General features: G+C 34.9%; 3 protein-coding genes across 6 annotated transcripts; 1 reads left to right on the top strand and 2 right to left on the bottom strand.

Moving 5' to 3' along the window:
- Positions 1–103207: 103207 nt before the first annotated feature.
- On the top strand, positions 103208–181073 carry LOC150102738 (ubiquitin ligase substrate adapter ZNRD2-like). Of its 4 annotated transcripts, XR_016548935.1 has the most exons (6): positions 119963–120137; positions 124917–125075; positions 152452–152539; positions 159446–159881; positions 170178–170396; positions 180129–181073. XR_016548935.1 is itself a non-coding variant. In XM_090399175.1 (4 exons), the coding sequence occupies exons 2-4, from the start codon at positions 124920–124922 to the stop codon at positions 159829–159831; spliced, it is 630 nt and encodes a 209-aa protein (XP_090255301.1). In that variant the 5' UTR covers positions 103208–103308; positions 124917–124919; the 3' UTR covers positions 159832–160006. The 4 variants fall into 4 exon arrangements, 3 of the variants coding, with proteins under 3 accessions (XP_090255301.1, XP_090255300.1, XP_090255299.1); XM_090399175.1 differs by lacking the exons at positions 119963–120137; positions 170178–170396; positions 180129–181073 and adding an exon at positions 103208–103308 and having other exon boundaries at positions 159446–160006; XM_090399174.1 differs by lacking the exons at positions 119963–120137; positions 170178–170396; positions 180129–181073 and adding an exon at positions 103309–103335 and having other exon boundaries at positions 159446–160006.
- A 1076-nt stretch (positions 181074–182149) lies between these two features.
- LOC150102737 (heterogeneous nuclear ribonucleoprotein L-like) lies at positions 182150–243701 on the bottom strand. The gene is made up of 14 exons (XM_090399641.1): positions 243591–243701; positions 234022–234068; positions 232080–232149; positions 227457–227542; positions 224544–224640; positions 222391–222454; positions 204697–204762; positions 202395–202530; positions 195046–195241; positions 190269–190390; positions 188593–188797; positions 187142–187199; positions 185267–185362; positions 182150–182651 (listed from the first exon to the last, which is right to left on the bottom strand). Exons 1-14 carry the CDS (start codon positions 243642–243644, stop codon positions 182593–182595), a joined length of 1356 nt encoding a protein of 451 aa, XP_090255767.1. The 5' UTR covers positions 243645–243701; the 3' UTR covers positions 182150–182592.
- Positions 243702–258031: 14330 nt separating this feature from the next.
- Positions 258032–258574, bottom strand: LOC150102736 (SCAN domain-containing protein 3-like). Its single transcript, XM_090398729.1, has one exon. It carries the CDS (start codon positions 258572–258574, stop codon positions 258032–258034), a length of 543 nt encoding a protein of 180 aa, XP_090254855.1.
- Positions 258575–288358: the final 29784 nt, after the last annotated feature.

Raw genomic sequence — 288358 nt, 5'->3', positions numbered from 1 at the left:
TTGTGTCGGCGATGTGTTCTAATAAAGTAATGGTGCTTTTTGTTTTCTGAAAGCCATATTGGTTTACGTGCACTCAATAATAATAATAATAATAATAATAATAATTTTTATTAGATTAGATATTTATTCTCCTTTAAAGAAATTTATATGCGCATAAAAGTATATAAACAAAATTAACACTGTAATACAAACCTTTTTTTTTTCAGTAGGTATAATTAATATATGTAAAATAATAACAATAATAATTTTTAATAACAATATCTATGATAATATTATTGGTCTCCCAGAATAGTTATACTTTTTAAAATACCTTGATAAAAAGTTTCATTGCTGAGGACTTCTCTGTTATAGTAAGTAGAGTTAATACATTTTTTAGACAACAATACTGCATTTTACTACTTGTGGTACAAAGTTAAATAATATCCTTATAATTTGCATAATGTCCAATTGGTATAATCATCCATGTATTATTAATGATAATCACAGTGATAATTTACGATATATAATTCACAGTTACATAAATTAATTAATAATATACGTTGCAGTTCACTTTTTGTTTTTCTTCAAAATTTGAGAAAGTGTGATTTACACTGTTTACATTTACAATTAAGATATTATATTTCCTATTATTTCGTACAATCATATACTACAAAGTAAATTCATTATCTACAAACATTTTCAATAATATTAATACATTTTATATTCATATATTACATAGGAATATTGTTACATTATGCCTAATAATATCGATATGTTATATAATAAGATTATTACACTATATATAGTAATATTTTACATAATAATATTATTACATTACATTTCGTAATTTTAATATTAGGATTAATTTAATTATGTTTTATTCAAGAAATACTTCGCTTTTTCGTTCATTTAGAATGAGGTTTATAAAGACTAAGAACATTATTTGAGTACTTTTTGTGTGTGTGTGTGTGTGTGTGTGTGTGTGTGTGTGTGTGTGTGTGTGTGTGTGTGTGTGTGTGTGTGTGTGTGTGTGTGTGTGTGTGTGTGTGTGTGTGTGTGTGTGTGTGTGTGTGTGTGTGTGTGTGTGTGTGTGTGTGTGTGTGTGTGTGTGTGTGTGTGTGTGTGTCTTACATAATGTGAAGGAATGGAAATGATATATTAATGAATATGAGTTTCCTCCACCTAATCGGAATAAGTATGTGTGACTATATTTTGCTAGTGGTGCAGGGTACATAATTCTAGGGTTCTTTATTATTAGCAAGAAATGAATCTTCGGTGAAGCTTTTCTAAATCTGATAAGTGACTGTTTGCTGTTTTTGCGTAGAGAGTTATAGCCGTACCTTAGTAATGTTTCGCAAATTTCCATGATATACGAGTTGGGTTTTTTTTTACTTTGGTCGGTATCATATCTTTTGCTTCGAAGAGTTTTGCAGCAATAGTGTGTAGTTAGTTATGAAAGTATTCTATGCGTTTAGTCCATTTAAGGTTGCCAATGCATAAACCGAGGTATTTAGCGTGTGTTACGGGTGTGATTTCGGAGCAGTGGCAGCTTCCATGGTTAATGCAATGGTATGTGTGACTATATTTTGCTAGTGGTGCAGGGTACATAATTCTAGGATTCTTTATTATTAGCATTTGCGTTTTGGTGTTGTTTACTCTAATTGAATTGTGATAGAAGTATTCAATTATTTTCTTTAGGCCATGTTGTTCTTTGGAGAGTACAGTGTTTATATCTGTATTGTCTGTTAGTAGTGCTGTGTCGTCTCCGTATTGATATATTTGACTTTGTAAGTTTTGAATGTCATTTGTATATGTTGAACAGTGTGGTTGATAATATGGTTCCTTGAGGGACTCCGTGTTGTATTTGTATTCCTCGGCTGTGATATATGTACCTATTTTTGTTATACTGCCAATGAGATAATTCCTAAACCAGGTATGCAATGTCCCTCTTATTCCGATTGAGTGTAGTTTGGATAGCATATTTCATGGTCAAGTGTGTCAAAAGCTTTGGTAAGATCAAGGAGTATCAGGATAGCAAATTTGTTTTTGTCAAGAGCTTTATATAGTTCGTTTGTAATGTCCTCTAACAACATGGTTGTGCTCTTAGTTTTCTGGAAACCATACTGCTTTTGTGAGATGATGCTATATTTCTGTAAGTAGTTTGTAGTCTTGTGTGTATTACTTTTTCAAGAAGTTTAGAGATTACAGACAAGTTAGCTATTGTTCTATAGTTGTGAACATCATTTCTTTTTCCATGTTTGTAGGCAGGTGTAAGCGGTGTAAGCGATATAGCGGTTTTTAGTTGTATGGGAATAGCACCAGTATCGAATGTCACGTTCTCAAGTTTCAGTACAGTAAATGATTTAGTTGTTCAAAATGTGTTAGGAGGTCTGTAAATCTGATTTTGTCAATTCTTGGTCTCGTATTTTGCTTTAATTGTGAGAGAGCATCTTTTAGTCCCATTTTGGATACAGGAGGAAAGTACATTGTTTGCTGTTGAATTTGGGTTAATATTTTTGTGTTTGGCCTAATGGGAAAAGTCCCAAGTACCTTTTCTGAGTTGTATGATGTTGTTAGTGAAGGCGTAGTTGAATGATTCTGCTAGTTCCTTCTGGTTCTTCTCCTGACCGAAGTTTTTGGTAATAAGATCTTGTGGGGATGTTTCCTTTTTCGAGTTAATAATTCATTAAGTGCATATCACGTTTCTTTCATATTGGCACTGTATTCCGCGAATTTCTGATAGTAATAGTGTCTTTTTGCGCTCTTAATTTTAGTTGTTAGTTGGTGTCTTGTGTTTTTGTACAATTTGTAGGTGAATGTCATTCGGTTACTTCTTTGCTCTCAACAACAACAACAACAATAATAATAATAATAATAATAATAATAATAATAATAATAATAATAATAATAATAATAATAATAATAATAATAATAATAATTTAACTATCACTGAATATTTATTCCTCATTTTCAGTTTTGCCTTTCTGATGTTGCAAGTTGGGACCAATAGTTAACGTTATTATAAACTATGAAATTATATTGCCAGACATTTAGATTTTAATGAATTGGTCACATTCTCCAAGAATGACATAGGCTGTGATATATGTACCTATTTTTGTTATTTGCGTTCTTCCTATGAGATAATTCCTAAACCAGGTATGCAATGTCCCTCTTATTCCGATTGAGTGTAGTTTGGATAGCATATTTCATGGTCAAGTGTGTCAAAAGCTTTGGTAAGATCAAGGAGTATCAGGATAGCAATTTCCAACATAAGATAATGATATCTTATGTTGGAAATCCCCTTTTGTGATTGTGATTGTCTGTGGAAGTACTAATGGTGGTGGTGGTGGGCGGTAAATGGCGACAACATTGAGCTCACTGTTACCTCTTCACCAGATGAAGAAACTCAGGTGTATGAGGAAGAAGTGTTAGAGCTGTTGCACAAATTGAACAAGAATTCAGCGGTAGGGATATCAGCACGTGCACTAAAAGAGTGTTCAGCTGAACTGGACATTTCTTTGACGAGGCTGTTTAATATGAGTCTCAGAACAGGGAAGATTCCGCAGGAATGGAAGGAATGTATGGTAATTCCATTGCACAAGGGTGGTGCAAATACCGATGTATCCAACTATAGACCAATTAGTATCTCAGAAGTATTGGTGGTGAAGATTTTGGAAAAATTGATCAGGGCTTGCATTCAGAAATGGGTTGACAGTGAATCTCTACTTTGCAATGAACAACATGGGTTAACTAAGGGAAGGTCATGTTTTAGCAACTTGCTCACATTCTATAGCAATGTTATCATTGAACTAGACAAGGGGAATGGATACACCATGATACTTTTGGATTTTGCTAAGTCTTTCGACAGAATACGGCATGACAGACTGCTGAATCAATTGGAGAAAATGGGTTTGGGTTATAAAATATTTGCATGGATAAAAGAATGGCTGGCTGACAGATATCAAAAAGTAGTATAGGGGATATGAGTCTAAAAGATTTAAGGGAACCAGTGCTGTACCACAAGGATCAGTGCTTCATCCACTGTTATTCAATCTGTACATCAATGATATCGGGAAGGATTTGACAAGTGACATACAGCTATTTGCTGATGCTGCAAAGATAGGTAGGGTAATCAGGAATGCTGCTGATATGCAGTACCTACAGAATGAGTTGAATAGGCTGGAATTGTGGGCATGGGAAAACGGGTGTCAGTTCAATGTCAGTAAATGTAAAGTTATTCACTTCGGCCTGATTAGATATCCATTGTCGTAATATATTGGTGGGATTAGGCTAGAAGAAACTAATATGGCTAGGGATCTTTGAGTGTTAATAGATAGGAAGTTCGAGTTCAGGGGTCATGTGGCAAAGATTGCAAATGTAACTCCAAAGATAATTGGAAAATGCTTAAACGAACGTTCACATGTAAAGATAAGGATGTTATTTTGTCTCAATACAAGACCTTGATAAGACTTCACTTGGACTATTGTGCGCAGGTCTGGTCTCCTGGTTTCCATTGTGATTCTGATATATTGGAGAGAGTACAAAGGAGTGTTAAAAACGATATCAGGATTGTGGAATACTGATATGAAAACATATTGAGAATTTTTTGTTGTCTCCTGTTTGTTGTCTGCAATAGACTGCAGACAACAAACAGGAGAGAGAGAGATGGTATGATTGAGATTTACAGACTTCTAAAAGGGTTATACAGGATTTCAATTGATGAAATTTTTCAATTTATGGAGGGTGGGGAAAGGACGAGAGGGCATCCTTGGAAGCTGAGAATGAATGCCACTAAGAAAGGGGTGAGGACTAGATTTTTCTCTCAGAGGGTGGTGCGTGATTGAAATGGATTGCCATTGTATGTCGTGAGTGCAAGCAGTGTGAATGAATTCAAGAAGTATGATAGCTGGTGTGTGTAGTATGCGGTCTTCTTCGATGAGTCTCTGACTCCCTGGAGGTCTCTCTCTTAATAATAATAATAATAATCAGAAGATATCTATCTACATTATCATATTGGTTTCAGAGCAGTGATATTTTATCTGCTCTAATTAAAGAGAAATGTCGATATCTATTTTGAGTTTCTCTTTCAAGGATAATGAATTTATAGGTATATTCAGAGATTCATTGGGTTGCGCCTCATTACAGTAACATCTTTTATAGGATCATACTAATAAAAAAGGTAAGTTTCTTAGATCTAATTTCAGCGATTTGTTCTATTCCCTGTTATTCACAGGAAACTGTCTCAAGATTGAATTCCAAACTTGAAGGAAATGAGATTGAAATGGTTCTAATTAAAAAAAAAAATAAATAAATAAAATTCAATGTTTTCTCCTACAAAATAAACTATCAATAAAATTCTGATTTCTCTTATTGTGATATCAAAGGAATTCTATTCAGCACATTACAATTGCATTGGCTGTGATGTCACCTGTATAAATGTCTCCTGCTTCAAATGATGAAAAAATATAAGAAAATTCATTTTGATCAAGTGATGGGATGTCCATGATAGTTAAATCATTAACATTATTTGTTTCAGGCAATCTGTCGAGGAGCCTTGAAACCATTGGTATCATCTGGACATGTATACATATGTGCATATACTTACTTGTTATATGCATGATACTATATAAAAATCATCCTGCATACATTGTATGATTTATATACAACTAAAATATATTTATTCAATTTTTTGGTTAGATTAAGTGTACATTCTGAATGTATTTATTTATTTTTTATAAATCTATATATGATAGAGAGAGAGAGAGAGAGAGAGAGAGAGAGAGAGAGAGAATTATCATTCAGGCTATTGACGGCGATACAGTTTACATACTGCAGTCTCTTCGAAGAGTTCAGTATTCATTACTAAGTGAATAATAGCAATATCGATAACAAGTATGAAAATGGTACTTATCAGGATTAGTTGATTAAAGCTTGAGGCGGGCTAATCCGATTCACTTCGAAGCTAGGGTTAGCTATTATGAAGAGAGTGGGATTGACATATACTATTTACGTTTTTTGCTATTGTTACAGATGTAATAGTGACGTTGGTTGCTGTAATTCTGTGATTTTTGAAGTGTATATAGATGTTAACTGCTGCACATAACCGGCCACTGAATTAGAAGCCTTTATGCAGATGTGCATACACGTCACTTATGCAGTATATGCACAATACTCGATCACGTGTTCTATTTAAGAATGCTGCTGGTCAGTAATCGTCAAAGTGTTGATCACAAGATATGAGAAAAACAAAGGATCTTTTGGAGGTGGGTGCCCGTCTGGTTGGATCCACGATTTGGAAAACAGCAGAGCTGACGCGTTTTAAAAAAGGTGAGATATACCGAGTGTTTAATCAGTGGAAAAATAACTTAATTATGTGACAGTCTGTCAGGAATGAAATCGCAATCGCACGAGAAGGCTTGTAGATAAACAGAACTTCCTGTGTGCAACAATTGAACGATGCATTTAACGAAGGGTGTTTCTGACCAATATCTCACTGAACTGTGCAGGGAAATTGAAGAGGATCAGTATTGGCAGTCGCATGCCAATATGTAAACTACTGATTTCTGCAAAGAACAGGAAAGTTCGTCTACAGTAGTGTCAGGAACACCGTGACTGGACACTGAACCGGAGTCCTAGACAAGAAATAACCAACATCTATAACATTGCTACAGATGTTGGTAATTCAGTCTTTTAGTGTCCATTCACAGTTCCAATGTCCAGTGTCCACCGTGAATGGACACTGGAAGACTGGAAAAAAAGTCATGTGGTCCAACGAGTCACGGTACACCTTGTTCTGTACCTATTACAGATGTTGATGTTCCAGTTGTCCAGTGTCCACCATGACTGGACACTGAACGACTGGAAAAAAAGTCATGCAGTCTGACAAGTCACGGCACATCTTGTTCTGTACCGATGGTAGGCAGAATGTTTCGCAGGAACCCCCATGAAGCAATGAACCCAGCTTGCCTTGTAAACACAATTGAAGGTTTTGGAGATGGTGTTATGGTGCTGGGCATGTTCTTCACGGAACGGATCTCCTGAGATTGCTGGAAGGTCGGTTGTCCTTCAAGAAATATCTGAACATTGTTGTCGATCAAGTCCATCCTACAATGTTGACTTTTTATCCAGAAGTTGACGGTTGTTTCATGGACAACAATGCTACTGTCCATCGCTCAAGAATCGTTCAGCAATGGTTCAGCGAGCATGATAGCCATTTTCACCATCTTCCTTGGCTGTCGCAAAACTCGGGTCGGAACCCAGTTGAAAATGTATGGGAAAACAGGTCCTGGAGCAAAAGTCCTCTTCCGTCAAATCTGAGCAAGTTAAAGGACTGTCTGTGAATGCTTGGTATGTTGTAGACGTAATTGCAATCCAACACCTTGTGGAATCTGTCAGATTGCATATGTACTGTAATTCGGGCTAAAGGAAGTTTAACACAATATTAAATCACAGTTTCTAATTTAGTGGCTGGTATGTTTATATTAACTGTGTTGATATAGCTTCCGCAGCTCGTGCTTTAGTGTTCTGTCTTATTAGTAATAAGTATTATTAGTAATTGTCTGTGTGTTTAAATTTTGTAGTAGATTGTTGGATATAAAATGTGATCTCACTCTCGAACTGTATCAGTTGTTGAAAGGCTAGTGGTGTAAAGCGTGGTGGATCGTGTTAAGCGATATATGTCTCTGTTGTTACGATAAGTGTTGTTGAAGTCATTCCGTAGTAACATTACAGGTAACGTTACTTTCCTTAGTAACATTAACATTCATTAGTAACATTTCAGATTTTTAATGCTCATGATTTTCTGTATCGCCATAAGAGGTTCGGTTAATGGCCGGTGTACATGTGGTCTCCAAAGCAATGTTGAAGCAATTTTCCTCTATAATGCTTATAATTTGGTTAGACTGCTGTTTAATGTTTTTGCGTAGACTATTATGCCGTACTTGCGTAGTGATTCGTAAATACCGTGATATGAGTTTTTCTTTTTTTTTTTTTTAACGTTAGATGTAATAATGACTTTTTACTTAGAATAGTTTTGTTGCAGTGATGCGGAGTTAATGCATGTAGTCTATATGTTTTGTCCATTTAAGGTGGTAGTCTATGTAAAGGCCAATGTATTTCGCATTTTCGCATGTGTTAAGGGTGTGATTTCAGGATACGAATACGAAAGAAAAATATTGTTTGCATTCATACATACATACATACACACATACATTATATATATATATATATATAATGTATGTAATTATATATATATATATAATTACTTGGTTATCCTTATATACAATATCCTCAAGTTAAAAAATGTATCACACACACACACACACACACACACACACACACACACACACACACACACACACACACACACACACACACACACACACACACACACACACACACACACACACACACACACACACACACACACACACACATATATATATATATAATATTCATCAAAGTTTGATTTGCTTTCTTAAGTAACAGGCTGGTTATATTCCACTAATTCGAGCCCTACCCAAGGGCCTATGAGTTGTGAAAATACTTTCTGAAAATGAAAGTTGTGCGGCTTTTTCCAGCTGTCCAATTTTTAATCCATCTCGAGTGCTTCTAGATGTTTTTTCAATGTTTTAGAGATGGCGCCTAAAGCAGCTGTTATTATGGGAACAACTTTCGTTTTCTTTTGCTAGATTCATTTTCTTTGTCATCAATCCGACTATCTCCTGGTACTGATATTTCGATAAACTTAACACCCTTGTTATCACTTTTTTTCTACCACTGTTATATCGGGTGTATTACATTCCAAGCTTTTGTCAGTCTGGATTTTGAAATCCCAGAGTTTTTTAGCTTTTTCATTCTCAACCACTTTCTGGTGAACTCTATGCTTCCAATAGTCTTTAGATACTTTAAACCCAAACTTTTTTACATAAATGCCAGTGAATTACCTTAGCTACGGTATCATGCCTTTTACGGTACTCAATTTGTGCGATTTTTCTGCATCCACTTATAATGTGGTCTACCGTTTCTTCATTTTGTTTGCACAATCTACATTTACTGTCTTCTTGAATTTTTTGTATTTTTGCCTTCATAACATTGGTTTTAATGGCCCGTTCTTGTGCTGCAAAAATTACCTATTCTGTTTCTTTAGTGCTCCATTTCTCAACCATTACTAGGTCAAGTTGCTGTCAGCGCTGTCCTCTATGTTATGAAGGTATTTTCCATGCAATGCTCAGGGTAGCCCCTGAGTTTCAAAACGTTTCAAGAAAAGTGACATAAAAAGGCTTATCATTATATATATATATATATATATATATATATATATATATATATATATATATATATATATATATATATATATATATAATATATATATATATATTTATATATATATATATATATATATATATATATATATATATATATATATATATATATATATATATATATATATATATATATATATATATATATATGTATATATATATATATATATCATGCATGGAATAGCTGGAAGTGAGGGATGGGATGTTATTAAAACGACAAAGAAAATAGGAAAACGAAGAAACAAACTGTACAGAATGAAAATATTGCACTTAAAACGAAGATTCTCTTCCTTTACTCACCTATGATGGGAATAAACCCTTAACAATATGCATGCATGTTGTTAAAAGTAAGTAACCATATGCGTACTCGCAATAAATCCTTATTAAAGATTATTTATTTATATTATTCAATAGAAGAACTAAATGCCTGTTATCTAATTGCTAAAGGCGCTCAATAGCTATTAAGTTAAGAAGATCTCATAAGAATATTTATGAGATTAAGTTAAGAAGATCTCATAAGAATATTTATGAGAGTAAGTTAAGAAGATCTCATAAGAACAGTCAGTCCATTTTAAGCTTCAGCTGTTGAAAAGTGTAGAAAAAAAATATGGCCAAGTAAAAATTTAATTATTGAGGTGCAGTATTTCTTATTAGAATACAGTTGAAAGATAATTTCTTTTGCTGTATTCTGATTTTCTAATTATTTTCTCATTCACATTTTGTTTATTTATTTATTTATTTATTTACTATTTTACTCGAACTTATATGTTTGTGGATAACTGGACCCGGATTATCGAGACTGTATGCTTCAAACTATCTCTACTTCATCGACATTCCGCCAGGCGGTGTTGAAAACATTTTAAGATACTCAATAAGTAACTGTTTCCTGCACGTATGCAGGAATCGATCGGACATCGCCGCAGCTCTGCTGTTGTATGGGTTGACAGTAAAAGGTTTTGACCTGGTTTTGCTTCTTTTATCGCTCTTGTCTACCAAGCTAAGGTTATTTTTTCAGTGATTGCTGCAGCAGTAACATCAATGGGAGAAAGTAATGGTAGTGGGATCAGTGCAGGAGGAATAGATCTGTCGGCATCAGCTACCAGTGGAGACAGTGACATTCGATTTGCAGGGGAGCAGAGTAGGGCGAAGATCTACGAAAATAAGCAGAACAAAAAAATCGTACGCCTTATGACAGTCATGGCGTACGTGTTTTCCGTGTCTCTTGCAGCCATAGTGCTCTCCCTGTATTATGTTTTCCTTTGGGATCCTAACATGCAAACAAACAGCACACAAGCACACGCAAATCGAACAGCATCAGCCGTCCTCCCGACACCTCTCGGTCACATCTCATCTCAGCTTACTACAGCCACACTCTCGGAGACTGTAAGCAAGCCCTCGGTAGCTACGCGATCAACATCTCCTAGATGGAGGAAAGCAGCCTACATTGTTGACCATGTACGCCACAGAGATAAGAGAACGAACGCGAGTAATTCTTCCGATGTGGAGAGGATGTGAGGAGGAAACATAATTAACGGTAAGTTTCTTTGTGTTCTTTCTTGAGTACTGTTCTGCATAGGAATGAATAGGAAATAACATTTTTTTCCCCCCCAGACATTAAACACAATGTCTGCAGTCTATAAATAGGATAGGCTAACCATCATAAACATTTCTGAGATCCATTAGCTCTTCAATTTATTTAAACTTTTGAGTATCTACATCAGTATTCGAATTTAATGAACTAATATAATATATATATTATTATTATTAAACTTAAATAGTGAATTTTGAATGAGAGGGAACTATTGTTGAAATAGGAACATTCTAGAAATAATAATTAAAATCAAAATAAACGACTTCATCAAACAATATTACAAAATTAAACCTCATTTCTCGTGGTTTAGTTTTATTTACGAAACTAAACCACCAGAAATGATAGATGTTTCTTTTATCCTAACTCTTCCAAAAAAGTGTCGAGTTTAACAACATATCTGCTGAAATTGTTTTCTAGCTATTTATTAATCGAGCTATTTATATTTCAGTTTATTGAAATTTCATAATCTTCTTTAAATAAGCGAGCTACTAGTCAAGTTAATAATCACTGAAATGATTTGCTTTAATTGAGAGTTTGATATTGTAAAATTTTATTCATTACATTTATTTAGTTCTGCTGCTGAGAGACAATCTGCTGGTCGCATCTTTTCGCACAGTAATTATTTCCAGTTCTAATTACTCCACTATGATCATCAAATGCTTTTATTATGTTTTGTTATCTTGAGTATTTTCGTATTTTCTTCATCGTAATTTCGGAATATTTTTACAACTGTGTTATGAGTCACTGACACGTATTCATTTATATTTCATAGTTTCATATATTTCCACTTCGCTTACATATATGAAAATGTTTGCTACTACGAATGTATTCTGAGATTCTCGATTCTTTTATTATAATATTGTTTTAGCTGAAATATTAATGAAGCTCAACAATGATACTGAATAATCCCAACTGTAAATTAATTACATCACACAGTTATCCTACTATTCAAACGTAATACGTGTTCATTAGGTTAGGCTAGATTACGGATCTTTGCATAGAAAGTTCACCATACCGCTGTATAATTCTGTAGTCCCGAGAGGATTTCTTTTTATTCGTGGATTTGATTCGTTTAAACATCTTCTATCAGCGACCAATATTTTTCTTTCGTTATCACAAAACTATTTAATTTAAAATCTTGCCTTAAAAATATAGCATAAAACTTTTTCTTTCGTGTCTGCTTGTACCGAACTCATCGCTTCCATTTTTATAAGAGTGAATATATATTTTTCATAACTGCAATTCGCACGTGCATTCGTTAACTCTACTTTTGGACAACTGCCGTTCGTTGAGATTTTGGACGCGGAACAGCTGACGGGCGTGCGCAGGCAGCTTATTTTAACGATGTTTTCGGACATATACTATGCTTTATCCCTTTAATGTAAACATTAACTAGTTAAAGTGAGAAAAAAAAAATTTTTTTTTCGTACTTTAACGACTTGATTCAGTTAATGTTGACATTAACTAGCGAATGTCACTATTAACAACTTTTGAACATATACACGGGAATATAATTGTTAATTTCCAAAATATATTTTTATATTTCATTAGTTTAGTATTTTATCTACGTAATTTAACCATCATAACCCTTGTAATACAGGAAATTATTCAACATTTTTATTTTTAAGGAGTTTTTCATCGTGGAACCAAATGTGCGTTACCAATAATTTCGACATTCTTTGACTATTCAATTTGACTACTCAAGAACATACAATTCTTGAGGGTTTTTTTTTTTTTTTTGAGAGATAAAAAACTCATAAGAATAGAATAACAGATTTAGAACTTAAAGAACTTCAGAGCACTTTAAGCAAATAATACTGTTTTCTTCCATAAAATGCTTACCTTTTCCCCCATGATAATTGGCATAGAACCAAGTCTTGATGGAATTTGTGTGTGTGTGTGTGTGTGCGCGCGCGCTCTGAATTGTGCAGTTGTGTACCTATATTTTAGCATCAGTCAAATCTTTCCGCAGCTGAAATCAAAATTATTATTCTGGAGATTAGGTTCGATTTGTATTGTCCATTATACATCCGCTGTTGCAGGTTGTCTCTTTTTCTTCTACATATCGTTCAACCTTTTCTGCTAAGAGAAAATGAACCTGGCTAATAATTTATTCAAATAGTTCCGTAATACAATCGGAAGAATGATGCATTCCCTTTGGAAGAAATGAATTCATATCATGCCTATAGTGGTAATGTGGAACATTTATACGAACTTCAGCCCGGTCGTCATACGAAGGCAGCAGAAATTTCCCTCTCCCCGGAGATGCTGCCCTTCTCGCCCCTCGAGCAGACGGGGAGCGAGCGAGCGAGAGAGAGAGAGAGAGAGAGAGAGAGAGAGAGAGAGAGAGGCTGTACGGAGAATATTCATTATGGTTTCTCTTTGTATGTAGCTTTCTTCATCCCAGATATTCTCGGGGAAAAGAAGCTCATTTCTAGAATCTCCAGAAAGTCCAGGAAATTGTGGTATATTAGAGAACAGCATTTTTATATGTTTTTATTTTTTATTTTTCGGTGATAAGATACCCTTTTAGAATTGGAATAATTATTTATTTATGCCTAAATGACAATTTATATATTGTAATACTTGAAATGTATTCACTATCAGTGATAGTTATTTATTATATATTAAACATAATTTTTTCCATGATCTTCATCAGCATTTTACAGGCTAATTGAAATGTGATATTCTTTTAATTATAATTAAGGGCATTTTTAAATTAAAACCTGTTCAAAAATAAACTTTAACCTTTGCTCTCAACAATTTAATCTTTTTTTTTAGCAATACACAAAATAATAAAATAAAATTCATTAGAAATAACAGTTTTATTCTTTTATCGTAAAATATTTTTTTAAATATTTAAAGAGTCAATCAAAAATTTTTAAATATTTTAAAGAAACATAAACAGTCGATATTTCTATCAGCAAGACGGGTTTCCAACTAGGTTATAAATAAACCAGCTGCAGAAAAGACTCTTTTTGATTTCACAGAAGTTGGTGGAATAGCTTTCAGTGTATTAATTTAATTCATGATGTCTGAAGTTGTTTATCATATTATCTCAAATAATATCAGTTTTTGATTCCAATGCTTCGGTAAATTCTGAGCCAGACCAGCACAGTAATGTGAAACCACACTTTTTTTACATTTTGCACTTTCTTTACTGGTGTGTTTAATCAAATATTTCCAGAGAAATTATTTTGGATCAGATAATGGCGGGCTTAAAAAAAACATAATGATAATAAGGCTTCCTCACAATATGGATGATGGGTGACAACTGAGAACTGAATCTGTGGACAGCGTTGCTAAAGAATATCAAAACTTTATTTTGCTTACTATGTGAATAGAAATTATTATTCTTTATTCAAAAATATCGTAGGTATTTTTAATAACAGAAATTATAATAATAATTTCATGCATTATATTAATATTAGTATGCCTACTTATTTTGGAGGTAGAAAAAAATCCGTAATTTCCTAGGATTTATCTATTTCCCGCGAATTTCAAATACAGTAAAACTAACGGAATCCCTGTTTCCCCGTGGACGAATCCTAGTATTAAAACGTCCCATCTTGTGAAAGGATTTATGAAAGCCACTCCACTTTTTAGTAACAAAATATTGGGCGACTGCGTAAAAGGAAGATATTCTGAATAACGCATAAAGGGAAAAATACTTCACTGTTTGAACAGCTTTTTCCAGGCTGCGTAGTATACACGCTGCGCACAAGAATGCCATTCATGACTTGTTATCAATCGGTGTTCTTTAAATTTAAAAATGTTTTATATATTCTTAATTATTTCCTAACGAGATTCATCATGGATGACAGCCCTTTGATGAAGAAAGTGATGATCAGTAGTTCTCTAGTGAGCACGGTGGTTTCCTCCTATGAGATATCTTTCGGGGCAAGGGGAAATAATAATTATTATCACCATTATTATAAATAAAGCAGTGAGCGATTTTTAAAAATCGTAAATCTTGTCCATTCGACCAGTATGCCGTTACCAGATAATGTGCATTTTACACATTATTTAGGATATATAAGCGCTTGTACAGAGGTACATTGACACAGGCACAGAGTGTTGATGTACTACCAAAAGCAACATAGTAGCAGCTATCTTAGTAATTTCCAAATAGGTAATCTCTTGCATGCGAGATAAATTATTGGAAGAGCTGTCCAGACTGTATCTGGATTAAATGTGACCAATCAATGAAAGCAAGCTGTTTTGGAGGTGACAAAAGTCTATCACGGATAACCATTTTCTTTTTCTTTTTTTTCTTTTATGTGACTGCTACCCATGAAAATTTGTAAACGTATAGTACATTGGTATCATTCGTGGGCAAAGGTGTTTTTTATTTTATTTTTTTTAAATTATTGTTTATTTATTTTCTTCTATCATCTGGAATCCTTCCTCTATAGACTAAACATTGACATTTTGGAACAGCTTTAGAATATCTAATACGTGAGGCGGTGGTCTTTTCCACATGCAATGACAATCACAAATATTCATGCTGACTGCCCGTTCGAACCGCAGCTTTTAGGTTGTTTGGAAAGCACCCGTGCTAACCACTTGGCTAACCAGGCCCGCAATTTTTTTAATTAATCAGTTGATATCCATTTTCTTATGTGCAATAACAAAATTATAAAATATTCCTATATCATTATAAAATGAATTTATTTTTTCATACGCATTCAATTATCAGTGGTCAGTAGTTCAGAACTAAGCTGGTTTCGTTTGGTACATTGACACAGACAGATTGATATTAACGACCGAAGCAACTAAGGCTATGAAGCCAGCAAATTATATCTGACAATTGCTCCTTCTCTGGCCGGTTTTGAATGGTTTTGCGGAATGAAAACACCAATATATGCCTGGGAAAAACTCCTCTGCATATGAATCAGCTGACCGACCTTTAACTAGAAAGAAGATAGAAAAACTCACGTCCTGGATTCATAGCTGGTTCTGTAAAGGAGTTGGTGGTAGGAGGTTATCTCATAATGGGGTATGTAGCTCTCAAGCTAATCACATCCACTTTCACGACTCAGGCATCTTGAATTTCAAGTTTCATCCTATCAGCCGATGCTTCAGGATCTTTTAGATCAATCCTACATATGGATCCCAGCTTCTTAGACAACCCGCAAGCAGTTCTCTTGCTCAGACCACTTTCTGATGGCCTATCTTACTCTACAATGTTTCGACTACAGTTTTTCAAGCCAGTTTATCTGTCTGTGGTATGAAGAACTCAAGTATCTGGGGGTGGGGGAAAGTGATGAAACTCACCTTCATTGAAAAGTACTTTCTACAGGATATATTAAAAGACTGTATTTCAAAGAGTTACCAGTATTTTTCAGCGCTACTGAAAAATACTGGTAACTTTTACAGAAAATATAAACATGAAATAAAATATTATACAAATTGAACATTGCTCAAAATGTATACTTTAAATTCTTATATTATTTCTTAAAAATTGCGTCAGGTAAGCGGCTGCTAAGAAGTTGCACAGTGCAGTACTTAAAATACCACAAGCACGCACGCATGCCCCCCCCCCCCCCGCACACACACCCTAGTAATGCTAAGACCAATCATATCCCACACTAACTGACATACCTGAGGATACAATGGTTTTTCGTGAATACTGGGATTCTTACCCAGAATTGTTTGCTTAATTATTCATGTTAGTGGGTTAGTAACATTCTTCGTCCCAGTAAGCATTAAACCAGTGGTTCTCAAAGGGTGCGCCCTGTGGTATTCCTGAGAAATATGTGTCCAGATATAAAAATAAATATAGTTACTCTATTATACCTTTTCATTACGGACATACCGCTCTTTTTGTCAACACATCATTATTATGTTAATTAACATCGGTTTTTCTTGCAAAGAGAACAAGAATGTGGTTTATTCTTCTTGTGTATATTACTTATTTTAAAAGTGTTGGAAGTGGATGTTATGTGCATATTACTTATTTTCAGATAAATACACCCAAATAAAATGGATAGATTTCTCAAAAAGAAGCGTGATATTGAAGAATCAGATTCTGGAAGTGAGCAAAAGTTAAGTGCAAGTAAGAAAGCAAAATCGCGGCCTACTCGCAAATATAATGAAAGTTATTTAAGCTTTGGTTTCACTTGAACCGGAAGTGAAGATCATCCTTTGCCGCTATGTTTAGTATGTGGATGTAAAATGGCAAATGAATCATTGCTTCCTAGTAAATTGAGTAAACATTTTAAAACTATACTCTCTAATTTACAAGATAAATCTGTAAGTTTTTTCAAGAGATTGTCTGAACAGAAAACAAAAGCGGCAAATTCTTTTAAAAGTATAATGACTGTTTCTGATAAAGCTCAAATCGCTTCTTATCAAGTCTCAGAACTGTGATAGCAAAAAATATGAAAGATCATACTTTAGGAGAGTCACTTATTTTGCCTGCATGCAAAAAAAATGGTCATGACAATGCTAGGAAATGAAGCAGCAATGAAAATAAGCAAGATTCCTCTGTCCAACGATACAGTTCACAAGCGTATTATAGAAATGTCTTCTGATATCGAGAAAAATGTATGCAGTAATAAACTTCAGTATTCAAATTTTGATTGCAAGTTGATGAGTCAACAGACATTACCAACAAGACGCAACTCTTAGCATTCGTCCGTTTTATTAATGAAGATCAAATAGTAAATCAGTTTCTTTTTTGCAAAGAATTAAGTGTGTCTACAAAAGGTGAGGACGTTTTTAACATTTTGAATAGCTATCTTGATAAATGGCAGTTAACATGGAAGTCGTGTGTAGGCATTTGTACAGATGGAGCCCCTTCCATGGTAGGCTGTGTTAAGGGCCTTACATCTTTTGTAAAAAAACAAAATGAGAATATTATCGTAACTCATACTTTCTTCACAGGGAGGCCTTGATGGCAAAAACATTGGGAGAAAAATTAAGGGAAGTTTTAGATCAAGTTGTTCAGATGGTAAACTTTATTAAAACAAGACCTGTCAAATCGCGTTTATTCGAAAAGCTTTGTATCGATATGGATTCACAACACAGACGGCTGCTTTTACACACTGAGCTGAGGTGGCTGTCTAGGAGGAAAGTACTTACCCGTGTACACGAGCTACGACAAGAACTTCTTGCGTTTTTTGAAGAGATGAAACAATTACATTTTTGTAACCTCCTTCGGTGCGAATTTTGGATTGCCAGGTTACAGTATTTGGCCGATATATTTCAGCAGCTCAATATTTTGAATACTAGCATGCAAGGGAAAGAAGAAAATATTCTCACATCCACTGACAAAATGAAAGCGTTTCAGAGAAAACTACAGATTTGGAAAAGAAAAGCTGTCGAAGGTAATTTGGAAATGTTTCCATTGGTAAGTAACACTTGCATAAATGAAACACTTCCAATAATAGTTGAACATTTAACAAGTTTAGAAGAAAAATTGAGTTCTTATTTTCCATCACTTAACATTGAACAATACGATTGGATTAGAAACCCATTTATGGAAACTTCAAGTGATTTTAGTTTAACATTAACAGAAGAAGAACTGGCAGCTATATCCACTGATCGTGGATTGATGATTAAACATAAGGAATTGTCTCTTGAAGCCTTTTGGATTTCTATAAAAGAAGAATATGTGTCAATATCTAAATAAGCGTTGAACATTTTACTACAATTTTCAACATCATATTTATGTGAATTAGGATTTTCTACCCTCATCAAAATTAAGTGTAAAAAGAGAAGAACTCTTCAATGTATTGACGAGGAAATGAGAGTTTGCCTTTCAAATATATACCCAAACATTGAAGCAGTCACTAGGACACATCAGGCTCATGTTTCTCATAAACACAAGAATGAATAAACTTAAGGTATGTTTCATTTTATTTTTTTTATCGCATTATTTTTTTTCTGTAATATTTGATTACTATAACATATTTCTTAATTGTTATAACATATTTCTCAGAAATCTGTATATAGTGCACCTACAATTATTTGTAGGATTTTAAATGCGCCCCGACTTCAAAATGTTTGAGAACCACTGCAACTGTTATTCTAGAGAAAATTAACTAGGAGTAACCAAGCGGGGTCAAGAATAGACACAGGGTACTTACTTCATTCCAAGACAAGTTCAAGCCTGTGCAGTACTAGGCAAAATTAGGAAGTAGATAAATTTCATCGCTTAATATAGCACTATTTCTTACTGCAGGACTGATGTAGCCAAAAAACATATTTTAAAGTTAAAAAGAAAGGAGAAAATTTTTTGTTTGTTTGTTTTCAACTTCTATCATTTCTATCACTGATGACTTCATATTTAAGACTATCAGAATGGAGAATTTCAAATTCTTTCTATTTCAAGTTTACACCTTTAAAATCAGTTATTGTTCAGACTGGCTGATAGAAAATATTATGGTTATCACCATTCTGTGAACTATTTCTAGAGGAAATGCATAAACTGGCATTTGCCGTGCTGAGATTTTGTGAGAAGTTGAGTGATATTTTTTCCCCTTCTGTAATTTTTCGAAAAACTCTCCAGTGTTTAACTGTATCTGTCTCACCATTTCAGATTATCTGAAATAATTATGAGAGAGAAAGAGAGAGAGAGAGAGAGAGAGAGAGAGAGATTGCTTGAAAAAGCAAGGAAAAAACTTCCCAGGTTGATCGTTTTATCCGTCAGACGATGTAGAAAATTTTAATTTATGATTAGTTCGTATATAACTGGAAAAAATAGTTTTCAGTTGATATTCCGCATATTGTGCATTCACGAATGCCAGAATTTGAAATAATTTTGAAAAGCATACTGTGCCTATAACGACAGATGGATGCCGAAATTAATTTGGACGCGAAAGCTTAGTTGTAAATTTACTCTGCCTTAATCATGCAATTGTTAATGTGCCAAACCGCATTATTTTTTAAAAAAATATTCAAAAACTTAGATATATTTAAACTATATATTAAAAAATTTAAATATATTTAAAAATATATATTACAATTTAAAATGCATATTAAATATATTAAAAAAAGTTTCTCATGAGCAAAATTGTACAGTCCCAGGAATTCCTATAACTTGGAAAAAATGTCTTGAGTCCATTTGAACAGAAAAATGGCCAACATTCAGAAATCCTGATCCTAACCAAGTTTTCTGAAAACCAATGGGCCCCTGATTTCCTTCCTTATCCGTCAGTGGTTCCTGACACTAATACTATATATTATTATCTGAAACAATTCAAGTATTCTGTATATTTTCTAGTTGAGGAATTAAAACCAGACTTTCCAGAAGAAAAACCTTAAGTTTTTTCTAGTCAATTACTAGAATTGAATATATGTCTTTCTTTTGGCAGGCCAATGTTGTGGAGGGGGAGGGGGCATTTCCACAGTGCTACACAGGCACTTTCGCATCGCTGTACGATGTCGATATTTTCTTCTCCTCATAACTTACTTTCTAAGAATGTCAGTGGAGAATAATCTTCGTTAATTTTAGTCTTAATTTTCTTGTAAATTATGCTGTTATTTTTGATATTGCATCCATATATTTGACGATTCCATCATTGAAACTAATTCACTGATATCTTAATTCACAAATTATTTTCTGATATCTTAATTGTTAATGTATTATCTTATTATTAGCTATTAACTATATCGAAGCTATATAAGATGAAAGTACACTCGTGAAATTAAGAATCAAGTATTATAACCTATTTTTCATGAAAATCGTTGCTTTCTTTTTTGTCCACATTAAAGCTCGTAATGGCCAATAAATTATCAGTCTCGAAAATTTTTTTTCATAATCCTCCCCTTCAAAATTGCATCATATTCAAATGACTGCATGTTTTCTTGTTTTTTCTATGAATAGTACAGCAACTTCGTGTAACCTTGTTTCCGCCTCTTCTCCAATTGTCCTAAAAGGTTATGCTTGAAAACTAATTCCGGTTATTTGTTACTTTCATGCCTTCATTTAACACTGATTTATCCTGCAGTTTAGAAATTAGCCAGTAGTAAGCCTATTCCTAAAAAACGAACGGATGCAAATTAGTAACATCACATTATTGACCTACTGCTTTCACATTAATCCATTCTAAACAATCTGCCTGGACAAGGCCGTATTCATGGGTGTGCGAACTGTGCGGTGGCACAGGGCCCCGCAAAGCGCAAAAATATTGAAAAAAGAAAATCAATTAATTTTTTTTAATTATTATATAAATTAATATTGTAATTATTATATAGAAAAATATATGTATATAATTTTACAGCCAGCTATTGTTGTTATAGTAAGCGAAATAAGATCGTAGCGCTAGAGCGGTAGTATTTGAAACTACTCTAAGATATATAACAATATAGTACAACATAGGGTTAAATAGGGAAAAGTGCATTTTAAAACAGGTGTTTTTAATAATTTTAAGGAGTTTTTTTTTAATTTTATTTTATAATTTTATGAACAAGTAAGTATATACACGTACTGTCATGGCAATTTTTTTATGTGACATTACTTGCAAAACATCTTGAAAAATATATTTTGTAAACTGGCGTTAGGTTCTCCGACATCAGAATTTTTCTTCAATAGCAGTTTTCAGTCTATATTAGATTTATTTATTTTCTAATGTTATCTATTTTAGATATTTTTTTTTATCAGGTAAGTAATTTTGTTTTAATTTATTAACTTATTTTATAATTAACAAAATAAACGATAATTAATAAGCAAAATATCGATAAACGATAAAACAATATAATTGACATAATAAAAGAGGACCTGAAAACCAAATCACAACAAGCGACACCAAACTGGACAGAATTGTTCAGATTCTCCCGGGACAGACAGAAGTGAAAAGAGTTCATTCGTCCTCATCATCATCCACATAGATGATGGAAGAGAGAAGAAGAAGAAGAAGAAGAAAAAGAATTGAATCTATCGTATTTAATTCTAGAGTATGACTAGTCGTGAGAGAGATTATTATGGAAGAAAATACCCAAGTGGGCATGAAAAACGAAAGCGTAAACAAGAAAAAGAAGCGGCTGAGTAACGTCAAAGAAATTCACTGTTTAAATTTATGAAGTTGAACTCATATATTCATTCAGATATATCAGTTGATAACGGGAGTTTTGAAATAACTACAAACAGTTCTTCGGCTTCAATATTAATTAATAATGAGAGTTCTGAAATACTCAAAGGAAGCGGAGAACATGACGCGTTTGGTCAAACAATGAGTATTGAAGATCCTAAAACTGAGACACCAGAGGAAGGTGAACTATTTACTATTGATGATCCAGCAACATGGCCCAAAATTTTGAACAACGCATCACTAACACAAATTGTACAACGTGGTCCACCGTCTCCTCCGACTAAAAATAATTTTCCAAAAGATGACAACAAGATGTGTTTTTCCACAGCTCACTATGTTAGGACTATTGCAAACGGAGAGAAGCAAAACAGAAGATGGCTCGTATATTCAAACTCTTCCAACTCTATTTTTTGTTTTTGTTGCAAATTATTTTCTTCTGATGATAATTTTTTATCTAATGATGGCTTTTCTGACTGGCGACATGTAAGTGAAAGATTAAAGTCGCACGAACGAAATCCAGTGCACGTGAAATGCATGTATTCATGGACACAAATGGAATGTAATTTAAAAAAATCACAACACAATTGATCAGACAAATCAAAATGTCATAAAATTTGAAGCAGAACGGTTAAGAAATGTTTTAAGACGAATAGTAGCAGCAATTCTTTATTTATTCGAATATAATTTAGCTTTTAGAGGTAATTTTGATACTTTGTACACAGCTCATAATGATAATATTTTTGGAATCATAGAATTAATTGCAGAATTTGATCCACTTTTAAAAGATCATTTAATGCGATGTTCGGGAAAAAAAAATTATAGGTAAGAAACAAAATTCGTATCTATCACCCATTGTGCAAAATGAATTAATTGCTGATATGGGAACCAAAATTCAACAAAATATTGTATTGTAAATATGATAAGACCGGCAAAGTACTATTCAATAATTCTCGATTGTACTCCTGATGTTAGTCATCAGGAGCAAATTTCAGTAATTTTTAGATTTTTACATATATTTGAAGCAGATATTGAAATTCGTGAACACTTTTTGACGTTTTTAACAACTAATGACACTACTGGTAAAGGTATATATGAAAATATAAAATCACTTTTGAATAAATTAAATCTTAAATTGTCAGATTGTAGAGGGAAAAGGTATGATAACGAAGCGAATACGAAAGAAGTATATAAGGGAGTCCGTGCTTACATTTTAAATGAAAACGAAAAGGCATTTTATACTCCTTACGCCTGTCATAATTTAAATTTGATTTTAGGGGATGTCGCAAAATCATCAATTATAGCAATAAATTTTTTTAATGTTATACAAAAAATATATACATTATTTTCTTCCTCAACTTCACGTTGGAACATATTAAACAAATTTGTTAAACAATTAACTCCAAAACCGTTATGTGATACAAGATGGGAATGTAGAATAGAATCAGTTAGAGCTGTACGTTTTCAAATTCCAGAATTTTTAAATGCACTAAAAGAATTATTTAAAACTGCATCAGATAATACTATCAAAGTAGAAGTGGTTTCAATATATGAACAAATAGATTCATTTGAGTTTATACTAAGCCTTGTAATTTGCTATGAGCTTTTGTCAAAAGTTAATTTAGTAAGTAAAGTATTACAAAATGCAAAAATTCCCATAGACGTAGCAACTAAGCATATTAAAGAGTTAGTGCAGTACTTTGAAGAGCAGAGAATATCAGGATTTGATAGCTGTTTTGAGATTTCTAAAGAACTGTCAAATCTATTAGAAATAGAAAATAAATTTAAAGAAAGTCGAGTACGTCGAAGGAAAGTATTTTTTGATTATGAAACGCCTGATGAATCAATCACACATAGGTGATAACAAAGATAATTTTAGGATAAACTTATTTTTTGTAATTTTAGATACTGCTCTACAATCTCTCAAAAAAAGATTTGAATTGTATGAAATTCACCAAAAATCACGTGGTATGATATGAAATTAATAAGCAAAAATGACAGAAAATGAATTAAAGTTTTGCTACAAACAGCTGTATCAAAAATTAAATACAGATATTGATGAATCTGAATTTTACAATGAATTAATTATTTTTAGAAATATTATTCCAGAAGATGCACCCATTAATATTTTAAAATTCATAATTGCAAATAATTTGTCGGATATTTATCCAAATATTACTACAAAATTTAAAATATTATCGACCAGTGCAGTTATGGTCGCAACAGCAGAAAGGTCATTTTCGCAATTAAAATTAATAAAAACCTATTTGAGATTTTCTATGTCTCAAGAACGTTTGTCGTCCCTGGGAATAATATCTATAGAGCATGAAATTGCAAAAAATTTGAATTTTGATAGCGTTATAAATGATTTTATTGATAAGCACATTAGGTTAAATAAAATTGAATATATTAAAATTTCTTTTAAATCTTATAAGTTGTTATACATATATTTCATTCTTTATAGTAAAAATGGATATTTTTTTCATATTTTTTATATTATTATTTATATTATTAAATAAATCATTGTTCTGGTGTATGATAATGTGTACTTACATAATAAAAGAATATATCATCTACATACAAACACATTTATTTTTTAACTAATTTTTTCCCATTACTTAAATTGATGCTAAAGAGCATACTTTTTTATTTATGTGCATAAATATTTTTCATATTTGATTTAATTAATTAATCAACAAGATATTCTTCCATTCAAAATTTCCATATACAAGTTAGTAACATAAATGTTACTAACTTTCAGGGGCCCCGCTTTTCAATTTTTCGCACAGGGCCCCGCAAAATGTAGAAACAGCCCTGTGCTTGGACACCTGTCAATTAATAAATTATCACAGTTTGGGTTACACGCTTGTAGATTCGGATCTTGTCACGATTGCCCACATTGGAAAATGAAATGGCTAAGTTTGTTAAAACTGCTTGCTTTTAATATATCTAAGGCATTTGTTTGATACGCTCTCATCTTATGGTTTATTTTTGGTAATTGGGATTTCTAGTTTGCTCTCGGCTTTGCCCTTTATGTCTTTATTCTTAAAAGCTCAGTTCTTTCGATTATTCATTTATTTCTCTGTATCACAGATAATCTCCAGCTGATTGCAAATCTAATCCACAGCGTTGTCAATGACAGCGTAGGGCGCTTTTCTTTTTTTCTTATTCGATGAACTTTGTATGATGAATAAACAAAACGAATATCTACTTTTATTAAATACTGATCTCAAAATCATTCCTCATTGATTGTATCATATGATCAAATCACTTTTATGAAATTCAATGTCAGTAAAACGCAATTCTGTTATATTTCTTGCTTGTCTTTCCACTCTTTCCATTCTATGCAAATCTCTAGATTTCTCTATGCGGGGTTATTAGCTGTTATTCCAAATGGAGATTTCCCTATTTGAGATAACTTGTTTGTTTCAAATAGCGACATTCTGGGATAGGACAAATTCTTCTCCTAAACATGAATAAGCAAAACTAATGTTTGCAGATCCTAAACAAAGTTTTAGCCTTGGTCGACTTTCTCATAACATTTCAATTTAACTCTTAACTCAATCATTGTAGTATGACAACAGTTACATAATAAAGTGTAGCGGATGTTATACTACACTGATGATTCATGAGAGTAGAATTCTTTTATGAAGAAAGACAAAAGAAATACTGTTTGATCAAAGCTGGTTTTCGTTTTACAACAGTCAACTTTTATAAGTTAAGTTGAAGTGAGAGGAAATTAGCTTGTCTTAGAATATTTTTTTTTTAGATTTTACTGATTTAGTTGGGTGCGAATGGCATGGATTGTTATCTGACCAAATTGTAAAAAAAAATTGTTTTTAAATAAAAATAAATAAATAAAATAAAAATAAAAATAAGAAGCTAATTCAAGTACACAAAAAAAATCACAAACTATAAATATTACATTTGTCGCTGGTCTCGTATTTCGAATTCATCGTCCTAATGACCTCTTTTATGATGTTAAATGTGTACCAGTTATTATCTTGTCCTGTCCTGTCAGGTGTCTTCTCCCTCTAGGAGATTGACTACCATGTGTGTCTCCACCATGTCATATTCTGCGCCTCTCTGCTGCATTCTTCATACGAGAGATAGGTCCAGTCTTCTATATTTTTTATCGACTCCAGTCTTTGTCTCCCTCTCTTTCCCTCAACAGTTCCTTCGAGAAGTGTCCTTTGTAAGGCAGTTGTCTCAGAATATGTCCAAAATAGCTGACTTTTCTTTTTTTAACTTCTTTCATCAGACTCCTGTTTACGCCTACCATCTCTAGTATATCTTCATTTGTCTTTTTGTCTTTCCACGATATTTTCATAATTCTTCGCAGCATCCACATTTCAAATGTCTCCAGTTTTTTCACACTCAGATTGGAGAGTGTCCATGTTTCTACTCCATATAATAATGTAGACCATATGTAGCATTTGGAGATTCTTAGTCTTGTTTTCAGATTTAATTCTTTAGATGTTAGTAGATTTTTCATACTGTTGAAAGTGGACCTTGCAATTTCAATCCTTTTTCTAATTTCATCTTCTGTCCTCCTGCCATTCTCTGTGATCAAGTGTGCGGGGTATATGTATGTTTGCATCTGTTCTAATTTATTTCCTTTTATATTGATGCATATTTTTGGTATTTCCTTTTCTCTTGAAATTATCATGATTTTTGTCTTTTTAAAGTTGAAACTGAGGCCGTACTGTTCGCTGTATTTGAGGGTTTCATCTATAAGCGTTTTGAGGTCATATTTGTTTTCAGCTAGAAGAACTGTGTCATCTGCATACCTTAGGTTATTAATATTTCTACGCCCTAGAGTGATTCCTTTGAGGTTACTAATTTTATTAAATATTTCTTCTGTGTACAGGTTAAAGAGAATCGGAGAAAAGACACAGCATTATCTCACACCTTTCTGAACTGGGAATTCTTCTGAGGTCTCTCTATTTATTATCAAAGATGCAGTCTGTTCCCAGTAAAGATTAGTTAATAGCCTAATGTCTTTTCCATCCATGCCTATTTTTGAAAGGATTTCAATTAATTGTTCATGTTGGACATTGTCGAATGCCTTTTTATAATCTATGAAGCAGAGGTACACATTTTTTTGTTTTTCTAGATATCTTTCTATGATGGTTCTGACGTTGAAAAAACCTCTTGCACCTACCTTTTCCTTGAAGCCACTTTGTGTATCATTTATTTCTATGTTTATTTTCCCTTTTATTTCTTTCAAGAATAACGTATAGGAGGACTTTTGATACTTGACTGATGAGGCTGATTGTCCTGAACTCTTCATATCTTGTAGCTTTTTTTTTTTTTTTGGAAATTGGAATGAAAATTGAGTGATTAATATCTTTGGGTAGAAATCCAGTCTCGTCTATTTTATTGCATAATTTTGTTAGAAATTTCACTCCTCCTTCATCGAGAGCCCTCAACCATTCTGCCAATATGTTATATATTCCTGCAGCTTTATGTGGTTTTAGTTTTCTGACGGCACTTTCAGCTTCACAGAGTAAAATGGATGGTCCTTCTAAATCTAAATTATATTCCTGTCTGTTCAGGAATATAATTTCTTTGTTGTTCGTATAATTTCCTTGTGTATTCAATCCATCTTTCCACGATTTCTTATATGGTCTCTTGAGTCTCCAATGACACTTGCATGATTTGCTGTATTTGTCCTGCTTGTCATTTCTCTGATCTTTGCATACATTCTTTGTTCCATCGACGTTAGTATTTTTTCATTCATCCAAGGTTTATTCCTTTTCCTTTTTAATTGTGGGAGTGTTACCAGTTATTATAGGCAAACGCAATTAAGATTGCATAGCAGAAACTTTATTTCGGACACTGATCAATTATTTGTCAGATTTCTGATTCACCAGTTTTACATCTTAGTCTTAGCGCTCTTCCCTAACTGCATCAATCCACTTATATCTTGGACTCCTCTCTCTCTCTCTCTCTTTCTCTAACACTTGTTTTACTAACTAATCAATTATCTTTCATTCTCTTTTAGTGACCATGCCATTCAGTTTTACTGTTCTTTGTTATTTCAGTGTTTTGACTGATTTCTCTCTTTATTTCACACAAGCTTATTCACCTATCTTAGGAGCATATACAAGCCCTATTATATTAATTTTTTATATATCTAATTTGCCACCATCACTAAAATTGTGTCTAAATAACTAAAATATGTAACTTGTGCTGTTAAGAATATGTACAGTTAATGTTTCTTTCTTTTTTCTTTTTCTTTTTTTTTTCAAAAGTTTCCTTGATTTCATATTAATTTTGCCACATCAAATATTTAATTATATTTGTATAAAGGTCCTTTGAAGACTTGTAGAAGCTGGACTTAATTAATGTAATCCATGTAGGTTATAAATAACAGCGAAGAAGTCATACAATCTTGCTGTTATAATTTAACATGAAGCGATCAAGCGTCAGTTTAACTGCCGATATGCATCTTTGGATATGCTGTGATTGGAAATTTATATAGGGCAATAGAAATTTCCATTTGCACTATACATATGTAGTACTTGTAACATGTATTACTTGGTAGAGCATCATGATTTTTTTCAAAATCAGCAGGGGTGAACAGTGTTCTTTATTATATTCCCTTAATGTCTCGAATGTTTGTGGTAGAAAAAAGTCTTGGCAATTCCTTTTCAACAAATTCTCCAACAGAAACTACTAGTTTCTGTTGGAGAAGTTTCTGACGGAGCTCTCCATTACTGTATGTCCTTCCAAATTCTTTCTTCGTGAACGCTGTCCCACTTCGGATTTCTTTTTTCTAGATATTCTGTTTTCTGATTTCTCCATCTTTTCTGTGGTCTTTCTCTTGGTCTCTTCTCCTGGTATTTCATTTCATACATTCTTCTTAGAGCCTGTGTAACTCAGTGGATGTGGCGTTTGCACACCATTGTGCTTCACCGCACGAAGGAAGACTTGATTTCGAGTCTAGTCGGCGACTAGAGGAAATTTTTCTAACCCTTTTTTCGACCGGTTCCCGAGTTAGTCGATCTCTGACACGGGCAAGCGGTTTTTCTCCCGGAAACTCGGTGTTTTCGTCCCCGTAAACTCAAGAAAATCGACCGTAGAACCCACACTATTTCAGACATATTGTGTTAGGATTAGGGACAACGAGATGGCGGCACTTGTTGAGCCATTTTGTTTTCTGCTTGCCGCTTAATTAGTGATAGCCTTGGAGGTCAGCTATCTCTGATTGGCTTCCAGTGGAGATTGAACTGCCCAATAACTCTCCAAAAGTAGATAGAGCTAAAACGGCCTCGCCTACTCTCTACATGGGAATAAAAAGGCGGTAGCTTATTATTATTATTATTTTTTGACATTCTTCTTATATTCTTTTTAAATTCATTCTTGTGATATGTCCAACTTCAAGCGAGAGCTTTCAACCTTTTTCTAGGTGCACAAATTAATTACTTCAAATCTTATATTTAGCTTTTATGTCACTTTTATGATCTTCTTTCCAAATTTTCTCCCCAAACTTTTCCATGATTTTTAGTTTGCCTAACTTAAATCTTTTTGCATTTTATACTGTGTTCTCTATGACCACATGCTGACTTACTAGCTATCAGTGGCGGCTCGTGGCTTGAAATCGTGGAGATGCTGAAACTTTCGAAATATACATGCACTGTAAGTACAGTGTATACGTGTTTGGATAAAATATCAAAATTATCGTAAAAAGTTTTAAAAAAATTAAACATGAAAAATATTGTTTATTATGATAAAATTATACAGTTTGGTATAATTCAAAATTACTTTAAAATAAAATATATTCTTCTTGTTTTGTTTCAAGAAAAAATGTTGTTTATTATCGATAAAATTATACAGTTTAGTATAATTCAAAATTACTTAAAAATTACTATAACAAATGTTATGTCTTTAATTGTAATGTCCAGATATTTAAAGAGGCGGAGTAAACACGATAAGCACTACGAACACTATACTGCACATAAACAAAAGTGGAACTGCGCGACGGACAGTGCCACATTACGCTTATAACTCGCATCTCACTATGACATGCATATGCTTGCGCGCGTAGCAATATGACACTGTGGAAAACACAGTGCGGCTAGCGTCCTTCGCACTGCCAAGTGCTACAAGATGGATTATTATTATTATTTTTTTTTACAAAATAAGAGAATTGCATAGGATTGTTGATGATAAAATTAAATATTATAAGCAAATATAAATTAATTAATTAATATATTTATATATCGAGAAAAACTGGGGGTGCTGTAGTTCTGCAGTGCCTATGTACGAGCCACCCCTGCTAGCTATTGACTTAATGTATGATTTCTTGTTTTCATAGATTGATAATTGACTTTTGTATTCCATTGAGTTTTTAATTTTGCACATAACTTCCTATATTCGTAATTCACTACGAATTTAGAATCAATCAGTGCATTCTTTACATTTTCTGCTGTTTCTCTAAGGATAGGTTCTTGTTCTCAAACAACGCGATATATTTTATCTCTGCCTGCATTGGTGTGGGTGAATTAATTTGGTAATAATTTGCAATATGTAATTTAATAGCTTTATGTAAGTGAACCTAATTCTATGATCTATACAGTAGTTTTATGTCACTGCTAATAGTTCGAATTTATATGACCGTTGTACAAAGAGAGATTTCAGTAATGAGGTTTATCCTTAGTGGAATGGTTTAGAGTAGTGTTTCTCAACGTGGGGCAATTTGAATATTTTGGGGGACAATTAGAAAATGTACATGCACATATTTATACATATTTATAATATACTTTTTCAGAACTTGGCTGACTATTATGCTAGAGGGGGGGCATCAAAATCTTTGAGACTTTGAGGTAGGGTATGATCCAAAAAACGTTGAGAAACACTGGTTTAGAGTGATGACGATTTCATTTCCATGTGGTATTGGAATACAACTTACAAAATGGAATCTTGTAAGTTATATTCCTTTTGTTAAATTTTTCTTTTTCATGCATTTTTACTGAAAAATATTGAATTAATTGATATTAATATATAATATACTAAGTAGAATTTATAAGATTAATATTTTTAATTTAATATTATTTTCTCCCAATTCGAAACTACATTTTTCTTCTTTTATTAGCCTTTTACCCAGAGACAGGATTTTCGCGAAAAAAGAAGAAAGAAGATAGATCGGTAAAAGATTTCAAGAAATTATTTTGTGTGTCAGAAGGGCAGAACATTATGTTATTCTTAAAATATACTTATTAGGCAAAGTTCGTGTTTTTTTTTTGTTTTTTTTCATCTTTCATTTCTACAGTATGTTTTGTTTTCTTTATTATTATTTGTAAAATAGAACTTAGGTTATAATATTTTGACAGATGCACAGTTCAATAGAGAATTTTACTGACAGTTTCATTTCCATTACCATTCAATACAAAGCATTCGATAATTAGAAACGTTGATAACTCATACAACTGTAAAATAAATAAATAAATAAATAAACTTCTGCTCAGCCACTTCACGCTGTTACTGTTGTAAAACATGTTTATCATATGGTGAACCAAACTAGTTTTGGTTTTAATTTTAAAACTAAATATTTTGATGTTTTGAATTTTGATTCATATTGAAATTCAAAAAAACGTATAGCTAAATTTCATTTTTGTTATTTAACTGAAAATTCTTCACAATATTATTTTACTCTGATCTTGAAGAGAGGACAATTTCCTCTATCTTCCACTCGACTAGCATAGTTAATGGCAAATGGAGAGGGTCTTCCTCAAAGTTCTACTCTAGGGAAGATGCCAGTTCAGCTGCCAAAATTTACATTTTCTATTTAAGGATTAATTAATTTATTATTATTAATTTTTTAAGGATTTATTTCCGATGTGTTCCAATTTGTATATATTCCTACAATCTCCAGTAAAAAGTTTCAGTGTTTAGAGGCTATGTTCAAAGACTATTTCCATGGAATCTTTAAAGACAAAATAATAATAATAATAATAATAATAATAATAATAATAATAATAATAATAAAATAAAATAAAAATAAAAATAAATTCATTTACTAGTTTTGCGATCCTATTGCATGCGTCTCTCATCTATTTAATCTTCGTGTTCTCTTGCATTCCGTGTTAAATGCTAATATGCCCTTTCAGTTCAATTTGTACGTCTTGCTTCTGACATCGGCTGCTAACGATGGCGAGATCTATTAGGTGATGCCACTAATAATGGGGCCTGTTAGTAGCGATATGATGTCCGGAGTAAGCTGGATGAATACTAAACTGAAAAGTCAGTGTTCAACTCCGGAAGCAAAGAACGAAGAGCGTCTGTGTGCGCACGCGCGACTTCCTACAGAAAGTTTTTAAATTCGGTTCGTTATTGTTGTTGTTTGTCTTATAAATATATAAATAGAAATAGTGATATAGAAATAATGCACACACACACACACACACACACACACACACACACACACACACACATACAGTAGCAAAAGAGAGAGACCCAAAATTACCTTTTCCCTTGAGCACATAACATCCCCCCCCCCCTCTCTGAATTCTCCACTGATCCATTCTTTAATTTCCAGGAAAGTTATCGGTATCGTCTTGTGGGATGAGTTGTTTATATTACCTCGTCGGAAAATTAACTTCTCTTTATGATCATTGTAGTTTTTAAAGTGGTAACAATTTTGCTTATACAACAGTTGGAAAATGTTAAGTATAAAGCACGTGATTTTGCGTGTTGGTGACCAATTCATACATCCTTTATTTCTTTCTCCCCTTCAGCATGAATTGACTCTTCTTGGCACGTTGCCAGACTACGGTCTCGGATCTGCTGTCAGACAGCACTTGATTATCAACATCGATGACATACTAATAATTAACGACAGATATGGAATCGCTGTTTACCAATGTGCGTGAGTGCATTTAAAACATACATTGCACTTCTGTATAAAATAGGGTGCAAAAAATCAAAAGGTACAAAGGATTCGTTAACAAACATATTGGGTTTTTGTTTTGAGAAACAGAATTTTTTATTTATTTGTTTTTTTTTAATAAAGCTTTTGTTCACAAATAAAAATGTGCATAAATTCACATGGAAAGAAGAGGCAAGGAATAAGATGAGTCTCATTGACTATGTTATTGTTGATAGTGATGTTTTCCCCACTGGTGCATGATACCAGAGTGTACAGAGGATTTGAAATTGGAAGTGATCACCATTTAGTCTTCAGCAAGAAAAAATTGAATTTCATATTGAAAAGAAGAACATGTAAGAAAGTTTTAAAGCAAATAAAAATTGAGCAGCTCTCAGATGTGAACTGTAGACTAAAATACACAAACATTATTCAAGAAAAAATGAAAGAGTTTGAGAACAGAAACTAAACCATTGAGATTCAATGGTTTGGTTTCTTTTGGTTTGGTTGGCAAGCCCTGAAGAAAACATTGATTGATTCAGACAGAGAGGCATATAGTGAGGTTGTCTGCAAGGACAGAAAAATCAGAACTCCAAGGTGGGCACAGGAAGCTAAAGAGGCAGTGAAGGAAGAAAGCATATCAAATATTCCTGGTGAATAAGTCAGCTTGTGCTCGTAGAATATACAGAGACAAATGTAAGAAAGCCAAAAACTGTGTAAAACTAACTAAGCAAAAGTCATGGGAGGACTTTGGCAGGGGCATTGAAAATAAATATCAAGAAGATGGCAAAATATATTGGAGGTTGTTGAAGAAGCTTAGGAATGGAGGAAAGAGTGCTGTAAAAGGAATTAGAAATGATAAAGGTGACATGAAAACAGGAGAAAAAGATATCCTTGAAGTATGGAGTAATTACTTTGAAAAACTGCTTAATGAAACAAGCAGTGGTGATAGCTCAGTGGTAAAAAGCACTGACCAGGCAAGCAGTCAGGAATATACATATTCATACTTGAAGTAGAAAAAGCCTGAAATGTGGAAAGGCAGAAGGAGTAGATGATATTCGACCATAAATGCTCAAGTATGGAAGTATAAAAGTCGTACATTAGCTAATGTTATATCTGGTGTCAGACAATGATGTACATTATCCCCTCTCTTATTCATTATCTATATGGATCACATTATGAAGGAAAGTGGTATTAAACCTGATATCTCAGCTCTATGCTTTATGCGAATGATGTTATACTTCTAAATAAATCCGCTGCAAGTCTGCAAGATTCCTTGACTAAATTGAATCACTGTTGTAATAGATATGGTATGAAGGTTAGCATTAAAAAGATAAAGACAATGAAAATAGGCAGAAACATTGAAAATATCCACTGCATTGTGAATGGAGAACTTATAGAACAAGTAAAACATTTTAGCTACTTAGGCACGATTTTTAGTGAAGATGGTAAAATTAAATATAGAAATAGACAACAGAATCAAAAAAGTTGGTATGGTAGGAAGTCAACTGAATAAATTTATATGGAATAAGAGAGAAATTAGTCAAAACACTAAATTAGCTGTATACAAGACAATGTTCAAACCAATTTTAACTTATAGACCTGAGAGCTGGGTTAGAAGTAAAACACTTGACCAAAGACTAGAGACCGCAGATATGAGAGTCCTGAGAAATATTAGGGACTTGAACAGATGGCATCAATGGCAATATCATATTAAAAACGAGGATATTAGGAAAGAACTTGACATTGTCAGCATTCAGGAATGTGTTAGCAGAGCTAATCTCAAGTGGTATGGTCACTTAAGCAAAATGGGAGAGGAAAGATTAGCAAAACAAGTGTTTTCTGCCAGGTTGGTTGGCAGGAAAAAGTCCCAGAGGAAGACCAAGATGTAGGTGGATCGATACAGTAAAAAGTGCCTTAGAAGACAGAAATATAAGACCTGATAATATTGGAGTCTTGACATTTAACAGACTGATTTGGAGGAAAATTGTAGATAGGAAGTTAGTAATGATGTAAATTTTTCATGTAGTACTATTGTATCCTGTACAGCTCTTGAGGGTATATATCAGGAATTTGATGATGATGATGACGATGATGAAATAAAGTTTTTGTTAAACATTTAACAAACCTGAATGCGGGAAGACTTGTTCTTCTTGAAAACTTGCTTAGGAAGAATTAACAAAGTTCATATAATACCAACTGAATGTGCAGCATCGAAATTGTTCTTTGTTCAGTTAGCTTTCATGAGGTTCCAGGTAACAAAAGAGATATCAATTTCAATTATGTGTCCTTTTAAATTTTACATAGTTATGTTTATTAGGATTAGATTGTCTAAGTTAACTTTGAACACGTTAATCATAATTAGTGCTAGACGACACAGGCACAAAAAAGTAGTTCATCGCTAAAATACGTGACATCTAAACAACTAATAAAAACAAAAACAAAACAACAACAAAAAACTACAATTTTGTGCGGTAAGAACTTAAAAAGTGTATTGTCTTATTTACAGTATTTGGAACTGAGCATTTTTACTAAAACAATATGCAGTTTAAAAATTGCACGAACATAGCCGAATTGGTCAGTTTCGTTCTCTTGTATACTGAAGTGATAACTCAAGATATATTTGGTAGATTTGGTATAAAAACTTGTATGCTGTTAATTTGTTGGCTTAACAGAATTTTTAACAGAGTTTTTGGGTTTGACAGTTGAGGCAGCTTATGTACAGGACAATTATGAGTCTCGTCGAATTTAGGAGACCTTAGAATCAGTGAAATACAGAATAATCCTGATATAGATGATGTCTGATAATTGTAATCATAATCATCTGCATCCAATAGTGGTCTTCACAAGTATCAGATCAATGTGGATGCCAAAGTCAAATAAAAATATCTTCCTTACTTACAGTCATAATTTTTGGAGTGTTATTTAGCTCCTTTAGCATTGTACTATGATTTATGGCTACGCTTTCAATCAATGTCATAAATATGATGGAGCTCATTATTTACTACAAAATTAGGCTTGCAATAATTTATACAAAAACTGTGTTTATTCAAATATATTTAATTATTATATACAGAAATTGTTACAGGCTTGACGATTACAGAAATGTAATTTTTGGAAATGCTGAATATATGATATCGATCGTTCTTGATATTCACTATAAATAAAAATTTTTACATCAGGTAAAAAATTGTACTTAATAAAATTTTTCACATATCGTATTATTTTATTGATAAACAACTTTGCTAACTTTGATTGTGAAATTCCAGTGCAATTTTCAACGTTTTTAATTGTCATCTTACTACTTTGATTTTAGAATAATGATAGTTATTTCTTTTAACTTCATAATGCCTCTCATTTAGCGGACATTTTTGCTTTTGATGGCTATATGCTACTGTTTCGAATATTAAGAACATTATAGCTAAATGAAAAACCATCAAACATTGAACCACTAGTTTCCTGTTGTTATATTTTATGTATATTACCAGAAATACAGAGGTGGTGCTAGTGTAGAACCTGTTATCGTGCGTCTGGCGTCAACATTATTGGGTGAAAGTTGTCTGCTTATGTTGTATAATTGTGCTAACTTTACGATTTATATATATTTGATTGTTAATTTGCTATGCCGCGGAAGGTAGAATTTGTGCGCGTAATATCATGAAGTTCACACTCTACACATTTAGTTTTCTAGGTAAGTGATAAATTATTATTCAATAAATATATTTTGATTTTTGTATTTAACAATAATGAATATCCAAAGACAAATCAAAATTGCACTTTTTTTCTCTCCAAATATGCTTTTCGTTCTTATTATTCTATTAACACTGGAAAATATTTTTAAAAATACGTCTGAAACAAACTGAGCTACTATTGTAATCGGAGATAGGGTAGAGAAAATCAAATTCACTTCCATTTAATTATGTCTGGCAGTTAACAACGCATTTGATTATTGAAACTGTAAATGTGCCTGACATTCTTTGAATTCTGATGATGTTTAGATATCTAGAATGATATATTAGATATCAGTCTCAATATATAGGGAATAAAGTGTGAGTCGTATTTTGTTATGTCAACTCGTGAATGAATTCAAAAGCCGTGCCGTTCGATTTTTTTCTCGACGCTTATTTCATTTCAATTACAATATTATCGATGGATTGCTCAGAGTTTCTCCAAATCCAACAGCTTATCCACTACTGCCTTTTATTCCTCAAAGAGAGTAGACCAGACCATTTAGCTAACTAACGTTCGAAGACTGATAGCCAGTCTTCACCCTTGCCCATCACAAATAGCTGGACCAACAAGGATATCGGTAATTTTTAAAAGGCATCCACGGAGGTGATTACAGCAGACAACAGCCACCATCTTATGGTCCCTAACTCCAATATTATATATCATCGTCTAAAACAGTGCGAGTTCTGCAGTCGAATTTTTTTGAATTGCGGGAATAAAATCCGAAATTTTCTGAAGAAAAAAATCCTACTTAGAGAGTTACATCCCGATGGAGCAAAACTGCCATTATATGACGAAAAATAGGTGCCGAAAAAATGATGCCAGCATCCTAATTTTTAGCAGAATTATGGACAGATATACTGTACATCATGCATATTATTTAATAATAATAATAATAAACTGCAGCCTTCTTACCTGGAATAATCATGAAAACGGAAATAAATTATTTGAAAATGCTTCGAAGCACAATGGAAAGCACAAAGAAAGACTAACTGGCCATCGCTAGGTTACTTCTCGTATGCTCGATGGTAAGATATTATCCATATTAGGACGTAAGTAACCCTCCATTTTCTTCTAAACATATACAGACACCAGCAGCTGGTGATCACCATCCACACGTACAGTTCAACTTCACCCACTTTCTTTTTCAAGGCCTTCCCTATAATGTTTTTATCCACCATCCAGCTGTTCAAGATTTTTTTTCCCCAATAACAAAACTGTATGTTTCAAGTTTACCTATTTTTGTGAAATAAGTATGGTAATATCTCACTTTAGATACTTCAGTCCTTTTTAAAGTAATTCACCGAATTATTATGACAAAAGTTGCTGAATCGAAATGATGAATTCTCTTTACTGATCATAATAGACTATAATCGACAGAAATCGAAGGAAACCAAACTTGAAAATATAAAGAAACAATTGCTATTTGCTTCCAAGAGACCACGGAATTCATTCATGTAGTGATATGTTCAGTTGCAGGAAAGTTTCAATAGTTTGCTTCACGGCAGAAACAAACTAAGTTCATTGAGGATCAGTGAACTCACCAAAAAGGAGCTCCTATATAACCAATATGATCCGAAGAAACATTTATGCGAAAGAAATTAAAGCCATTAATCAAAGGAAATAATTTTTGAAAAAGGCTTAAAATGAATGCATTAACACAAAGAAATGAAACAAAATATATATAATGAAGTAATATAAATTAAACAAAATAATATCATGAACTAAAATAAAATTAAAATTAACTTAAAAATCTGAAAATAAGTAATATGATTATGAAACTGAAAACATAAACTACGAAAGATAAGCATAGAAATAATAAAAGAAGCACTCCTTGTGGTTAATAGCTTCATAAAGATGGGCGAAAATCGTTTTTACAGCATTCCAAGTATCCAACCATTATTATTAAATGTCTGATTTAATATTAAAATAAAATAACTCGGTTAAATGACATGTTTATAATTATTAACTGACTTCAACACCGAGAAAAAATACAAGAAATTTAATAAGGTTTCACTACTAGTTTCATCGGAAATGCCGACTTTTTCAGGTGAATATAGTACCATGGAGAAAACAACATCTTATTTTTTATACATATATATATATATATATATATATATATATATATATATATATATATATATATATATATATATATATATATATATTTGGGCACTATATATAAAAATTATATATGTATATGTTAAAGATACCAAGCAATTTTATAAGCTAGGTTTTAATCCTTTTTCCCAAGTAAGCAAACAGACAAGTAAGTCAAGTTTGCGCCTGAACATAGTTCAAGTCTGAGGCAACTCGTAGTAAAGATGGTGTAAGCTCCGATTACTTTCCATATATATATATATATATATATATATATGATGAAAATATATTCTACGCAGATGGAAATTAAAACTTAGGACACTTGAGGCATTATAAAAATCATTTGGAGAGAGGTGATTCTTGAATTCACATTATATCCGAATCATCTGTATATGCAAGGATGTTATAATTGTCACATTTGAACTACCATCGTTTTAAAGATTCCGTTACTCGGCAACTGTTTTAAATGTTGTCTTCTTGAATCTTGAAGTAACCATGAAACCTTGAAGTAACCGTGAAACAAATTTGTATTGCAATAAATAGTGTGCAACCGAGTGGCAGAAGACAATAAAATCAGGGTATTATTTACTCTTTTTTTTTGCCGGTTAATCTAGCTTAATCGAAATCTAGCTTTTACTAAGCCTAACCTATGCTTGGTAAAATTCAATTTTTTAGAGATGCAGGTTATTTATTTTATTCTTTTTTTTTAATATTATAATAATCAATAGTAATATACAATAATCAATATCGAATTACTAAATGGCATATGCAGTTTTTTGTAATTTTTACTAAAAAAAAGTAATTTTTAGTAACACAAAAATGGTAAAGGAAAAAAAAAACAGAATTCATGTTATATTTCAAATCAGTTTATACAGATATATAATGCAAAAACAAACTAATTACAGTGGATATCAATTTGTTTCAAATCTCTCGATACTTTTCCTTAAAATATGAATGATAACGCGTTTTTGTCTCACTTCAGTAAATTGTCTCGTGACCAGTTATAAATTGTAATTTTTTTGCTACGTTGCATATAGAGGTTACAATATTGTAGTATTAATGCTATAATAGTGTCACTTTCAAGTGAATAAATTCACCTTTACTAATATTTAATTAATGGAATGAGTTCAACACATATAAAGTAATATAAACTAAACTCTGAGAATTTCAGTGCCAAACATAATACTTTGTACAAAAGCTGTCCCGGTTAAATATTTCACTTCTCCGTTGGAGAGAATGTCTCATTTTATGTTCAGCGGTGTAGTGGAATGTTCGATACTTTACATTTTGGAATAAAGTTTTCTTAAAATCTCAAATTCAGCATTTTTTTTTTTTAATGCTATCTCTTATTACGCTGTTTATGGCATACTTATTGAAAATGCATTATCTATGTGGACTGCTGTTTTTCAAGATAAATTCAGGGACTGCAGTGATAACAGGTTTGTTTTTGCACACTCAAAATAACGATCAGGTTAACTTATGATATCATTCAAGCGTTTAGCTGTCTACTGATGATAGTTCCGACAAGAGATCCATCGAACAACCTGCAGCTGGTCGTCTGGGAGTCACTTTTAATTACTATAAATGGTATGCATTATATGCTTTCTGACGGGGAAGGTACTTTTCAGTATTGATTGCAGCTCTTACACAGGCAACTTGCACTAAAATCATCTGTTTCCAGCATACATAAATCAAACTCATAAATATAAAAGATTTTATATTCATGAGTGAAGATTTTATTTATCTGTTAGTTTTCACTTCTGTGTTAGGCAGAATAGCTTGTTACAGCAGCTTTCCCTAACAGAATTGTTATTAAGATATGGTGACATATCCTTTTTTTTTTTTAATCTATTATCTGCCAGTTTGGTGTGTTCTCTGGCCGAGCTACAATCCAGGTTTCTGGAAGGACAAACCATAGTCTTCCAGTTGAAAAGCCCTTTTACACGTTATTGTGTGCGTTCCACTAAAAGGCACGCGTTCATCTAAGGGGTTGTTGGAGTTGTCGATGCACTTTGTTTATAAATTGACATTAAAATAAAAACCCGAAAATATATTGCGCGATATTATTAAAAAGCAAATGCCTTTTATTTATTTATTTTTTCCTGCAGGCTTTTAAAACTAAAGTCGAACTGTAAAAAAAACTTAGTACATTACTAATCGAATAATTTTATTTAGAGATTACAATTATTTTATCAGTCACTGTCAATAAACTATCCACACTTTAGTTTTTAAGTGGATTTAAATTAAAAGTATTTTACGAACACGGGATAATGAACGTTAATAGTTTAAGAGGAAAGTTACATAATGTTTAAAAGGAGCATGACAAATAAGACTAAGGCATTAGCACACAAATCGACAAAAAACATGGAATTTTTCTTCACTTAATGTTAAGAAAGATAATAATATAGTTTTTTTATTAGTTATCATCATCGACAAACATCGATAAATATAATAATAATAAAAAAAGTAAATGTGAGAAATCGAAAATAATGGATAAAAATACATGAAGAATTTCGGAAAGTCAAAAAGTTTTCATTGCTTTACACACACACACACACACACAGTTCTATATTGAATAACATTTTTAAAATAATTTTTGAATGATATAACAAGTTTTAAAAGTTTAATTTAACCGTATTTATTAATATGACACATAGGGTGGCTGTTTTGAACAAGACTGTTCTTAGCACCTTAATATGTCATCATAATTATGGAGAATGGCTGCACAAGACAGTTCGACAGACTGGGGATTGACGATACCTGTATTGCGCTATTAGCAATGGCACAACGTTCGCAAGTTCTGTGACCAGAGATATGCACTGCTAATAGTTGCCACTGGTATGCCTCATACTGCTAACCAAAACAAACAACAAAAATACTGCTTTTGTTTTCTATTTTTTTTTTTTTTTTAACCGAGAAATGACACGCAACTGTTAGTTTTCTTTTCGTATCGTATTTATATTATTCGATTAAATTTATTCCTTGTTAACCAATTTGTAACTTATTTGCCTATATTATGGACAAATAAAAACAACGAAAAAAATCTAGGAAAGTGAGTGAGAGAGAGAGAGAGAGAGAGAAATTTTAGATTTAGAAAGTGGAGAGCAGAAAAGACAAAAAAAAAAAAAAATGAAACTGCTACTATAAATGCAAGATGATTTCCCCCTTCTCTGTATACATGAAAATAAATAATTACTCATAATTCCGGACTATTTTTAATGTAAAATGAAAGTAAGTCCTGACAAACAATTTCGAAGACATTGTGATAAAATACTGAAAATCAGGACTATCTGCTCTTCAAATCCCTGCGTCTTTTGTTTTGGTGTGCGCAACAGTAAAGAGGATTCTTCGTTTTTGTTCTGTAATGGTACATGTCACCTTAGCTGGATGCACTTAAAACACCAAGATACGTAACAAGAAAATTTCACCATCATAGTGAAGTAAGACCGTAAATCTTCACTTCCAGAAACTGTTTATAAGCAGGCAAGTCCTCAAACGTCCTCCCCGAGCTCAAAGATAAACATTTTTTTAGCACTCTTAGCTTACTTTCCATTAATACTCGTGCATCGTAGTATTAAGAACTCGAAAAATGTATCGGTATGCCGGGGTCTCTAACAAATCATTTTCACACAGAAATAATACTTATGTTCCTCAGTTTCCATTTGCGAATCGTTTTCAATAAATAGATTTGACATCCTTAATTTAATTTAATTTAATTCAATTTTTTGTTATTGTTGTTCTTTTTAATTTTCTGAATTTGTTTAAATAATGGTTTGAACAAGTCAGCATGTTAGTACAAAAATCCGCAACAAAACAAAGCGAGGATTTATATTTTTATGGGGAGGCGATGGAAACATTTTGAACGGGAATACGACAGAAATGAAATAGAAAGAAACTGAGATAAGGAAAAAATGGATGGAAAAGGTTTTCCGGCTCTGAGAACAAATCTAATCAAATTTAAGAAAATTTGATAGCATAGTTAGCTAATTCATTCTCTCTCTCTCTCTCTCTCTCTCTCTCTCTCTAGTCACAGTATTCTACTCTGGAATATCTGGTATGAATTTAAAAGGATAAAATTAAGGTAATTTTTTCAATAGAAACCATTAGGGTTTGCAGAACACATAAGACATCTAAATTGGACAAAGGCATTGAATGAAGTAAATGTTAATGATAAATAGGCAATGTATAGAGAAATTATGATTACGACTGTCAACAGCTTTACACTACTTAAAATATTATTCTAGAAACAATCCAAAGTGGATGATAATCATATTAGGAAAAAGAAAGTGGCTCAGACAACATAGACTTCAATGAGATTCGTTTAGTTATGATAATTATAGAGGAGTTTGTAACTGTTACTAAAAATAAAAGAATTGTGAAAAACGTTTTGGCAAGGAGGGAGATCGAAGAAAATAAGAGGAATGTGCATATTTAACATTAAAAAAAAACACGAAAGACATAGGGTTGCATTTATACCTTTAGAGCAGAGCATAGATTGACCATAGTCATGACTGCAGGTGTATTTTTTATTATCTTCCATTCGGATGGTAGCTGATCCTCCTGTCTGTCCATAGTAGGCCAAGTTGCAGGAACAAGAACTCTATATACACCTGGAACTGAGAGGCGGAGGGAGTTTGATTTTAGTGATGCAGAGAAGAGTAGCTAGTATGAGGGTGGTCTGAAAAGTTCTCGGCCTAACAATGAAAAAACGAATTTATAATTTCAAAATTATTTTTCTTTTCCAACATAATCTCCCTTAAGACTAATACATTTATTCTGGCGATGCTCCAGCGCCATTATCCCGTACCTGAAATGGTTCTCAGTAAGAGCTGCAAAATACTCCTCTACAGCTGCAATCACCTCTTGATTCGAAGAAAAAACGCTCACAGCGAGAGAGTCTTAGTTTTGGGAAGAGATAGAAGTCAGAGGGAGTCAAATTTGGGGAATAGGGTGGATGTTCCAATCATTCATAGTGCAGATCCCTTAATTTTCCCATTGCCAAAACACCTTTGTGGGCGGGTGCATTGTCCTGATGAAAGATGATATTTTCTTCTGCAAACCGGCTCTTTTCTCATGAATTTTTTTCTAGTCTGGTTAAAAGATAGGAATAATATTACTCGGTTATTGTTTTACCCTTTTCAAGATAATTAATAAATAAAATGCCTTTAGCAACCCAAAACACCGATGCCATGACGTTTCCGGCTGATGGAACCGACTTTGTCTTCTTTGGCGCTGAACAACCAGCTTCTGTCCACTATTTTGACTGCTGTTTGGATTCTGGTGTGTAATGGTGAATCCACGTCTCACCCATAGTAATAAATTGACGCACAAAAATCAGTTTTATTTTTGTTAAAACGGTCCAAGTACTGTTTAGAAATTTTCATGTCAGTGCGTTTTTGATCTGCTGTGAGCAAGCGTGGCACCCATCTTGCGCTAAGCTTTTTCATTTGCAATTCTTCATGCAAAATATATCACACACGTTCTTTTGAAATGCCTATAATCTCAGAAATTTCACGCACTTTGACTCGCCGGTCATCCAATACCATATCGTGCACTTGATCAACGATTTCTGATGTTGTTACATTTTTGGACGACCATCACGTGGATCATCTTTAAGACTGGTAGGGCCACATTTAAACTCGGGAGCCCATTTCTTAATTGTCGAAAACGAAGGAGAAGAGTGCCCATACACTTTTATGAACTTCGAATGAATTTCGCTTGGCGTTAAGCCTTCTTTTACAAAGAATTTTTTAACCGCACGATACTCAATTTTATCAATTTCAAGGGATACAGCCAACACGTTTGCTTCAGACAGCTATATAAAACAAACTACATGATAGATTGACTTGCAATTTTACATGCATGTTTATAAGAGATGTACCAACTTAGAAAAAAAAATGCCGATAGTGTTGCCATCTATGGTCGAGGCCGAGAACTTTTCAGACCACTCTCGTAAGTGGGGCTTGAAAGTGGTGCAAAGAATGTATTTCGTTATGATTCTGGATATTTTTTCTGATGTGTCTCGGACATAGGGGATGGTGGTAGCATTACTAAAATCTTTCACAAGAGAAGGTCATGAATTGGGGAAAGGATTGATTATTATTATTATTATTATTATTATTATTATTATTATTATTATTATTATTATTATTATTATTATTAAGAGGGCGCTGTGTAGACATACGAACGAGCGCACGGTGATATCGCTGCCACCGTTTTTTATAGTTTTTAAAGTGGTTCCTACCGTTTTTAAAGTGGTTCCTACTGCTCTTTTTAATTTGAATGTGTTCCCAAGTAATTCTACCAGTCACGCCGAAGACAGTGATATAAAATTCACCGAAATCAGCTAAGAAGAAATCAAATTTTGAAGTGTTGAAAAGTGAACAGAGAGGACCGCGGTTCAACAATGAGCGAAGAACAAAGGACGTCACCATCTTTACAATCACTCCACAATTGCTCAAGGGAAGAAAGGTGAGTCATGAAGTGTATCAAATGCCTGGAGGATTTATCGTCCGACGGAAATCAAATAACCTGTACGAAATGCAGTAGGATTCTACACTTAAAATATGCCGGCTGTTCAGAAACAACCTGGCAACGTAAAACCAATGCAACACGCGAGGAATGGAAGTGTGATTTCCTTTATCCGCAAGAGGAACAAAGAAACGCACCTAAAGCAGCCAGCCACCTATGACGCAGCTGATTATACCAGAGGCAAAATCAGTTGAAATTATAGGACTCACCTGCATTTTTTTATGCAGGTGAGTCCTATAATTTCAATTCTTTAAATATACTAATAGAAAACGGTCTAGAGACTATAAAAGCCAGCTTAGTAGATCTTGTGCAAGAACTCTTTGACAAACAGAACGAAAAATAACAAAAAAATCTAGCGAATATGAAGATTTGGTCAAACATAATAATTTAGCAGTGGTAGAAGTGTTGCAAACGGTAAAAAACATCAAAATCAGCATTAACGCACTAAATGACAGACAACAACACAATTTGATGAAAGAAACATCAGAACTCCCTAAAGAACTTCATTCTCTAAATCTACAATACGAACGTTTAAATCAGCAACAACATAAAAAAGATCTTATCATAAACGGTCTTCCTGAAACTGCACCTGCAGAAAACCTCAGAGACGTAGTTTTAAAATTAGGCCATGCAATTGACATCCCCCCCTACAGCTTAATGACATTCTGACCGTAAATTGGATTCCTTGGAAGATCAAAAAACAAGGCTTGCCACGACCTGCACAAGTCATAGTTCGTCTTTCAAGCAAGTCCATAAGAGACAATTTCATAAAAGCGAGCAGACAGAAAAAAAACAGTTGCCAAGGACTTGAACGCATTGCAAGACAACACACCAATCTTTCTATCCAAATATTTAGCACCATTCAACCAGAATCTGTTGTACCAAGCAAAAACAGAAAACAATGACCAATTTTTGTGGATCATAGATGCCAAGATATTCTTGAGGAAGTCACAAACTTCAAAACCGATACATATTAAAAGCTCAGAAGACATAGAAAGGCTGCCACAATGAAAAAAAAAGTCTCCTAATTAGTTCAAAAAGAGCACCACAATAAAAGTGAATGTGAACCACCAAGACAGATGCAATAACACCAGAACATACCGGCAATTTCACTTTGATCAGCCCTTTCAGATCATTCATTTAACCTCCCAAACATCAGCCTACTTCCAACACAGCAATCAAATCAATAAAAAAAAAATACATATATCTAACTCGTGTCATCCTCTGATAAGCTCATTAAAAAGCTTCGAGGATGCAAGCTCAGACATTACATCTCAACTGAGATCAACAGAAAGGGAAAAAAAGAATTGTTTGTTACATTGAAGTGCTCTAGTTACAGCGGTTAAAAACATTAAAAAGCAAAAATTGTAAAAAATATATAACTTACTGTTATACTATTAATGCTGTTAAAAAATGTAACCTTATCCAATTGCAAACTATAAATTACCGTCCATGGTAACTATTATTAACGCATTTTAGAATACAAAAAACTGAAAAATTTATATGAAATTCACTGTAAAAAAAAATATATATATATATATATATATATATATGTAAATATGTGTATATATGTAAATGCTCTGAAAGATGATAAATAAAATGCTAATGTTAAAAAAATATTATTATTATTATTTTAATTGAAATACAATGTAGAAACTGAATCACATATGCAGCACTTAGAGCTGAATTTGTAAAAATTATAAGCTGAAATGTCACTAAAGACGATTATTGAAAAAAAAAATTATTATTAATGTTATTATTTATTATTATTAATATATTTAATATTATTATATTTCATATTATTAATATATTATTATTAATTACAGATTTAAGTTTTTATTCCTTTCTCTACAGTTCGGAATTATTAAACATCTCCCAGCTTAGAAATATTTTATGAATTTTTAGTTGTTGATTTACAACTTAGTAAATTTCCCACATTTAAAAGAGAAAAACATGGAGATTAGTTAATGGTCGTTAATGTCTGATTAGCATGAGACGCTAATGGCAGCAATAAAACTAGGATTACACTCTTTATTTAAAAAATGCAAGACAACTTGTGACTATTCCAAATGAATCATTGTTACAAAAATCGCATTATCCATCAATGAGAATCTAATTAAAATAAAACAAGGATTCGGAAAGCCTATAAATGATTTTTTGAGAGCAGTTAAAGTAAGCAGTGATAAAGACATTAGTAGTTCAATGAATTTCTCAATGAAATTAAATCAGTGACCACCTCTAAAATAGGAAAATATAAATTCGTGCATTTTGAGAGACAATAAATTTAATTCTGTAATAATTCTTTTCATTTCAGAAGAGCTGATTTGCATGTTTGGAATAGTTATACTGTAAATTATTTATTATTATTATTTGACACCTCCAGGGAGTCCAAAGACTCATCGAGGGAGACTGTGTCAACAGCATCGAAAGATTGAACTCCTTCCAACTACTAACCGCGCTCAAACTTACTTAACTTTTTGTGTGAGCCATTAGTAGCAGAGGCTCTACCAATCGACCAACCTTTGCTTAATCAAAGCAAAGCGTCTCTTTCAGATAACACTTTTTTACAATTCTGGATGAAAATAAGTAATTGTAAAAAACGTTTTCTTAATATTCAACATCCTTCATGGTAACAAAATCATTTGCTTAATTATCAAAAGAATCCTTTCATCAGTACGATTAAACACAACTGTTCAAACAGAGAAGCTTGATTCCACATAAATTGCAGAAGCGTAATAGTGAGTTGTGCAGTTCTATATAAAAATGTACACATTGAAAAACTGTAGAAACAGAACAGTTTGTTTACAAAGGAAAGATAGCAGTTGGCTTTCACTTCTTTCTAAATGTAGAACGCTATAGTAAGTTGCTTTGGACAACGCATTTTTCTTGCACATAAAGATGACATGAAGAAAGAGTAGGAGCGCTTCACTCCTAATATATATATAGACACATGAATGGTTGTGTCTACTTGCGGATGAATTTTTTTTTCCTTTCGGGTGGGAGAGGAACAGGTGTTAAAATTACCCCACATTATAGCTATATGACATGAAAAATAGCATTTATCATATAATAATGAATTTTTGATAATGACGAAAAAATGATGCCAAATGCAAAAGATTTTTTCTTCTGCTACCAGCGAGACAAAAAAGATGGTTATATAGTACAACTTTAATCATTACTTGAATCTGTTATCACCCCAGCTTTTACAGAACCTCGTTTATCTTTTATTCATCTAATTTCGCACATAGCAGCTGTTAGTGGAATTAGGACGAAGCTAAGGGGAAAACATCCCAGATGAGTGTCACCTGATCCCTTCGTGGTAACTTTGGACACAACGTATTTCCACATACGACTTGAAGAAAAGTAACATAAATGTTACGAATTGTATAAATGTTGGTTTTGTCGACAAGAAGGTAAAATAAAATTAAAAAAAAAACTTCTTTAAACAGAACAGTTTGATTATAAATCAAAAAATTAATATTATTTATTATTTGGATTACAGAGTTTTATCATGGTGGCATTTTACCATCATTCTCTTTCGGAGCATACAGAAATGAGAATGCACTTTAAATAGGATATTTCGTTTACATTAAAAATCGCGGAAACGTGTAAATGACAAAGTTACATATTTTTATACATAATATTTACCTGCAAGTGTTACGGGAGAAAAGAATGAAGCTCATAAACTTTAGTATTAACAAACGTCCTGAGACATTTCCCCCAATCAAAAAAAAAAAAAAAAAAGGTAGAATAGTGATGAGTATCTTAAACAGCTACGCCCCTAATAAGCATATGCATACCTCTGTCTACTAGGGGAAGAAAGTTTGCTTTTAGGAGTGAGGAACAGTTCTTAATATTGTCTGAAGCTATGCGTGTAGAGAGCTAATATTGTTAAGTCGGTATTATGAAGCCCTTTGGTTGGAAAGACCAATTTCAAGCATACTATTTACAAAAAAAAAAAAAAAAAAAAGCAAAGCGTCCTGGATATTGGAGCTACCCCGTATCTCCAACCAGAGGCTAAAGTTAAATGACTAATGTAAAATGTTTACGCTGAAAGAATCATTTAAGAGACAAATTCGGTTGTATATTCTGCATTGCAAGGATGCATTAGCACAATTTTAAAATACTTTAGGCAGAAACTATACATTCAATGTTTGAAAGAAAAAAAAAAGGGGTGGGGATGCCTTTTCTATAGCTTTACCAAAATTTCCTAAAGTAAACGCTAACGAATCGATTCCATGCAACAAATACATTTCCTCTTACTCCTCAAAATCTCTCATACGAATCTCTCAATAACTCCTCAAAATCTTAATAATAGATACGACACTGTTGGAACGTACATCCTAGCTAACGTACATTGTTGTAACATACTCTTATTAATAAAATCTATTAATTGCCAATTGATCACTAATACAAATATAGAGAAATTTATATTTATACTGCGCCACCCTATATTTAGATTAGTCCATATAAAATAGTAGAATCAATTTTCAATTAAATTGGCAGTCTCTTTACTCATTCAGGCCGAATTCAATATTTTTTATTTGAGGCTCCCGCTAGATTCGAATTATTTATGAACGGTGCAATAAAAAAAGAATCAGGCAAACACAGTATTGAAATTAATAAAACAAAACATTTAATATAAGGTTATATGACAAATACATGAATTCCACTTCTAAATTGAGACATTCCAATTAAGTTAGTACATCGGGTCAAATCATTCATATTAATTCAGTCTTCAAAATCTTCACATACAAGTTTCACAGTTTTCTCAATTACAAGATTCCTTACTCAGATTAACACAACAGAATTTCTAGTTTAATTAGTTTGCTCATATTTCTCAGTTATACTCCACACTTAACTCTCAGCTGGCACTTATCATATCATTAAACACGGCAGATATTATTTCAAGGCAAATTATTTTTAACTTCTAACTTCGGCGATATGCCACAGTAAATGTTAGAATGAGCAAAATGGATCTATCACTCAAGTCTTCATACACAGAAACAAATAAAATATGATTGTCCTTACCGGAATTAATCTTCAGCACGTTAGATTTAATGTGAGCACATCTTCAAATTATATTTATTACACCTATGGAACACATTTAAAAAGAATTCTTCAAGGTCATAACTAGATTATTATTTGTCGCGCTTCACAATTCTCGATGGCAACTATAGGGCAGATTGATATCCTTGTTTACTACTTCACAACAAATTAAGCTCCGTACAATTCTTCCTAAAAGCAATATAGAAATAAGTAGTAATTCTAAGCTAACTGGATCTATTCTGAATCCTTCATTAACCTTCCAGTCCTTTAATTATCCAAATACGGCACCAAATCCCTATTAATGCCACTGCTGACTTTACTTTCAGCTATCTATAAGTTTTCACTTCGTCTTAGCACACTTTTTAAAAACTACTCTCTTGAATTCCTGCCCTTCAGTCCTTTTTATTTACTTTCACCCCTTTGCTTAAATCCTTCCTTTTTCCGCTTCAAAAACTCTCCCTCCTTACTCTACTAGTAACATTACTGGCTTAATGGGTGAAGCAAAAGCTTTTCGTATTCCCGGCTATCTTAATAGAGACTGTGAGTAGAAAGAGTTTATGAGCTATATTGCTCGCCCTGAGTGGGCTAGGAGATTAATCCTCAGTGAGGGGGTTGAGGATGGCTTTAGGTCTTTTGTGCTTAGAATAGTCCATTGCATCATAGTCAGCGGCCAGTTGGATCAGTCTGTTAGGATGCACAGTTGCTTTTGAAAAGAATTTGGTTGCTATAGTCTGCATGAAGGTGTAGATATAGAGGACCTCCGTGTCACGGTGCAGTTGGACAGTTCAGATGAACCATGGAGCGCCCAGGATCATTCTAAGACACTTGTTCTGAATGCGTTGTAATTTAATGATATTTGAGTTTGAAGTATGACTCCAGGCCGGTGAGGCATAGGTGAGTATTGGACGAACCATCAGTTTGTATATGAGAAGTTTGATTCTGGTGCTCAGTTTACTGTTTCTGTTTATTAGCGGATAGAGCTGGGCTATGGTTTTTGATGTGTTTGCACAGAGAGTCTTGATATGGGAGTTGAAAGTCAGTTTACTGTCCATTACTACACCGAGATACTTGATCTCTGTTTTCCACTGAATTTTTGTGTTAAAGAGGAGAATATCTTCTTTGGGAAGCACTGATCTTCTAGAGAATAAGACGGCTACGCTCTTCTGAGGATTCACCTGGAGTCGCCATTTGGCAAAACATTGTTCTATTTGCAGTAGGTTTACTTGCAGTTTCTTGATGGCTAAGTGAGGCTTGAATGATCTGGCCAATATCGCTGTGTCATCAGCGTAAAGAGCTTTAATTGAAGATAATGGGTTGTGTGGTATATCATGCAGGTATAAGGAGAATAGGATTGGTGCTAGTAAGGACCCTTGTGGAACTCCAGCCAAGATGTGTTTCTGTGAAGACACTACTCCACTTAATCTCACTTGCATGCGCCTTTTGCAGAGGTACGTCTTGATGAGTTGAATGATTCCGATTGGAACACCGGATGATATGAGCTTGTATAGCAAGCCATAATGCCAAACCTTGTCAAATGCACTGGCTAAGTCTAGGAAAACAGCCCCAGTGAATTGACGCCAGTTAAAACCTATAATGATATGTTCTACCAATCTGTGTATTTGTTGTGTGGTGGTACTATGCAACTGTCTGAATCCAAACTGCTCCTCAGGCAGAATGTTTAACCGGAGTACAGAATCTTGAAGCCTAGTAAGAATTACCTTCTCAGCAATTTTTCCGAGATTAGAGATGAGACTGATTGGCCTGTAATTCTGTGGCAAAGTGGGATCCTTTCCAGGTTTATGAATTGGAACAATGTACGCCAATTTCCAGTAGGAAGGGAAACACTTGTAGTGAAGTATGGAGTTGATTATGTTTGCCAAATGAACAATAGCTTTGCGAGGTAGAAGTTTTATAACTTTGTTGGAGATACCGTCGGGTCCAGGAGCCTTTTTATTTTTGAATTTCTGAATAATAGCATATATTTCAGCAGGTGAGGTGGGTGTAATTTGAGTAGAATGTGTGGGAGCAGACTTGAGCGAATATCTGACATTACGGTGTATCTTGTAGATATGACTAATGTCAAGGTGATCGTATCCGGGTTTGCATTGATTTTCAAGGTGATTAGCTATTGCCTCAGCTTTATCAGCATCAGTGTGGATGAGACCTGAATCTGTTTGCAAAGGGGGAAGAGGTTTATTTTTGTTCTTGATCTTTCGGATAAGATTCCATACAGAGTGGCTGTCAATGGAGATGGAGGTCAGTTTTTCTTCCCAGAGTTGAGTTCTATGAGCTGCGAGTGCATCTCTCACTGCAGAGTTTAACCTATTTAAGATCCGTTTATCTTGTGGCGCCCTAGTGTTATGGTATCTTTTTCTAGCCCTATTTTTTTCCCTAATCATGTTCATAGTATCTTCAGGCATGGGTTGGATTTGTGGGTGGTTGCAGGGGTAGTAACTGCTGCACAGGCTGCTGTAATCTATTCTGTTAGATTTTTGACAGCTATGTCAATTTCCTCTTTTGATTTAATGATGGGAATAGGACCAATATATTTTGGAAGCACCTTGGAGAGCCTTTCCCAAGGAATAAATGAGTGAGGGAGTGGGGATAATTTTTCATGACTTCCTAATTTTAACCGTATTGGATTATGATATGATGATAAATCATTGATTGTAATTAAATTGTATTGGAGTCTGATGTGCTGCAGTATGGCTATGTCCAATACATCAGCCCTGCCATAGGTGTTGTGATAGGTGGGATCAGCAGGGCCTATTACGTGAAGGTTGTTGAAATCAGCATAGTCCTGTAGTATCTGTCCATTTTTGTTAGTGGAGTGGCTATTCCAGGTAGAATGCTTGGCATTTAAATCACCTGCCACAATGGTAGGCTCTCCAGAATCAAATATGGCGTTCAAATAAGAAGGTAGTAATGATTTTTGAGGTGGATGGTATGCTGCAAAAATTTTTAATTTGCCTACTGAGCTCGTGAGAATCTCGATGCCAGTGACCTCGAAATTGGAGGTAGAAGGAATGTTTATGGAGTGATGAGAGATAAAATTCTTGATGAAAATTGCCGTGCCTCCACCTCTGTGGGTTGATCTGTCAGTTCTATACGACTGATATCCATAAATTTTGGGATTGTCTGTCGGTCTTAGATGCGTTTCATTTATTAATAGAACATCTGGCCGATGTCTGTGGGCAAAATTTTGGAGTTCTCCTTACTCTTATATTACCACTCATATATATTTTTCTTCTCTCCTCGTTATCGAAGCTCACAGTCTCCCCATGCGCGTTCCATTTTATTTCTCTCTCCATGGCAACGATTTACAATTAATAATAATAAAATATATGTTACAGTATATATATAAGGTACATTAAATTATATACATATAATTTCTCATAATATTATTGAAGGAATAAAGTAAATAAGATAATTGATATTTATCACTGGGTCCTTCCAATATTAAAATATACATTAAAATTATTTAATCAAATAATAGCTGATGAAATTCAGGAATAATACATGAAAGATAATTCTTAAGCAAGGGATTAACAAATAATTTTTAAACAAGTCATGCTTAATACATGATAGGTTATGTTAAATGTGAATGAAGAACAAAATATACATAAAAATTTTATTCACAGTTTAACAACACCTAAAACACCGACAGAAAATGCTAAACGTCTAAAATCGCTAAACGTTGTTTTAGGCTCCAAAGAATGGCAAAATTTAAAAAATCAAATACAATTACTTACTAATAGCAATACCTACATGACTACAAACTTAGATTAATATCATTATTACAGTAGAAATTACTGATATTATTACTGACACAAATCGCATGATAAAATAAATTAATAAATTAATTATTAATTATTTATTGTTTTGTTGTTGTTGTTGTTGCACGTCCTAAGGAGACATCATGTATGGCACGTCATGGACTCCTAAAGCTCACCATGGAGGAAATAAACTATCAACACAACATCTATCATAACTGTCCTTGAAATCATTAACAGACAAAGCACTTACAACTGACTCAGGCAACCTATTCAATTCATCCACCACACTCTAAGCGAAAAATCTAGACTTCACGCTCTTACCACCTTCCAGCGTTGACCTTTGTTTGGCTCCTTCTAGCCAAGTGCTGAAACATTTCGCCTGCATTAATTTTGTAAAAGTCTTTAAGTAATTCAAATGTTTCTGTGATTTAAGCCAGTATGGGTAAAGGATAATGGTTATCAGTGTAATGGCGAGAAATGTGAAGTTATGCATTTTGGGATAAATAGACCACAATCCGTGTATCACACTGATGGCACTGTATTTCAGGAAATAGATGAAGCTAGAGATTTAGGGGAGGTGGTAGACATCTACCACCTTCCCTAAATCTCTAGATTTAGAGATTTAAGTTTAGAGGACATATTGCCAAGGTAGCCCATAAGACTACTTGGCTATTGAAGAACACATTAACAACTAGAGATAAGGAAGTTGTTATTCCTCTTTATAAGGCCTTGATAAACCCACATCTGGATCATTGCGCTCAAGTCTGGTCCACTGGATTTCTTGGGGATGAGGAGGCAGAGGAGAGGATTCAGAGAGGCAAGTGACCAAGATGGTGAGTGGCCTGTGGACTGTTCTCTATGAGGATAAATTGAAGGTATGTGGATTGCAAAAGTTGGTCGATAGGAGAAAAAGAAGGGATATGGCAGAAACATTTAAGTTGCTTAAAGGGTTTTATAAGGATAGATGCAGGAGAAATGTATCAGCACTTGGCTAGAGGAGTGCAGACTAGGTTTTTTACTTGGAGAGTTGTGCATGATTGGAATGGGTTGCCAGAGTCAGTTGTGAGTGCCTTGTCTGTTAATGGGTTCAAAGAGAGGTATGATAGATGGTATGGATAGATTGGGGCCTAGCGCAATGAGTCTTTAGACTCCATAGAGGTGTGCGAATAATAATATTTTTTTTATTGATCTGAAAAATGTTTACATGTATACAATAATCATCTCGAGTGACATTCCAGCATGTTATTTTACAAAGAACAGAAATAAAATGCTGCAGATTATTGTTCATTTTCCACACTAGATTTCTACAAATCAATTTAATAATAATATTTAGTAAAATAAATAGCCAAAAGGCTTCAGTTTAGCGATGCAAAATTCTATAAGTAAAGTGGATATTAGATCAAGCATTATTTCAAAGCCAAATGTAGAAACTTTGAAAAATACACCTCTCCGACATTTCAAGATCCTTAGTACTCAACGAGAATTTTTGCTCTCTTAAGGTTTCTGCCTGCTCTCTAAGGAGAACCAACCAGTAGGAAACAACTGTCAGGCCAGTAAAACCTTATCAAAATAGACTAATAGAAAGCGGATATAAAGGCGCTTGGGCAGGCGGCGCCTATGTTTCCTAAGTGGTCCACGCCAAGGCAACTCGTGAATGCCGGTGAGTGTAATCCCATAAGCTCTCTGGTCAACTTATTTTTACGAAACTTTCATAGTTTCTACATTCGGCCTTGAAATAATGCTGGATCTAATATTCATTTTACTTATATAATTTAAAAATAATTTTTATTCTTATAATTATGATTACATATGCGTTTACAACACATATTGTTCTGGTTTTTAACAATGAAGTTCATACTCATTTTTTTGTATAATTTATTAATACTAGTTACTGTAGTTGGTAATGTATAGTTGTGGATGAATAAGATTACATTTTTGCAATATTTATACAATAACAATAAATTATATATGGTGACAATTTTATTTAATGTATTAAGTGCTGCAGTTATAATAAACGGATTTTTTTCTTTGTGTTGACCTCGGTTGAGGTGTAATGTCTCAGCTTCCACCTCGCAGCTTTTTATTAAGCTTATCTGACGATGACATCGGTTAGTTATCGTTTTTGGTTTGATTGCCATGTTGGAAGTAGGCTGATGTTTAATAGGTCTAATATTCGCTACAGCCGAAGGAGGACAAATTCATTCATATGCACACACACGATAATTTGGAATGTCATAGCGCGTCACTGAACTGAAAAGCCTGAAATATATTGTGTTTCATTAAGTTTGTAAGGTGTGTAGGGTGCGTATTTCTCGTTCATAGTATGTCCTTTAGGCTATTGTAGTTTGTAAAGTTCCAGTATTCAAAAGGTAGTTTATTTAGCATATCTGGGATGTAGAAGATTTGAGTCGCCTTTCTGTAATGATTATTATGTTTAAATGTAATATAATTAGCTGTCTGAGGTCTTGTTATACATTATGTGTTTCTGGCTGTCCTGTAGTTGGCATCAAAATAATATTTTAGTATAGCTGCATAGTAACTTTTGCTGTTAATATTTTGTATTCTGAGAGTGCAGTGTATATAAAGCTGGTAATGTCTCATTGTTCCCAAAAGATCAGCTTTATCATTTTCTACTATAATAATGATATTAATCTAAGTTTGTAGCGTATCTCAGTATATTTTGGCATAGTGCTTTGCATATTAGTTTTTTTAGGCGTGTGGGAACTATGTCTTTTAACCTGTACAGTTTGCCAATTATTGCTTGGAGGTTGTTTTGTAAATGGTTTATGTAGTTATTCCAGTTCATATCTGCATCGAAGTAAATTCCAAGGTATCGTATTGTTTCAACTTGAGTGATGGTAGTAGTTTTACTGTTCCGTGTGTTTTTTTACGTTGGAGAGTGGATGTTGGATGGTTATGTATACAATATCAACTGGTTGTTGTTGACTCAGTAGATTTCTGAATATAATTAATTTTGTCTTATCAGAGTTTAGGTGTATGGAGTTTTTAGTGAGCCAGTCAATGAACAGATTTATGTAATGCTGCTTATTTGTTTGAGCTATGCTTGCATTATTATGGATGGATATTATAGCTGCATCGTCTGCATATTGAAAGATCTTGCCTTTGAGAGGGAGCTGTTTATTATCGCACATATAGGCGTTGAATAAAGTTGGGGAGAGAGAACAGCTCTCTCTCTCTCTCTCTCTCTCTCTCTCTCTCTCTCTCTCTCTCTCTCTCTCTCTCTCTCTCTCTCTCTCTCTCTCTCTCTCTCTCTCTCTACTGCGGTTTGATCCAATGCGTGCTATGTGTTTTCTATTTTGAAGGTAGTTTCTAAACCACGTGTGCAGAAGCCCATCTATTCCAACATCTTAGCTTTTCTAATAAAGTGTTTGATGTGTGAGTGTGTCAAATGCTTTAGTCAAATCGATAAAGGCTACCATGACAATTTTGTTTTTATCTAAGGCGGTATTAATTACATCTGTAAAATCTTCCAAGAGAGAGATGTTGTTCCCTTATTTTTCTGAAAACCGTATTGTGTTTTGGGTATAATATGAAAGTTCTCTGTATATGTAGCGAGTTTCCTTAGCACGATCTGCTTCAAAATTTGATTGATAATTTGTAATGTTGCTATGAGTCTGTAATTATTGATTAAATTTATTTTTCCATGTTTGTATATAGGTGTAATTATGGCAGTCTTTAACATGCTTGGTATTTATCCGGTTTTAAAATATTTTATTTATTAATTTTAGTAGGATCGGACATAGGCTAGTTGCGTGTTGCTTGATATCCTTAGGCCTGATGCTCGATTCTTGGGCCTTTGTTTGGTGTATTACAGAGAGAAGTTTTGCTTCTTTTATGGTTGGGAACCATAATGTCTGGTTTGCTCGTGGTCCGATTGGAAGATTGCATTTTGTGATTGGAGGGATATTCCTCTGTAGTTCTTGGATAGAGTCTACAAAGTATTGGTTAGTCATTTGCTAGTTGTTGGATAGATTTAGTGTCTTTCATCAAGCCATGTATTATGGTTTCAGAGGCGGTGATATTGGGAGCACAATCTAACATTTCGTTGATCAGATGCCAGGTTTGTTTCATGTTATTTTGAGCAGAAGCTAATTTGTCTCTGTGGTAGTTTATTTTTGCACCTCTTATTTGAGTTGTAAGACGATTCCTTGTTATCTTATAACAAGGCATTTTAACAAGGTTTTAAAAGCTGCGTTATTTGGATATCGCTTTAATTGTTTCCATATGATATCCTTTCTGTACATATCTAGGATTATGTTTTACTTTATCCAAGGATGATGGTTTATTTTTGAACGAATTCTGACTTTCTTTGCAGCTTTCTTCTATATTCTCTCCAGTGTGAGTTTAGTGTTTTATAAGTTATCTTTTGAATCTGGTGATGCCATATGTTCCCAGTCGATTTTTCTTAGTTCGTGGTTGACTATTTCTTTCTACAGGGTGGTCATAAATTAACTTTCCCTCTTTGGAGGTATCTGTAGCTAAAACTAATATACGGAATGTGATCACAATTTATATTGAGACTTTCGAAGGCATGGGAAGATAAATTCCGTGAAAAAAAAAAGATTTAGTACCAAAGGTCGCCGATAGGGGAAATTGTGGCGCTGACGGAGCCAAAAGCAGTCAAATATTTGCAGTAAACGCAGGTAAAAAGGATTATGCAAATTTTACTGTGCCTACGTGATAGCAGAGCCACGAATTCCACTTAAAAAGGGATTGGGAACGTTCAGGCAGTTATTCGAATGACTGACGAATTGTGCTCAGTATGCGTCCTACCTTGCCTTAGCGTGCTTTACTTGTTAAGTTTTTTTACCTTAAACAGTGCAATGTCGTAGCGGCCCTTCGGGAATTTAGAAGGCTTCATAACCTGCATGCAAGGCCTATGTCAGCTGTAGCACTAAGAGCTATGATTAAGAAGTTTGAAGAAACTGGATCACTAGGAGTTAACCTGGCAGAGAACAGAAAGCAGTTTGTTGTACACAAAAACGGTCAGAACATTGAAAATCGTGTATGTGGTCCAGGGCACCCTGATTATGATGAATATAACATAATTTCACGTGAGTTCAATCATCACATTAAACTCACATGAAATAAAGAGTTCAATCATTACATTAATTTCTGTGTCTCTCGCAAGTTGTTGTTTTAGTTTAATTATTCTTATTCTTATTATCATTGTAACACGTATCCAGCTGGAATGAGTGACGTGGCTGTCGCTTATACCGTCGAAATGTTATTATTCCATTTTATCTGCCTTTAATTTAATTATCCGCTTGTTTTCGGCTCCACCAGCGCCAAAATTTTTCCTATCGGCGATTTTGATACTAAATCTTTTTTTCGCGGATATCATCTCCCCATGCCTTCAAAAGCCTCAATATAAAATTTGATCTCATTTCGTTTATTGGTTTTAGCCACAGATGCCTTCAAAGAGGTAAAGTTATTTTATGGCCACCCTGTATTATTTTGTGTTACTCTTCATATGTGAAGCATTTGAGCATTGCCTGAATATTGTCTTAGTGTGCAGGTTAACAGCCTTGAAGTAATGGTGTGCTACTTTTCACTTTATGACTGTTACAGTGTAACTATTTCGTGGTGCCTGAATATTTGTATGATCTATGCAAGAAGCAGTGATAGTATCTAATTCCGTTTATTTCCCTCTTTGGAGATGATGCCTTCAAAGAGGGAAAGTTATTTTATGGCCACCTTTTATTATTTTGTGTTGCTTTTCATATGTGAAGCATTTAAGCATTGCCTGGATATTGTCTTAGTGTGCAGGCCTTGAAGTAATGGTCTGCTACTTTTCACTCTATGACTGCTAAAGTGTAACAATTTGGTGATGCCCAAATATTTATATGATCTAAGCAAGAAGCAGTGATAGTATTTCCGACTATTGCTTCTCTAATGCATGATGTAATGGTTGGTATTAAGTTATACATAGATACGTATCTAAGTATGTACAGTGTTGTTATGGTTTTCGTTTGCAATATTTAAGTTTATATTAACGATTATCATTATATATTCAGATGAGTATACTTCTTGGGGAAAACGCCAACAATTGAGTTCGTGCAAGAATTTTTTCACGTTTAACTTTGATTACCTGTAAATATTAAGGTTTGTGTCAATTGGCGATATTAACTATTTCGAAGCAAATTATTTCAGCATGCTCAAACTTATAAACAGTTTCCTTTGCTATTAATTTATGTTCGATAAATATTTATATTCAACCCCCTCTTTTGTTTGTCGACAGAATGTATGTCGCTGAAATCCTGGAATTTGGAAGGCAGTTGCTTCATTATTGGTAACGGATATTTCTGTTAAGCCCAATATATCAATTACACTGGTGTAATTTTTCAGATAAGCTTGTAGCAGTGGCAACCCGTACATAAGCACTGCGACACTGCAGCACCCCCAAGAAAAAAACGAAAAATTTAAATTTTGTTTGTGTTTATAAATAATAACAATGGTTACAACATTATATAAATGCAATGCAACGTTAAAGATTACAGCTTATGTTTCGACAGTGATTTAATAGTTAATAATTGGAATTGTTCGATTAAAGCTTTAGATTACAAAACAGATACACCGCGATCTAACGCAGTGTCGGAATTTTCACGTTCGACCAATCGCAGCCAGACTCGCCGATATTCGTTTTCGCTTGTGATTGCACATTAAAAGTCATTCCGACACTACTCGGTTAGGCAGTGTATCGTATGCTTGCGCGCGTTATTTCTGAGAGATACGAAACTTTTATTATTGGTGTTTGTTCGTGGTGAGGATGAAATATTTTTAATAAAGCAATTTTTTAATATGTAAATTTATTTATTAATAAATTAGTTACTGATTAGGAAAAAAATAATTATTTTATTTCATTTTTTGTATTTTGTATATGCAGCACTCCCACTTAAAATTTTCACCAGCCTGGCTTGTAGCATTAACCAATGTTTTCTAATGCTTCTCTCGGAGAGGCTTCCGGTAGAGAGGTTAATACCTCTCTACCAGCCGTGGTGGATGAAATAGTAAGACCAAATTGAACTTCTTATCCATGTTATTCAATAGGTGTTACTAAATCCTATCCAGATTTTTCTGGACGTCTATAGACGTCATAGCCAGTTTTAATATGCAGGATGGAGAGACCTCTCGTTTGTATGGAGTGTTGTTTCCAATCATCGAGCGAATGAAAAGTACAATTGCTGATGTATTCTGGTGTTATTACATCTGTCTGATGGTTCATATTGTTTTGTTGTTGTCGTTGTTTTGAGGTCTTCTTTTTGATCTAATTAGGAGTCCTTTGATTTCACTGTGGCAGCCTATCTCTGTCTTCCAAGCTTTTGATTTGTATCAACTTTGAAGTTTATGACTTTCTCAAGAATATTTTAGCATGTCTGATCCACAAAAATTAGTAATTTTTTTTCTGTCTTTGCTTTTCTTGCTTGGTACAACAGATTCTAGTAGAATAGTGTATACTCAGATAAGAAGATTGGTGTAATGTCTTGCGATGCTTTCAATTCCTTGGCAACTGGTTTTTTTCGTACTGGCTTTTATGAGATTATCTCTTGTGGACTTGCTTGTAAGACGAACTATCACTGGAACGGGTCGTGGCAAGCCTTGTTCTTTGCTCTTCCTGGGAATCCGATTTACAGTCTGAATGTCGTTAGGCTGTAGAGGGAGATGTCCATTGCATGACCTAACTTTAAAACTACGTCTCTAAGATTTTCTGTAGGTGCAGTTTCAGCAAGACCTTTATGACAGGATCGTCTTTATATTGTTGCTGATTTAAAATTGTTGTTTTATTGAGTTCGGATGTCTCTTTCACCAGATTATGTTCCTGGCATCCCCTTACCTATAGTAGCAAGCAATTTTATATTTTGTCTGACTGGTCTTGATCTTACACCACATTGAGTCAAAAGAACGGCCATCTGCACGACTGAATCCTAATCTTGTTAGCCGAAATTCTTCTGTGATCATCAGCAGTACCATTTCCCCCCTGTCTTGTCTACTCTATCCTTCCTGAAAGTACTAAACTCCATCACATTCTATACCAGTATCTATTCCCCCTGCTGTTAGCCAAGTGTCACTAATGCCTATAATGTTTGGTGACGTTGCACTAACCAATTGCAGAATCTCTTCCTTCTTATTATTGATTGATGCTTGTAGCATTAATATTTACAAACTCCGGCATCCACTTAGGCCCGATCCACTTTCACATCCTGAATTGACCACTACGACACACCTTTCCATCCTCCCTAATTGCTTTAGTTTTCGTTTATTTTGCACTTAAACACTCTCAGCGAACAAAACTCTCTTCAGATACACAAATTGAAATCCATTTAAGTGCAGTCCATCAGCATTGTACAAATCTTTCGGTCGATCGGACTCGGGCTATAAGTCCGCTCTTCTTCTCAATTCACCTCGCCTGAAGTTTGTGAGTCACAGCAGACTCAAAAACTTCACCCTGTCGCTCTTCTTTTTCGCTTGCTTCTTCCAACCACTCTTTCACATCTCCCTCATACGATACTTTTCGCCTCTCAGGTCATTGGTTCCATCCAAAACAATAAATTCTTTCACCGTCCTTTTCTGCATTTTGACAGCATTACTTAATGTGGCTTTAACCTCAAGGGCTCACTTTAGTGAGTATGGGCATGGCAAACCCGAGGTACCAGATGCTGGACCATGCCTTACTTCATGTAATATACATCTGTTATTTATTCTGTAGACTGGTCCCTCCTCTTCTTTCTTTGCTTCTTTCTCCTCTCTTTGCCCCTGATGCTATTAGAGTATTCGAGGGCTAGGGGTGAGTCTTTCCTATCTTGCTAAGTCATTTCGTCTTATGCAGCCACCGAAGGAGGCAAGCTAGCCTCAATAGGTGCTGGTCCCAAGCCTGGATAAATGGCGAGGGTTGATGTCAGGAAGGGCATCCGGTCGTAAAACTTCAATGCCAGCTCAAACTATGATATGAGTCAAAGAGCAAATGATATAAGGGCTAGGGCATACGGGGGCGCTTAAAGGGTATTTCGGTCCGATCGACCGAAATACCCCTTAAGCGACGCGCAGCCACATCGCCCTACAGCTGCGAGAAGTGAACGAGGGCTACCGCATCAAGGGCGGGTGCGGATAAAGAAGCGAGCCCAGCAGGTGGAGAGGATGTTGCGAGTGGGATCACTGAATGTTGGAAGCATGATTGGAAGGGGAAGAGAGGTGGCAGACATGAAGAGGAAGAGGAAGTTGGACATTTTATGTGTGCAGGAGACAAGGTGGAAGGGGGGAAAGGCAAAGGAACTGGGAGATGGATATAAATTGCTCTACTCTGGAGCGAATAACGAGGGAAGAAATGGTGTAGGAATTGTGGTGTGTGGCAGAATGAAGGGCGAAGTACTGGAAGTGGGTAGAAGGAATGACAGGATCATGCGAATGAAATTGGGTCGTGGAGAAGAGCGGGTGGTCTTATTATGTGTATATGCCCCACAAGTTAGTTGTACAGCAGAGGAGAAAGATGAGTTCTGGAACGTGTTAGATGAAGAAATGAGGGAACTGGAAAAAAATGAGATGGTGATGTCGGAGGAGTCTTGAACGGACACATAGGGAGACAGAATAGAGACTGTGAAAGGGTGCATGGTGGCCACGGAGTGGGAATGATGAACCAGGAAGGAGAGAGGGTTGAGGACTTTGCAGTAGCGTTTGATCTGGCAATTGTGAACTCGTTTTTCTACAAGAGTGAAGAACATTTGATAACATTTAGGAGTGGTAACAACAGTTCACAAATTGACTACATTTTGACTAGAAGAAAACATCTTAAGATTGTGACAAATTGTAAAGTAATTCCAACAGATCAAGTAGCACAGCAACACCGACTGCTGTGCGCAGACTTTAAAATAAGATCGAAGATAAAACCTCTGGATGCCATGGGATGAAGACAATTAAGTGGTTTCGCTTAAAAGAGGAGAGCGTGAGGAATCGTTTTAGGAAGAGGGTGTTAGAGAGGATTCCGGATGGACTGGAAAGTGTACAAGATTGGTGGAAACATAATTCAAAAGTAATCCTGAGCTGTGCAATCGAGATGCTTGGTGAGACATCTGGAAAGATTAGAGAGCAGAAGGAGGGTTGGGGGTGGAATAATAATGTACAAGTGACAGTGACAGCTAAGAGGAAGGCAAAGCAGAAGTAGGATGAGTCAAGATTTGAAGAGGACAGAGAGGTGTACAGAGAGAGAAAGCAAGAAGCCATGAGAGTTGTGGCACAGGCGAAGGCCATGGCATATCAAGATCTGTATGATCAATTAGAAACAAAGGAAGGACAGAGAAAAATTTACCAACTAGCGAAATGTAGAAATAAAGCAGCAAAGGACATCTTATATGTGAGGCAGATCAAAGACGCTGAAGGAAGTGTATTATGGAGGGATGTGGACATAAGAAACAGATGGAAAATATACTTTGAGGGACTTTTGAATGAGGAAAATGCAAGGACTCACAGAGAAGATGGGCAGCCTTCGGAGGAGATGGTGTAGAACATCAGTAGAGTGGAAGTGACGGAGGCCATGAAGAGGATGAGGAATGGAAAATCGGTGGGCCCCGACAGAATTCCAGTGGAGGCATGGAAGGCACTGGGGAGAGAGGGAATTGACCTGCTGTGGGACCTGTTCATGAAAGTTTGCCAACAGGAAAAAAATATATACCCGAGGAACGGAGGGAGAGTACTCTTGTCCCCATCTACAAGGGTAAAGGGGATGCAGAAGACCGTAAAAATTACAAAGCAATAAAGTTGATGTCCCACACAATGAAAATCCTAGAAAGGGTTCTTGATGGTAGATTGAGGAAGGAGATGGAGATTGCAAAGGAACAATTTGGCTTCATGCCTGGTAGATCAACAACAGATGCTATCTTTGGGTTACAGCAGATGATGGAAAAGTATCGAGAGAAACAAAGGGAGCTACATCTGGCATTTATTGATCTGGAGAAAGCATACAATAGAGTGGCAAGGCAGGAAGTCTGGAGGTGTCTGAGGGAGAAGAAGGTTACGGAGAAATATGTCAGGTTGGTGCGAGAAATGTACAGAAATGTGAAGACAAGTGTTAGGACCTGTCTGGGACAGACAGAAAGTTTTCAAGTAACAGTTGGCGTGCATCAAGGGCCAGCATTAAGTCTGTTTCTGTGTAATATTGTGATAACAGAGAAGGTGAGAGAAGATGCGCCTTGGACAATGTTGTATGCAGATGACATCTTGCTGTGTGCAGATTCAAGAGAAGAAGCGGGAACTAAACTGGAAAAATGGAAAAAAGTACTGGAAGAGAGCGGTATGAGACTGAGCAGAAGTAAGACAGAGTATGTATGTTGCACAGTGGGCGGCAGACAGGAAAAAGATCTGGAGCTGGAAGGAAATGTCATCAGGAAGGTGAGAGACTTTAGATACTTAGGTTCATCAGTGGAAGAAAATGGAGGAGCTGAGAAGGAAGTGGGATGCAGGATACAAGCGGGTTGGAGGAACTGGAGGGAGATGGCTGGAGTGTTATGCGATAAGAGGGTGCCGATCAATCTGAAAAGCAAAATCTATAGGACAGTAGTGAGGCCAGCTATGACATATGCTATAGAAACTGTGGCTCTGAGGAAAAATAACATCAGCAGGATAGAAGTAGCAGAGATGAGAATGCTTAGGTGGATGTGCGGTGAGACCAGAAAGGATCGTCTGAGAAATGACAATGTCAGGGGAACATTGAAAGTTACGAACTTAGGAGCGAAAATACAGGAGGCAAAGTTGAGATGGTTTGGTCATGTGATGAGGAGGGAGGACGAATATGTGGGAAGAAGGGTCATGCAGATGGATGTGCAAGGAAGGAGGGAGGAAGCGTGGGCAACCAAAGAAGAGATGGAGGGAGCTGGTAGAAGAGGACTCGAGGGTGAAGAACTTGGATGCGGTGACAGCCCAAGACAGGAAGGTGTGGAGGAGACTCATTATCAACAGTGACCCCACTTAAGTGGGAGAAGCTGCAGAAGAAGAAGAAGATTTAATGTGGCTTTAATGCTAGGCATTGTTAATGCCGCGTATTGAGTATGAGATCATAAGGAGCTCTTTAATGCAGCATATGAAGTTAGGTTCTTCATACTCTATGGCAGCGTTTCCCAAACTTTTCCTACGTTGGAACACTTCACAAATCCTGAAATTTTCACGGAACATCTTGATTATTTTGTAATGTATTAATTAATAATTAAATGATAATTTAGCTGATATTTGTTATTAATTAATAATCTGTCGTTAATTATTATTAATAATTGATCGTTAATTATTAATTAATAACTCGCCTACTCCCTATAAGGGAATAAAAGGTGTTAGCTGATTTTTTTAACTCAACGTTAATTACTAATTAATAATTAATTAACATCAATTAAGCATAAACATCATTAAATTAATTTGTGCTGATTTTCATTGACATATCCCATTCTGATCACCAAAAATTTATAATGTTATCATAAGTACTTACGAGTGAATACAGACTTTTTCTCCTGTGCTGGTAGTTTTCCCCTCCTTTTGTACATCCTGGAGATCGCTTTGTAGGTGGTGGTGGTGGATGACTCACTGTCTGTTGCGTCACAAACACCTTCAATAAGAGATTTCTTAACAACAAAATTTAACAAAGTCCCTTGTTTCTTATTCATATTAAAATTTAAATCTGCTGGCCTATTACTTTTAAAAAATTACCACACTACGGTTTTTCGAAACTTTCACCTTACAATACGAACTTGAGAAGAAAGTATTCAGTATTACTAGATTTGAGAACCGGATACAGACTACCCTGATCTTCAATTTTAGTGGAAAAATTTTCTATATGCATCCTTGCTGATTTGTCACTAACATTAACAACACAGATGTTATTTCTTTCAGTTTTGAGAACAGAGGATACGCCTCCCATTGTTATAATAGGCTTGCAGGCAATTTTTATGATCAGTCATAAACAGTGGCATTCTCTTTCCCGATTGTTGAAAGATTTCGATGTGTGAAAATTAACGATAATTTATGAACATTTCCATGTTTAAAAATATGCCGCTTGGTCACTGACATTTGTTATACAGATGTCATTTCGTTCAGTTTTGAGAACAGAGGATACACTGCCCATTGTTATAATTTGCTTGCAGGAAATTTTTATGACCGGTCATAAACAGTGGTATTCCCTTTCCCAAATGTTAAAAGGTTTCGATGTGTGAAAATTAACGATAATTCATGAATACTTCTATGTTTAAAAATACACGGCTTGGTCACTAACATTTGCTACACAGATGTTATTAGGCGTTCTGGGATTTTCGACGTATTCACGAATATTATTCTCCTCAGAATATTTCCACTATAAAATATTTATTCATGAAAATTGCTTAGAAAACTAAAATGACAAATTCCAGGAGAACTTCTCGCAGAACACTTATTCACCTTCCGCAGATCCCTTCCGCGGAACACAGTTTGGGAAACCCTGCTCTATGGAAGCTTATTTAACAGGTCTAGTACATAGAATTGGCAGGTTGCTTTTCCATATGCATTATTATAAATAGTTGTAATATATGCTATATGCTGAGTATTATTTTATATGGAATTGTTACTGTTCGGTATTTTCTGGAAATATTGTGTCTTAGTATGAAAGTGTAATATCTAAGAATTGTTAGTCAGAAATTGATTTTTGGTATAAGCTGATAGATAAAAAAGAGAGGTACTATTTTGGCAATCAAGAGCTATTGTTGCTATTAGTCCGTTTTATTTATTTTATTTTTCGTTAATTATTGCAGAACCATAGCATGCTATACTATATCTCAGTACAGACTCACCTAAGGATTTATAAATGATTTTCCTCGTATTTGAAGATAATGTGTCTTGTAAGTAGTGTATTTTAAAGAGTAATATCTGCAGTTTTTTTGTGAATATAATTAATATGTTGAGCTTCCGTAGCTCAGTCAGTATAGACGAAGCCGTTTGGGCGGAAAACACCTGGGTTCGATTCACGTCCATGATGTGAGAAACCTTTATCTGGTCTCTTTCGACTAAAGGTGAGTTAACCGATCTCTATGAAAGTGGAGGGTTTTTCTCCCGGTAACACACACACACACACACACACACATACGGCTACAGTCATAAATACTTATGACAAGGAAGTCAATGGGGAAACGTTGCTTTCCTTACGTCATGTCTCCACAGTAATCAGTTGCAACCCTCTCAAAGAGAGGAGGCCACAAGATTAGGATTAGGAATTAATATGTGTGTGTGCCACCGCATATTGTAGTCAAAATGCAGGCCTAGGTATTTGAGGTTTTTAACTTCTTGGATTGTTGGGCAAGGACAGGTTTTTGTTTTCTTTGGGCAATGTGAAGTGTACCATTTCGATGATACGCGTGAGAGAGAGATCAGTAGCCATCCAAGGTTTTTTTAATATTATGGGTTGAGATTTTTTGCTATTTATTACGAATAGAATTGCGCATGAGCCAATCAGTGATTATGTTGAAGTCTGTTTGTAAATGTTGTAAGCCTATTGATGGGTCTTTGTACATTGATATGAGTAGTATGTCATCTGCGTACTGGTAGATATGACTGTATAGCTGTAGGTTGGATAGAAAAATATTGCATTTAAAAAATACTGAGAAAGCATGGCGATAGGATTGTCCTTGCTGAATGCTACAATTAATTCTCATTAAACTTAATTAGAATTATGTGAATAATTAAAATACTTTTTAACTAAGAAATTCTGTGATTCTGATTATCTGTCCCTTCAGTTTTGAAGTTAAAACACTATTTACTTCTGAAATATGTAAGAACAACAACTGTTTACTAAAATAAAGAGCCAAAAGGCTTCAGTTCGGCTATGCAAAATTATATAAATGAAGTTAATATTAAATCCAGCATTATTTCAAGCCGAATGTAGTAACTATGAAAGTTTCGTATGAAATTTGACCAGAGAGCTTACAAGAGTACGCTCGCCGGCATTTACGAGTTGCCCTACCGTGGACCATATAGAAGACGCTTGGGCAAAGTATGGACTATAGTGCAAGCGATCATGCTTTCTATATGCTCCGCACTAGGGCAAATCGTAAATGCCGGCGAGTGTATCCCCGTAAGCTCTCTGATTTAAATATCGTAGGAAACTTTCATAGTTTCTACATTCCGCTTTTGAAATAATGCTGGATTTAATATCCACTTGATTTATATAACAACAACTGTGATTTATATATATTGTGTAAATTCAAGTATCTTATCGTTAACTATTAGAGTATATAAGAGTTGAGATTCAAAGGAAAAAAACATCAAGGGCTTCGCAGAACATTACTATTCCTAAGGGTGAAGGAAAATACTTTTCATACTCCCGCTGTCTGATGTCTAGACACAATGAAGGGGAAAAATTTTATGAGCTAATAGCTTGCCTTGTGAGGGCTTGGAGGTTACGTATCTTCAAGTGAAGATACGTAACCTTGAAGTGCGTAGCCTTTTTCAAGAAGAACTTTGCTGCTAAAGAGCATAAGAAAGAGTATATATATGGGATATTCGTGTACCGATGTATCTGAACGTTTCTGAAACCATGGAACATTTAGGAGCATTCGCAAACATTTGTTTTGCACTCGTTGCAATTTAAGAATATTAGTATTGGTGGTATGGCTCCAAGCTGGAGAAACATATGTAATTATAGGACGAATCACCATCTGGTAGAGAAGCAGTTTGTTTCTTGTGTTTAATTGCTGATTTTCTTAATCATGGAATAGATTTGGGCAATGGTTTTAGATGCCTTTGCACACATGATCTGAATATGGTTGAAAAAAAAAAAAATCAGCCAACGCCTTTTTATTCCCGTATAGGGAGTGGTGAGGCCGTTTTAGTCCTATTTAACTTTTGGAGACTGAGTGGGAAGTTCAATCTCCACTGGTACCCAATCAGAGATAGCTGGCACAAGGCTGTCACTAATGAAGGCTATCAGGCCACACTTATTGTGATTGTTCTCCCGTGACTCAGACGATTACTCATATTGTGAACGACTGCTCAAGGCGCCAATTTCACGATGGTTGCCTACAGGACATCCACAACGTGACGGATGAGGCCTTGGATTGGCTTTTCAGATTGGACATTGATCTGTAGCTGTTCTGTATTCCTTTTACCATAAGAATAAATAAATCAATAAATAAACTAATGAAGCGGTACGCAGTGAAGAGAATGGCTCAACAAGTGCCGCCATCTCTTGGTCCCTAACCCTAACACAATATATTTAACGTCTGAAATAGTGTGGTTCTACGGTTGATTTTCTTGAGTTTACGGGACGAAAAACCCGAGTTTCCGGGAGAAAAAACCGCTTCCCCGTGCAGAGATCGAGTAACTCGGGAACTCGTTGAAAAAAGGCTTAGAAAAATTTCCTCTAGTCGCCGACTACATTCGAAAGCAAGTCTTCCTTTGTGCGGTCAAGTGCTGTGGCGTGCAAACGCCACATCCACTGAGCTACACAAGCTTTCTCTAAATATCGTTGGTAAAGCTTAATTTTTTTTATCCAGCAGTACTCCAAGATATTTGGCTTCTGCTTGAGATGGAATTTTGATATTAAACAGAAAGGTATCCCTTTGGGAGATGCTAGTCTTCTTGTGAAGAGCACAGCTACATTCTTCAGAGGGTTGACTTGTAATCTCCTGTTGGCAAACCATTGTTCTAGTTTTAGAAGTTTTTATTGAAGTTTTTTTAGTTACAAGTTGTAGATGAAGTGATCTAGCTAATACAGCCGTATCATCTGCATAAAGGGCCATGATGGATGACGGGGTTATGTGGAATATCTGCCATATAGATTGAAAACAGAATCGGAGCCAGTAAGGATCTTTGTGGAACCCCCAGCTAAGATACGATGTTGGGTTGAAACAGTTCCGTTTATCTTGACTTGAATTCCTCTGTCTATGAGATATGATTTTATTAACAGTACTATTTTCAACGGAAAGTTAGCGATAATGAGTTTATATAACAGTCCATAGTGCCAAATTTTGTCAAACGTTTTGCGATATCTAGGAATACAGCTCCACTGCGTTGTTTCCAATTAAATCCTGTGGTGATATACTCGATCAATCTATGTATTTGTTGGGTGGTGATATGATATTGGTGAAATCCAAATTGTTCTTGTGGAATGATATTTAGTTTGTCTACTGAGTATTGGAGTCTGGAGAGGATGATTTTTTCCGCAATTTTTCCTAGATTTGAAAGCAGGTTAATGGGACGATAATTTTGAGGAAGATGTGGATATTTGTCCGGTTTATGTACTGGGACTAAATTTTCCCAAAAATCTGCAATTTTTGGGAAAATTTTCAAAGAGGAGGAAAATATTCTTCAATATTTTGAAGAATATTCCAAGAATATTCTTGGAATATTCTTCAAAATTCCAAGAATATTCTTGGAATTTTCTTGGAATTTTGAATTCGCAATTTTCCAAGAGGAAGACAATATTGTAATCTGAGGATTGCGTTAATTATGTTAGTAAGATTCACAATTGCTCTACGGGGCAATAATTTGATCATTTTGTTTGTAATGCCATCAGGAGCAGGATGATGGCACTTATTTCCGGTGGTGAAGTAAGCGGAATCGAGCTGGAACTGTTGTCAGAGAGTTTTAATGTGCATTTGACATGGCAATGAATTCTGTATATATGATTGATGTTTAAGTTTTCATATGCTAAACTACATTGCTTTTCTAAATTCCTTGCTATGGCTTCTGCTTTTTCTGCATCCATATTTGCAAGTCCAAGGTCTGAGTGGATAGAGGAAAAAGATTCACTCTTGTTTCTGAAATCCTCAAAAGTTTCCATATGGAATGATCAGCACGTGTGATAGATGTTAGCTTATCTTCCCATAGTTGGTTTCTTTGATTTTTGAGAGCTACTATTCAGTTTGTTGAGGATTTTTTTGTCTTGCGGAGCATGTGTTATGATATCTTTTCCTAGCTTTGTTTTTCTCTCTCTTATTAAGTTCATGATGTCTTCTGGGAGATGATTGGGCTTAAGCCCAATCATCTCCCAGAAGACATCTTGAACTTAAATCCTTAGACTTTATAGGGAACAGGACCAATATATTCCGGAAGTACTTTAGATAATTTTTCTCAAGCTATGAAAGAGTGGGGGGGGAGGGTAGGAGACAGTTCTTGATTTCCTAGCTGAAGTGGAATGGGGTTATGATCTGACGAGAGTTCGTTTCAAGTACTGAGGCCGTACTGATATTTAATATTCTGTAGAGTGGCAATATCTAAGATGTTACCAGTGTCCGTAGGACTGTAATTTGTTGGCTCAGTGGGACCTGTCACAACAGCATCGTTAAATCATGTGTAACTGAAAAGGATACGACCATTTTCATCTCCTCCGTGGTGATCCCGTAGTGATGTCCTCTGACACACCTCGGAGCACCACCTTTAGGTTTTTCTCAGAGCTGAGATAGAATGTGAGGAATTGCAAACCCTGGTCATTCCATTGTTTTGGTTAATTTACGGTAATCTTCCACTGTGGCGGGCTGGATCTTTATGCCATCATCTACATTTTTAGCCCCTGCGTATCTTATTTGTAGATCTGTCACAGTGGACCTTAGAGTCGCACATCTGTTTTTCACGAAGGACAACCGGTGGTACCTTCTTTTTGGGTGAGGTAGAGGAGTCAGTAATGGGACCATCTTCTTCCATCCCGTCGTCCCTGTGCGTTTCTGTTGTTGCTGTTTTACGCTTCTTGCGTACATGAATCTCTCTACAATCTGTGGATGCGGAAACCACAAAATCTAACTTTTCCTCCCCTGGGATTGTGTCTTCATCCTCCGTGTCATCTCCTGTCATGGAATATAAATTTAGGAAACCAGGCCACTCAAGTTCGAACATTTTCAATAACTTTTTCAATAGTTTAAATGCCAGCTTCTTATCAAGTGTCTCTATGAAATCGTCAGGATCAATTTCACTCATAGCTATTGTCTTATCTGAGATTTACGAGGATATAAGAATTTGGAATACAAGAGCGTACGAACAATCCTGTAAACCCGAGAGCCTATTTGCGAAATCCCGTAGACCTACCTACAGAATCCGAGAATCAAAAAACGCGTAGTGTAGAGGTGAGAATTCCCTGTTCTCACTTGGTCTCAACTCAAATTTCCTACCTCCCTAGAAACCAAATATACACCACTGGTCCTCTTTGTGGGTGGGGCCTACACAGCAATTTGACCTCATGCACTTTTCGTGCAGAGGGGAAGAAAGTAGGTTTCGAGTTGTTGGTTGCAACCAGTGCAATGTGAGATCACGAAACACCTCTGAAAATAAAAACCTAATCGAACGCGATTATTTCGCTATCTCTTAATCGCAGCAAATCAATCGATCTGTCCTGTCCTCATGCCGTGTCTACCTGCCCTCCTGCCTTTGTCATCAAGGACTTGTGTAATCGTGTTATGTTATATATACGACATACGCTATCTATAATTATAATACAGTACATTACATTGTATGAAACGTCTTTGTACTTGGACACAAAAGAACAAACTTCTAACAACATTTTTTTTTTGTTTTTCCTTGTTGCTGCTACAATTTTGTTAATCTAGTCCGTTGATTACACCATGTTGTTGTAGTCTCGCGTATTGTGACAAACTGATTTTGTGCTCTGAAGATGCTGGTTATAACACCAGCGAAATATCAGCAATAAGTCAATAAATTATTATTTCTTATAATTTTGTGTAGCTCAGTGGATGTGGCGTTTGCATTCCATGGCGCTTGGCCGCACGAAGGAAGATTTGGTTTCGAGTCTAGTCGGCGACTAGAGGAAATTTTTCTTAGTCTTTTTTCGACCGGTTCCCGAGTTAGTCGATCTCTGGCACAGGCAAGCGGGTTTTTCGTCCCGTAAACTCAAGAAAATCGACCGTAGAACCCACATTATTTCAGACATTAAATATATTGTGTTAGGGTTAGGGACCACGAGATGGCGGCACATTTGAGCGGTCTCTCTTCCGCTTAATTAGTGATAGCCTTGGGACATCTATCTCTGATTGGTACCAGTGGAGATTGAACTGCCTACTCAGTCTCCAAAAGTTAGATAGGGCTAAATGGCCTCGCTTACTCCCCGTATACGGGAATAAAAAGGCGTTAGCTGATTTTTTTAATTTTTTTTTTATAATTTTGTGTTCTGATATATACCTTCAAAAATAAAACAACACGTACGACGAACACATAAGCCTTTCTACGCGAATAACATTTGCAACTTTATTAAGAAAATTCCATTAATAAAAATTTCTAATATTATTTGTAATTTTTATTAATTAATTTTTGTTTAAAATTATTATTGCTATTGTTGTTGTCGGTCACCCCTAAACTCCCTGAAAAAATAATACACACAAGATTGCAAAACTACTTACAGAAATATCATATAGCAATGTCTCACAAAAGTAGTACACTTTCCAGAAAACGAATCGCATGTGTTTTTCGTTTTCTGGAAAACGAGAAACCCATGTTATTAGAGGATATCACAAATACATTAAATAAAGCACTTGATGAAAACAAATGTGATATACTCATATTTTTTGACCTAACCAAATCTTTTGGCACACTTGATCACTAAACACTACTGATCAAACTATTCCCAGCCAGAATAAGAGGAACATCATATACCTGGTTTAGGAATTATCTCACAAAATTATCACACAAGTAACAAAAATAGGGACACATCATAAGAAGGGAACACAGATACAGCATGGAGTTCCTCAATTTTAATCGGACTAAATCACATTTGGTCCCGCGACCATATTTTATTCCCTATTGGTTTAAAACAGATAAATTATGGTAGAAAATTATGAACTTTCATGCTATCGGTGTGTTCCCGGTTAAACAAGAAACAAAACAAGACTTATATTTGCACAAGTAACAAAATAAAAATCATAGGAAGACTTTGGTAAGAATCACACACCTCCATAGTGTCCGAAGACATCGACTAAATATCATGAAGGTGTCAAAATATTCTGGAAGCAACAGAAACTCTGAAGTGGAGAAAAGAATGTTGTTTTAAAATGAATCAGAGATTATAGTGGTCATAAAAAAAAACAGAAGATTGATAAAGCTATTCTGGAGTAATTACTTGGAAAGATTATTAAATGAAATAAACAGTGATAGAACTGTGGTTGGAAAATTCCAAGAGCAATGCAATGAATGCATAACAATCATAAAGGCAGAGAATGCCATCAAAAATCTGAAATGTATAAAAGGTGGAATTGATGACACTCGATGAAAAATGCTAAAATACGGTGGTATAAAAGTTTTACTTTACAGTCGCTACACTGCGCAATTCAGAAGGTCAACTTCCAGATAAGTAAGTTAAGCTCTGATAGATCTGATCTGTGAAAAGGGCAATATGAGAATTACAGTAGAATTTTCCTATTGAGTTTTCAGGTAAAATTTACACAGGTATATTTAAGAAGAGGCTAAGCAAAATTGTGGAGGAGAAACTTGGAGAAGAAACTATTTTTTGTTATTCCTGTTCTAAACTCTTGTTTAGAACAGGAATAACAAAAATAAATAGGGATTATCAAGATCAGACTTTGACATTATGAAACATAGGTGAAAAATTATGGTAATATAATAAGGATCTGCAAGCAAGTTTTGCATATCTGGAAAAAGCATTCACGGTGCTAATGGAAAAGCTGTTCAGAATGTTACAATATGCAATGAATGGAACATTTAATAAAGCAATATGTAAGTGGAAAAGCCAGCAGTCATAACTGAAGAAAGAACAGAAAGATAGTTTGATTCAAATCGAGTGTAAATAAAGGTACGCTCTATCTCTCCTTCATACCCATCACAACATGTATGGATTATATTATGAAAGAGAGAATCATTAAAATGATATCAGAATTGGAGATATCAAACTTAACTCTTGGCATTATACAGATGATATCATAACTCTTAAACAAATTCAATGCAAGCCTCCTGAATTCTTTAAAAATATTGAATAATAGCTACAACAAATATGGCATGAGAAATATCAATAGAAAGATCAACAGTATGGAAGTATGCAGAAAAATTGAAGCTGCATTCTCAATGGATAACCTATATAGAAGATGTAAGGTATTTCAGCTATTTAAGTATAAATTTTAGTGGCGATAACAAATTATATATATATATATATATATATGTATATATAGAACTACACAATAGAATAAACAAGTCCATATGCTGGAAAGCTAGGTTTAATAAATTTATATGGAACAAGGAAGAAATAAGTGACAACATTTAGTCAGCTATATACTAGACACTGATGAAATCTGTTTAATTTACGGATCAGATTGCTGGATTAAGAATAAACACTTGATGCTTGATGAAAGACCACATATATGACAGTTCTGATAAAAATTACAGGAGAAAACGTATGGCAGAGCACATATCAAAAATTAAAATACTATGAAGGAACTTAACATTATTATTATTATTACTTTATTCACATAATTGATACACAGTCAAAACAATATATTATATAAACAACAATTTGACTGGTGATACAGAATAATTCAGATTCTATCCAAGAATCTAAGAATAGTCTCTCAGCTAGCGTCGTAAAACATGGACTGTTACAAGTAATGCTGTTTTTTGTAGATCATATGGGGGTCACCTCGTTGGAGTTTAATTCCTGTAAATAGTTGGATAACTTCTTTGATATTGCAGTAAGTGCACTGATAACTATCGGGATGACTTTGGTGTGTTTAAGCCACAGCCGGCCAACTTCGATTGCCAGATCTCGATATTTAGTAATTTTCCCAGTTCTTTTTTGTTAAATGTTGTTATCACTGGGTACTGCGATATCGATAATCCAAACCTGTCGATGTTCGATAATTGTGATATCAGGTCTGTTGCGTTCAAATGCCGATTAGTTTGTATTCTAAAGTCCCAGAGAATTTTAGCTGTTTCGTTTTCCAATACTATCTCTATTTTATGCTCCCACCAGTTAACAGAAATAGAAAAGCCATATTTTTTGCATACATGTCAATGAATTATTTTGGCCACTTGATCATAGCGGTATTTATAGTCAGTTTGAACTATCTTGCTACAGGAACTGATTAGATGTTCTACAGTCTCATCTTTCTGATCGCATAATCTGTATTTGCCGTTATTATTGATGTTCGAAATTTTTGCTTTTATTGCGTTAGTTTGTAATGCCTGTTCTTGAGCTGCTGGAAGAAATCGTTTTGTTCCTTTTTTAATATATTCATATTATAGCCATTGCCACGTCTTGTTCACGTTAGATTTGTCCTCACAATCTCGGAGAAATTGGTCATGCAAGGGTTTATTTTTCCAGCGCACATATTATTATTATTATTATTATTATTATTATTATTATTATTATTATTATTATTATTATTATTATTATTATTATTATTATTATTATTAGAGGGCTCTTTAGCAGCAAGCGGTCACAAGCACGCTATTTCGATGCGCCCATATTTTAAGTTGAAAAGTAGATTTTTTCTTGTGAATTAAAATTTAAAGTACATCAATGAATTCCGTTCTTCAAGACGAACATACTGATGTAAAAACTGTAAGTATGTGTTAAGTACTAAGTAAATTATAAGTATTCAAAGATCGAAGTATACGTTGGTCAACTACGCGAGAAGAGAACAAAGGAAGTCTCCATATTAGAAATTACAGAAAGATCGTCAAACAAGAAATATGAAGTGCTATAAATGCCAAGAAGACTTAACGGGGGAAGAAAACCACATAAAATGTAGGAACTGCGAGAGAAACATGCATTTTCTATGTTCAGGATTGTCCGAGGCCACTTGGCAGCGAAAATCAAACAAGAATCGTGACGAGTGGAAGTGTCTCCATTGCAGAGACAACAAACGAATGTCGCCTTCGACTGCAGGCGGAAAGCAGCCAATGCAGAAAACAACCGCAGGCTGTAAACAGCTATCAACAGCAGAGGGAATTAAAAACAAAGAAAACAACAACGGAAACCCAGGTGAGCCAACTTTAAATGCATTACTTGAAAATAGATTACAAAACCTAAAAGACTGTTTAATCGATTTTGTTGGAGAACTATTTCAAAAACATACCATACAGATTACCGAAAAATTCAACCAATATGAGGAATTAAATTTAATAATAACTCGGTAGAAGATGTATTACAGACAGAGAAATTAAAAACTGTGTTAACGAGCTAACGGAAAGACAGCATAATCTATTAAAGGAGACAACGGAACTACAACAAGAACTAAATTCTTTAAAGCAACAGTACGAACTCTTAAACCAACAGCAGCACAGAAATGATCTAATCATAGATGGTCGCCTAGAAATTGGAACGGGACATCTAAGAGACACCGTAATACAACTAAGCCAAAACATTGGCGCTCCCGTTGAATCAAAAGATATCCACTTCAGTACATCGGTTACCACTAAAAAGGAAAAGAGAAAATAATCCCGTCCTCCACCCGTCGTGGTGCGACTCACCAACAGCCCAACAAAAACTACACTTATAAAAGCTAGCAGGATTAAAAAACCAATCGTCAAGGATCTGAAAGGAGACCACGACAATACCCCAATATACTTGTCCGAATACTTAACTCCATATTATCAGAAATTATCTACGAAGCAAGGAAAGTAAATACAGGAAAAATTACTAGTTTATATGGATAAGAGACAGCAAATTATTCCTTAGAAAGACACAAAACCAATCGAAATAAAATTCGTAGAAGACCTCAACAGGCTGCCACATTGAAAGGAATATTGACGACTCGTAAAGAAGGAACAGCACACCAACCGACATGAATGCAGACCATCAAGCAGACGTAATTACCCCAAAACATGATAATTGCCACATTCTGAAATCAATAACAGAATGGAAACAAGTGACAATCTCTAAAAAAAAGACTATCTATCAACATCAGGAGCATTCAAAAATACTGACTCATCCTGCAAGCTTATCTGAAGGAAGATATAGACGACATAGACATTTTAATACTGACTTAAGTATCTACGACAAACGAAGAGGCATCCACCTACCAAATGCCACACTTCCAACAACACAAACACTGCAGACAAACAAAACGAGGCAGTGGTATAATAATATTTACCAAACATAAACTAGAAGTAACAGAAATAAACTATAAATTAGAATACGCAGAAAACATATGCATCGAAATTAAAAACATCATACAAGAGAACTTGATATTAAACTTGATACAGACCACCCAACTTAAGCACCACAAAATTTCTAGATGACGTAAACAGGTGGCTTTCAGCCACGGAAGTATGCGCTTCAGAATACTCGATAATAATAGGAGAAATGAATATAAACATTAGGAATATAAATAACAACACAGAACAAACCTAGACCTCTTATCAGCATATAACATAACCCCATCCATACAGTCGTATACACGAGAAGAGATAGTCGGAAATACAACAATCTCATCCTGCATTGATCATATAAATATAAGGACCCCCTCCAAACAGCCACACAGCAGCCGTCATAACATGCAAACTGGCAGATCATTATTCACAGCATTACAGTTACACACTGAACCAGAATCCATAAAACTCACTGAGACTACAAAACAGTATTATAGCATTCTAAACGAAACAATAGTAAACCATGAAATAAGAAAAACAGACTGGATGCAGAAAGCATCTTTAGACTCTGCTGAAGCTGTATATAATAATCTTAAACTTGCATTTAAAAAAATATATAACAAAGCATTAACAATAATAAAAATACGCCCTCAAACGAAACAAAATCCATGGATAACAGACATACAAAGAAAAGATGCCCTATGGAAACAACTTAAGAAGTCGCCAAACAATATCGCTTTAAAAGCTGAATACAAAAGAAAACGGAATCTCCTAACAACGCAGATTAGAACGGCAAAAAGAAACTATTACAGCAACAAATTAACAACAGCTCAGAATGACATAAAGGAAACCTGGCACCTGATTAATGAAATGCTGGACAATATACACAGAACCACTGCCACAGAAACAATAAAACACAGCTTTGCCCGCGACCCCAAATCCCTCAAACAGTTGGCAAACAACTTTAATCAGCACTTTGTGAACTCTATCCAAAAACTACAAGAAACAACCTTTCCTCACACAAACGAATATTCTCCACTAGGTCCACGAGCAACCCAGTCGATGTGGTTCCCCACAGTAACAAAAGAAGAACTATCACTTGCAATTCAACAAATCAACCCTAATCAACCTACTTCCAGTTATACAAAAACTGTTAAATAAAATCTTCGAAACGGGACACATATCTGAAACACTAAAGACTGTGTTAATCACAGCCATACACAAACATGGAAAAAGAAACATTATAAGTAATTACAGACCCATCGCCACGTTGTCTGTAATCAACCAAATCATGGAGCGCGTCGTGCATCACAAACCCCCTACATAACCTTCTGAAAATTTTCAAATCATACCCAAAACACAATATAGCTTTCAAAAAAATAAAGGAACAGCAACACTCCTGGAAGATTTCACAGACATTGGATAAAAACAGAATAACATTAGTGGTATTCATTGACCTAACAAAAGCATTTGACATACTAACATACAAAACCTTGTTAACGAAACTAACGCATATCGGAATTGGAGGTCGTCTATTCCAGTGGTTTAAAACATACATGAAAAACAGAAAGCACACCACATGTATAGGATCAGCGTACAGCAAAGAGGTACAAGTAACCTGTGGAGTACCGCAAGGAGCTGTCATATCTCCCATTCTATTTAACATATACACACACAACATAACCCACCTTTCACTAAAAAGTAAAATCTTCCAGTACACAGACGACACGGCCATAGTATCCATTCACAACAACGCAAATATCGCTTACACAAATATGCAACACGACATCAATCATATCACTAACTGGTTAACCGAAAACGGCATATATATAAACCCTGGAAAAACAAAGCTAACGATATTCAAAAGCCCCCAAACCCTGCCCATAGAAACTAAATATCTCACTTTCCGACATTCATCCTCCTATATACAAAGCGCAGAACCTAAACCCACAACCATCACACAGGTGAAAACAACATCTCAGACTTCACTTCGATGCTGATAAAAGTTGGAATAGCCATGGCAACTACCTACATACCAAGCTTAGGATAATAGCAAGAAAACTATACAGATTAAAAAACATTGCCCCAACCCACATTAAAATACTAATCTAGAAAGCATTATATGAAAACATTTTAAGATATGCAATCACATCATACGCATTCTGCGCAGACTAGAGACTTAACAGGTTACAATGGTTGCAAGATAAAATGTTAAAACTGATATTCTGGGAACAACCCACACTTATGCAGGAAGCACGGACACAACACAAAATATTTAAGGTGAAACACTTATGCCACTACACAGTCATGTTAAAACATTACCACAGCCCATCCTATAGAGTAACCAGAACAACATATCACATAACAAGACCACAGTCAACAAACTACATAACATAAGTACAACAATCAATACAGCAAATCCACCCAAAACTTCTACCTACCTGACATGATAAACAAACTGCCGTTCGACGACACTATCCTAGGAACATACAGAGAACTGAAACAGGAGCTATATAAATATTATAGCGGGAATGAAAATTAGAGCAATTCCTGTTTTTCTCTCTCTCTCTCTCTCTCTCCCCACAACCTATGACAAACCCCCTCTGAAAAACCATCACTACAAGAATACAAACAAATAAACACACCATGTCTAAATCCAACTCTACTTGCAAAAAAAAGTTAAACTGTTATAGCAGTTGAGGTCTTCCAAGCACGTACCAACAAACAGTAAAATCAACACCTGGCTTGCAACCAGTATAGAAACATAACCTGAAACCACTGCCGTCAATCATCTATTATCTTCCTCAGATAAGCTCTGCTAAGCTTCGAGGAAGAAATCAGAAATGCCTCCCAAAGAAAGAATATAATACATCACACAGAAAAAAAAACAAAAAAAACAACAACAACTAAACCTGTTGTAATTATGTAACATTATGAGTTGTAAATCAGAATATACAATCATAATTTCAATAAAAAAAAATTAAATAAAAAATTTATTATTATTATTATTATTATTATTATTATTATTATTATTATTATTATTATTATTATTATTATTATTATTATTATTATTATCTGATAATGCCTTTTATCCTCCTTTATGGATAGACGAGGCCGTTTTAGCCCCATCTAACTTTGGGAGACTGATGGGACAGTTCAATTTACACTGGTAGCAAATCAGGCATAACTGGCCGAAGACCATTAGAAAAAACGGCATCTGAGGAGGACTGACAAGTGCTGCTATCTCGTGGCCCGTGCTACTAAAACTATATTTTTATTGTCTGAGAATGTGGGTTCTACGTTCGATTTTCTTGAGAACAAGAAATGAAAAATCCGAGTTTCCAGGAGAAAAAAAAAAAAAAAACGTGCCCAAGATCGACTAACTCAGAGCTTGTCAAACAAAAGCTTAGAAAAAGTTTCTTTAGCCAGCAACTAGAATTGAACTTCAGGCCGGCTAACGTTATGGCTAACTTCACTTCCACTAGGCTATAATGAGAAATTATAAATTATAAATTTATAATTTACCATCATCATCATTACTTTCCTGATATGTACCCTCAAGGGCTGTTCAGGCTACTATGAGAGTACTACATGACTGTTTAGATTATTACTAATCTCCTATCCACATTTCTTTTTCCAAATTAATCTATTACTTGTTTAGATTATATTTGGTCATTCAAACATATAATTGAAGTGAAATATATATTGATCTTTAATTGACCATGATTTATAAACATCTAATACAAAAAAAGTATCATCAAACCGGTTAAGACTGTCCGTTACGTTTTAAGATTGCCAAAAGACATTAATGCTTTTTTTCAAATACGCTGGAGTGTACAACATCTCATGTGCTTGTGGTCTCAAGTATATAGGACAGACGTCGAGAAGCCTCGAAATCCGAAAGAAAGAACATATAGGAGATGTTAATAACAACAGAACAGACAATTCAGGTCTAGGCCATCATTTCGCGATGATAAACCACACCATTGAATGGGATAGGAGCTCCATGTCTTATCTAGAAGAAGACTTCCATTGTAGAGACTTCAAGGAAGCCGTAGTAGTCGTCTGTTCTGGAGAAAATCTTAACAGAAACAAGAAAATTATAATAGGTAACATATGGAAAACCTTAATAAGATCTCTCAGTTTGCCAGAATTTCATTTCGTTCATTAACTGCAGAACATGTTCACGCAACAGTGACTAATACAACATGCTCCATGCGTGTAATGTTATGCGTTCTGTTTTAATTTTTAATTTATACAATAGTGTTACTCCATTTTCTCTGTACTAGCCACTTTGAGTTTTTTTTTCTCTTACCATTATAAACCCTGAAGAAGCTGGACAGCCCCGTCGACGAAACGTGTTGATATTAGATGTTTATAAATCATGGTCAATTAAAGATCAATATATATTTCATTTTAATTATAATCTATTACTTGTCAGCACTCTGATATTAAGAACTACTTATAATTAAAATTAAAATTAAAACTTGTTCTAATTAAAATTAGAACTACTTCGTGAGGAAATGAAGAGATATCGGTTGGATATACTAGGATTGGTAGAGATCAGATGGACATCATCTGGAGAGATCAATGGATGCAAAGTAATATGGTCAGGACATGCACGAAGCAGGATTTGGCTTCATTCTTAGCAAAAGAGCTCGAGAGGCACTGTTAGGCTACAAACCAGTTAATGAACGAATCATAGTAGCAAGATTTCAGGCAAAGCCATTCAGCATATCAATAGTCCAGATATATGCACCCGCATCTGACAGCACAGATGAGGATATTGACTTATTCTACAAAGATCTGCCAGAGACAATAGAAACAATACCAAAGCAAGATGTGCTAATTATTGAAGGAGATTGGAATGCTAAAGTTGGAATAGATAATGATGGTTGGGAAAGAGTCATGAGAAAATAGGTTTCGGAGAAAGAAATGAACAAGGTGAAAAATTAGTGGACCACGAGATGATGATCTGTAACACAAGATTCCAACAAAAGGAGTGTAGAAAATGGACGTGGCGATCAAATGATGGGAAAACCAAAAACATGATTGATATGATTATGATTAAAAGAAAATGGATAACATCAGTACAGCAATGTCGAACTTTTCAAGGAGCGGATATAGACTCGGACCATAGTTTAGTGATTGCAAACATCAAGATGAAATTAAAAAAGAAATATAAATCCCAACATTAGAATAGAAGAGATACAGCACGAATATGTGAAGCAGAAATAGGAAGAAGGTACAGTACAGTGTTAGAAGAGAAACTTAAAAGTGTGGAGAAAGAAAAAAACTTGAATTTAAGAGTGAAATGAGTAATGAAGGCGATAGAAGATGCAGTTGAAGAAACAGTACCAGAAGCAGAGAAGATCAAGAAGAAATGGATTACACAAGATACACTGAAGTTAGTACAGGAGAAAAGAATTTTGAAGATAAGAAGGGATACATCACAACAAATAGAAGAGCAATATAGAAGAAAGTGTAATGAGGTGAAAAAAGCAGTCAGAATGGATAAGAAGAATGGTTAGAAGCCCAATGCAACAATATAGAACAGTACTATGGAGAGCATAAAACAAGGGAGGTATACAAAATGATCAGAACCATTAATAGAAAATGGAAACCAAAACAGACCACAATTATTAAAGATGAAAAAGGCAAAGTATTGATGAATAAAGAAAAAATTGTACAGCGGTGGACAAGATACTGTAGTGAGTTATGTGAAGAAAAACTAGATTCAGATAGCGTTGGGAAACTGACTGAAGAATTGAAGCAGATATCACCACCAGGTAATGAGCATGATATGGACATTTTAAGAGGAGAGGTAGAAAAAGCAATAGGATCGCTAAAACACAACAAGTCCTGGTAACGATAACATTACTGGAGAAATGCTTAAATATGGTGGTGAAAGTATTGTTTCAGAAATGCACCAACTATGTAATATGGTATGGAAAGAAGGGAAAATGCCAGAGGAGTGGGTGAAATCAATATTAGTAAGATTATACAAGAAAGGAAATAAGCTAGAATGTAAACATTATAGAGAAATTGCCTTGATAAGTCACCTTGGTAAAGTGATGATGATCATATTGACAGAAAGATTGAGAACACAATTGGAAGCATACCTTGCAGACGAGCAAGTAGGATTTAGGAAGGATAGAACTACAATTCAACAGATTTTGACAATGAGGTTAATAGCAGAGAAAGCTAGGAGAAAAAACAAAAACATATATACTTGCTTTGTTGATTTTCAGAAAGTATTTGACAGTATTTACCAGAAAGTGTCATTAGCAGTTCTGGAATCCTATGGAATTGATAAAAAAACTAATAGCTATATTAAAAGATGTTTATCAGAATGCAGTTGCAGCAGTTAGAGTAGGTGATGATTTGGGGAAATGGTTTAAAACAAGCAAAGGTACTAGAATAGGTGATGATTTAAGAGGAGACCCAGTATCACCTATAGGGAGACCCAATATCACCAAGCATTTTCATCGCACATTTAGAAAGAGTAATGGACAAATTGAAGGAAGATGCCAAAGGAATATCTGTACACGGAATGAGAATTAACAATCTGAGATTTTCAGATGACATTGTTGTTATTGAAGAAGACGAAAGAGAACTACAAAAAACACTGAAACTGTTAAATGAGTAAAGGAAGAGATTTGGACTTGTTATGAACTTAGAAAAAAAAAACAATGGTATTTGGTGAGAAGAACATGAAACAAAAGATACAAGTGGATGGAACTCATATAGAAAATGTAGAACAAATCACATATTTGGGAAGTAAACTGACATATGACTTGGACTGTAAAAAAGAAATAAAGATCAGGATTGCAAAGGAAAGAACAAATCTGAAGGCCATGGATAACATCTGGAAAAGTAAAGTGATCAGTCTGCAAACAAAACTAAGGGTACTGTAAACATACATCTTCAGCGGTGTACTGTACGGATCTGAAACGTGGGTAATAAATAAGGAATCAAGAAAAAGATTTTGGCGTTTGAAAGAACTTGTTACAAGAAGATTCTAAGAATAGGATGGGTACAGAAAATCACCAATGAATAGCTCTATCAAAAGATACAACCAAAACAGAATCTAATGCAGAAGATTATAAAACGGAAGATGCAATTATTTGGACACATCTGTAGAATGAGTGAGGACCGGAAGATGAAGACATTTATGTTTGGTATTTTGGATGGTTTAAACAGAAGAGGTGGACCATACAGAGAATGGATAGCCGATATAAAAGACTGATGTGGAATGGGTGTACAAAAACTGCGACACTGTGCGCTGGACAAAGAAAGGTGGAAGAAGATAGTGAAACAGGCATCAGACATCAACGGTCAGTGGGCCCCATGGTTCGTGATGATGATGATGATGATGATGACTCTGATATTTTCATATCTAATTCTTGCTGCTATGGCACTCCTGACTGAATCAATCTTGACCTTAGTCTTACTTCTACCTGCCACCTTGGCATCAAACACCTGTTTTGCTGATTTTTTTCTCTCACATTCTATTTAAGTGATCATATCACAATACATTGTCTCTGCTCACACATTCCTGAATGCAAACAATGCCAAGTTACTTCCTAATGTCTTTATTTTGAGAATATGATTTTGCTATTAATATCATCTATCCTTCCTCTAATTTTTCTCAGAACTCTCATATCTGAGCTCTCTAGTTGATCTCTAGTCTTTGATCATGTGCTTTATTTCTAATCCAACTCTCAGATCGAAAATTTAAAACTGGTTTGAACACTCCTATACTGCAAGTTTGGTGTTTTGGCTATTTTTTCTCTAATCCCATACAGCTTTATTCAGTTGGCTCTCCACCATACTAACTTTGCTTATTCTGTTGTATATTAATGATTTAAAATTTGCCTTCGCTAAAATCTGTGCAGACTTTATGTAGCTCATTGGAAGTGGCGCTTGCGTACTCTGCACTTGGTCGCTCGAAATTAGACTTAGGTTCAAGTCCAGTCGTCAACTAGCCGACTGCAAGAACTTTTCTAAGCATATTTCCGACCGATTTCCGAGTTAGTCGATCTCTGGCACGGGGAAGAGGGTTTTTCCTCCCGGAAAATCGGGTTTTTCGTTCCTTAAAATCAAGAAAATCGACCGTAGTACCCACATTATTTCAGACAGTAACCTATCCTGTTAGGTTTAGGTACCAAGAGATGGCAGCATTTGTTTGCCAGCATTTTCATCGGTGGCTGCCTATAATTAGTGATAGACATGATCCAGCAATCTCTGATTGGCTACCAATGGAGATTGAATTGCCCACTCAGCCTCCAAACGCTAGATACGGTATAAAGACCTCGCCTACTCCATATAAGGGAATAAAAGGCGTTAGCGGATTTATTTATTTTATTTTTTATAAAATATGTGCCTAAATAGGTGAAATATTTTCCTTGGTCTATAGGCTCTCGATTCAGAATGCAGGTGAAGTTTCTGATTTTCATGCCAAATTTGTTTGTTACAGCTGTTATCCAATTTAATTAAGGAATATTGGCGACTTGCACTGGATGTGTTTAGAAGTATAGCATCATCATCATCAGCAGCATAGAGCATAGCACCAAGGTTGATATCTCCAATTCTAATATCAGGTGTAATGCCACTTTCTTTTTAATAATGTGACCCATATAGATGATGAATAAGAGTGGAGATAATGTACATCCCTGTTTTATTCTGATTTCACATCAAACCATCTTCCTATATTCCCTTCAATTCTAAATGTTGATTTACAACTTAAATATAGACTGTGTATTGCCCTGTATAATATTCCATTTACTTCATATAACTAATGTTTTGAAAAGCTTTTCCCTGAGCACCTTGTTATATGTCTTTTCCATATCTACAAAATTTAAGTATAGATCCTTGTGATATTCCCACGATTGTTTTACTATTTGTCAGTGAAAGTCTGATCCTGGCAATCTCTATTTGGTATGAATCCTGCTTGTTCTTCTTTCAGTTTCTCTTCCAAAAATATTCTCATCGTATGCTTGCATAAATCTTACCTGGAACACTTAATAGAGAAATTCCTCTGTAATTCTCACATTCAGGTTTATTTCCTTTTTTTAATAGATGGGAACTATAAGAGCTGTAATCCAGTCATCTAGAATTGACCTTCTGATCAGGTCCTGTGAATTATGTGATCTAGCTACTACAAACTTTTACACTTCTATACCTGTGCATTTCTGGTCGAATATCATCTACTCCAGCTGCCTATCCACGTTTCAAATCTTTGACGGCTTTTTCTATCTCAAGTATTGATATGTACTCTTTTTCGCATTCCTCTTGAAAATTTTCTAGTATGATTCTGTCACTTGGTTAGTTTAATAGTCTTTCGAAGTAATTATTTCATATATTTATGATATCTTTATCTTTCATGCCCCATTTATGATCTTTGATTCCTTTTGAAGTATTCCTCCCTCCATTTCTGAGGTTTTTCAATAACCTTCAGAACATTTTGTAGCCTTCCTGATATTTATTTTCTATATTTTTATCAAAGTCGGCACATAACTTTATTTATCTATTTTTACACATAGCTTATCTCTCTTACATATTTCTCTGTACTCTTTTAGGGCATCTTCTAACTTATTTGCTAGGAAATTTTGGTATGTTTTCTTCTTTTCTAGAACTGCTTCTTTAACTTTTTGTGTCCACTAAGGGGTTCTTATTTTTCTATCCTTACAGACAACTTTACTGTATACCTCCCTACCTGAATCTTCAGAGTTGCCACTGAGACTCCAAGATTTTGTACTTGTTTTCAAAACTACTTCAAATTTTCTTCAATAATATTTGTACAGTCAAGTCTATAGTTTACCAGTATGAGCTTCTCACATTTAATTCTTTTTAAAACTTTCTTACATACTGTTATTTTCATTGTCATCATATCCATTTTTACCCTGCTTAACACTAAGCAATTTCAATCCTCCTTTCATTCTTATATCTTGAATCAGCATGAAGATATCGCTATCAGCAATGGCGAGGTATGATGAGGCTTTTCATATTTCTTGCAGTCTTCTCTACTTCTCTCCACTCTTGTGCACATCTTAATGTTGGAACATCGTGTTAATTGTGACTAGTCCGTTTCTTGAGCAGAAATCCAACAAATATCATTATTATTAGCTTTGCCCTTTTTATCCCCCAAATTTTCCCAAAACGTTCTTATGTGCCTGGCGAAAATCATTTCCCAACTCTGCTATTTAGATCTCTAACAAGGACCACTTTTTCCATTTTTTTATGTCAGCTACTTATTCTGTTGACTAGAAAAATTCTTCCGCTTCTTCCTTAGAACCTTCTGTGGCACCATAGGCACAAATAAGTTTCATTGTCCATTTCTCCATCTTGAAGTGTGTTCATATCACTCTACTTGAATCTGTCTTCCAATCAAGAAGTTTATCTTTATGTTTGGTATGGAATGCTATCGCTACTCCTTCCTTTCCTTGATCATTATTGCCTGAACATTATACCTTATTATTTAGTAAGATCTCATCCTTTTTTCTCTGCTTTGTCTCAGTAATGTCATTATGTCCATTATGTCCACGTGGTACTTTTCCAATTCTTCTGCAAGTTGGATTTCCTTTCCATTAATACTCCTTATATCGATGTTTGATATCTTCAGTTCTTCTGACGTTGGATTTATTCTTCTTATTCCAGATATAGAGTTGGAGCGTGTTCCAGTAGCTGACTTTTCACTGTTCGCCCTGGTTCCCTGACAAAAAAAAAACGGCATGGCCTTCTTTAACTGGGCGATGCCCCAGCTGTAGAAGAATATACTATATTTTTCCCTTTGTACCATAATTTATAATAAAAAAAAATACAAATACACTAACGTCTAGTAATTTCCTAAATGAAATAGATAGATTTTTTCGTTTTTAGCTTTCGATTTTGGTGATCGGTATACAGGCGGTTTCTACACATACCGCCTACTGAATTAGGAACTTTTCCTTTACGTATAAGCATGCGACTGCCAATACCGATCCTGCTCAATTTCTTGCGCATAGTTTATTCATTGCGTATTATGCAATGAAAGACCAGATTTGCAGGACATCTATCGAGAGGTTCCTCGGGACATCTGACAAGAACTATATTACAAGAGAAAGTTGAAGGGAAGGGAAAATGTGGAATGCCAATCAAAGAGTGGTTTAATGACATCGTGGAATGGACTGGTTTAAGAATGACGGAGGCAACAGACCGAGAGAAATGAAGAAAAGCTGCTCATCTGCTGCAATCCTCTTTTTAGAGGACGCTCAATTCTCAATTCCTTGCGCAATAATGCGCAAGGAATTGAGAATTGTTCCCGATCACCGAATGATATTCGGTGATCGGGAACAACCTTCGTTAAATGCTTCGGTCAATTGTTGCTGCAGACAGGATTTTCTGTTTGTCTGTACACGCCTTCTCAAATGACGGCGACCTTGCTTTTGATAGACTGGATTTTCTTGATTTTTTTACACATAAATCCAAGGTAAAGATAATAATTGTTTGGTTATAAGGCCATATATTTCAATCTGAAAATAACATACCACCTTCATTGGCAAAAACAATTGATACAAGGTAAAATGCAAACAGTGGATTTATTTAAAATGTAATGAGCTGTGTGATGTTATATTTCCAGTAACTATGTTCTAACCGAGGAAAAGGTTAATCACAACACTATCAGGGGCGAATATTCAGAATGTGCTAGGTGTGCGATGCTCATCCACCGAACAGCAATATCACCGATATTATATTTTTGCATTTATTCCCATTAAAGGTTCCCCTAATTGTTTCAATACTTCGCGTGATTCCTAAAAGTAAATCGTCGTCGTCCGGTAGCATCCTCTAAAAAGAGGATTGCAGCAGATGAGCAGCTTTTCTTCATTTCTCTCGGTCTGTTGCCTCCGTCATTCTTAAACCAGTCCATTCCACGATGTCATTAAACCACTCTTTGATTGGCATACCACATTTTCCCTTCCCTTCAACTTTCTCTTGTAATATAGTTCTTGTCAGATGTCCCGAGGAACCTCTCGATAGATGTCCTGCAAATCTGGTCTTTCATTGCATAATATTCGTATGCAGTGTTCTTTCCATCCCAACTCTTATTAAAACTTCTTGATTTGGTATTCTCTCTGTATAGATAATCTTTTTCCATCCTTCTATAACACCACATTTCCAATGCATTAATACTTTCCATATCTCTCTTTTTGAGTGTCCATGACTTACTTCCATAACTTGCTATGCTCCAGACTGTTGCTTTAACTATTCCAATTCTCACACCTATTTTAATATTCTTGTTTATTAAAATTCTCTTCATTTTCCATAAATGCCATTTAGCTTTGCCTATTCTATTTCTAACTGTCCAACTCTGAAGTTCCTTTCTATGAGATCCAACAACCAAAATATTGAAATCTTTCCACTTCTTCTAAAATCTTTCCTCCACATCTTATCTTTGCATTATCTCCTATTTTTCTGCCCATTATCATTATCTTGGTCTTCTTTGTGTTAATCTTTAGTCCGTACTCTTTACAGGAGTTTTCAATTGTTTGAACAATTTGTTGTAATCCATTTTCGCTTTCTGCCATTACCACTACATCATCCGCATACCTTAAGTTATTGATGATTCTTCCATTTATTTTTATTCCTTCTTCTACATTCTCAAGTGCTTCTCTAAGCATCTGTTCCTATAAAGGTTAAATAATAATGGTGATAACTTACATCCTTGTCTAACTCCTCTCTCTCTCCAACGGGAATTCTCCTGTTTCCTCTCCATTTACACATATTGACGCTGTTTGTGTCCAATATATTCTCTTTAAGATTTCCAAATCATACGAGTCAATATCAATATTTTCTAGAATATCAAAAAGCATTTTATGTTTCACTGTATCAAATGCCTTTCAAAATCTACAAACCGCAAAAACACCTTTCCACCATGGTTTAGTGTTTTCTCCCCAATAATTCTTAAAGTAAATACAATATACTAATGCTTCATGAAGAACACACTTTTTCGACGGATAAACATTGCAGCGCATTCGCTTTAATAGCCCGGGTGTGCTTTCAAATTACATACACCTTTGAGCCCTTTGAAAAGAGTTCTGAGACTCGAGAACCTAGAGGCTGTGATTGGTTATTGTGTTAACCAATACAATTGAACGTTCTCATTTGTTATGAGTTGCTGTATTTGTTTTCCGAGTTTCAGCTGTTTTGCGTTCATGAAGTGTGAACTGACGTGGTAGCAAGTTTTATATATAATATAGATGTTTTTAATATGTAATTTTCGATAAATATATCACTTTTTTTTACACATATTTACAATGGGAAACAATATTGTATTGTAAGCCTCGTCCTCCTCTTCCAAATTTTATACCTTTGAATAATTCAAATATAACAACCAAATATAACAGTCTCCTTCATTATTGTTTTCTAACACACAGTATTTTAAAACAAACATATTGTCCCCCACTCTGTGCAGATTTGGTTGCAATTAATTGATAAATTAAAGTATTCAAAGTTATCCTACAATTAATTGCATTAGACCAATTAAGATGAGAGCTGATGTGCTATAAACTTAATTAAAACTTTAATACATCAATAAAATGCAAGCATAGGGTCAAATTACGTGAATTGTGTAGCACGGGTTGCATAAGCCACATGACAGCACACCCAACCTAAATGGACACGCTACGCCACTGAACTGTATACCACCGTATACAGTTCAGTGGCGTAGCACTGAACGAACGTAGGTCTTTCCTACCAAAGGGTTTGGTCTATGCCGACTGAGCTACGGAGGCTTCCTCTCTCTCTCTCTCTGTGTGTGTGTGTGTGTGTGTGTGTGTGTGTGTGTGTGTGTGTGTGTGTGTGTGTGTGTGTGTGTGTGTGTGTGTGTGTGTGTGTGTGTGTGTGTGTGTGTGTGTGTGTGTGTGTGTGTGTGTGTGTGTGTGTGTGTGTGTGTGTGTGTGTATACACGCAGCAGTTATTATTGTTATATAAAGAGAGAAGAGTGAGAGAAACCAAATCTCTAAGCTTTCTTTTCATCTAACTTTTTCACTGATCACCTAGGCAATATCTCCACTGCTGCTACTCCAAAAACATCATTCACTGTTTCCATCTATATATCAACAATTTTCTCAAGAGAGAGAGACATTGCTTACAAGAGAACCAGAGCTACTGCCCTATCAGGCCATGTCCTGTTTTCAATAAACACGAATAACGAAAGCCGCCAACATGAAGTAAATTGGACAACAACTTCAAACCTACGTATTTGCCACGATGAGGTAGAACGCCGCATTGTCGAGTCAAAAGAAATCACCTTGGACCCTCTTCATATGAACAATAATCTCAGCTATAATTTGTCTGACTCTTTCAGCTCTACTATCAGATACTGGAGATCGCGTGGTTCCACACACGCACAAGTGTACAACAATAGAACTTTAACACGGACTATAGCTCAAGTTCATAATAACTGTAATTTACAGTCGAATATTTTAGCTTTATAATTGTATAGCTTTAGAGTGTCTCAATGTTTTTTTCAGTATCTTTTAATAGCTTTCTATGTTCTTAACGCCTGATGACGTCGATCCCGACGAAACATGTTGCGTTTTCAAATAAATCTCAATTTGTTATAATTCTCGGATTTTTAGTCAGTTTATATTAAAATGAACATATCCAACCTCCGAGTTAACAGTAATAGTCATATATATACCCTGTATATATATATATATATATATATATATATATATATATATATATATATATATATATATATATATATATATATATATATATATATATATATATATATATATACAGTATATATTGTGTGTGTGTGTGTGCGCGTGCGTGCGTGCGTGCGTGCGTGCGTGTGTGTGTGTGTGTGTGTGTGTGTGTGTGTGTGTGTGTGTGTGTGTGTGTGTGTGTGTGTGTGTGTGTGTGTGTGTGAGATAAAGATAGCCCGAGCGTAAGATAAACCATGCACTGTGACAACAGTGCTTTCAGCGGCAACCTCCCTCGGCAGTCGGGACGTGTCTTCAACAGTTCCTTTGTTGATTTTGTGTTTGAGAAATAGGTTATTTGTGTATTTATCGTTAAATATTTCGCGATATTTTGTGCAACGTGGCCCCTACACGCACAATCAAAAATCCTAGTGAAGAATCACAGAAATAGAGGTAAGCAATTGAACTTGAAAAGAAATTGCAAGTTATTATTATTATTATTATTATTATTATTATTATTATTATTATTATTATTATTATTATTATTATGGGCAACTCCAAGGAATCTATAGACTCATCGAGGGAGGCCCTAACGCCATGTCAAGAACAACTATTCGACATTCACACAGTATCTATTATACTTCGCCTTGAACTCATTTATAGTCATGGCACCCACAACAGAGACTCTGGCAGCTTATTCCACTCATTCACCACTCTCCAAGTAAAAAACCTAGCTCTAACATCCTTGCTAACCACACTCTTGCCCAGTTTCCATGTATGGCCCCTAGTCCTGCCACCACCACCACCAGTCTTATTCTCGAAAATATCTTCTGAATTAATCTTAAAGAAATTTCAACCTGTTCTCATAAGGTTCATTACAGAGACTTGCTATCATCTTGGTCATTCGTCTCTGGATCCTCTCTACCTCCTCCCAATCCAGAAGAAAGCCTGGCGGCCATATATGGGAACAAAAATCTAGATGGGGTCTTATCAAGACTCGATACAGAGGAACAATAACCTGTTTATCTCTGCTTGTTAAAGTATTTTTCAGCAACCAAGTGATTTGATGAGCTGATTTAGGCTCTTTGGCGATGTGCCCCCTAAACATCAACTCCCTATCCACCAACACTCCTAAATCCCTGGACTCGTCAATCTCCTGGAGTACAGTTCCACCAGTGTGATATACTGGTGCTAATCGTCTCACCCCAAAATGCATAACCTTATATTTTGCCACATAAAATTGACATCCATTCTCCTTAGCCATGTCCTCCAAACTATCCAAATCATCCTACAAAATTTTGACATCCTGTGCACTCACTATTGCTCTACCCAACTTTGTATCATCACCAAAGAAATGAACAGTTCCTCTCAGATCCTTTCCTATATCGTTAATGAACAAATTGAACAGTAGTGGTCCAAGAACAAAACCCTGCTGCACACCACTAGTCACAGGACGCTTTTTGGACTCTACTCCTGAATAAACCACTCTCTGATATCTCTCCATCAACCACCAACCCTATACCCATCCCCATATGCTGCAGTTTACTGATTAGAATTCCATGTGGTATCCTGTCAAAGGCCTTAACAAGGTCCAATAGAATCACTGTAAATCCATTACCCTTATCCAGTGTAGCCGTCACTGTGTTATAAAACGTGAGCAAGTTACTGAGGCATAATCTACCCTTCACAAAACCATGCTGTCCCCCATACAGTATCATATTTTCATCTGTCCAATCCTGTAGTTTCCTCTTGACTATTTTCTCCAAGACCTTAAGACCGTTTCCTGATATGCTGATTGGTCGGTAATTTACAACAGCAGTCTTGGAACCTCCTTTATGCAGTGGACCCCCCTGGGACCACCCTGGGACCAACCCAGACCTGAGACTCAAATTAAACAAAATGCTCAAGGGCACTGACAATTCTTTAGCCGCTTCATGTACGACACGAGCTGGTATACCATCCAATCCCACAGATGTATTGCCATTGAGGTTTTGTAATAGACTATTCACCTCCACTTCATTCACCACAGTTCCCGTATAAGCTGTTGGTTCTTTCATTCCTGCAATGTCACCACCTGGATGATATACTCTTGCAAAGTGCTCTCTTAGTAATTCCACTATATCAACTGATTCGGTTACTTCCCTACCATCGGCATTCTTTAAAATCATTCTGCCATATACGTTTTTTCTTTTACTTGCGACATATCGAAAAACTGTTTGGGATACTCTTTAGCCTGCATGGCTAATGTTCTTTTATAATCCGCTTTTGCTTTTCTTACCACACTCGTTACCCTTCTGGCCTGCGCTTCATTGGCGCACCCAGGGAGGGAGCCAAGGGGCCCTGGCTCCACCCAAAAGAAAAAGAAAAAAAAAGACTACAAAATTTTCCAAAAATCTTTTCCTAATGATATTTATTATTATTATTATTTTTATTTCTGTTGTGTCGTGTCTTCTATTTCTATACTACTGTACTTATGAATTAGCGGTCGCATGAGGTGGGAATACCCTCTGACTCTTGGGAATCACGGCCGTTGTGAACGAAAAGCAAACGAAGTAGTGCTCGAGAAATACTTTGTTTGCCCGAGCCGGTCCAGAGATCACCGGTATCATGTATTGGCAATGACTGATGATGCTTAGTCAGGTCGCATGCAATGCGTAGTGTGTATTCTCAAATCGTCTACTCATCTATGCTCCCCCCCCTCCCCAAGATTAAGTTTTGGGTACTCGGCCCCCCTCAAAGATTAAATCCTGAGTGCGCCACTGCTGCGCTTTATACCATTCATTAATCGCCAGTCACCTTTCTCCTTAAATTCCCTCCGCAGTTGTTTCTTTTTTTGCAGCTCAAGCATAATGGTGTTATTCATCCATTTAACCCCTACTTGATTTATTATTGGGACTCCAGGTATACAGTCAGCCATTGCTTCCTGCAAACACTTCTTAACCACCTCCCATGCACTATCAACATTCAGCCCTTGCAGTTTTACATGTCATGGCATTGAACCAACCAAACTCCTAAGCTTGTCATACTTACCAGCCCGATAATTCCATATGTACCCTGTCTTAATTGTAAATTTCACACCTTTAGCCACCTCCCAAGTCCAGACCCTATGATCACTCTCACCAATTGGTGGCAACGTGGTCATATTCGTTACAGCCAATTCTCAGATGCAATTACTAGGTCAAGCACTCTAACCCCTCTCTCTCTAAAGCACTCTAGTATTTTCCATGACATGCTGTCGCAGATAGTTATCCCTTAATAACCGCATAAAATCCAATTCCTTCCTCCCTCCCATGTGTCCACTCGTCCTTCCAATCAATGTTACCTTAGTTGAAATGTCCCATAATAATTACTCTCCTTCCACTCATTTCTTCAATTTGCTTATGCATACTGTCTCCATCAGCTATTCCATCACCTGGTCTATAGCAGCACCGAATTGTATATTTTGTTTTGCTAGCCTCAATTTCACACCAAATAGCCACAAATCTGCTCTTTTCTCTATCCTGCAGTTCAACTTCTATTCTCCTTATAAAGCAACATGAAGCTGGTAAGCCCGTCAATGTGATCACACATGACTTCGGATGGTCTCATTCTACAGTTATGACCATTTTGAAAAATAAGGATAAAATCGTAGAGGCTGTGTAAGGATCTGCTCCTATTAAATCGAAGATAGTGACAAAGCAACGACAAGGTACTATGGAAAAGCTGCTTGCATAATGGATAAAGGACCTGATCCAAAAGCGCATACCCCTTAGCACTGTGACCATAACCTCTAAGATAAGTCTCTTCAACATGATGAAGGAGAAACTAAAACCCGATTATGACTACGAATTTAGCGCTTCTTCCAATTGGTTCATGAGATCCAAGCAGCGTTTTGGGCTGCATAATGTGGAAATGTATGGGAATCCACAAGTACTGAGAAAGTTTTCAAGGGGTTTGTGGAAAAATTGGATAAAATTATTACAGAGGAAAATTATTTGTCACTGCAAATATTTAATATGGATGAGACGTCCTTGTTTTGGAAAAAAATGCACGAGCGGACATTCATCCACAAAAAAGCTAAAATCTATACCTAGTTTCAAAGCTCTTAATGCGCATGTTACGATTCTCTTACGGGTAATGTGGCTGGATATAAACTGAAACCATTTGTGATATGGCACAGTGAGATTCCACGAATCTTCAAAAACATTAGGAAGCATAGTCCCAGTTCATTCTCAGAGCAATAAGAAGTCGTGTTTGACTCAAACATTGCTTGAGGATGCCTCAATTAACTGTTATGCGAGTGAAATAAAAAGCTATTGTGTGAAAGTAAATGTAGAATTTAAAATTTTATTAATTCCAGATAATGCCCATGTCATCCATCTTATAGCGGTGATCTTCATCAAGTTCAAGGTCATGTTTCTCCCACCAAACACTACTTCATTGATCCAACCGATGAATCAAGGAGATCTTGCAGAGTTTAAGAACTTTTTCATAAGCCATTTCTGCTACTGAAGGAAATGACCAGACTCTCATGCAATTCTAGAAAACATTCAATATTTATCATGCTATTAAAAATATTGCTGTGGCTTGGGACGAAGTGACCTCTCAATGACATATGGGTCGCATATGGAAAAAGACATTAAAAACGTTTGTGCATGATTTTGGAAGTTTGTAATAGTGGGCCTAGCAAAAAATCTGAATCTCGAAGTGAATGATGACGACCTAATTCAACTCATAGAAAGTTCCCCTGAAGAGTTGATCAACGAAGAATTGGTCGAACTGGAGGAACAATTGTTGCAGAAGAGGAAATACGAGAAAAGGAAGAGGGAAAAGAGAAACAGGAGAGGTAATTAAACAACTTACAGTGAAGAATCTTGCAGAAATGTTTTTTGCAGTTAGCGATGTTCAAATGGCTGAAGACATGGACGCCAACGTTGAATACTACTTAATAATAGAAACGAAAGTACATGATGCGTTTGCTTGCTATGAACAAATTTATGATGAAAAGAAGAAGAGGAATAACCAAAGCACATTTGGACATTTTCATCAAAAAAGCAAAGGTTACACCAGAAGACCCACAGCCTGATTGTTCACACAGGGAAGGTAATGAAGATGTCATTGTGGAGGAAGATTTGGGTGATTATTCTCCTGTTTTATGGTGGCAGAAACACACAGTACAGTTTTATAATAATGTTTAAAAATTAAAATGACAGTTTACTTATTCCGTTAAGTCCCTAACCCCTATAACTCTGTTGATTTAATGTATCGACTTACTTCCGATTCGACTTACGCCCTGCCGGATGGAACGGAACCCGAACGTAAGTCGGGGAATGACTGTATATGCACACACACACACACACACACACACACACACACACACACACACACACACACACACACACAGTCATGATTAACCTTTTCCTCAGAACATAAAGTTAATGGAAATATAACATCACGCGGCTCATTCTGTTTTAATTTAATGCAGTGCATTATTTGCATTTTACCTTCTTTCAAATCCGCGCTGTTAGCCTAGTGGCTATGCCCTTCGCAACCATATGACTAAGGAAGGAGTGTCTTAGGCTCTATTCCCGTCGGAGACGTGCGGAATTTGAGGACCTTCCTCAGCCATAGCCAAGTTCGCCAGTCTTGGGCGCAGGCAGTAGGGTCTTTCCACCAGTTTATCTGGCGTTTTTCATCCCGCAAGCAGGAAAACCGGCCCCATGAACACACACACACGGATCTACAGCCATAAATACTTAACCACCCCATGAGGGGCTCAACTCTCCCCAATAGGGACGGGGGAGAAAAAGGGAGGAAACTCCATACGAATAAATAAACCTTCTTTCAGTTACTTGTTGCCACTGATGATGGTCTGTAAATTTCAGACTGAAATATATACCATTATAATCAAATAATTATCACCTTTGCCTTGTGTTTATGTGTAAGAAATTCATAACTATGGCACAAGTTTCTCCTAAAGAAAGAATTAAAAGAGATTTTCTTGATAGTGGTTGAAAGTTTTTCCACTTTGTTATATTATAAATTAAAGATGCCAAGAAATTATATTCTTGGTTTAATCCTTTATCCAAGTGTAAGCAAACAAAGTTTGCACATGAAATATTTTCAGAACAGGGTAACTCATATATAGACGCTAATGACTTCACATATCTTGGCTTTGTATCCCATAATGCAAAGCACATATCCTTACTGACATGTATAATGCTATGCGTTATGGGAAGGGTCATTACTGAGACCGGTTTCAACCTTTATTGAGGTTTCATCAGCGGGAGCCAGACCCAGTGAAGTCATTAGCTTCTATACACGAATTGTCCTTTCCTGAAAATACTTCAGGCGCAAACTTTGCTTGCTTACACTTGGATAACGAATTAAACCAAGAATATAATTTCTTGCGATATTTAATTTATAGATTTTCTTGAGTTTACAGGACGAAAAACACGAGTTAAGAGCCTGTGTAGTTCAGTAGTGACGTTTGTACTCTGCGATGCTTGATCGCACGAAGAAAGACTTATAAGTTCGAGTCTAGTCGATGACTGGAGGAACATTTTCTAAGCCTTTTTTCGACCAATTCCCTAGTTAGTCGATCTCTGGCACGGGAAAGCGTGCCAGAGATTTTTCTCCAGGAAACTTGGGTTTTTCGTCCCTTAAACACTAGAAAATTGGCCGCGAAACTACACTATTTTCAGACATTAAAAATATTGTGTTAGGATCAGGGACCACGAGATGGCGGCACTTGCTAACTGCCTTCTTCACTGCGTGCCGATTAATTAGTAATAGCTTTGGGTCAACTCTCTCTGATTGGCTACCAGTGGAGATTGAACTTCCCACTCAGTCTCCAAAAGTTAGATAGGGCTAAATGGCCTCGCCTACTTCCTATACGGGAACAAAATGGACAATTTTGTTCTCGTATTAGCTGGTACGGGAACAAAATCAGCTAATTAGAAAATTATCCGATTTTTATTTATTTTTTTGAATTGAAACATTAGAATTGAAACACATCACTGTTCCTGGGGCTTAGCGTTGAGGAAAGCAAACGCCACTTCCGCTGAGATACACAGTCACTTATTATATATATGCCTGTGTAGCTCAGTGGAAGTGGTACATGCATCCTCTGCGCCAGGCCGCCCGAAGATAGACCTAAGTTTAAGGCTAGTTGCCGACTGAAGAAACTTTTTCTAAGCGTTTCTTTGACCAATTCCGAGATAGTCGATCTACGGCATGGTGAATCGAATGTTTTTCTTCCAGAAACTCGCGTTTTTCGTCCTATAAGCTCAAGAAAATCGACTGTAGAACATTATTTCAGACAGTAACATATCCTCTTAGGGTTAGGTACCAAGAGATGGCAGCACTTGTTTGCCAGTCTCTTCATCAGTGGCTGCCTATAATTAGTGATTGACGTGGGACAGGTATCTCTGAGTAGCTACCGATAGAGATTGAACTGCCCATTCACGATCCCGAAAAGCTAGATAAGGTTAAAAGGCCTCGTCTACTTCCTATAAGAAAATGGAAGGCGTTAGCTTATTATATATATAGGAAATATATTATTTCTGCTTTAATTTAATCTTTTTATACCGTCTAGGTCTGGATCCCACTGATGAGATCTCAATAAAAGTTGAAGTCTGGGTGGTGACTATTCAAATAATGCATTGCATTAAAGATGTCCGAAAGGATGATGCTTAAGGATACTAAGAAAAATTATGTGGAGTCTTAAGCGTCTATACGGTTGCAACTGTCGGTTGTAACCCACGTGCCGTTAAAAAGAAACCATCGATGCATTACAGATAAAAAAAATCCCAAAGAGAATATTTTCAAATTTAAGAGACTAAGAATTCACATTCAGTTGTAGCGTCTGACTTCCGACCAGAAGTCATCAACAATGTTAAATGAAGTTGAAGGATATCTCTAATAGAATCTAAGATCGAATCTATAACGACTCGAATGAATTGTTTGAATTCTAGTCTTCTTCGAGATTAGAATTCATACAATTTCATGCAATTCCACCAGCTAATATTTGAAATGACAGCACTTCTCTACCATACATAAATCACCTGCAAGGATAAAAATCTTCTGCGGTAATGAACTCAGCCACCTATGATGAAATATGGTACACATACCGGCTACGAAGCCTTTATGTACTTAAATGTGACTTATGCAGTGTATATGTAAAATACTTGTTACCTGGAATGTGTTCTTAGCAAATATTTAAGAACACTACGGGTCAATAATCGTCAATAGCCTTGATTACAATAGATGGGAAAAACACAGCATCTTGCAGAATTCAATAAATGGGTTATTGTGGTTGCTAGTCTGGCTAGAACCACAATTTTGAAAACAGTTCTGACTGGTTTCTCAAAAGATAAGATATCTTGGGTGTCTTCAATGAAAATCAATTCACATTGCTTGTCTAAGAGGGAGGTAACTGTTAGGAACGAGATCGCTGTCATCTGAGATCACTCGTACGGAAAAACAGAACTTCCTGTGTGCAGTAATTGACCGAAGCATTTAATGAAAGGTGTTCTCGACCAAACTATGAACAGGGAATTGATGAGAATAGGTACTGGCAATCGCATGCCTATTCAGAAAACACTGATTTTGAGAAATTTCTAATTCAGTGCCAGTATGTGCAAAATCAAGCCTGTTGCATACTCTCATCAGGTAATTTACATTAGTTGCTAAATGGTAGAATTTTCTCTAAAGCTTTTTTTTTTTTTTTTTTCCTCCTTGAAAATTTGGGATATGCCTCTCAGAAAATTACACCGCAGTATTCGGGTTTAAGATCACTAGATGGCAGTAGTTAGTTATCACCATTACTCTCCTCCCAGATTCCTTTAAAATCATCGATAGGCATGGATTCAACTTTTTGGCTGCCTTTCTCGACATCCAAAAATTAGGGCTTGAAGAGCTCCACTTATTCCATTTGGAGAATAAAAGATGTAAAAAAAATAAATCAGCTAACGCCTTTTAAATCCCGTATATCGGGAGTAGACGAGACCGTTTTAGACCTATCTAACTTTTGGAGACTGAGTGGGCAGTTCAATCTCCACTAGTACCCAATCAGAGATAGCTGGCCCAATGCTATCACTAATTAAGCGGCACGCAGTGAAGAGAGACGGCTCAACAAGTGCCGCCATCTCGTGGTCCCTAACCATAACACTGGTATTTAATATCTGAAATAATGTATGTTCTACGGTCGATTTTATTGAGTTTACGGGACAAAAAAACCCGAGTTTCCAGGAGAAAAAACCCGCTTTCCCATGCCAAAGATCGATTAACTCGGGAAACGGTCGAAAAAAGGCTTAGAAAAATTTCTTCTAGTCACCGACTAGATTCGAAACTAAGAAATCTTCTTTCGTGCAGTCACGAAAAGTGCTTAGTGAATGTGGTCACGAAAAGTGCTTAGTGAAAGTGCTTAGTGAATGTGGCACTTTCATCCACGAAAGTTCCACTTTCGTGGATGAAAGTGCCACATTCACTAAGCACCACAGATTAAACGATGTTTAAAGATATAATGCTTATTTATCGAACTGTAAAAATATTTATCACGCTGATGTGCTGCCCTCTGTGTTTGCGAAGAAGTAAGTGCTATTTTGGAGAACTAGGGTGTTAGTTGGTTTTATTTATTCTTTAATAATAATAATGAATTATTTAAAGTTTTAATTTGTGTGTTGTGATAGTTTAAGATTTATTTGGAGGTGCCGCGTAATAGTAATAATAATGTTTTAATAAAGCTAGCAGCCCTCGTATATGTCAGCGTTCTTATGAATACAATATTTATAATTATGTTTACATCAGTTTTTAATAAATATGATTATAAATAAGCTTGTTTTTATGTAAATTTTTAGTCGAAACATAAAATTTGGATATGTCCAAATTATTTTAAAAGTCATGCTATATATATATATATATATATTTTTTTTTTTTCCCTCCCAAATATATTTCATTTCGGAAGGTATCCATTCTCAACGCCCCTATTTTTGTACCTTTATTTTCTCTCTGAAACTTATTCTTTGTAAGTAAAAAAAGTACGATGATAAAAATAGCCCAAAATATTACCGATTTTATTGCATTTGTTTGTAATTTAATAAAATACACAGTTTCCTGTGGTAGTTATGTGATAAGAGAAATCTCATCTTGACTGGTTAGAGTAAGTGAAGTAAGATGATTCCTTAAAGATATAATACAGGTCTGTGTTTTGGGTGATGTTGAAGGTCTGTTCACATATTCAGCTTATTCCTATCCTATTGAAGAATTGTTAGGAGATCAGATTAGGTTTGTTGAAGGAAGAAGAGAATAGAATGTGCTGTCATCACCAGCACTATGAATGGGATTTGAGATTAGTGAGAGGAGATTCCATTGTATGTCAAGGTGATGGATTTCTCTGTCATTACCAAGATATCATAAGGCAGTAGTTTTCAAATTGTCTGGCCTCCCCCCCCCCCCCAACCTTTCAAGGAAGTTTGAAGCAATGGTCGATATTATTCTTTATTTTTGAATGCAACTTCTGCATGTATTCGTTTTTCCTTCCACTCATTCCAGTTCAATACAGAAGTAAAAACACTTGCAACTTTCATGTTCACTTTATTACATTGTAAATTACTGTTGTATTTATGACTGTGCTATAGTCATTACATCAGCACAATTTGATTTCATTTAACACCTAAGATTGTTAGATTCTGCTATTTGCAGTTCTGCACATGTGGGTTGCATATTGTAATGGTGTGGGTGGGGTGCAAGAATATTTTTTTATTAAAGAAGGGAGGGGGTGTCTCTTTAAAAAGTTTGTAAACTACTGCTTTTAGTGCCTTCTTCTGCATATACACATCCTCTTGTATGTTAATGATCTGCTGGGGAATAAGATTGGTAGAATTCATATTGTGATCACTAATTAATTGGTGTACCTTTTGGTAGAGAACAAATTACTTCTTGATGATCCCTTTTTTTTTTTTTTCTCTCCAAGAAGATTTAGGTGAACACAATGGGATAATGCCTGACTCTTATTCTTTCTTTTTAGGAATGGGCTGGATATGAGCTTGTTTTTATAACTTTTGGGGGATGCTACCAGACTAACAAGAATTTTTCTGCCTTTCCAGACAAAATCAGTGAATGCATGCAGTAAGCTGTTTGTAGTATAGTGGAATGTAATTTTTCTTGGACACGTTCACGAGTCAGAAGAAGACATGCTGAGAAATCAGCCTTATCTTTGGGTAAGACTGATTTCAAATCATGGAATGGCAGATGTTGTACCCATTAACCATAGTGAGGGATCAGAAGGCTCATTGACATTTGAGCAAGAAGCAAGTTTTCTGCCTTAATTCCTTTTGAACATGATTTGCATTTGTTGACAGTTTTATTATAGATATTGTGGGCTGATGTATGTAGGCTGAGTGAAAATATGTAATTTGACCTCAACTATTTGAGATATGCTAAATTTTTATCTTGGACTACTCTGTCACACTTTGTGGAGAACCATAGTAGTCTGAGATTTTATGGAAATGAGGACTCTTATTCCAAGAAAAATTATTTCAGTTATTCATTTGAGGTGGTGGGCAGGACCATTTCTTTGATGCTACAATAGGATCAAATCATAGAAAACAGGCACAGAATCCAGTTATTGTTGTAGCTTCAAAGAACTAGACTGAGATTGGCTGGGTAAAGATCATTCTGTAGAAAAGAAAAAGAAATATGGACAAGCTTATGGTCAGGGTTACCAGAAAGGAGACCTGACATCTGCTGTATGTTTTGACGAAGAGTTTGTTAAGAAATGTTCCAGTAGAATAAGGATTGTCTGATATTCTCATTGGTAGATAATTTGTTAGAGGTTGACCAAGGTTAGCGTATCCACTCTCCAGCCTAAAGGTTGCGGATTCGAATCCTGCTGTGGGCATGGATGTTTGTGATTGTCTCTGGAAATACTAGTGGTGGTAGATGGCGTTGGTGTAGTTGGATGGATTGAGTGTTGGAGACAGAGTTGTAGAGTAGGTGCCCTCTCTCAATGAGTCTTTGGACTCCCTGGAGGTGTTAGGTAATACTAATAATTATTATTATTACTAATAGCAAATACCTCAGAATCTTCTCTGAAAATGGGAGATGTAAAGCCAGTTTGAATGAATTTCGAAGTCTTGAAGGAAGTGGATTTCACTGTTTAGATGACTAGCTATGGAAATAGATATTGAAAGTTTGTCCACTTGTTTCTATTATAAATTAAAGATTCCAATAAATTATATTCATGGTTTCATCCTTTATCCAGGTTTAATCAAACAAAGTTTGTGCATGAAATAACTTCCTGACAGAGCAACTCGTAAATAGACGCTAATGACTTCGTCCATAATGCAATGCACATACCCTTACAGACATGTATAATACAATGCATTCTGGGAAGGGCCACTACCTAGACTAATTTTGACCTTTTTTGAGGTCTCATCAGTGGGAGCCAGACCCAGAAGTGATATCAGTGTTGAGTAATGCAGAAGTCATATTTCCATATACTAAGGCAGGGTTGTCCAAAACACGGGCCACATGCGGCCTGCAGTGCAATTTTGTGCAGCCCACCTGTGGATTTTGATTTTCACGAGCAAAAAAATAAAATTACAATTTGGATGGAATGCGTATTAGATAATTTAATTCTATCATTAATTGATAATTTTATTTGGTGTTTTTACATCACTATATACCCATGTGGTTTTCAAATATTAGATGTGTCAAAGAAGCATTCTTTCACCGTTTTGTTCTAACGTGCATGCTCCGGGCGCTCATGGGGAATGTGAGCATGTGATTAGTTTGCAATTAGTGTTGTTCATTTGTTTGGTTATCAAAGTTGTGTCACTGCTGATCACTATATTACTAGATATGCATTGGATGCAGCCCTCGGATAAATCTTTTTTTTTTAATGCAGCCCTTCGATTACCTAAGGTTGGACAGCCCTGCACCAAGGCAATTGATGTGAAGTCATTTGCCTCCATGTATGAGTTTTATTATTATTATTAAGAGCAACTCCATCATCGAGGGAGGCCCTAAACATGTCAAGAACTATTCAGATTTGTGCAGTATCTATCATACTTTGCTTTGAATTCATTAACAATCCTGGTGCCCACAACAGACTGGCAACCTATTCTACACATTCACTACTCATCATCAAATTCCTGATATATACCCTCTAGGGGTGTACAGGATGTGATAGTACTACATGAAAAATTACATCATTACTAACTTCCTATCTCAGTTTTCCTCCAAATCAGTCTGTTACCTGTCAAGACTTTAACATTATCAGATCTTATATTTTTATATTCTAAGGCAGTTTTTACCGTATCAGTCCACCTATATCTTGGTCTTCCTCTGGGTTTCTTTCCTGCCAACCTGGCAGAGAACACTTGTTTTGCTCATCTTACCTCTCCCATTCTGTTTAAGTGACCATACCACCTGAGATTAGCTCTATTAACACATTCCTGGATGCTGACAATGGCATGTTCTTTCCTAATATCCTCATTTTTAATATGATATTGCCATTGATGCCATCTGTTCATGCCCCTAATCTTTCTCAGGACTCTCGTATCTGTGGTCTCTAGTCTTCGGTCAATTGTTTTACTTCTGAACCAGCTCTCAGATCCATAAGTTAAAACTGGTTTCAACACTGTCTTGTATATAGCTAATTTAGTGTTCTGACTAATTTCTCTCTTATTCCATATAAATTTATTCAGTTGACTTCCTACCATACCAACTTTGTTTCTTCTGTTGTCTATTTCCATATTTAATTTACCATCGTCATTAAAAATTGTGCTTAAGTAGCTGAAATGTTTTACTTCTTCTATAGGTTCTCCATTCACAATGCAGTTGATATTTTCAATGTTTCTGCCTGTTTTCATTGTCTTTGTTTTTTTTAGTGCTGACCTTCATACCATATCTATTACAACAGTTATTCACTTTAGTCAGGGAATCTTGCAGACTTAGTGGATTTATTTAGAAGTATAACATCATCCGCATAAAGCAAAAGAGCTAAGATTAACATTTCCAATTTTGGTATCAGGTTTAGTACCACTTTCCTCCATAATGTGATCCATATAGATAATGAATAACAGAGGGAATAATGTGCATCCTTATCTGACACCAGATTTAACATTAAACCACCTTCCTATGGTTTAATGTTTCTTCCTTGAATTCTAACTGTTGAACTTACAACTCACATAAAGACTAAGTAATAGTAGTTATAATGTTAGTTATAACTACTATTACTCATATGCCTTTACCACATCTACAAAACTTAAATACAGATCTTTGTTATATTCCCATGATTTCTCAACTATCTGTCGTAAAGTGAAAATCTGATCCTGACAGTCTCTATTTGGCCTGAATCCAGCTTGTTCTTCACCAAGCTTCTCTTCCACAATTCTTCTCAACAGTTTCTCAAGTATACTTGCATATATCTTATCAAGAACAGTAGTAGGGAAATACCTCTGTAATTCTCACATTCAGTTTTATTTCCCTTTTTATATATGGGAACTATGAGAGCTCTACTCCAATCATCTGGAATTCGTCCCTCTGTCCAGGCCTTCTGAACTGTGCAGTGAAGCCACTGTAAGATTTTTATACCTCCATACATGAGCATTTCTGGTCAAATATCATCTACTCCTGCTGCCTTTCCACATTTCAGGCTTTTGATGGTTTTTTCTACTTCAAGTATGGATATGTATTCTTGACTGCATGCCTTGTCAGTGTTTTTTACCACTGTGATGTCACCACTGCTTGTGTCATTTAGAAATTTTTCGAAGTAATTACTCCATACTTCAAGGATATCTTTTTCTCCTGTTTTCATGTCACCTTTATCATTTCTTATTTCCTTTTACAGCACTCTTTCCTCCATTTCTGAGCTTCTTAAACAATCTCCAGAATATCTTGCCACCTTCTTGATATTTATTTTCTATGTTCTTACCAAAGTCCTCCCATGACTTTTGTTTAGCTAGTTTTACATAGTGTTTAGGTTTTTTACATTTGTCTCTGTATTCTCTAAGAGTACAAGCTGACTTATTTGCCAGGTACTTTTGATATGCTTTCTTCTTTTCTTTCACTTCCTCTTTAACTTCCTCTGTCCACCATGGAGTTCTTATTTTTCTATCCTTACAGACAACCTCACCACATGCCTCTCTGGCTGAATCAATCAGTGTTTTTTCTTCAGGGCTTGTCACTGAATCGCCAAGGTTTGGTTGCTGTTCTCAAACTCTTTCATTTTTGCTTCAATTGTGTTGTGTATTTTAGTCTACAGTTCACATCTGAGAGCTGCTCAACTTTTATTTGCTTTAAAACTTTCTTACATGTTCTTCTTTTCAATATGAAATTCAATTTTATCCTGATCAAGACTAAATGGTGATCACTTCCAGTTTCAAATCCTCTGTACACTCTGGTGTCCTGCACCAGGGAGAAAACATCACTATCAACAATAACATAGTCAATGAGACTTTTCTTATTCCTTGCCTCTCTCTCTATGTGAATTTGTGCACATTTTTATGTTGAAATATAAAATTTTCTGGAGTACAGCTGGTAATTTTTTCATCCCAAAATGCACTTACACTTTGCCACATTAAACTGACATCCATTTTTTGTCCAGTCTATCTAAATCATTCTGCAAAATTTTGACATCATCTACATTAACTATTGCTCTGTAACATTAACTTTGCATCATCAGCAAATAACTGAACAGTTCCTCTCAGATCCTTTCCTATATCATTAATGAATAAATTAAACAGTAGCGGTCCAACAACAGAACCCTGCTACACACCACTAGTCACAGGCCTTCTTTTGGACTCTCCTCCTGAATAAACTACTCTCTGATATCTCTCTATCAACTACCCTCCTATCCATCTCCCCAACCCTATATCCATCCCCCATGTGCTGCAGTTTACTGATAAGAATTTCTTGTGGTATCCTGTCAAAGGCCTTTGCAAAGTCCAGCAGTATCACTGTTAATCCATTGACCCACCCTTCACAAAACCATACTATCCCCCATATAGTATCCCATTTCCATTATCCATTTGTGCATTTTACTCTTGACCAACTTCACCAATACTTTGACGACAGTTCCCCTCACCACTTTACGTAAAACTCGAGCTAGTATACCATCCAATCCCACAGCTGTATTCCATTTTCATTTATCTCATTTCGTTTATTTCATTTATCTCAGTTCCCATATAAGTCTCTTTGGCTCTCTCTTTCCTGCAATATTACAGCCTGGATGATGTACTCTTGCACAGTGTTCACTTAGTAATTCTAGTTACTTCCCTACCATAGTCATTCATTAAAATAATTCTGCCATATACATTCTTTCTTTTACTTGCAGCATATTGAAAGAACTGTTTTTGGGATTCTCTTTAGTCTGCATTATTAACTTCCTTTCATAATCTGCTTTTGCCTTTCTTACCACACTAGTTAATTTTCTGACCTGTGCAGTGGCAGATTAAGGATAGTTGGGGCCCTAGGCAAATTATATTTGGGCTCCCCCCCCCCCCCCAAAAATAATAATAATAAAAAAGAATAAAAAAAAAAATAAAAATTAGGTGGCAGATAAATGAAATTTTGTACTTTTGAATTTTTTGAACTTCTGGATTTTTCTGCCTGTTAAAGGGTTAAAGGATGATAAATGATAAAACGTTTTATTATTTTTTTAAATTAAAAAAAAAAATTTCTATCTGTTTTTTTACAATTTTACAAAGTTTTTTTTACTTGCACTATACTCAAATAATGAAAACACGAAAAGTCACACCGAACAGTTATTTTTTAAACAAACACCTCACTCTTACAAGATTCAATAACAAATGAAGTTAAGGAGCAACCAGGCGAAACTTCCTATCTCGGCAATGCAATCAATTTTCGTGACCTCGAGGCTGTCAACAGCACCATGCGCTGACATTGGTAATGCGGTTTAATTTAAAGCGTAGATAGCGCGTGCTGTTCAAAATACGAAGCTTGTCAACTAGCGCCGACATTGGTATTGTGGCATTATTTAAAGCGTAGATAGTGCGCGCTGTTCAAAATACGTATTAAAATGTAATAATTGTTTTGAAAAAATTTTCGCTTCAAATAATCAAGATTTTTATGATGTTTACTGAAAACATTAATCTATTTTAAAACACTATAGGAAAATGTCTTGGCTTGGGGGGCCCCTAGGCATTTGCCTCATTGCCTTAATGGGTAATCTGCCACTGGACCTGTTCCTTGTACAGTTCATGTGCCTGCAGTTCATCTTTCTCCTTAAATTCCCTCCACAATTGTTTTCTTTTTTTTGCAATTCCAGTTTAATGATAATATTCATTCATTTAACTCCCACTTGATTTACTCTCCTGACTAGGTAGTCTGCCATTACCTCCTTCAAACACTCTTTTACCGCTTCCCATGCACTATTAACATCCATTCCTTGCACTTTTTACATGCCATGGCACCAATCCAAGCAATCTCCTAAGCTTGTCATACTTACTAGCCATGTGATTTCACATATACCAGTCTTAACTGAAAATTCCACATATTTAGCCACCTCCCAGATCAAGACCATATGATCACTCACCAATTGGTGGCAACAAAAGCAATAAAGTGTGGCAAAAACACATGAGTTAAAGTAGATGATAAAGAAGGGATATAAAGTTTTGCAAGTTCTGGCACAGCAAATTACAACATTTGTAATTTGCTGCGCCAACAAAAATTATATACAACAAACATTTGACAAATGTTTGTGTTGTATATACTACCTTTCATATTAAAGTAATCATGTTTGGATGGTTGAGCTGAGATCCCTTTTATGAGAGAATAGGCAGGACTGCATTTTGATGACATTGAAGGTAACTAGGTTCTCCTTGCTCCACCACAGGATTGTTGTAGAAATATCTGAAAAGATAGGATGAATAGAGCATGCTATCATCAGCACAGTGGCGTAGCTAGAGCTGTTGCTGCCCCTCTCAATACACACCAAAATTACTACAAAAAGTCAAAACAATGTATAGGGAAATAAATTAAAATACTATGTTTATTTTTGAAGTAAAAATTTAATTTCAACATTCTAAAATGTTATTTTTCTAGCTTTTCTGTTAGCAAAATCGTCGATGACATTGGCGAAGTCTATTTCATAGTAATGTAGGTAATTCTTAATCATATTTTATTTAGAAAAACCCCTCTCACAACTAGCAACACAGCAATTGTGAGGAAAATTGGCAGTAGTATTACAATATTTGGAACTGAGTTCTCGAGACTGTATTTTAGAATTAACTGCAAGTTCAAAAAGGTTCATAGTGCTGCCCGGGGCAGACTGCTCCCCCCCCCCCAGCTACGCCACTGTATCAGCATAGTTGTGGATAGGACAAATGGTGATTGAGAGTGTATTGTTTATGTCAGGGTTTCCCAAACTGTGTTCCGCAGAAGGTCAATAAGTGTTCCCCCCGAGAAGTTCTCCTGGAATTTGTCATTTTAGTTTTCTAAGCATTTTCATGAATAAATATTTTATACTGGAAATATTATGAGAAGAATAATATTCGTGAATATGTCGAAAAGCTCAGACCCAGAATGCCTAATAACATCTGTGTAGCAAATGTTAGTGACCAAGCAGTGTATTTTTAAATGTGGAAGTATTCATGAATTATCGTTAATTTTCACACATCGAAACCTTTCAACATTTGTGAAAGGGAATACCGCTGTAAACTGGTTTGGTATTACTTGTTATTTATAAAGCCTGCTTGGTTACTGAAATACCGTTATTCTAATTAACAGTGTGCGCTTTCACTCTCTCTCGTAACCTTTCTTGCTTATACTATTGCATACTATGTTTATCTACCTTTCGCACTATGAGTCTTATACCTATGGATACTAGAAAATTTATTTCTTTTGAGTCTGCACCACTAATATCTTTTAATTGGCATAAAACTCAGTAATACGGCTGGTTGATTTCTCTCTCTCTCTCTAACACAAATTCCTTCAGTAAAATTTTACACAAACAGTCGTTGTCTATTTGCACTTAACTATACGCTTCGGCTATCTCACTTGGTTTCCTGCTCACAAGTCCGATAATTTTTTTAGGAACAGTGCATTGTAAAATAAACAATCAGGCAGCACTATAGACATATAATCAAAACACATTTATTTACATTTAAAATAAAGTACATTAAATAAGTGATAGGGAGATTACTCTTCTTTCTCTACCTATCCTTTTGGTATAAAGAAACAAACTTTCTCTTTTCAACATTAAATGACTAAACAATATATATAATTACTCTGTTACTTCTCTGCTTAAAAAATTAAAATGCTGAGACTAAATTACTCTTAAAGAGATTAGCTAGCTATGGCAAGTTATCTCACAATTTATATTCCAGTTAACAACAAATCAGAGGACTCTTAGAGTTATTTCTTATTACTATTTCTTATCAGTCCATCTATGACATATCTCCTAAATTACAAAAAGAATGTACATTAAAGGATGTAATATACTTACAGAGGCTCTTTGTCACGACACCTTCCAAAAGTCCTGCATCGAAGTCTCTATGGTTTTTCTCTCATCTCAGGCCTTAGGTTTCTGTCCGGAGAGTCTTTTTTTTTTGGGGGGGGGGGGGGGGAGAGGCACTTCGTCGAAAAATCAGCGGGTCTTGGATTGCAATCTTCCCGGTGCTCAAAAGTTGAGTCAAGAAGTTTCAGCTTTCAGGCTTGAAGATCGTTCTGCGGCTTTTGGCTTCTGGTTCTCCGCCGACTGCCTGTGGCTCTCTTCAGTAACAGCGCTTCACCTCTGCTCTCTTGGATCTCAGCTCTCCTCTGTCAGCAACTTGACACCTTGCCTCTTCTCTCTCAACAACTGGACCTGGACACTCCTCTTGATGTTCGGCTCAGTCCCCCTTTTATTTTCGCCTTCTCGGGACCTTGCACCAAGGGTTGTAAACCCTGAAAAAATCGGCAGATCTCTTTGATCGTTTTGTTAAGCCCGGCCGTTCTTTCCTCTCCTCCGTGCACTCTTTTTTCCTTGTCTTGTTGGGCAGTGGAAACTTCTCTGAAACTATCAAACCTCTTTGATACTAGCTTGGAAGGTGTTCATGCGCAGAGCTTACAAACAACTTTCTCACACACTTAATCGTAAACAACTTTCTTGTGCTTATATACATAGCTGTTATACAAAACTTCCGATGGCAAAGCATTGCCTTTGTTTTTGACATTCTATAAACTTTAGTTAAAACAGTAAATACAATCAATTCCCATAGGGATATTTACATTAAATATTTAGCAAAAATTACATAGAGACAAACAAGGTTATTTTTGTACAGTTCTCATGAGACTTGATCTCTGTAAAAATAGAGGTAAACTGCTTTGGTATTTCTAAACTACATCGAGTTTTTGCACTGCTTTTTATGACCGGTCATTAAAATTGCTTGCAAGTGATAGCAATGGGTGACATATCCTCTGTTCTCAAAACTGAAGGAAATGACATCTACGTAGCAAATGTCAGTGACCAAGCAGCATATTTTTAAACATGGAAATATTCATGAATTATTATTTTTACAACCCTTTTTGCCTGTTTTCGTTTAAGAGTGTCCCTTATTTTTAATACATAGGCTTTTTACTCAAGAATTCTTAAGGTATTTATAAGTGTATTTTAAGGGTAAATATATGCAGACTAATAGAGGAAGAAATTTTGCACATGCCTTGTTTGGATGTTAGGATGTCTTCATTCTCTATACTTCTGCTGTTAGGCTGTTAAAGGGGGGGGGGTTAGGAAACGTGGGAGTGTTTGAGGAAGGTGAGAAGATTAATTAGAAAACCCAGTTTTTTTTAATATAATATATATATATACATATATATATACAGTCATACCCGACTTACGTGAATCCGGAGTTATGCGGCTCTTATATGTACATATTCCCGTCCCGTTTCATGCCTCACCACTAGTCATATCTTTCAGGCGCTGGCCGCATTTGCCAGTGTCGCACATGCTGTGAACAAGCACTGACGTGTTTCATGTGGTCTCCATTCATACACAATTTTTATAGTCTACAAACCTTGCGATTGTTTAATGTTATGTTCTTGATGAAAATTTTATCACATAAAAAAATAATAATGTCATCCAAAAGAAGCAAGTCCGATTCTTCTACAGCTAGCAAGAAAAGAAAAACATTGACTTGGGAAACAAAACTCAACATTATTAAGGATTTTGAAGGCGGAATGAAAATTTGTGAGCTAGCAAAGAAGTTTGATCTACAGGAATCCATAGTAAGAACAATCATAAAAGAAAGGTTTATAGATTTTGGAGGACATAGATTCTAACGAGGAACGAATTGTAGCCACAAGGCAAGGAATAAAAAAATCATTAGCTTGCTATGAAGAAATTTTGCATGACAAGAAAAAGATGGGGACTCTCTTGGGGGACCCTGTAACCCCTAGAGAGCGCGTCCCCTGGGTGACGGATAGGGGAGCCTACCGTGTGTGTGTGGTGGGATGGTCCGAATATACTGAATAAGGACTCATGGACCAGCAGGGCCATAAGGGGCAATCATTTTGATTGTAAGGGAAGCGGCACTCCCATGGACCCCTAGCTGGATCTGTCCTCTCCTTCTTCTACTTTGAGGAAGATCCACTTACTTTTATCTTTCCTATAAGGCCTTATCAGCCAACTCTTCTTATTTTATGACCTTTATGCTATTAGAGTACTCAAGGGCCATGGGGTCTTTTCATTTCTGGCCTTACAACTATGCCCTCCCTATAAACCTTACTATAATTCTTCTATAATCTACTCTTTCCCCTTCGATATAACCTTTTTCCTCTTATGGGTTTAAATTCGGAAGAAGGCTAGTTCAGAAGCCTTATGGTAGCAGCCCTACCACTGAACTATTCCATCGTCAGGCTAGTCCCCTGACATGGAGAACATAATCCTACTTGTAAGCAGAAAAAGATAATCGGATTGAATCTATGGGAAACGACCCTGGAATGGAAAAGGTAAAACAAAAATGGAAACGACAAAATATAATACACATAGCAAACTGGAATGTAAGAGGAATAGCATATAAAGAAATAGAATTAGACCAATTATTAAATGAAAGAAATTTTAAAATAGCAGTAATCACAAACAAAAAAGAAATTAAAAGGAACTTTGAGAACCGAAAACTTTAATGTGATATACAGTGGAGTCGACAGAGACTAAAGAGCACAAGCGGGAGTCATGATTTGGATTCATAACTCCCTTTCAAAACAGTTAAAACATTATAAATTATGGAATGAAAGAATAAGAGAAGCTAGAAGAAAAATAGATAGAGGCTATTTAACAATAATTGGTTTATATGCCCCAAAAGAAGGAAGAGAACAGGATAATATTGATTTTTATAATCAGCTACAAAACATATATAATAAAATAAATAAAAATGATTATGTAATTTTAGCAGGAGACTTCAATGCAAGAATTGGAAACATGAAAATTAATAATAATATAGGAATACATGGAGAACATACTCTAAACAGGAATGGTAAAAAATTGATTGACTTTGTGGTTTATAATAACCTAAAAATAATGAAATCCTTCTATAAACATAAAGACATACATAAATATACTTGGGCAGCAAGAGGATGGAAATTAGTATTAGATTACTTTATACTAAATGAAAAGGCATCAAAATTTTCACTAGATGTTAGAGTTCACAGAGGATATGAAATAAGCAGTGACCACTTCCTTGTTAAAATAAAATTAAGATTACCACCTAAATGGCTGCAAGTAACAAGAACAGAAAGAAAAATTGAAACATTTGTTTATAAAACTAGACTATTGAATGACACAAATGTACAGTGGCTATATGAACAAAGAATTTATCAATATCTAGATAAAATAAAACAAAATGAAGAAATAGAAATAGAATGGCTTAATATAAAAACGATACTAAATGCAGCAGCAAATGAAAGCTTAGGAAAGGCCAAAAAATTCAATAAAAGGAAAAAACCGAAGATATGGGATGATACAATCAAAGAAATAATCAAAAAGAAAAAAGAAGCCTATCACAAATGGTTAAGCAGTAAAAGATTAGAAGATGAAATAGAATATAAAAGAATAAGAGCCATAGCTAAAAGAGATGTCAGAAAAAGACATAGAGAATCATGGAACAAATTTGTTTCTAATTTCGAACATGATTTATATAAAATAAGACCCAATGTATATAAGATTTTGAAACACCTAAATGCAGATACCAAAGAAAACATAAAATTAAACACTGAATTGAAATTAGAAGAATATCTAAATTACTACACAGAACTGTGGACAGACAAATATTTTAAAAAAGACAACTGGCAAACAATTAACAAAAATGAAAAGGAAATAACTAAAGAAGAATTAGAAATCAGCCTGAAAGAAACAGGAAATGGATAATTACCTGGAGAAGCTAAGCTAGGTTCAGAACTATATAAATACGCAGGAACAAGATTCAAAGAAAGACTTATTATTTTTAAATAAAATTTACTCGACTGGTAATCCCCCCAATAGAATGGAAGGAAGCAATTGTGATTCCTATCTTTAAAAAAGGTAATAGAGATGACCCTAAAAACTATAGACGTATCGGTATACTAAATTCCTGTTACAAAATATATAGCAGAATTTTAAATACCAAACTAATGAAATATTCCGAAAACTTTATTTTAGAAGTACAGAATGGATTTAGAAAAGAACGATCATGTATAGACCCGGCCTTTTGCGTAAAATTAATAATACAGAAAAGAAGAGAATACAATTTAGAAACACATATTGCATTTATTGACTTTGAAAAAGCATTTCACAAAGTTAAAAGAAACATATTATTTAACATATTAAAAGAAAGACAAATACCAAATAATATCCTAAAAGCTATCACAAATATATATGAAAATAATCGAATACAAATAAGATTAAATCACGAGCTATCATATACGAGAGAGATAAACCAAGGGGTCTGGCAGGGATGTCCCCCTCTCAGCAACTCTTTTTAATATCTACTTAAACGAAATAATAAAATGGAATAAAAATTTACATCAAGGAATTAAACTTTCTCCTACAGTAAACTTAAACACTCTCCTTTTTGCCGACGACCAAATAATAATTACAAATTCTGAATATAACTTACAGAAAGCTATTTTAGATCTAAATGAGATATCCAAAGATTATGGTATGATAATATCAATAGAAAAATCAAAAACTATGGCCTTTAAAGGACAAGATCCAGCAAGAACTAAAATAATAATAGATAACAAGATCTTAGAACAGGTGAATTCATTTAACTACCTAGGATGTATGATCACATATGAAAATGAAAAATATATAAACGTAAAAATTGCAAAATATTTAAAAATAACAGGTGTAATTAACTCTATGTTTAAACCAAACCTCGTTCAAAAACAAACCAGACTAAAAGTATACAATACATTAGCCCTACCAGTCTTAATGTATGAAAGCGAAATCTGGACAATAAAACAAAAAGACAAAGATTAGCAATAACAGAAATGAAGTTTATGAGAAAAACTGCAAAGTATAACCTATTTGATCACAAAAGAAATGAAGAAATTATGAAAGAATTAAACCAAGAACCAGTAATAGAAAAAATTTTAAAATATCAACATAAATGGATGGAACACATTCAAAGAATGAAAACAGAAAGATTACCAAAACAAGCCTTAAAGTACAAACCATTAAGAAAAAGAAAACCAGGACATCCTCTTAAATGATCAACGATGACTTCTAAGGCCGGAACAGGCCATGCTAGGCCTAAATCCTTGATACGCATGATGATGATGATGATGATGAAGAAAAAGACATTATGCCGTCAGACGAATCTATTAGATTTTATGAAACCATCAACATCGAAATAACTTTCTTTTTTTTTATGTACGAAAAACTACAATTATGATTATATTTCTTAAAAAATATAGGAGTTTTTGTAAACCTTTGGTCCCAATTGTATTTTTGTATATATAAATGATGCAAAATTATACCCCGAGTTACGCAAATTCGACTTACATGCTTTTTGCTGGTCCCACCTACCGCGTAACTTCGAGGTTTTACTGTATTATTATATTTAAGCTCATGTCTTTGGGGAAGAGGAAGGGCTTTATGGGAAATAGAGAAGAGCATTAACTTTGGGTGCGAGCCGTTACAGTCGTGTTATCGTCATCGGAACATTTTGGGATAAGTGTAGGGCTATGTCATGACGGCTTGGTGTATCTGCTTTAGGGGAGCTTGTGTCGCTTATTGGTCGAAGTCGTGACCTAATTTTTATGTCATGGAGCTTCCAACACTCGGAAATTAGGTAGGGTCAGTGGACGTTGATTGAGTTTTGGTCACATTTTATGGCAATTGTTTCTGATATTCTAAGTGTTATTTTGTTGTCTTGTTTGTTCTATTATTATGGCCTTGTCAATTTGCAGGTTATGTTTCTGTTCAAATGTGTGGACTGCTATTTCTGTCTTCCCTGTACCCTGTATTCTATTTTTCTTTTTGATGTTGCAATTTTTTGTGTTTAAATGTTCTGGAATAGAGATGTTACAGTTGCGGAAGTGTTCTTGTAGTCTAGTCCATAAAGACCTGATGGTAGAACCTGTGCAAGTGACATCACAGTCTTTTTGGCAAGGAAATTTGTAGACTACATTGTGGTGTCTAATATTTCTTTGTGTGTGAGAGATTTAGTGGGTTTTAAGAGAGTTGCTAATTTTTGGTTTGTGGTGAATACTAGTTTATAGTCCGTGCGTTCAAAAATGTATTTGTAGGCTTTGTATGTGTTTTGGATGTAGGGCAGTTTGATAACCTTTCATGTTGGGAAGTCTGTTTTGGTTGTAGGGTTGTTTTGACGGGTTTTTGCTGTTCTGTTTCCATAATTTATTAATTGTATGGAATAGTTGCGATTTTTAAAAATTGATAATTCATGAATTATCGTTAATTTTCATTCATCGAAATCTTTCAACAATCGGGAAAGAGAATACTGCTGTTTATGACCAATCATAAAAATTGCCTGCAGTTGATTACAACAATGGGCCGCATATCCTCTGTTCTCAGAACTGAAAGAAATAACATCTGTGTTGCAAATGTTAGTAACCAATCAGCAAAGAAGTATAAAGAAATTTTTCCACTAAAATTTTAGAACAAGGTAGTCTGTATCTTGGTTCTCAAATCTAGTAATACTGAATACTTTCTTAGCAAGTTCGTATTGTAGGCTGAAAGTTTCAAAAACCGTAGTGCCATGATTTTTTAAAAGTAATAGGCCTGCAAATTTAAATTTTAATATGAAAAAGAGACAATGGATTTTGTTTAATTTTGTTATTAAGAAATCTCTTATTGAAAGTGTTTGTGACGCAACAGATAGTGAGTCATCCACCACCAGCCTACAAAGCGATCTCCAGGATGTACAAAAAGAGGGGAAAACTACCAGCACACAGGAGAAAAAGTCTGCATTCACTCGTAAGTAATTATAATAATATTATAAATTTTTGGTGATCAGAATGGGATATGTCAATGAAAATCAGCACAAATTAATTTAATGATGTTTATGTTTTACCCTCTGACATAAAAATTGTTTTTAAACTCTAAATTCGTTTGAAATTGATGCAAACTTCGTAACGTCTGCGATACGTCAAAATCAATTTTGGTGCAGTAAACAAAAGACGTGTTACAGACATCTTTGTGTGTTAAAGGGTTATTTGATGTTGCTTACGGGTCAAAGCTGTATAACTGAGAGGAGACCTCCACATAGCCTTTAAAGGAATGCAGAGAACCGACAAGTCATTCTGACTTAATGTTCAATCCTCACCTTCTCGTGGTGCACCCTGTTGCCGGATTTAGCCGACAAATTGGTCGGCTAAATCCAGCAACTTAAAGATCGGTATACTATCAACATAAGAAGCCTGAATGGCAAAGAAATGGAGCTAGCTGAGGAATTAGATAAGTACCAGATCGACATAATAGGGGTGACTGAAACAAAAAAGACAAAAACTGGTGAGATCTTTCTGAGCAATAAATACAAAATGTTATATTCAGGCAATGACAATCAAGGAAAAGGAGTAGCCATAGTATTCAAAATACGAGGCTAATCTTCTTGAATGGCAGGCAATCTCAAGTAGAGTGATGTGGGCAAATATCAAAATGTGGAATTGGACAATGAGACTTATTTGTGCCTATGGTCCTACAGAAGGTTCAACTAAGGTAGAAGTGGAGAAAGTTTTTAAGACTTTAGAAAAAACAACTGACACAATGAAAAAGGAAAAGTTGGTCCTTGTTGGGGATCTGAATAGCAGAGTACGAGGTGATTGTCAGACATACACAAATATTTTGGGAAAATTTGGAGAATAGAGCAAAGCTAATAATAATGGCAAATATCTGTTGGATTTCTGCTCAGGACATGGACTGGTTATTAATAACACCATGTTCCAACATAAAAATGTGCACAAATTCACATGGAAAGAAGAGGCAAGGAATAAGAAAAGTCTCATTAACTGTTATTGTTGATAGTAATGTTTTCTCCCTGGTGCAGGACACCAGAGTGTACAGAGGATTTGAAATTGGAAGTGATCACTATTTAGTCTTGAGCAGGATAAAATTGAATTTCATATTGAAAAGAATAACATGTAAGAAAGTTTTAAAGCAAATTAAAGTTGAACTGCTCTCAGATGTGAACTGTACACTAAAATACACAAAGATTACTGAAGAAAAAATGAAAGAGTTTGAGAACAGGAACCAAACTTTAGAGATTCAATGGCAAGCCTTGAAGAAAACCTTGATTGATTCAGCCAGAGACGCATGTGGTGAGATTGTCTGCAAGGATAGAAAAATCAGAACTCCATGGTGGACACAGGAAGTTAAAGAGGCAGTGAAGGAAAAGAAGAAAGCATATCAAAAGTTCCTGGCAAATAAGTCAGCTTGTTCTCTTAGAGAATACAGAGACAAATGTAAGAAAGCTAAACACTGTGTAAAACTAGCTAAACAAAAGTCATGGGAGGACTTTGGAAGAAACATTGCAAATAAATATCAAGAAGGTGGCAAAATATTCTGAAGGGTGTTGAAGCTTAGGAATGGAGGAAAGAGTGCTGTAAAAGAAGTTAGAGATGATAAAGGTGGCATGAAAACAGGAGAAAAAGATATCCTTGAAGTATGGTGTAATTACTTTGAAAACTGCTAAATGAAACAAGCAGTGATGACAGCACAGTGGTAAAAAAACACTGACCAGGCATGCAGTCAAGAATACATATCCATACTTGAAGTAGAAAAAGCCATCAAAGGCTTGAAATGTGGAAAGGCAGCAGGAGTAGATGATATTCGACCAGAAATGCTGAAGTATAGTGGTATAAAAGTCTTGCAGTGGCTGCATTGCATAGTTCAGAAGGCCTGGACAGAGGAACGAATTCCCGATGATTGGAGTAGAGCTCTCATAGTACCCATATATAAAAAGGGAAATAAAACTGAATGTGAGAATTACAGAGGGATTTCTCTACTGAGTGTTCCTGGTAAGATATATGCAAGTATACTTGAGAAACGGTTGAGAAGAATTGTAGAAGAAATCAGCATTCCATCAATTATAAGTCAGCAGTTAGAATTGATGGAAGTACAGGAAGATGGTTTAATGTTAAATCTGGTGTGAGACAACGATGTACATTATCCCCTCTGTTATTCATTATCTATATGGATCACATTATGAAGGAAAGTGGTATTAAACATGATATCAAAATTGGAGATGTTAATGTCAGCTCTTTGCTTTATGTGGACGATGTTATACTTATCAATAAATCCGCTACAAGTCTGCAAGATTCCTTGACTAAATTGAATAACTGTTGTAATAGATATGATATGAAGGTCAGCAATAACAAGACAAAGACAATGAAAATAGGCAGAATCGTTGAAAATGTCAACTGCATTGTGAACGGAGAACCTGTGGAACAAGTAAAAGATTTCACCTACTTAGGCACGATTTTATTGAAGATGGTAAATTAAATATGGAAATAGACAACAGAATTAATAAAGCTGGAATGGTAGGAAGTCAATTGAATAAATTCGTATGGAATATGAGAGAAATTAGTCGGAACACTAAATTAGCTGTATACAAAACATTGTTCAAACCAGTTTTAACTGATGGATCTGAGAGCTGGGTCAGAAGTAAAACACTTGCCCAAAGACTAGAGACCACAGATATGAGAATCCTGAGAAAGATTAGAGGCGTGAACAGATGGCATCAATGGCAATATCGTATTAAAAACAAAGATATTAGGAAAGAACTTGATATTGTCAGCATCCAGGAATGCGTTAGCAGAGCTAATCTCAGGTGGTATGGTCATTTAAACAGAATGGGCGAGGAAAGATTGGCGAAACAAGTGTTCTCTGCCAGGTTGGCAGGAAAATGACCCAGAGGAAGACCAAGATATAGGTGGATTGATATGGTACAAAGTGCCTTAGACGACAGAAATATAAGATCTGATAATATTGGAGTCTTGACAAGTAACAGACTGATCTGGAGGAAAATTGTAGATAGGAAGTTAGTAATGATGTAAATTTTTCATGTAGTACTCTCATATCCTGTACACCCCTTGAGGGTACATGGCAGGAATTTGATGATGATGATGATGAAGTTGAAGGCTTTCTTGCACACAAAATAAAATATATCATAAAAAGAAAATTAAGTAAGTATAAAATGTCCAGGTTTGGTGCAAGCTTAAACAGTATTAATAACAAAAAATGAAATAAACCTTGTTATGTAGATAGAACAAAATTGTACCCCAAAATCTTTACATAGAGTATAATCACCATTTAGTTCTTGATACCATGCAACCACATTCTTTATTCATTCATTCATTCTTGCTACAGTCTTCTTTTATAGGTTCTGCCTTTGGTTTCTTTGGCCAATACCTGCAGTATAGCAACCTAAGTGTCATGCTGCTCTTTATCCCAGCAGTAAAAAGATTGACACTTCTCTTATTCATCAATTTGTTAAATTTGGTGTGCCTGCCTTCTTCCATTTTATTAGTTCTGGCTTCATCTATCATTGTTCTTTTATACTTTCATAGATACTTTTTGATCCAGTAGCTCAGTTTATTGGTTGTCAAGCATTAAAATCAGATCTGCAGATAAGAGACATATTAGAAATGGTACTTGTAGTTGGCTGTCACACACATATATCTAGTCACCCATTTGTCCTGTTGCCTTGTTTGCTGTCACCCAGTTTGTGAACCATTTTGAGCAAGTTTGGTTTTCTAATCAGAAGCGAAACATCACTGGTATGAAATGGAATGCTTGACAAGAAAAAAGCTTATTTATATGGAAAACTTGGTTGTATTAAAAACAAGAACAGCAATGCCCATTGCCTGTTGTGAAATAGATAAATATATATATATATATAAATAAAAAATATTCAATTAGGTGAACTTGAAACTGACAAATAGTCTTGAAATCATAGAAGTTTAAACTTTTTTTTTTTTCCCCTTTGTAGTTGAAACTAACATCTGCAATTTATCTTCATTTTATATGCCATTAATGTTATATTGGTGGTCTGTTTGATCCAATTTCTGGTAGGCTAATGATGGATTTGGTGAAATTTTCATATTGCACAACATAGGGAACCATTATCTTTTTTATTTTGAATATAATTTGTTTTCATTTTAATCACTGTTAATGTCATCGATAGTCCTTTGCTTCTCAGCCGGCAGCATATGTGTTTGGTGGTGAGCCGAATTCCATTACAATAATTTCTGCAATATTGTTAAAGAAATTAACATTTAAATTAAAATCAAAATTTTTCAGTGTTTATAATTTCCCATTTGATTGAGAGAAGAACACAATACACTTATCAAAAACATGTTTCCTTTAGATACAGATTTAATATAACATGTGAAACAAGAGTTTTTGTTTGCAGTTGTGACTCTCTCTCTCCCCTCCTGCCATTTAACAGTGTGCAGTTTTCTCAAAAAGTTTTTAATTACCGTTTCTTTTGTTTGCCTGTGAGAAAGCTTATACCAAAATATTATTTTCCACTGAGTTTTTTTTTTAATTCAACAAGCTAACCGAAACTTTTAGCATTTTAGCTTCAGTTTTGCCACAGTGTACATAGCATTAATTCATCCCAATGAATCTTTATATCTTTGAACACATTTGATATTCTGAATGTAAATATTGCAAAAGTGATTGAAATGTTTTTGTTTCTTTATATATTATATATGAATAAGGTAACAAACTGATATTTTTAAAAACTGTTATTAGAGAATGGCAGCAGATACAGAATTTTGGGAACCTCCTAGTGAAGCAGAAATGAAAGTGATCCAGGCCAGGCATGAAAGATCAGATAAAATATCAGGTTTGATTGGAGGATATTTACTTAAAGGGTATCGGATGTTAAACTCAGTGTGTGCTACATGTGAGGTAAATAAAATTTGTTGTAGAATACTTTCAATAGCTCTGTTCATTATTTACTGGTATAAACTTCATATTTTTTTCTTTCTTTACAAGTAAGTAACTTTATCTGGAAACCTTTTGGGAAGATCACGATTTAACGGATGTTCTCATTCTTGGAATGGTTGGCTGAGTGGTTAGCATATATGCTCTCCATTCATCAAGCTGTAGGTTCACATTGCACTGTGGGCATGGATATTTAGTGAATATCTCGACGAGGAAGATGCATTCATTGCCAAAACATCCTATTTATTAGACTCTGATCAGTTTGAAAAAGTATGATACCTTCAGGGAGTCCAAATACTCATCGAGGGAGGACACTTACTCTACAGCTCTGTCTCCACCCAGTTCTTCAACTACAACAAACTGCGACCACAATCATCATCTACACCAACGCCATCTACCACCACTTGCATTTTCACAGACAATCACAAACATCCATGCCCTCTGCGGGATTCAAACCCACAGCCTTTTGGCTGGAGAGTGGATATGCTAACCAATCGACCAACCAGGCCAGCCTATATCAGGATTAATACTATTTTCCTTCACAGTGTGATCCATATAGATAATGAATAACAGAGGGGATAATGTACATCCTTGTCTGACACCAGATTTAACATCAAGCCATCTTCCTGCACTTCCTTCAATTCTAAGTGCCGACTTACAACTCAAATAAAGACTTAGTATTGCTTGATATAATGCTCCATTGACACCCTATAATTGTAGCATTCTGAATAGCTTTTCTCTTATGCCTTTTGCATAAAACTTAAATACAGACCTTTGTTCTCTTCCCATGATTTCTCAACTATTTGTCATAAAATGAAAATTTGATCCTGACAGCCTCTGTTTGGCCTGAATCCAGCTTTTTCTTCACCAAGCTTCCCTTCCACAATCTTTCTCAACCGTTTCTCATGTATACTTGCATAAATCTCTGTTATATACCAGGAACACTCAGTAGGGAAATACCTTTGTAAATCTCACGTTCAGTTTTATTTCCTTTTTTATAAATGGATACTATGAGAGCTCTACTCCAGTCATCTGGAATTCGTCCCTCTGTCCAGGCCTTTTGAACTATGCAGTTCAGCCACTGCAAGACTTTTTGTACCTCCATACTTGAGTACTTCTGGTTGAATATCATCTACTCCCACTGCCTTTCCACATTTCAGGCTTTCGATAGCTTTTTTCTACTTCAAGTATGGATATATAACTGTCAATTTTTAGGAAAAGACAACGTATACTATTATATTAATTAAAAAACTTTAATTAATACTTCCTATATTTTGGTAATGTTACATTACTGTCTTCAAGGAACATAAAATTAATGATATGTGCATGCAGGCACTAATACTGAACAAATGTGGCTGAAGACAACAACTGAAGTCAGTCCTAGAGTCCTAAAAGTTGTCACCTAGTGTTCTGAATTGGGTAGTAGTCTTGGCTATTTGGCTGTGTTCTAAGAATGCAAGCTTCCCATATTTGAGGCAGTCGCATGCATCTAAATTTGTTGACGTTTGGGGAGTTTTTTAGAGCTAAGGCTGATTCCAGGAATAATCTCTTATATTTATACTTACTGCAGTGTAGTGAGGTAGCTTTCTTCCAGCGTATTTTGTGGCGGGTGTCCAAAACATAGTCAGCAAGTCCTGAGTAGCTGTATTGGTTGAAACGGATATAATCCTTATGTTCAGATATCCTGATATTAGCTATCCTGCCTTGGCTGTAGTGAGACAGTTTGCAACTACAAGGGACCTGATATACTACAGGTAGGTCTAGGGGAAGTGGCTGACCCTTGGGGGAGCAGATAAGAGATGCCAATTTTTTATATGGTGTATAAGAAGTTGTCAAGTCATATTTTTTTTTGGATTTTTGTTAGCTTTTCAGAAATACCCCGAATATAAGGAATGGTGATAGATTTAGAGTAGTCTCTGTTATGGAGGGGGGGGGTGAAGTTAATTGTTTTTAGTATTTTTTGGATTTCATTGGGGTTGTAGCCATTTTCTACAAAGGTGTTAAGAATATGGTTAAGTTCATGGTTATCTGAACTGATTAATTTTGCCCTGTTATATAGGGTTTTAATAATCCCATATTGTTGCTGGAGGGGGGGGGTATGATTGCTGATGAATGTATCTACCTGTATGTGTAGGTTTGCTGTAAACAGAGAAAGCCAGAGATCCATCAGGCTACTGTGTAATTAGAGTGTCTAAGAAAGGGAGATTGTTATTGTTTTCTTTTTCCAAGGTAAACTGGATCCTGGGGTGTTGATTGTTTGTGTGATAAGAAGTTGTGGAGTGTGTCCAAGCCATGTGGCCAAATAGTGAACACATCATCTACATAGCATAGCAAGTTCTTTATGGACACGTTTCTTCAAACGTCTTCATAAAGAAGTTGGCCATAGGTGGAAAGTGAAGAACCCCTCTATTTGTTTATAGAATTTTCCTGCCAAACGAAATAGCCTGAGTTCATGGTAAACTGAAATAGGGCTAAGATATCGGGAGGAAATATGGCTTGGATGAGGTCCAAAGTATCTTTGAGTGGGAGATTGGTGAATAAGGAGGAGACATCAAAACTGATCATTATATCAGTGTGTTGGAGTGAGAGGTTTTCTACACTGGCTTTAAAGTGGACTGAATTTTTTATCTGTGAAGGTGTGTTGCCAGTTTATTGTGTGAGCACTCTGGCTAAATGTTTGGCTAATTTGTATATGGGGGAATCAGTGCCATCCACAATGGGACGTAATGGCACATTCTGTTTATGGATTTTTGGAAGTCCATATATTCTGGGTCTAGAGTTAAAAGGTTTTAATTTGTTAGTCTCACTTCCTCGGGCCAAGAGGTAACCTTCTTAAGGAGCCTATGGAGTGTTCTGATTTGAGAGCTGGTGGGATCATATTCTATAGGGAGGTAAATAGACCGCTCTAACAGTAAAGAGGAAAATTTACTTGTGTAGTCAGTTTTGCTTAGAACTACAGTGGCAATTTCCCTTATCCGCTTTAGTAATTATTATTTTACTGTTATTTTTTATTTCCTGTAGAGCTTTGAATTCTTCTTTAGATAGGTTGCTTTTTGGAGATTTAGCTTGGGTAAGAACACCGGCTACATCTAATCTGATATTGTTGGCAGTATGGTTGGGAAAGTTGCGAATACCATGTTCTACCTGAATCATTATTTCTTCAGTAGGGATTTTTTTCGGTGCTACGGCAAAGTTGTGGCCTAGCGAGAGTGTGCTGATTGCTTCAGGCTTCAAGGTAAGGGATGACAGGTTTATTACTGTGTTGAGAGGTAGTTGAGGTTTGCAAGCAGAGTTCTTTTTTAAACTTTCAAATTTTTTGATGTGTCAACATCATACTTTTTGGAATTCCTTTTCTGCTGAACGCCGGAGAGGATCGTTCAAAGGTCATCGTTCAGCATGGTGGCAAGCTCTTCTTCTAGCTCACGAATAGCCTTGTTATTATCAGCCAAGAGACAGCGGGTAGCAATTTGCTCCCATAACAGAGCGAAGCTAGTGTGTCTATATATGCGGAGAGTTGTAGTGGAAGTGAATCGGTGCTTTAATTTTACACAATTAGGGATCACATTATTTTCCCAGCAGTGTTTTAGAAAGGCTAATTGATTCAGTTGTCTAGAAATCTTCAGTTTTAACTTGCCGTATAGATGGGCCTTGTGTGCGATGGAATTTCCATGGATTATTGTAACTTTTGTAATAAACTTACACACAGTTGGTGACACATAACTGTCAATTTTTAGAGAAAGACAACGTATATTGTTATATTAATTAAAAAACTTCAATTTATACTTCCGGTAATGTTACATTATCTTCAGGGAACATAAAATTAATGATATGTGCACGCAGTCACTAACACTGAACAAATATGGCTGAAGTAGGTCCTAGAGTCCTAAAATGTGCCACCTAGTGGGCTAATTTGGGTAGTATTCTTGGCTGTTGGGCTGATGTTCTAAGAATGCAAGCTTCCCATATTTGAGGCAGTCTCATGCATCCAAATTTGTTGAGGTTTGGAGAGTTTTTTTAGCGCTAAGGCTGATTCCTGGAATAATCTCTCATATTTATACTTGCTGCAGTGTAGTAAGATAGCTTTCTTCCAGCGTATTTTGTGGCGGGTGTCCAAAGCATGATCAGCAAGTCCTGAGTGGCTGTATTGGTGGAAATGGATATAATCCTTATGTTCAGATATCCTGATATTAGCTATCCTGCCTTGGCTGTAGTGAGACAGTTTGCAACTACAATATGGTGGCAATACTGATTTTCGAATTGATTGCTGCAGAAATCTGCGCATTTCTGTTCCCAGATGGTGTTACTTACTTTCGGCTGTAGTTTCGTTTCCACAATCATGGTGACCTGCACGCTTACCGCAGTAATGTAGTGATGAGCGATACCATGATTTTTCAATCACAGTACGAATTGATATTGCAGAATTTTTGCTATGTAATTTAGCGTGTGAAAGTTGCTTTCAAGTTGCGGTGGTGGATTATCCATGTTAGTAACATGGAGAAAAAAGACAGAAAATGTATTTCGGTAGAAGAAAAGATGGCAAGTCTGCGACGTGTAGATTGGCATTCCAGAACACGTGTGCATTTAGCAAAAGATCTTGGACTCTCCGTGTCCACTTTGAACATGATAGTAAAAAAAAACAGATCAAGCACTGAACTCAATGCAAAGCTATCTGGCGCGATGTCAAAATTAAAAAAAAAAAAAAAAAAGGAAAAACAATCAACAAAGATTATTTTAAATAGATAAATGTAAGTAATTGTAAATTCATTTATTTTCAGTTATTAAATTTTGTAATCTGGTATGTAGACTCACATACTAGTAGTAAGTCATCTTTTAGCCTTATTTAAATGTTTTTTTACATTTCCTGCTATTTACACTTTTTTCCATCAGTCCCCTGAAAAGTGTAAAAAAGGGGTTTTACTGTACTGTTATATTAATTAAAAAACTTTAATTAATACTTGCTATATTTCAGTAATGTTATATTACTGTCTTCAGGGAACATAAAATTAATGATATGTGCACGCAGGCACTAATACTGAAAATATGGCTGAAGACAACAACTTGAAGTCAGTCCTAGAGTCCTAAAAGGTGTCACCTAGTGGACTAAATTGGGTAGTAATCTTGGCTGTTGGGCTGATGTTCTAAGAAAAAAACGCAAATCACGGGAAATAACGTCCACATCAAGTTGTTAATGGCGGGAAAACAATACATCGTAAGAATTGGCCTTAAGACGGGACCAACGGAAAATGACGTAAATGGCAGGAAAACGTAAATTGTGAGAACGTAAAAACGGGGTTTTACTGTATATTGTCTTTCCCTAAAAATTGACAGTTATGTATCACCAACGTATAAGTTTATCTACAAGAATTAGAAGTATGGATATGTATTCATGATTGCATGCCTGCTGAGTATTTTTTACCACTGTACTGTCACTGCTTGTTTCATTTAGCAATTTTTCGAAGGATATCTTTTTCTCCAGTTTTCGTGTCAACTTTATCATCTCTAGTTTCTTTTACAGCATTCTGTCCTCCATTTCTGAGCTTTTTCAACAGTATCCAGAATATTTTGTCCCCTTCCTGATATTTATTTTCTATGTTCTTTCCAAAGTCTTTCCATGACTTTTGTTTAGCTAGTTTTACACAGTGTTTAGTTTTCTTACGTTTGTTTCTGTGTTCTCTAAGAGCACAAGCTGACTTATTTGCCAGGAACTTTTGATATGCTTTCTTCATTTCCTTCACTGCCTCGTTAACTTCCTATGTTGACCACGGGGTTCTGATTTTTCTGCCCTTGGTGACAACCTCACTAAATGCCTCTCCAGCTGAATCAGTCAATGTTTTCTTCCAGGCTTGCCACTGAATCTCCAAGTTTTGGTTGCTATTCTCGAACACTTTCATTTTTTCTTCAATCATGTTTGTGTATTTTAGTCTGCAGTTTACATCTGAGAGCTGCTCAACTTTTATTCGCTTTTAAAACTTTCTTACATATATTCTGATATTTGCCCACATTACTCTACTTGATATTGTCTACTTCAAGAATCAGTAACATAGTCAATAATATTAACAATATCAAGTAGTGATGTGGACAAATATCAGAATGGGGAACTGGACAATGAGACTTATTTGTGTTATAATCCCACAGAAGGTTCTACTAAGGTAAAAGTGGAGGAATTAGCCTCGTATTTAGTGTTGAATAGTATAGCTACTAATTCTTTTCCCTGATTGTTATTGCCTGAATATAACATTTTGTATTTATAGCTTAGAAAGATCTCAACCAGTTTTTGTTTTTTTTTGTTTCAGTCACCCCTATTATGTCGATGTGGTACTTATTCCAATTCTTCTGTTAGTTCCATTTCTTTGCCATTCAGGTTTCTTATATTGATAGTACCGATCTTGAACTCTGGTGATATTGAGTTGGGATTAAAATTTAAATGCATTTATTTTATAAATAATGTGAGCAATTATAGAGTATAAGGAATATTGAGGATTTAATTATAAACATCTTTGAATTTTTTTTTTTGAAAAACTTGTTTTGGAAATTCCTGCATATATTTTGCATATGATTTTCTTTATTTTAATTTTGGGGAAAAAAGTGCGAGTTATATTCATGTAAAGACGGTATTTTCTGGGTTAGTGAAAATGTCAGGGCAAAGAAACTAGAAATTCAAGGGTGAGATGTAACAAAGATGGCTTCTTGGGAATAGCCGCTTGAGAGGGTTTACACTATATTGCAGAGTCAGGTGAAGTGTGAGAAGAGTAATAATGGCTGTAAGAATACTAGGCAATGCACTGATTTTTCTGTATACAAATGCTAGGAGTATTAGGAATAAAGGAATAAGTTGTGGCATTGATTGACCAGTCTCTCCAAAGATTATTGGGATAAGCGAAAGTTAATTAATGAAGAGGATGTGGTAACAGGTATAAAAATTGAAAGAGTGTAGCCTATTTTGGCAGGATAGGGAGGGTAAATGTGGTGGTGGAGGAACTCATGATAATAGATGTATTGTGCCCTCTCACGGTGGAGAATCACAGTGGAAATAACACTAATGGCTTTGAGAGTATATGGTGTGAGATAGATGTTTATAAGACAAGATATTTAGTGGGCTGTTACTACAGACCAGGGAATATAGATGGTGATGAGCAGGAAATGTTTAGGCAATTTGGCAAGTGTAAAGCCAGCGATCATTATGTGGGACTTCAACTATAGTAATATAAACTGTACAGAGGAGACAGCATGCAGCCATAAGGGAACTGAATTTTTGACTTTCTTGAGAGACAACTATCTCAGGTTGCATGTGATAGAGGAAACACAAAGATCATCATTTTTGCATTTGGTCATAGCATTGAAGAATCTGATTGTGACTGAGATGACATACGTTCCTTCCCCATCCCACCCCATTGGTGAGTATGATCATGTAGTCCTGACTTAGAAGATGAATAGGCATGTGGTATCAAAACAGAAGGAAGTTATGTGGAATTATAAGGCAGGCGACTATCATAGACTTAGAAACCAGCTTGCAGCAGTACAGTGGATGAAAGAATTTGAAGGAAGAGAGGTCATTAGTACATGGGAGATACTTAAGTAAAAATTATTGACAGCAATGACAGATTGTAAACCTTTAGTGAAGAGGATAAAGCATTTTTGTGTCAAATGGATGACAAAAGGAATAAAAGGGAATTGCAGAAGAAAAAGAGATTATGGAATGCATATAAAGAGAGAGAGAGAGAGAGGTGAAAGGCAGTTGCATGAGGAATATAAGGCTCAGGCTAGGAAAGTGACTAGTATTGTAAGGAGAGAAAAATTGGAATATGAGAGGAGACTAGTGCAGCAATCCAAGAAAAATCCTACAAAATTTTTTCCCTATGTGGCGAGTAGGAGGGGAAAATGATTGTGGATAGATTACTTTCTGGATAGAGATAGGACTTGGGTGACCAATGCAGATGACATAGTTGAGCTACTGTCTGACCACATGTACAAGAACCCTGGCTCTAGCACAGTCCCAAGAAGAGTGAATTCACTTTGAAGCAGAGAAGGAATAAGAGGTGATGTATGAATTAGTAATGAACATGCGAAATTACCTACTTCATATGTAAAATTTTCCAACTGTTGTACAAGCAAAATATTGTAGTTACCGCTTTAAAAACTAGAATTTTCATAAAAAAGCTAATTTTCCGACATATAATAATAAACACTCATCATTGATTACCATGTTATCAGAATGGATTCACCTTCTTCTGCCACATGCAGAAGTGTTGAGGGATCTTGCATCCGTTGCTGGAGTATTTAATGATCACTTTATTAGAGTGTTCAATCCTGGTACAGCAGGCTTTATTCTTAAAGGAAGGAGTGATGGAGTGTCAGAAGTGAATGAAGAGAATACATTCTGAATAGCGAATACACTAAGGCAAGTAAGGCAATGCTCAGTAAGGTAAGGTGACTACATGGAATTTCACTACGTGTTTTAAGAGAATGTGTTGTGGAACTGACCGTGCCATTAACTTGGCTGTTTGACAGGTTCCTGGAGAGTGGAAGGAAAGTAAGGTAGTGCCATTGCCTAAAGATAGTAGTATAATAGAGGTATCAAACTATAGGTTTGTTTAAAACTAAACATACACATAACCACAGTTATTAAATTATTTTTAATAGTAAATCTTACATCCTAAGTATCTTAGGACATCATCAGTACAATTATTTCAAACAATACTAGGAATAACAACATGCAGTAGCGTGTTATAGAATTAAATTAAAATAAATATATCTGATAAAAATATATTAGATTAAATTAAAATAAAACAACATACAAATTTATTTTACACAATTAAGGATGACAATTTCCCAGACTTTAGGGATAGTAAGAATGTCCTTACAGTTTTAGTTGGGTCTGTGATGTAGGGCTTCAGCACTTTCTTTAGATAAACGCTCATGTTTATATAAGGATCTGTGTAGAAGTTTGGTATTTTTCCATTTGATCCTATGGTTTGGGTCTTCAACTCTGTGTTGTGTGAGGCCAGATTTGTGCAGTTTGATAAGACGGATATTGTCTTGATGTTCAGAGATGCGTTTAGTAATAGATCTTTCTGTTTGTCCATAGTAAGACATCTTACAGGAACGTGGAACTTCGTAAACGCCAGGTAGCATCAAAGGTGAGAGTTTCTTTAGGCGAAGATAACAAATTATAGATCTGGTTGATTGGTTTGTAGCAAGTTTGTATTTCTTCATAATTTTTCACAGATGTTCAGAGATGTCTTTGACATACGGTATGGGAATCCTACAGACTTGTTCTTGTCTAGGTTGATGTGTGGGGAAGTGACTGTTGATTTTTTTGATAAGATGGATATTGTCTTGATGTTCAGAGATAGGTTTAGTAATAGATCTTTCTGTTTGTCCATAGTAAGACATCTTACAGGGATGTGGAACTTTGTAAACGCCAAGCAGCATCAAAGGTGAGAGCTTCTTTAGGAGAAGGTAACAAATTATAGATCTGGTCGATTGGTTTGTAGCAAGTTCGTATTTCTTCATAATTTTTGACATACGGTATGGGAATCCTCCAGACTTGTTCTTGTCTAGGTTGATGTGTGGGGAAGTGACTGATGATTTTTTGAGTTGTTTTTGGATTGTATCCAAATGAAATCAAATCAAACTCAAATCAAAACACAGAGTTGGAAACCCAAACCATAGGATCAAATGGAAAAACACCAAACGTCTACATATAAACATGAGTGTTTATATAAAGAAAGTGCTGAACCCCTATGTCAGAGAACGCAACTTAAACTGTAATGACATTCTTACTATCCCTAAAGTCTAGGAAATTGTCATCCTTCATTGTGTAAAATAAATTTGTGTGTGTTATTTTATTTTAATTTAATCTAATTTATTTTTATTCAGATATTTTAAATTTAATCCTATAACGTGCTACTGCATACATAGTGGGATTCCATTATAAACATGTGCCCTAATTGTATGTTATTCCTAGTATTGTTTGAAATAACTGTACTGATGATGTCCTAAGATACTTAGGACGAAATATTTACTTCTTAAAAATAATTTAATTACCGTGGTTATGTGTGTATGTTTAGTTATTAATACTCCACAGGTTTCACTATATAATATAGATTTGTTTGTATTTCTCCTATAGTTATTAAGATTTTGGAGGAATTTGTAAAAATTATGCATACAGAATTGGGCAGATGAAGTCAATATCTATGCAGGCCAGCATGAATTTGTTAAAAGATGCTCTTGTTTTAGTAATCTGGTTACATTTTACAATAAAGTAATGAGCAGTGGATAAGGGTAAGGCATACATTGTCATTTTTTTGGATTTCGCAAAAGCATCTGACATTATGCCATGTGACAAGTTGGTTTTTAATTTGCATATGGGTTTGGATATCAGGTTAGTGGATTGGATTTGTAACTTGGCTTTCTGATAGATATCATAGAGTTGTATAGGGAGAGTGGTATTAGTAAGTAAGAAGATTACAAGTGGAATTCCACAGTGCTCAGTATTGGACCATTACTGTTCAGATTTTGTCAGTGATATTGTCACACGACTACTGGAAGATATTTGGTTGGTTGCAGATGATGTGAAGCTTGGGAGAGTTATTAGTAATAGTACTGATGTTTTGGCTCTTCAAGAAGATTTAAATAATCTACAAAGGTGGTCAGATGAATGGGAATATCAGTTTAATCCAACTAAATGTAAGGTTTTGGAATTTGGAATCCACAGATGGGATGCTTCATACTCACTTGCTGGAATTATTCTGGAAGAAGAGGAGAAAACAAGGAATCTTGTGATGATTGTGGATAGAAATTGTGGAAGGTAGTGCCACTGAAAAAGCTTTGAACAGATTACATCTAAATTTCTGTGCTCATTTCTGGGTCACTTGGATTTGAAGAGGATGAAGTAACCTTAGAGAGGGTACATAGATGGATAACAAATTAGATCAGGACTGTTGATTATGAGGATAGACTGAGGGCATGCAGACTGCAGAGTTTGGTGGATAGAAGACAAAGGGGGAGGATATCATTGAGCTGTTTAAGGTGTCAAAAGGGTTATTATCGAATTAACACTGAGGAGATTTTTTATGTGATAGAACGAGGGGAAGAAACAAAGACAAGGGACCATCCTTAGAAGTTAAAAAAACTAAGTAGCGAGTAAAAGGGTGAGAAGTCAGTTTTTTTGCATGGAGAGTGGTAGGAACATGGAATGCATTGCCAGAGAGGGTGGTGAAAGTGCAAATGTGGATTAGTTTAAGGAGTTGTACAATAGACTTTATGTTGATTAGTGTTGACCTCCCACAATGAGGCCTGTGATTCCATGGAGATCAAGAAAATAATAATAATTATCCAAACATTGATTGGGTAGTTATGAAAAAATCATGAGAAAAATGAAGCTGAATTTATTAACCTCATACTTGACTTCCTGGAGGTCTCTGGTAATAATGATGATAATTTGAGTTGCAGTAACAGATACTGTACAAAATTAATGCACAGATATTTAATTATAATCTTTTTTTTTTTCTCCCCTTATCTATTTATGATAGATTTACAAAATCTTTAGCATTATTGCTGTGTGTGAGCAAGAGAAAAAGAAGAAAGGCATAATCTGTTGGCATGTTTCTTGAACCTCTGCAAGTCAATCTTTGAGAAAGACAGAATGATAGAGACAGTTTCAGAGAACAGGGTTAGATGGAATGGAAGAGAAGTTGGTGTATAAAATACTGTGAGTTGGCACATTGGGTGGCAATAAATATTTATAATTATTGCCACCCAATATATTTATAATTCTTTTCAGTTGGTTTTGTAAATTTGAACCTGGATATGGAAATTGTATGTTGACTAGCAGCTGCTTGTGTTCTTATAGTTTTGGAAGGAAGGGACAAATGGAGGTGGTTTGCTCTCTTCTGGATAATATCAAGAATTCTTAGGTAGTTTACATGTGCCACCCTAAACATGGTAGCAGTATTCCACATTTGAGTAGGTTTGAGATTTATGTAGTATTAGCAGTTCTACCGATGAGAAGTGTCTTGAGTGAAAGTACCAAGTTTCTTGGAGGCTGAAGAAGTTATGATTGTGATGTGTTTGTGGCAGAAAAGTCAAGAGGTGCAAGTCATCTCAGGAAGTGAATTTGTTCTCATTCGGAGGCCTGCATATTACCAAAAGTAAGGGAAAGTGAAGTCAGATCTTTCTTAAGAGAGATATGACATAACATTGTTTTTGTAGCATTAAAGTTCAAGGTTACCTCACAGCCATTGCATGATCACATGTTTAAAAATTATTGCATGGACAGTGGATTCCTAAGACTCATCATGAGAGACCCATCATCATCATCATCATTGGCTCAGCAGCCCTGTTGGGCCCTGGCCTTCTTCAGAAACTTCTGCCAGCATTCCTTATTCAACTCCTCCAATTCTTTACTCCTAAAACCTTAATATCTTGCATCACTCCGTCTTCCCATCTTAATTTAGGTCTTCCAATTTTTCTTTTCTCTTCCGGCTTAGCATTAAACATCTTAACTATTCTATTACTGTCCGTGCATATAACGTGCCCAGCCCAACTTAATCTATTTATTTTTATGTACTTAATAATGTCTGGCTCATTAAATAATCTGTATAGTTCATGGTTATATCTTTTCCTCCACACACTCACACCATTCTCTTGTACTGCTCCAAAAGTATATCTGAGAACTCTTCTTTCAAACAGACCTAGCAATCTTTCATATGCCATTGATAATACCCAGTTTTCAGAGGCATAAGTTAACACCGGTCTTACAACTGCTTTGTACATCATTATTGTTTTTCTTGAGATCAGATGTGACTAGGTGTTTCCTGAGTCCGCAGAAGCATCTGTTTGCAGAAAGAATACGTATCTGAATCTCAGTACTGATATCATTTTTCCAATTAACTTCTGATCCCAAGTATATAAAACTATGTACAATTTCAAATTTATAAGAACTAATTTCAATTTGAGAAGGATTATTATCACAAATCTTTCTAGTTACTGGCACATGCTTTGTTTTTTCTCGGTTAATCTGCAAATTCATCTTCTTTGCTGCCTTTTCTAAACTGGTGAAAGTTTCTGCCATTGCTTTTCGTGTCCTTCTTATATCAATATCGCCCGCATATGCCATAATTTGTACTGATTTGTAGAAAATAATTCACCTTGTATTAATGCCAGCATCTCTGAAAATCTTTTCAAGTGCTATGTTAAACAATAAGCAAGCTAAGTCATCCCCTTGTTGAACACCATTTTTTATATATATTGGATCAGACAACTTGTTCTGAATTTTGATCTAACAATGAGTATTTCTCATTGTAGCTTTAACTAAAGCAATAAGTTTTCATGGAATCTGTAGTTCTTCCATTGCAATAAATAAGTTACATCTATCTATGCTATTCATATGTGGCTCTAAAACTATGAAAAGGAGGTGTTTCAATTCCAAATTCATTACATTTTTCAAGTAATTGGCATATATTAAAAATCCGATCATTTGCAGATCTTCCTTGATGGAATCCACACTGATAATCGGCAATAACATTCTCTACATAGGGATAAAGTCTCTTAAATAGAATGTTAGAGAAAATTTTATAAGCTGTATATAGTAAATCAATTCCTCTATAGTTAGAACATATCATTACATCACCTTTCTTATGGATGGGGCATATGACGCTCAGATTCCATTCGCCTGGAATTGTTTCATTAATCCAGATTTTGTTGATAAGTTGACACAACTGCTTAAAGTATTCTGTACCTGCACTTTTAATTAATTCTGCTTGTATCCTATCCATTCCTGGGGCCTTATTGTTCTTAGGTTTTTTTTAATAGCTGCCTCCACTTCTGCATCTGTTGGTACTGGTTCATCTACTTCTAGATCTTGGCTCTCTTCCATATCATCTAATTGACCAGATATATTTGGATTCAATAATTCATTGAAATGCTCTGCCCATCTTCCTAGTATCATTTCATTTCATTCCCACTCAAAATTATACCCTCCTTATCTCTACATAATGTTGTGTTCTAGGCTGGAAATCCTTCCGACTACTATTTAACTTTTGATAGGAAGATCTACTTTCATTCATACTTCTGAGGTGTTCCAATTCCTTAAGTTCATCCTCATAGTATTTCTTCTTTCTTTTAAATTAAGGGGATATAAAATCCACATTGTTTCAAAACCGAATAAGAAACTCAAAGATTGGAATCAGAGAGTTTCATGCCAAATATAGTAAACTATAAAGTATCGGCGAACACTAGTGTGAGCTAATGCAAGTGATCCTAATACGTAGTACAATACCGGACAACTTGTTGCAAAGGCGGGGAAAGTTCAGATCGCTATTCTTAGGTATTTTCCATAATGTAAAAACACATTTCCTAGGAAATGTATGCTGTTATTACATTATGGAGGGAGGTCACTACCCAGACCAGTTTCAGCCTTTTTTGAGGCTTCATCAGTGAGTAGCTAGACCATAATACCAAAGTGTATAGCGAAAAGAACTTATATACTCTGCTATACAAGTTTCCAAAAAGGTGCAACCATTAAGTTACTTAAATATAAAGAGCTAATAAGCTTCATTTCGGCGATATAAACAATATTTTAAATTAAGGGGATATAAAATCCACATTGTTTCAAAACCGAATATAGTAAACTATAAAGTATCGGCGAACACTAGCGTGAGCTAATGCAAGTGATCCTAGTACGTAGTACAATACCGGACAACTCATTGCAAAGGTGGGGAAAGTTCAGATCGCTATTCTTAGGTATTTTCCATAATGTAAAAACACATTTCCTAGGAAACGTATGCTGTTATTATATTATGGAGGGAGGTCACTACCCAGTCCGGTTTCAGCCTTTTTTGATGCTTCATCAGTGAGTAGCTAGACCATAATACCAAAGTATATAGCAAAAAGAACTTATATACTCTGCTATACGAGTTTCCAAAAAGGTGCAACCATTAAGTTACTTAAATATAAAGAGCTAATAAGCTTCATTTCGGCGACATAAACAATATTTTAAATTAAGGGGATATAAAATACACTAGCGTGAGCTAATGCAAGTGATCCTAGTACGTAGTACAATACCGGATAACTCATTGCAAAGGTGGGGAAAGTTCAGATCGCTATTCTTAGGTATTTTCCATGATGTAAAAACACATTTCCTAGGAAATGTATGTTGTTATTACATTATGGAGGGAGGTGACTACCCAGACCGGTTTCAGCCTTTTTTGAGGCTTCATCAGTGAGTAGCTAGACCATAATACCAAAGTGTATAGCGAAAAGAACTTATATACTCTGCTGTTAGCTCACGCTTGCATTAGCATTGCTTGCATCTTGTATTAGCTCACGCTAGTGTTCGCCGATACTTTATAGTTTACTATATTCGGCATGAAACTCTCTGATTCCAATCTTTGAGTTTCTTATTTGGTTTTGAAACAATGTGGATTTTATATCCCCTTAATTTAAAATATTGTTTATATTGCCGAAATGAAGCTTATTAGCTCTTTATATTTAAGTAACTTAATGGTTGCACCTTTTTGGAAACTCGTATAGCAGAGTATATAAGTTCTTTTCGCTATACACTTTGGTATTATGGTCTAGCTACTCACTGATGAAGCCTCAAAAAAGGCTGAAACTGGTCTGGGTAGTGACCTCCCTCCATAATGTAATAACAGCATACATTTCCTAGGAAATGTGTTTTTACATTATGGAAAATACCTAAGAATAGCAATCTGAACTTTCCCCACCTTTGCAACGAGTTGTCCGGTATTGTACTACGTACTAGGATTACTTACATTAGCTCACACTAGTGTTCGCCGATACTTTATAGTTTACTATATTCGGCATGAAACTCTCTGATTTCAATCTTTGAGTTTCTTATTCGGTTTTGAAACAATGTGGATTTTATATCCCCTTAATTTAAAATATTGTTTATATTGCCGAAATGAAGCTTATTAGCTCTTTATATTTAAGTTTCTTCTTTCTATTTTTATGCACTCTTTTTTTCTTCTTTTCTAGCCAAACAATTATTGACAGAAGAATGTTAAAATAGTTTGGACACATTGAAAGGATGGAAGGAGGACTTCTTAGAATAGTAATAGAAGGTAAAGTTCCTTGAAAAAGAGGAAGAGGTAGGTCATCAATGAGATGGATGGATGGATGATGTGTGTGGAGTGACTGATCTTCAAAGAGTTGAAGCCTCCAGTAAGGCATACAACAGAACTTCATGGCGAGGACTGGTGTGGCACATCACCGAGCATCGCGATGACATATGTCGATGCCCAATGAGCAGATGATAATGATATCAAATTTCACTAATTTAGTCTTAGTGCTTTCTTTAAGTTCTGGATTATACAAATGTTGCATATATGTCTCAAAAAAACAGTATTGAATAACTATAACGATATATGTTATGGAGTTAATGGGTTTGTTAACAAAGAAATATGTTTACACCTGACGATATGTACATCCACAACTATTGTTGGAATTTTGGTTGAATAAAGCATTAACAATGGTAGATTACTTGCTCAAAACAGGCACTATGTCTTTCAAGATAGGTTTCATAGTGCGTGCGAAGGTTCTCTGTCATCTTGGAGAACAAGAGTTGGGACATCTGCTAGACATATCGTTTAATTTTATCCCTTAGTTCATCAAGGTTCCAGGGTCATGGTGGAATACCTACTCCTTCAACATGCCCCAAATGAAGGCATCAAGCAATAGAGAATCAGCAGAACAACTTAAGGGTACAGAAATTCTGTGAAAACCAATGCAAATCCTGGGTGAATAGAACCAACACATTCTTGATGTAGCGTTTGCTATTCAAGGTCACGGTTACATCACCCTCTTCAGTGAAGTAGGGCCCAATTATGCCATGGCCGGAAACCACACTCCATGAGGTGACCTTCTCACTGTGAAGAGATTTCTCTTGGACAAATTCAAGTCTCAAGAAACCAAGAAATCTGTAGGTTCATCTGTTTACGTGACTGCTTAGATGGAAATGCACTTCATCCAAGAACCAGACATTATAGAAGAAGGACGGATTTTCATAGACATTGGCCAGCACATGTGCACAGTATAGTGCAGTGAAATCTGTTGATGTCACTGAAATATTGTCACTGACGGATTACCTCACTGAAAAGTGACGTAATCCATCACTGAAAAGCAGAAGTTCTACTGCTTTTCATTGTTGACTGCATTTCAGAGACTGTAACACTTGTTCCAGTACACAACCATGATTCTCATTTGTGTCAACAGTTTGTGGTCTCCCTGAATGCCCTTTGCATTGCAGCAGAACTCTCCTTTTACATCGGAACCTCTCTTAATCCAATGATGACGACACTATTGCTTGGAGCATGCTTACAGAAATGATGAATGCACTGCTTACAAACATGTTGTAGACTTGGAATATTTGCTCTATCAACTCCGTATGAATGAAAATAAAGCTCAACAATAAGCTTGTTTTCTTCTAACATCAACATCATTGCCACAGCTAAATGTAACATAGACCACGTGCTCTTCTATTAATGTGCATGCATTCGAATGGCATATCTCATACCTCATGTATTGAAGGGGTGTCTAAGTTCAGTATTGTTTTTTGGCACCATATTGTATATTTTCTGCCCTCCCCTCTTTTTTTTATAATGAAAATCTGATTTTTTTTTTTTTTTTTTTTTTTTTTTTTTTTGCTATATATATATATATATATATATATATGAAAGTTATAGATGAAAGAATGATCATTAACTCGGTTAACATACATATTTTTTAAAAATATGTATGTTAACCGAGTACTTATGTAAGGAATAGATATATTGCCTTTGAATCTATTTGTTTCTTCTGAACAACGTCTAGGAGGATTAAGAAGAAATCTTTCAATGAGTCTCTTGGAATATCCATTAACTTTGAAAGAAGTTTTGAGATGGTTTCTTTCTGTAACAAGTTAATTTGGGTCATCCAGAAGAGAACGGGCTCTATGTCCCAAGGTGGAAATTATTCCAAGCTTATGAGGAGGGAAGTGATGGGATTGACTATGCAGATATCTGTTGGTATGTGTGGGCTTTCTATATATCGATATTTTGAGTTTACCAGAAGAGCAGGTCAGTTTGACATCAATAAAAGGCAGGGAATTATCCGTTTCAAGCTCGGCAGTAAATTTAATACTATGATGTCGGCTATTGAGATGTTTGAGGAAAACCACAAGGGAATCATGTCCATGGCTCCAAATAATGAAGACATCATCTACATAGCGTTTCCAAACTTTAGGTGTTAAAATAAAGGAAGAGATAGCCTTGGTTTAGATAACCACACATCAATATTGACAAAGTCGTTATCAACAAATCTTCTTATATACTTTCAGATGAAGAAAAAAGCATTCTTAGTAAAGGTCTAAACTTTATCCCTTCCCCAAAATTTATACCAAAGGAGACACTGCTTACAAAAATTGAAAAAGCTACTTCTTTTCTCCCTCCACAAGATGCAAAACTTCTACGTATTGAATCAATCTTTATTATCAATAACGCAAAACCACCTGCAGATAACATTACTTTAACAGAATGCAAAGCTATTAAAAGTTTAAAAAACAACAGAGATATAATTATCCTTCCTGCAGATAAAGGCAATGCAACAGTCATCCTCAACTCTGAAGATTACCAGAATAAAATGCTTGAATTACTACAAGATGATACCTACTCAATACTCGAGAGAGAGATCCAACTCGTAAACTTCAAAATCGTACAAACAACTTATTAAAAACAACCACTGAATTATTCTGAAATGTTTGCTTATCTCTACGCTCTCTCCATCCGTTAATTCCTCGCATATATGGTGTTCCTAAAATCCATAAAGAGAACACCCCACTACGCCCCATTGTAGAAGGTATCAATTCTCTTACGTACAACCTTTCAAAATATCTTGCCAAATACCTCAAAAGTTTTTCAGGCAAGTCACCATCCTTTATCAAGAACACTACAGAATTTGTAGTGTTCTTGATAAAGAACACTATAAATTATATCCTTGTTATATAATGTTATTAATTATATCCTTGTTATATCCTTGATGTATGTAAGAACTACAAAGTTCTTACATACATCAAGGATATAACAGTTAATGAAGATGAAATCATGGCTAGCTGGGACATAACCTCTCTGTTCACTAATGTCCCAACAGATGAAGTCCTAACATTTTTTTGGATAACTCAAGGACAAGTTATCCAAAAAAAGTGTTAGCCTTGCTTACACATTGCATCAAGTCCGGTTACTTCAGATTTCAAGATACTATATACAAGCAAAATCATGGACTGGCTATGGGTAATCCTTTATCCCCTGTACTCGCAAATATTTACTTAGAGGATTTTGAAACCAAGGCTATCTCTTCCTTTATTTTAACACCTAAAGTTTGGAAACGTCATGTAGATGATGTCTTCATTATTTGGAGCCATGGACATGATTCCCTTATGGTTTTCCTCAAACTCAATAGCCGACATCATAGCATTAAGTTTACTGCCGAGCTTGAAACGGATAATTCCCTGCCTTTTCTTGATGTCAAACTGACCCGCTCTTCTGGTAAACTCAAAATATCGATATATAGAAAGCCCACACATACCAACAGATATCTGCATAGTCAGTCCCATCACTTCCCTCCTCATAAGCTTGGAATAATTTCCACCTTGGGACATAGAGCCCGTTCTCTTCTGGATGACCCAAATTAACTTGTTACAGAAATAAACCATCTCAAAACTTCTTTCAAAGTTAATGGATATTCCAAGAGAATCATTGAAAGATTCCTTCTTAATCCTTCTAGACATCGTTCAGAAGAAACAAATAGATTCAATGGCAATATATCTATTCCTTACATAAGTACAGTCTCACATAAATTAGCAAACGTTTTAAAAAAATACAATATCAGAACCTTGTCATCATCATCTCAAATATTCTGATATTTTATATTGTATATAAAATATTGTGTGATTGTGATATTCCTTATTTTGGGCAGACTGACAAATCTGCTGAATTGCATATGGAAGAACACATGAGGGACATTACTTACAAGAGACAGCGAGCCAGTGTATTATCAAGTCATATCCTTTTCTCGGCTAATCCTACTGATGAAAGCCAAAGTCACAAAGTCTTCTGGGAAAAATCTACTAACATCTTCCATTGCAATGATGAACTAGAGAAAAAAATCGTGGAATCTAGGGAAATCATCTTCAATCCTGTTCATCTAAATAATAACTTGAGCTACAACCTCCCAGATAGTCATTCAGCTGTAATCATGTACTGGCGTTCACGAGATGCTACTAGCACGTACTTTCCCAACAATACAACAAACGAAAGAACTGCTTTAAATACAACCACAACAATTTAATGTCAATTATGTATAGAGACTCTCTATGATGTTCATAGTTTATTTAAGCTTCAGTGTTTTAGTGTTTTTTCTTTTTTCTTTCTTTTATAATGTCACCTGATGAAGGCTGTTACAAGCCGAAACTAGTCGTGTTTTTATATTAAAACCTTTTTACTTAAATCTCGGTTCTAGTCATTCAATTCTTTTTTTTTTTTAAATATATATATATATATATATATATATTTATGTTCTCCCACCCATGAAAGGTTATTTTGTGAAGCTATAGTACCTTTTGTACCATGGGTGGGCTAAGGATTTTTTTTTCTTCTATTTTTATAGATTTTTATAAATATTTCATTTATTTTTTATTGCATAGTCTAGAGACCAAACATGGAACTTTTTCATACCACTTCAAGCCTCCAGTAAGCTGAGAGGTAGTCTCACACTAGGCAATTACATTTATCTTCCACCTAAACACAATCACAAACATCCATGCCCACAGCGGGATCCCAACCCCGCAGCCTGTTGGTGGGTATGCTAACCACTCGCCCAACCAGGCAGGCAAAATGACAGCTAAATAGATAGTAAAATATTTCTTATACCAGCAGTATAACCTTACCTCTTTTCATTTCAAGTACTGTCAGCTAAAAAACAAACTTCATGTACAAAAAAAAATGTATCAATTTGATAATTATCATAATTTTAATTTAATTACATATGTTTTAAAGAACATTACACATTTTTTAATGAGTGCTGAGTGATGTAATTAAGAAATGTTACTTTACATAACAGGTGATGTCAGATTCACATTGAAGTTTATCTCTGAGTCGTCTCTGTATACTAAGTCCTTTAATATTGCATTTTTTTAAATATTATTATTATTATCCAAGCCTCCATGAACACAACAGCTTATGGCCAAAATTTAAAGAAAATATGGGCCAAAAATGGCCACTTTGGAAAAGTATTAGGCCAAAAATATGGCCAAAGATATAAAATGATTGAATTGTGTGAATTAACATACCAACAATTAAGTGTGCATAAATTATGCCTATATATTCGATTACGTATCATCAAAAATACTTTTAATTAAACTTAAAATACTTACAGTGAAACTCAGCTGTTAATTTGACAGCACTTCCTCAAGATATTGAATATCTTGTTCTGCGTTTTCTGCAGTCGAGTTGTAAAGGGTTTTGCTGTTGTGCATTTGTAGTATTTCGGGAGTACATTTAAAGTTTTGGCAGCACATGTTGTTATCACTTAAGAATGAACGGATTCTTACAATTGAATCCAGCAGTTTAATTTGCATCCTGTTTTTGAGTTTAGTTTTGATAGATGTTACATAAGAAAAAATTCGTTCAACTATTGCGTTACTTGCTGGCATGATAAGGCATAATTTGACAGTTCTTTAAAATTATTGTGTTTGGATACTGCTTGCCAAAATTCTCAAGCTTCCTTAGGGATTCCATCTTGTTTGAAGTTTTCTTCTTCATTCCACGCAACAAGGCTAATTTTTCTGTATTGGTCTTCAACTACATCAACATTGTTTATTAGGTGGAAAAATGGCAGATCAGAAAATTTTTCCTTTTCTGTTTGGCTTAGAATAACAGTAGGATTTAAAAGTGACAGACCTTTAAATATATCAGCTGACTCAGGGAGCCGCTTGTTCACTTGATTCAACGATTCTTGAAGCATGGCTTGCCACCTAAATTTCACAGACTTTATTTTATTATTTTCTTGTTCCATATTAGGAGAAGTCCGAAAGCTGATCAAGTACGTCCTAATTTCTTGATCAAATTTAATTCCAAAGTCTACATTTTCTACTATTTTGCATGTTCCATCTTCGTTATACAGCCTTTGATAAAGACTATCTCTGTGTGTGTGTGCGCAGTTCTTTGCCAAGATCGTAAAGATCGACATAGGTTTGCAAAACATTAAGCCTTTCGAACTCTTTAACAGTGGGAGTAGCAAATACAAAGTAAAAATAATTCATCCTATCTTTAACATCTCTTTTATCAACCATGCCTTATACCTTGTATCCTGACCTCCAGATTGTTCACAGCAGGTAAGTAGGCAATTAATTCTTCCCAATTTAGCAGTATATTATTGAAGACTTTACCTCTCACTAACCACCTTGTCTTGGACAATTTCATAAATGGAAGAGGTGCATCTCGTTCCTGGTCATCTTCAACTGCTGAATTCATCACTTTAAAAAGAGCCTTAAAATCTTCTCTTCTGATATTGCTATTTGAAAACCATGAAGGAATTTCAGTCAAAATGAATCCAACATTGGATGGCAGCTTTGAAAATGCATGCTGTATACAAATTGCCAGAGAGTGGCAAATACACTTCATTTGAATACAGTTTGGATTTTTATTTTTGTAATCCTAGTCCACAGGGAATTGTTACTTCCAACCATAGCAGCAGCACCATCACTAGCAAACCCAATACAGTTCTTAAGAGTTTGATTATATGAAGCTAACACTTCTGAAATTTTATTAAATAAAACCTCTGCTGTTGTCTCTACAACAGGTATAAGACCCAAGAAAGCTGAGTGAATTTTATTTGTTTCATTGATGCACAAAAAAATTAAGAACTATGCACAAATACTTTTGTATTGCAATATCTGTAGATTCATCTACTTGTAATATATACTTTTTACCTTCTAAATCATGCTTCAGTTGCTCTTTCAATGAAGCAGCAATTACATTTTCTATAATTGCAATACATTTGGTTCTGTGCAGTTTAATGCACTAAGAACACTATTTTGGCCAAAATAGTGTTCCACCAAGAACACTGTTTTGGCAATGTTTCTTAACTACTTCACCTATATGATCTACAGCACGAATTGAGGAATGACACGTTATTGCAAGGCTAAGTTCTATTTCTGCTTGTTTTTCCTGGTCATTCATGGACGATTTGATAACTTTATCTAGAGTTGTTTGTGATGTACTGGGAGATTTATATTGGTGTTTCTTTGATTTTTCGTGAACACATGTTATAAAGTTTTGGCAGCACGTTAGTTTTGCAATACGTGCAATATGCATGTTGTCCATCATCAGACGATTTCAGCCACAAATATTTTACTTCCCACTCTTTTTTATATTTTCTTCCACCTCTATTATCACTTTTGTACTTAGGCATTTTAAAGGGCTTGAAAAAAACAAAATATCTCAATTCAGAAAATGAAGAAACAAAAAACAAATTATAGATAATAGTACTACAAAATTTGTAGTACACATACTAATCTGGTGTAGCAAACACCAATCTGGTAAAGGGAAAATAGCAAAATTATAAGCAAGATAAAGATCGAGTTTATAAACGATATTAAAAATTATTCATTAATTATACTAAAATCACTTAATTATCATTCTTACGAAATTGAACATATTACTTGCATATTGTCACACTGCGGGTAAAGTTTATGCAAAATATTCCAGTATGAAAGCTTATGAGATAGAATTATCACCAAAGAGCACCAAATGTCTGATATCACGCAATGGAACAACACTTGCAACACAAAGTCTACACCGTAACTAACTAGAGATGATAAAAACAGACATGGACCCAAGCTGGTATGGCTGTTGCGTACATGTTTTATATGAGTACAAAACGAAGCTGCATCGTGTTTGGTGGTATTTATCAACAGAACTGGATCAAGTTTATAGCAACAATAGCGAGCGGGAGCTTTGTGTACTTGTTTTATATAAGTACAGAATGAAGCTCAAGCATGCTTGGTGTTATTGAAATCTTTGTAAAAATGGCCAAATTAGTGGCCACATTTGCATAAATGGCCAAACTGAATTTTTCATGGCCACAGTGTTCAAAAAAGTGCCACATTTTTTAAATTTGGCCATGACATGGCCAATCTGGCAACCTTGCTCCATGGAGTCAAAGATTCATCTAGGATATTCCATATTCAAAATGATTTATAATAGTTTAAAAATAAGTTTTGCTAAACACTATTTCATAATGGAGTTATTTTGCTGGCAATTTTCAGTTGTTTCTGTCTGACAAAAAGTATAATGTGCATTATTATTTTTGCTGATTAATGGACATATATATTTATTATTATTATTATTATTATGGGCTACTTCACGGAGTCCTTAGACTCATTGAGAGAGGCCCTAAACATCATGCCAAGCACTATCCAACATTTGCTTTGAACTCATTCACCACTCTCCAGGCAAAAAATCTAGTTCTAACACCCTTGCTAACTATACTCTTGCTCATTTTCCAAGGATGGCCCCTAGTTCCTCTGCCACCAGATCTTTTCCGAAAAATTTCCTCTGTATTAATCTTGTAAAGACTCTTCAGTAATTTGAATGTCTCAATCATATCATCCCTTTTCCACCTGTAATTTCTGTAACCCACAAATCTTCAACAGATCTGCTACCATCTTGGTCACTTGCCTGTGGACCTTCTCCAGTTCTTCCTCCTCATAAGAAACCCAGGTGACTTCTGTGCACAGTAGTCAAGATGGGGAATAATAACCTGATATCTCTTCTTCTCATCAAAGTATTCTTCAGTAACCAAGTAATTTGATGAGCTGCTTTAGGCACTTTTGCTATGTACCCTCTAAACTTTAACTCCTTATCCACTAGATCTCCCAAATCTCTGGCTTCATCAATTTCCTGGAGTACAACTGGTAATCTTTTCACCTCAAAATACATAACCTTACACTTTGCCACATTAAGCTGATGTCCATTCTCCATTGCCCAGACTGCCAGTTTATCCAGAACATTCTGCAAAATTTTAACATCTGTATTAATATTGCTCTGCCCAATTTTGAATCATCAGCACACAACTGAACAGTTTCTCTCAGATCCTTTCCTATATCATTAATGTACAAATGTAAACTATTTTCCCCTCTTTCCATCCCCTTGGGACTAACTTAGAGTGAAGACTTAGATTAAACAATGTGATCAAGGCACTAACAATTCCCTAGCACCCTCTCATAAAACTTGAGCTGGTATGCCATCTAATTCCATAGCTGTATTCATCAAGGTTCTGTAATATGCTATGCACCTCCATTTCATTTATCTGTTCCCATATAAGTCTTTGCCTCTCTCTCATTACTACATTATCTCCATCTGGATAATATACTCTTGCAGGTGTTCACTGACTAATTCTACTGTTTTGACTGATTCAGTTACCTCCATACTCAGTATTCATCAAAATCATTCTGCCATAAACGTTTTTTCTTATACTTGCAACATATTGAAAGAACAATTTGGGATTATCTTTGGCCTACATTGGTAATTTCCTTTCATACTTTGCTTTTGCCTTTCTTACCACACTAATTACCCTTCTGGCTGTGCTTTGTGCTGCTCTCATATGCCTACTGGTCACTATTCTTCTTGAATTCCCTCCAAATTTTTCTTTTTTTGTAGCTCCAGCTTAATGATAATATTCATCCATTTAACTCCCACTTGATTTACTCTCCTGATTCTAGTATGCAGTCTGCCAATACTTCCCTCAAACACTGTTTTACCACTTCCCATGCACTATCAGCACCCAGCCATTTCAGTTTCATGTGCAGTGGCACTGATCTAAGCAATTTCCCAAGCTTGTTATACTTATCAACCCTATAATTCCACATATATTCTATCTTAACTGAAAATTCCACACATATCACTCTCGCCAATTGGTGGCAACATGGTCATATTGGTTATAAATAAATTCTCTGATGCAATTGCTAGATCTAGCACTCTCAAACTCATAGTATATTCATTCTATCATATGCTGCCTCAGGTAATTATCACTTAGTAGCTGCATAAATTTTATTTCCTTCCTTCCAATCTCCGTTCTCCTAATTGAAATTCCCAATAATAATTACCCATATTCCTCTCATTGAAATTATTTGCTGATGCATACTCTCCCCATTATCGTTTCCATCCCATGGTCTATAGAGGCATCCAACTGTATATTTTGTTCTGCTGGCATCTTATCTCACACCAGATAGCCTCAAATGTGCTATTTTTACTGGCCTGCAGTTGAACTTCTACTCTCTTTGGTTGCAGTTCATCTGCTATTATCATTAATACTCCTCCATTCTTTCCTCTCTATCATCCCTGAGCACACTATACCCTTCACATTTTCTCCCATTAATTATATCATCTTCTGTCAGCCATGTTTCACTAATGCCAATAACCTTTGGCCAGGATGAACTAACCAATTCTCCCCCCCCCCCCCCTGTGTTCTGAATGCTCCTGGCATTTATGTGCATACAGTGCAAAAGTCCATTAAGCCCACTGCTATCCTGATGCTTTATACTAACTATCCCATTCTGGTTTGTTACCTGTGGATACAACTTAGGCATTTTATACACGTTCTTACACTCAACTATTGTCCACACTTCATAGAACTTAGTCTGGCAAAGTGCCAAGAATAGTCAATTCATGCTGAAGGGAAGAAAGAAATAAAGGATGTACGAATTGGTTACCAACATGCGAAATCATGTGTTTTATACGTAAATTTTCCAACTGTTGTACAAGCAAAATAGTTACCACTTTTAAGAACTAGAATTTTCATAAAAGAAAAGCTCATTTTCCGACATATAATAATAAACACTCATCCCATGAAACGCATTGATTGCCCTAATATCGGAATGGATTCTCCTTCTTTTAACATGCACAGAAGTGTTGAAGGGTCTCACATCTGTGAGCGTACAGTGCCCCACTGATATCTACATATCAGTGAGGTAGTCGAATGTAAGAATGCTTCTTCTCTAAAAGCTCAAGTTTCACTTCATTCGATGACACTTTTTCTAGACTCTGAACACCAAATCCATTCAGATGCAAACCATTCTTCTTGTATAATTAATTCTATGAAATAGAATGCTTAGATTTTGATTGCTTGTGCTAAGACAAGGATTACTTTGACCATATCTCTTCATTTTTATTATTACATCAAAAAAGTTGAAATGTGCAAGCTACTTCAATTAGATAAATCATTGATGATTAAGTATTTTGATATATATATATATATTTTTTTTTTTTCTTTTTTTTCCCCTCAGACAATTCTTTTACAAGATAAGCAGAATCAGTTGTACTGTGTTGCTTGTTCCGAAGTAGATCCTGTTGAACATGCCAAAGATAATCCAGGTTAGTTTAGACTGTTAAAAAGTGTTGGTAAGACTTGTAGTATATTTTGGATTAGAAAAAGTTCATGTATATATTATTATTAAAAAATTAGTGCTGAAAAGCACATTTAATGCAGCATCAATGTATTAAAACTGTAATTCCATTTCTTTTCCTTGCAAAGGAGATGCCAATTTTTGGAAATCACTAGGCAAGTGATCTCCATCTTTTGTCATTACTGCAGTTCATTACATCTATGTAGCATGAGAGATGAAAGGTAGTTTTTCTAATCCTAACTTGTATTTATTTGTATGCTCTTGTGTATGTTCTGTGGATAATTTTGCTGAGTTTCTTGTATAAGGGGGGAAAATTCTACTTACCTATGTGAAAAATTGACTAACCCTATGGTCAATTTCTGGATTAAAAAAAATTCCTCTGGTTAGTGACCAGAATCAAATCTTATTCTACTGTAGATGTCGAATCATAGAAGTAAAATGAGGTTTAATTGTGAAGAATAGGAACATAAATAGACATAAGTAATGCAGTAATAATAAACACAAGACTTGCATGAGAGATTTTTTATTGCATAAAATTTTCACCCAAGTATCGAAGGGCATTAACAAAGTCCAGATTGATCCCACTCAATCTGGACTTGTTAAACATGCCTTCTCAACCAAACATCAGATCCTTTTATTTTAGAAATATGATATAAAGAAAGTTGTGAAACCTTACTTCATTGCCCCAGTTTGAATATAAATGATAAAAGTTTTCTCACATATGGGAAATTGTTGTTCTTCATACATCCTGCCATTAGACAATATATATATATGTGTGTGTGCGCGCGCGCATGATATGTTTAAAAAAATAATTGTTTTTGACCAAAGAAATATTTGACACCATACCACTCAGTCATTTATGTGTAGCTCACACATTCTCATTCTTAAAATGTTTTGTTTTGTTACTTTTGCTTGTGTAATTTGAATTTTACACTGATGACATAAATCTTTTTTAAATTAACACAATAATGAAGTTATGCAAGCCCTTCACAAATTAGCTGTATGTTAATTTTAAATGATTGAACAAGAGGTATATGGAAAAATGCGCTAACTTGGCATTAATAGGGCTGTGGACTTAATAATATATCACCATGTATTTTGAAGGAATGTGCAAGGGAGTTGACATGTTTGTTTATTATGAGTCATACATTGGATCAAGTTCCAAAGGAGTGGAATTAAAGCAAGATTGTACCACTCATTAGAGGTGACAGAACTCAAGCATAAAATTATAGGCCAATCTAAGTGTCAGGTGTAGTGGTCAAAGTGTTGGAGAAGGTGATGAGAACCAGGATCCAGAATTGGATTGATAACAGTGGCATTATCTTTGATGGACAGCACAGATTTGCTAAAAGGAGGTCACATTTTAATAATCTACTTATTACAATAAGGTGACAGCTGCATTGGATGAGGAAGATGAATACACAGTTGTATACTTAGATTTTACAAAGGCTTTAGATATTTTACCATAAGTTGATAGTTAAAGTAGAGTGGATGGGGTTGGATATTAGACTAGTATATTGGATTGGAGATTGACTATCTGATAGATGTCAGCAAGTTGTGTATAGGGGGGAACAATATCCTAGAAAAAGAAAGTCATTAGTGATGTGCCTCAGGGGTCTGTTTTAGGACCATTGCTGTTTAACCCGGATGTTAATAATATTGGGGAAGACTTGAATGGGGATATTCAGTTGTTTGCAGATGATGCAAAGTTGGAACAAACTATAAAGAGTAAAGCAGATGTGGCCTTACAAGAAGACATGAATAGGGAAGGAAGTGGGGAATGCCAGTTCAATGTTGCGAAATGTAAGGTTTTAAAATTTGGAAAACAAAGATGGGATGTAGAATTTACTCTTGGTGAGATATATTGTTGAAGGTGGAGGAAATAAGAGATCTTGAGGTAATGGTGGATAAGGATCTAAAATTTAAAGGACACATTGCCAAAATTGTGAGACCAACACAAAATGAATTCTGGCAATGATGTGGAAGACACGACTTGTAGAAGTAAGAAGATTTTTGTTCTGTAGGCTATGTATGGGCTACTGTGTACAGATTTGGGCATCTAGTTTTCAAAAGGATGAAGTGCTATTGGAAAGAGTCCAGAGATGATTGACTAGAGTAATTTCTGATCTCTGGAATGTTGAATATGAAGAAAGGTTCAGATGGTGGTCTCACACCAGGTGATAGAATTCATCTCCCACCTAAAGTCTTGTGGATAGGAGGAAGACTGGTGAGATGATAGACATACAAGTTGATAAGGGGTTCTTGTAGGATTAATGTTGAAGAGGGTTTTTTGTAAAATTGTGGGAGATGGGGGAAGAACAAGAGGTCATCCCTGGAAACTGTATAAGCAGGGCATGAGCAAGAGAATATAAAGGAAGTTTTTTACATAGAGAGTTGTGAATGATTGGAATGTATGGCCTGAGAGTGTGGTGTCTACAGAGAATTTGAATGTATTTAAGGCATGGTATGATGTATGACAAAGGACCTCCTGACTCCATGTGGTGTTAGGATAATTTTTAGAATTAATTTTATATATTTTTTGTATTTTTAATTTATTTTTTACATAGCCCAGAAGCCCTGCTCTAAAAAACCAAACATGAAACTTTTTCAAGCCACTAGTAAGGGGGATGAAAGTAGTCTCACACACCGGGTGATAGAATTCATCTCCCACTTAAAGACAATCAAACATCCATGTCGGGATTTGAACCCACAACCTGCTGGTTGGAGAGCGAGTGTTCTACAAAAAGAGAATAAAAACTTCAAAAACAACACATAAGTCCACAGTAATAACTTTAATTAATAAATAATGTAGATATTTCGTACTAAAAATAATAGTACAACTTCAGTGTTACAAACAGATAGGAATAGAATACAAGTGAATAGACTTGTATTCTATTCCTATCTGTTTGTAACACTGATGTACTATTATTTTTAGTACGAAATATCTACCTTATTTATTAATTAGTTATTACTGTGGACTTACGTGTTTTTAATAATTATACTATGCCACAGGTCCCTCTAAAAATAAGATGTCTATGTGCTATGAAAAAACACAAGCTGAGAAAGGACTTTAAAAGATGTAAATAGGCAGCATGGAAATGCAGCAAATGTAATGTGTACTTTTGTGTAGAATGCTTTTTCCTAAAACATACATCAATAAAAAAATTGCTAATATAAAAAGTTATGTGAAAACTTGAAAAATAGTTCATAAGGGTAAAGCATTTTTCTTGACTTGTCAGGCTTAAGTGTAAAATTTAGGTAAAAGTAAATAGAAAAACGAAATTTATTGACTTCTATTCATTTGATCCACGTTTTTAGAATTAAATTGTTAATTTTAATTGTAACAATAAGATCATCAACAAGGAAGATTTTCACGAACCAACTGCAGGGTTTTGCCCAGGGAGCCACCCATCACATAACATGTATGTTACAGCATAGCAGCGTGAGTTGCCTGCACACCACACATCTCCCAAGGTAAAGAGATGTGTGAGTTATATATGCTTCACGACACCCCTGGCTCAAAACTAGCATGAGTTAAATACAACTCACATGGCAATTAATGTGTTAAGTTTCCACTGGAGTATTGTTTCACATGTTACTATATAAAGATGTATTTGATTTCTCTAGCATGTGGCAACCATTTCAGTGATCAACCGATTGTTGCATTTACCTTGTATAGAGTGTTTCAAAAGGAGGTATACAACTTTGAATGACAATAGAAGATAAATAGTGATAGTTGAACAATTTTTTTTACTGTACAAATGTAGCATAACACTTGAAGTTGCAACATAGACAGTTAAGTTCAATATGACTACCTCCAGTAATTCTGCAGACGTCCCATCTGTAATCAATTTCCTGCCACACGTGGCAGAGCATATCTGGCATAACTTCAGCACTGGAACCAGTAATTCTTGAATGCAGCTCATCCAATTCAGCTGGTAGTGGTGGTACAAACAATCGATCTTTTGCAAAGCCCCACAAAAAAATGTAATGGTGTAAGGTTGGGAGAATATGGTGACTGTGCTACAGATGTTTCTGTACCAATCCATCTAAATGGAAAATGAGTGTCAAGGTATGACCTTACATCTGTCAGGTAATGAGGTGGTGTTCCATCTTGCTGGAAATGTAAGCGTCCATCATGGTCATCGTCATCTAATTGTGGTATTAGGTACCCTTGTAGCATGTCCAGAGTCTAACGTTAGTTTTTCAGTCTGATGTTACTGGTGGCGTAAACACCACCAGTAACATTAGACTCTGAAAAAAAGAAGGGTCATCATACACTTGCTTATGGCACAAAAAATGTTAGGCTTGGGGGTGCTGCGAACATGTTCTATGATGGCGTGAAGATTTTTGCTTCCTCAAATTCTGCAGTTACAGGGTGTTCGGGATAAATTTGACAGTTTCGTAAGGAAAAAGAAAATCTTCTTTGTATCTATTAAATTTAATGAATTGACAAAAAAACATTACAGGCAGAGTTAATTACAATACTATCAACAAGATTTACTCAAAATAACCACCATTAGCATCGATCACAGCTTCAATTCTGCTTCGGAACCTCGAACAAGCTGATGCTACAGTCTCCCTGGGAAGGGCCGCAAAAACTGTTTTAATTTTATCCATTAACTGGGCTTTTGTATTACTGGAAGTGCGATTGGTGTCTTTTTCAACTGCGCCCCATACAAAATAATCCATGGGGTTAAGGTCTGGGGAGTTTGGAGGCCAAACATTTGGACTGGTGAAGTCGTAGAAATTTTCAGACAACCATTTTTGACTTTTCCCAGAGGTGTGGCAAGGGGCCGAATCCTGCTGCCATACATACGGCCTACCATTGGCTACCCTTGTTATCCAGGGCTTGACTACAGTTAGCAACTCCACGAACAAAGCCCGAATTCCAATGCCAGGGTTCTTCAACACCTGTTCCTGCAGATTTGCGAGGAATTCTGCTGTACGAACACAATCAGATCGTCTGCTAGGGATCTTTCTTCTTGCTACATCCTCGTAGTCACCATTGCAAGTCTCTAGTTCATGCCTGATTGTTTTTACTGTATTCAGGGAGCATTGGGCAGCAGTCGTAATATCCTTATTTTGATGGCGGGCACGAATCATCATGATACAAGTTATTCTCTTCCATGATTCAGGTGGGTTCCAGCTATCCATCCTTTCTGACATCTTGTATATGAATGAAGAAGGGTCCAAACTTTTAAATGAAGAGAAGTGTGTGTTAATACATGTAACTTACGGAAAAATATAATTAATTATAAATATGTCAAATTTATCCCGAACACCCTGTATGAGTGTTTACTTGCCCATTTACGTGAGAAATGCACTCATAACTGAAAACAATTGTCCAAATAGCCCTGATTTTGTTCTATCCTACTGATCGTTTCTGTCTATACAGAAATAATGTGCATCTTCTTGTCTTTCTTCAAAGCTAGATGAGGGTAAATTTGTAGGACCTTAAATGTAGATGTTTTTGTAAAACATGCCACACACACACACACACATGGAATTCCAGTTTGATGCCCATCTGGTTGACTTTCCAGGGCTTCTCTGAAAATTTCCCCAAATTTCTTCCACAACAGCATTGGCAGGATATGGCCTTCCCATTGACCTTGGATGATGCACAGAACAGCCTGTTTCCACAAAATTCTTGTGCCATGTATAGATCATTTGCCTACTAGGAAGTTCTTTGCCGTATTGTGTGCAGAAATTCCTCTGAACTTATGTTGCAGACTTCGTTTTCTCAAACCAAAACACATGACATGCTCACTCTGCACCATCGAAAGTTGCCATTTTCAAATGGTGTGACATATCATGCCATCTAGTGTTGTCATTTGGTAATAAAGTTATGTGACCAAAAATTTGTGTTTCACTACATTATGACACTCACTCAGCTTTTGTATGTCTTTTGAGTTATTTTCTGTACTCCTGCAAAGCTGTATACATCCTTTTTGAAACACCCTGTATTTCTGTCGTTTTGAATTACGTATTGTTAAAGGACACACTGATAATTTACTGTTAATTTCAGTATGAAATATATATGCAAGGTTTTTGCTGTTTTTATTAGTTTTTCAGTTGCTTAGGCAAAATAAATGTGGAAATCAGTGTTAGCTGGTATGGTGAGGATTGAACAAATTTATTTGTATGCAATAATAATTATTATTATTATATGACACCTCCAGGGAGTCCAAAGACTCATTGAGGGAGGGCACCTACTCTACAACTCCACCACTCAATCCACCAACAACAAGGAACCGCAACTACACCAACACCATCTACTGCCACCACTAGTATTTTCACAGACAATCAAAACATCCATGCCTATGGTGGGATTCGAACCTGCAGCCATTAAATAAAACCAAAATTAGCCCAAGCACTATACATGACAGTATTTGAGTCAGTTTTGACTTATGGATCTAAAAGATGGGTTAAAAATAAAACAGTGAATGAAAGACTAGAGACCACACAGATACGAGAATCCTGAGAAAAATTGGCAGTGTGAACATATGACATCAGTCCTATGAAAAATAAAATTATTTGAAAGTGCCTTGACACTTAGTAATTAAGAATAAGTGGGCAGAGCTAAGTAACCTGTGTTTAAGTAACCATAGCAGAGCTGTGGTTACTTAAACATAAGGGAACAAAAAATAAGGTGAGGGAATGTGTTTGAGGCCAGGATTGAAGGAGAAAGATCTGTAGCTTGACCAATTTGTAGCTAACCTAACCAGTACGCTCCTTGAGAACATACATCAAGAATTGGATGATGGTATTTATTGTTAAGTTAAATTCATTAATTTTTTTTTCAATTTTTATTTTGAGGTATTTGGTTACAGTGGACATTAAATTCAGAGTATTCATTTTACTTTTTGATTAGCTGTGAGTGATGCTGCTGCTAGAAGACAAGTGGAAGAAGCACAGTATAACTTACAAGAAGGAAATGAACTTTCACATCGAGGAATTTCTTCAAGAGTTTCCTCGACCACGCAGGGTAAGCAGGTTGCTACAGCTAGTGTTCCTACTACTTCTCAAGCATTAGGCTTTTGCAAGAACAGCACACATTCAGAGGATTTGTGTAATTCTCATTTTGTTACATCAACTGATGCGATTAAGGAAAAGATGATATGGGCTTCCAAACAGTTACAAGCATCTCAGGACGTTGATTACCTTATAAAGTTGTGCACATTGTTAAAAACATGTGCTGAAACACTTGAATCATTAAGGCATGCTCAAAATAGTTTGTCACATAATACATCAGTGTAGTTTTCTACAATGTGTTGTACATCATTGATAATCATCGACATGAATTTCATGTAAGTTACACTAATTTCACTAAAATCGTGTCCTTAATTAAATGCAAGATGTCTGTATTATGCTATGTAATTATAATGGTATTTTTTTTTTTTAAAGCCAGTAGATAGTAAAGAAATTTACTCAATTTGTTCCTTTCTGATGGCTCAATCTCAAAGGGGGTTGGAGGAACATTTATTTTTAATAAAAGCAGTTTTTTTTTTTAAATTTATTATTTATTTTTTAGCACGTTCATAAGTAGTGATGTGTATGTCCATTAGTATATCAGTGCATATATACAAATATAATATAGAATGATCTTTCAGTTTTCCAGTCCTCAAACTACAACATGTTAAGTGTTCTTGAATGAGTTAGATAATGCTCTTTCAGGAGTGCTGATTGCTGACTTTATTTAATGAAAACTATAGTTAACTGACTAGCAAACGAATTTCTCAGCATGACTAGATAGGTGAAAGATTATAGTTGTTGCATTTTTTGTAGTTAAAAACAAGTCATAGTTACTTTTAATACTTAAACCACAAGTTATAGTTACAAAAAACATCAATAATTAAAGGTGTTTAAGACATTGATTGTAAAACCTATGTTTCCTAAGTAGTTGTGTTAAATTTTATGCACATTACTGAATTTGCCTCTACATGAACTGCAGATTCCTTTTTTGAAGAAAGATTAAAATTAACAGCATATTATTTATGTTGGAGATAGTTCCATCTAATATTTTTAACTGGTCGTTCTGAAAACAGTGACTGCATTTCTTCAGTGCAGTTTTATGTAAGAAAAAATTAAGTGGTTGTAATCAAATCTCCCAACCACTAATTACATGCTTTTCATTGTATGATGTTGTCCATTGAACATTGATATGTAAATAAAACAAAAAAAATTAAATTTATTTCTATTCATGCATTTATCCAGATTTGAAGAATAACTGAAATAATCTTTACTAGACATAAGTTAACAAATATCCCGAGGAAGACAAAGATCTGGGTGGATTCAGTCAGAAGAACATTAAAAGACTGAAATATGATATTTAACAATATTGGAGCGCTGAAAAGTAATAGACCAATTTGGAGGAAACTCATTGATAGGAGATTAGTAATAATGTAAATTTAATCGTATAGTATTGTCATAGTAGTCGGTACACTCTCTGAAAGTACATTAGGAATTATGTATGTTTTCTTTTTATCATAAACATTAGAAACTTCCAAATAATGAAGATGTCAGTGCTCAACAAATCATAGAAATTTGTCTTCTAGAAGAAACACATTTATTTACATAGGTTGTGCAGTCAAAAAAAAAAAAAAAAAAAAGATTTTGAATAAATAGTTGAATAAAAATAAATAAATAAAAAATCTAAGAGGTCGAATGTGTTCTAGTGAAATGAGTATTTTTTCCTCTTATGAAACCACAGTTAACTTAATCATAATTTCAATCTGTTTCAGGATACAACTAAAATGTTATCGACTATTATGCACATTTATCAAACTCTAAAAAAAAAAAAAAAATAATTAAAAAAAATCAGTAGTCAAATCACTGACTTTATTTTTTTTGCACTTGTAGATGCATGTAATAATTTAATGTTTGTAAATGACGTAAAACACTGATTTAAGTCAGTTATGCAAATGACAAATTTAGAGTATTTTTTGCAAACAAAAAGTTATTCTGAATAGCTTGGATTTAAGCGAATACATCAACCAGTTTGGTCATCAATCTACACCATTAAAAGTTTTTTCCATTTTGGCAATAAGACTGTCATGTTTATGGATAATTGTAGTATTAACTAGTGTAGTAACATTTTTCCTCTATCTTTGTTTTTAACAACTGTAAAAAAAAAAGTAGTGCAAGGTAAGTTTAGCCTGTGGCCTATCTCAGTGTTTGATATACCATTCACTAAATATAAGCATGTAATATAATGCGATTACATGTCTTCTTTTCATTGGAAGCAACAGTACATCCTTGCTTTGATTATCTTGCCATTATTAACAATAAAATAATTCTAAACAGCTTCATAAACAAACAGTTTGTAAAACTGTGCATGGGTTGATTCACAGGAGAGTTATGTAGTAAAACTGTTGCATCAGCAAACGCAGCATCATATAAATGGGCATTGGTCATATTTGAAAAGTGTTGTATGAGCAGATCGTCATAAAACAAAGCATCATAAAGCAGGATTTTACTGTACAACACAGTTTCAGTATAATGCAGTCTACAAATTGCAGTAAACCTTGTTCAGCATGGTACTTATACAATGTGGTTTTGATATATTTTTCACCATGCGACTTAAAAATCAAATTTTATCTTCATTAAATTTGTGTCTGCCCGTATCACGCATATAGTTATAAGTAGCGACTTCATATTAGGGGAAATACTATTTAGCATGCATGTACTTTTTTTTTTGTGTGTGTGTAGCATCAATTGTTTACCATATAAAGTGTTTATTGTTGAAAATTGTCTTCATTTTCTGCCAGGAAAGCACATTAAAAATCATAAGTGTGTTAATCAAAAGCTATGCACTTGATTTTCTGGTGAGTTACTTACATAATTAATATGTAATGCTCTTTTTTATGTAAAAAATTTATTTTTAAAGTAATGGCCACTAAAACTGCAACGAAAGAGGAAAAAACCAACATTGAAAAGAAAATTCATTTCTTTTCAATTAAAATCTTGGATCGTTTGAAAAATGGAGAAAACCAGGATTTGTTGCAAGGACTTTGAATTTAAATGAATCAACAATTTGAACAATCAAACAAAATGAACATAAAATCCAAGAAAGTGTTATTGCTTGGTCAACAGTAAGTGCAAAGCACGTGTATGTGATATTCTAATGGAAAAATCTCTAATGATTTGGATAGAAGATTGCACTCAAAATAAAATTCCCTTGGATGGAAATCTTATTAAACAAAAAGCTCTCAAAGTTTATGAATATTTAAAAGAACTTGATCAAGATTCTACAGAAAAAAGCTCTCGGCATGGATTTTGTGCCATGCCAGTAAGGGTTGGTTCAAAAACTTTGAAAAGTGGTTTTCTTTGTTTGGATAATCTTAAAATCCAGGTCCAGGAGAAATTTTAAATATCATTGAAGGTGGTGGTTATAGTTCAATGCAGATGAATCCAGGTTATACTGGAAAAACATGCCAAAACGCACCTATATTTTGAAAAATGAAAGATCAGTTCCTGGATTCAGTTTCCAAAAATAACATTACTCTGTTTTGTAGTAATGCATCAGGTGATTACATGACAAAAACCAATGTTTATTAACTGATCCTCATATGAAAGGGCTCAACAAGTCCACCCTACCTGCTTATTGATGGGCCAACAGAAAGGCCTGCCAATGGGTTACAGCTAGCATTCTTGAAAATTGGTTTTTCAAATGTTTTGTACCCAGTGTAGAAAGTTACACAAAGAAAAAGAATATCAACTTCAAAATTCTACTAATTTTAGATAATGCACCAGGCCACCCAACAAATTTAAGCCATCCAAATATTAAAATAACTTTTTTTCCACCTAATACTACTTTCACTTATTCAACCACTCTCGGCCAAGGAATAATATGAAAATTTAAGTAATATTATATTCGTCGAACATTCCAATTAATTTTGGAAAAAACGGAATCTAATCCAAGCATGACACTGCCTCAAGCATGGAAAGAGTTTTCAATATTGAATTGTGTGAAAATTATTTCTCTGTCCATTAAAGAATTACCACCCTCTACACTGAATGCTTGCTGGAAAAAAATATGGCCTGAAGCAGTTCTGGTACAAAATTGTGTATCTCCAGTGGATGCTGAGCTAAGTCGTATAATAACGTCACACACATTTTTAGTGGAGAGGACTTTTGCAATATGGTTGAAAACGAAATTAGCGAATTAATTGATGGGAAACAGATTTAAATGAGGAGGAACTGGTACAATTAATACATGACGTTGAATCAAATGGCGGGGAAAGTTCTGCTGAAGATTCTGATTGTGATGATTCCATTAAGGAATTCAGTTTAAAGAAATTAGCAGAAGGATTGGACTTGGCAAGAAAGCTAGGAAGTTATTTTACGGAATGATGATCTCTCAATGGAGCACTCTGGAAAATTCAGGATACAATTGGATATTTGTTTAGCTCCATATTATTAACTTAATAAAAATAAACTGCAGCATCATAAGCAAGGTCTTATTACTGACTTCTTAATAACTAAACCAGCTGAAGTATGCAATGAGAATTATACAAACGATGTCCAAGTGATGACGTCCAGCCACTCGTAAATAAAGAACATCTACAAAATGTTATATTTGAAGACTGTAATGACGATTAAAATGTGCACTGTATTTTATTTTGCCTAAATATTTATGCATTATGTGCACTGAAGTCTACATACAATTTGTAATTTTTATAATTTTATATTATGCATTTGTTTCATAGTTTATGTTTTCTTAACTTACATGAATTACCTGAATTAAATAAAAATATTTTTTGTCGGATATGTCGTTGTTTATATAATTAAAAAAAGCGATTTTGGAACATAATCCTACTTTTTCTATCTGATCTGAGTCTCGCATGACGAGCTTTATATAATGCGGTATTTCTATGGAACGTAACATCCACATTATATGAGGGTTACCTATATATACATAATTGTGACAATCTAGAGGCCTAATTAGAAATGATTTGTCATTATCCATCCATTAAACCTTAACCCTGAATAGATTACAGCTTAATCTTCACATGTAACAGAAATTATCCCAAATCCTAATGTAAAGGAGATAGTTATCCTCTACAAAGCAGGTTCTAAAGATTAATGTACTGCAGAATGTATAAACTAATAATTTTGAGCATGATTTAGAAACCAAACCACATGTGAAATTAAATGGAATTTAAGCATTGCTGTAAAATATTCAGTGTTTACAACTTTATTATGGAAACTAAGTGCCTCTGTAGCGCAATTGAAAGAATAACAGTACGTTGTGCCCTTCGATTGGAAAAGGCCTAAGTTCGATTCTCGTCATGACGGGAGGAATCTTTATATGGACTTTTTCAATCGAATGCGAGTTAGCCGATCTCATATGGAAGTAGCAGGATTTTCCCTCCCGGTAACTCTTTTTTCATCCCACATACAGACAAATCGGCCCTTCACAACACACGCAATTTACAGACAAAAAATACTAGTTGTAGTGGGCAGTGGATAGCATTGATTGGTTGAACTTATAGTAGTCATATATATATATATATATATATGGAATTCTGGATTTCTCACATTAGATCTTTGTAATCTGGTTAGATAAAAAAAAAGCCTCCAGCCACCAGTATTATCATATGAAAACAGTGTGATTTATTTACTCTCTCAAATGTAGCAGTGAAAATTGTTTTGTCACTCCTGCACATCTGATATCATCAATCTACCATGATTTAGGTCAGCATTGTGGTCGCTTTTCCTCTCATGGAATCTAATCCAGTACTACTTTTGTCCATTGTTGATCTTGTCTTCGAGCAGTATGCCAAGCCCATTGCCACTTTGCATTTAGTGTTCATGTTTCACAGTCATATGTCAATACGGGAAGAATACATTGGTTAAAAACTTCTCTTCAGGCATAATAGGAGTTGGCTTTTGAGTATTGACTAATTTTCCAAATGCTTTCTGCTCAAGCATTGTGTCTCTTTTAATTTCATCCATGATGCTTTGTTCCGTTGATATCTGTTGTCCTAAGTATATGTAATGATTACTTGTTTAATTTCATTATTATTGCTTTTTATTATTTCTGGTTGACATAGCTGTTGAACATAACTTCTGTCTTCTTTAGGTTATAATTAGGCCAGCTGTTTTGCTAGCAATTTGGTATTCACAGATAATGAGGCTGTAATTCATGCACAGTTGAAGTAAAGATAACTGTCATCTGCAAAGCGTAAATGGTTTTAATATCCTCAAACCTTTTTCTTCCCAATCGGAGAAAGAGCTTTGCTCTTTTTCCAAATTTTCCCAAAATATTTTTGTATGTCTGACAATCATTTCCTGTTCTGCTGTTTAAGATCCCCAACAAGGACCAACTTTTCCTTTTTCATTGTGTCACTTGCTTTCTCTAAAGCATCAAAAAATTTCCTCCTCTTCTACCTTAGTAGAACCTTCTGTGGGACCATAGGCACAAATAAGTCTCATTGTCCAATTCCACATTCTGATATTTGCCCACATCACTCTACTTGAGATTAGCCTCGTATTTAGTGTTGAATACTATGGCTGCTACTCCTTTTCCTTGATTGTCATTGCCTGAATATAACATTTTGTATTTATTGCTCAGAAAGATCTCGCCAGTTTTTGTCTTTTTTGTTTTAGTCACCCCTATTATGTCGATCTGGTACTTATCTAATTCCTCAGCTAGCTCCATTTCTTTGCCATTCAGGCTTATGTTGATAGTACCGATCTTTAAGTTGGGGGGTGTTTTCAGATTTGTTCCAGTAACTGACTTTTTGCTGTTCGCCCTGACGAAAACAACAGGGCCTTGTTTAACCAGGCGACGTCCCAGTCGGCATGAAATTTTGTCATGTTGTGCCATCATTTTTATTTTGGTTTAACCAATAAGAATACAATTTGGTCTGCTAAATCCGGCAACAGGGTGCACCACGAGAAGATGAGGATTGAACATTAGGTCAGAAGCCCTGGTCGGTTCTCTGCATTCCTTTAAAGGCTATGTGGAGGTCTCCTCTCAGTTATACAGCTTTGAACTTTAAGCACCCCAAAAGCAAAACGCACACAGTCTAATAACATCAAGGACAAAGATTGGAACATAATCACTGATAAGGAAAAGATAAATGGAAGATGGGGAATACTTATCAGATCTCTATGATGATAATGGTAACATGATAGATGATTAACAACACCTTAAGTTAAACGTAACAACAGATACCACTCTACTGACAAGAAAAAAGGTACAACATGTAACAACATGTTGTTACAACATGTAACAACATCAATCTGCATACCAATTCCAAAGAAAAATAATGCACAAAATTGCAAGGATTACAGAACTGTGAGCCTAAATATCCCATGCATCTAAAATTTTTTTAACCATTGTTAACAAAGAAATCGAAAGAGCCTTAATTAGTGAATTCAGTGAACAACAGAAAGGCTTCAGAAGAGGAATGGGAACCATTAATGCTATCCTGGAACTAAAAATACTAATAGAAAGATCACTTGAAAGAAATAGGAACATTTACATATGCTTTAGACTTTCAGACTGGATAAAACATAATAAAATGTTCAATATATTAGATAAATCACACATAGAAGATCATGTACTTAAGATTGTAAAAATGATTTACACCAAACAGAAAATGCAGCTGTTTAACTCTGAGGCTTCTGTAGTGAAAATAAAAAGAGGAGTTAGAAAAGGTTGTATCCTTTCATCAAATCTATTTAATATCTGCAGTAAGACAGTGATGAAAAAGATTGAAAACCAAAAAAGAGGAATTATTATCAATGGTATAAAATACAACAATCTTAGATATGCCGATGATACCATTCTAATAGCAGAAAACAAATTCAATTTCTGCAGCTACTAATTGAAGGAGTTTTTTGGATTATATATACGAGGGTGGTCTGAAAAGTTCTCGGCCTCAACCATAGATGGCAACACTATCAGCAAGTTTTTTTTTTTTTTTTCCCTAAGTTAGTACATCTGTCATAAGCAAGCATGTGTAGTTTGTTTTATACAGCTGTCTGAAGCAAAAGTGTCGGTATCCCTTGAAATGGATGAAATTGAGTATCATGTGATTATAAATTAATTTGTAAAAGAAGGTTTAATGCCAAAACTTCATTTGAAGTTCATAACAGTTTATGAGCACTCTTCTCCTTCGTTTTTGACAATTAAGAAATGGGCTGCTGAGTTTAAACGTGGCCATACCAGCCTTGAAGATGATCCACTTGAAGGATGTCCAAAAAGTGCAACAACGCCAGAAATCATTGATGAAGTGCACAATATGGTATTGTCTGATCGGCGAGTCAAAGTGCGTGAAATTGCTGAGACATGTATTTCAAAAAATGTGTAGGCTATTTTGCATGAAGAATTGCAAATGAAAAAGCTTTGTGCAAGATGGGTGCTGTGCTTACTCACAGCAGATCAAAAATGTACTCATGAAAATCTCTGAACAGTGCTTGGAGCATTTTAACAAGAATAAAACTGATTTCGTGTGTAGATTTATTACTGTGGATGAGACATATTCACCATTACACACCAGAATCCAAACAGCAGTCAAAACTGGACAGAAGCCAGTTGTTCAGCGCCAAAAAAGACAAATTCGGTTCCATCAGCAAGAAAAGTCATGGCATTGGTGTTTTGGGATGCTAAAGGCATTTTGTGTATTAATTATCTTGAAAATTGTAAAACAATAACCAGGGAATATTATTCTGATCTTTTATACCAGACTAGGCAAAAAAATTCATGAGAAAAGACCCAGTTTTCAGAAAGAAAGAAAAAAAATCATCTTTCATCAGGACAATGCACCTGCCCACAAAGGTGTTTTGGCAATGGGAAAATTAAGGGATCTGCACTATGATTTGTTGGAACATTCACCCTATTCCCAAGATTTGGCTCCCTCTGACTTCTGTCTCTTCCCAAAACTAAAACTCTTCCTCATTGTTCAGCGTTTTTCTTTGAATCAAGAGGTGATTGTAGAAGGGTATTTTGCAGATCTTACTGAGAATCACTACAGGGACGGGAGCATCGCTGGAATAAATGTATTAGTCTTAAGGGAGATTATGTTGGAAAAGAAAAATAAGTTTGAAATTATAAATTCGTTTTTTTTTTCATTGTTAGGCCGAAAACTTTTCAGACAACCCTCGTAAATGCAAAAAAGATGAAAATCTCAAAAGATAACAGATCCGAGCCAGAAATATTCATAAACAATATGAAAATTGAACATACAACAAAATACAAATATTTAGGCACCTACTTTGCTGTAGATGGAAAGGAAGATAAAGAAATAAAAAATAAGAACAGCCATAGCTAAAGATGCCTTCTGAAAAAATCAAGATCTGCTCATAAGTTCTGTGGATATTGAGACAAAGAAAAGAATGATAAGAATGTTAGTGTGGCCAGTTTTCATATATGGAAGTGAGAGTGAGACCTTGATATTCAAGATGAGAGTAAGATAATGGTTTTTGAAATGTGGTGCTGTAGGAGAGCTCTGAAAATCTCATGGACAGAACATGTGACAAATACAGATGTCCTACAGAGAATGAGAACACAGAGATCTTTACTACAGGAAATGATCCAGAGAAAGATGATGGTGAGATATGTACTGAGAGGTTCAGCAGGACAGAGAATACTAACAGTTTTAGAAGGAAAAAATATGGGAAAAAGATCAAGAGGCAAAAAATGAAGAACATGGCTTGGAGATATAAGATCATGGACAGGATCGCATGGCTATGCAGAAACAAAAAGGAAAGCCACCAACATATAAAACTGGAAGGACATGGTGTTGCATCCTCTCACTGATGAAGCTACATGAAGAAGATGGGATGATTGAATATTTTCAAGTACAGAATAAGTATATATATATATATATATATATATATAAAATTGCATGGGAAGTATTTAAACAATACTTAAATGATGCGATATCAGAGTGTGTCCAAGGGTCCGAAGAATAAATAGGGTAGGAGGTCAAATGGATGTATAATCTTATTAAGCAAGAGATTCGTAAGAAAAGGATCATTTGGAAGGAATACCGTATGCATAAGAATGAGGTGGATTATGAAAATTATAAGCAGCAGGCTAGATTAGTCAACTGTTGTACAGAAAGCAAAGTCTGAGTATGAAATTTAGGAAGTTCTTTGTTCTTCTCTAGTTCTGTAGTGAATTTGATCTTATTGCGTAGCGAGTTGATTTTGTTCAGAAACATGAGGTTTTCCATGGTATCCTTCCAGATGATGAACACATCATCGACATATCTCCACCAAATTGACGGTTTTGGTAAAATGGTGGAAAGAATATCCTTTTCAAGTTTTTCCATAAAAAGGGCTGCACATGGTGGTGACAGGGGGCTACCCATTGCTAGACCTTCTGATTGTTTGTATACAGTGTTGTTAAATTTGAAGAAATTTGATTTCAGGCAATGATGAAACAACTGTGTTATGTCTTGAGGGAAAAGTCTTTCAGAATGTTGACTACCTCTACGATCGGTACATTAGTGAATAAGGACACTACATCAAGACTAGCCATAATGTCCATTTCTGACATTTTAATACTCTTGATTTTTTTTCTACAAATTGTTGAGAGTTTTTAATGTAGGTCTGTGTCTAATTGTTCCTTTCATTAATTTTGCCAGATGCTTTGCTAGTAAGTACGTAGGTGAGGATCTTCCATCAACTATTGGGTGAAGAGGTACGTTTTCTTTATGAATCTTGGGAGCCCCATAAAGGCATGGAGTAATAGGATGCAATGATTTAAGTTGTTTTTTAAGTTCATCCGACCAACCGGTCATGTTGCAGATAAGAGCGTTAGTCTCCAGATGATTACTCATGATGGGATTTTTATCTAAGATTTGGTAAGTGGAACTGTCTGCTAGTAACAAGTTAATCTTATCTAAGTAATCTTTCGAGTTGAGAATGACCGTTGAATTTCCTTTATCGGCTTTTGTTATTATAATGTTTGTTGTTACGTAAGTTGCAGCTAGCTTTCTTATCATATTAGGTATAGATCACAAAAACACAGCATCATTCACATGCTCCGTAATAGAGCTTTAAGGTCTATTTCAAAAGAAGCAGATGTACAGAGAGAACTGTCACTAATAGCTAACACTCTATCTCTTAATGGATACCCTCCTAACATTTTCAACAAATGGCTATTTAAAGACAATCACACAACGTGTCATGGTGTCCCAATATGTGTCCACAGTTGTCATTCCATATATTAATTCAGTTTCCACAAAATTGGCGAGAATGTTAAAGCTCATAACATCAGAGTGGTTTTTAAACCAACTACCATGATCAGACAAATCTTAAGATCACCCAAAGATGAGGTACCTTTCTTCAAATGTCCTGGAGTATATGAAATTCCATGCACCTGTGGCCTTTCTTACATTGGTCAGACTTCTAGAAGTTTTGAAATAAGACAGAAGGAACATGTGGGGGGATGTCAATCATAATAGAATCACCACATCTGGTTTAGCTCATCATTTCTCAACATCAAATCACGTTATAGATTGGAAAAACAGTTCTATGCCTTACATCGAGAATGACTACAGACACAGAACTTTAAAAGCAGCAGCTGTGGTACTATGCACAGGCAATAATTTAAATAGAAATCAAGGTATTATTCTTAAAGACATATGGAAAAATCTCACGATCTCTCTCAGTTCAACAGAACTACAATATGCAAAAAACTACACAACACCTGGTCATGTACCGGATTCTGACTGAAGCATTCGAACACATGCACGCCATCAAACATGAATGATCAAATGTAACGGCCTAACAGTTACTAAAGTATATGTTTCATTTGTTTTCACACCAGTTCAGCCTTGAAAATGCTAGACAGTGGCTAGTGAAACTTGCTTGTTGGCTCTTTGTATATTTTATCATTTATCTTCTGGTCTTTTAATAATAAAAGTTCTTTATATTAATACATCAGACCAAATATGTACAATTTGAGTCCTCATTTTGTTAAAATCTATCAACCTGGTGTATCCAACATTGCTCACTGCTGTCTCTTCACTGGATGAAGAAACTCAGGTGTATGAGGATGGTATTAGAGCTGTTGCACAAACTGAATAAGAATTCAGCAATAGGGACTGGTGGGATATCAGTATATGTGCTAAAAGAGTGTTCAGCTGAACTGGCTATTCCTTTTGGCCAGGCTGTTTAATGCGAGTCTCAGAACGGAAGATTCTGCGGGAATGTATGGTAATTCCATTGCACAAGGGTGGTGCAAAGACCGATGTATACAACTATCGACCAATCAGTACCTCAGGAGTGGTGGTAAAGTTGGTTACGGCTTGCATTCAGAAAGGATTGAGAAAGAATCTCTACTTTCTGATTAACAACACGGGGTTACTAAGGGAAGATCATCGTTTAGCAACTTGCTCACATTCTCTAACAATGTTACCATTGAACTAGACAAGGGAAATGGATACACCATGATACTTTTGGATACTAATACAGCATGATAGAATGTTGCATAAATTAGAGAATATAGGTTTGGATTATAGAATATTAGCATGGATAACAAAATGGCTGACTGACATATCAAAAAGTGGTTTATGTGGGATGTGATTCTGCAAGATTTAAGGTGATCAATGCTTGGTCCACTGTTATTCAGTCGATATATTAGATATTGGGAAGGATATGACAAGCGACATACAGCTATTTGCTGATGATGCCAATATAGGCAGGGTAATCAGGAATGCTGCTGATATGCAGTACTTGCAGAATGATTTGAATAGGATGGAATTGTAGGCATGGGAAAATGGATGTCAGTAATGCCAAAGTCATTCATTTTGGCAGGATTAGATATCCAATGTCATATTATATTATATATATGTATAAATGTGTGTTGGTGGGAAGAAACTGATAAGGCTAGGAATCTTGGAGTGTCAGTAGAAAGGAAGTTGAAGTTAAGGGGTCATGTAGCAAAGATTGCAAATACAACTCAAAAAAGATAATCACAATGCTGAAATGAACATTCACATATAAAGATAAGGATGTCATTTTGCCTCTTTACAAGGCCTTGATAAGACCTCACTTGGACTATTCTGCACAGTTCTGGTCTCCATTGTGATTCTGGTATATTGAAGAGAATGCAAAGGAGTGTGTTAAAAATGAAATCATTGTGGAATAATGGTTATGAAGACACTGAGAATTTGTAGACTGCAAGCAGGAGAAAGATTGGTGATATGATTGAAAATTACAAACTTCTCAAGAAAGGGTCATACAGGATTTCAGTTTATGGAGGGTGGGGGAAAGGACAAGAGGGCATCCTTGAAAGCTGGGAATGAATGTCACTAAGAAGGGGTGAGGGCTAGATTTTTCTCATAAGATGGTGGTGATTGGAATGGATTGCTATTGGATGTTGTGATTGCAAGCAGTGTGAATGAATTCAAGAATAAGTATGATAGCTGGTGCATGTATTATGTGACCTCCCTTGATTAGTCCCTGACTCCCTGGAGGTCTCTCTTAATAATTATTATGCTGTTATTACATTAGGCAGATGGAAAGAGTTTACCACTTTTTTCTTTCCCTTTTTCTGCAAATGCTTTTCCTTGTAATATCACAGTAACCTCCCCCACACACACACATGCACAAAAGAAACACAATCAATGGAAACTGGTGTCCTGTCTTGGGGAAGTTTTCCCAGTAATGCTTCACCTTCTGATACCTTGAGCTATAGTATTATCCAATCTTGTTATGACTACAGTAGCAAAGAATATCTTAGAAAACATTAAAACATGTGGAAATATATTGAGGGAAGCACATTCTTTTCTTTTGTGTTTCTGTTAATGTTAAGAGATTATCTCAGTTGAAAGCTAATGACAACTGTTATAGTGAAAAGGGTTGCAGCATTAAACATGTTGCCAGAACAGAAATTTTATGACAGGCTATATATCCTTCTCACCATGTTATTTCTGCCCATTTTAATAACTCCAGTGTTAGTAGTGAACAAGAACGATTGGATATTGTGCAATTTAATGGCCTGTGTCCTATAGAATCGGTGCTATTTTAATCTCACTATTACAAACAGTAAAAACTGAAAACTTTCACTATAATATATACTGAATTTCCTAGCAAATTTTGTCACAATTGGAGAAAGGAATAGGAAATGGAATAAAAGAAATAGCAGAAAATCATACATTGAGGACAATAACACAAAGAATTGGCAGGAATGATCATGATAAATTTTCTGATATGTACTTTCAGGGCATGTTCAGGCTATTATGACAACACTACATTACTAATCTATCACCAATTTTCCTCCAAATTGGTCTATTGTCTGCACTCCAATATCATATCTAACATTTCATTCTTCTGAATCACTCCATCTAGACCTTAGTCTTCTGCAAGGGGTTTTACCTGCCATCTTAGCATAACACCTGTTTTGCTAACTTTTTCTCTCATTTAAGTGATCATATCAGCATATATTATATTATCCCTGCTCACATATTCCTAAATGCAAACAATGTCAAGTTCTTTCCTCATGCCTTTTTTTTATATTATTCTATCTTTGATCAAGTCCTTTATTTTTAATCCAACTCTCAGATCCATAACTTAAAACTGGTCTGAACACTCTTGTATGCTGCTAGTTTGGTGTTTTGGCTAATTTCTTTCTTATTCCATACCAGGTTTTCTTATTCTGTTTATTTCCAGTTTTAAATTTATAAATAGCTGAAATATTTTACTTCTATAGGCTCTTGATTCAGAATGCAGGTAAAGTTGTCTATGTTCCTGCCTGTTTTCATACTTTTCTTTTTATTGCTAATTTTCATGCCAAATTTGTTACAACTGTTGTTGTTGAATTTAGTTAGAGAATCCTGGAGATTTGTATTGAATATTGTGTTTAGGAGTACATCATCAGTGTAGAGCTAAGTTTGATCTCCAATTCGAATATCAGGTTTAATGCCACTTTCTTTCATAATGCGATCTGTTGTCTGATTTTACATTAAATTAAATTATCTTCCTGTATTCCCTTCAATTCTAACTCTTGACTTACAACTTAAATATATATATATATATATATATATATATATATAGACTATGTTATTGCCCTGTCTCATAACTGTTTTGAAAAGCTTTTCCATAGGCACCTGGTCATGTCTTTTCCAGATCTACATCTACAAAACTTAAGTATAGATCCCTGTGATTGTTCTACTATTCATGAAATAAAAACCTAATCCTGACTTACTTGGTGTAAATCCTGCTTGTTCTACCATTTTTCTTCCAAAAATTTTCTCATTCTCTATCTGAGTATGCCTGCATAAATGCTACACTTAATAGAGAAATTCATCTGTAATTCTCACATTCAGCTTTATTCCTTTTTTTTTTTTTAGAGCTCTACTCAAACCTGGAATTTGACTTGACCTGTGAATTGGGTGGTGACCTACTGCAAAACTCTTATACCTCCATAATTGAGCATTTCTGGTCGAATATTATCTACTCCAGCTGCCTTTCTGCATTTCAAATTTTCATTGTTTTTTTTCTACCTCAAGTATTGATCTGTACTCATATTTGCATTCCTTTTAAAAATTTTCTACTGTTCTGCTTGGTACATTTAGCAATCTTGCAAAGTAACCATTCCAGACATTAGGATATCCTTATCTTCAGTTTTCATGTCACCTTTATCATTGATTCTTTTTACAGTACTTCCTCCATTCTTGAGCTTTAATAGCATTCAGAACATTTTGCCATCTTCCTGATATTTCCTTTCTATATTCTTACCAAAATTTTCCATATCTTTTCTTTGGCTACTTTCACACAGTTTAGCACTCTTACATTTTCTCTGTATTCTTTTAGGGCATCTAGGAACTTTTAGTATGCTTTCTACTTTTCCAAGACTGCTTGTTTAACTTTTGCAAGTAAAGAAAAATAATGCCATGTCCAACATGGCATTATTTTTCTTTCCTTGCAAACAACTTCATGTCTCCCTAGCTGAATCAGTGTTTGCGCAACTCCAAGGTTATCTATAGTTACCTGTAAATGCTGATAATGTTTATTTTTCTTTCCTTGCAAACAACTTCATGTCTCCCTAGCTGAATCAGTGTTTGCGCAACTCCAAGGTTATCTATAGTTACCTGTAAATGCTGATAATGTTTAAAAACTCTCTCTCTATATATATATACACACACACCTTTCTTTTCAATGTGATATTCAGTTTTATCCTACTTAAAACTAAGTAATGGTCACTTCCAGGTTTGAATCCTCTATACACTCTTGTATCCTGAACTTGCATGCAGATATTGCTATTAACAATACCATAGTCAATGATGCTTTTATTTCTTGTCTTCTCTCCATGTGAATTTGTGCACAGCCTTATTCTGCAACATTGTTAGTAATGACAAGTAAATATATTCTGCAATTATATATATATTGTGCAGAATATTTACTATTATTATTAGCCATGCCCTTTTCTCCAAATTTTCCCAAAATATTTCTATGTCTGGTGATCTCCAACAAGTACCACTTTTAATTTTCTTTGTCAGCTGTTTACTTAAAATTTCTCCAATTCTTTCTTAGAATTTTCTGTAGGACCATAAGCACAAGGTTTCATTGTCCATTTTCCCATATAACTGCTTGAAACTTTCTAAACATGAAAAGTTTATTTTCATGTTTAGTACTGAATGCTATCGCTATCCCTTTTCTTGATCAGTGTTGCCGGAATATAACATCCTATACTTATTTAGTAACAACTCGCCTGCTTTTGTCTTCATATGGTACTTTTCTAGTTCTGCAAGCTCAGTTTCGTTTCCATTAATACTCCTTATATTGGTGGTTGCTATCTTCATTTCTTCTAGATATTGAGCATCAACTGTCCTGTAATCTTTAATAATGAACTACTCTATTCTAAATATGTGCCAACTATAACATCTTAGGTCAGAAATTTTTAATAGATATACGAGTCTTTCTAACTTAAAATTAATGAAATACTGATTAATTTGAAGCTAAGTAAATTTATGTAATTTGTTGAAGTAGCAGCTCATTTTCAGTTTCAAAGACTACAGTATTTCTTTAATTTACAGTTCTCTTTATGGCAGCTGTGCATTGTTGGGAATCTGACAGCAGCACCAGCTGCATTTCTTACCCCCCTCCCTCCAGATTGACTAATGTTCATCAATTTTGTTCCCTTCCTGTATTATTGGAAGTGACCAAGTGACACTATTAAACTAACATTTGAAATTTAAGCATTCATTCTTGATTTTCATTTTTATAAGTTCATACTCTAGTTCAGGGTTTCTCAAACTTTTTCTACGACGGAACACTTCGCAAATCCTGAAATTTCATGGAACACCTTGGTTATTTTGTAATTTGTGCTGATTTTCATTGACATATCCTATTCTGATCATCAAAAATTTATAATATTATAAGTACTTACGAGTGAATGCAGACTTTTTCTCCTGTGTGCTGGTAGTTTTCCCCTCCTTTGTACATCCTGGAGATCTTTGTAGGCTTGAGGTGGATAACTCACTCTCTGTTCCGTCACAAACACCTTCAATAAGAGATTTCTTAATACCAAAATTAAACATTAAACAAAGAGGCTTGTCTCTTATTCATATTAGAAATTAAATCTGTATTCCTATTACTTTTATAAAAATCATGGCACTCCGGTTTGAACAAGCACTTACACACTGCAATACGAACTTGCGAAGAAAGTATTCAGTATTAATAGATTTGAGAACCGGATGCACAGACTACCTTGATCTTCAATTTCAGTGGAAAAATTTTCTTTATACTTCCTTGCTGATTGGTCACTGACATTTGCAACACAGATGTTATTTCGTTCAGTTTTGAGAACACGCCGCCCATTATTGCAATCAGCATGCAGACAATTTTTATGATTGGTCATAAACGGCAGTATTCTCTTTACCGATTGTTGAAAGATTTCGATGTGCGAAAATTAACGAATATTTGAATATTTCCATGTTTAAAAATATGCCGCTTGGTGACGACATTTGCTACGCAGATGTCATTTCCTTCAGTTTTGAGAACAGAGGATATGCCACCCATTGTTGTAATCGTCTTGCAGGCAATTTTTATGATTGGTCATAAACAGCGGTATTCACTTTCCTAAATGTTGAAAGGCTTCGACATGTGAAAATTAACGATACAGAGATTCTGTTAGGCGTTCTGGGTCTGAGCTTTTCGACATATTCATGAATATTATTCTCCTCAGAATATTTCTACTAGAAAATATTTATTCATGAAAAATGCTTAGAAAACTAAAATGACAAATTCCAGAACTTCTCGCAGAACACAGTTTGAGAAACCCTGCTCTAGTTCTTTGCATTTTCGTGTTGTCATTGTGTGCTTTACATATTCCATTGTCAATATATTTTCTGCAGTTCCTTTTATTTCAATATTTCTCTCAATCTGTATTTCAATAATTTTTTTACTTGTTAATTGTGATTTACTTTGTTTCACAGGAACGGACTGCTGTGTTCTTTATCCTAAATGTACTATTATGTATCTTACATCATGACTTGTAGACAGATTTATATGTTGGTAACAAGACTATTAAATTATTTAAGGAATTTGCAATGTATACTGGAATATTAATTAAAAGAAACTTTTAATACCTCCTATATTTTGGCAGTGTCACATTGCCATCTTCATGGGAAGATTCAACAATGACGTGCACGCACACACTACAAAAAGCAAATGAAGCAGAAGAGAGTAAACTACTGTTGTTCCTAGAGTTCAAAAGGCCCCTAGTGGGCTATGTTGGGCTGAAGTTCTCAAGATGCAAGCTTCCCAAATTTGGAGCAGTCTCATGCACCCGAATTTGTTAAGGTTTGGAAAGTTTTTTTTTTTTTTTTAGAGCTCAGGCTGATTCCATGATTAATCTTTCATATTTAAATTTGCTGTGGTGGCTTTCTTCCAACATATTCTGTGGCAGGTATCCAGAGCCTGGTCTGCAAGCCCAGAGTGGCTGTACTGGTGAAACTGGATGTAGTCTTTGTTCTGAAATCCTGACATTTACTGTCCTGCCTGTTTGGCCAAAGTAGTACAGTTTACAGCTGCAAGGGAGCTGGTATACCCTACATAGGTCTACGGCAGTGATGGCAAACCTATGACACGCATGTCAGCTAGCCCTGAACACTTGAGGGATTCACGTGACACACCTTGGATGTTGAAAAATATTGGTATTCAGATGTAAAAACTGCAATAAATCGTGTAAGATCGCTCTCAGTTAAGGTAAGTTTCTTCATTGAAAGCACTTTCTACCAGTAGTCAGCAACAGAAAAGTCATTAAATGTAATATGTTTGTAATTTCAGTTTATTAAATTAATTGTATAATATAAATTCATAGATTTTATATCAATATCCTATTAAATAAATAGCCTAATATAAGTCACCATCTATGATTATGTAAAAAAAAAAAGTTTGACACACCTGGGTAAAAAGGTTCGCCATCACTGGTCTAGATAGAACACTATCTTTTAAACCACATCTCATTAACACAGCATCCTTTTTTATATCGTGTGTAACAAGAAGTCAGGTCATATTTTTTTAAGATATTGGTTAACTTTTCAGAGGTGCCCCAGATATAGAGAATGGTGATGAATTTAGTGTAATCTTTGTTATGAAAGGGGGGGGGGGGATTTGTAGCCATTGGCTAAGAAAGTGTTAAGGATGTGGTTTAGGGCATTGTCACCAGATGACAGAATGCAGAAATATTTTTTCTGCACCAGTCATAATCATACCCCCCCCCCCCTTTTTTTTTTCTCCCTGCAACCAAACCCATAGTCTACTGTCAATCAAGAGCATTCCACAGACCACTTACCATCTTGGTCATAGAACAGTTTAATTATTCATATTGTATGTCTCTTACAGTACATGCAATGTGTATTTAAGATTTTTGAGTCAGGACCAAACTAATAATTAGAATGAGAAGGAAATTAACATTTAAAATTCATACATGTATATGTACATTCAGTAGCCACCACTGGAAAAGAAATACAAAAAATTCGCAGCTTAATTCTTACACATTTGTATTAGAATATCTTCTTTTCCATATCCCAGTCAGCCAGAGCAAGAGTTAATAAATAGCAAGACTGGATATAGGCAAGACAACAGTTTCATTCTGGGGCTTATATTTGCTCTGTATGGAATTTAATATTGATGATTTATTAAAACATGCAATTTCAGTTTTGGTAAACAAAATTGTAAGTACATCCATTTTTGGCTAAGTACCATTACTATTACAACAGTTCATTATCCCTCTTCAAATGCTATAAACTTGTCATAGGCATCTCAGTATTTCCCAAGAAGAGACAAATATCAGCAGTTCAACTGACAGTGAAATTCCTGATATGCAAAGTGGTGTTCAGGCTACTATTACAGCACCACATGATTTAGATTTATTATTAATATAGTATCAATAAATTTCCAAGTTTTCATCCTATTCATGTATTTCAGGTCAAAGAAATGCTCAGATATAGAGTTATGAATGCCATCATAAATTAACACATTTCAAGTTTTTGATTGCTTTTTCTACTTCAGGTAATGACATGTACTCCTGTTTGAATTTCTCTTGAAAATGTTTCACTATAATCAGAATTGTTTCATTTTAGTATTTTACAGTTACAGTAACTACTCCAAACATCAAGTTGACCAACTGACAGATCACCTATGAGATTTCTCTTGCCATGTGCACCAGTGTATTTTCCTCCACACATCAGATATGAGATATGTCACTACATGGCCACAAAATTCAAGCAAACTTGATATTTTTGCAAAACTACATTTTAACAGCCTAAGTTGAATGCATCTCAGACCAGGTCCTGTAAGTGAGGTACTGCTTATGGTCACTTCCAACAAGTTTACAGACCTGCAAGTGGTCAATTATCCACTTGGTAAGGAACTGGCAGAAATTAATATTTTATTCTTAATTGACCCTATAATCAAATAACTGATTTATCTATTATGTAATTTTTATTGCTTTTAATGTGTACTTCATTACTTATCAAATTTGCTTTTTTGGAATATATTTGGATATTATGCAGTGTGACTACCATGGGGTGAATGCTGGACATCATACCTACCCACTGTACTGCTGTTCATTTCCATATGGTGCACGACAGTTGCAATTGGGATAGTTTCATGTGCTTATTATTATTAGTAGTAATAAGTAGTAACTACTAGTAACTCATGCAGGAAACACAAACTTGATTATTTGGAAAAACTAGATATAAATATGGTGCTTTTATTCTTCTCAAGATCAAGGAAACATCGTAATGATGGAAGAATTTTGCTTATTCATCTGCATGTGAGCTAACATTTGGGTACTAAAGATGCTGGTTTGAAATCCAGTGAAATATAAGCTAATTAATAAACATCTTAATTTAGTTGTAATATACTGGTAAAAGTTATGAAGCCAGTTAATAAACACCTTTTTCTAATTTAATACATTAAGTATTGTCATACTGTTAAAATAAGTTTAGGTTTATTTGCCTTCCCTTTTTCAAATGAAGTACTTGCCACCCATAGCATAAATGCAAAGTTCATAAAGGTTGGATATTGTATCATTCTACAACCTTTGGTAACAAGGTGCATAATGGTAATATATATAGACAGATCTCAGCAATATATGGTTACATTTCTTGAATTAATAATTTAACGTACAGGAAATTCTGTAAGATTCAGGCATTAATGCCAAAGAGCCAACTCCTATTCTCCACACCCTATAACATTAATACTGAAAGCTAGAGAGCTGCAATTAACTTCTTCCAAAACAGGAACATAAGTACAATTAAACAACTATCGAAATCGTTCTTTCTCCTCTTGTGGATTCTACTATATATTTAGAGTTATGCATATCATACTACTGGATATTAGCCATGCAAAATGCAAGCAATACCTTGATTTTCTTTCAAAGCCTGGTTAATGCTAATAAAAATGAATTTCTCAGTTCCATACCATTGCACAAAACCTGTTGTCTAGTGTGTTCTCACAGACTACACATTGCACTGATTTGCTGATAATAGTTCATTATTCCTCCTCACATAAAATCTCGTGCTGCTGAGACAAATGATCTGTAACTGTAAATCATCTTAATGTCATTCTTCAGTGGATAGAAGAAATCATCAGTTCAGTGCAAATTTTGTGGAATCTTGGATATTAAATTCCTTATTCTGTTTGATAAACTGCAGCTCCTCAAACAAAATCAGGTATTATCATGCCAACCTGCATATCCAAATTTTCCAAGCCTCTTAGACCTATTTTCTTTCTTGTGCTACATGTCTCCTGAGCAGCTGTTCACAGTCGTACAAAGCCCACATCTGCTGTACATTAGGGATGAAAAAAATAAAAAATGCTGATTAGTAACAAGTTGTTTGAAGAGAAAGTGAGGAAATACTTGGTAATCAATGTGCTCATTTTTGAAACAGCCATACCCATAATGGGTTAAACGAATGAACAGTAGAATCTGAATTCGTTTGCTATTCATTACCCTTAGAAAAAGCTACTACCAATGTTCTGAAGTACACGTTATATTTCACTCAAAATTTTTATAATGAATTTGAAAGGAATGTTACAATCATCGTGATTTAAATAATGAAGTGATATGATAGCTATTTTTCAATGTAATTAAGTCTCCTGTAACTTAGTTGTTTATTAAGTATAATCCATACATTACATAAGTGCCATAGATATAACACAGTGATTCTAATTAGGGTAGAATGGATAGATACTCTTTTCTTGACTTCGGGATTGAAGTTACGTGTCACTTGCAGAAGAGGTGAACTAGAAAACTTGGTTCCTTAAAAGAATGAAATGCTAATCTCATTAGTAATGTTTAATGATTTTTTTTTTTTTTTACACCTTTAAAGTAACTAACATACAACACCTAATTGTGAGCAAATCCATGAATGTGATATACACGAGCAATGAAGACAAGTTATGTCGTACAAGTGATTTAAAAACTTTTGTGGAAAGATATTTCTACATCTTCTACACACCATACAAATTTGTAAATTTCACTGAATATTCTACAAATAAAAAAATTCATGAGTAGAAGAGAGTCACATTCATCTCATTTTAGAAACGAGAGCCAGATGATGAAAAACACAGCTTGAGAACATATGGAAACTTCCCATCTATTAAGAGGAGAAAAAAAAAACATTAATAAAGATAAAATAAGCACAGCATTATTATATTGCTTTTTTAAAAAAAAATTAAAATTCAAGATATGATTTGCATTTCTTTATAGCACTGGTTTTGAAATATTAATACTATGTTGACATTGAGGAAGTGAACAAATCGCTATAGCTAGCTGTAACACTGATTATGTACTAATTAGAATCTCTTAACTGGAAAAAGTCTGCACTTATGGACCAGGTACTGTCACTAAGCTAAACACACATTGTTACAGCTGACTACAGCAATTTGTTCACTTCATCTGTTACCATAGCATTAATATTTCAAAATCAGTGCTAATAAAGAAATGCAAATCATATCTTGAATAATAAAAAACAGCAATATATAATGTGATATCTCAATAAGGCTTTCAACAGAAAGTATTGCACATAAAATACACTTCTATAGCATGCAATGTAGCTGAGAACTGATCAGTGAACATCTTAAAAATTACCTTATGGCTTATTATTATTATAAGTACTCCAAATGTAGCAGGACTTCAAGATAATACAAACAATTGATGTAAACATTTTGAATGATCAACAACTGATTTTTGAATTGAGCTTTGATAAACTTAAATGGTGGTAATTTCCTGCACACAAGCCAACAATAACATCAGAATAGAAGTGTGGCTAGTTTTCTCTCGTATTGATAAATTAAGAAAAAAAAAAAAAAATCTGCTTGAGAAACAGCAACACATATCACTGCATGGTCAATAATGCAGTACTGGTTAATCAGCCTAGCAATACACCTGAAAGGTAAACAAAATAGCTTTCTCAAGAAAAGCAGAGCCCATAAAGGAAACTAAGTATGATTGGGTTTCTATTTCTTCAAAAAAGAACACATCAACAAAGCCATCAATGCCAGGCTTTATCTTTAATATGACTGCAATTGATATTTGTTCAGGCTTCTAAATTGAACTCTCATATCTGTGGTTCAAGTACTATTTCTAACCTAACTCTTGAGATCCATCTTTCACAAACCATAAATGGTTTGAATATATCTTGTATACTGTTTTTTGTATGGCTAATTTCTCTTACATATAAATTTATTCAAATGGCTTACCAAAATGCTTTGCTTATTCTGTTGTTTATTTCCATATATTTAATTTGCCAGAATCACCTAAAAACTACCTTAAAATAACTGAATTTTTTTCGTTCTTTAGAGAATCTTCCATTAAAAAATAATGCAATCCATATACATGATGAATAAGAGTGATATAGCATGCACCCTTACATTTGCCCCATATAATTATAGGATTTTGAAAAACCCTTCATCTGGGTACCTTTGTGATATACAGTAGTCCCCTTATCCGCAGATAGTACCGAACCCTATACATAACCATGATAGGGTTTAATTTATAAATTAGGCACAGTATGAGATTAAAAGCAATAAAATAGAACAATTATAACAATATACTGTAATAAAAGTTATGTGAATGAAATCTTAGCAACCTCAGCATACATTTTATTATTATTATTATTATCATTATTTTATAAAGTTGAGAACTTTCACCCTTTTCACTTTTAGGAAGCACTTTACGCATTCTCTTTGGCATATCTGAATTGCCAGCATCATTACTCGTGATTTAAGGCTAATATTAAGTAAAATAAGGGTTGCTTGAACACAAGCACTACGATACCGCAACAGTCGATCTGATAACCGAGAACTACTCAGACAGCGTGCAATTTAAAACTTATGAATTGTCTATTACTAAAATAAAGAGCCATATGGCTTCATTTCAGCAATGTAAAATTACATAAGCAAACTGGATATTAGATCCAACATTATTTCAAAGCCAAACGTTTCTAGAAACTATAAAAGTTTTGTAAGTTGACCTGGGAGTTTATGAGATTCGGCATCCTTGCGTTGCCTTAGCTTACACTACTTCTACTTAATAGCTAAGGCAACTCTGGGATGTTGTATTCTCGTAAGCTTATATTACATTATAAGCTTACGAGATAGCTTATAAGCTTATATTACACTATAAACATTCGGCTTTGAAATAATGTTGGCTCTAATATCCACTTTGCCAATGTAATTATAAATTATTTATTTCTGGAATTTTCCATTTAACATTTTGAGACTTGGGTTGATTGCAGGTGGAGACTATGGTACCTTTTTCCAGGTTTAAAAAAAAAAACAACGTAAGTACTGATGTTATATTCCCACAATTTCTCCATTATTTGTTGTAAATTGAAAATGATTCGCTGCATGTTTCTTAAGTTTACATTTACCTGTAATTCCTTTCAAAACTGCTTTACATACGTTATTTTTTTACTCATATGTATAATCTGTAAGAACCGACTCATTTGTCCTTGCTAAATGTTGTTTATTATTTACCCCAAAGTAGATTTGGAGATATGAATTTGAAATTCATATCTCCAAATATGAAACTAGTGAGTCTTAAATATCTTTTGATGTGTATAAAGGATGTGCAATGTAATTTTACACATAGTAGTTGTATATAACCATTGAATTGTTGCATTTAAATCGATACCTATCCAAAAGCCAGTATATTTCAGGAAGAAAGAAAGAACATAGTAAATAGATACTAACAAAATAAATAACTTACTTGGATTTGGAAGTGGTGTGTGATTGCATGTAATGAGACCTTCAATTGCTTCTGATACACCATCAAACTCTAATAATCCAGAAGAGCTTCGTTCACCTAAAGGATTGATTGTCATTTAACAAAAAAATATAAATAGAACTATTGCAATGTTACATTTTCACAGTACTATACTATATACAAAACTATATACTCTAAGGCAGGGTTTCCCAAAGCAGGATCCAAATATTTACATTCGCTTTTTTAAAAAACTTAATTGAATGCAATATTTACAACTATTTTTTGCAAGCAGTCCATCATGCAAATGTAAAATTTTATAGCAAGAAATAGCCAGAGATTTTGGGGCTGAGTTTAAGGTTTATATTCCCATTCACTTTATCGTACTTTGTATTCATTCTACCGTGTTGTCCGTGCTGTCGATAGAAACTGTGAGTAATCATTTTCCCAATAGGATTTATCCAATGCTTATTCTAAGTTATGGCAGCAGCTAATAGAAATTTCAATTAACTATGAATTGAAAGCCAAATTAAAAGTAAGCAAATTTGCAACATTTTGGATTGACTTATGTGAGAAATACTCAGAAATTGCTGTTCAAGTTTTGAAGTTTGAACATATCTTTGAAAAGATGTTCACACTATATGCAGCTACTAAAACTAAATACAGAAACAGGATAATTGCAGAAAATGATGATGCTAAAAGTCCATCATACCAGACTTTTAAAAACAAATGCACTGTAGTCAACTTAAATTTTTTAAATTTACAGAGCACCAAATTGTAAAATAGTGAGTGTTTATTGATTTCTTCCTTTTTTTCCCTATGTTTATTTTAAAGATTGAGTTCTGAGGATTACGCAAAAAAATTTTGCTTGCTTAGGGCTCCACTTTAGCAAGTTTCAGAAACCCTGCACTAAGGGGTTCAATTTCCTTTAGAATAGCCATGTAATTACATGTATTGCAGTCAGTATTGTTTTTTATAAAGATGCATGCAAATTATGTATATGCATAATTTCATTCAAAATAAGTAAAAATATCCCCTATTCATACCTTTAGTGATGAATGAATTTAGTCATAAAAATGTGGTTTTTATGACTAAATAAAAACCACATTTATTTGTGGTTTTTATTTACTAATATTTGTGTACTCGTTAGTACACAAAGTCCACTTTGTAGACTAGTATTTCATTTCCTCTTCTGTTATATTAGGAGGGTTGTTAAAAAATGAAGTATTCTGGATGGGGGTTGAATGCGATTTTTCCCAGCAGAATCAGGATTTGTGAACCGATTATTTCAATTTCCCATGTAATCTTTAAAGGATGGAGTTCCATCAGATAATATTTAATCCTTTAAATATGGTTATATTTAAAGGATTAAATATAACCATAAAATTGTTATATTTAAATCAAAACCTATCCAAAAACCTCTATTTTCAGGAAAAAAGAACTCTCATGCCATTGGCAAAGAAGATAAAGTAACTGAAGAACCAGCTAGGGGAAAAACAGGCCAAGGTTATTCCAGTTAGCAACTAGTCTAACTTCATAATTCCCCCCTCCCTTCTGGTAGCCTATTGCAATGAAAGTATAGACCATTTCCACAGACACTGCCACTTTGTAGACTAGTATTTCAAATCAGAACATTTAACCAAGAACAAATAATAAATTTTTTTTTATTTATTTACAATAACTTTTTCAACTAAAATCAGCAGCCCTGCCAGGGTAAAGGATTAGCAAGTCATCTCTGAATTAGATTTGCAATATTTTGCAGGGTTGTCTGCAAGCTCCTTTTTACAATCTGAGGCAACTCTGAATAAGTAGTGGACCCACCAATTATGAAATGACAGAAATTCCAGAAAGTATTATTTTAGTGTTAGGGAAATGACTTACTCTTGGACTGGAACAGCTTAACACTTTTTGGAGGAGTTACTTCAGCATCCTCAAATACCTGAAATTTCAACAAATATGAAAATGAATATTAACATAGAGCATGTACTGCTGTCATTCATGTATAAACAAAGTACATATATATACTATGAAACAGACAAGAACATAAATCAACTGTTCAATCTATACACAACATAATGGTTAATAAACTAGATTTCCTCAACATGCAATAGCTTTTTTTCCTTCCTATTTTCTTGCTAATGCTGGAATATTTAATGCTCTGATTTGCTTTTCTCCTATTCATGTATGAATAGGAGAAAAGTCTGAGCTTCTTTCAGACTTCAAATCCTATCGATAGTGGACAGAATAATCTTTTTCAACTGATAATCTAGCTAATGGCACCACATTTGATTCCTCTTACTCATTAGTACACAAAACCAAAAATTCAAATTTCTAAAACTAGTGTCCTAAATCAGCCTTCTTGGGAGAGTGATTGACTCGCCAACAAGTCCAATGGCTAAAAGTTCAAATCCCACAGTATTGATGTTCGTAATTGTTTTTGGGTGTGAGATGAAATCTATTGTCCAGTCCGAGATTACTGCATAACTAGAGGCCTGAAAAAGAGCAGGGTATCTGATTTATATAAACTAAGAAATACAACAACAAAAAAGGATAGTTGTTATTAAAAAAATGTATCTCCATACAGCCTTCAATGGGAAGCTGACAGCCTAGTTCAATGCTCAAAACAACCTTAGATCTTCTCCACTTATAATACTCATATCACTTCCCTTTTCTGACATAAACATTACTTCTAAGGTATTCTCACCTTCTAAAAAACACATCCTTTTCCACTCAAGATGTTACATTTCACCCATTCACTTCCTGTATACAATTCTCAAATTTGCCCAAGTAGTGCTGTGACATTTGGAGTGGTGCAGCAACTGCAGATAACTTGATAAGAGCTGTTCAGAACCCACATTTATCCTTCTCCATTTCTGCTAAACCCACACAAAACTGGCAAAGATACACTATTAATCCATGAAACCAGCTATCCCACCTTTTCTTATTTAATATTCCAGAAGACTACAATCTCTAGCTATTCAAAAAAAAAATATTCTCTCTTTCACCTGCCAACTCCTGCCCATGTGCATGGCATGAATTTTCTCTCAGCTCTGTATCCTTGTGCGAGCAAAATCATGAACACACTGTGAAGGGAGAAATCTTACATAATACATATGTTATTTCCTAGGAACTTGCAAAACTTTCCTGTAAATTTTCATTTAAAAAAAAAAATCCAGCTATTTTACTTCTAGTGAAGTAATATAGTTGGATTTTTAAACAGAGAGAGGAAAATTACAATATTCATGATAACCACTGTTTATGCCTATTTATAGATTTATATATAAAAAAGAAAATATTTGAAGGATGTTATTAGTCAACTTAGCTTTTCATACCTTCTTCATTTCCTCTTCTGTTATATTAGGAGGGCTGTTAAAAAAATGAAGTATTCTGGATGGGGGTTGAATGCGATTTTTCCCAGCAGAATCAGGATTTGTGAACCGATTATTTCGATTTCCCATGTAATCTTTAAAGGATGGAGTTCCATCAGGTAATTCAAAAGGTTGTTGAACATCATTGAGAAATGCTTGCTTTGAATACCTAAAAAAAAATAAAATAAATCAAAATAAAATTACTATAAGTTGGAAAACAAAAACTATACACCTAACTCTGAATTGGTTCTATAAAAGTAGTCAACAGAAAATTAGGGAACTTGACAACTACATATGCATAGAAAATGCGAAGTTCCTCAATAACCATTAAGGAACAAAAATGTAACTATTTTATATACAGATACACAACAAATATGTAAGCATAATAAATCACACTATAAACTCACTTTTTCAATTCAATTACATTGTAAACTGAGGGTTAGGTGTATTTAATTCTGGCCTACAGATGAACGTTTTTCTCTAGGATGATATTAAAAAAAAATAATTTGATAAGCCAGAAGTAGTATGTTTAAAAAATTCATAGTGAATGCTGTGGTGTAGCATTATCATGCAAGGTTGTCTAATGATTTCAAGTGATATTTTTTTTATTCATAAGAATTTCATACAAAAACAATGCAGTTATTTCAATTTTTATTACTTGTGGTTTCTGATGTCTCACCTTCTAAGGTACTTCTGTTTTACTAGCCCATCTTTTGACATTAAATAATATTAACATGGTATTTCAGCCCCACCTTGAATTGGCTACAAACTAAATGGAAGCAATTGAATGTGTCATGTTAAAAACAATAAGACAACATAAAAGACATTACTTTTTAACATACCCCTGCAGAAACTGGAGCATTGAAAACAATCACATCCTGAAATACTGTCCTTTAATTATACAAAAGCTTTCAATCATGTAAACTAGGTATTCCAAAATGCATCAGTTTACACTTTTGTGTTTGAAGTAAAAGATAGATATTAATTCAAACATTGCCCCTTAAAGAAACCCACAATATGCCTTCATGGAATGTTTTCTTGGAGGTTCAGCATTCCTGCCTTATCAATATTTTATATATGAATGGACTAGTTATCCACATTCTTCACTACTTAGCTGTGAACAAAGTGGGACCACACCCTCATTTTATGCAGCACATGTACCATATCTACAAAGTATTTCATGAGTCAATGACAACTGTAGATGTCTTTCACAACTAATGACAGTTTTTTTTTTTTAAATTAAACATTAGCATAAAAAAGATCAAATAAAATGGCTAGGTTCTGGTTTGATAGAGAGTGCAATGCATCACCTTTCAACCAAATTGGGGGGAGGGGGGGGGCTTAAAGTCCCTGCAAGAAATGACAGCTGCAAATTTGGCAGACTGCATACTTACTAATAAGGAGCTATATAGGCAAAAATACCTTTGAAAATGGCAATACAAAATTAAAAAAAAAAAACCAATCCTTCATATTTCTAATTTTATGAAAATATTGTATAAAAACATAGTAAAAATAGTATTATTAGTTTTTATTATAATAATTAGTCTCTATCAACACTTATTATAAGTAGCGCATTTCAAAATCTTCATTATTAGAGTTTCAACATTTCAAATATTCATTTGCAGTAAATTCTTTCTTACCCGAGTTGCATCTTTGATCCAAAAAAAACAGCATTTTTAAGATGAGACACTGCTCGTTCAACAGATAAAGGATCGCCCATTTGAATCATAACACAATCTTCTTTGCTCTTAAGAAACTTTATCTAAAAAAGTGCAAAAAAATCAATGTCCATAAATAAACAGTTTAACTAGTAAGAACTGTATTTGAGAACAAAATACAATGGTTAGCCATAAGTATCAAAATGGTCGGGGTATTTCATTAAAATAACTACTTATTTCTGTATAATTCAGATGGAGGTCATTCTTACAGTAATCATATATGCTTTGCAAACTGCCTTCTTTTGGTATACCTGCCATCCTCTATAGCAAGTTTCCTCTCCTGGATGCTCACCATATCATGTCAATAGAGGCATCTCAGGGCTCCATTCTCTTGGCTACCCTCTCTCTCTCTCTCGTATTACATAAAATGACCTACTTTCAATCACTACAAATCCTATCCATAGCTTTGCCAATGATAGCACTTTATCATCCTAAACCTTTGACAAACCGTGTAGATCCAAAATATCCCTTACATCAAGATCATCTGAAAACCAGTACCTTAATCACCGAACTCCATACCATCTTAAGTAGGGGGCAGAGATAGTCTTCAATGATACCAAAATGCAGCCCTACCCATTCCCAAGAGGAATAGGAACCACTAATGCTATCCTGGAATGAAAATACTAATAGGAAGATTACTTGAAAGAAATAGGAACATTTACATATGCTTCATAGACTTTCAGGAGGCCTTTGACTAGGTAAAACATAAAATGTTCAATATACTAGATAAATTAGACACATATGATCATGTACTTAAGATTATAAAAATGATTTACACCAAACAGAAAATGCAGCTGTTTAACTGTGAGGCTTCTGTAGTGAAAATAAAAAGGAGTCAGACAAGGTTGCATCCTTTCACCAAATCTATTCAATAGCTATAGTGAGACAGTGATGAAAAACTGAAAAACAAAAAATGGGAATTAGTATCGATGGTATAAAATACAACAATCTGCTGATGATACCATTCTAAGAGCAGAAAACAGAAACAAATTAATCAAATTACTGCAGCTTACTAACTCAAGAAGGTAAAGAGTTTAGATTAGATATAAATGCAAAAATGGCCAAATTTATGAAAATCTCAAAAAGATCTGAGTCATTTTTATTCATAAACAATATGAAAATTGAACATAACATAATACAGATCCTATAGACACCTACTTTACAGCAGATGGAAAGCAAGATAAAGAAATAAAAATAAGAACAGCCATAGTAGCTAAAGATGCCTTCTGGAAAAGATCTGCCCAGAAGTTCTGGGCAGATCTTTATTTGGGTATCGAGACAAGAGAATGATGAAAACATTAGTATAGGCAGTTTTCACATATGGAAGCGAGACCTGGATATTTAAGGAGAGTAATTCAACAAAATAATGGCCTTTTAAATGTGGTGCTATAGGAGAGCTCTGAAAATCTCATGGACAGAACATGTGACAAATACAGATGTCCTACAGATTATTACAGGAAATGATCCAGAGAAAGATGAGATTGGCAGGACATGTACTGAGAGGTTCAGCAGGACAGAGAATACTAACAGTTTTAAAAAGAAAAAATATGGGAAAAAGATCAAGAGGCAAAAAAAGAAGGACACGGCTTGAAAATATAAGATCATGGACATGCAGAAACAAAAAGGAAAGCCACCAGAGAGAACTGGAAGGACATGGTGCAGAACCCTCTCACCGAGGAAGCTATATGAAGAAGAAGAAGAAGAAGAAAACGTTATACCCATTTCACCTTCATGACTTAGAATTGATCACGTGTACATTTCTATGTCAAATAAAGAACTGATTCTTTATAAATTTGCACCAATCAGCCACGAGTATCAAATGAGTGTTTTGACAAGAACTGAATTGGTGTAATAAATGACAGTAGTATTTGGGAGTCTACCAAATACAGTTAATTTGATGGTGAGTGATCAAAATGGAGTTTTAAAATGCTGCTTGACAAATAATATTATTGATAATCATGTTTGCTATTCAGAAGATGCTTGATTGATGAAAAAATGCTCTATCTTGCAGCTCCATTCTTTGTACTGGTTCCTGAAAGACATTCCAAGTACATAATGGCAAAAAAAGAGATAATGAAATAAAAAACAAAATAAAGGAGACATAATAAAACAATGAATGACTACACAGTCTACTTCTTTTTGAAAACAGAAATGAGGAGGCAGAGGAATCCATCAGATAAGTCAAATTGTAAATGATTATTGATTTGGTCTGCTGCAGCTGCCATCTTTCCCTCTTCAGCATGTTGAGTACTAAAAAATTCCTTTTCTTATAGTGAAAAAACTTATAATGAATTTATAGATATAAATTATTATCATTCCACAGAATTAAGGAGGCAGTGTATTTAACTGGAATTTTTCAAATAAAATGAGAAACTGTTGGCATAAAAATCTGAAGATATGAAACATTTTACTTATTTTAGATACAAGTGAAGCAACACAACTGGTGTAAATAATAGATTAACTGATGTTCAACTCATTAATTTGCAAATTTTTGTCTTATTCCTAATAAATAAGTTCAGGTAATTCAGGACTTTCACAAAGCCTGGGATTTTAGAATTTTATCTTGCTTTGGAGACTTGTGGATAGAAAACATGCTGAAAGTATAAATACCAAATGGAGACAATTTTTTGCTTGTTGCAAAGTTTTTACTTTACCCACCTGAAGTACCATCATACCCTGGTCATATGACATGTTAGATTCCAGACTTGCTATAAATCAAATTTAGCCATATATAAAATTACAGGGAAACCTTGCTTAACGCAATTAATTAATCCACCAATTAATGTGTGCTAAGCGAATACAATAAACAATAGGAATAATTATAATTCATCCATTACTTAGCATAAAGTTGGGGAAAAAAATTACATTATAAGCTATATTAGAGGATAAAATAATCAAAGTTAATAAAAATCAATTGCTTAAATTTTCATTTAATGTCTAAACATAATTTTTTAAATGATTTTTCATTAAATGAAAATTTAATGTCTAAACATTTGATTGAGCTATTTTTTTTACAAAAAAATTAAAGATAGTTTGAATCGTGCTAGACTTTTTCATCTTGTCATGCAATTTGAGATAGCTGGCAATTGCTTTATCAAAATTTCGGTGGATTTTGAAGCTTCGTTCCATATCAGTTATCGAACTTTGTTCCATAACTGATATGGAACTTGAGGTAGTTTTCAATGTGATTGAAAACTACCTCAAGTTCTTTTGCAGTTAGCTTCTTAATCATAACATTCTTTTTTTGTTTGTACTCCTTATCTTCTAGTTGAAGGAGATCATTCTCGCTTAACTGTTCTAAATGAGAATCGAGCAAGTTTCTCACATTTTCATTATCCAGTTCATTAAATCCAAGTTCTTTTCTAATTGTGCTGATTTCTTCAATAATGTTAGATTTTGGATTTTGTGCAAAATAAACTAACACAGGCTTGAGGTTAAAGTCACCTTCTGCATTGCCTCCTAATAAAAGCATAAGACAATCTTTTAGATACTCAGCCTGGTTGAGATGCTTCAGTTTTAGCTAGGAAGGGTTATGTTGACATACGCTTGCAAAAGAGACCACTTTCATCGACGTTATTTTCCGATCATCATAATCACCCTCCTGAGTTATCCTTTGCAATTCTTCAAGAAACTTGGCCACAGAATCTTTATAAGCACTAGCAGATTCCCCAGTTATTCTTACGTTATGCAGTCCAGCTTGATTTTTAAACTGGTCAAAGCATCCTAAACTCACAGTAAAGCTCACACATTCCTCTTAAAATTTGGTCTCTTTCAATGAGGTAAAATATTAAGAGCTTTTGTCTGAATATTCCCTGAGCTAAAAGGTATTCTTTTTTGGTTATAATTCTCAATCCAGAGTGACAGAAGACACTCCATCTCGATCATTAAATGGCTTCTATTACGGGTGATTGGCATGCTTAAAGAAGCAGTAGCACCTTTTCCGTGTTCTTTGTATTCTTTGCTCTTATTTAATATAGTCCAAACTGTAGACCTGCTGTATTCCATGTCTTGCACAATCATTGTATTACTAGTGCCACTTTCATGTCTCTTAATGAGACATGAAAGTGATGCTAGCAGCAGATTGGCAACAAAAAACTCCACGTAACGTAAAATTTCGCATAACGTAAAAAAATCACGTTAAATGATTAATCACTCGCTTAAAGTGGGAAATAGTATAATTTCACCAAATTAAGCTAATTATCGTGCATATCGAATTCACGTTATGCAGGTTTTCCTATACTGCCTTTTTCATTTTTATTGCTTTTAGATGCACAACTTATTTCTTAGGAAGTCACGTGCATAAATGCTGTAAATAAAGCATTATTTACAATTACATAAACAAAAAGTTTCAAATAATTTTCGCAAATGAAAATTTATTCTTAATAGCTTGGCAGAACATGCTCCAACCAGTTTGTTCAATCTATCAGTTTTTCCACTGAGCCAATAAAATTGTCACATTTACATCTGTGTAGCACTTCACTTCATTTAGAGCTCTACTTTTGCTTTTAACGACTATAACCGCAGTAGTTTGAAGTCTAGCCTGCACCCGAATTGTCTACCATTATTAACAACAACAAAATAAAAAAAAGTATAATTCACAGCAAAACAGGTAGTGTCATGTTTGCAAAAATTCAATAAAATAAACTGAAATCTCTTAAAAATATCCAAATGAATTTAAACATAAATTACCAATACATACCCTGACAACATTTCCATAAAGACAAAATAAATTGAATAATTTATCAGCATTCACTTTGTCCTTGGTTACTCCATAAACCATAAGTACTGAACACTGCTGAGGTCCACCACCAGGTGGGCCACCAGGCATTAACCCATAACCCGGTCCTTGAGGTGGTGGTCCATCAGATCTACCATCATAGATATCACGACCATACCTGTGAAAATATTTATAAATTTTTTTTTAATGAAAACAACTACCGTAGAGCAATTTTATGTTCAATACCATTAAAGGATGTCAACAACTGACTCCAAACAGAATTTACATAATCCCAGTAAATAAGTATAAAATGGTTTATTCTTGTAGAAAGGTTTATACTTTGGCAACATGACTATTAAATTATTTAAGGAATTTACAACGTATACCGGAATATTACCGTATTTTCCGGCATATAAGACGTACCACCTTTTTTGTACACATTTTTTAGGAAAAAATTATCACTGAATATTATAATGAATTTAGAGTATTTCAAACATAAAGTAATAAGTAGGAAATGATTGCGAGACATACAAAAATATTTTGCGAAAATTTAGAGAAAAGAGCAAAGTTAATAATAATGGCAAATATCTGTTGGATATCTGCTCAGGGCATGGAATGGTTATTACTAACACCATGTTCCAACATAAAAATGTGCACAAATTCACATGGAGAGAAGAGGCTAGGAATAAGAAAAGTCTCATTGACTATGTTATTGTTGATAGTGATGTTTTCTCCTGGTGCAGGACACCAGAGTGTACAGAGGATTTGAAATTGGAAGTGATCACTATTTAGTCTTGAGCAGGATAAGATAAAATTGAATTTCATATTGAAAAGAATACTATAGACTAAAATACACAAAGATTATTGAAAAAAAATGAGAGTTTGAGAACAGGAATCAAACCTTGGAGATTCAGTGGCAAGCCTTGAAGAAAGCCCTGATTGATTCAGCTAGAGAGGCATGTGTTGAAGTTGTCTGCAAGGATAGAAAAATTAGAACTCCATGGTGGACACAGGAAGTGAAGGAAAAGAAGAAAGCACATCAAAAGTTCCTGGCAAATAAGTCAGCTTGTGCTCTTAGAGAATACAGAGACAAATGCAAGAATGCTAAACACTATGTAAAACTAGATAAACAAAAGTGATGGGAGGACTTTGGCAAGAATATAGAAAATAAATATCAAGTAGGTGGCAAAATATTCTGGAGGTTGTTGAAGCTTAGGAATGGAGGAAAGAGTGCTGTAAAAGAAGTTAGAGATGATAAAGGTGGCATGAAAATGGGAGAAAAAGATATTCTTGAAGTATGGAGTAATTACTTTGAAAAACTCCTAAATGAAACAAACAGTGATGACAGCACAGTGGTAAAAAAACACTGACCAGGCATGCAGTCAGGAATACATATCCATACTTGAAGTAGAAAAAGCCATCAAAGGCTTGAAATGTGGAAAGGCAGCAGGAGTAGATGATATTCGACCAGAAATGCTGAAGTATAGTGGTATAAAAGTCTTCCAGTGGCTGCATTGCATAGTTCAGAAGGCCTGGACAGAGGGACGAATTCCCGATGATTGGAGTAGAGCTCTCATAGTACCCATATATAAAAAGGGAAATAAAACTGAATGTGAGAATTACAGAGGTATTTCCCTACTGAGAGTTCATGGTAAGATATATGCAAGTATACTTGAGAAACGATTGAGAAGAATTGTGGAAGAAAAGCTGGATTCAGGTCAAATAGAGTCAGTCAGGATCAGATCTTCACTTTACGACAAATAGTGGAGAAATCATAGGAATATAACAAAGATCTGTGTTTAAGGTTTGTCGATTTGGAAAAGGCATATGACAAGGTGCCAAGAGAGAAGCTATTCAATACGCTACAGTTATATGGTGTCAATGGGGCATTATATCAAGCAATACTGCGTCTTTATTTGAGTTGTAAGTCAGCAGTTAGAATTGAAAGAAGTACAGGAAGATGGTTTAATGTTAAATCTGGTGTGAGACAATGATGTACATTATCTCCTCTATTATTCATTATCTATATGGATCACATTATGAAGGAAAGTGGTATTAAACATGATATCAAAATTGGAGATGTTAATGTCAGCTCTTTGCTTTATGAGGATGATGTTATACTTCTAAATAAATCCACTACAAGTCTGCAAGATTCTGACTAAATTGAATAGCTGTTGTAATAGATATGGTATGAAGGTCAGCAATAAAAAGACAAAGATAATGAAAATAGGCAGAATCATTGAAAATGTCAGCTGTGTTGTGAATGGAGAACCTGTGGAACAAGTAAAACATTTCAGCTACTTAGGCACAATTTTTACTGAAGATGGTAAATTAAATATAGAAATAAACAACAGAATCAGTAAAGCTGGTATGGTGGGGAGTCAATTGAATAAATTCATATGGAATGAGAGAAATTAGTCGGAACACTAAATTAGCTGTATACAAGACAGTGTTCAAACCAGTTTTAATTAAAACCAGTCAGAATTAAAACACTTGACCAAAGACTAGAGACCGCAGATATGAGAGTCCTGAGAAAGGTTAGAGGCGTGAACAGATGGCATCAATGGCAATATCATATTAAAAACAAGGATATTAGGAAAGAACTTGACATTGTCAGCATTCAGGAATGCATTAGCAGAGCTAATCTCAGGTGGTATGGTCACCTAAACAGAATGGACAAGGAAAGATTAGCAAAACAAGTGTTCTCTGCCAGGTTGGCAGCAAAACGACCCAGAGGGAGACCAAGATATAGGTGGATTGATACGGTACAAAGTGCCTTAGATTATAGAAATATAAGATCTGATAATGTTGGAGTCTTGACAAGAAACAGACTGATTTGGAGGAAAATTGTATATAGGAAGTTAGAATTGATGTAATTTTTTTCATGTAGTACTATCATATCCTGTATACACCCGTTGAGGGTACATGGCAGGAATTTGATGATGATGAAGACACAAACATTAACTCTTATAAGCAAATTACTTTTCCTTATTAAGCATTGTGCTTCAGATAGTAGTTCCATTCAATCTTCCAAAACTCAGGTAGCATTTATCATATTGTATGGAAGCAAGCATATATCCAATGAATTGCAAAAAAAAAAAGAGATAAATGTGTACTGTCAAATTATCATCACTTCAATCTTTCCAAAATAATGAAGAAAGTTATCAGTCAACTTCTTCACTACCAAGAAGCACACCAGTTAATCAGCAACAAACAGTACTGATTCTACCAATCCAAATCCACAGGCCACGAAAAGGTTCAAATAAATGTGTGCTGTGACATTTCAAAACCTTTTGATTGTGTTTGGTATCAAGACCTGTTTTGCAAAATGCTTTTTTTTTTCTGTCGACCATCCTCTATCTGGATAGGCAGCTTTCTCTCTGGGCATTCACTGCATATCATGGCAGATGGAACACTTTTCATATACTCTGCCATGAATGCATCAGGACTCCATTGTATCACCTACTCTCTTCTACATAAATTACCTATTCGTAATATTACCACTGATCTCATCCACAGACCAATGATAACACACTCTCCATTCATCCCACTCCTTTGACAAACCATGTAGTTCTTGGACACCCCCCTAACATCAGGATCTTCTGCAACTAGTATCCTTAAACACTGATATACATACTATATGGGGACAAGAATAACCTGGTCACCTGCAATGCTGCTAAAATGCAGTCCTGCCTTTTCTCTCAGAAGAGGGATCTCACCTCAGTTTCCCTTATCCTCAGTAATACATACATCAGATCTCTATCTCTGGAAGAGATTTACTTCCAGCCTCTAAAAAAAACAGGGCATTTTCTACTCAAGAATGTTTTACATGCAGCCAGCTACTTACCCTGTATAAATCTTAAAGATGCCATCCATAGAATGCCTTTTATAAATTTCAGGTTGTTCACCTAAAATTCTTTTAGGGAGGCTTTAGATGAACCTCCCCCTAAAAAAAGTCCAAAGGAGAGCAATTTGGCTCATAGATGACCCCGCCTCACAGATGCAATGTTTCATTTATGTCTTTTCATCTAGGTATTTCGATGTTCGCTGCTTCAGTGAAATGGCACATTATTCCTCTACTTACTGTTGGGCCCAATAAAATAAGAGCAGCAGTTGCTCTGCTTAACATCCCTTTCAGTTACAACTGCAAAAAACACTAAACACTTCTTTCTTATTTATTCGATTTATCTCTGTCCTCTAGAACAGTGCTTCTTAAACTTTTTCCACTCGCGACCCTTTTTCACCTGAGAAATATTTACTCGACTCTGATTATATAGGTATACAAATCAAACATTTGTATACCTATTGTATCACAAACAATAGCGTCGAATCTGAATTAATTTTTGGTCGTTGCACGTTCAGAAACCTTTTACTGTTGCCAAATTTTTCACAACCCCCATATTCGTTTACAAGACCGCATTTTGGGGCACAACCAAGCCCATCTCAATGTTTCCCAACAACTTCAAACCAGTTCTTTAAGACAAATACCAATAGATTTCTTCTTTCTCAATCCTTATTTGCACACCTGACACTGACAGTGCTATTCTTTTGGCTCTCTTGTGTGATATAAATTAAATAAAACTTTGGTTATAGTTCGCCCACCGATTAGAGGTCCCTCGACACTTCTGCGCATGTCAGAAAAAGGAGAATCCATTAAGATAATAGGGTAATTAATCTGTCTTCTGGGATGTGTTTGTTTATTATTACATGTTGGAAAATTTAGCTTTTCTTTTATGAACATTGTAGTTTTTAAAGTGTAACTATTTTGCTTGTATAACAGTTGGAAAAATGTACGTAGAGTATTAACAAAATTAAAAAAGGTATAGCATAAAACAAAAATAATTATACAGAAAAACAGAAATTTTTTCAAATGAACTTGGATATTCTAAACTTACAGTTGAGAGAACTGAGACACTTATAAGACACAAAATAGCCTTTAATGTCCAAAACCGATTAATTATTTATGACTTGTTGTGGCTCTTTTAATCTTCATAGTCATCTGAATCGGTGTCCGAATCGCCATCACTTTCACTTAAACTGATCACCAAAGGTGCGCATAATTCTTCGATAATTCCGTCTCTGTCGCAATACATATTTTCCAATGAAGTGACATGAAAGCAATATTCAATATTTTCCCCAGTTTTGAACTGTAATATTTCAATCACCTGTTCTGAAAGCACAGGTGACTGAAATATAGGCACAATTTTTACTGAAGATGGTAAACTAAATATAGAAATAGACAACAGAATCAGCAAAGCTGGTATGGTGGGAAGTCAATTAAATAAATTCATATGGAATAAGAAAGAAATTAGTCGGAACACTAAATTAGCTGTATACAAGACTGTGTTCAAACCAATTTTAACTTATGGATCTGAGAGCTGGGTCAGAAGTAAAACACTTGACCAAAGACTAGAGACCGCAGATATGAGAGTCCTGAGAAAGATTAGAGGCTTGAACAGATGGCATCAATGGCAATATCATATTAAAAATGAGGATATTAGGAAAGAACTTGACATTGTCAGCATCCAGGAATGCGTTAGCAGAGCTAATCTCAGATGGTATGGTCACTTAAATAGAATGGGAGAGGAAAGATTAGCAAAACAAGTGTTCTCTCAGTACAAAGTGCCTTAGACGATAGGAATATAAGATCTGATAATGTTGGAGTCTTGACAAGTAACAGACTGATTTGGAGGAAAATTGTAGATAGGAAGTTAGTAATGATGTAATTTTTTCATGTAGTACTGTCATATCCTGTACACCCCTTGAGGGTACATGGCAGGAATTTGATGATGATGATGATGATGTTCTGAAAGCTTAAAAAGTTTCGACATGTCAATATCTCCAGTTACGTTGCGATGGCAAATGAAACTTTTCACTTCTGCCCAAACATACTCGATAGCATTAATATTGCAATGATATGGTGGTAGCCTCAAAGCTAGAAATCCATGCTCTGAGCATCGTGTCGAATTTAAATAGTTTAGTTGTGGGAGAGTTTCTTTTGACCAAATTAAGCAATTCAATTTTTCGCATATCTGGGAAATGTTATTTGCAGAGAGCCAATCCATAAGAACTTGCTTTTTATTAGACCAAATTGGAACTTTGTTTAATCGAATGATATGAAGCATTATCAATTATAACAACAGCATTTTTAGGAAGGTTTGGAATCAGTTTTTCTTCTGTCCACTTTTCGAAGATCGTAGAATTCATTTGCCTATGGTAATTGGCTTTGTATAGTAAGTTTGAATTCGGTAAAAAACCCATTTCTCCACCTGCACACAAAATTATTATGCACCACGAGGCATTTCCGGTTTGTAGCACTCCGCATTCTTCTTTAGACTGCCAACATTTTCCATAAGTTAAATTACTAATCGGTCTTTTCTCCTCCCTGAAACATCTTATTGCTCTCAAATACTGCATTCTAGATAAAACAATGTCACTTCGCTCCATGATAAGTTTCCTTGAACATTTATTCTGAGACTTTTTAAAACAAAATCCGATTTCATCAAGTATTTTCTTAAAGTTTCTCTTTTCCAAGGAAAATTAATTTTTTCTTTAAGCACAGGCATCAATTTCGGAAACAGTTGGCACTCTTTTCTCGACCACGTAAAATTTATGACGTCTACATCAAAATCATTCAAAGCTACGGTTTCGATGGTTTTCTTTACTCTGCCGCTTTTTTTTTTTTAGGAGATTTAAATTTTGGCTTACCTTCACCTTTTGATTCCCTATGAATTCTTTTAACAGTCAACCCCGATACGCCCGCAATTGCATGTTTTATGACTTGAGAAAGGGGAACAAGGAGACGATTCTTTTTCGCAGAATGTCAGCACATTATCTAATATTCTTTTGCAAGAGCTACTGAAACGTTTAACAACATAACTTGTTGACTGTACTGGATCCATCGTACAAATTAATAATAAAAAAATAATGCAAAAAAGCGACAACAAAAATCAAGCTAGTACTAGTACAGCGACAGGCAAGAAAGCATGTGATTTCGCATGTTGGCGACCAATTCGTACATCCTTCACTTCTTTCTCCCCTTCAGCATGAATCGACTATTCTTGGCAAAATGCCAAGGAGATCTACAAACGGTGGGCAAACTATACCATGAAATTAAGCCACTCAATTGAGTGGCTTAAATTCATATTTTATTACTGTGTATTAGACAGAATGAAGTAAAGAGTATTTGTATCAGTATGATGAGATGATATTTACATTCTAATGCCAAGATGTCCATAGGATTTAATTCACTGTGTTGTACTCATTTTGTTATATATTATTTACATAATATAACAATGAATTATATTCAAATGAATAGAATTGCAACTAACCTTCCAAATCCATCTGAAGGAGGGCCACCATAACGATCTTGGGGTCCTGGATAAGGAGGTCCATATGGATCTGCTCCATAGCCATCATAGCCATCAGAATCAGGACCATAGCCCATTGGGGGTCCACGCCCATCACCTAGAAAATGACATCAATGCAAATGACATAATAAACAGAACTCCATATTTTATATTTATAATTTTAATATTGTAAAGATAAACATTAAACTAACTAAGCTGTAGAAGTTTTCTCTGAGACATTAGAAGGAAAGGGATCTGAAATTGGCATTTTCATATTTTTTCAGATTTTGGTCAAACGTGGATCTCCTTCAGTCATGAAGGAGATCCACAGTTTTCATGGCAAAATGAAAACTGAAGATAAAGTTTTTTAAATGTATGACATAACTTAAAAAAAAGTTATCAATAGCCTGAAATATGGAAATGCTGTGAAGATGATAGTCAACCAGAAATGTTCAATATGCAGGTATAAGTTTTGCAGACTGCATTACATTGCATAATTCAGATGGCTAAATTCCAGGCAGAGCTCTCATAGTTTGTACCTATAAAAAAGGGAATAAGGCAGAATGTGAGAATTAAAGATTAATTTAGCTACTAAGTTTCCAGGTAAGAACTGATCAAGCATACTTGAGAAGTTGTCAAGAGAATTTGCAGAAGAGAAACTTGAACAAGAGGAAAGCAAACAGAACAGAAGAATGGAAGGAAATGCTGCTGAGCTACCAGTCATAAGACTCATGCAATAGAAGATGCCATTTAGTGAAAGTGGCAAATTAAATATGTAAATATTTAATTTGCCCTTTATGTGTGTTCAAATGGTGGGGACCATTTGAACACATTTATATGGGAGAGAAATTATCCCAAAAAACAAACTAACAGTATACAAGAATGTTCAAACCAGTTTTAAGTTATGGATAGACCACAGATAGAGTTCTGAGAAAGGTTAAGGAAATAGATAGCATCTATTGCAGAATTGCATTAAAAATGAAAAAAAAAAAAAAAGGAATGAGCATGACATTGTTTGCATTCAACAATGTGCAATCAGGGATAATCTAAGGTGATCTGGTCACTTATAAAATAGGAGAATAGTTAACAAAACGTGTTGGAAGAAAAGATGGTTGGGGGAAAAAAAAGAGTAAGTAAGACCATCTACGTGGAATGTTTCATTCAGAAATGAACAAGGATTACAAAAAATATTAGATATGACAATACTGGAATAGTAACAAGTAACAGAGGAAAATTGTTGATAGCACAATAGAAATAATGTAAACTTAATCATGTAGTACTGTCATATTATCCTGTAACCCCTCCCCCCAAGGGGAAAAAGATTCAAATAATTAGAGGGATCAAACACTTTGAAAATCTGTACTCTGGTTCCCATCTGCCATACGGCCACGGGAGGGTAGCTATATGCTACCATTCTAGGGAGAGATGATTATGAGCAAGGTGGTTTCCCGTTGCCTTCCTTGCCGTAAGTATTTATGACTGTAACCTGTGTGTTCACGGGGCCGGTTTGCCTGCTTGCGGGATGAAAAACCCCAGATAAACTGGCGGAAAAAACCCTGCTGCCCACGCCCAAGACCGGCTAACTTGGCTATGGCTGAGGAAGATCCTTAAGCTCCTCACGTCGTAGATGGGAATCGAACCTAGGACACTCCTTCCCCAGGCATATGGCTGCGAAGCGCAAAGCCACTAGGCTAACCGCGCGGGCAGAAACTTAACGAAATTACAAAACAATCAACATGATTTTATATTTGTAAGATCTCACAGAGATGCAAGTGTTTGCAGTAATAATTAATAATAAAAAAATCAATAGAATATAACATTGTTTCAAAGATCTACATAAAACATTTGATAACAGAAAATTACAAGCCACTTTAAATAACAATAAACTAAAAAAAGTTTATGAAAATTACAGATGGAAATTGCATAACAAGGCAAAAGAAACTGAAATGAAGAATGTTAGTGATTCATTAAATCACTACTGTTCAATATTTAATGGATGAAATAATAACAGAACTAAAAATTAAATGAAATAAAAATGGATTAAATCTAATTGCTGTGTAATGCAGTAGTTAGCAGACAAGATAATTTACCAAGAAAGAATCCCCTCCTCCTTTACTGTATTTCTACAACTAGGACAGCTAGGAGTACTTAAATGCCTACATGTTTCACAGCCATTTTTGTAAAACCGCCATGGTAAATCTCCAAATAAGTTATAAAGGATATTCTTTTCAATGAAAAGAATAAAAGCATTAATTCTAGTCAACATGCAACCAGGTTAACTCACGATATGATCCTGATCCTCCGTATCCTCTAGGTTCTCCAAGTAGTGCAGGTCGATCATTTCCTTTTCCTGAAATAAGTAAATATGTTACATTTATTTGTTCATTTCAATTTCTAAAGGGAAAAAAAAATCAAGTGGTCATTTAAAAAAAAAAAAAAAAAAAAAAAAAAAAAAAAAAAAAAAAAAAAAACACTAAAACCAAAACATGAATATGGGATTTTTCATTAGTTTGTTATAGCAACTAAGATTCTTATCCATAGTTGTAACTGCAAGCTAACAAGTTGGAATATACAATTTTCATGATCAGGCTAATTTATAGAAGTAGCTGACTTCACAAGTTGTCCTAGTATCTAAGGAATGTATGAGATACTCAAAGGTAAAAACAGGTCTATGTAATAACTTTTTCCCACCACTGTGTGGCATTACACATCTTTAAGGGAGTGTGCTGTGCATCACAGGCAACAGGAAAATTTAGCATGAAGTCAACTGCTCTATATACAAGTATGCTAATTATAATTCATATGCCATTGCATAATTTAATTAATATAACCTATTAATTATATACTCAGAATTGCAAACTGGGGAAGTGGGAATTCATTCTGTCATGTCATGCTATTAAAATCTTTATTTTAGCTTGATGAATAAAAGATTTCACACAATCTAAAAGAAAAATAGGACATGTTTATATAATGAAACCATAATATTTTTGATCTCTGAACACTACTATAAAAGGAAGTGAATTAGAATAAATAGGATGGCTTCAAAACCATTAAAGCTGAATTCTACTATACTTTATCAGTAATAATCTTGCATGAATTTAAATTTATAACACACAAATATGGGAAACACCATCACATGCTTTTTCCTATCCTCTGACCATGTCATGTCTTTGTACTTATGGCACAAAGCATGACTTTCTGCTTTCAGCAGATAAAAAGAATTCATGATAATGCTAAAAGGAAAAATGCACCTAGTTAAGTGGTCTCAGAAAAGCAGCAAGCTCAATGTGGGCCAAGTATCACCAACACCACATGTAGTCTTCAAAGCAGCATCCCAATTCAGGTAACTCTTGATATACCTAGCCAGCAGCTTGATGTTAATCAAGTTGCTAGCAAAACAGAAGGAACATGTGTTTGTGCATTACATAAGCAAACAGTATTCTAGTTTTTTTTTTTTTTTTTACATAATATACATACTAAGTTTGATAAAACATGCCACAAGTGCACTACGTGCAAAAATGAATCATTCAGATGATGCACATTCACCAAATACATCAAAAGTAACAGCATAGTATCCTGTAATCCCAAAAGGAGACCCCATATCAGAACTAATAGTAAACGCATTCAAGCCTAGAGAAAGTTAACCACTATCCTCATTTAGAAAATCCTTGAACAAGGTACTGAAATTTTAGAGGTGCAACATTAAGTTCATGTGAATTAATTTTACCAGTATGGTGGCTTTCCAATGAATAGATTTTCAGCCTGTTTCAAAATGCTACTCCATGAAGCAGACCATACTACCTTGATTGTTGCCTATCTGATTAACATGTACATGTCTGGTTAGAAATAAGTAAATCTTGGCAAACGAGATTGAGGTTATTTCCAATGCTATAATGTTACCCAAATCACAACTTCACTGCACTTTATCTCCCGGAATCAATAAGTGAAGTTATCAAAAGTAAAGGAATAGAGGAAGTTAGTCATCATTACAAGCAATGACTTCAGTGATATCTGCTTTACTGGCATTTTCTTTCTACACACATTAAAAAATCTATGAAATTCATATGAATGATATTCCAAGGCATGTGAAAATTTTCCTTTTGTCACTGTGAAACAAGATACCACCTATTAGTGGGTGTAAATTATGCAACTCATTAGAAGATATTACCTCACATAATGTGTAATGTTCAAGCACATCAAATTTTGATTACACACACAGTATAATCTGCTTATTGTGATCGCAAATATTATCAACCAGCTATTGTTATCAAAATCAGTGTCCAAAAACACATTTAAAATGAATTAAAAATAATCCACCTATTATAATCAAAGTTCCAGTTATTGTTATCAAAATCTTAGAACTTTTTAGCCTTTTACACCTCAGAATTGAAAACTTTGAAGGTTAAATGGGGGGAAGGGGACTTAAGGGACATTAGGTCAGGGCTTCTGACCTAATGTCCAATCCTCAAGTTCACATGGTACACCCTGTTAGGTACTACCTGGATACTGAACAAACGAGGATGAGCTGGCAATTTGGGATTTAGCCGAACAAATTGTATTCTTATTGGCTTAAACCAAAATAAAAAAACGATGGTACAACATGACAGAATTTCTTGGCAGCTGGGGCATCGCTTGGTTAAACAAGCGATGTTTAACCCCCACCCCTGTTGTTTTCGCCAGGAAACCAGGACAAACAGTGAAAAGTCAGCTACTAGAACAAATCCTTAAACCCACCCTAGCTCAACATCAGAGTTCAAGATCGGTACTATCAACATAAGAAGCCTGAATGACAAAAAAATGGAGTTGCTGAAAAATTGGTCGATATAACAGGGACTGAAACAAAAGGCAAAAACTGGTGAGATTTTTTCTGAGTTATAAATACAAAATGTTATATTCAGGCAACGACAATCAAGGAAAAGAAGAAAAAGAGTAGCCATGGTATGCAACACTAAATATGAGGTTAAAATTTTTGAATGGCAGGCAATATAAAGTAAAGCAATGTGGGCTTATATCATCGAGAACCAGACAATGAGCCTCATTTGTGCCTATGGTCCCACAGAAGGTTCTACTTAGGTAGAAGTGTAGGAATTTTTTTGAGGCTTTAGAGAAAGCAACTGACACAATGAAAAAGGAAAAGTTGGTCCTTGTTGGAGATCTAAATAGCAGAGTAGGAAATGACTGTGAGACATACAGAAATATATGGTAAAATTTGGAGAAAAGAGCAAAGCTAATAATAATGGCAAATACCTGTTGGATTTCTGCTCAGGACATGGACTTGTTATTACTAACACCATGTTTCAAGATAAAAATGTGCACAAATTCACATGGAGAGAAGCAGCAAGGAATAAGAAGTCTCATTGACTATGTTATTGTTGATAGTGATGTTTTCTCCCTGGTGCAGAACACCAGAGTGTAGAGGATTTGAAACTGGAAGTGATCACCATTTAGTCTTCAGCAGGATAAAATTGAATTTCACATTGAAAAGAAGAACATGTAAGAAATTTGTAGATAGGAAGTTAGTAATGATGTAATTTTTCATGTAGTACTATCATATCCTGTACGCCCCGTGAGGGTATAGTGTATCAGGAATTTGATGATGATGAGGGTTAATCAGGAGAAAATTTGACAAAGAACATTTGCCGAAATGACTTGTGTTAATCTTTTAATTTTATTGTTCCGTAAATCTTAAATCTTCCAGGCAAACGCAGGTGGATATAAATAGTCAAATTGTGATTTGGTTTCTTTTCATGCTCTTTCAGTAAGTGAAGGTGACTTTAATTGCTCGTTAAAACAGCCCTTAGCATTATAGCAGAAGCAAGTAAAAAAATGTAGATTTTATCTTTTCAAGTATAATTTCAAAAATAGACATTCTGGGCATTAGTGAGACGAGATGGGAGAGGTAGGGTGATTTCTGGAGTGGAAAATTTTGGATAATATATTCAGGACCAAAAGAAGGGCGAGTCAGGTGTTGCAATAATGCTTCATAAAAAAGTTGGAAAGTTAATCACTACAATAATTAACTATAGTGAACAGAATCATGGCAATAAGCATTCAAAATGAACTAGTAAACCTCAATATTATAATGGTCTACATGTCAACATCACAACATAACGATGAAGAAATTCATGAACAAATAGAAGAAATCTGGAACAGCTTTAAAGACAGAGATAATACAATAATAATGGGAGATTGGAATGATATAGTGAGAGAAGAGATCAATGATAATGTTTCTGGAAGATTTGGTCTTGGACATAGGAATGAAAGAGGAAAGCAATTAATAGAATTTTGTACACAAAAACAGTTAGTTATAGCAAATACACCATTTCAAGCTCCAAAAAGAAGAAGATACACCTGGAAAGCACCTAGGGATTCAAATAGATATCGAATAGATTATATATTGGTCAAGAAAAGATACAGAAACCAAATAAAAAATTGCAAAAGCAATCCAGGTGCCAACATTAGTAGTGACCATAACCTTGTCTTAATGAAAACAGAACTGAAACATAAGAAACAAATCCAAAGATACAAACCAATAAGATGGAACCTTGAAACATTAAAGAGTAAAGAAGTAAAGAGAGGATACCAAGAGGCAACTGATCATAACATTGCAGAAAACATAAATAGGCAGAATAATATTGAAAACCAATGGAATATGATTAAAGAGTTAATTACAAATTCATCATCTCAATTACTGAAAAATGCAGAAAAAGAAAAAAGAAAACATTGGATAACAGATGAAATACTTGGCCTTATGGATGAAAGAAGAAAATATAAAAATGCTGTTAAAGGAGATGGGGCCAAATACAAATATCTTAAAAATCAAATTACAAGAAAATGTAAACAAGCCAAAAAAGAATACCTGGAAGAACAGTGTAATAACATAGATGAATTATTTAAAAAAGAAAACATAGAGAAAGCCCATAAAGAAATTAACAAACTGACTTCCAAATTTAATTGCCATCAAAGATGAAAATGGAAAATTACTAATAGAATCTGAGGATATATTAGTGGAATGGAAGAATTATCTTGAAAATCTCTATAATGGCGACGAACTATATATTGATATCAGCATAGAAAATCAAAATCAAGATAATCTAGGATCCCCAATAATGCGAGAAGAATGTGATAAAGCACTGTCTGAAATGAGTAATGGAAAAAGTCCAGGTGTAGACAATATTCCTATAGAACTGCTACAAAATCTAGACAAAAATGATGAGACAAAAACCTTACTCTATCAATTAATGGCCCAAATCTATGATAGAGGAGAAATACCAAAGGAGTTTATGAAATTAACCATAATACCAATACCAAAAAAGAATAATCCAAAAAAATGCAGCCAATTTAGAACAATAGCTTTAATCCCACATGTTAACAAAATTCTGCTAAAAATTATTCAAAATAGAATTTATTCAAAAATAGCTTGTCTATTAGATGAAGACCAATTTAGATTCAGAAAGAATAAAGGAACAAGAGAGGTAATACTCTGTTTAAGAACAACAATAGAGAGAAGATTAGACCTTAGTCAAAATGCTTACATTTGCTTCCTTGATTTAGAGAAAGCGTTTGATAAAGTAAACCAGCAAATACTCCTAAATTGTCTAACTAATATCGGCATAGATTTGAGGGATAGGAAAATAATTTATCAAATTTACAAAAATCAAAATGGACGGATTAAAATTAGTGATAAGGAGAAATAATAAATATCAGGAGTGGAGTAAGACAAGGATGTATACTTTCACCACTTTAATTTATATATTGAAAAGGCCATTCAGGAAACTAAAGATAAAATAAATAGTGGCATAAAGATAAATGGTGAGCAAGTCATATGTATAAGATTTGCTGATGACATAGCCCTTGTAGCAGAAAACAGCTATAGCATTGTTTTTAAGAACATTAAAAACAAAGTTAGAATTACTAAATAATAACCTTGAAAAATATAAAATGAAAATCAACACAGATAAGACTAAAATCATTGTTACAGGAAAAATCCCTATCAATACAGAGCATATAGACATCAGTGAGGAACAAATAAAACAAGTGAAAAGCTTTAAATATTTAGGAAGCCTAATAACAGAAGATGGCAGAACAAAAGACAGAAGATCAAGAATAAACAATGCAAAAGCCTAATTCTCCAAGATGAAAAGCATTTTAACAGGAAACCTCAACCTACAATTGAAAAAAAAGTTAGTAAAGACATTGATATGGAGCATTGCACTGTATGAATGTGAAACCTGGATTCTAGGCAGATGTAAGAAGATTGGAGGCTTTTGAAATGTGGTGCTGGCATCGTATGAACAAAATAAAATGGACAGAAAAAAATCAAACCAACAAGTCCTGAGAGATAAATGAAACAAGAACTCTAATAAAATCGATCAAAATTAGAAGGGATAGGTGGTTTGGACATATACTTCGACATGAACTTGTGAAAAGAATAACTGACGGCAAAATAGGGGGGAAAAGAAGAAGCAGACCAAGGAAAAGCTTTCTTGACCAAGTCAAAGACAGCACGGGTTTGAGGAGTTACCAGGAGGTTAAGAAGAAAGCCAATGACAGAGCGGAATGGAGGAAATTGCTGCTGAGCTACCAGTCCCAAGACTGATGCAATTGATGATGATGATGATCTTTTCAAGAAAAGCAAAGAATTTGAGTGCTACGATAAGTTGCCCAAAATTAGAACATAGTGCAACTGTACATTTAAAAATTTCACAACCGCTGTTGTGTAAGATCTTAAAAAACAGATTAGACATTCAAACTTCAGCTCTTACTAATGAGAACATGGATCGGAAAAAGAGACCAATTTGGTAAGGTTACTCAAGTTGAATCAGCATTAGAAATTTGGAATGTTCGTGAAAAGAATGATTCAATTAATGGGCAAAGAAAATTTCACTGCAACTGATGGATGGCTTAACAGATGGAAAAAGCAGGAGAATATTCATGGTGAAGAAAAGTGATCAGCTGATGCATGGATTAAGACAGAGTGGCTAAAAATTATTGCTAAATATTCTTGAGGAAATTTACAATGCAGACAAAACAGGACTATTTTTGTGCAATGCTGAGCATACTTATTTGTTTAAAAATGAAAGTATTAAGGGATTTAAATCTTCAAAAGAGAAAGTGGCAGTTCTTTGTTGTGCTAATATGAAAGGTGAGTAACAAAAGTTCCTAGTGAATGGAAAAGGTAAAAATCCTCGGTGTTTTAACAGTGTCAAAAGTTTGCCCGTTGACTCTAGTGCAAATACTTGGATGACTAATGCTATTTTCAATTGGTTAGTAAAGTGGGATCTTAAAGCGAAAAACTGTCTTGTTAGCAGATAGCTGCACTACACACAATTTATCATTAAAGAACATCAAAATCTTCTTGCCATTGAATACATTGGTAATTCAACCATGTGACTAAGGCAAGATACACACAAGTTTTTAAAGCTTATCGCAGCATTAATCTGATGCAAGTGAGGGAAAAAAAAAAAAAAACCTTCTTGATGAACTACATTTGGTAGCAATGTCATGCTACCCAAGCAAATCTCAGAAGACTATTGAAAACTGCTTCTTAAAAGGTGGATTTTTTACAACAAACAAACTCCTGAAGAATTTGAATATCTTACAATTGAAATTTTTGATGAAAGCCTCAGACGGTATGCCAAAAGAATTTGAAAATTGATTAGATAACGATAATGTTGAAGTGGTAGTTACAATGACAGTGTCGGAAATATATCAAGCTGCTTCTAATGAGAACCTAATACAAGTATAGAAGAACAAATTTTAGAAGCTCCAACCAACGTCCAGATGGAAGCAACTCTACGTATACTTCGTCGTGGTGTGCAATAGAAAGCAACGAGTATGAGTAATTTATTCATGAACTAATATATTCAAACACACGACAGAACACCAGATAAGTTTTTTAAATAAATTTTATGTTGTTTATAACAATAAATTAAATATGTTCATAACAATAAACTGAAATGATGCTGCAACTTTTTATATCCTTTGCTTAATATTATCAGCTGGTTATTGTTATTGAAAAGCGACTGCCCCAAAGTGATCACAATAAGCAGTGCTTAGTGTACATACATACATAGAGGGTGTCCATACTGGACCTCCCTACTTTCCAAGAACGGTAAAAAAAATCGAAATGTAGAAATACATAAGGTTTGGGTTGTTCAAAAGTATCATCCAGAATTTTTTCCTACATCACAATGCGGTGGCACTGCTGGACTAGATTTTACATTTTGTAAAATTTTACATTAAGGTGTACAAAAAGGCAGCACCCAACCTCAGGTGGAAAGAAAATTCCACTTCTTCCTGCTTCTGGAAAGAAAAAAAAAAAAACAACAACAGGAAGCATTTCGAAACAACATGGAGGAGGGAAGCAGTGAATACTAGAAGGTAGAGAGGATTCACAAGACCTTTGAAAAGCCTGATAAAATCCATTAGGAGAGTGTCACCTTAACTGCAAATACCCCACTGGACCATTCACAAGTTCATCTCACGTCTACACATGCAGAAGTTGCAGGAAGCCAAGCAAAACGATAAGCCACGAGTAGTGTTTGTAGCTGAAATTCTGGAACCTGTCAACGAGAATCCAGATTCTTTCTAAATGAAGTGACTTTTTCATGTTAGTGGAAAAGTGAGCAGCCACAATGTCAGGATATGGGGGAGTGAAAATCCTCACGTCATGGAACATGTGACAGTCCTGGAGTGGTGTAATGCAAAACGAAATCATTAGTCCATTTTTTTTTTTTTTTTTTTGTGGAATGCAATAGACGAAATGATTTATCTCAACGTGCTTGAAAATTATCTTTCCAGAGCTTGAAGACTTGCAACCACACATGCTCTTTCAACAACAAGATGGCGCCCTGCCACACTGGCATTTGGAGATATGTGGAACTCTTGACAATGTCTTCCCTCGGGGATGGATTGGACAGAGGACTGATTCCTGGCCACCACGATCTTACCCCACTTGATTTTTTCTTGTGGGAGTATGTGAAGGACACAGTCGACACACATATTGAAACTAGGGAGGTCCAATGTGGACACCCTGTATTATGTAATATTTGTATTCGGTTACTCAGTTTTATTGAACCTCTCATTCACTCTTGTGCTATCTGCAAGATATCTTGCCATCTAGCATTTAGAGAGAGAGAAAAAAATCAAGATTGCTTATAGACTGAATATGTCCACCCACTCAGAGAAAGGAATTATTTTTTTTGACCTCTTTCTATGCCAGATAACAAGATAATCATGCAATAAACACCAATAAAGCAGAATGCAATAAAACATTTAGCAGTTGTGCATTGAGATAGCACTCATGAGTATATATACAGGAGCACATGGGATTTATGATCATTTAACAATTTTTATCATTAAAATTTTAATGAATACTATAATTTTAAGAACTAGGGAAGTGTTTCAGTTTATGATATACAACTTTAATGCTAGTTAAATGTTTTGATCACAATGAAAGTGAATGTTCAATCACAGCAAAACTAGTACAGCTAAAAATTTGATGATTCAAAGAGAAAACTATATAACTGAACATGATGAAATAAGCAAACAGTGTTCTCCTCACTGATGACATTTTTCCATTAAAATGCATTTTATTTAAAATCATAATATGATGAACAAAACTTTGTTGTTTTGCCTAAGAATATCTATTGAAATTTCCTGGCAAATTATTTGACACAATTGCAAAAGAATGGTGGCAGAAGTCAGTGACTGACTACATCACATCCATGCTATATAATGAACACAGCTATATTTTGAATGTGTATAATAGAAAAGGTCCAGACTATGTGCCATAGAATCAACATTCTGCATTGTATTATTTCAATAAAATAAAAATAACAAATTTGTTTTGGATATTTGCATTGACAAGAGAAAAATTCATATTATGATTCAACTGTAAAAACATTGAAAACAAATTTGTTAGCAACAGCAAAACAGAAAGATGGTGAATTTAGTATAACAATTAAAAAAAAAAAAAAAAGCAACAACATAACAGAATTTTTGCTACTATGCTTTTACAGTGCACTTTGCAGTTGCAAAAGAGAAGCTGATAATTATCTTTCACAGAAATGATAAATTTGGGAAGAAAACTAGATATCAATAAATAAATGAAATGTTAGAAAACAGAACAAGGAATGGGCAATTTCTACACAAAACCACCAGGTGATAAACTCAAATAATAACATGAGAAATGAAGTAGAAGAGCATAAAAATTTAATACTGAAAATCAAGGAATTACTATTTAAAATTTTACATTGGCTTAGTGTTGCTTATCTCAAATTGTAATTGCCAGGAAATAGAAATTAAACATGTAGTTTGATCTATTTTTGAAGTACAGCTAGCTAGATTGCGTTAGTCATCTTAACGAGGAGTGGGTGATCAGCACAGATGTGATCTAGTGATTGAAAATGGAGGGAGACCTAATGGAGATGATAAAGTTGACTACTGAAGATTTTAATGGTACAGATGAAAAATTTGAAAATTTCATTCAGGTAATGTAACAGTTTCATAATTTCACTCATGTAATTTTTCTTATACCTCTCCCTATTGCTGTCTGTACTTGTATACCTTTTTCATGCCATTTTTGTGCACTGTGATCTGCAATCAATGTACAATTTTTACTATAGCTCTCTCGTTATAGTGAGAATTTACTGTACTTATGAATAAAGTGTCAATAAGAACTTGGAAGTGCTAAAAGACCTAAATTGAAGAAAAAAGTTATGCATAGAAATTTTCCTCACACAGAAATTGTGATCTATAAAAATCAGGAACCCAATAAAAAAAAGATACCAATTTACCTAAAACAATCGCAGAACTAGAAGACATTTTTAAAAACCTGGAATGGAAAAATAGAAGAATTATAATAAAGTGAAAAAAGGTATAACGTACAATTTACTGATGCTAACTTCTTTCAAACAAATTCAAGATGATCAAAACTGAATGATGCATAAAGAAAGAAAGAAATGAATATAAATAAAAACAAAATCTCGGTACAGGTGAAAGCAAGGACATGGATATAGAGTAACTTCACAAGTTTACTTAAGATAAAAAATTCAAGTAGAGGTTGTCATGTCACCAAAAAGATAATCAATGCAGACATCCCAATCAGCCCTATAACAAAAAAGTGCAATAAGAGATTCAGGATGAGAAACACTGCAATAGCAATTAAAAAATTCAAATGATATGAAAAGTTTGTTCTTATGTTTTTCCAATAGGAAAATCATATAAAAGCTTGCATACTTATGTTTCTGTGAAGCAACATGGAATTCTTCCCAGAGATTCTGTAGCAGGTAAGGGCATGGTCTACAAGTCCTATCCACAAAGCAGTATGAAATGTAATCTGTGCTCAGATTCTGACAGAAACTCACGATATGAAGCAATTTAAAACTTGCCTTGTTTCTTAATATTAGTTTCTCTTACTCAAGTAGTAACTGCATGCAGTGCCTTTGCTTGTATACTGTTCCCTCAATACTGTGCCAATTTGTTAAAATATAAGAGTATCAGCTGTGTAATCTCATTCCTAATATTACTTAGGTGTGGTTTGTGTATTTTAAGATCTCTGAGTGTCAATTTCGATAGACTAAGAAAAAGTGAGTGGTGTGTAATAACTGCACTGAAAATCTTCCATGCCATTTTCAGGATGATTTAAAATACAATCAAACAAAATTATCCTTCATAATTATACAAATTTTTCTGCTAATAAAAAATTGTTTATTCTTAGAGCTTGTTCTTTACATATTAGAAACCATTATCATTATTGTCATTAAAATTTTGTCAAATGAAATTTAATGTGAAGAGATGGCAAGAAAGCATTTTTGGATTTCACAAAGGGTAAATTTGAGGTTTCCTCACATTGCATTAAACTGGTCATTTTTTAGCCTCAGTGGCAGTCTATCCTGATTACATCACTCAAAATTAAGATTTGGAGAAACATCTGTATGTTTTTAAAATGCTATCACGTTTGAAGTCATCACAAATGTTCTGTATTCATCATCATGGTTAATGTTTAAAAACAAAACCACTCTTTGGAGTACTTCATATGGATAGGTAACATATGCTACTGGAATGGAAGAATATTTTTGTACAAAAGGCACATTCAAATTAAATTCTGAAAGATCCATAAACAGCATTCACCAAAATTATGTTTCTTAATTTTGTTAACATAATATTGTTACAAAATGCAATATGGACAACCACTGCTGCTCTTTTCTATGCACTTTAAAATCTTGCAAAGAATTCAGCTGTTTGCTAATATTTTGATTTCTTGAATTCTTAATTATATTCAATCCTGAAGTACACCAAATGCTGCATTTTTCACTTCCTCCATTATTGTTGTCTTCATCAGCAGATGAGAAAATGGTCTTGAAAGTACTTTTAGCAAGTATTTTTATTATATTTTGCAAAGTCTGGTATTTTTTGAAGTATACCAAATGCTGCATTTTTCAACTTCTTCCATTATTGTTGTTGTCTTCATCAGCAGATGAGATAATGGTCTTGTAAGTACTTTTAGCAAGTATTTTTATTACATTTTGCAAAGTCTGGTGTTTTTTTTAATGATTCAATATATAAGAAGAGTACATGTTTGCATTTCCTTTGAAGACCTGTGTATTCCTTAGGATAAGCACAAAAGATTCTACGGTGCAGTTTGGAGTTAAACCACTAAGAGAGTGCTCAGTATAGTACGCCCACCGTTTGTAATCTCTGCTTGGCGTTTTGCCAAGAATAGTCGATTCATGCTGAAGGGCAAAAGAAATGAAGGATATACGAATTGGTCGCCAACATGTGAAATCACATGCTTTCTTGTCTGTCGCTGTACTAGCTTGATTTTTGGTGTCGCTTTTTTGCATTTTTTTAATTATTATTTTGTACGATGGATCCAGTACAGTCAACAAGTTCTGTTGTTAAACGTTTCAGTAGCTCTTGCAAAAGAATATTGAATAACGTGCTGACATTCTGCGAAAAAGAATCATTAAAAGGCAATCTCCTTGTTCCCCTTTCTCAAGTCATAAAACGCGCAAGTGCAATTGCAGGCGTATTAGGGTCAACTGTTAAAAGAATTCGTAGGGAATCAAAAGGTGAAGGTAAGCCAAAATTTAAATCTCCTAAAAAAAAGCGCCAGAGAAAGAAAACCATTGAAACCGTAGCTCTGAATGATTTTGATGTAGACGTTATAAGAAGAACTATTCAAGAATTTTATGTGGTCGAGAAAAGAGTGCCAACTGTTCTGAAATTGATGCCTGTGCTTCAAGAAAAAATTAATTTTCCTTGGAAAAGAGAAACTTTAAGGAAAATACTACATGAAATCTTATTTTGTTTTAAAAAGTCCCAGAATAAAATGAAACTTATCATGGAGCAAAACGACACTGTTTTATCTAGAATGCAGTATTTGAGAGCAATATGACGTTTCAGGGAAGAGAAAAGACCAATCGTATATCTAGATGACACCTGTATTGATAGTCATTTAACTTATGGAAAATGTTGGCAGTCTAAAGAAGAATGTGGAGTGCTACAATCTGGAAATGCCTCGCGACGCATAATAATTTTGTGTGCAGGTGGAGAAATGGTTTTTTTTACCGAATTCAAACTTATTATACAAAATCAATTCAAGTACTGGAGATTACCATGAGCAAATGAATTCTACGATCTTCGAAAAGTGGACAGAAGAAAAACTGATTCCAAACCTTCCTAAAAATCCTGTTGTTATAATTGATAATGCTTCATATTACTCTATTCGATTAAACAAAGTTCCAAATTGGTGTAATAAGAAGCAAGTTGTTATGAATTAGCTCTCTGCAAATAACATTTCCCAGATATGCGAAAAATTGAATTGCTTAATTTGGTCAAAAGAAACTCTCCCACAACTAAACTATTTAAATTCGACACGATGCTCAGAGCATGGATTTCTAGCTTTGAGGCTACCACCATATCATTGCAATATTAATGCTATCGAGTATGTTTGGGCAGAAGTGAAAAGTTTCATTTGCCATCGCAACGTAACTGGAGATATTGACATGTCGAAACTTTTTTAAGCTTTCAAGAACAGGCCATTGAAAGTATTACTGTTCAAAAGTGGGGAAAATATTGCTCTCATGTCACCTCATTGGAAAATATGTATTGGGACAGAGACGGAATTATCGAAGAATTATGCGAACCTTTGGTGATTAGTTTAAGTGAAAGTGATTCGGCCACCGATTCAGAAGACTATGAAGATTAAAAGGATTTGATAATGGTATTTTTTTCCAACCTTTTTTTTGCATGGGTTTGTTAAAAGAGTCAACAAATCAAAAATAATTAATCAGTTTAGGGCATTAAAGTGTCTCAGTTCTCTGTTTAGAATATCTAAATTGTTTAAATTTGTTTTATGCTATACCTTTTTTTAATTTTGTTAATACCCTACGTACATTTTTCCAACTGTTATATAAGCAAAATATTTACACTTTAAAAACTACAATGTTCATAAAAGAAAATCTAAATTTTCCGACCTGTAATAATAAACTCATCCCAGAAGACTGATTTGATTACCCTATTATCGGAATGGATTCTCCTTTTTGGGACATGCACAGAAGTGTCGAAGGTTCTCTAATCTGTGGCAAACTAATATTTGCTCAATGTTTTAACATAGAGCAAGAAAATTACTGATGTCAGTTCAGGTAGGCAGTGGCAAGTATTGCAGAGCTGTAAGTAATGGAAACTGAACATCCGAGTCAGTCGAGTAAATTAGTGAGATGGATCATTAATCAATTTATTGTGGTTTTTTTTGTAAAAAAAGTTGGAGAAAAAGAAAAAATTCACCACTGCAGGTAGTGTAAACTCAGGAAGGTGACAATGCAGATGAAAAATCAATACAGACCAAATGAACTTTGACCCTTTTGCCAAATCTAGTCACAAAAAAGCTTAGAAGCATTAAGATCGACCATTTGATTTAGAAAAGTTGGGTGAGAAGTAAAATAATCTCATGTATGATAGTGGCACAAATCATTTATTACTTGAAAATCTTCAAGAAAGCATGAAAGTTAATTGAGTGTTATATATTTCTCTCCATTAACTTTAGAGAGAAATGAGGATTAGAGAAACGGATGTAAGTAGGCCAACATTAAGGCAGTAGAACCAGTGTAATAAGAACAAAGTAACATAAAACCAGTCAACTCTGGAGCAAAAAGCTTCAGTACAATTGAATTTTTTTGTATCCAGTTTGTAGAAGATTCTTCAACACCATTAAATAAAAGCAATCACTTGCATAGCCTCTAGATTCCTTCCATACCACTGGGAAAGCAATGATAAAGTGTACTCTATATATCCTCTCAAAATCCCAGCACATCTGCTTGCATCAGATGTGGTAAAACAAGTCCAGGTCATGATCTTCCGATTCACTTGAGATTGTGCTTGTTACAAATTCAGATGGCAATGCAACCAATCAAGAAAGTTACATTATGAATCACACTGGTGTAAGTTATGTTCAAAGCAGCTGCTATATACGCTTTGAACAGCTGCTTAATGAACTTGGAAAAATTTGGTTTTGAGTTTCATTCGTGCTATCCCCTTGGACATTATCTAAGCAGATCATTGCAAACATCACAAATTTATGCCAAATTTTGCTGCACGGACTGCAGTGATGACTAGATTCACCCAATGCTGCTGACTTCTATCAAACAGGACATTCTTTTGAATATAGGTGTTAAAATAATGTGAGGATCAATTTTAATAACCTAATTTTATTTAAAAGTAAATTCCAATGTGTGTTATCTAATGCGAACAATTCTCTCACACTGCAAACATACTGCTGTAATAACTAAACACGGATGGTTATATTGCTCTACATGGTTTAAGGCATTTAAGAAAAACTGTCAATCAAAAACATGTATTTATTTTGATATATATATATAATACAAAACATTTAAGTACATTAACATTACAAAGATTATCAAAAGCAGTTTCATCTCAGGTAAGTATAAATTGTCAGCAATGAAATATCAGAACTGCTTTACAATCTTAACACTTTCAATGCCATTTTAATATTTTTAATTATTTTCAAGCTTCTCCCTTATCAAAGACCAATGAGAATAGGGGGAGTGCAATTAAGCAATCTAAACAGGAGTGGAGAGAAAAAAAAAACTATTATGAATGATAAAGCTAAGTCGATATGAAAGATTTTCATATTTTACAGGAACTACAAATGTAGCATTTTCTAACCAATAAAGAAATGCTACCAGGCATGAAATCTCAGTTCCAGAAACTAAAATTCAAGCCTAGTACCAAATGGAAAGGCAATGAAAGTGTTATGAGAAGAAAATGTAGATTCTTTTGAGAAAGGAAAGTAACATGTAGATTAAAAATGGCAAATATCTTAAACAGATTTATACAAATATAATAATATACATACCTGTGAACCTTCTAGTGTACTTGCATTGCTCAGTTGCTTATTTTCTACATTCTACAATGGTAGCAAGAACAGACCAGATATATTTGACATTTTCCTAGATCACTGGCATATATGGTTAAACTTACAGATGATTCCATGCTGTCACATCATTTATATGTTACCACCAAATACAGATACCTTCACAAGGACAGTAGGGTTAAGATGATATGCTACAGAAGTACGGAACAAGGTAGAAACGTGGAGCCCAGCTGGTTTGATGAATCCTGGAGCCCCTCCTAAACATAGGGGTCAGATCATTAGATGAGAACTACAACTGTATCAAGATTCTATATGAGTTATAAGGTTGCACTCTGATGTGTTCTCCTGCCAGTGTTCCCTGTGGCTCTCTATTTTGTGTTGTTATTAGCCACGCTTGTGTCATATTTCTTCTGTTATCACACAATAGAACTGTAACATGGTGCACAACATTATGACCGTGCTGTAGTAGCCTGAGCTGTTAATATTATGATGTCATAAAATTTACTTCCCCTTACAGAATGTTTTATTCATCAGTTTTGTTCAGTTCTTTTGTGAATTTTGTGAAAGAGCAAATACTTATGCTTGTTTGCTATGACTGGTAAAAACTCCCAAAATTTGACTAAAATTTTCAAAATACATCTTCAAAAGATTGGTACTATTCATAAAAAAAAATTTTTAACTGACCATTAATCTTAATGGCTATAAGGAAAGTGAGTTCTAGTGATAACTTGAGAAACTAGAAGACATGCCACTGCTCAACGTGTATAAGAACTTGCTGATCATATAAAGGTCTCCATTCAAAAGGTATGAAATGCTTCTGTAACTGTTCCATTACAAAACGGTCATGCACAATGTTGAAATGCAGTGTAGGATTCAATGTACCTTTTTTCGTTGAAATGCCTGTACACTTCATGTCAAGGTAGGTTATATATAATGTTCCTGATTTCACACATTTTCATGATTATGTTACGTACAATGTGTATAATACACTTCGTGTGTGGAAAGAGACTCCAGTGTTCCACTTCAGTATCCTTTGAGTTTATGACAAACTTTGAGTTAATGCAAAGCTTTCATGTTCAATGTCTGGTTTCGATGTACTAGTATCTTATGACATGTCAACTTCAGCAATATTATGTAGCCCCATTAAATTAAATGCTTATGCTGTTATCGGTTTGTGTCATTACTAGATACCATTGTTCACTTTATGTCACAACTCTTATGTCTGTGTTCAGAACACTTCTAACATTGCTTCTTGGCACATTTCTGGGGTCTGTGTGTGATCTTGCAAGTGAATCAACTAGAATGAAGGCTGCTCATTTTGACTAGAACATTATATACAAAAAAATTCTGAACAGGTAACTTATCAATATTAGATAAAAATACCTAAGTGAAATAGTTTTAAGCACTTTATATTTACTAAAATCTTTAAAGCTATAGAAAAGTTAATCTAAAAAAAAAAAAAAATTATTATTTACCTTTTAAGAAAATGATTCACTAGATAGAGCATTTTTCAATAGATATAACATCCACAAAAAAAAAAAAAAATAATAAAAAATAAAATAAATAAATAAAACTTACCAAGACCAGGATTGGTATAGTCCCAACTCTCATTGTCATTTTTATAAACGTTCAGTTTATTTGGCTGCAGGAATAGGAAAAAAAAAACAATCATAAGTTATATACTTAAAACATTCTGATTTGGAAAAGAGTTAAGAAATTTAAATGAGAATTCCTGATATTATTGACATTTCTAATTATTCCTTTCTAACACTTACAGCATATAAAAATAATCATATACAGGGCTAGAAACTTTTCAGGATACAACCCTGGGTGAAAAACCAGAATCTAATATATCCTGATCTTAGACAGTTGATTTATGTGCTTTTGTAAATGGCAGGTCAATCAGGAATTTTACTGATATCCAGGACTTACAGAATGATTTGAATAGGCTGGAAATTTGGGTAAATGATAAGGGCTATGTTACTATCAGTTCAATGTTACTAAGTATAAATTTATGCACTTTGAAGTGATGAGATTTTCAAAGGCACATTACATTACTGAGGTTATGCTGTAAAATCTTAGCTATTCTGCATTATTTTTACTCTGTGGCTAACTAATGTTGCAGCAAATGTTAAATACTTATGTCATGGTGATAACTCATTTTATCAACAATACATTATTTAAGATAGAATTAATTTCACACATGTTCATTTCTTATGCATACAACCATCCTTATTTGTGATCTATTTGCAACATCTCACTGGTAGAGTATAATTACAGTCCACCCCATCACATCCGCCAACTCAATAAATTGACCACTGTTAGAAAGTTAATTTCTACAATTGTGTGCATAGAGATATGGTGGGAGGCTCTCGGGAACTCCAAATATAAAAATATCATCAACAGTGATCCAAAACATTATACAGGCAGTGATGTTATATGGTGTGGGAGCAACTGAGAAAAACATCTGTTACATTTTTAGAATCAAAAAAGGAATTATACATCTTGATAAAAGATAATTATCTCAACTTCAGAACTTTATGCATATTCCATCACTTAGATTATCATGCTACAAGTAGTTGGTTACTACACAGTATGCATGGACACTTTCTAAAGATAAAATGATGAATATGCATAATTTTCTCTGTTATTGGTCATATTCTGTTACGACAAAATCAGTGACAAACAGGATTTTATTTTTGACACAGAACTGAAACCTTCTCTTCTGAATTTTTTTTTTTTACTTGTTCAAATAACAATTCATACTTGCCAGATGGAAGTACATTTTAAAATCCCTGATTAAAAGGCATATTTCACAAATAAAATATTTTAATTTAAAAAAAAAATCAACTTTTTTAAACCTTTTTTATGCGGTTGCACACTGTCTTATGTCAGTAACTTACTTGAATTTGCAAAGAGCTCAAAATGTAATTTTCATTTCTTTACAAATTCAAAAAATGGTAGTTTGAAAAGCAAGATTTCTGTGCTCTCCTTTTTTCTATATCCTTAATATCTTTCATACAAATCACTTCTGAGTGATGCAAGATACCAGATGCAGATAATATTTTATATGCTTGGTCTTTTAACTGGGGAATTTCTTTTAGTGATGTCAGTATCGTACTGTTATTGGCAAGAAACTTGCCAAACACAATATAATGCTGCTTTAATGCATTTGCAAGTTCATCCCTGAAGGTAAGGTTGATAGGTTATGCTGTCATAACGAAGTTTTTCTTGTATGTGTGCTAAATCATTTGATTGCCATTGTAAAATAATGTTCTTAAAATTATAACCGTTCTCCAAGAGCACTTGGACAAGGTAACTCATTTCTAGTTCCCTTCTTACATCACATTCCCCCTTTGTTTAGGTGCATTAAACTAATAAGTGTAAGTTCCAAATTTTAATGACAAATTAAATTTCCTTGTTATGACTGCATAACACAACCTTTTCATAATATTCATCTGTTTTAGCACATTATGATTCAGTTATTACTCAACTGCAGTAAACTAGTAGAGGATAAAGGGAACATTCCTTCACAACACTGATGCTAAGGCTCTGTGTGGAACCAGACAAAGCTTGCCACAGAGCTTTTTATAACAGTATTTACTTACTATAATATAAATTGGATGTACTATGCAAAAATCCTATTTAACCCTTCAGTTAGACAGGAATTAGCTTTATCAATTTGCAAATTAAAATTTATCTACATTTATATTTTAAAAAAATTTACTTACTTTTGCAAATTCAATTTTTAGAGTGCAACAACCGGAGTAGATATCCGCACCATTCAAGGATTCCTTTGCTCGCTTAGCAGATTCAATACTATCAAATGTGGAAACCAGTTAAAGAAATCTTTGCTTATTTCATTACATATCCAATATATAATTCTCCTCAAAAGCACTGTGAATTAAATATTTGAACCCCACACTAAAGGAAACACGTTATATTATATACACTACTGAAAAATTAGTTCAGTAATAAATATAACAGCTTGTCCATTTCACAGCTCAGATGTACTGCATTGAAAAAGAATCGCTCTTAAATTAACTTCTCATATTCCTTTTTAGTGCCTGTCCTATTAATCTTTTTCCATTAATTCAACAGGAAAAAATTTCAGTCTTCTTTACTGTTGATTTTCATAGCAACATGGATATAGCAGGTACAATTTGATTATACATTGATACAAAAATATGCTCATTATGGAACCTGAAATGATCAATTAAGAAGGGGCAGAATGGTTCTCTATCTTACTTTACTCCATGCAAAGCCTGTTTCACCATAAATCCCAAAAACTGTCCAATTCAGCCAGATAAGAATTATGACTGCTTTGCCAATACACATCTTTCAAACAGGAGAAAAAAATTTACAAGAACCTAAGACTGGCATGTCTAAAAGTATCTCCATATCACTAACTGCCTTTTTTTTTTTTCTAAAATGAAAGATCAAATTGGTGTTTTTTAAAAAAAAAACAAAACAAAACTGAATCTTGCATGTATTTCACCTACATTTGTGGCATAGAATGAAAATGTAAACGATGTGCACCACCATTAACGTTTTTCACCAAACCTTAAAGTACACCTTAACAATCCATATTACTAAAATTACACATCTACTGATCTCAAAATCAGGAATATTAAACTCAGCTGTTTTATGTAGATGATGCTATACTTCTAAATAAATTCCGTTCAAGCCTTCAAAAATTTAAATAAATTCAATAACTGCTATGACAAGTTGGAATAAGAAACTAAAAAACTATGGAAACAGGGATAACAATATGTTTAACTACATTCTCAGTGGAGAAACTAGAGAACTAATGCAATTTTATGTATAATTTTTAGTGAATATGGCAAATTTGGAAACATAACAGAATAAACAAAAATGGTATAACAGGAAGCAGTTTAATAAATTCATACAGAATAAGAGAAAAGTAGCCAAAACACTAGCAGTATATAGTGTTAAAAATAATTTGAACTTGCAGATCAAAGATTAAGATCTGTAAGAGTACACTCAATTTTTGTAACACAAAAGAAAAAAATTAAATGACTGAACCATTGGGATTAATAGCAGAATTACTGAAAATGCAAATATTGTTAGCACTCAAGAATGTGAAGAAAGGCTATCAAAACAAGATGTGAGGATATCAAAAAAAAGACCCAGAGGACAATCAAAAGTGAATTGATGCACTTGACAGTGCCTTAAAATGCTACATCTGGCTATTAGACCTGACACTTATTTGGATAACATTAATTAGAGGACTCCAATGATAATGAATACTAATGAAATCATGTAGCATATCCATGGTATCGTGTACATATCAGGTACTTCAAACTGCTACAAAAGGTATTACTTATGTATTTATAATCTGGTATTCCATGCCAGGATGCCAAATCTTGAATCTTTTGGACCTCTGAATTAAGGTTTACATACCCCAACCTGTATCATTTTTGACATCTTTTCCCTGAAGCACTGTCCTTGAAGTTCAACTACCAAGACATTTTAATCAACTAGCACATCACTCATCTTCTAACATTACATGGCACCAAACAAAATGACCTACATGCTTTTTATTCCTACTTTCCATGGTTATGCAATTTCCAATCTCTGCATCCAAGTTATGGATTTACAGTAATTGGTGGAATTTAGGCTGTTCCCCATACTATACACAATTCACATTCAACCTTCAAAACCTAACAAGTGTACCAAGGAAGTCAGTGTGTGTGTGTGTGTGTGTAGGGGATCACCATAATGCAAATGGTTTGATGATCTAGCTGCATTCTCAGCCTAAATGAATGCCTTAACTACAAAACTAACAAATCAATCTGCTTTGAAGAGAACAAACAATTTGCCTCAAGACATGAGTGAATAAATGGACAGGATTCAATGTCATCTTTCTTCTCATCCAGAATAGCTACTGCATCAACACCTGAGGATGAACTCTTTTCTAAAGGAGGTCAAATGTTTGTGACAAATGCTATTAGTTCTAATCAACCTTAAATCACATAGTCCTACTTCAATGAACCTTCCCTGATTTTCCCAATGTTGCAAGATTCCTACTACACATCATTCTTAAGCTGATTAATCTCATCTCATCTTCTTTATACCCTCTTTTACCTTATGGTATTGAGGGTTTATTAATCATAGGACCTCAAACCGTTCACAGGATAAGGTGGTCAGCCCTATGCCCCGGTGTATCCTATGTTCTGTAGTGTTGCATTCTCAAGGCCAGTTTGCCTGCTTTGCAGGATGAAAAACCCCAGGATAAACTGGGGGGAAAAACCCTGCTGTCCATGCCCAGCTAACTTGGCTATGGCTGAGGAAGATCCTTCAGCTCTTCACGTCACTGACGGGAATCGAAACTAGGACACTCCTTCGCCAGGCATATGGTCGCAAAGCACACAGCCACTGGGCTAACTGCACCGACCTGATTAATAGGAAAATTTAAATATTTTCACAATGAGATTTTAAAAACTCCAATGTCATTTAGTGGGCCATTCTCTTGTCTTATCAGCACATCAAAACCTATCATAGAAAAATAACTTAAAAGATTTGATTCCGATCATTAGGATATGATCAGAAACCCATTTATTTCAAGTATTATATCAAAATTACATATGAGATGATTAATAGTTATTATAATCAAAGGATATTCCACCATAGCCTGAACACCATTCTTCTTAAAAATTACAATTCTTAAGACCTTGCCACTAGGACTGGAAATGGTATGAATTATGTCCTGCAAGACAATAACCAAATTAAATATCATTAATATATAATATGATATATTTAATATTAGAAATATATACTAGCAAATAAACAGATTAAGAGAAGATAAAATAAACAGACAACATACTAATGTGGTTACAGCAGCAATACTCAATATATATATATATATATATATATATATATAGAAATGATGTATGATGTAATGGATTATTTTTTAAATATGTAAATAAGTAATTAAATCACAGTGTGTGTATGCTTGAGTGTTATGAAATTGAAGTTTCATGATATGATATGAAAACAGGTATATTCAGATATGTAATCTGATGTGCACCATACTTCAATTTTCCTCACATATGCACATACACACAAATATATCAATGGATAGAACAGCCTCCATAACTTGGTGTTAGATTTGATGTGATATGCTCTTTCAGTCATGTCCTGAAAAAAAATACTGTTGTAGAGTATCACAGAAGAATGAAAACAATGGTTAAGATCTGTCTCTCCCTATTCAGTCTTGTAAGGCATTAAAGAAAGACATCATGAAATGAGTCCTGCTGAAATGATGGTGGGAGAGTTCATCAACAAGATCAACAGTTTTCATCATCATATCCAGTTCACTGTTGAAGGAGAAGAGGACAATCTGATTGCCTTTTCAGATCTCCTTTTACTTCGTGAACTGGATGGTAGCCTTCATTTCTCAGTTTTTAGAGAGAAAACCCTGTGGTTTTTCTTTCTAAAAATTCTACACAGCAGCAATGCATTATGATGAACATTTAGACACATTAAATTCCATGAGCCTGAACAGTCAGGATTTTCAGAACACAACATCTCCAGCAGAAGTTGAATCCTTTGGAAAATAAGATTATCCACAGAAGTAATTATTTCATAGAATGCTAATATAAAGAAAATTGTGATACATTGTTACACCATCCAAATCTAAACAGAAGTGATAGATTGGAATTATCACTTCTATGAGATATACTTCTGGAATTAATATTTTTTAAAATCAATTAATGATCTCCAAGCTATCTCACCTTAATGTATTTAGACTATCACTTATCACATACATCTAGTTCACATTTTCATTGCTGGATCTTTCAGGTTCTGTTCTAGTTATTTAATTTGAGTCATATTGGGGCATATTGCCCCAATGATATTGGTGCAAAAATTCTATGCTAATAAAAAAACTGCATAAGAGAATGCTGTATTAAGTTAATTTAGAATTTTCAAAGTTGATTAATTTCTATGCAAACACCCTCTATACTGGATCCAGTCATAAGACTTGCAGTCCATATTTATATAATAGACAGTGGATTTTAGTTTTGGATTTTAACAAATTGTGTTAAAATCCAAAACTAAAATTTTGGATTTTAACACAATTTGATGCATTAGATAACACAACTACGAAAAATAAAGATATTTGCCACTACTTCTTTCTCTTTTCCATATTTTTTTTTTTTTTACTCCTGCTTCACTCCAACTTTCCTTATTCCAGTGTTGGTATTTGCATAAAATATCCAAACTGAATTAGTTAGCCAACTGTATGAAGATTACCAATGATTAGAAAAGATTTAAAAACATAATGCAATCTTTCCAGACTTACATATGACATATACTGTAACTGTGTTGTAATAGATGCAATCAATGATTTGATATCAACTAAAATTCCATCATAATTAACTCTAAGGGTTGCTTCAGACTACTGCAGCAATTTTTTTACACGATCCAGTCATTCTGAAACTACCTTCTTACTGGAGGGCAGAAGTAGCATGTTTGATTTCCAAAACAAGGTTACCGGATTTTCTAACCCTAAACCCATCCACAGTAGTAATGTATTACAAGTTTACAAAAAACACTGGAAACTCATCATGGAAGTTTTTTCTTAGTGTCAATTACTTGTGAAACTTTTGCAGTTTCAAAAGGACATGGTTTGTTTGTTTACAAGCCCTTTAAATTTGTTATTGTAGTAGCTGTCAATTATGGACAGACTGGTTGTTCTGCACAAATTCATCTCGAAGAACATCAGGAATAATACATTTCAAACCAACAAATCTGGTTTAGTAAGTCATGCATTGTCTACAATTTTGGGAAGAAATACTCATGTGATCCTTAATTTGTTTATATTTAAAAATAATTAAATTATTTTATTGTAATTTATGCTCTCATGCTGTGGCAGAAAGCGGCTTGGCGTGGCAACAGGCAGTGAGAAAAGGACACCTTGGTGGAACCAAGAAGCCCAAAAAACTGTCCAGGCAAAAAAGGAGTCCTACCTAACATGGCTTAGGGTCAGGTCACCTGAGATGCATTTGCGGTATGCTGAGGCAGTAAAGACAACAAAGCAGAAGGCTTGGGAATCCTTTGGAGAAAGATTAGACTCATCCTATGCAAATGCAAACAAAGTATTCTGGCAGACCATCCACCGCCTTCGAGGGAGAAAATCGTGCACAGCAAAGGCAATTAAGGCCTCTGATGGTGCACTTTTAACAACCGAGAAGGATATCCTCCACAGATGGAGGGAATACTTTGAGAGAGCCTTCTTAACCGGGGTGGCCCAGCAGTTGTGGACATCCAAGAGGTGCAGATCAGGGCAATGACTAGTCTCACAGCAGAAGAGGTCCATTTAGCAATAAAATCGCTAAAATCGGGCAAGGCTACTGGCAATGATGAAATTCAGCCCGAAATGCTAAAAGCCTTAAATCGAGAAGGTGTTCTCTGGCTGACTCGAGTGTCAGGCTGCTTGGATATCTGGGCAAGCACCAAAGCAACGGCAGACAGGCATAATACCAGTCTTCAAGAAGGGAGACCAGAAGGATTGCAGTAACTATCGTGGCATCTCTCTGCTCAGCTGCCTGGGAATGCTAGGTGCTTGGAAAGATGGTGCAGGGGCATAGTTGAGTCAAAGTTCCAGGAAGAACAATGTAGCTTTCGTCCTGGTAGAAGCACAACTGACCAAATCTTCACTTTAAGGCAAGTCTTTGAGAAATCTTGGGAATATGCCAAGAATGTCTACACGTTTTGTGGACTTGGAGAAGGCATATGACCGGATTCCTCAGGATAAGCTTTGGCAAGTAGTACAGGAATATGGAGTGGATGGTCAACTATTAGCTACCATCAAGTCCCTGTATGAATGCCCAGTTTTGTGTCAGGGTAAACAGCACAAAGTCTGAACCTTTCACAGTCTCCGTTGGCCTTCGCCAAGAGTGTGTTCTGACACCCCTTCTTTTCATATAATATTTATGGAATGAATTGATAGACATAGCCGAGGCAGTGAGTGTGTCAGAATTGAAAGATGTAGCATTGGACGTCTGCTTTTTTTGCAGATGACCTAGTTCTGCTTAGCTCTTCCACAGATGACCTCCAACGGACTCTGGATAGGTTTGTAGCTGTTTGTGCAGATGCCGGAATGAAGATCAGTATGGCCAAAACTGAAACATTTGTGGGCTCAAGACACCCATCCCAGTGCACTCTACGTGTAAGTGGAGTCCCAATGAGGCAGGTGGAGAAGTTTAAATACCTTGGGTCCATATTCACAAATGATGGAAAATGGGACGTAGAGATACTCGATTTGGCTTAGCAAGCTCAATACTGCGGGAGCTTGGCCATTCGGTAGTATTGAAGCAGGAGTTAAGCCAGAAGGCAAAGCTGGCTGTCTTCAATACAGTCTATGTCCCCATCCTCACCCATGGTCATGAGAGTTGGGTAATGACTGAAAGAATGCGGACACAAATTCAAGCGGCTGAAATGAGGTTCCTTCAAGGGGTTGCAGGGCTGACAAGACTCGACAGAGTCAGAAGCTCTGCAATTCGGGAAACCCTCAATACTCAACCGCTGCTTCTCCATATTGAGAGATCACAGTTACGTTGGTATGGGCACTTGGTCAGAATGCCACAAGAGAGAGAGAGAGGCTCCATCAGCAGACCCTCTTTGCCAAGCCAGAGGGTGGGAGGCCACGGACTCGCTGGATAGATTATATCCAAAACCTTGGGTGGACATGTTTGGGAATCCCACCAGAACACCTGAGCTTGGTGGCATAGGATCGTGACCATTGGAAGTTCCTTTTGCATCTGTTGCCCCCACAACCCAATTAGGAAAGGTGGGCCTTGAAGATGTATGTAATTTATTTTGGATTCTATTAATGCCAATGGAGCTATTCTTCTGCAACTAATAATACACATCACATGCCTTCAATTGAATTATTTTCTGTTTTCCTATAATTGTATTGACAACGGTTATAAAACTTAGCTGAAGATTTTACAAATACACATTTAAATTAACATAAGATTCTAGTATTAATGTTATGATGAACTCATCCTCTTACATCTTGATTTTTAGACAAAATTAGTTACAGTATTCACTACTACACTCAATAGCTCAGCTGATAATATTCCATGGTTGGGAAAACATAGGTGAGTGTGGTAATGGTTATTTTATATCCTTTGACAACAGCACAAATGTATATGATAAATCCACTGAGAGTTATTTAAAACCTTAAGTGCAATTTGACATTTATCATACAGTTTTATTAATGTTTTATTAAAACTTACCACAGTTATTGGATAAGCAGGATTTATAACTGTCATCAAAAGAATGTGGTTTGGCTTTTCTTCATGATCTCTGAAAAAAAAAAAAAAAATTATTTTTTCAACTATTTTAACCTAAAACACTACTGGGTCACTTTAGAATGATTTTAATTAGTTACTTCAGACAAAATGGGTGGGAATGTAAATTATGTTGTCAAGTAAATTTTTCCATTCTGGCCAAAGAAACAGAGGTGAGGACAGAAAGTCGATGGATGATAAAGGGCTAGATTTGGATACACTGTAGCAGTTGTGATAACCAGTAGGATTGCTGTCATATTGAGAATGGTAATATGTCAGCTAAGAATGCTCTGGTGCCATAATATAAGACAGTGCACAAGGCATACCTGATCTGCTATCACAGGGTCTCTTGCAAATCTAGCAAGCATGGGATGCTAGAGAATTTCAAAGCAAACAGCTAAGATCATATCAAGAGCATGTTCAGAACTTGGCAGAAATTAAGGGAAATGTGCACAGGCAAGTGGGTGATGGATGGAAAATTCATCCAAGAAAGCTATAAAGATGGTGTAACTGATTGAAGATTCTTTGAGTGAAAGCTGAGGACTGAGTGAATGGTGCCAGAATGAGTGTACAATACTGAGAATTCATCTTATCTATTAACATATTCAAATTAAGAGTAAGTTTAATGTACTCTAATTCTGTTGCTACTTTCAATACCAGTTCTTTCCTTCAGAATCAATGTATGAAGGGCATTCCTCTGTAATTAAGCCTCCTGACTACTGAAAATCCTATGATGAGTATTCCTATAGCACTGCAGATGTGTTCAGGATCTGGAATCTTGCTCTAGAGTACTACCACATTCCTTCTGTGAAATTGAAACTCCCAAATGACCAATCAAGCAGGTAGCATACAAGTCTTGAAATAAAAATAGCTATACTCTTTTTCAGGTTATCTTGGAAGTAGTGGAATAAGCTACATTTTCAGCTTTTACCATTCGTACTTACGCTGCATTAAATAGTTCCTTAAATTTTTTCGTTATCACATCATGTGATACTTTGTGTATAATTATTTTGCTACTTCTTTACTTGCTGATGCTAGAATTATGTTTCATACCATTAAATTGATACAAGGAACTTATTTTTGAAAAATGCAATTATCATATGGTCTCCGATGACTTTACCCTAAACATACCAGAGATAAATGGTGGAGTTGGTTCTTGTATTCCCACTCGATGTAGTCCTAAATTAGTAATGCATCCTAAAGGCAAACCTCTGAGAAGCACATCATACTAAATGTTTAAGAACAAAGGAACTCTTGAGCTAGTTTTCAATCACACTGAGCATGCTAAGGAAATTTTGTTTGATGCTGATCCTGATATGGAACGAAGCTTCAAAGTTTATAAAATATTGCTAAAGTGATCACTAGCTAATTGCAAATTACATGACAAAATGAAAAAGTTGAGCACGATTCAAACATCTTTACTTAATTTTTTTTTGTAAAAAAAGTGGCTCAATCAAATGTTTAGACATTTAATAAAAATTTAAGCAATTGATTTTTATTAACTGATGATTTTATCTTCTAATATAGCTTATAATTTTTTTCAAATTTACACTAATTGATGGAAGAATTATAATTATTCCTATTGTTTACTGTATTCACTTAGCATGCATTAATTGATGGATTAGTCGTGTTAAGCTAGGTTTTCCTCTTATCGACTTCCGTTCAGAAAAATTGATGTACATTGTCTTTATATTCTCCAAAACCATTTTAGTAATTATTGTGGTCCATGAGCATCACAGCTGCTTTGATAGCATCATGCTGACACCAGAATGTTCTTAACATGTCAGAAAAAATCCTGTTGCATTCCTGCTTAATTCAAATTTTTAAAACTGATTTCAATTAATAATAACTCATAATTTTATTTAATTTAGATTTAATAAAACCTTACCCTCTTCCTCTGTGCTGAAAGTTGTAATATCCTTGTCCACCATAACCCTGTTAAAGAAAACATTAAATGAAATGACTGAACAAGCATGTTACTGATCAAAAAAAGAAGCAGATAAGGCTTATTTGCTTTTCCCTTTCAAATAGTTACCGGCATTTTAACAGCTCTGAACTTAGTAACATAGCCTGCCACATATTATGCTAATCAACATCTCAAAAAGTCATTCCACTTCCAAACTTTAAGACATGAAATGTTTGAATGCTGCTTACTTTTTTCCTACTCATACGTAGGTTTCATGTAGTTCTTATTTTGGAGTGGAAATCACTAAGAACAAAATGACAGATACACACTTAAGATTTCACTAACAAAAATTGCAACTTTGAAAAACTGCACATTACAGCTTATAGCAAGTGCAATAGCATTACCACAAACCTTCTGGTCACACCTCATACTAATAAACTGAATTTTATATACATGATATAAGAAAATTTTTGCTGAAACTGGTTTCTCATATGGGCCATATTTTTCATTAGCAAAATCATTTGACATTTTTGCTCGCTTCAGTCTGAACAATATAACTGATGAACAAACTACTTGACGATTTTCATTACATATATATGAAAATTAGATCGCAAAGTACATAATGATTAAATTTTCTTTTATCAGCGCTCACCCACACACCTATGACAAGTGCTGTAGAAGTAAGAATGCAATGTTTGTCCCTCGACGACCTGAGGGTTGTTTCATTGGAGAAAACAGTATGGGGGTTCCAAAGAGCAGAAATGTAAGGAATGGAGGATGAGAAGCCGTTTGATAAGTTTGATCCCGAATTGTATACAGCTGCTGATCAGCAAACAATGCTGTTCATACATGATTAGAAGGAAGCGTAGGAATGGTAGTATTCTAGGGGAAGGCAGATTCCAGCTTTATGAAGTGTCAACTGAGCAGGAGAGAAGTATAGTTTAGAACAAAAAAGAATACCAAGCTTTTTGAATGCTGAAGAGACTATGGACCTGGTGCACTTCTGCCAAAATAGGCTAGATATGCAAGTCAACCTAAGAAGGGTAAACTGATCCTAGATGGTCAGCACAATATTGTCAAAAGTGAAGAAGAGTGAAGTATGGCTGTTCTGAAAAACAACAGGACTGCATTCAAGAGGCATTCACCAGATTATCCTCATCTCCACTTAAAAATAGCAAACACTGTTTATGGCATTAAAGATTGTGAAGTATGAATTACCTAAGCACTATGGAGTTTTGGAAATAAAAAAGAGCAGCTACAAATATGATTAGATGTCAGATCAATGATGCACAGGAGAAAGAGAGCAGGTAAAAGGTACACCACAATTGACCAAAAAATGTGTTGAAACCATCCACCATGAGAACCAACAATGAACAAATGGAGACCAATCCATTCACAAGGAAGGAGGAATACTATAAATGTCTTGCAAATATCATAAGCAACCACTTGAGATTCTCCCAGCTTCTCCATGGCTTCTCCAGCTATCCAAAGGTGGTGACATTAGATCTGATGTGAACCAAAAATGACAGAATCAATACTAGTGATTACTAATTAATTGGTGTTTCCAAATAGTAAAGCAGCTGGCTGATCTTTTCCATTATATGAAAGTATGAAGACAGAGCAAAAGAGCAATCCATTGCCCTTTAATTTGATGTTTGATTAATCTCCAAGAACTGGATAAAACCTTGCTTCCAAGCTATTGAATAGATGCCAGATGAGTATGACAGATTGAAGAGATAAGAATTCGTGAAGCAAATAAGTAAAGTTCATGTTTGGTCTATTGGGATAAAAATATTAATAAAATCTCTTAGCCCATACAAAGTACTAATGTATTATAAGTTACGCAATTTTAATAGCTTAGCCATCGTGAAAGCATGAGTTCCTTAGTCCATTTGGAACAAATCACTAAACCTAGAGCAACACATGTCTACCACGATTAAGATGTACTTGTTCCCCCTTGATGTGGTGGGAAGTGGCCCCACAATGGCCATGGCCTGGAAGGGGCGCGAGGGAACGGCTCAAGAGGGGCCTTACCCACAATGGGAGACTTCATTTGGCATAGGTTGCATGAAGAGACATATGCCTCTACGTCACTTCTCATTCCTTTCCAGAGGTACCTATCCGTCACCCTCTTTAACATTCTGTGTATTCCCTGATATCCTGCCAGATCAGTATCATACGAATGGTTAGGTTATGCCTTTGGCATAACCTAACCATTCATTCCTCATTCTCTACTTACATTTACTGTACCTTACTATACTTTACTAACATATAACTTGCAAACAAAATCATTTTCTACAGACCGACATCTCACTTTTGTATAATCTACAAAAAAACTACTAACCCAAACCTCTCCACAGCTAATTTCATGCTAGTTGTTGGTCTTATATACCTTGTTTATATATTATGAGCTGATTGTTCATTAGCAGTTATTAAACATATTTCATTCGTGTATCAGGAGTGTTTTCATGTCACTGATTTTTGTTGAGGATTCTAGTTGTCAAGTCTAGTTCCTGTTTTTGAATTCTTTTTCACTCTTGCTAACACAATAAGTCACTTATTTAATTACACCCTATATCTGGAGATTTATTGTTTTCCATTAAGATGTACTGTCATTCACATACTTCCCTTTTAATTTCTAGTGATTAGGCAGTCTGTTTATGGTATGATTCCTATGCCAAATGTTTTAGATACAATAAATGGATATCTCACAGGTAGTTTTTACATGATTCGCTATCTTGCAGCTAGACAACAAGTTGAACAACGTAGAAATGAATATAAATTAAACTACGCTTTAATAAATATTCCCGATATTTCGGCAACGTCACGTTACCATCTTCAAAAGGAACTTACAAAAAAGGCACGTGCACGTAGGCACTACAACACAATAACTGAGAATGAAGAGATGAAGCTATTGTTCTCCTAAAAGTCCTGATTGTGCCCTCTAGTGGGCTAAGTAGGTGTTCTTGGCTGTTGGGCTGATGTAAGCCTCCCAAATTTGGGGCTGTCGCATACAACCAAATATTTTTGAGGTTTGGAGTTTCTTAGGGCTGAGGCAGATTCCATAAATAGTCTTTCGAATTTGTATTTGCTACGGTGTATTATTGTAGTAGCTTTCTTGCACCGTATTCTGTGCATGTATCCAGAGCATGGTCTGCAAGACCAGAATGGCTGTACTTGTGAAAATGGATGTAGTCCTTGTGTTCAGAAATTCTGATATTCGCCGTCCTGCCTGTTTGGCTAAAGTAAGACAGTTTACAGCTGCAAGGGATCTGGTATACACCAGGTAGGTCTAGAGGAAGTGGTTGGTCTTTAGTGGAGCAGATAAGGGATGCCAATTTTCTGTATGACCTGTAACAGGAGGTCAGGTCATATTTTTAAGATTTTGGTAATTTTTTCTGAGCTGCCTCGGATGTAGGGAATGGTGATGGATTTAGAATAATCCTTTTTTGGGGAGGGATAGCCAACGGCTACCCCTCCCCACAAAAAAGGATGTGATTACGTTCGGTGTTTAGGGCCATGTTGTTAGAACAGATTAGTTTAGCCCTGTTGTATAGTGTTTTCACCACTCCATAATTATTGAGGGGGGGGGGGGGTTGTTGGTGAATGTATCTGCCTGTATAGGTGGGTTTTCTATAAACTGAAAAAAACCAAGGTTCTATCAGGCTGGCGGGTGACTAGTGTGTCTAGGAAAGGGAGGCTGTTGTTTTCCTCTTTTTCCAGGGTGAACTTGATTCTGGGGTGTTGGTTGTTTAAGCATGTCAAGAAGGAGAGGAGTGTTTCAGAGCCATGTGGCCAAATAGCGAACACATCATCAATGTAGCAAAGCCATATGGTTGGCTTTTGTGGGGCAGAGGCTAAGGCTTTTTCTTCAAAGGTCTCCATAAAGAAATTGGCCAAGGGAGGAAGAGTGAACCCATGGCTGTCCCCTCCACCCCGTTTGTTTGTAAATTTTCCCTGCCAAACGAAATAGCCTGAGTTCATTGTGAACTGAAATAGGGCTGAGATATTGGGAAAAAATTTAGCTTGGATTAGTTCTAAAGTTTCCTTGAGTGGGAAATTTGTGAATAAGGAGGAGACGTCAAAGCTGACCATTATGTCAGTATGTTGGAGTGTAAGGTTTTCTATGCTGGCTTTGAAGTGGGCTGAGTTTTTTGTGTGTGATGGTGTGTTGCCAGTATAGTGTGTGAGCTTTTTGGTTTGGCCAAATGTTCAGCTAATTTGTATGTGGAGGAATCAATGCCATCCCCTATGGGACGTAATGGAACATTTTCTTTATGTATTTTTGGGAGTCCGTAAATACGGGGGGGGGGTTAGATTTAAACAGCTTTAATCTGTTGGTAACTTCTACAGGCCAAGAAGTGACTTTCTTAAGCAGCCTGTGAAGTTTTCTTCTAATTTGCGAGTTGGTGGGATTGTATTCGATAGGGAGGTAAGTAGCCCAATCTAATAGAAGACCATTAACCTTACCAGTGTAGTTCTTTTGGTTAAATACTACAGTTGCATTTCCCTTATCCGCTTTGGTGATAACCAATTCTTTATCATTCCTCATTTCCTGCAGAGCTTTATATTCCTTGTTGGATATGTTGGTTTTTGGTGGTCTTGCTTTGGAGAGGACACAAGCTACATCCAGTCTTACACTGTTGGCGATTTGATGTGGAAGGTGGCAGATTCCACGTTTGATCTGGATCATAATATTCTCACTAGATATTTTTCTGGGAGCAATGGCAAAGTTTTGGGCATGTGAAAGCGCATTGAGTGCTTCAGGCTTCAGGGTGACTGAAGAAAGGTTGATTACAGTGAAGGTAGGAAGTTTTGGATTGACGATAGTTCTTTTTTAATTTTTCGAATTTTTTCATCTGTCGACCTCATATTTTTTTCAAATTATTTGTCTGCAGTGGACTCCCAAAAATACATAAAGAAAATGTGCCATTACGTCCCATAGTGGATGGCATTGATTCCCCCACATACAAATTAGCTAAACATTTCGCCAAAGAGCTCTCACACTATACTGGCAACACACAATCACTCATAAAAAAAACTAAGCCCACTTCAAAGCCAGCATAGAAAACCTTACACTCCAACATACTGATATAATGGTCAGCTTTGACGTCTCCTCCTTATTCACAAATGTCCCATACTCAAGGAAACCTTAGAGCTAATCCAAGCTAAATTTTCTCGATATCTCAGCCCTATTTCAGTTCACAATGAACTCAGGCTATTTCGTTTGGCAGGGAAAATTCTACAAACAAATAGAGGGGACAGCCATGGGTTCACCACTCTCCTCACCCTTGGCCAATTTCTTTATGGAGACCTTTGAAGAAAAAGCCTTAGCCTCTGCCCCACAAAAACCAACCATATGGCTTTGCTACGTTGATGATGTGTTCGCTATTTGGCCACATGGCTCTGAAACACTCCTCTCCTTCTTAACACACTTAAACAACCAACACCCCAGAATCAAGTTCACCCTGGAAAAAGAGGAAAACAATAGCCTCCCTTTCCTAGACACACTATCACACGCCCGCCTGATGGAACCTTGGTTTTCTCAGTTTATAGAAACCCCACCCATACAGGCAGATACATTCACCAACAATCCCCCCCCCTCAATAATATGGAGTGAAAACATTATACAACAAAGCTAAACTAATCTGTTCTAACAACATGGCCCTAAACACAACTAAATCACATCCTCAACACTTTCTCAGCCAATGGCTACCCCTTCCCAAAAAAATCCAAAAATATTAAACCTACAAACCACAGCCTCCCCCCCCCCCAACAAGGATTATTCTAAATCCATCACCATTCCCTACATCTGAGGCAGTTCGGAAAAAATTACCAAAATCTTAAAAAAACATGACTTGACCTCTTGTTACAGACCATATAGAAAATTGGCATCCCTTATCTGCTCCACTAAAGACCAACCGCTTCCTCTAGACCTACCTGGTGTATACCAGGTCCCTTGCAGCTGTAAACTGTCTAACTTTAGCCAAACAGGCAGGACAGCGAATATCAGAATTTCTGAACACAAGGACTACATCACAAGTACAGCCATTCTGGTCTTGCAGACCATGCTCTGGATACATGCCACAGAATATGGTGCAAGAAAGCTACAGTAATACACCGTAGCAAATACAAATTCGAAAGACTATTTATGGAATCTGCCTCAGCCCTAATAAGAAACTCTCCAAACCTCAACAAATTTGGTTGTATGCAACTGCCCCAAATTTGGGAGGCTTACATCAGCAGACCTTCAGCCCAATGGCCAAGAACATCTGCTTAGCCTACTAGAGGGCACCATCAAGACTTTTAGGAGAACAATGGCTTCATCTCTTCATTCTTGGTTAGTGTTGTAGTGCCTACGTGCACGTGCCTTTTTTTGTAAGTTCCTTTTGAAGATGGCAACGTGACGTTGCCGAAATATCGAAATTATTTATTAAAGTGTAATTTAATTTATATTCGTATCTACATTGTTCAATTCCTTAAGTGATTTAATAATGCATAACCAATGTATAAGCCTGTCTACGAGAAAGAATATTGTTACTGACTTATATTGAAGTATTTCGTGGATGTTTGAATATTTTGAAATGGTTCAAATGCATTTCATCACCTGGTGAAGCAACCCAACTTATTGCAGAACATGGCTCAAAAAGGCAAGATTTATAATAAAAAAAATTTAATAAACATACCAATATCTTGCAAAAAAATAAATGATGAAAATATTGTGGTATTAGCAGAGCAATGAGTCTGCAGCAATGTAGAACAATAAGTATAAGAGCACTTAGCCCAAATATTAATCAAGCTATGTTTAACTAATTTTCACAGAATTATTGAATCATTGTTTATTTATGAACAAAGTTTGTCAAATCTAAACATGGAAAAGAATATTATGATCAGTCAACTATTCATGAATAAATAATTCAGTGAAAAAATTAGAACATATGTAATATTTGTGTGGTATAGAAAATGTGGCATTTGCTATGTAGGCCAGAGGATGATCCAGAGATCTGCATATCAGAATATGTAAAACGTCAATAAAGAAATGGAAGCACAGATCAGGATTAGCCTTTCACACAACAAATACAGGCAACCAAGTATTTGGATGAAAATAGAAATGCCATATAGTAATCAACTTTTATAAGAAAAAGCCTCAGAAATGTTGCTGCATACTACTCCACAGTAGCAAAAACCAAGGTTTAATCCTTTGAAGTTCAGCATTTATCAAGAATACAACTGTGGATCTGGGATATCACAGCATGCAATATGCCACAGAACATGACAACTAGCTTTGTTTCAACACATTATTTCAATGGCATTGTCACTCATGTGAATCACTAGTGAAGTTGGTGAAAAACCTATAAAGTAATTGTTCTTTCTAGCTTCATGCTGTCTTGTATTTGGATCCCTGATGAAGTCTGACAACTTGCAAAACTTCTCAGGATTGTGTGTTTACATGTGGTCCCCATACCAGAAATCAAATCAAATGATGTTTCCCAAAGAGACAATAGCAGATTAAGTATAAACAATAAATGAAAGAACATTTAACAAAGCAGTCACAGATATCTTATCTATCAGAATAAGAACTCTTATTCTGATAGATAACTAATGTTGGAGACAGAAAATGCAAATACCTTATATGTTTGAAATTATCAAATCCACAAGCTGCTCCCACTGTTGAATTGTCACATACTGGGAAAGAACCTCCATAGGTCAGTCAAGAATGTAAAGATGCAGATTCCTGTCTGAGACCTTGAAGAGCAGAGCTGATTTAGTAAGTCTCATGCAGAGATAGTAGGGTTTTTCACTTGCAAAACAGCAAGAACATAAACTTAAGACATAATATACCATCTCAGTCTTAGTTGGGTTTTAATTCAAAACAAGCTACAAAACAACAAAAAAAAAACCCAGGCTTCAATACTGCATGTGTACACAATTGTTGCCCTGCCTTTAGAAACCCATCATATTTGCAGTTGATCAGATCCTCACAAAGCAGTAAGTAGCAAGCAGCTTAACAAATATTCTACTAACAGCAACATATCCCATTCTTCCTCTTTAATGTGATAAACCTTGCTAACATATGCAGTATTTTAGCAATATATCACCTTTCAGTGGGATTGGCTAGGGAATAGGTACCTTAATAATGCCCTTTTTTTCATCATGAGGTAAAAAAAAAAAAATCTCTTCACCTAATGACAAGAAGAATCCTATGGGCTTTTTCAGTTGAAGGTGGGTTAGCCCATCTCATATGATAATAGCAGGATTTTTCCCCCAGGAAACTCGAGTTTTTCATCCCGCATACAGACAAATAGGCCTTCAGAACACACGCAATTTATAGACAAAAAAAATATTGTTGTTGGCAGTGATGCGCAATAGATGGCAGTGATGGTAGTGGTGTTGTAGTTGCAGAATGAAGTAGTGGAGAGGATGATATGTATTTAGAGAAGTAGAGTTGTGTGCCCTACCATGATGAGTCCTTGAACTCCCTGGAGGTGCCACGTAATAATTATATTGTGAACGGGCAATTTTTTACTGCAGCTCTTTAATGCCTGGTTTGTAAACTAGTTCTCAATCCAAGTCTGAATAGCAAATTTCTTTTTACACACAATGGTATCAGGAATAAAGCTTTTCTATCACTTAAAGATGAATTTTATTATAATCCAGCAAATTTAAAAACGCGTGTGTGTGTACACATATACATGTGTATCCAGAGCTTTTTTTCAGCCGAAACGGTCCGGGAAAGTTTACCGGAACGCGTTCCGACTGAAAAAAAGCCCTGTGTGTATCTAAAAAAATCTAAGAATGTTGGCAATACCCAGATCCTTCACTCAGCCTGAGAATTAATAAAATTTCCAGTTTTGTATATATTACACACATTACTATACATGCTGCCTCGGAATCTCTTAATGATCTTCTAGCTTTATAACTCTTTATGAGTTTTAGCTTGCAAAATCTCTGAATGATAACTTATCTATGCATATCGAATCTGATGGAAAAAAAATTGTAATACAGCAGCATTATTTGTAACCAAGAGTGAAAACGCTTCATACTGGTAAATTCAGCATATTCTAATTACGAATGGTAAAATATTTCTTCCCACGTAAAACCAAATCTAATCCAAAATGGCATATGAAAAATGCCATCAGTTTCTTAATCGCAAACGCTGGTTTGCTTTTGGACGGTCTTATAAGACATCCTATACACATTTCTTACATGTTTCTTATGTAGCAATAGCGGCAAAATTGTAACTCCGATGTATTAATTTTATTAAGAGGGCTAAATGATATACATGATTAAAATAATACATCATGAAGTATATTAAGACACTGATACTTAGTAACTCAAAAGAATTTCAAAGATCAGTGTACAACTATAAAGCAAAAAAATTCAACGCATCTTTGTTAACACGCAACTACATGATTTCATGATGCAACGTTAAAATCTTCAAAAATCAATAATTCACTTCAAAAATAGCATGCGTTATAGATATATTAACCTAACCTTGATAAAATATAAGTAAATCAACAGAAAACATAAACAAAAAGACAATATGTTACCCGTTCGTTTTCAGTTCTTTGTCTTTTCGACGTATGCCCATCAAAGCCAGCCATTTTGATTTTTGAGAAACCGCACAACGGTTCAGGTCTCGATAGAACACTAAGAAGAAATGAGAAATTCTACCAGTACATTACTTATCCCTCTATCGACAAAAAAAAAAAAAAAAAACTACTCAATATTAAAAAGAGAGAGAATAAAAACCCCAAAAAAACGAGCAGTCGTAATTTATTTATTTTTAAATAAATATTAAATATCGCATCACAAATCTAAAAATGTAATTTAATTATGCTCTCAAAAATTCATTGTAAATGAATGAGTTTACTTCAAAAGTTATACAATTATATACAGAACCAAAAGGAGTAAAAAATTTACAAGATACTTATCAATGCTCCCAGTCTTGAAATAATGTTCTTACATTTGTGACAGTGCAATAAGCATTCATTATCAATGTGGACAGGGATGGTCTAATTTTTTAAATGATAAATCTCTCATTGACATAATTTTTTCACTTTTCATGTGTTTTTATTTGTTTCCTTTTCTTTGTGCCATGTACTTTGCATGTAGTTATTTTGATGAGGCTGTACATCAATTTGGAATAACTTTCCTCGCAGCGTATTTCCAAAGCATTACAATATCAGTTGTTCAAGGTACTCATCATCAAGTCTCTCGTCAAACACTTCTCTGCACGAGACACTTTTATATGGTCTTTTAGTTTCCTATGGATTTCATATACAGTATAAGTACACTACTGCCATCAACTAATATTCAGAACACCTCAAACCAACTGAAATATCGATCATTCAGCCTTAAATTACATGTTTGCTACCTATATTCATTTTATTGGCTGGAACCAAAAAAGAATTTTAAAATATATCTTCATATTCAAATTTACCTATATCAGTGAAATCCATCACTGTTAGCTTCGAAGCTATGCATGCTTATATTACAAACCTCTGGAAGAAATATTAAAGAGAAGTTATGAAGAACCCAGAGATCGTTCTAAATGATAGAAGTATTAGTGATGATGCCTAGAACATGAAACTTTTCAAACGTTCTCCTCATTCAATATGCAATTGATCATCCGGTTTCTTTTCTATTGGCATAATGTGTGCATAACGAGTAGCACTCAATTTATTACTTAGCCGATTGTATTACAGTATATCATGGTTCTAGTTTTAAAATATACTGTATATCTATCTGTCCACTGTATAGCAACAATCATGTTGTACTGGCTTCAGATCCTAAGCACAACTTTACAGATCACCATACTATGTACCCTCTTATTTTAGGAAAACAAAGTTAAAACAAGTCAAAACCTATTATTCCACGGTTTTATGTCTTATTTTGGGAGTTACCTTTGTGTATGTAATTTCCTTTTATATCACTAGAAGCTGCAAGACCGATAGCAGATAAATACCATGTGTGTGCTTGGAGAAAAAAAAAAGAGAGTAATCTGTAGATATTGCTCTTTAAGAGCTGGAGGCATAATTCTTAGGAAATACTTTGCAGGGAAGGCTGTTGCACAGATTTGAGGTAGACTGAATAAAAGATGACTGGAAATAACAGGTTTAGTTATAAATGCAGTAGTCTGTACTGCAACTGTAAAAGGATGTTAAACAGCAGCTGTTTGTGTCCCGCTAGGTTAAGCAGGAATAATTACATAATCGATGCTAGTTCTGCTGAACAGTCCCATCAAAATATTTGCAGAAGACACATAATGCAGAAACTGGCCATCTATAAGACAATGATTTAAGAGTTCCTTGGGGGGGGGTCATCAATCCTGGTGTACCTATCTCCTCTAAGATTCTTGTTTCTACTAGAAGAGAGCATGGAACAAGAATTTTAGAGACGATAGGCACATCGCCCCAAACATGCGCGCAGTCTTATAACCTAAGGCGAATTTGATATTTGTATAGAGAAAGCAACTAGATAGAAGAGAAGTATCTCGTTGAGAATAAAAGGATGGAAAGTTTTATGGAAGCAGAAGTTGCTATAGATGTGGTGATTATTCCAGGAAAGAATAGAAGTAAGAATACGTCCGAGAAGAGTCATCCAGTCTCGGCAGTTATCTGATTATTCCAAGAAAAATAATGAGTAACAGTCAGTCAGAAAAGAAAGATGTCGTCTTGATTGTTGTGCACTTTTAAAGTGATGAACTAAGGACTTTTTTTGCGATATAGGAAAACTGTGACGCATTCTGCTTGGACGCATTGTACATGACTAGGCTGTTGTTTCCCCATTCCAGGATGGTATCAAGATCAATGTTAAGTGCATTATCGTAGGTGATCTTGAAGTTTCAGCATTGCATGGTTTGTTGAATAAGCAGGATGAATGGAGGGTGCTATCATCAGCAAGGCTGTTAAGATGGTATATGAGCAGTGAGATAGGGTTATGCCTCTTCCATGGAATCCAATGACTCACTATATAAAGGATTTCTAGGCAACACAGTCCCCCATTTCGCACATAATTGTGAATGTTTGCTGAGCAGTTGATTTCTTTTGAGGAAGAAAAAGTTTGGTATTTCTGTATAAGATCAACACGATGTCGGGAATCTAATCCTAGAATTTTCGGATTGAATAATGTCTATCTCGTCATACTTTCAAGTGACCTATGGGTTACAATTTTTTTCTTAACATTTTTATTAAAGTATTATGCTTCTCGATAATAGTAGCTGCCAGGCGTTTTTAATAAATGAATAAGACTTCGAAGAGAAAAACTTTTCTAAGCTTTTTTTTTCACCGCCGAGTAATTCGAACTTTGGCTCAGGCAAATAGGGATTTATCTTTCCGAAATCGATCATATAACTCAGACTATTTCAGCCAGTTACAGTGATTGGATTATAGACCAGATGACGGCAGTTGTGCCATCTGCGAGGACAATAAGAGTAGAAGTTAGATGCCACTATCTGCAAAAAAGTTAGTCACAGGTAACATGCCTGCTTACATTGTTTGTGGAATTAAAAGCGTTATCAATTTTTCAAAAATAAAATTTCGTATCACTGATTTTCAATATCAATCAGCAACAGTTCCATAGTTGAAGCAACATATTCTTATTATTAACCCGGCGTTAGTAAGGTGGGGTGTCACAGACCACAAAGATTTTAAATTGACTATAATTTTTTAACAACGCGTGGCAGTGAGTCATGCCTCAGTACAGCGTCACCTTCCCGTAACCCGCTACTCGACGCCATAGACGACAGGCTGTTGCGCGCGAGCAAATTTAGTGTGGGACCCCGCCTTTCCACTTTTGTTACATTTTCCCACCTTACTAACGCCGGGTTAATATTAGACCGCCATCGAGTCAAGAACTAACATCGAGTCGGTTAGTTCTTGACTCGAGGCTATATATCCCATGCCACCACAACAAAAGGTATGCTGTTCCGAATATACCACTTTGTCCGAGAAAAATCTTGTTATGACCATTTTCTTGAAGGTATTCATTCTCGACTTCCAACATGTATTTTCATATTTGTTTATTTTTTTAAAGATTTCTTAAACAATCAGCAGGATATTTCAGTAACTTATACTAATAAAATAATGATATCCAACCAATATAATAGGTTGTCTTATGATATGGGTGGATAAATTATGAAAAAGTAGACAGATGACTGAATGAAAAGTTTTTTGTTGTTTGTTACTAAATTTATTTTTTTCAAGTAACCCAATAATTTATTCCAGTAGATGAGAAACCTTATAGCACCTAGAGATATTAAGAGGAAAACTATTTTAAAAAAATGCAGAAGCAAGATATTGTTATATTTTATAAAGAAAATTAAAGCAAGTGTGAATATTGCAATTATTACGAAAGTATAGTGAATATGCTGCCAGCTCTATGGTAATTTTCTGCAACTACAATACGAGAACCCCCGAAAAATAATCAGTGTAGGTTTTATTCTAATCATCCACTAGAAGACATCATTCTTTTTTTTTTTTAATCTGGTTGTATTTATCCCATCTCTGACACACGTAAGTAAAGGTGTTTTCCTCCCAGATAACGGTATTTTTCATTATGCATCTCACAAAATTCACCTGCAGAACCCACATCATTTCAGATATAAATGTGAATGTTATGTTTTAGGATCACAAGGTCGCTATAACATCTATGTACTGGAGACGGGTATCTGGAAAATGATTAATAGCAAAGAGATCAGCTACAGACAATAGCAAGTTTGAAGATAAGCTGCCTGTCGATATTTCCAAAAGTTAGTCGGGGCTAAAAGTATTTTTGTGATTAAAACATTAGATGATTTTGATCACTTGTTCGGGATCTGAGGATGTACTCACTACAATTAAAAACTCCTGACTGTTCCACATATCACTATTCCGTTTCGCATACTTTTATTTTTATTAGATTACACATGACTACAAACACTGACTTTCATTTTTTGAGAATAAGTACTCAAGCTTCTTCTGGAATTCATATCTCTTATCTGTCGCTAGTAGTAGTAGGGTAGACACTAGTGACAAGTTCAAGATCAAGATAAGATAAGGAATCGTGACGTCATTGGTTGATAAGAAGATGACTTCGTTGTGGGCGTGACGTCATGAGATTGGAATGTTAGGAATTTCCCTGGGGGTATATGTGTCAGTGAGATGAGCTTGTGTTTTGGTTCGCATATGGAATTATGGATGATGGTAGAGATAAGGATTCGTGTTGTGATTGGTGGTGCACTAGTGACAAGTTCAAGATCAAGATAAGATAAGGAATCGTGACGTCGGTGTGTGTATTGTTATGAGATGTAGATAAGTGACGTCATTTGTTAGTTGTAAATAAGTGACGTCATTTGTTAGTTGTAAATAAGTGACGTCATTTGTTAGTTGTAAATAAGTGACATTGTTGTTTTGAATGGAAAGGAAGATATATTAGAGATAAAGATTCGTGTCGTGATTGGCGGTGCACTAGTGACAAGATCAAGATCAAGATAAGATACGGAATCGTGACGTGAATGTTTGTTATTATAGATTTTTGAATGTTTGGAATTTCGCTGGGGCCCTGGTCTGTCCGGAACATCACGTGGTGTGTTTGGTTCATTTATTGCATTGTGGGTGATTTTTAGAGATAAGAATCCTGACATTATGTGTTTGGAAATTTCTGGGGAACATATGTCTCTCTGTGATATCACATGGTGTTTTGGTTTGGCTATGGAATTGTGGGCGACGTTTTTGAGATAAGATATCTTGGAATTTTCCCAGGGTGACACACACATCCGTCATTGTCGTCATGTTTGGTTGTCTATAGATGGGTGTACTAATTTTCCAATACATTTTGGGGTATTTCTATCCTGTTAAAGGGTGGGAATGCTTAGAGAAAGTCGTGATGGCGGCAGTGTTTCGAGCTTTTCTGAATAATTTAATTATATACTGGTGTCCCTTAAACACACACTTTTTCTCCCCATAGCTCATCCGTATTTTCTTCTATATTCATACTCTAATTCAAATTCATATTTTATTCATAATTCATCCGAACATTTTGATTTGTTTAAAATTAAGATCTTAAAGTTCAATAAATTAAATAAATAAATCGTGTGTGCATTCTCAGCGATTTTCGAACGTGATCTTACTTAAACATACATAACAAATCATGTTTGTTCTTTTAAGTTTACATATTTATTTCAGTTATTATTTACAATGCAATATGCAGAAATAGAAATTTACAGATATCACCAATGCATATGGTGCTTTTCTTGTTGTAACATTTCTTTCATGAGGCATGTTTGATTGCCTGATTTTGATACTGCTTCCCAGATGATTATGGCTATTTCCGCGAACATTAATATTAGCAGTACTGCTATAAAAGCAAGTATCTGCCACTTTTGCGATGGTTCTTGATTTTCACCTGCAAAGAAAAAAAATCATTCATAGTAATGGAAAAGTTAGCAGATTACTATAATCCTAATACAGTAGTTAGTTTTGGAAGTATCAAAGCTTTACAGAAACATACAAATTTGCTACATGAAACCGTGAAAAGTTGGTTAGCAACACAACCTACTTATGCGAGACATAAACCCATTAGAAGAAAGGTTAAACGCAATCAAATCAAAGTCCCGACACTTTTACACACTTTTCAATGTGATTTGGCAGATATGTCATTCCATGCGAAAGAGAATGGGGGTGTGTATTTCCTTCTTGTATGCATTGATTGTTTTTCCCGATTTGCGTGGGTTCGAACACTGAAGAAGAAATCAGCAGACGCTGTTGTTAATGCTTTCGAGTCTATTTTTAAAGAGGAAGTGCCATATTACATAAACATTGATGAAGGAAAAGAGTTTTGCAACAAGAAAGTTCGTGCATTGTTTAAGAACCATAATATTCATTTCTACACGACCAGGAGCGAAATGAAAGCACCCATTGCAGAAAGATTTATCAGAACATTGAAAAACAAAGATCTACAAGTGGATGACGTATACTAAAAGTAAAAGTTATACGAATGTTTTGCCGACCCTTGTACATACTTATAACCTCACACCACATCGCACTATCGGTATGGCTCCTTCGCAAGTTAACCTTCACAACGAGGATCGTGTTTGGAAATATTTGTGCGGAACCCAAGAGGAGACTACCAAACCAAAATTTCAAGTAGGTGATAGTGTGGTTTTAAGTGATGATACCCACAAATTTAGAAAAGGATATTGGGGTAACTGGACACGAGAATTGTTCACTATTGTTCAGGTTATTAATAGAAACCCTGTAGTATATAGAGTTCGCAGTCGGGACGGAGAGATAGTCGAGGGAACTTTCTATAAACCTCAACTGCAAAAGGCTGATATACCAAATGAACTTCCAAATAGAATCACTAGAGCAGAAAGGGTTAATAACGCATGGTTTACCTCTCTGTGGTGTGCCGTCACCGCTTGAAGATGTCTAGGAACAGATTCCACTAGGTGTCGAACTTCCTCTCTTCGTAACTTGATTCATGTCTGCTGCAGCAACTCCATCAGTTCATGTTCATTCAGATGAGGAGGTTCAGCAGCTCTCACATACCGTTCTGGAATATCCCACACATGTTCAATTGGGTTACAGTCAGTGGTGCTTGGGATACAAGGCGATGTGGCGAATTCATTGTGGTGTTCTTCCAACACTCGGTAGTTTCATGAGCCCAATAACAAGGTGCATTCTCCTGTTGAAAGATGGAACTTTGGTCGTATAGTCCTCGCACAAATATGGATGGAGTTGGTCAGCTAACAGTCCCCTGTAGTAGTCATCATTCGTGAATACTACAGGGCATGTGGAATGATAACCAATGGACCTGGGACATGCTAGGAAAAAGCTCCCCAGACCATAAAACTACATCCACTGCCCTCTTGAACCCCAATTGTGCAACCAGGAATAGAACCTCATGCTGTTTATGCCAAATGTGAACCCAACCATCAGCATGGTACAGTAGGAAACGGGACTCATCACTCCGTACTACCTTCTTTCATCTGAAGGAGTCCGTTGCTGATGTTCCTTGGCCCATACGAAACGTTGTTTGCAATGCTTTATCGTCATCATAGGTACCCTTGTCTCTGGCTGTGGAACCCCAGGCGAAGCAATGTATAGTGCATGGTGCATGTGGAAATGGGTCGAACTGTTCTGCTGTTGTACTGGTGGGTGAGCTGTGTGACTATTGCTCGTAATTACTGAGATACCAGCCATGACACCCGACGCTCACCTTAATGTGAATGTTTCTGCTGGATGTCTGTTCATGGTTAATCTAGTCCTCTATACCCATGTTACAGTAGTATGGAGTAACCAACAAGTGCAGCTGTTTCCGAAATACTGGCACCTGCCCTCCACGCCCAAACTATCTGCCTATGGTCAAATTGGCTTAAGTTGCCACGCTTCTCCATTACTGGCAAACGTTTACTGATTAAGTACATAGGATAGGTGTGCCCATTTATAGTACCTGCTCATGAAGTTATTTTATCACGTGATACTTCATTATCGTGCCGAATATTTAAATTGGGAAGGTGGGGTTCCTAATGCAAAGGTAATTCAGTATATGGTTTGCATGAAGACTGATACATTCCACTGCATGTTACATCATGTATCACTTTATATTGCCCCTCCACATCATTACTAACCATCATGTCCATTACATTTCTAGTATGAATAAACATGTTCTGTAATCTGTGTGAGACTCATTTGCAATCTCTTAATTGTTTTTATCTTGTTATTAGAACCAGATCCCTTGAAATAACTGCTTTTCAAAAATTGCCTACTCTTTGATTACTGGGTATATTTCTCATCTTGAAGGTACCAGTACAAATAATTGCAATTATTCCAGATTTCTTCAATTAAAAATCGGTTGTCAATGGAGGACTTTAGACAATTGCCATCTTGTTTTTCTAATTAAACCATGATAGGTATATTTTAGTCTAAAATGTACGTTTATATAGCATTTTATCAGGGGTGTGTGAAAAGGTCTGTGGTTGCTAAAGGAAACTATGAGCTTTTAACACCACATCCTGAGAGAACCTACTTGCAGTGACATGATAAATTAACTCAGGAACTAGCTGAAAAAAAATCCTAGAAAAGTTACCATAGTTTTAGCTTGTGCAGGAGGATTGATGTATAGTTTGTGGATGCATGGAGTGTGATAGACAGAGGATTTCTGTAGGGTAGGATGATTTACATTTGAATGGACTTGGAGTTAGGTGGGGTTCCTAACCTTGATGCTAAAGCATCGTGACCACTTACCTGGTTCTTAACTTTAGTGGGATAATCAACACAGAGTCTAAGGATGGTCATGGGATGAAGGGAATATTGCAATTTCTATATACTAATGCTATAAGTATACAGAATAAGGGAGAAATGTTTTTGGCATTGATAACTCCAAATGGGCCAAAGGTTAAAAGCATTAGTGAAAAATGATTGACAGAAGAGATTGGCAGAGTGGTGAGCGTATCCGTTCTCCAGCGAAAAAGGTTTCAATCCTGCCGTGGGTATGGATGTTTCTCATTGTCTGAGAAATTACTAGTGGTGGTGAGCAGTAGATGGCGTTGGTGTAGATAATGCGGTTCATTGTAGTTGATGGATTGAGTGGTGGAGACGAAGCGTTGTAGAGTAGGTGCCCTCCATCGATGAGTATTGGACTCATTAGAGGTAACACGTAATAATAATAATAATAATAATAATAATAATAATAATAACAAAGGTTGGTCAATTGGTAGAGCCTCTGATACTAATGGCTGATGAAAAAAGTTAAGCAAGTTTGAGCGTGGTTAGTAGTTGGAAGGGATAAATTATTCGATACTGTTGGCACACCTCCCTCGATGAGTCTTTGGACTCCTTGGAGGTGTCACATAATAATAATAATAATAATAATAATAATAATAATAATCGGAGAATTTTTCTCTGATATCACTGCGACTTATTCTGTAACCTATATACATGCATATTACATTTTGCCAGCAAAGGTTGGTCGATTGGTAGAGCCTCTGCTACTAATGGCTCAGTTAAGTAAGTTTGAGCGCAGTTAGTAGTTGGAAGGGCCAATCGTTCGATGCTATTGGCACACTCTCCCTCGATGAGTCTTTGGGCTCCTTGGAGGTGTCAAATAATAATAATAATAATATGGTCATAGGGAAAGAATGCTAGGAGTCCAGTATTTTCAGAGATGACAGAGAAAACATGATGGGAGGAGGGGTTTTGCAGATGACCAAACCCAAAAAGGGTAGAAGCAAATCAGGAAGACAGGGATGCAGAGGGCAGATCGTCTCACGCTATCTGGTGTGAGATAGAGTTGAAGGGAATGAAAGGTATAATTTCTTGCTATAGGCTAGGAGGGGAGAATATAAAGAATAATGTGGATGGCATGCATAAGCAAATTATTATAATGAGTGTAAGCAGGGCCATGTAAACAGGGCTGACTCTACCGATGGTGCAATAGGGGCATTTGCACGGGGTGACAAGTTTTTTTTGGGGGGAAAAATTGCATTTACTCTGCATTTGGCGAGTATATATATATATATATATATATATATATATATATATATATATATATTGAAGACATGTTGAAGCCTAGCTTAACATCGTGACTTTTAAGAAGTCATTAAAATTGTTTTCTTAATGGAAAGGGGCAGCAAAATATGCTATTGCATGGGGAGGCAAAGTCCGCGCGGTTAGCCTAGTGGCTTTGCGCTTCGCAACCATATGTCTGGGGAAGGAGTGTCCTAGGTTCGATTCCCGTCGGAGACGTGAGGAGCTGAAGGATCTTCCTCAGCCATAGCCAAGTTAGCCGGTCTTGGGCGCGGGCAATAGGGTTTTTTCGCCAGTTTATCTGGTGTTTTTCATCCCGCAAGCAGGCAAACCGGCCCCGTGAACACACAGGGATACAGCCAAGAATACCTTGAGGCATAGAAGTGACCATTCTTTCCTCGTATTTCGGTTACGAAATCCAAGCATGCTTGGAAGGTTGTGGGCCTTAAAGGCCTGTTAAAGCCATTGGGATAGGGATGGGGAGGCAAAATTCCTAGGGGCGGCCCTGAGTAAGTCAAGCACTTTGTATGGAGTGGGGGGGTTTAAACTATGAATACATTGATTAGAAAGAGAAACAGACACAGGGATGGAAGAAAATTAAATTTATACAGCTGCTAAGAAATTACCTCAGACAACATGTAATGGAAGGAACATGCAGTTTGAGAGTGCTTGATCTAGTCATAATATCAGAAAACTTTGCAGTGAGCAATGCACTCATAGTGAAACTGGAGTATGATGGATGAATAAGCATCATTAAGCAGGAGTTGCAGAAAGTTGTGGAGAGCATATAAAGAAACAGATTATCAGCAACATTGCCTCTGCTTGGGGAAATAATCATGTGATCCTGACCTGGGATATTGCTATAACACAGAATTTTCTGTTTAGAAGAGGTATGTTTGGAAATACAAAGCAGATATTAATAACAAATTGGAGAGTCAGCGTAGAGCAGTGTTATGGCATAAGAATTTGAGGGGGAGAGAGAGAGAGAAATATATTAGCACTTCATGGGAGATGATGAAGGAGTGTTTGAAGAAAGCAGTTTCAGACTATATCCAGAGTGTAGAGAATAAATCAGGCTGGAGTAAGATGGATGAATACTGTATTTACTCCTATATAACTCACACTTTTCTTTACTCCAAAATTAAAGTTAGAAAATCGTGGTGCAAGATATATGCGGGGATTTTTTTTCGGAAGATAAAGTTTTTCAGGAAAAAACTAAATTGGTGATTATAATTAAATCCTCAGTATTCATTATAATTTATAATTGATCACATGGTTTATAAAATGAAGGCAAAAAAAATCGCTAACTCCTTTTTGTTCCCGTATAGGGAGTAGGCGAGGCTGTTTTAGCCCTATATAATTTTTGGAGACTGAGTTGGCAAGTCAATCTCCACTGGTAGCCAATCAGAGATAGCTGGCCCAAGGCTAACATCAATTAATCGGTACGCAGTGAATAAGGCGGCTAACAAGTCCCTCCATCTCGTGGTCCCTAACCCTAACACAATATTTTTAATATCTGAAAATAGTGTGGGTTCGACAGCCGATTTTCTTGAGTTTATGGGGGAAAAAACCCGCTTGCTCGTGCCAGAGATCGATTAACTCGGGAATCGGTCGAGAAAGACTTAGAAAATGTTCCTCTAGTCGGCGACTAGATTTGAACCCCAAGTCTTTCTTCCTGCAGTCAAGTGACATAAGAGCACAAACGCCGATTCTTCTGAGCTACACAGGCGCATTAATTTTTTTTAAATTTATTAATTTTAATTTTTAAAATATTTATATTTACTTAAAGATAGTCATTGATATTTAAAATAAGAAGAACAAACTTCTAGAACAACAAAAATATTATACGTGACAATATGGACATAAAAGAAGTCTGGGAACAAAGTCCACATTCTGTATAGCGAAAATAACCATGTTTCATACTTCCTTAACATATCTTTGAATGATATCTCATTTGTTCTGTATGAAGTGTTGCTCATATTGCTTGTACTTCGTGGACTTGTAATTCTCACTTTACACAATCACTTAGTCACATTTCTCACATATAACAATAAAAAATAAAAATAAAAGTGATATATGATAGCAGTGAGGTGTGCTATTTGTAAGCATGACTTAGAAATAATCAAATCATATAGACACTGGTTTCGATAAAACAAGTGCCTTCTTTAAAATAGAATAACATAATAAGTACACAACTTCTCAGAAAAGAACATACATGTTTCGTAAGATATTCGAGATCAGAAACAATAGTTTTATTTAATTCCTTTTGTTATATGAACTTAAAAAGTTTGTTAGATGAACTTTTGAAAATTACATAGAATCACAATTTCTTACTACCCTAAAAATTATAACAGAATGCTTCTAAACAGAAGGCGTTGTGTGAAAACATTTTAAGATATGCAGTCAAATCTTACGCATTATTCGCAGACCTTAGCAGATTACAATCGTCGCAAAATAAAATGGTAAAATTGATATTCTGGGAAAGAAGCATGAAAACTCATACGGGCCGCAATGACAGAACACAAAATATTTAAGCAGCGCCGTACTTATGCACAGGCAAAGCGTAAGTGTTTTAGGGTCAAATACTTACGTAGCTTACGCTACTACACAGTCATGCTAAAACACTACTTTCGTCGAACCTACAGAATAACCAGAACAACATATCAGACAACAAGATTCCAGTAAACAAACTACATAATAAATATAATCAAAACGGAAAAGCCACCCGAAGTTTCTGCATACCTGAAATGATCAACAAACTGCCATTCGATAAGGGAAACCTAGGGAACTACAGATAGCTGAAACGAGCACTATATAGACATTATGGCGAGATGTAAAATTAGTGGGAAATTATTCAAAACAACAACAAAAAAAAAAACATAATGAATTACTCTCAAACACTAATAAAGGAAACAAACACGCCTGTCCACCTCACCCGACTTCAAAAAGGTTAAAGTGTGCACTTGCAGTCAGGGCTGCCACTCACATTTTTCGAAATTCCCCAGATTACGGAAAATTCCCCATGTAGTAATAACTAGGGCTCGGATTTTTAGGTCGTAAAAAAAGTGCAAAATATGCGTCCAAGTATACACTAAAAACATTTAAAACATCCGAAATATGCTCTTAAATATGCAAAAAACTCAAACTATGCACTTAAATATGCCTCTATTAATTTATAATTCTGCATGGTTTAATTAAAACATTACACATAAAATGACACATAAAAAACATTAAAAAATGACAAAAAAGTGACATTTAAATAGTTACCTACTAACTGACCAGAAAAATGACTTAAAATTTGCTCTTTTTTTTTTATTTTTTTTTTTATTAATTCTCTCTTTCTCTTTTCCTATAGCAAACTCTACTTTCATTTAAAAAAAAATATATATATATATATATAAGTTTATATTATACGAAGAATATATGCTTAACTTGCTTTAATTGACATTTTCTCCCTCTTCTACTTCGCCAATGTCTTCTGGTAATTGATTACATTCCCTTTGTTGCTTTGCGGTATTAAGTCAATTTTTATATCTATTATGAACTGTGTGACTTTCCAACTCCTTGATTAATGTTTTCGGTGGCTCCCAAGAAGTACACGTTGCATTTTGTCTCGCTAAGCACTGCTTTGCTAGGATTCTGTTTCTCACAGTTTCTGTTTTTAATGAATTAGCTAATTTTGATTTTATGCAATTCACTTGTGAGAAAATTCGCTCCAAGCATGCAGATGAATGCGGCAGAATAGTAAGATTTGTCATAAAATATGACAGTAAACCATATTTATTATTATTCATGCCAACTTTTATGTCAGTCAATGAATGCCAATATCGAGGAATGCCAATATCTTTAGGAATTGATAGATCTGATGCTACGAGACGATAACTTCTCCACTCATCATCTATTTGATTTAATCTAATATCATCAACAAGTGAGGGGAATTGAGCATCAAGAGGAATAATAGTAGATGGTGACTGGCTAGGGTCTTTTGGATCCAAAATTCGTAATTTTGCAACAAGACAAATCTTTTCTTTATTTGCGAACTAAGTTCCACGAGAACCTTTAAACAATCATTTTTAAATCTCAGCAAAATAGAGTTATCTTCGAAAGAGTTTCTAATTAAGTGCGCCATTGATTTACCACCGAAGTAAATATCATTGACATATTTATAGTTGTTTTGGTTTCTTGGATCAATTTCTGATAATTTAGCTGTTCTTAAAATCTCATCTTTAATTAAGTAACTAAGTAAATTGAGATATTCTATTGATACATTTAGGAATAGTTGGTGTAACCTGAAATGCTGTGATTGAGAAAAATAAATACATCAAGTGTATTTACTTTTTCAAGACTATACTGAAGGGAAAAAAAAAAAACATTGGTCTGGTTCCAAGGTCAGTAAGTGTATCATAAATATTTTTGGCATTGTCAATTTTATCTCTTCTTGATTCATTTTGAAAGTATAGAACTAATGCATCATACTGTTCTCAAATAGTTGATGCCACTTTTCCCCTCGACAGCCACCTGGTTTGAGCAAGTTTGGGAATTTTATGAGTAGCTATATCAGCAGCTTCTTGAATGAGTACAAAATCTCTTTGCCGCTTAGCACTGCGGGAGAAGTAGGAGGTTAAATCCTTTAGAAAAGGTTCTACGTATGAGGATAAAACGCTGACTGCATGACTAGCGCATAGAGCAAATGAATTACAAGCGCAACCCATCACAAAAACGGATGGGACGTCATCTTTCAACAGTTTCTGAAATCCACTGTTAACGCCCATCATGGAGGAACAGTTATCACTACCAAACCCAATGATATTGCTAAAGGGAATGCCATGATCCAGCAGAAGAGTTTTGACAGCACTGTAAAGACTTTTAGCACTTCCGTTCTCTTCACGTACTATGTCTAGTAATGCATCAGCTACATATTTTTTATCTATATCAAAATACCGTACAACAACAGCCAAGATTTGAGTGATGGAGATATCTGTACTCTCATCTATTATAATTGAAAAATTTTGATTCTTGCACATGTCGGTAAGTTGAGACTTTTCATGGAATGATATTCCATCCTGAATAACATAAGAAAGTTTAGTTTTCTTCATTGCCAACTTTCCAGCAATTTGACTATCCGGAAATGCCCGTTTACACATCGTTACAAAATGATCAACATGAGAAAATGGGACGTTATGCTCAGAAAAGAAGCTAGCAATTATTAACTCACTCCCAGCTAATTGCTTATCCTCTTTTCTTATTTAGAAATTGAGTAATAACAGCTGTCCACTTAGCAGACTGATAATTACTTTTATGTTTGGCTGAATCTTCATGCTTTATTAGCGCAGATTTGTTTGCGTTTTTAAATGTAATATTACAACACTTACAGTAACTGGTATCTTTGCTGTTCACGTCTTGCTGCAGCCAATCTTTTAATTCGGGATAGTTTAACCAATCTTCTTTAAATGCTTGAGAATATCACTTCTGTATTTTCTTTGATGGCTCCATATGGTTGGATTGGAAGTATCATAAATATGAAAATAAGTAAAAATATTGATAATTTAAACAATTTGTCAAACACTGTACAAGCACAAGGATCTCTACGATAACACTGCAAGAGGTTGCACGATATGTATGTAACGATGATTCTGATGCAGATTGTGACCAACTCAATACATCAGAAATCAGAGTTGAAGAACTGTGTACATCATCCAGTTTGCATGAAAGTACTATTGCAACTATTGAATAAGATAACAAGACATGATTTAAGTGAAAAACAGTGAGGAGAAGATTTAGTTGTACACGAAACAAATACATTGTTAGTCTCTGTAAATTTAGAAGATCCAGGTGAATGGGGAAATATTGATGAAAAATTACGAGTTGTTTTAATTGAAATGGGGCCTGTTCAAAAGAAAAATATAATATATCCCAGAAATACATATGGTTATAAATTTGGCGACACGTATTATAATAGAAAAATGATGAACGGTGAGCTCGTGCCAAGAACATGGCTCATTTATTCCGAATTTTTAAATTCTGTTTTTTGCTTTTGTTGCAAACCTTTCGCACCTACTTAATTAAGTAGTCTTGTAGAAGGTTATAACGATTGGAGAAATGTAAGTACAACTTTACATAGACATGAGACTAGTTTAACTCACATGTAAAATTTCTTAAAATGGAAGGAACTTGATAAAATTTTAAAAAACAAAACTACTATTGATTGCCAGACTCAAAGCATGTATGAAATGAAAAGAAACATTGGACGAGTGTTTTAGAAAGCTTGATTGAAATTATAAAATTCCTTGGTAGCCAAAATTTAGCTTTTCGCGGATCATCTGATAAATTATATGAAAGGAATAATGGCAATTTTTTAAAATTAGTCGAACTGTTTGCTATGTTTGATCCCGTTATGGAAAATCATGTTGAAAGAACCCTACAACGAAACAATAGAGTACACTATTTCAGTAAAGACAGTCAAAATGAAATATTGGAAACTTTGAGTAACGCAATCAGGTATACACTTTTATTATCAAATTGAAATTCTAAATATTATTCCATAATTTTAGACTGCACCTGATGTAAGTAAAACAGAACAAATGACCTTTATTATTCGCTTTCTTTCCTGTGACAATGGAATTGTCGAGATCAGGGAAAACTCTAGGTTTTGCAGATATATCAGATTCCACAGGACGTGGTTTATGTTCAACAATAATGGAACAACTGGAAAAATGGAACATTCCAATTGAAGACATGGGAGGTCAAGGGTATGACAATGGGACAAATATGAAAGGGAAAAAATATGGACTCCAAAATTTGCTTTTAAACAAACATCCTCGAGCTTTTTACGTGCCATGTGCTGCTCATACTCTAAATTTAATCATTAACGATGCAGCCAAAGTGAATGCAGATACAATTAGTTTCTTTGCAATTATTCAAGAAATATACAATTTCTTTTCATTCTCTTACAAACGTTGGGCAATCATTTTAAAGTTCGTAAAAAATTGAACATTGAAACAGCCATCAGAAACGCGATGGGAAAGTAAAATTAATGCAATCCGTCCTCTACGATATCAGTTACGAGAAATTTACGATGCACTTTTTGAAATTTTAAATAATGAAAATTTTAATAAAGAAACTCAGCATGAAGCACAAACATTATGTGCTAGAATAAAGGACTACAAATTTATTTGCTCTCTTATAACTGGGCATGATTTACTTAACAGAATAAACCCTGTGAGTAAAATGCTTCAAGACAAAAATATGAACATTACACTTGCTTTAGAATCATTATTCTTGTTGAGAGGCTTATACACTGGTTAGACATGATAACTAATATTTAAGGAATTGACAGCGTATACTGGAAATATAGATTAAATAAACTTTAATATACACTTTCCGATATTTCTGTCCTACTTTGGCCAAACAGGCAGGACAGCAAATATCAGAATCTCAGAACACAAGGATTACATCCGATTTCACCAGTACAGCCACTCTGGGCTTGCAGACCACGCTCTGGATACTCGCCACAGAATAAGATGGAAGAAAGCCACAGTAATACACCGCAGCAAGTTCAAGTATGAAAGACTATTCATGGAATCAGCCTCGGCCCTTAGGAACATGGCAAACCTCAACAAATTTGGATGCATAAAACTGCCCCAAATTTGGGAAACTTTTATCAGAAGAACTTCAGCCCAAAGGCCAAGAACTACCAATATAGCCCGCCAGGGGGCACCATCAGGACTTTAGGAAAACGCTAGCTTCCTAGCTTCAGTCTCATTTGCTGTTATTAGTACTTGTGTGCACGTGTCTTTTTAGTAAGTTCCCAAGAAGATGGCAACGTGACGTTCGCCGAAATATCGGAAAGTGTATATTAAAGTTTATTTAATCTATATTTCCAGTATACGCTGTCAATTCCTTAAATATTAGTTATCATGCTTTAGAATCTATCGAAAACTTAATATTCTTACAAGAGTATCGATCAGATAGAAATTTTAAAGAAGTTCTAAAACGACAAAAGAACTGAGTGAAGAGGTGGACGAAGAAAATGAATTTAAAACTGGTACGGAAGTCCGACGACGAAAGAAGACACGACAATTTGACTACGAGCTTCATCACGGAAAGTCACAATCTCCAGAAGATAAATTTAGAGTGAATGTGTTTTATACACTTCTAGATGTTGCAATGTGTTCGTTAATAGAACATTTTGAACAACTAAAAATTATGATAATTTCAATTTCTTCTATAGATTACTACAAATTAATAACGAAGATTTACGAAAAAATTGTGACGTCCTTCAAGAGAATCTCTAAAGATTCTCTTGAAGGACGGCGACAATAAAGACGTAAATGTAATAGAACTATATGACGAGTTATGTGCTTTCCAGGATATTTTTCGGAAGTATAATTTAAATATTCAAAACCCTTTCGATATTCTTAATTTTATTGTGTCCAATAATTTATCTTTCCCTAACTTTTCAATTACTTTAAGAATACTATTAACCTTACCTGTTAGTGTAGCGAGCAGTGAACGTTCCTTTTCCAAGTTGAAATTGATTAAAACCTACTTAAGAACAAGTATGTCACAAAAAAGGCTTGTTAGTTTGGCGTTAATAGCTATTGAAAATGATATATATGCGGAAATAGACGTTAAGACCATTATTTCTAATTTTATGAATATGAAATCAAATACCTTAAAATTTTAATTTAAAAATTTAAAGTATATTTATGTAATTTAATTTATTTTCTGTTATTCTGTAAAGATGTTATTTTTTGAATACCTGTATTAAATGTTCTAATTATTTCTGAATTCATTTCATATTTTCTCATCTATCTTGAGTTTCTTTTATTTTCCTAAAAGATAGTTCCACTTATAAAAATTATTAAAAATTTTTACAAGTTACAAAGAATTTTGTAACTTGTAAAATGCAAGAATTTTTTAAACTTTAGCTCAAATAAATTTTAACTTTAAAATTCATTTTAATTTTGTTAGCGATTCGGGTCGGTAAGAAGGCTATAATCCCTGTATCATTATATTCAACGATTAAAGTGAAGGGGCTTTATCAAATTTTGCTTAAACTTTCGAGAATGTTTTGAATATTTGGGTTTTTAACGATTATCCTGCCTAGTCAACATCCCCGGTTCGTTACATTTAGCGAACCAACGTGTGGCTGTTCTGTCAAAATTTATTTAAGAAATTTGAAATAATTTCAATTTTTATTATCGTAAAAGAACCACACACTCCCGGATCGTTTCAGGGAGCGCTTAGATAGACATTGCATGCTGGCGACAAAGGCTCTAGCGCCGGCTCTGCTTGCAACTCTTGCAGGCGCAAACTTGACTGACTTGTCTGTTTGCTTACTTGGGAAATGGAGTAAAAAAAAAAACAGGTTTATATTTAAAATAGCTTGGTATCTTTAACATATATTATACCCAAGGTAAAAAAAAACTTTCTACATCTATCTCTCATGATCTAGAAAATAATGGCTACTTACCTTTCCTGGATGTCATGCTTACACGATGCTCTGAAAGATTAAAAATCTCTGAATACAGAAAACCTACTCATACCAATAGATATCTGCATAATCTTTCTCATCATTTTCCACCATAAAAACTTGGAACTATATCTACCTTAGGACACAGAGCACGCTCTCTCTTGAATGAACCAGATGAACTACAAAAAGAAATAAATCACCTCACTGTTATCTTTAAACAAAATGGATATTCTGAAAAAAGGATTAAGAAATTTCTTCTGGATCCTCCTAGGCAGTGCACAACAGAAACTATTAATTTTAAAGGTAGCATCTCCATTCCATACATTAGCACAGTCTCTAAAAAATTAGCCCAAGTCCTTAAAAAATACAATATCAGGACGTTCTTCACCACACTTCCTAAAATCCGTTCTCTAATCAGCCATCCAAAGCCTACTTATCACAACCTAAAATATCCAGGTGAATATATAAATTATGGTGCGATTGCAATATCCCTTATTTTGGACAAACTAACAAATCTATTGAACAACGTATAGAAGAGCATAAGAGAGACATCTCTTACAAAAGATCTCATGCAACTGCGTTATCCAGTCATGTTCTTTTTTTCAAATAATCCTAATGATGATCAACAAAGCCACTCCGTTTGCTGGGATAGATCAGAAAATATTTTTCGCTGTGATGATGAGTTTGAGAGAAAAATTGTAGAATCAAGGGAAATCCTGCTGAACCCTGTCCAATTAAACAACAATTTGAGTTATAACATCCCAGATAGCCATGCTGCAGTTATTCAATATTGGCGTTCACATGAGCCTGCATCCACACTTGCAATAAACAATGGCACGCCTGTTAGAAAAAATACAACGTTTTTTATGTATCAATAATGTGTGGCAATTTTTACCTGTAATTTCCAGTTTTTTTAGATACTTCAATGTTTATTACTATTCTTTTCCTTTATGAATACGGGAGGAAGGCTGTTATAAGCCGAAACTAGTTGTATTATTCTCATTAAAATCTTTATAAATTATCTCGTTTTTTTAAGTCATTAAATCTATGTTTTAAAATATGTGTGTGTGTGTGTGTGTGTATATATATATATATTAGAAGAAATTTTTCTAAGACTTTTTTCGACCAATTCCCCACTTCGTCGATCTCTGGCACGGAGCGGGTTTGATCTCCCGGAAATTCGGGTTTTTCGTCCCGTAAATCAGGAAAATCAACCGTAGAACTCACATTATTTCAGACATTAAATATATTGTGTTAGTGTTAGGGACCATGAGAAGGCGGCACTTGTTGAGCTGTCTGTCTTCACTGCGTGCCACTTAATTAGTGAAAGCCTTGGGCTAGCTCTCTCTCATTGGCTGCCAGTGGAGATTGAACTGTCCACTCGGTCTCCAAAAGTTAGATAGGGCTAAACGGCCTCGCCTACTCCTTATACCGGAATGAAAAGGTGTTAGCTGATTTATTTTTCAAATTATAAATAAGTATTAATAATTATAAATATTATGAAAGAATAATAAAATTTGATTGATTAAAATTATTATTATTATTATTATTATTATTATTATTATTATTATTATTATTATTATTATTATCCCTTGGATAAGCTTCATAGAAAGCATCATTGATGCAAGTTGGGGCATTATACTTCAACCAGGATCAACACGAAGAAAAGAAAAAAAATCATTTATTACAACTACAGCATTTAAACACATTAAAGCAAAAATTGTAAATTGTAAATATGTATAATTTATCGTTATTATATAAATACTGTGAAATTTTTTTAAAAATAGTATTGTGAGAAATGGAAATGCATGAATTCAGCATTCCTACTGCATGTTAACAGAAAAGAAACTTCGTAATGTAAACTGCAAATCAAAATAAACTTTCAAATTGAAATTGAAAAAAAAAATATTACTTTTGACTATATTCTCAGACTCACGGGAAATGGATAAGAAATAGCTCTTCAAGATCTGACAATGCAATCACACATACACAGCTTTTGGTTATGTGTGTTTCGCTACGTCAATGAAGAAAAGTTATGGACAAAGCTGAGTGGTCAGCAGATTCTCTCCAGCCGAGAGGCTGTGGGTTCGAATTCGGACATGCTCATGGATGCTTGTGATTATCCTTAGATAATCACATCTAATATATATTTATATATATATATATATATATATTAGGATAACCAAGTAATTTTATAAACTTGGTTATTTTAACTCCTAATCCCAAGTATGCAAACAGTTAAGTTTGCGCCTGAAACAAAGTTCAAGTCTAAAGATGTTACAACACCAGGGCAACTCATTGTAAAGGTGAGTAAAGCTTTGATCACTATTCTTAGTATTTTCCCATAATATAAAGCACATCTCACTAGAAGATGTATACTGCAATGCATTATGGGTGGGGTCACTACCCAGACCGGTTTAATATACTATAAAATATTAAATACAATATATATATCTAATATACAATATCTCCAAGTTAAAAAATTTATTACATCTATATCTCCTGCAGAGATTTTTATTAAAAATAAAAACACCTTGTTGCAACTTCTATAGGTAAAGGTGATAAGGCTCCGTATTACTAAGACCTTCGCATTTAGGGTCTAGCTACTCACTGAGAAGACCTCAAAAAAGGTTAAAACCGGTCTGGGTAGTGACCCCCTCCCATAATGCATTGCAGTATACATCTTCTAGTGAGATGTGCTTTATATTATAAGAAAATACTAAGAATAGTGATCAGAGCTTTACCCACATTTACAATGAGTGGCCCAGGTGTTGTATCATCTTTAGACTTGAACTTTGTTTCAGGCGCAAACTTAATTGTTTGCATACTTGGGATTAGGAGTTAAAATAACCAAGTTTATAAAATTACTCGGTTATCCTAATATACATTATCCCGAAGTTAAAAAATTTATTACACACACACACACACATATATATGTGCAGCAGCAAATGAAAGCTTAGGAAAGACCAAAAATTCAATAAAAGGAAAAAACTGAAGATCTGGGATGATACAATGAAAGAAATAATCAAAAAGAAAAAAGAAGCCTATCACAAACGGTTAAGCAGTAAAAGATTAGAAGATGAAATAGAATATAAAAGAAAAGAACCACAGCTAAAAGAGAAGTCAGAAAAAGACATAGAGAATCATGGAACAAATTTGTTTCTAATTTAGAACATGATTTATATAAAATAAGACCCAATGTATATAAAATTTTGAAACACTTAAATGCAGATACCAAAGAAAACATAAAATTAAACACTGAATTGAAATTAGAAGAATTTCTAAATTACTACACAGAATTGTGGACAGACAAATATTTAAAAAAGGACAACTGGCAAACAATTAATGAAAATGAAAAGGAAATAACTAAAGAAGAATTAGAAATCAGCCTGAAAGAAACAAGAAACGGAAAATCATCCGGAGAAGATAAACTAGGTTCAGAACTATATAAATATTCAGGAACTAGATTCAAAGAAAGACTCTCATTATTTTTAAATAAAATTTATTCAACTGGTATTCCCCCAATAGAACGGAAAAAAGCAATTGTGATTCCTATCTTTAAAAAAGGTAATAGAAATGACCCTAAAAACTATAGAGGTATCAGTATACTAAATTCCTGTTACAAAATATATAGCAGAATCTTAAATAGCAAACTAATGAAATATTCCGAAAACTTTATTTTAGAAGTACAGAATGGATTTAGAAAAGGACGATCATGTATAGACCCGGCCTTTTGCCTAAAATTAATAATAGAGAAAAGAAGAGAATACAATTTAGAAACACATATTGCATTTATTGACTTCGGAAAAGCATTTGACAAAGTTAAAAGAAACATATTATTTAACATATTAAAAGAAAGACAAATACCAAATAATATCCTAAAAGCTGTCACAAGTATATATGAAAATAATCAAATACAAATAAGATTAAATCACGAGCTATCATATTCGAGAGAGATAAACCATGGGGTCGACAGGGATGTCCCTTCTCAGCAACTTTTTTTAATATCTACTTAAATGAAATAATAATAAAATGGAATAAAAATTTACATCAAGGAATTACACTTTCTCCTACAGTAAACTTAAACACTCTCCTTTTTTCCGACGACCAAATAATAATTACAAATTCTGAAGATAAACTACAGAAAGCTATTTTAGATCTAAATGAGATATCCATAGATTATGGTATGATAATATCAACAGAAAAATCAAAAACTATGGCCTTTAAAGGACAAGATCCAGCAAGAACTAAAATAGTAATAGATAACAAGATCTTAGAACAGATGAATTCATTTAACTACCTAGGATGTACGATCACATATGAAAATGAAAAAGACCTAAACGTAAAAATTGCAAAATATTTAAAAATAACAGGTGTAATTAACTCTATATTTAAACCAAACCTAGTTCAAAAACAAACCAGAATAAAAGTATACAATACATTAGCCCTACCAGTCTTAATGCATGGAAGCGAAATCTGGATAATAAAACAAAAAGACAAAGATTAACAACAGCAGAAATGAAGTTTATGAGAAAAACTGCAAAGTATATCCTATTTGATCACAAAAGAAATTATGAAAGAATTAAACCAAGAACCAGTAATAGAAAAAAATGAAAAAATATAAACATAAATGGATGGAACACGTTCAAAGAATGAATACAGAAAGATTATCAAAACAAGCCTTAGAATACAAGAATATATATATATATATATAATTAATTTTTGAATTTGGAGATACTGTATATTAGGGTTACCAAGTAATTTTATAAGCTTGGTTATTTAACTCCTAATCCCAAGTATGCAAACAATTAAGTTTGCGTCTGAAACATAGTTCAAGTCTAACGATGGTACAACACCAGGGCAACTCATTGTAAAGGTGGTTAAAGCTCTGATCACTATTCTTAGTATTTTCCCATAATGTAAAGCACATCTCACTAAAAGATGTGATGTATACTGCAATACATTATGGTTGGGGTCACTACCCAGACCGGTTTCAATCTTTTTTGAGGTCTCCTCAGTGAGTAGCTAGACCTTAAATACGAAGGTTTTAGTAATACAGAGCCTTATCAACTTTACCTATAGAAGTTGCTATAAGGTGTTTTTATTTTTAATAAAAATCTCCGGAGGAGATATAGATGTAATTAATTTTTGAATTTGGGGATGCTATATAATAGGGTTACCAAGTAATTTTATAAGCTTGGTTAGTTAACTTCTAATCCCAAGTATGCAAATAATGAAGTTTGCACCTGAAACATAGTTCAAGCCTAAAGATGGTAGAACACCAGGGCAACTCATTGTAAAGGTGGGTAAAAATCTGATCACTATTCTTAGTATTTTCCCATAATGTAAAGCACATCTCACTTGAAGATGTATACTGCAATGCATTATGGGTGGGATCACTACCCAGCCCGGTTTTTTCAACCTTTTTTGAGGTCTCCTCAGTGACTAGCTAGTTCAAAAATTAATTACATCTATATCTCCTCCAGAGATTCTTATTAAAAATAAAAACACCTTGTAGCAACTTCTATAGGTAAAGTTGATAAGGTTCTGTAATACTAAAACCTTCGTATTTATGGTCTAGCTACTCACTGAGGGGACCTCAAAAAAGATTGAAACCGGTCTAGGTAGTGACCCCAACCATAATGTATTGCAGTATACATCTCTTTAGTGAGATGTGCTTTACATTATGGGAAAATACTAAGAATAGTGATCAGAGCTTTAACCACCTTTACAATGTGTTGCTCTGGTGTTGTATCATCTTTAGACTTGAACTATATTTCATGCGCAAACTTAATTGTTTGCATACTTGGGATTAGGAGTTAAATAACCAAGCTTATAAATTTACTTGGTAACCCTAATATATATATATATATATATATATATATATATAATAAATAATAATAAGCTAATGCCTTTTAATCCTTTATAGGGAGTAGGTGAGGCCTTTAAACCTATCTAGCTTTTGGAAACTGAGTGGGCAGTTCAATTTTCACCGGTAGCGAATCAGAGATAAGCTGGTCAATGTCTATCACTAATTATAGGCAGCCACAATGAAGAGACCGGCAAATCAGTGCTTCCATCTCTTGGTACCTAACCCTAACAGTATATGATACTGTCTGAAAATAATGTGGGTTCCACGGTCGATTTCTTGAGTTTCCTGGAGAAAAAATCCGTTTGCCCATACCAGAGATCGACTAACTGGAATGAATTTTTCCAACCAATACACTTCGTATATTTAGACATTATTTAGAAAAATTTAAGTAATACTTGCGATATTTCAGAAAAGTGAAATTGCTATCATCAGGAACCAATGCAGTATGATATGTGCACGCAAACCTACTCTGAGTAAATGAGACAGAAGAAGGGTTCCCAAAGTACCCCTGAAGCCTAAATAGTGCCCTGTGATTAAACAAAATGAATGCTCTGGTTTTAGGTCTTTGTTTCGAGGTAGAGCACATTCTAAATATGAAGAAATTTCATGCACCTAAGTTAGAAGAGGTTTATTAGTTTCTTAAAGCTGAAGCATACTGACAAAAATGCTTCTCATCTTCATATTTACTATGCTGGAGTAATGTAGCTTTTTCCAGTATATGCTGTGGTGTACAAAGCACCTTGTCCTCGAATCCTGAGTGGCTCTAATGGTAAAACTGGATGCAGCCCATTTGTTTGGCGAATCTGGTGTTGGTTGTCTCTCCTGTTTGCGTATAGTAGCACAGCATATAATTGCAAAGTGTCTGGAATACTCTCGACGAGTTTTTGATAAGCGAATATAGCACAATATACCTGTACCTGTACATATTATTCTCTGCATTGTTACCTAAATGGCAGTTTAAGTTTTCAAAAATATCAAAGTATTAATTAAAGTTTTATAATTAATACAGATTCTCCGATAGAAAGTGAGGTTTCTCGTCCCGCGTACAGAGAAATCAGAATTCAGAACACACAATTTACACATAAAAAGTACTGTTGTTGGTGATGATGGACGATAGATGGCGCTGATGGTAGTGTCGTAGTTGGAGAGTTAAGTAGTAATGGAGAGTAGTGTGCCCTCCCACCATGAGTCCTTGGAGTCCATGGAGGTGTCGCGTAATAATAATTTTTTTTAAATATATTTTTTAATTGATTTCTGAAATATTTACACAATTACAATAATCATCTTAAGTGATATTCCAACTTGTAATTTTTACAAAATTCAGCACTAGGTGCTGCATATGTGATTCATTTTCTACATTGCATTTCAATTAAAATTTTCATAATAATACTTTTTTTGCATCTATATTTACAACACGCGTTCTTCTAAGTTAACAATGAAGATTACACAGAATTTTTGAATAATGGAAAATAATAATAATAACATCATAATGTCTCAAATGAATTACATACATATGATTATTACACATGATTATTACAGACATTTTTTGCATGCTTACACATTATGTATATAAAAACAATTTTTCTATTTTCATCGTACAGAGTATTTACATATTTACAATTAATGCATATTACACTTGATGTTCTGTACATTATACTGTACGCAGTTTAAGGCACATTATTTCTTTTCAATATTTTTCTTTGGATACAGATTCATATACTTTTTTTTATATCGGTATCTTGATTATTATTATACACCGTTTTGTTACTGTTTTTTTACATAATTTGCAGTCTTTGATTATGAGGATTACGTGTGGATGGGTGAGGCGAATTAATCCTCCTACTTCGAAGCTAGGGTTGGAGTTTATGAAGAGAGAGTGGGATTAGTCTTCACTATTTATGTTGTTACTGTTTATCGATGGGATGTAAGCAATGGATGCTGATGATTTGTGATGTGTGTATATTAGTGTCAATTGTATATTAACTTTCTTGGTATATTTTCCAGTGTTCGTGTTTTAATGTTCTGTAGTTGTCCATGTGTTTTAAATTACTTGGTAGGTTGTTGAGTAGCGTGGGTATCTCATGTCATCTCGCCAAATAACCATATGAGTTGTTGAAGGGTGTATTTCAGTAGTGTTTCAGATTTTTAATGCTCAGGATTCTGTGTATCGCGATGTGCTGGTCGGATATTGGCTGTTTGCGCAGACTGTTATATCGTATCTGAGTAGGGATTCGCAGATACCGTGATATGGGTATCATCTGCATACTGAAATATGACTTCTTATGGCCAGGTTATGAACATCATTAATGTATATGTTGAAGAGTGTGTGATAATATGGCGCCTTGAGGGACACCGTGTTTTATTTGTATTCCGTGGCTGTGATATGTACTTATTTTTGTTATTCGTATTCTGTTTGAGAGATAGTTCCTGAACCAGGAATGCAGTATTCCTCTTCTAACTATTGAGTATAGTTTGGTGAGTAGTATTTCATGTTCAGGTGTATCAAATGCTTTGGTTAAGTCAAGCAGTATAAGGATGGTGTACTTGTTTTTATCGAGAGCTTGTTTATTGCGTCGGCGATGTCTTCTAATCAAGTGATAGTGCTTTTTTGTTTTCTGAAAGCCGTATTGGTTTTGTGAGATGATGTTGTTGTACTTCTGTAGATAATTCTGTAGTCTGGTGTGTGTTATTTTTTTCTAGAATTTTTGAAATGACTGGTAGGGTAGCTATTGGTCTGTAGTTCAGAGTATCGTTTCTTTTACCAATTTCTTTTACTGTTTGTAAATTGGCGTAATTATTGCAGTTTTTAGTTGTTTTGAATAATGCCAGTGTCGAATATTGTGTTCACAAGTCTCAAAAGTATTGGATTTATTTGTTCAAAGTGTGTTAAAAGGTCTGTGAGTCTTATTTTGTCTATTCCTGGAGTGGTCTTTGGTTTTAGCTGTAAGAGTGCTTCTTTCAGTTCCTGTTTTGTTACAGGTGGAAAATACATAATTTGTTGTTGACTTTGTGTCGGTAGTCTTTTGTTGAACGTTAGTAGACTGTCTTTTTTATATAAAGACAATTGAATATAATAATAATAATATATAGTAATAACACTATATATAATATTATTACTATATAATAATACTATATTACTATATATAATATATAATATATTATGACTATATATAATGAGAAATAAATGAGAAATAATGTTTTATTGATTGCTAAAATATTTACATATACAATAAACATCTTGAGTGACATTGCAACTTATAATTTTACAGAATTCATCACTAAGTGCTGCATTTTCTACATTTGATTTCAATTAAAATTTTTAATAATACTTTTTTGCTTCTATATTATGTATTTACAACACATGTTCTTCTAATGTTAACAATAAAGTCTATACAGAATTTTTGAATACAGAGTATACAGAATAATAATAATAATAATAATAATAATAATAATAATAATAATAATAATAATAATAATAATAATAATAATAATAATAATAATAATAATAATAATTGAGAAAGAGTGATAAAACATACAAATTTCTGCATTTACTTATAAGGATTACTTGTAGATGAGTGAGGCAAGTTAATCCCACCTACTTCGAAGCTTGGGTTAGCTTTTATGAAGAGAGTGGGGATTTAGCCTTCACTACTTGTGTTGTTGCAAATGTTTATATATGGGATGTAGGCATTGGATGCTAGTGATTTGCGATGTTTATATTAGTGTTAATGGTTTCTTAACTTTGTTGGTATATTTTCCAGAGTTCGCTTTTTAATGTTCTGTAGTTATCTACGTGTTTTAACTTTCTTGGTAGGTTGTTGAGTTGCGTGGGTATCTGATGTGATCTCACAAAAGAACCGTATGAGTTGTTGAAGGGTGTGGGGATGTAGAGACTTGCTGCAAGTCGTGTTATACGATATATGTCTGTTGTTTCGACAGGTGATGTTAAAGTAATTCCTTGTTAATGTCATGTAGTGTTTCAGGTTTTTAATGCTCAGGATTCTGTGTATCGCCATGTGCTTGTCGGATATTGATTGTTGCGTGTAAGGTGTCCAGATCACTGTTGACACGATTTTCCTGTGTAGCGTTTCTAATTTTGTTAGGTGGCTGTTTGATGTATTTACAAAGACTGTTATTCCGTATCTGAGTAGGGATTCGCAGATACCGTGATATAGGAGTTTTTCTATGTTGTGGGGAATAATGTCTTTAACTTGGAAGAGTTTTGCTGCGATGATCCGGAGTTTGGTGTGTAGGTATTCTATATGTTTTGTCCATTTAAGGTGGGAATCTATATAGAGACCGAGGTATTTTGCGTGTATTACAGGTTTGATTTCGGAACATTGGCAGGTATTTTTGTTGTTAATGCAGCGGTGTGTGTGACAATGTATCGATAGTGATGCAGGGCGTATGATTCTTGGGTTGTGTATTATCAATATCTGTGTTTTGGTGCCGTTGATTAGAATTGCGTTTTGGTGGAAGTATGTGGTGATTTCATTTAGGTCTTGTTGTGCTTTGCAGAGAGCTGTGTTAATGTCTGTGTGGATTGCTAGTAGTGCAGTGTCATCTGCGTATTGAAATATTTGACTTCTTATGGATATGTTATGAACATTGTTAATGTATATGTTGAATAGAGTGGGTGATAATATGGCACCTTGAGGTACACCTTGTTTTACTTGTATACTCCGACTGTGACATGTACCTGTTTTTGTTACTTGTGTTCTATTTGAGAGGTAGTTCTTGAACCATGTATGCAGTGTTCCTCTTATACCTATTGAGTATAGTTTGATGAGTAGTATGTCATGTTCAAGTGTGTCAAATGCTTTGGTTAGGTCCAGTAGTATAAGGACGGCGTACTTGTTTTTGTCGAGAGCATTGTTTATTGTGTCGGCGATGTGTTCTAATAAAGTAATGGTGCTTTTTGTTTTCTGAAAGCCATATTGGTTTTGTGAGATGATGTTGTACTTCTGTAAATAGTTCTGTAGTCTGGTGTGTGTGTTATTTTTTCTAGAATTTTTGAGATGACTGGTAGTGAAGCTATTGGTCTGTAGTTCTGAGTATCGTTTCTTTTGCCGTGTTTGCATATTGGCGTAATTACTGCAGTTTTTTGTTGTTGTGGGATAATGCCTGTGTCGAATATTATGTTCACGAGTTTTAAAAGTATTGGATTTATTTGTTCAAAGTGTGTTATAAGGTCTGTGAGTCCTATTTTGTCTATTCCTGGAGTGGTCTTTGGTTTTAGTTGTAGGATTGCTTCTTTCAGTTCCTATTTTGTTATGGGTGGAAAATACATCGTTTGTTGTTGACTTTGTGTCGGTAGTTTTTTGTTGATCGTTGGTAGTTTGTCTTTTTTGAGTTGTGTGATGTTGTTTGTGAAAGCATGGTTGAATGAATCTACTAGTTCCTATTGGTTTGTGTCCTGACCGAAGCTTTTTGCAATAAAATCTTGTGCTGAAGTTTTCTTTTTTCGGGTTATTAATTCGTTGAGTGTAGCCCATGTTTGCTTAATGTTGTCGTTATATTCCATGAATTTTTGGAAGTAGTAGCGTCTTTTTGCCCTACGAATTTTTGTTGTTAGTTTATTTCTTGTGTTTTTGTATAAGGTTTGTAAATGTGTGTTACTGGGTGCCTTTTTAAGTTTTTTCCATAGATTTTCTTTTATAGTAATAGTATTTAGTATGTCGTCATTTATCCATGGATTGTTGTCTGTTTGTCGCCTCGCTTGTGTAGGTTTTGTTGCTTTTTTGTATATTTCTGTGAACTTTAGTTGAAAATTCTCGTATAATGTTACAGGATCGTTTATTTTAAGTAGGGAATTCCAGTCTGTATTTTTTACTTGGTTATCGACAATGCTCTTTAGAATGATCGAGTTTTGTCGACTTTTGTGGTGGTGGGAGGGGGGGGGTAGGAAACGTAATAAAACGAAATTGAGACAAAATGGTGATCGGCAATTTTTACGTTAATTACTGATGATGTATATGTACGGATGGGAGCCCGTATGTTGATATGATCAATGCATGATTGTGTTAATGAGATATTGAGTATTTCTTCTCTTGTTGGGGAGTTAATGGTAGGGTTTATGTTGTACTGACTTAGTATATCAAGATATGTGTTAGTGGTTGAGGAAGCGTGGTCAATAGTATTTATGTTAATGTCTCCTATTAGGATGAGCCTGTGTGTTCGATGCCGCTTAGCCATGTTTCTAACTAGTGAAGAAAACTGAGTGGATTATTATCTGGGGGTCTGTATATTGTGTTTATTGTGTATTTGATACTATTGTGGCTATTTGTGATTTCCAAAATTAGTGTTTCCGCATGTTCGAAGTGAGTTTGTGTTTCGGTCACATTCTATTTTTCTTTGATAAATGCCACAATGCCACCTCCTCTTTTGTTTGGTCTACATAAGTTGTAGGTTTGATAATTATTTATGTTGTATGCGTAAATTTCTGTGTCGTTTATTGCAACTTCGGTCAGTATTAGCGCATCTATGTTTATCATGGTATAATTCAGCTGTGTTATCAATGTAAGCCAGTGTTTTTTTATACTTCTTATGTTTGTGTGTATGATAGTGAAGTTGGTGTTGGTGGAAATGTTGTCTGACCATTTCTTCAAAGAGTCAAAGACCTTGAAGTTTATGTTGTCTGACTGGATATGTTCGCCTATGTTTGAGATCTCCATTATATAGTTTTTAAATGAGTTTTAATCTTATTCTTAAGGATGTGAAAAGTGTGTTTTATATTGGTAGGCTGTGTAAGTCGGATTCACTTGTAATTATGTATACTCGGGTGTTTTCATTCTTTCTCAAAAATATCTGGGAATTCTTTGTCCAGAGGAACTTGTTTTTCTCTGTTTTTGTCTTCCTTGTTTGGTATAGAAGATTTTTGAAGTATGGGGTCCAGTGTTCCATTATATAGATTGGTGTTTGGAGTTTCTTATCAGTTAGGATCGTTGTTGTCGGCCTTGTTTTCTTGCTTGCTGTAAGAATGGAGTGTCTCAGATTTCTGTTGGTAAAACGAGCGATGATTGGTGGCGGTCTCTCTTTATTTTTTTGTGGGCCTCGGTTGATATAGGTGATATCTGTGGTTGCGATTTGAATTCCAATTTTGCTGCCGATCAGTTGCATTATGTTGCTTAAGTTTTCTGTATTTTCTTTCATTATTCCCTCAATTTGAAGTTATTTTTTTCTTTCTTTTTGTAGCATGTGTTCCATTTGACACTTGAGTATGTTTACTTCTTTCCGCAATTCTTGATTTTCGCGTTGGAGTGTTTCTTGCGTTTCTATCGCTATCGTTAATTTCGTCTTTATTTCTCGCATGGTTCCTAACATTTCTTCAGAGGTCTTGTTATTGAACTGTATGTAATGTTCATACTCCTCGAATTTTTTGTTAATTTGTTCCATGTGTGCATTTAATAAGTCTTTCACCATGAGTTTAAACGAATTAAAGTTATCTGTAATTTTAGGAACTGGAAGCGGCTTACCTTGATGTGCGTCGTTACTTTTCTTTGGTATCTGGTCTTTGTTCTTCGTTTTCTCACGGCACTGTTGGCATCGCCATTCGGTCCGTTTCACGGCTCCTTTTGCTTTCCACGGGCTTTCTGAGATTCCTGAAAAGTGGAAGTGTTGTTTTTTGTTACATCCGGAACAACGCGGCTCGTCCCCTTCATCGCTTAATGGCTTATTCTTAAGTATGTGAAAAGTTTGTGTTTTATATTGGTAGGCTGTGTAAGTCGGATTCACTTGTAATTATGTATACTCGGGTGTTTTCATTCTTTCTCAAAAATATCTGGGAATTCTTTGACCAACAACAACAACAACAACAACAACAACAACAACAACAACAACAACAACAATAATAATAATAATAATAATAATAATAATAATAATAATAATAATAATAATAATAATAATAATAATAATAATAATAATAATTTTATTTATTTATTTATTTTAACATTTTATTATTTCTCAGATAAATTACATACATCATATGAACACAATTATTCATAACAAATACTTTCTCGCACATAAAGTTTTTTTTTAAATAATAATAATAACAATAACTGTTTACAACGTATATTATTATAATATTCATAATGATGATTATTACAGATGTTTCTTTGCAATTTTATACTCTATATATACAATATCAATGGCTATAATCACTCTATATTGCATACTTTTGTTACAGTTATTACATACATTACATACATTTGATTACATATGATACATACATTACATACATTTGATTACATATGATACATACATTACATACATTTGTTTACATATAATACATACATTACATACATTTGTTTACATATAATACATACATTACATACATTGCTTTACATGCGATACGTGCATTACATGCATTTGGTTATATACATCTTGGATGAGAACTAATTTCTTTGCTTTCATCCTCGAAGCTTCTATGTAAGCTTATCTGAGAATGACACCAGTTGGTTATTATTTATTGGTTTTTTTACTGTGTTGGGAAGCTACGAAATCTATGATTGAGGTTCGCACGCACGCACGCGCACACACACACACACACACACACACACACACACACACACACACACACACACACACACACACACACACACACACACACACACACACACACACACACACACACACACACACACACACACACACACACACACACACACACACACACACACACACACACACACACACACACACACACACACACACACACACACACACACACACACACACACACACACACACACACACACACACACACACACACACACACACACACACACACACACACACACACACACACACACACACACACACACACACACACACACACACACACACACACACACACACACACACACACACACACTTGGAATGTATTGATGCGTCGCTGAACTGGAAGCCTGAACGAATATATTGTTTCATTAAGTTTGTATGGTATTTTGGGTGCGTGTTTCTTGTTCATAGTATGTCCATAGAGTTCTTTTCAGGCTTTGTAGGTTGTAAGGTTTCTGTATTCAAAAGGTAATTTGTTTACCACGTCTGGGATGTAGAAGTTTCGCGTGGCCTTTCCGTAGTGATTATTGTATTTATATGTGATATAATTAGTTGTCTGAGGTCTTGTTGTACGGTATGTATTTCTGACTGTCCTGTAGTTGGCATCGAAATAATGTTTTAGCAAAGCAGCATAGTGACATAAATGTTTTGCTGTCAGTATTTTGTGTTCTGACATTGCAATGTATATAAGGTCGTTAATTTCTCTTTGTTCCCAAAAGATCAGTTTTAACATTTTGTACTGTAGCGACATTAATCTATTTAATTTGCAGGTTGCACAGTAAGCATACATTGTTATGGTGTATCTTAGTATATTTTGGCTTTGGTATAGTGCTTTGTATATTACTGTTTTTAGGCGTATGTTAACTATGTCTTTTAACCTGTAGAATTTGTCACTTATTGTTCGGAGTTTGTTGTGTAGATGGTTTATGTGGCTATTCCAGTTTATCTGCATCGAAGTAAATTCCAAGGTATCATATTGTTTCAACCTGAGTGATTATAGTGGTTTTGCTGTTCTGTGTGTTTTTTATGTTGGAAAGTGGATGTTGGATGATTATATATTTGTTATCAACTGGTCGAGTCAGTGGATTTCTGAATATCATTAATTTTGATTTATTCCATACACCTAAACTTTTCTGAGTTTAAGTGTATGGAGTTTTTCGTGAGCCAGTCTATGATCAGATTTATGTCATGTTGCATATTTGTTTGGGCTATGCTTGCGTTATTATGGATGGATATTATTGCTGTATCGCCTGCGTATTGGAATATCTCACCTTTGAGTGGTAGCTGATTATTATCGTGCTTGTAAATGTTGAATAGAGTTGGGGAGAGTACAGCTCCCTGTGGCACTCCACAGGTTACTGGTAGCTCTCTGCTTCGGTTTGACCCGATACGTGTGATATGCTTTCTATTTTGAAGGTAGTTTGTAAACCACCTGTGAAGAGGCCCGTCTATTCCAACATGCCTCAGCTTTTCTAACAATGGTTGACGCGTGAGTGTATCGAATGCTTTAGTTAGATCAATAAAGACTACCATAAAAATTTTGTTTTTGTCTAAGGCGGTATTAATGACGTCTGTAAAGTCTTCCAAGAGAGATGTTGTTCCCTTATTTTTCTGAAAGTGTTTTGGGGATAATATGAAAGGTCTCTGTGTATGCTGTGAGTTTTTTCAGTATGATCCGCTCCATAATTTGATTGATAATTGGTAATGTTGCTATGGGTCTGTAATGCTGATTATATTTCTTTTTCCATGTTTGTATATGGGTGTGATTATGGCGGTCTTTAGCATACTTGGTATCTGTCCTGTTTTAAATATTTTATTTATTAATTTTAGTAGGATAGGACTTAAACTAGTTGCATGTTGCTTTATATCTTTAGGTCTTATACCATCAATTCCTGGGCCCTTGTTTGGTTTGATTTCATGTATTGCAGAGAGAAGGTCTGCTTTTTCTATGGTTGGGAACCATAATGTCTGTTTTGATTGTGGTCCAAGTGGAGGGTCGCGTTTTGTGATTGGGGAATATTTCTGTGCAGTTCTTGGATGGAGTCGGCAAAGTATTGGTTAAAGTCATTTGCTAGTTGTTGGATCGGTTTTGCGTCTTTCATGAAGCTGTGTTTTATGATTTCGGAGGCGGTGGTGTTGGGAACACAATCTAGCATCTCATTGATCAGATGCTAGGTTTTTTCATGTTGTTTTGTGCAGAGGTTAGTTTGTCTCTGTAGTAGCTTCTTTTTGCATTTCTGATTTGTGTTGTAAGGCGATTCGTTGTTATCTTATATTCAGTTTTTAAAGCTGTGTTATTTGGATATCGCTTTAATTCTTTCCATGAAGCGTCCTTTCTGTGTATTTCTAGGATTAAGTTTTGTGTTATCCAAGGATTTTGTGTTGTTTTTTGAACGAATTCTGACTTTCTTTGTAGCTTTCTTATATATTTCCCAAGTTGTTGTATAAAATATCTGCTGAATCTGATGCCAGGTGTTCTCAGTCTGTTTTTCTTATTTCGTGGTTGATTATTTCTTCGTCTATTATTGTTTTCTCTCGCTTTTCTTCTGTGGGACAGTGCATGGATATGGTCTTGGTGTGCATGTTTAGAGCGGTGAAGTAATGGTCTGCTACTTTGCACTTTATGACTGATGCAGTATAACTGTTCGGACGTTTATATGATCTAGACAGGAGGCAGTGATAGTATTTCCGAATATTTCTTCTGTAGTACATGATGTTATTGTTGGTATTAGATTATACATGGATAGTGTGTCTAGGTATTGTACAGTGTTGTTCTGGTTTTCGTTTGCAATATTTATGTTTATGTCGCCAATTATCATTAGGTATTCGCTTGAGCATATTTCTTGGAGTGAAAGCCAGCAATTGAGTTCGTGCAAGAATTTTATCATGTTTAGGTTTGGTGGCGGGCCTGTAAATAGTATTTAGTATTATGGGATGCTGTCTATTGGTGGTATTAGTGATTTTGATCAAAGGGTTTCAGCATGCTCAAAGTGATAGGCTGTTTCTTTTGCTATTAATTTTTGTTTGATATAACTTAATAATATCCACCCCCTCTTTTTGTGAATATTTTGAATATTTTGCCGTCTTTGATCCATAAAAATTGATTTTTTTTTCTGTTTTTTTTTTCTTTTCTTGCTTGGTTCAAAATATTCTGATTGAACGGTGTTAAATACTCAGATAGAAAGATTGGCGTATTGTCTTGCGATGCAGTTAAATCCTTGACTACTGGTTTTTTCACTCTGCTGGCTTTTATGAGATTGTCTCTTGTAGCCTTGCTTGTCAGACTGATTACTACTGGTGCAGGTCGTGCAAGACTTGTTTTTTGTTCTTCCTGGGAATCCGATTTATGATCTGAATATCATTATGCTATAGGGGGATGTCAATTGCATGGCCTAACTTTAAAACTACGTCTCTAAGATTTTCTGTGGATTCAGTTTAGGAAGTTTATGACAAGGTCTTCTTTATGTTGTTGTTGGTTTAAAACTTCGTATTGTAGTTTCAAGGAATTAAATTCTTGACGGAGTTCTTCAGATGTGTCTTTTATCAATTTGTACTGCCTGTTAGTTAGTGCATTAATGCTGGTTTTAATGTCTTTTACCGTTTGTAAGACTTCTTTGACTTTTGAATTATGAAATTTAACAAACTCTTCATATTCGTTAATTATTTTTGTTATTTGTTTATTTTGTTTATCAAATAGTTCTTGGACAAGATCTACCAAGCTGGCTTTTATATTTTCTGAACCTTTTTATAGTAATAAATTTATGGAACTCAAATTATAAGACTCACCAGTAATTTTTTGTCTGTTCAGTTCATCGTCCGATTCTGCTTCCTGCGTAAACAGTTGCGTTGTGGGTAGCGGCGTTTCTTTGTTCTTTCTGCAGTATAGACATTTCCATTCTTCTCGTTTGGCATTGGATTTGCGTTGCCCTGTTGTTTCTGAAAGTCCAGAACATGTAAAGTGAAGATTCCTAAGGCATTTCCTGCAGGATATATGACTTCCGTCGGATGATAATTCCTTCAGGCACTGGTTGCACTTCATGGCTCACCTTTCTACCCTTATAATAATAATAATAATAATAATAATAATAATAATAATAATAATAATAATAATAATAATAATAATAATAATAATAATAATAATAATATCCTCCCCCCGAAGAAACACGGCTTTTTCGTGGCGGTGGGGGCTTCCGTGCTTCAGTGATGTTGAGAGCTATTCTGGCGGTAGCATAGCTGCCAGCAGGGCTACACTTTTCAGACAGGTCTCAACTGAGGAGCCAGACTAACAGTCTTTCATCCCCATCTTAATGGTGAAAAGGAAGAAGAGATCCATACCAGATCATTTGATGCCCTGGTCATCAAGGACGGCGTTCGATATTGGGGATCCTGGGCATCAGGCAACAAGTGGGTTACAGGACCCAGCTCTCCTTGCTGGGCAATCAGGGCAGGAAGCTGTAAAGCGACTGGAAGAAACCAAACGTAAAAAATGCACTGTAAAAGAAAACAGAGAAGTTCTGAAATGTTTTTACAGATCAACACCAGAAAAACGAGGTTTTAGAAAGCATATGCATTTAATTCGGAAACAAAAATTCCCAGAATCTGCAATAACAGAACAAAGACTTATGGACCAAAAGAATTTCATTTTCCATAACAAAATATTTACTGAACTTGAGCTGCAAAAGTTACATAGTAAACCAACAACTCCAGTAACAGCAAATCATCAGGAGGTAGCTATATCAAACTTTGGAATTCAACTCACTAAACATCAAGCTGACGACATACCTCAAAATGTTTTGACAGAAGTGCAGTGTAAAATGAAGTCAGGGATATTGGAACATACGAACTCCATAAACTACCGTATAAGACTACCACCATTAAACGTTTTACAGAAATCTAAGCTAAAACAGCTCCTCTTAGACGCAAATGCAGTAATTAAGACCATCACAACCAACAATATGAAGGAAACAAATCAGCTTCTGTACAGCAGCGTATATCATTACAGTGAAGCTTGGTTGCAAACCACAAGAGCAAAAGCCGAGGATGAAACCATCTGCACCATGGAAAATCCAGTTGGAACGAAAAGTCAACAAACTTCGAGCTGATCTGAGCAACCTAAAGAATTTTAAAGAAATACTGCTGAAAAATAATAACATCAAAAAAACTGATTAATAAATATAATTCGGCCAACAAAACAATTGCTGAAGTTATTGAAGAGCAAAACGAAGAATTATAACGACTGCATGAAGCAGAATAAACTAATATGTACAAAATATGCAATTTCGACGGGATCAACGTCAGTTCTTTCAGTCTCTCCAGAGAAATACAAATGCAAACAATCATTCAGCAGAAAAAGAAGAAACACTCAAATTTTGGAAGTCAATCTGGGATAATCCTATTGAACACTACAAAGATGCCTCATGAATTAAGGAAATAGAATCAGAAATGAAACAAAAACAAATGCAAAATGTCATTATCACTAAAGAAATGATTAGTGAACAAGCTATAAAATTAAAAAACTGGAGTGCTCCTGGCAAAGACGAACCAAATGGATTTTGGTTAGAACATCTAACCAGTCTTGATGATCGAATGGCAGAACAATTACATTATTTGTTGCAGTTAGGCTCACTGGAAGACTGGATGATATCTGGGCGCACTTTTCTCTTCATTAAAGATAAGGATAAGGGTCTACACCCAAGTAACTATCGTCCAATAACATGCCTACCAACCATGCTTAATCTGATGACTGCAATCACCGCAAATTTCGTATACCACTACTTATCAGGTAATCAGATTTATCCGATTATACAAATAGGCAATTTTCAAAAATCTAGAAGAACAAAAGACCAGATCATTATTAATAAAATGATTCTCAGAAATTCAAAAAGATGAAACACTAACTTAAACATGGCATGGATAGACAACAAGAAAGCATTCGATTCCCTCCCGCACTCCTGGATCCTAAAATCACTACAAATATTTGGAATTAGCAAAACATATGTTCGTTTCTGGCTGCTGCTATGAAATCATGGAAAACAACTTTAATACTGAATAATGAACGATTCCGAGATATTAGCATTAAACGTGGAATTTTCCAAGGCGATTCCTTGTCACCATTACTCTTCAACATTTTTTGATACCTTTGTCTATGATTCTGAACAAAACAAAACTTGTATATGAAATTCCTAAATGTAATATTAAAATTTCCCATCTATTGTATACGGATGACTTGAAGTTATATGGAAAATCGGCCCAGCAAATACACTCGTAACTCGACACAGTTTGTATTTTCAGTCAGGACATCAAAATGGAATTTGGTTTAGATAAATGCGCAATTTTATCTATTAAATAAGGAAAAAATTAATGACACTAAAAATTTTAATTTTGATCAAGAGAAATATATAAAAGCAATTTCAGCTGACAAACACTATAAATATCTAGGAATATTAGAAGCAAGTGACATTCTCCACTCGAAAGTTAAACAACAGGTAGCAGCAGAAGAATTAAACCAAAAGAATTAAAAAAAATTCTGAAAACAAAACTAAATGAATTAAACCCAATTAGAGCAATGAATTCTTGGACTATACCAGTGATCCGATACACAACTGGCATAATACATTGGACAAAAGAAGACCTGGACAAATTCGACACACAAAACTAGAAAACTAATGACTATGCATCATGATTGAAACATACTATTGGATTTTTAAGACCATGGATTTAATTAAACATTTATACATAATCTTCTACTAGTTTCGCTAGCTGTAATTGTCTAGCTTTGTCAAGACGAGAAAGGTTATGCTGGTATTAAATGCAAAAACAAGAGAATGTAGTAACGGTTGAAAACAGTTAGACAAATTGGAGAGAACGCATGACATCACTGGTATAAAGCGCAAAGACTCAGTTATTGTTAATAAGTCGCGTTTTATAAATTTTCGCGTAATTTAGTTCTGCTAAATTTGATTATTTTAACAGATTTTTTCGCATGTCTTTTAATATTATTTCCTGGTTTCTATTAAGGCTATTTCCTGGTCGTAGGACTACTGCAGCTCCTTTAAAGGTTCCACATTTATAATCCTCTTCGATATACGGCATGGAACTGTTATCCCAATCTATTGCATGGTTAGAAGTTGAGAAATGATGAGCTAACCCTGAGGTGTCTGTTCTATTATGATTGACATCTCCAACATGTTCCTGCTTTCGTATTTCAAGGCTTCTTGAAGTTTGACCTATATAGTTAAGTCCACACGTACATGGTATGCCATAAACGCCTGCATATTTGTAAAAAGCGACGCTATCCTTAGGTCATCTTAATAACTGTCTTATAGTTTTGGTAGGTTTAAAAACAACTCTGATGTTAAAAGGCTTCATGATTCTTGCTATTTTGGTGGAGATTGAGCCAGCATAGGGTATGACGATAGATTATACCTACCGAGCCGTTAGAGGTTGTTGCTGGAGGTTATTTCTATAGAGAATTTTGTTGATAATGTTTTGAGGATAACCATTTTGTGATTGAGTTTTTGATATAAGGGAAAAGAGTTGTTTTTAAACCTATCACAACTATAAGACAGTTATTAAGATCACCTAAGGATAGCGTCGCTTTCTATAAATAAGCATGCGTTTATAGCATACCATGTACGTGTGGACTTGCCTATATAGGTACTTCCACACATACATGGTATGCTAATTCAAGAAGCCTAGAAATTCGAAAGAAGGGACATGTTGGATATGTCAATCATAATAGACAGACACCTCAGGGTTAGCACATCATTTCTCAACTTCTAACCATGCAATCGATTGGGATAACAGTTCTATGCCATATATCGAAGAGGATTATAGATCTAGAACCTTTAAGGAAGCTGAAGAAGCTGCGAACAGGAAATAACCTCAATAGAAAACCAGGGAATAATATTAAACGATATGCTGAAAAATCTGTTAAAATCATTAAGTTTAGCAGAACTAATTTACGCGAAAAATTATAAAACGCGACTTAATAATAACTAAGTCTTCACTCTTTATCAATATTTGTGATTTATCAATACCTGTGATGGCACACATTCTCTCCAATTTGTCTAACTGTTTTAAACCATTACTACATTCTCTTATTTTTGCGTTTAATAAAAGCATAACCTTTATCGTCTTAACAAAGCTAGACTGTTATAGCTAGCGAAACTAGTAGACGATTATGTATAAATGTTTTATTAAATCCATTTCTTAAAAATCCAGTAGTATGTTTCAATCTTAATGAAAAGGACCAAATAATAACTTTCAGTTTGACTATGCATCAGGCATTACACCCACGAAGTGATGTTGACCGGTTTTACCTACTTACTAAGGAGAATAGGTGGTGGGGATCTGCTCAAGTGAGACAGACGGTGGAAGAAAAAGAAGAAATTAGCCTAAAAAGTTACATCGACAATAACTCTGAGCCAATGCTTCAAGCAGTTACACAAGAGGGTTCTTCTGAAAGCAACAGGAAACAAATGCGATTACAAAAAGGAACAGCAAAATAACTAATATGTGCGACAGAAAAAGAAACCTTTGCATGGCCAATATCTTAGACATACTGAGAACAAAATTGACATGAACAGGATGTGGCAATGGTTAAATATGGATATATTGAAAAAAGAAACAGAAGGATTTATTCTAGCAGGTCTAGAATAAATAATGCAATGAAAGCAAAAAGTTTGAGCCTCAATAATAACAACAAATGCAGATTATGCGATCAGAAAGATGAGACTGTAGAACATCTAATCAGTGCCTGTAGCAAGATAGCTCAAACTGACTATAAATACCACCATGATCAAGTGGCCAAAATAATTGGAGTGTATGCAAGTAATGTGGCTTTCCTACATCTGATATCGTAGTACCTAGCGATAACAACAAAGAACTGGAAAAAATTACTAAATATCGAGATATTATTATTATTATTATTATTATTATTATTATTATTATTATTATTGTTATTATTATTATTATTATTTTAACGGTGTCTCCATGGAGTCAAAAGACTCATCGCCAGAGACCCGACATTGACACACTAACCATTATTTACACAATACCTGTCATACCTCTCCTTAAATTCATTCACAGTTGAAGCATTCACAACCAGTTCTGGCAAAGCATTCCACCCATTCACAACCCTCCAAGTAAAAAATCTAGTCCTAACACCCTTGTTAACCACACTCTTACACAATCTCCAGGGATGGCCCCTCGTTCTCTCACATCCTGCATTGGTCTTAAGAATATCATCAGTATCAATCCTGTAAAATCCCTTTAACAATTTAAATACCTCTATCATATCTCCTCTCCTACGTCTATCAGCTAGTTTTTGGCAATCGAAGTTGGCAGGCTGTGGCTTAAACACACTAAAGTTATCTCAAGAGTTATTGGTGCACTTGGAGCAATTTGAAAAGAAGCAATCCAACTATTTACAGCATTAAACATCAACGAAGTTATGTTTTGTAGTCATATGACCCCATATGACTACAAAAAACAGCATTACTTGAAACAGTCCATATTTTACGACGCTACCTGACCGACTATTCTTGGATTCTTGGGTAGAATCTGAATTGTTCTGTATCACCAGCCAAATTTTTGTTTACATGATATCTTGTTTTGAGTGTGTATCAATTATAATATCCTTAAAATAGACTCATGGTCAGTCGGTGTATAAGCCTTTCCACTGGACGTACTATAATCAGTAAGTTAAAAATGAGCTATCAAACAAATTAACAAGTTATCCTTTCGAAAACTCTTCCGGATTTAGTTTACTAATGAAGTTACAACACTTCATTAGTGAACTAAATGCACTACCGAGTGATGGTCGTCATATAGGAAAAGTCGATTAAAGGAAAAACTCAGAAATATAATGTATTCACTTTTTATAATAGACAACTGAATTGGATGAAGTTAATGGCTTACGATGATATTGCGTGACTTGACAAAAGTGGATGATAGAATAATACCGCAGGGAATTGTGATAGATAATTTGCAGCAGTTTGTGATGAATATAGAGCTGGTGAGGTGAATAGAAGGGGGGGGGGGTTAATGAAGGGATAATAGAGAGTAGATTATTCAGGATTATAGTCCAGTAAATGGCCTGTGACTAGGAGTGTGTTGTAACACACTCCTAGTCACAGGGTTCTGTATAACACTACTAGTCAATTGTTTGCTGGTGATACGAAATTGGACAGATCAATAGCCAATAAAGGTGATATTGAAATTTTGCAGCATGCCTTAAAAGACTGGCAGTAGGAGAAAAAGAGAACGGAGGTTACGCATTTTAAGATTAACTTCAGAAGTCATATTCAAAAGTGACTAAAACAGCTCGTATAATTACCTTGTTATTCAAGAACACTCTGAAAAGCATAAATAAGTAGGTTATTGTACCTCTTTATAAGGGTTTGATAAAGCCACATCTGGATTATTTGTACAGATGTGGCTATATTCCCAGACCTAGTCACCTGGGTTTCTTGCAAATGTGAAAGAAGCGGAACGAACCAGATCAGTTGCGAATGATTTGGATGGTGACAGGTTTATGGAATGCTTCATATACTGAGAGACTGAAGAGTTGTTGGTTACAGAGGTTTGTGAGAGGAGGATAAGGGGGCTATGATAGAAACACAAGTTGGTTAATGGATTTCACGAGATTCCTACGGAGAAAATTTTCAGCACATGACTAACAGAATACTAGAGGTAATTTTTGGAAATTGAGTGTGGCCGGAGTGAGGACTTCTGGGTAGTTTTTTTAAATCTGCTTACCTTTAAGCAAAATTCTATAATTTATTGAAATTTCTGATAATTTAGAAATAACCCATTGAAATTGGTTGCTTATTCTGAAATTTGAAAAAAAAAATTCGATTATATTGTGCCACAGAAATAAAATTATTGGGGTTACCAGCA

The sequence above is a fragment of the Typopeltis vanoorti genome, chromosome 10 (genome assembly GCF_054136105.1).
Source record: "Typopeltis vanoorti isolate ZY-2024b chromosome 10, IOZ_Tvanoo_1.0, whole genome shotgun sequence".
Taxonomy (NCBI): domain Eukaryota; kingdom Metazoa; phylum Arthropoda; class Arachnida; order Uropygi; family Thelyphonidae; genus Typopeltis; species Typopeltis vanoorti.
Note: the sequence above shows the minus strand (reverse complement) of the source record. Positions and strands in the feature narration are given on the sequence as shown.

Bases quoted from the DNA above. Each gene is read 5' to 3' on its own strand.
- LOC150102736 (XM_090398729.1), bottom strand. From the start codon at position 258,574: ATGTGCAAGAATCAAAATTTTTCAATTATAATAGATGAGAGTACAGAT.
- LOC150102737 (XM_090399641.1), bottom strand. From the start codon at position 243,644: ATGGCTGGCTTTGATGGGCATACGTCGAAAAGACAAAGAACTGAAAAC. The intron at 234,069-243,590 runs GTAACATATTGT...TTTCTTTAACAG, and splicing joins AAAGAACTGAAAACGAACGG to GGTTATGGTGGACAAGGATA. The intron at 202,531-204,696 runs GTGAGTTAACCT...GTCATTTTCTAG, and splicing joins CGGAGGATCAGGATCATATC to GTGATGGGCGTGGACCCCCA.
- LOC150102738 (XM_090399173.1), top strand. From the start codon at position 120,081: ATGTACAAAAAGAGGGGAAAACTACCAGCACACAGGAGAAAAAGTCTG. The intron at 120,138-124,916 runs GTAAGTAATTAT...AACTGTTATTAG, and splicing joins GAAAAAGTCTGCATTCACTC to AGAATGGCAGCAGATACAGA. The intron at 125,076-152,451 runs GTAAATAAAATT...TTTTCCCCTCAG, and splicing joins CAGTGTGTGCTACATGTGAG to ACAATTCTTTTACAAGATAA.